We start from the raw sequence: 275,720 nt of genomic DNA, 5'->3' as shown, positions 1-275,720 counted from the left end.
TTTCAGGTCAGTGTGCCCAGAAAGTTTTTGGTTGAGGTGAGGGCGGGGTGCCAGATCAGCGCGGCGAAAACGTGGTGGCTAGAACCTAATCTATAAATGAGTCACTGTTTAAAATAACATATCCACCCAACGCAAAGGGCGCGACTAGCCCCCTTTGGGAGCCAACTTTGACCCAAGGGGTAAGCCGGCCTGCAAGACGCCGAGAGCACAGGCAAAAATGTGGTGGTGGGAGTGAGTCACTTCTCTATTTATCTGCTTCTCGTCCCCGTTGGAAAGCCAATGTTGCCAACCAGCTTCAAGCGCCATGTCTATTGATTTTCCTGCTGAGGAGGAGCTCATCCTCAAGCAGTAGAGGGAGATTAATGCCTTCCAATGCTAAGTCAAGCTCTCTTAAGGTAAGAAGCCATACACTTTCTATAACAGCCCGCCTTCCCCTACTAGTCTTCCTTACTATGGCCACCTGCTGGCTTCTATAATCAAGGATATCATTCCTAGATATTGGGTAATAAAGGGTTATTATGTTGAGCACTAATTTAGCTAGGATATGCATGGTGTCCCCATCAAATATAAGATCAACAAGAAGCTTAGCATGTCCAGCCTGGAGGCTGTTAAGAAGCTCAGAATTACAAAGTACAATGAGGAGTGCTAGGCTATTATTATACAATTTACTGCTGAATGGCGTCAGATAATTGAGCACTTAGGTTGCTGGATTGATTTTGACAACAACTACAAGGTATGCTTTGGGTCTGAATGGTGTCGCATGATCCTAGCTAGTCATATCACTAACAAACACTTTCTCAATTAGCATATAGACAATGCACACAAGCTTCATAGAGTCTATCTGGTATGATTGCCTATTTATTGATCACTTATATTGCATAACAAAGTTGCTGACGCCTTCTGTAAAAGGTGGGTCTTCAAGCAGCTGTTCAACAAGGGCCTGGTCTACCAGGGCTACCATATGATGCCATATTCAACAGCTTTAAATACCCCCTCAGTAACTTTAAGGCTCAACAAAACTACAAGGATGTATAAGATCCCACTATCATTATTACTTTCCCCCTTTTAGACAACCCTGGAACCTACTTACTTACTTAGACTACCATCCCCTGGACCCTTCCCTCCCACATCAGTCTCTACGCCCACCTAGACTTTGAGTACATAAAGATCTATAATAAGGCCACTAAAAGGAACTATATCCTTCTAGAATCTTTGCTTCACATAATCTATAAGGACCTAAAGAAAGCTAAGTTTAAGATTATTAATTATATCAAGGGTTCTGCTATGCTTGGCTGGAAGTATAAACCTCTCTTTAACTATTACTATAATAAATTCAAGGACTATAGATTCTATATACTAAATAATACCTATATCACAGCTAAGGGCAGAGTAGGTGTTATTCACCAAGCCCCTGCTTTCAGTGAGGATGATTACCAGGTCGCCATCAACCATAGTGTTATCAACAAGACCCATCAACCCCTAAACCCAGTTAACCCCCATGGTTGCTTCACCAAGGAAGTCCAGGATTTTGCAGGGCAGCATATGAAGGAGGCCGACAAGGCAATTATCAAATATCTGGAGGGAACAGGCCACATACTTATTAACAGCCAAATCACTCACAGTTACCCCTTTTACTAGAGATCTGACACACCCCGGAGATGGTCACCTTCTCAGGAGAATATTGATTGCAGGGCATTGCAGATGATTTTGGACCCACTCATAAAGAGTGAGAATTTCAATAAAGAATCTCCAGCCAGACATTAAGCCTAAACATGTGGAAGCTATGAGGTTGCATGCGCAAACCACTGAGCTCTGCAATGAGCTGTGCGTGAGAAAATGAGCAACACGAAGATATTGCGAGATTAGAAAGGGGACTGTGAGGGGCTTTGGCTGATGTGCATTGAGAGTTGGCTGAAGTGAAACAAACTGTTGCGTCGCTTCTGACCAAGGCTTCGCTTGCAAATGTTCGTGCGGAAAATCCTGAAGGGCTCCAGTCTCTCCGCGCAGCCATGACAAATCCAAGCACCAGCCCAGCATGGATCCATGCACAGGTAGGAGCAGGGCACTGTTACATCCACATCTTTGGTGTATCATAGCACAAGAGCTAGTAGTGCTAATTGGGCCAGCGATTGTGGCTGAAGGGCGTAGAGCATCATTGGAAACGACGGAAATTTGAAAGGCTCCACGCGGGTCCGAGAAGTCATATCTGACTATTGAAAGCGCCAAGGTTGAAGTAAAGCCCCTGCTTAAGGGCGCCAGTAAAATCTTCAGCATAGCGAAGAGAATGTTAAAACACTGCGAGAAAGCAAAGCGTGGGAGAATGTACTGCCAACAGCCCTGGTTCAGTGGAGCAGTGTTTCCCGGAAAAGCGGTCTTTGAACGACGACTCTTGACAGGGCGACTTTGTCGACACGTCTCTGATGGAAATGAAGCGCGGATGCCCAAAATGGTCCGCTGGCTGAGCGGCACGAAAGCTTACAGTTGATGGCTGTATACCTATCTGGAGAGCAGGATGCTCAGCCCTTATTAAACCAGAGGATCATACAGATCCGCGGGGAAGCAGTGTTCTGTGAGGTCTCCTACCGCCGGGAGAGGCCGATCCGGTGCTGGAACTGTCCGAGATAGATATGGACACAAGCAGGCACGGTGCCCCGACCCAACACCATGCGGAGAGTACGCAGGTTCCCCACAAAACTGATGAATGCGAATCAAATGGAGTGAGGCGCGCAGCGCGAGGGAAGCCTCCGGTAGCTCATCCTGACTGCACCAAGTGGGGGGAGGGACTGCTCCAGATGATGCGCGTCTGTTATTATAAGAAGAGAAGGACAACTGGATACAAAGCTTTAGTCTCCCCCTTTTCTCACATTCCTCAGGTTCGTCAATATAAGCAGTCACAGAGGCATGACCCGCCTAATACAGAATAATGCCTAGAGCACAGACGACGGCCCACACTCAATAGGCTCTGCATCCGGGTTCTCAGGATCATACACGATAATTGACGCCCGCGTCGAAACCCCCGGTTTGATCCGTTTCGTGTAAAATACACACATGGCAACACCACTTGCCTCCGCAATTCTGCGCAGCAGCTGCGGTTGTGTTGGACGCGCAATATTGCCGATATACGTTGGATCGAGCAGGCTGTGCCCTTCCCACGGCCTGCCTTCATAGTTAAGGACGACGTCCCGCAGAAAGGGCGCGTGCTGTGCACGATCTCTTAGATATTCAGCGAGTGCATCGATGCTCGCTTGCATAGAATTTTTGGTTGAGTTTGGGCTATGCCGGTCAGAAATCGATTCCCAAGTCACTGTGTTGTCTACCAAGCATAGAGATTGAAGACTCGGGGGCAGGAGGTCAGATAGTCGTTTGTGCGAATGCCCCGAGCGATTAAGATTACCCAGCAGTAATTCAGTCGGTATGTCCAGGCGCTTGAGGACGTGAAACTGCTGCAGCGAGCCCATGGGAACTCTCCCTGCTGAACTGAGCGGCATCGAGAAGACATCGCAGTTTTTTTCAGTCCATCGCATGTCAATAGTTAGTTCCTCAAGGGTATCTACGGCGGGTAGTAGAGCGGAACAGAGATGGGCGAAATCAGTCTCTTCTGAGTATTCAGATGCCGAGATGTGACGGAGGAAACCACAGTGTAGTACTTTGAGTCTTGGTGCTAACATCACCAGTTTCTCCACATGCTTCGGGTCGATGTCGCACCGGTAGAGGCGGAGCGTTGTGAGTGACTGAGACTGCTGCTTCTGGTGCAGCTCTTCTTTGAGCTTGCGCCATGAGCTGAGGTCGGGCTCATGGATAGTCACTATCAGTTCCTCCAAGGACGGAAGGAAGAAGCATGGGAGAATCTGGTCAATATTCGCCTGAATATCCAGAATATCGTAGCCATTAACGTTGTCGCCAAATTTTACGCATCTCAAACTGCTGAAACTTCCTCCCCCACGTACCATAATCAAATGCTTCAATACCATTCCCACGAACAAGGAATCATCCACCAGACACAGTGCCAATTTCAACGTCTCCAAATTCTCAAGCTGGGAAAGGATCAAGGCTATCACGGCGTCAACACTCCCTTCGCTCAGCGCCGTATACCACCGATCTTTCTGCGGGAACCCCATTTTGTTTATCAAATCCATTGCTGCATCGATGGTTTGGAGGTCTAACGATCCCGGTACCATGTCTTCCAAGTGATCTTCCATGTCCGCCAAGTCGTGGTTGTCTAGATGGACTCGCTTGATGAGTAKAGCCAGCTCTGGATGCGCTAGGAGGGTGCGCAGGAGGAGAGTAAGAGGTGGGTATCGCGGTTGTCGTTCGTCGTGGTGATATATCCAGTCGATGTTGGAGTAGAGGAATCGATTGGACAGATGGTGGAAGGGTCTGGACACAAGCGAGAGGGAATGAAGTGTGGTAGAGTCACATTGTGCCAGCATCAGATACAGGACTTCCGTGGGTAGATTAGAGAGGTGAGCCATTTGGTGTTTTGAATTGCACCATATGCCAGAGAAGTGTCCGTTTATGTGGAAAATTTTTGCTTTTATGTGTGCTGAGGACAAATACGAGATGGAGAGCCAATATGCGGTTCTAACCAACCATTCCACCACCTTGTTACACAGTCACGCCCTAGGTGAAAGGGTCAATTAAGTTTATTCATTTCGTATTGATCATGTGACCACCCACTAAAGCGAGAGAGCACACGGAGCCCTGCAGACAGTTTAGGGAAGCTGATCTCAGGTTGCAGGAAAAGGATTCTGACAAGTCAGAGCCCTAATTTGACAAATTTTCTTTTCCCGGTGCCACAGAAACATGGTCAAGGCATTGTCCTTGCTTTACATGGAAATGCCTCAAAATTTGTTTATTAATCTACCCTTGTATAGAGAGCTACATCACAGGGGTTTTTGGGGGTATGATAGCTTATTCGCCTGGGGATTCTCGGTCAAACATAACCGGTATGGTGCCTGGGTTGATGAGGTCACCAAATCTCCAATCTCATCATGATGGCCCTGCACCCTGCATGTTGTAACGACGATGAGACTGACCGGATAGCCGACGATTAAAGATGGGAATGAATGCAAAAACGGTGACCAAGACGAGATGATCATACGTGGTCATAGAGGGCTTTTGCCGGGGCATTTAGAAATGAGATTTCTCGACGCATTCCCACAAAATGCTACTTGGGTTAGATGAAGAGAACTTTAGGTTCAAGAAACGCTGAGAAGTCAGTGAATAACCCAGGTGAGATGACCACTTTCCTCACCCATGTGGCCTCCGTTTCATCACACCATGCTTCCATTGCGCCTTCCACAATTTGTTTGTTCGGGGTCCTTCTTTTCTTACTATGCATAGCTTGGAGGAGTCCGGATCCATTTGCTGGATGAGACATTTTATCTTGAGCTCTTTGCCTCCAAGGCCGTGACGATTTTCGCTTCGTCCAGGAACTCATGTATAATAATAATAAGAAGAAGAAGAACAAGAAGGATAATCCATAGACTCTAGATAGAGTAGATATAGATGTAAGATAGGATATGGAGTCTAGAGTGGATCTAGATTCTATATATAAGAGGCCCTCTGGTCACCCAAATTAGTATGGCAACCATGTTCTCTGCGCCTGATACAGTTACTAGATTGTCTAGAGCATAATTACCCTGTAATAGCGCTCTTCATCCAGGTCACCCTAATAACTGCAGATATCACAGCGGCACATACTTTGAATTACTATTTTTCTGTTCATACTATAACTTTACATCTAGTAAGGTCAACCTCACATTCTCATCCATATATTTCTAAGTAGTTTTCAGCTCGGATAATAAATAAGACTATTCATGAATTATTATTAATATCTATGAGTTAAAATATGAGTAGCAGTCTCTAGTAACTTCCACTTAATCTTAGGCTACGCAAGGATAATGGCTCTGAGGATTCTAGCTACACAGCATAGGGTAAGTCTAATATTTATTAGAGTGTTTATTAAGAAGGCTAAAACTTAGTAGTAAATAGACTAGCCTAGGAAGAGTCCTATGGAAGCCAGCTGCCGAGGACTGTTAATAATAACTTAATTACTTATATATAGAGTAAAGTTAATAATCTCTTTATATAGTATGTCTTACTATTAATCCAGAGCCCTTCATGAAATCAGTATCAGGATTAAAAAGAATTTATAGCTATAAATATCAGTGTCCCTTGGAGTGGCATATAGTAAGATACCCTGTGAGATAAGATGCTGATGGTAACAGACTAACAGTCAGTCTGAAATAGCCATTCTGCTATAGCGGCAATTCATCCAGCCACAGTGCAGTTAATAATGGCCATCAACTCTAGCTCCTTACTTGCAACCTTGCTGATGCTCAGAGGGTAGCTGCTATAGTGCCCTATCTCCCACTGGAGTGACTGATAAAGACTAAAGAATAGCAGAGATGGATCATAGGGTGTGCTTTACCGGGGTTTCTATTATATAGGTAATTAATTGGCTTTAGTTATGGAGTCTAAGCAAGTACACGGAGGCCTAAAAGCTACTTAAAGCTTGCATCACTCTATTTAAGCGCCTTGGAGACAATGCGTTCTCATGATCTCTATGTGGTGTTAGTTAAGCAACCTGCACTAAGCTGCATGAGGCTGACCAATGAATGCTTGATAAGAACAACCCTTCCATGCTTTTAGGAGACGCGGCGGCGTATCCTTGGTAGTTTATATTAATTTGTCCATCATGGCACGTAAAATCTGGTCTACTGAGTAGCCAGCCTTGTTTCTTAGGTGTGTGAAATGAGGCGAAGCGGGGTATGCTTTTCTTTCAGCCTCTATATGCAGTCAGTGGCCACCATTTCTCGATATAGGTGGAGAAAATATGTAGGCATACCTATGCATCTGTAGTCTCTTCGTCTGTGCGTCTCAACCTGGATATTTAGGCGTTTTCTGATGGGCAGGATATGTGCGACGAGGCGATGCCTGCAAAGTGTATGGGCTGAGCAACTGCATTTCATTCCATAGTTAGTTCAAAAATGAGGCTGAATTTGTTTAAAGTCTCTTCCTCTTTCTTTCTTATTCTATGATGGCCTTCCACTATTTGTTGGCACAGCCTGGTTGATATATGGGCGTGAAGATAAATCCCCACAATCCCCGCCTCTTAACTCAGTTGTTTCCGTGGTCCAACTTATTTTCTAAACATTTCCCAGTGATCTCTACACCTTCCTTGTCTTTGCGCAGCTCCACGCGAGTACTGTTTGGAAATAATGGCAGATGCTCTTGCAATAGCGGGGGTTACCTATACAATCGCAAGTGACCTCCTCAAAGTTGCTAGACACATGAGAAGAATATACAAGGGAATTCGTCATGCAAAGCATGATCTCGACAAAGTGATCAGAAGAACGAAAACAGTGGCCAGAACCTATGAATTTTTCCGCGATACAATGAAAGAGGCAGAGGGAATTGAAGAGCTAGCCCCAATGTTTAAACGACATCGAAAGCTCATAAGAGGAGTTGAAATGGAATCAAAACAAATAATCACAAAGCTTGAGGACATCACAAAAATCTTCTGGTTTCTGATAAATAATGATCCTGTCAATGTGACTGATAAGTGGATCGCACAGTATGAATGGTTTAGGAAGAGTACGAAGGTTGTACCCCCTCTCTTCCAGGATATGAAGGTTTTGGAAAAATCAATGAGAACAATCGGAATCCTGGTGAATACTCAGATGCTCTACCAGGCCTACCAAAAAGACAGATCTAATCCAATCCTGGCGCAACTGTGAGATCCCCTCATTGTTCAGACTAACAGCTGACATCGAGTCCTCTTCTAATCATGCATTTTGCCAGAAAGTCTTCCCAAAAGATGCTGGGTATCGAATTCAACAAGCTCGCGCACGCTCAACATGTACAGGAGGAGCTCCTTATGCAGCACAGTATCTCACCAAACCACGGCTTCATGCCGACTTCTTTTGCCCAGGAAGTATTACAGATTTTGAAAGAAGAGATCCCTCGTCTAGATCGGAACAAGCCCCCTGATAGCACATCCACTCTTAATTCTGGGTCACCATCAACCTCGCCAGTGTCAGTCCAGTCTTCGCTGACAACGCCACCCTCAACGCCTCCTCATCACAGTGGTAGAGATCAGGCATCCGTCGTAGAGCCACAAGCTGAGGTGAGATCATCGCCAAGACGGAAAGTTCGGCGAAGAAGGACTAGGTCAGAACCTCCTGTGAGTATAGTATAACAGTCATGACCATCCCCGCGATACTAATAGTTATTCTCAGCAACATGTTTCACCCCTGTCACCGTCCCATTCGTTCCTTTCAAATGTAGCGGAACTTGAAAACCAAGATAAAGAAAGCTTTGAGGAAAGAATGCATGAGCAAGATGACAACCGAGAAAGGGAAGGTGCATACATGCAAATGCCACCTTTTGGGCCACCAAAACTTGGTCCCCGCCCATGCGCCAGGCGACGTTCACCTGATTTTCCTAATCCATCCTGTGGCAGACGTGACCAGGGAAAAGACAGCCCCCAGCATCATGGAGAGTCCTATTCATCCCGGAGAAGGCAAAATGGCGACGCCATATCAGTATATGGTGATGAGGGTGAGGTGACTCCTACTCATAAAACAGGATTCGTTGGGCTGCCACCAAGGAGTAGAGGAGGGAAGAGCAGAGCAGATCAGTGAGCCAGTGAAATGTTTACTTAAGTTTCACATAACGCTAAGTCACTCATGCGAATGACCCCTTCTATGTCCACGGGGTTTGTTTCACATTGAGAATGAAATAGATATCTGGAAGGCTCAGAAATAGTGAAAATGAACAAACTCCAACGCATGCTCTTGACTTGGAAATTGTTCACCGAACCCAAGGAAGTAGTACCAGCTCATCAGACTTGGCCACCAGCTTGTGGGGGCAATGGGATAACTCTCGCGACGGTCATTTCTCGGGCAGTCGCTGCTGCTTGACTTGAGGCGGGGAATTACTCCACATGGAGAGCTATACTCACGATTACAGATCCTGAAAACTGTACCACTTCGTTAGATCAATCTTCCGGCGCTACTAACTCCTCAGCAGGTAGGTGCAGCAGAGTCTGCCTTGGGCATGGACTTCCCGGGGCACTACTGCCAACGAACCTCGTCAGTGACTGTCCCAATGCCCTGTATCCTCAGGCTATACACCTCCCTCTATTATGCCCTCAGTCTGCGGCAGAATAAATATTCAAATTTTATCTACCAGCCAATCCATAAAGGAATATGCCGAGCAAACAGCCCACTTCCACACTGAAAGCATTCCAATCTCGTCCATCGCTGTAAGCCACAGCTCGGAAGATTCAGGTGCCTTAGTCCAGTATGGACCCTTAAAAGGGGCAGGGGCCATCTTTACCTATCGCACTACAAGCTTATTGACGACATAATAAGCAGCAGGCCCTTATTCACATTATAGATGACAGATGCTGTGGGTTATAGCAAGCATGAAGTTCTCCTCCTAGCTTATGACTGTTTGCATCAAATCACTGCCTATAATAATAATAGATAGCCACAAAGCATCATATATTTAATATCTAACCATAAACAGTACATTCCAAGTAAGTATTAGCACTAACTATAATAGGTTATAAAACCTGGCTAAATAGTCACCGCTTCCCCTTGGCTCCAAATTTAGTGCTTATATATGCACCATGGTATCTTAAATACCTTAGAAATACAGTATCAGCCTAGCTCGAGTAGCAATGGACTGGAGACTGGAAATCTGTGCGTCACTAAATATTATTTCTTCCCATCCGAGGCCTAGTTATCTCAATGGCTGGGGGATTTTAACCTGATCCCTGTCGAAGGTTCGGTCATCTTAATCATGATTGGTACCTCCACACTTGAAGCAGTCGGAGCTAAAGTTGCAATTATGGCCGAGAGATCCCGAGGCGCAAAGTCGACTGAGTATAGGGATACATGGAAGTCTAAGAACCATGGTGCGCCATGCTTGGACGAGCATCGCTAAGCAAGCAGATAAGCAGGGTACTTATGCATAGGAATCTGTCCTGAATAAAGAGCTTCTCTGAACAAGAGTGGTCTTGAACGCTTTTCTTTCTAATTTAGGATAGGCGAAACTGGGTACATTGTTGTTTGTCTTGGTCATGGTGCGGTGATCTATCAAAGAACAGATGATGAATGCTACCACGGATAAAGTACATATGGCAATAGAAATCCCCGTCCCATCCTTCCCAATACTCAGAAGGGCAATGAGGAGCAATGCGGCGAGTGGCAGTCAAAGTAGGCTGGAATTGAACTCAGTTTCGCTTAGGTTGGTCTCCAGTTGATCGAGGTTCATTTGAAACCATTTGTCTGGCAGCGGTTGCCCCTGGATAGATGAAGGCCAGGAAGAGGCCAGCACGGAAGTTCCAAAGCAACACAGAGTCCCGATCACTGTACTCCGCAGGAAGAACATAGTAATTGTATCCGTTGAAAAAAACAAGACCAAATAAGCAACAGAGACGAGTCAATTCAAGTAAACGACCGTACCAGTCTGGCATTGCTTGAAGATTTGTGGTGTTGTCCCTTGAGTTGAGAGGATGTGAGAACTCTCCTTTTATAGACAAAGAGTTCATTGTTGGTTCAAGAACCTCTTTTTATGTTACATCGACTATGTCAACGGTTTACCAATTCCTATCAAGCAAGGGAATTGACTAGATTTCAGCAGGTTTAGATCCGACTGGACGCCCACCAGGATGTCTCCAGTCAAAGGGGGTTTCCCCGGCGCTATTGCGGCGCTTGTTCCACTTTAGTGATTGCTACCTGAAGTCTGCCTCTTGTTTGACAGGGAATATCAACAGTCATACGATGTTTGATGACACCTAACCTAGTATCGACCAATGGATGGCCATGGCGCCAATTAAGCATGCATTGAGGGCACGAGATCATAATAGGAGTCATAAACCTCTTTAGATGTTTAATGCGAGATAGAGGAATGAATATTACAATATATGTATTCTCAAGTATCAACTATTTACAACCTTCTAGATGAACTACTTTCCCTCAGGATCCCATTAAGAAGTATACCGTCCAGAAAAGAACAAAAATGTGCAATATACAAATGTGAAATGGGCAAATCTGTCCAGCTATGCGTCCCACTTCTAGGGTCTCATGCGATGTAACCTTAGAGAAAAACTAATTTCAAGTGTAGCAGGGATTTGAATTCGCGCTCTGCTAATGTACCGAGGTAAGACTCGGTATTAACGAGCAAAGCCGGTTGACATCGGTCAAGACCAGTGTGTTCTGCTTAATCTACATTTCGGTCGTCATCAACCCTTTTAGTAGCGGACATCTTGAGCGCGCTATATGTTCTCTTGATGTTTAGGCCATGGGAAGGAGAGTGTGCAGTTCTGACTAGGTAGAGGTGTTGTTGTTATTATTGCTGCAACCCGAGTAGTGCTCCATCAGTCAATTCGAGGTCCACACATAGACCTTCCATGGAGCAATTGCCCTTCAACGATTGCCTTGTTGCACTGTGAATGGACTTACGCCTCACTGTATCCACATGTGTCATTTTTTAATAGTCATGGATCTACTCATTCATTTCAAGCTTGTCTTTACACAAGTTAGTGCAATAGAAATACTCCATACCGAAGCAGCAGGTGAGCGAGGCAAGCACCACAACTCATCCTACAGTAAACCACTGATATAAGCATCTATTAGAGACAGCCACTTTTGCTTCCTTATATTGAAATTTCCTTATACTAGATTCTTTAGCAATTAATACTAGAAATATATATTGACTGCTAGTATGGTATCGAAAAATTAGATACATACTAACCAGATTAGGTAGGCGGAGAGTTCATTTTGAGAAAGCATCCATCTATATGCTGTCAGCAACTGTGCACAAAGTTAAGGCAATAAATGAGTATTTATTTATATAATTTCCAAAACTTAACTAAATAGCCATATCTGTTATTGGTAGCTAGAGCCCTTTTCTTATAGCCATTTTTATTTAGTTTACTTTTTTATTTTTCCTAGTACTTATTATAAATCCTTATAAGTTAGTAAATTTATAGAGCTCCTCCACTTTTCTCCTTAGATTAAAATCACTTAAAAAATATATCACGTGATATGCTGTGGAAGGATAGGAGGAAAAACTAAAAGAAAATAATCACAAAAAAACTACTTGTAGATAGAAAAGGAGATAATAGTTAGGCAGAGAGGGGGCCCTCATATTTAAGCTGGCGATGGAGGTACTAATAACTGGTGATAGGGAGTCTAGTTACTATAGCATCACTTTGTCACCCACTGATCACCCATGCTCACCCATGCTGTTGGATAGCATTGCTCAGCTTACCTTTACTTACCTACACTCACCCTGTGGTTTAGTATCTCTCACCTGTAAAGCAGCAGGCCTTTAAAGGCGCATATAACTTCTGGCCGCGTTGATAATACTAGCTTAAGTACGGCTGAGCGGACGGGAAGCCCTGTTTTCCACACCCTATGGTCGTATGTACGAGTAGTATCTTATGGCTGGGTTATATCTCGGTAATGAGCTGCTCTTGCAGTCAGTTGCAGCAGTGACAAGAGGGTACAGTGCGAGTGGAGTGACCGGATTGAATAGCCAGAGACGAGACGACTCAAATTCTCGGGTACTAAGGAATTGATACGTGGGATCGTGTTCATCAAAGATGAAAACGGGATCCACGGCGTTTCTATATACCATGGTGGGGAGGAATTTGACGAGATTGATCACACTCTCTGTGTAGGCCTTCCGACACATGGCTATGAAGAAGAGCAGGTTGCATATTCTGTCTCCCTAGACAAGGTCGAAAAGGTCATTGCAGTAGTTAATGTGAGTCTGTGCTATTTCCGTCACCTTCTTGCCCTGCTTGACGCTCGCATAGAACCGCAAGATGATTGATCTGGGAATTTCCGGGACGACAAAGAGCGCTCTGTATACGCCCAGGATAGGTGGGATGATGTTGTGGATAACTATAAACGAGAGGCAAGGCCGTAGATTCTTCATTAATAAATGCGCTACGGACCGATTTATTCTTTTCCCTGGCACCGACTCCAAGTGTTGATTTTCGAAACTAAACTACTCTCACAGGCCACGGTGGAGGCCACTTTTCATTTAAATGGTCAGGGAGACTAGTGCAGTGATTTTCCCTTTCTTTCTTATTCACTTGGTGCTACATCTTGTCCAGTATTGCTCTGGTAAACGGCGATAGATGGTACTGCATTAAAGAGGAATGGCTTTTTTGCCTACAATGATTTAAAGACTTGAGCTTGTGGGCAGTTCGCTTACTTTACTGTTAAGGCTATCATGGTTTGCGGGATCGACCCGGCGAACTCAATTTAACGCTAAATTACCTCTGTCAGCGACTCAGCACTAGGTCCTCCGTCAAAAATGCCTGGCACAACGCATTGGATGTGATCTCCAGTCTGGTCTTCCCCCTGGAGTGCCGACCCCAACTGCCGATGCCTGCAAAGTGCTTCACAGAAGAAAGATTTTATTGCACAAGTCCATCCATGTTCTTATTGTGAGGCATATCGATTCTCAGTTCACCCTTCACAGAGAACTAAAACTCCACAGATCAGCCGATGCCTCTAGAACCATCTTTAAGTCTCCAGGGGAAAAGATATCATGCAGCATCATAGCTGATGAATCTATATTATGATTGCTTGTACTCMGAATAATATCCTCGTCCCAAACATCTCCCGAGTTTGTGCAAGTCCGCGCCGCCGTGATGCCTTGGGAAGTAGTTCCCTCCAGTTGCGCTGGCCGCAGCTGGACCGCCCTTTCGTCTGAAAACGCTACAGAAGTTGATTCGGTGAAGGAGGCCTGCGAAAGAGAGACTAATTCTTGGAAGAATCGCTGCAGAGTTGCAACGGGCCGACTGATGGCGCTACTTGGGAACAAGCAATTTGCTGCTGTTTTTAAGAGGGTAAAATCACCCAGATCAGATGTAGTAACAGCGTTGCAAAATACAACGAAGCAAGCCGTTAGCGGCCAGTACAGTAGGGTCCTCGAAACCCGTTAGCAGCTGATCAAGAAAAGAATGGGAAGACGGTTTGCTCACCAATGCAAAAAAGCTGCAGTGTTCTCATTGTCGTTTGAGCGGCACATAGATATTAGAGCTGATAGTTCCTGCCGGGCAGACTGAAGATATAGTTTCCCAGCTTCCGGATGCTGATTCGGGACTACTTGAGATAAATGGAGAATGGTTGTCATGACAGAATGATAGGCGAAGTTCAGCGCCGCGACTTCACTGTGTACATCTAGACCCCTCCACTTCGGAGAAGGCAAAGCAATCTCCAGCAAGTCAATCAGGTTAGGGTGTATGCTCCGTGCTAAGGAAGCCATGACTTACCTGCTCTATTTTACTTCGAATATCTTCCATTTGAGGGATCAGCTGCTCGCGTAGCAGGTAGAATGAAGGAAAATCCTCCCCGTGCGAAGAAGGGAGGTTTCCGAGAAAAGGGATTATAGAATCCTGCACTTGAGCAAGATTCATGTAGACCTGAAGAAGATCGGAGACTGGAATATTGTTCAGCAACGAATCCCGCTTGTTAGCTTCTAAATTGACGTCAGGAAAATATCGAGATCTCCCGAGTTTCCAGGCATAGCTTCTGTCCAGCATGTAGCACCACATAACGCAGTAGTACTCTTCTTCACTGGCTTGCTGTCGATTTACTGCATCAGGGAGACAGAGATCAACACAAACCCTACAGGCAGTCCGTGTCAGCTCACTGCAGAGCTGCGTGTCACCGGAGCGCTGATGCAAAAATATCTACGTAGGCGTAAGAAGGGGGAATACAAGCTTGAATTGTCAGGTTAACTTACCCCACATAGAAGGGCTTGTAGGAGAGCAAGGGAGGGTGCAGTTAACAAGCGAATATTCTTCAGTGCTCTCTGAGCCGAAGTTCGGTACCGAAATGCCTTTGTGCGGATCTCTCTGGAGAGCTCGCCATGGTCATCGGCCATCAACACTGTAGTAAGAAACTTGCAAGCCACGGCATTGACGCAGACCGTGAAAAGGATGGAGTCAGAGGATGATGCATCGTTGTTGATCAAGGACAGCTCCATGCGCTTCAGAGTCGACAGGGATATGTGTTTGAAGTAATCCAATACATACGATCCAAACCTGTCACTACCCACGTCTATTCAGTATTAGAGATATTAGTCTCCCGCATATTTATTTATAACACAGGGAGGGGCGCAGAAAGTACCTTTTACTATCCAGGCAAGGAACTCCACCGAAGGCACGTCGTCGCAGATTTCTCCTGCATTACTGCCGTCGGCAAGGAGATTTTCCAACGCCTCCACACGATTTAAAGCTTGTCGCGCAACATACAGGGCGGATTCAATAGCGTGCTGCTTAGTCCAGGCAAGACCTCCAAGGCATTCCAGTTGACGTTGATTCCCTAACTGAGCATCGGTGAGTGGGATTACCGACATCCAACTACGAAAGTCGTTCATCATGTTTGAACCCCAGAGCACGTGCTGTTCCAAAACCTGGCCGGGCAAGTTGAAATTCGTTTCACACAGAACACCACCGACACCAAAGTCTCCCAGTTCCTCTGCGGCTGGTCCTTGCAGGGAATCGCAAGCTTCGAAAAATGCCTCGGAAGAATTTCGGTCCTCATGGCTTACCTTGGCCTTTCTCTTCGTCGGATGCGCTGGTCTCTTCGGCAGACGCCGCCTTCTTCGATGGTGGGTGCAGGCGGTCCCCTGGTCCTGGCAGTTTCCGCAAGGATAATCCCTATCGCAGCGAACCTAGAGCAGTGTCAGCTACTACGGGGAACAAGGTGCGGAATCTGTCTGGAAGTTCACACCTTTCGAGAGTGGCATGCGTCGCACTGTGGAGAAACGGTTAGACAGATATATTGCTCCATGGCAACAAGATACGATATCTCACCGCAGAGGATAACTGGTAAGGCTGCAATGCCCGCTGCTCACCTAACGCGCTTTCCATGCTTCACACCCAACTATTAAGGGAGGGGCAGCCGGCCCGAAAAAAGGCGAAAAGAGAATGGTCCCTTCTTGTTATGGTAATGGAGGCAGTCACTGTATATTCAACGGAACAATAATAGCATTGCAATCAAAGGACTGCCGGACATTTCCAGTCTCAACTATTTGAAAAAATTGCGGGTCACTAAAGCAGAGTTGGTTGCCATGAGAAATTTACGCTTTTTTATTAGTCAAAAAACTGACCGAAATGGGTCTCAGGGTGAAATTCGGCAACTCCGCTGTTTCAGCTTGGCAAAGAGAAGCGCTCTTTGTGGTTCGTGGATATTTTAGGAATTGGACGGGCATCAACCTTAGACACTGCACAGCCCTACAGGGTACTAATAGAACACTAATATTCTCTTGTTTGCCCTGAAAATGTTGCCACCAGAAACGAGAAGTGTGTACATACGCAGGAACTCGCTTGGATCCCGTCGCAATCTTGGCATGGGTCCAACGATATTAGGACCAGTGGCAGAAACCGGCAAAAATATTATATGGGGAAAAGAGAAACAAAAAGATTTGAAGATCATAAGAAATTTTTGAACACTAAGCGTGTCATACAGAAAAACGTCTACCGCCGTGAAATGCAACACATAAGCCCAGCCTTTCCAAGAAACCACAGAGCGCCCACAAACCGGAAAATCGACAGAGCAGACGTGGTGAGCAGGATTACTTTGAAGTACCATGCTGTGCGGTTAGTTGATGTAGTCTAGACAGCGAGTTAGCATCAAGTGCAAGTGTAAAACTGGCAAACTCACAGTAAGACATAAATTCTGTACCCCAGCATTGTTGATGAACAACGCCAATAAGCCATTGCTCAGGGTCCAAACAAGTACGAGATTAGTTCGGAAAGTCTTGTACGAGTCTTCCAAACTCGGCTCCTCTTTCTCCTCAGGTGGCCGGTATGGCGTAAGTGCGCGGTGCACGGTGTGTTGAAACTCGGTATCTATGTCTGCTTGGGATTTCTCTACTTCTTCTACAAAGCTGGTCATGGAGTCTGCCTGCTTCGTCTGTGCAGATGGAAGGGAGTCCGCTTTGTCCGATCCCTTCGTACCCCACGAGACATCGTGCCAGTTGCAGAAGGCATAGACCATCAGGATGTTTATAGACGCGGGCATTCCCAGGAAATATGCCCAGGAAGAGGTTAGCATATGCCAGGGGTCGAGGTAGAGAATGCTGGATATAAAATAGATTCCATAGGTCGACGCCAACGCGAGTAAGACGAGCCCGCTGGTCGAGGTGAAAAAGGACCCGACGAAGCCTCCAACTCCGTTACCGACATCGAGATCGAAACTGTCTCCAGTGAATGCCGATGCCACAAGATAGAAGGATAGAACGAGGATATACATCTGAATGATTGCAAAATAGACGAATGCTAGCAGATACGGGGCTTTAGACCTAACATCAGATGTGTAAACGAGACGGACCTTCCTGGAAACGACTTGGAGCACCTACCCCTTCGGCCGGTTCCCTAGTGCGAGAAAGAACTGCTGGAGAAGGAACACCATATACGTGAGCTTGATTACATTATTTATAATTGGCGATGCGTCGTTGCCGAACGGCCAACCCTTGTTTTTGTTTGTAGCGCTCGGTGTTCCCACAATATCCATGATAACAGAGGTGGTCAACCAATACGCAGCTAAAGCCTGTTAGTTTTTTGCATGTGGGTAAACAAAGAGGCGAAGATACCAAGTGCAAACCATGTCATAATGAGCTGGCAAACATTGTAGGCCAACTGCATGTGGAGGAACAGCAGTCGTATGATGCTATGGTCGCTCTTATAGATGCGGTTAAAGTGCATGATAGAGTACAAGCTCGCAGCGAAGGAGCCATTGAGCCATCGCCGTCTTTGGCCCAGAAATTCAGCAGGGCCTGTAGAAAGGTCAGATGCGGTCGTATCCTTCCGGGTTTCATCTTTCTCACCTTCAGGGACATCGGTCTCCCCCTTCGATGTTTTCACGTACGTTAAAGTCCATTTGTGACCCGCCTTTGCAACTAGCTCGAAGCATAAGATGCGGTCTTCAGCCAGGAACATGTTCTTTTTGAATATATTCATCCCCTCAATCCGTTTCTTGCCGAGTCTCTTGGAAAGGGTATGGTCACCGTGAAAATACTGTTCCAACGGCCGACCCATTATAGCTCGGTACCGGTAGGCAGAGAATGCCCCTGGAAGGACGCTGACATAGCCGAAGGCACTTTCGAGTGGCTTATCGAGAATATTGGAGATCTTGTATTCAAAATTCTGGGCCGCAACTAAGGGATTTACCAGTTTCTCCCATCGTGGACCAAGCAAAGCATGAATCTCCCCGCATGCTCCACCCAGGTCGTGGTTATTGTAAAACGCCTCCCATAATGCAAGGAGGGATTTAGGGCCCGGTTTCGTGCCTGCATCGATCAAAATACAAATGTGGGGATTAAGGATGCGCCCAAAGGCTTTGAATAGCCATCGGTGGGAATTGATCTTTTTGCTATTTGCGTGCTTGAGGCAGAAGACCATCTGTACCGGAGGTAGGTTCGTCGGGTCGTCTTTACCTTGGGGGCGAACTAGTTGCTGTGATGGAGTGACCGATAACTGGGTTGTATATTCAAACTGTTGAATATTAGAAGTGGGCCTTCAGGATCATAATAGGGAATACAAACAATATGGGCGACAGTCTCTCTCCCATCCACATCCCGTTTCATTATCCCATCCTGGTAAATACCAATGGTTGCCAGAGAATCGAGTGTGTCCTTATCACAGGGATTTATACCATCAAATATGAGACAAACCACAATCTTCTGCCACGCAGGTCCTCCTTTATTCCAGAATTCAGTCTTCTTGAGGTTGACAATTTCCCGAATATTCTGGATCACCCCATGTAGCGTCCGCGCCGTGAGCACTTTGTCCTCATTATAATATGTTATAGCAATAAGCAACTCTGTATGTCGGTTGTACATTGCTGTCCGGAGATTATATCCATTGCGGAGGGTGAAGTCGTCCGGATCACATGTGGCAGCCGTATCTAAACGATTAGACGGATATACTGTAGCCTCGCGGCATTCTCTTCACTTACATCGTAGGTGTGTAAATTCCTCCACACTGACATCCCCGCCATCGCGATATTTAGGCTCAATGGAGTTGCGAATTGCACTTGGGACCGGATAGTCCACGCTAAGCACAGACCCTTGGACCAATTTGATTTTGCGTGTTGGTAAACGACGCAGAGTGCTTGCAGCGCTGGTTTGACGTTTCTGCGACGATGATGAAGCCACAAAGGAGTTCTGTTCAGTGCAATAGGGCGCTGAGCGAAATCCCTCCCTAAGTCGCGCTCCCGGGCCTAATCCTTGTTCAGGACCCTCCCAGCTCGGAGGATGGCTGACAAAATTTTCGGTAGGATTGGAATAAGGGTCTGGGAAAGAGGCTCGTGGCGCATGCATTTCCTTCTGACCTAGCTTCCCCAGGTTGGACTGGCGCTGGTATTGCACGCCTAGTCGTTAGGACTGCATCGGATGAGGTCTCTGGAGAGGACTCACCGTCTCAGGATAGCTATCGCGAGACGACGGTGTGTACAAGCCGTCGAACTCAGTAGGCTCAGATGCCAGATCTGTCCAGTAGTTCTCCATGACCTAATATAGTTCTGATGAATCGAAATCGTCCCCCCGGGTTGGGGTGGTGGAGGGGTTTAAGTGAGAGACTGCCCAGAGTCGTAGATAATCTCCCGTAAGTTATAGATAATATATCTTACATTGCAGACTCGTTCATTTCTKACAATTCGAATTCACAGACCCGCATATTCTCAGCTGGGCCCCTATACTTCTGAACTGATTGATTGCCCAGGTGGACACCGCAGACCCACTCTTATGCCGAACCAATTGCGGGCGCCAGATGTTAAGCCTACCTGGAAGTAAATCTTGGCCGTCAAATCCGATATTTATAACCGGAGTTCGTCCGAAACTCCTCGCTTGATATTCGAATCTAGTTTCATCAAGATCAACTCAGGTGGCGAGCTGATCTCCAGCGTCCGAGGGTTTGGGTTCGGCTGGCCTAGTATCGTAAGTATAGCCTACAATATGCGGCCGTTATATCAGCCTCCATATTGCTAGATAGTTTACCTTCTTCTTCCGGTTTGCAAGCGACCGCCCGATATTACTTTTCTGATATCAAATTCCACTTGGGTGCGAATTCATTGAGTTGAATACCTACTCTTATCCGACTCCTATTACAGCTCATCCGAGTAACCTAAGTCCCCTTTTTATATTGGGAGTAAACTCAGTTGATCTGTGTAACTCCTTATGTTGTCCCGATTAGAGCAACTCCTGACCTCGCCTTCGCGAGCGGAGATCGAGATACAGCTGGATAAACCAGAGCCTACCTATACAAATCTGGATTGTGTCTCTGGTCGCATTAATCTCCTGTGCGAGTCATCAATGGATATAACAACCATAAACGTCACACTTTCTGGCTCAGCCACGACAAGGTTGACGTTGAAAAATCGCACTGAATCCCACCATGTATGCATTCAGATTCGATCATGGCTTTTAACTCTGACGTATCGCAGTTGCTACAGAGAACTGAACAAGTTTTTCCGCCTTTAGCCGCCTTCAAGGGCTCAACTTCACGGTATAAGACATTGCGCAAGGGAGTGCACACGTTTCCATTCTCCATAAGGGTAGCTKGTCCTACCGTGTCCTTTGCCTTATATCGGCGCTGAATCACTGATCATTTACGGAATCTTTAGTTTCCTCAAGTGTCTGAATGCTACAAGGAGGGCATGGACGAAGGTGAGGCCCCGGAAAGCTGTGAAAATACCCGGCCACGCAACAGAAAAAGCTTTCACTTATTGCGAAGACTTCCTCCCTCTATGGGAAACGGAGTGACCGCTGAAGAAATTGCATACTCTGTAAATGTATCAATTAACAGGGGTGGTTTTATGAACGCGCCCTTAACAACAGTTGAGTGTTCCCCGTCGCATGACAACTCCCGCACTACGAGTCATCACTAAGTATTTTCGGACCTAGAGTCAGAAAATATACTTCTATCCTGTCTCTTCCTTCTGTCCTCCTCCTGATCATAGTCTCACTATGCAGCGACGCTTGGTTGACATCGGTAGAAAAGATGTCGAAATACCCAACTCTGCCGCCTACCAAGTTGACATCAAACTCGCAAACGGGGGCTTTCTTTTTCTAGGCCAGCCGATTCCGCTCGAGGTCTATATAACAAAGAGAAGGGCAACGCAATGCGACGTATTTCTGAATGACTTCCAATCAATGATCATCGAAACGACCAACATACGGGCACAGGCCAATTTTGAGACCAGGAAGCATTGGAAAGTCATCCAAACGGTAACAAATGTATGGCAACTGGTGTCTCGTGGAGACACATCAGTTCAATCAAGGCTAGGAGTCCATAACGGCCTTTGGACAAACCACCGGATCCCTTACACGCTGACACCGATATTTGAGACTTGCAATATCAGCCGCAGTTATAAACTTGAAATACGACTTGGATTTCGGTTTGATCTGCCAAAGGCAAGACGCACCTCAAGGCATCGCTGAAGCTTAGCTGATCTTTGGTATTTATCTACAGGCGCAGACGAGAATTTTAGAAGCAGAATTTCCGGTATACATCCTGAGCCCTGATCCACAAGGCCGATGCCTCTCGAATTTGGATCTTCGAAGCGAATGTGCTGAAAGGATGATTTAAGACATGGACTGAATAAGGTTGATTAGTTGAGCTACGTTAGGCGTGTACTGCAGAAACCCTCTCTCAAATCATCTAAAATGTTGTGTATCTTCGTCATTCAGTCAGTCAGACGCTGGAGCACGTCGCAAGTTGCCGACAACTAGCATCAGAGCTTCAGAGTTAGCAACATTCATCCGTCCCTTTTCTCTCAAACAGCTAAAGAAATGATATAAGTACCTTTCTAAGCCTTCGAGTTCTGTCTGTCACATTGGGCATTTTAAACCATTCAAACGAGGCTGGCTGAAGCCTCAAACCGACAGCCCCCCCTCAAAAGAGAAAGAAAAAAGAAGGAAAAGAAACAAATAAGGAGACCCTAATATTGACTACGGAGGACCACTTTCGGAACTGCTACCAAGGGAGGTCGGTCTGGTAGGCCGACTAAATTTAGCTACTAACCCGATACCAATGTCCTCAAGGCGTCACGGGCATATAATAAGGCCGGATTCTTCGCGCTTTGAACCGGAGTGGCGCCGTTCTTCCGAAATAAACTCATTCAAGCCAACAGAAAATACTTAAATTGCTGTCCTTTCCTCATCTTCTCGCCCTTTGAAACGTCCACATGGCATCCGCAACGGCTACAGGTATGGCACCCATTTCAGGTGCCTGCACGGGACCAGAACAATATGAGCTCCCCGTCAACGACGCTGCTTGTGGTGTTCCGAATACCGACAGTTACAGGTCTGTTTTCGACAGGTGCGCAGAACCTGCTGGAGTTCGCCCGTACTACAACGACTGCGCCCTGTACGCCCTCGCAGTTGACCAATCAGTTCAAGACCTTATCAATTGCCTCTACAATGCCGGTATAGAGTGGGAGGATGTCTGGTGCTATGGTGAAACGAACGCTACAGCTACGGCGATATCTTATCCTAAGCCCACGGGTCACTCCGCTACATCAAACTCAACCTCAACCACAAGGAAGAGTTCTGTATCTTCCACCTCACCACCACGAGCGACGGCCGCAGATGAGAACAGTGCTATGCGCTTCACTAAGAGCACATTCGGAGTCAAATCTTCCCTTGCCTTGTTGTGTCTTGTTGTCTCCGCGTTCGTTGTCTGAATCCTGAGAGGAGGTTGCCGGGGAGATACGGTGCTAGGCATATCCACTGTAGGCATTGATTGCGTTGAGTTTTCTGAAGGGAATATTGTCGTGTTTTACTTTCTTGACTGGATGTGCTATAACTGTTAGCCAGTGATCCGTCCTGCTATTCTTGGTCAGCATTACCAGAAGACCCCTTCGTCACACAAAGGGACCAAGACTTACTTTCTGCTCCTTGTATTTGAGCATTGGAGGTCTAGAGCGACGGAAATTCGGCGGATATGACTCATGAGGGTACGTGGCGTGGTGGTTAGTGAGATATAAGGGATAATTATTTCTATCAAAGATTGGCATGAAATTGGTGTGGTGTGGAGATATATATGTAAAGTGCTACCCTGTAATAACTACCATGGTTTATGAATGATTTTCAACCATCACCTATTCGACCCTATAGATATTAAATCAATATCTAGGGCGACCGCCTCCCTAGATAGACTGACAGCCCATGGTTCGGGTCCATTAGCGGGTAACCCGCACCAACCCGCGCGGGTTCAGGTGTTGGTGCGCATTCTAAGGTCTAGGACCCGAACCCGCTCCGGGTTGGGCCCAACTAGGCTCTAGTAGCTCTACCCATCCGAACCCAACCCACCCCTAACTCTACTAACTTGAGTTAGATGTATATGTCTTTTAAGTGTAGCTATAAAATCTTCTAAATAAATATATTAGTTACTAGTATCTTAGACTTTCTTAATCTTAAGAAAAGGTAAAGGATTTCTTTAGTACGAGGCTAAAGGACTGACAACAGCTAACTGACAATCATAATACAAGTACAAACTGGCAATGATGAGAGAGAAGAACAGATTTCGACTACTGTGTATTCATGATCAGATGTCTTTTTCGCGTATGCACTCGTGGCATTTAACCCTGTCCAGCTTTTGGGGTAAAGGTCAGGGCAGCCGTGAGTCGTGTGAGAGCTAGGGGGCCGCAGCCACATAATCACATTTATACAAGCATGTTATACGAGTAAGGAAATCTCTGGCTATGCAGTGATGGTGATGGCAGAGCACCTCAGTCCTATGAGCTAACAGGGTACCGAGCCCAATTCATATTTACTTTTAGGTGTTTCCCAAGACAATTTATCTGAACATCATGTCTGTGATTACTCAATTGATAGTTAAAATATGGAGGACGTTGATTGGCCAAGGCGTCTGCTCACGTGCTCCGATAATAGTAGCCCGTGATTTGCTTCCATGGTGGCTCTTCAAATTTCCTCTCTATTGACGACAATCTGACCTTCCACTGTAAATTCCATTCGTAATGAATGCCGCAAATGACAACCGTACTGTCCATAAAGTATCAGTACAACGTACACGTCAGGCATGCGGACCATGTCGGTACGTACATCTAATAAGGGGCGATTTTGGCCGTTGACACCTACCCACGTGATTCCGTCAATCATAAAGCAGGCAACTAACTTGCAATATCTGCGTCAAGTCGAAAAAAGGCTCGTTGTCCAGGCGAGAAGCCGACTTGCTCACTATGTCGGAGACTTGGTCAGCGCTGTTCATACAACGCGCAGCGGGCAGCCAATGGCGCAGCACTGGGAGCTCCCTTAGGGCTCAACCAGCCGCGCACGCCAGATGACGCGCTACCAGGAAATGCGCCAAATGCTCAGCAGTTCCAGCGTATCGAACAGAGGCTGGATGCGATGGCGACACTTCTCCAGTACGTTCTCCGCAAGCTCAAACGCATCTCATCATCAGCTTCAATCATGCTGATGTTATTTCGACTAGAGAGAGGTTGCCGACAAGCAGTGCCGTGGATAGAGCATCTGAAAGAACAGACAATCCTAGTTCAGGAGAAAGGATGCCATGGTATGTATTTGGTGATTTTCATTCCCATTGCGATGAACTGCGTAAATGATGGATTTAAGTGCCCCATTTCAACCGGAATACATCAGATCTCAGGTAGAGATTTACCTGGATCACTTTTATGACCAGCCATATTGTGTCTTCTCGAGAGATAAGCTGATGAAAGACGCGGAAAAATTGCCTTCAGCGGTCATGTTTCCTCTCGTCGCCCTCACCTCTCGTCTGGCCAGCAAATTTTCTGAGGACTCGCGGTCATATGCGCCAAATACAGCTGATTGTACTAATACGGCTTGGAACATTCTGGCCAATCAGTATAGAACAGGCAACCTGTGTCTACCTTTTCTGCAGGGCACGTTCCTGATGGCGCAACTAGATCTCTCTGATGGTCGGTCAGATCGAGGTTACAATAGTGTCGCCCTTGCACTTCGAGCGCTACAGTCAGCCGGGCTGAACAGAAGCGATGGCTATACCTCGATTGAGACTAGAGCTGATCAAGAAGACTGGAAGCGCATTACATGGGCGTTTTTCATGCTTGACCGCAATTACAACGCCTCCCGGACCTATTCAATCTGCCTGAGCGACAAGCATTTCACATTACCCTTTCCTTCTCCGAATGCGTCTGGGACAACCCATGGATGCTCAACCTCATGTGGTAGACTGTGCGATGGGCCTGGGAAACTAGGAAAAAAGGTAGATGACGGGATTCTGGCGTGTCTCATCCGGCTTTCCTCTATCTGGGGTAAGCTCACAGAGTACGTCTTCGAGCCTTCTGATCAGGATAGAACCCCCCCATGGCAGTCAGGCTCGACATGGGCAGGTCTAGAATCAGACTGGATGCAATTCCAAACGCAATTCGCGGATACACACCGCTACGTGAATGTTGATTTTTGCCGACGGGCGCGCGAGGAGCGGGGCTCGCGTGCCTACTTGTCCACCTGGCTATGCGTTCAATTTCTCTTCCATTCGGTACAGGCATTACTGCACCACCCATTCGTCATCACGGGTAAGCTTCGCCAGTACGGGCAGAACATACCTTCTACCTTTCTGCAGAAATCATACGAGAGCTCCGTAATTCATTCCAGATGGATTGCCCGGTTTGTGCGGGAGATGGCCGAGGTGGACTTCAAGCTCTATGACCCATTCATTGGGTATCTCTGCGCGATTGCGGCCACGATTCAGTTGGAGCATACTCAGAGTAAAAAGCAGCAAGTTGCCCGCCTGGCCAAGAATGACTACGAAACGCTGGTGGCATTCGTGACTGGTTTATCTGCGTACTGGGGGAACATGGGAGTCTTGGTGCGTGAACCCAAATTGGCTATTGTAGCAGTGCTAATGCTTCTTCAGGCCGACCGGTTAAACAAAATTGCTGAACGACGCAAGAACTATGGTTCACTCTACGATAATCAGGAAGAGTTCTCCGGCATTCTTCCCTGTATGCCAGCCTCGTCTGATCTACCTCGCATGTCTGCTGAGGACGAGGGTTTAATGTGGGATATTCTTGACTTTGGTACGTCCTGTGGCTTTGCTAAGGCATCTATATTCGATGCCTCCAGTTCTGCAGGCGACCAGCATATGGGAGGAGTGTCTGTGCTGCTGCCTCGTGATGATTCTTCATCGACAGGACATGATGTAGTAGGGGAGGTAATGGTTGATCTTCCAAGACCACGAGCTCAAGAGCATCGGCCGGCTACAGACTCTCTTGAGCATTATCTTCCACCGGAGTGGCCGATATCAAATACTGATGAGTTGGGATTGGCGATGCCTGATGCTGCGGACTGGTTGCTCTTTGGAGGTTATTTGCCGGAGCAGTTATGATTCTAACCTGCGTGCCTTGACTAGTCGACATCTCGGCCCACAGACAGTAATCCTCACCCCGTCTGTATCATAGGTGTGAATGAGTACTTCTCGTCAGGCGTGTTTGCGTATGAGATGCGAAATGATTCTTAGGACTGCCGTTGGACCACTTCATACGTTGTGCAAGAAAGGGACATGACGTGCTGGGCTCATTTCAAGCAAAGAAGCATTTCACATTAGGCTAATCAACGTCATGCATTATGTACGAGCATCGAAGATCATACGTATTTCCTTCCTGACCTTCTAGATCTTACTTCTTCGGACTGATGCAGTCATTGCAGCAGTATACAGCTCGCGCTCCTGAGGTGTCATCTCTCGTCTCTCGGGGCCTCCACGGCTGCCATCGCCTTGAAATGTGTCATCTCGGAACCGTTCACGGAACTGTGTTGGGAATTTCCATTTCTCGAGCAGTTCTCTCGGAAGCTTCCGCTCGACACTACCGACAATGTACTTCCCAAGGACAGGGAGAAATTTGAAAGCACTATGATTCAGTCAGATCCGTTGCATAMGGGTATACTAGGCGCCCACTTACTGTCCGCTGCCGCCTGTGGCAATGAACAAGTTCTTGTGCTCAGGATGATAATCGAAAATAAAGTCCCCGGTAGGTGTGTCATTGTACCAACACAAACCCACTTTTTCGAATCCCCGTTCCGCAAGTTCGGGCAAGATATCCCTCAGCCCGGCTAACAGTCGTTGCAGACCGTCTGCGGGTATGAAGTTGGCTCGTGCAGAGACAGCCGAGCTTGGGGGTGCAGATACAGCTTTGGGATGTGGCGACGTATAGCCGAACCCGTGGACCGCGACTTTCAGGTACCCCGTGGCTTCATGGACGGGAAAACAGAAGAAGCCGGTTGAAAAGTTGAAGTAGATGGGGAGGTCCTTAAGTCGAATCATTTCCTCGGGGGTCAGACGGAGCCATCCAACAACCTGTCCAGTAGCCATCATCGAGTTCCAAGAGGGGATGAGACTCCCCGTCCAGGCGCCGGTGGCAATAATGAATCTGTCGCCCGTGATGCGGTTGCCGTTGATAGTCCGAACGGCGTCAACCACTCCATCCCGTCCATACTCAAGCTCGACGACATGGCCATTCGGACCGGTAATAAAGCTGACTCCCGCTGCCACGCAGCGACTGGCGAGTCTCTGAACAGCTAGTCCCGCGTCCGCCCATCCAGCATTAGTATTGTAAAACCCGTCAAAGCCAGGCGTTGCCAACTTCCCACTCAAAGCGGGGAACCGTCTCTTCGCCTCTTCGACACTGGAAACGGCATGCCACTCCTGCCCCATTTCCGTCAATACCTGCCGCGTCTTGCGGCTGTACTCCGCCGCACGGGGCTGCACAGGTTGCTCCAAGGTTCCTTCCTGCGACACCCAGAGACAAGGCGTCTGGTGAAACGCCTCGGAGTACTGGGGCGTCTTCCACTGGTCGTAAGCCTCTTTGGCGATTCGAGCGTAGACTGGATCGCCGTAGTCGAATCGAATGACGCGGGAGATGTCGTTACTGCTCCCATCTGGAACTGGAGGCATGCATCTATCAACGACAGTGACAGATGTGTATCCATCTTGAGCGAGCCTTAGGGCCGTGGAGAGCCCGAAGGCACCAGCGCCGACGATGATGAAGGCGTCTTTCCTGTTCATGTTTCGCGTTATTTGAGGTTGAGGCAAATTGAAGGATCTTCGACTTTGAGTTCCATTGCTCAAATTGGCCGCACATATTGACATCTATATATCCCTATCGAAGACAAGGAGTGATCAACTCATGCTTCACGGGCCGTGAGCCGGACACACCTGGCTGAATTGGCTGATGAACCGGGCCGTACACGGACCGTCCCCACATCATGCAAATTGGCCAATCCAAGGCTAGGATCCTGCATCGTTCGCAGCGGATGTTTTGATTTGTATTTCGGTTTGTGGTTGTATGCCTCTCGTCGAGAAAAAAAAAAAAAAAAAAAAAAAAAGAGGAGCTCATGATAATATATTGAGTGGGTATTCTACATACTCCCTCGTATACCGCAGGTTTAATGTGGGGTAGTTATATGAACCTGTGGTGCAGTGTGCTCGATTGACTATGAAAGCACTAGTCTTTGGGTTCAGTGTTTAGTATCTATGGCCTTGATCCAGTCTATGTGGGATGTCCAAGCAGTTGCCAGATCCATCTCCCCATAGCAGAAGCAAGGTCTGCCATTTGATGCAAAGTATAAGAAAAGACGATTGGAGACAGCAGTGCCATTACTTGCTCGTGTGAAGAATGTCTCAAAGGAAGGAGACGCAGCCAATCCAGACTGGTTATCAATCAAAGACACTGTAACCTCCTCCCTTTCCTTGAAATTTTTGCTCAACGTTTCTTAGGAAATGCATAGTCATCCGAGTTCTACTAATACCCAGAAAACACATGGAAAATAAAATCTAATAGTTAATAAGTCCAAAGGCATTATAGACATCAATGTAGCCTGCAGACTGGCCCATAGCCAGGGACATGCTAAAGTACCTATCATAGATGAAAGAGGGCGCCTTCCAAAAGAGTTAACACTCGTGATGCGATTACTTTAGGCATGAGATGTGTCCAGCGTATCATGATGATGTCACAAGACTGTCTAAGCTATGTTGGCACTTGCCATGACTTCTGTGGACAGCATAGTCAAGTTATGAATATCCAGTCACACGCCAGCCTGTATTTAACCAAGCTCTAAACAGATCAATTCACAAATGCATTATGGTCCTCGTTCCAAGGCTTCTGCAATTGATCGCGCCATGTATTCAACATTTCCTGAATTCAGACCCCTGAAACCTTAGCAGTATCTGTGAATGAGGTCGGGAGGTAGCGAGAATATTTAAAGGGGCCTCCTTTTGAAGACTGAACAAGGTTGTGAGTAGTCTTTGAAGCTCTTCAGCGCTTGAGGAACAGTACTCATCAAGGCCATCGATCACAATGAAGACAATTTTGTACTGCTGAGCTATCTTTACAAGCTCGGTTTTAATTTCCGTCATAGAAGGGCGTGTTCTGTATCGAGAGTGACGTGCATACACGTTTTCGATGCCCGGATGAAGAGATGTCCCTTTGACCACCAGTTGTCTGAGAAGGCTGAGCAAAAGGTCAACGACACTCTCCTGAGGGTTCGGTTGATAAATGCAGAAAATGGAGCAAGTGTGGATTTCTGGGTCCTCCTGGGATTTGAGTTTCAAATACTCAACCACAATAGCAGATATCATTGACTTTCCTGTGCCCGGGATACCAGGACAAAGCAACGTTTGTTTTGGTTGCCTTGTCCACTCAGTGAATTCTTCCGACTGTAAGAACCAAAGCCCCGTTCCCTCTTGCCTCTTCTTCAAAATGTCATTCTGCGATCATCGGCATTCAAGGGGGTGAGCCATTCGATGATATGCTGATATTGCTCCAATGTGGCAAGATTCCTGATTTTCACAACTTCATGGACTAAATGCAGATTGTAGACTTAGCTTTCTAATAAATCTAGAAGTAGCGATCCTTAGAATCTCGAACTAACCTTTATATATAATATCTTCCACTGTAGGTTCTCCATCAACATCCTTTATTTGCACACACCCTAGGAATTCTTTTGTATATGTTGCTGCCAGCGGTCATTCTTGTAAGAGTCAGCATAGTCTGAGATGCCACGGATCACAAGACATGGGAAATTATTCATTAAGCCCGCTGCTTCCATCTCTAGGCAGATTGCCCCATGCTTCTCTCGTATCTTATTACGAGTGATCGGATCTTTGACCACTATGCTGCCAGATGCTATAGTGTCGTAATGTACCTTCGGACCTATACTCAGTCGGGGCTCTCGATCAACTTGCTGAGATGCTTCGCATCTTTTGCAAGTTTTCCCACCAGCATGATGATAGCTAGACAGAAAGAGTCGATCAGATGATAAGCCAGGATGAGTGTACCCGTTGTCCCGCATGCTGGGGTACTTTCCAGTATTTGATCCACAAAGCGCATCACTTGGTTTCCATTCATTGCATGCTGAGTCTGAAGCATTGTAAGAGCGGAGCCCAAGGATCGTGGAGGGCGATTCAGAACTGAAAGGCTTTCAAAAGAGCCGTCCGACAGTTCTTTTCCGAAATCATAGACGATGACACCTCCAATTTTGGAGCTGCTGCCGACAACGATATCACCCAGACAGATATCAGGATCGTCGTCGACGTCTGGAATGCCGGGGCCAATACCAACAAGAAGCCCAACGCGGATATTCGGGAGGGTGAAAAGCATTTCCTTTGCAGAAGCAGCAGCAGAAGAGGCGCCCAGTGGTGTAGAGGAAGACAGGTACAACAACTTTAAACTTGCCAATAGACCTCAACACGCAGGAGTTGTTGTCGGCTTCGGCTGGTGGACTCTGTGGCTCTCCATGCTCCTCGTCAAGCATTCCCCTGGCCGCGGCAAATTCGACCGGAAGCGCGCAGATCCATCCCACAGTATAATTTTCATTTGAAAAAGGGGATTGATGTTGAGTCGCTATGGTATCGGGGTTGCAGTGGACAATGTAGAGCTAAAATACTATAACTGGTGGTTCAAAATCTCTGAAAGTTCTTCCTTAGGTTCAAGTAAAGCTGGGAGAATTCCAACGCGGACCAAAGGGTACCTGGTCTTAGATATTCACTGTTGAACCGCACGCTAATCTTGCAGTGAGGTCCCTATTCACTTCTTGGGTAATTATTAGACGTCCTTCCACATTACAACAGTGACGCCTGTACTTGCGACTCACCTACATATATATCACACTCCCTGATACTTTTTATTTGCTAAGAGAGTCATCCCATTTTTTGGATCCAACCCCGGTGAAAAATTCAAGGGGGCTGCGCTGCAAGATAACGCAAAAAGATCTCGAGGCTTAGAGCCTGAGCCACAGAGCTTCAAGTTTAAAGTCGGACCAAACCTGACAATCCGCGACTCGGTACAAGGCCTACACTGCGGTGATCTAGTTTACAAAAAAGAAAGCGTGATGCAAGATTGCCTTGTCGAGATATGTTAGCAGCAAATACGAGCGGATTCAATCCCTCACAGCCTACCAGAATCTGCCCTCGGACCAATACCCCGCTCATAGACAGTGCATTCGAAGGAAACCAGGCTGGGTCCATGGCGCAGGCGTGCAGATGCGTTGTTCGTGCATTGTCACAATGTCAGTATGTGACTAGCTGAAGGAGTGGCATATTTCTTGGCTACCTCATTCAGCGCCTCTGTGCATGGCCTAACAAACATTGTTTGGGCATGAGATGTATCTAGTTTTAATGGCTTTGTCGCGTTGCTTATATACCGCCAACTTGGATGAAGATTATAGTTCCTTCTAAAAAACATTTCGGGTTGATGTACGATGCTACCTTGCTAACATCGGGGATTTCATTAATGGATTTATGCCTTAAAAATCATTGACAATGTTGACATAATAGCAAGTCCTGATTTAACAGCAGTCACGATAAGACAGTAAGAGTATTAAGACTGTTTTCAAGTCCATGTGATATTTACACGTGATCTTCCCAGTAAACCCATGGATTTGAAGCTTTTCAAACCCGTCATACAACACTAATGCTGACCTTAAACACTTCCTGGTGTACTTGCACTCCCCAGTGCACTCTACTTACTGGTGTGCTCACACTCGCTAGTGCAACCTACTCCCTGGTGCACTTGCACTCTCTAGTGTACTTATACTTCCTGGTGTTATTGCACTTCCTGGTGTATTTACACTCCCAGGTGCATTCACACTCCCTGGTGCACCCACACTCCCTGATCACTCTTTTGAAAGGCTTTGGAGAGGCAACCCCTAATTATGACTTGGGCCAGCTTCGCCTAATAGAGGGCTCGCCAATAACCGATTTTTATTAAAAGTGAAACCGTTCTGGTCAAGGATGAGGCATCGATATGAAAGCGTTTGCCCAGGTGATCAACTTCATGTTCTGTGCTGACTCCCTTGTAATAAGAAGCCTATGTGTGTCATTGAATAGGAAAGATCAGAGGCCCGGCAAATGTTGTTTGCATTAATTCATATTTGTTGGGCTGCTTATGCCAAGTAAGATAATTCAACTGAACCAACCCCCCTGCGACACGCCATTACAGACGTGCGTTGGTGCAGCGACCTTGTGACATAGGTGCATGTATACTAATGGTTTCTGGGATGAGACGAAGCTGATCGATATTGTGTGGCAGTGACATTCACGCCTTCATGTCCATAAATTGCTGTTGGCATAGGGTGCCACAGAAAGTAGGTTACACGACGCCGCTCGCGAATACTTAGCCTTGTTGTTTGATATTTATTAGGGGAGTAAAAAGCTCCCCTTCACGCCTTTTTGGCTACTTCGCTCTATATCTACTTCTATCATAAAAATCGGATCAAGGGCTCTTTATCGAAGCATTATCGTGCTCTTCTTTCCTCCTCCCCTCATGACCAACATTCTCGCCCCCATAGTACAAGAGCCGCTGTCCCTCTACTGATACCAGAATTGACACCTACTTCACCATCAAAAGAGAAAGCTATGGCGCTTGGTAATGGGAAAAATCCAGAGCAAAAAGGCGGAGCTCAATCCCAAGYAAGAGAWCAAGAGWAAGCYAKWAGAAAGGCAGAGGAGGAAAGGAAAAAAGCTGARCRGCAGGCCCAAGCACGAGCCCGAGAAGAGGCTRGAAGAAAAGCCGAGGAGGTGAAGAGAAAGCAAAAGGAGGAAAGGAGGAAGGCTGAGCAGCAGGCCCAAGCACGAGCCCGAGAAGAGGCTGGAAGAAAAGCCGAGGAGGTGAAGAGRAAGCAAAAGGAGGAAAGGAGGAAGGCTGAGCAGCAGGCCCAAGCACGAGCCCGAGAAGAGGCTGGAAGAAAAGCCGAGGAGGGGAAGAAGAAGGAAAAGGAGGCAAAGAGGAAGGCTGCGCAGCAGGCCCAAGAACAGGCGCGCCAACGGGCCCAACAGCAGGAAACAGGGCAAAGAGGCCGCGCGACCCATGCTAATGGAAGACTGCTCGTCACACTCAAATTGAGCCCGACTCCAAAGAATCGCAGGCTGTTGCAGGGCACGACAAAGGGGAAATAATCATGAGTTAGGTAGAGTGATTCTTAATTGGGTGTTGGGTGATAACCACCGGTGGTTGCAGGCCTGAATATAGTTGAGCACTCATCGTTCGGGTTATCTATACAAGCTAGGATGCTAGAATGCTAGGTTGCAGGATTCGATTTCTAAGTAACTTGAGTCTCTTCAATGTAACGTATTCATAAATTCTGAGTACTCGCTGGCAGGCTTTGAGTCGTCCTCCGTATCCACACAGAGACTCCTTCGAAGACGCCGGGTCGCGAAGGGTGAGTTACTAGTAATTCATTAACAATACGAGTTTTTGTAATTGAAAATCGTATTTAAATAATGAAGGGACCCGGCGACCTGGCGACTTGGTGAGTTCACTGAGCTGTACACTCTATCAAACTCCAAGCCTTGGGGTCAAAGATTTTCCCTTCTCTCCTACTCTCCCACGAAGTCCACAATCTCACAGCACAGTCCACTAAGATATGAATTCTCTGTGTTCCCAATGTCAGAAAGTACGGGTTCAGAAGCTCCCAAGACGGGCAGGTGAAGACGATGAATACTCCGCGTCTTCCCACCCCAACTCACGTTTAAAAAGGCCATGGTACCATTCAACGTTGAGGAATTTTCGACACCAAGCAGCATTTTGCAGCTTTTGTCACCTCTTGAAACGTGCATTTCTAAGTTGGTACTGAGAACCCAAGCTTTGTAGAGGGTCACAGGCTTAACATGAATTATTTAGGAATGTAAGCGGGGATGAACGTAAATACAACAGATATTTTGGAGACAAAGCAACGGAGTACGATCTTGAGAATTTTTATATGGGGCTCTATAGGGGAGATTCAAACGGCACCATTCTTTTGATTTATGGAGCCCTTATAGGGGGATCTCCTGAATGGGATCGAGAGCAGACAGGGGGCAAATGTATCACCATGAGGACGGTTCTACGTGTATATGCGCCGAAAGGTAAGTGATTCAATTCTGTTCTGCGTGGCACAAATAGTGACAAAGCACCTAAGGAGCTCGGCCCTCGAATCTGGGCGTTTTGAGAACCAGGACATCCTAGCCATGGAAGCCGCCGCGAGCAAAGAAGTGGTTGCGCCGTGGATGGCAGCCCCATATATCAATAAATGGCTTGAGGAGTGCCGGAGGAACCATTGGGCATGCTACCGGTCTATCGCTGGTGATATTGAAGGTCTGGAAGCATCGGCTGCAACTACGTGGCCGACTCGGCTACTTCGTATATCTGATTCTAACAAGGTTGGAGTCCCATTAGTGAGTCTTGTTGAAACCGGGGGGGCCCATATTGGCGACTATATTACGTTAAGCCATTGCTGGGGACCGCCTGGGAAGCGACCATATTGTACCAAGGTTGGGAATAAGGAGCAGCATTACAGAAGCATTCCCTTTGACGATTTGCCTCTGACATTTCAAGATGCAACAATGATATCCTACTGCATGGGAATATCGTACCTATGGATTGACTCCCTTTGTATAGTGCAAGACGACAAGGAAGACTGGGATAAGGAGTCAATGATTATGGGAGAAATATATGCAAATGCAGTTCTCAGCTTTGCCGCACAGTCCGCCCATGACTCAAGCGAGGGGCTTTTCAAGATCCGCCAGCCATTCCAAACCGCTCAGCTCTGGTTCGATCCAAGAAAAGGTGCATCAGTGGGATCTATCCTTGTGCTTGACAGCGCAGCGTTCCACCAGTCCTTCATGTACCTTGAGGGCTCTCCTCTCCAGAAGCGGGGGTGGGTTATGCAGGAGTACATTCTATCCCGGCGAATTGTTCATTTCACAAGCCTTGGTATGGTTTTTACCTGCTATGGTGAGCAGGCATCGAAACATGGGGCGCTATCTTCTGATAGGTTTTCGAGAACGGAGTTTGGCATGGGGCAGGTGTCTCGTCCGATTGATACCTGGATAGAGCTGGTTCAAGCATACTCTGCCCGCAACCTGACATACCAGTCAGATAAGTTGGCAGCGGTTCACGGCATAGCCTCCGCCCTTGCTAGGAGGAATCAAACTACCTACTATCATGGGCTCTTTCTAGATTATTTTCCAAGACATCTGGCCTGGTTTCCGTGCGATTCAAAGGCCCAACGCGCCACGCATCCCAGTATTCCTTCATGGTCCTGGGCGTCGATGACGGGAGGAATCAGAATGAATGACAGCTTTAAGGGTGTGCATCTAAAAGATGAGGTACCGCGCGGTTGGCAATGCAAGAATATCTGCCAACTCGTCAAATCCGGTAATGGAATACATCCTGGGGCGCTCGAGCTCAGTGGGAAACCTATCCCAGTAAGGGTACTCCATGGAGAGCACTGGTGCCAGTTTTATGGAGGATTCTTCTTCGGTATCAGAGATCTGTTGGAACTGCACGCGGTAGAAATTGAAGAAGCCTGGGCGAAATGCCGCGCCCAGAACCAGGGCTTCTCGCAACCTCGCTCTTGCAATGTGCGGTGCGTTGCTAAGCCAAAGGAGCAACGCAAAGGGAACACTCGAGGGATTTTCATTATCAGCGGAGCGGAGAATGACCTTGCGGGATGGTGCTCTTTTGATGAAGGCATTCCTGTCCTGGATGTTCTCCATTTTCTTCCAATATATCAATTCGAATCGGTATGTTCTCACCGATGGGTTCGCAGTCAGGGAAAGCACCGGTGGTGGTGCTTACTGGTCAAAGCGACTGCAGGAAGGCCACCGACTTTCTACCAAAGGGTGGGCTTTGGCGTTCTGGAGGAAGGGCAGCTGTTGAATCGATCTTTTGAGCAGGTGTTCCTTATCTGACAAGGTAATCTCATCGAGCTGGTAGTTCATGTCAAGGCTGAAGTATGCTCTAGGATGGGCAAAGCGGTCAGGGGCAATAATATTTGAAGCACAGAAGACCCAGTCCATCCACTTCACAAGGACTACTAGACGGAATCCTCCCCAAGACAAGCACTACGCATTAGAACACAGAATATCTGCCCAAGCAATACAGTCAAACTTCTAGGAGACATCTTCGACGAACAACTTCGGTTCAGAGAACATGTTGGCCGGGTCACCAAGAGAGGCATCAAAGCTAGCCAAGCGCTACTACAGCTGAAAGGTCTCTGACCACGTGCGCGGCAGCTCCACTGCGCTCTGGTGCACTTGCACTTTCTAGTGTACTTACACCTCCTAGTGCACATATGCTCTTCTGGCGCTCTTAGGTACGCCCAGGACCTTCGAATGATGTGCGATCACCTTTCTGACGCACTTACACTTCCTGGTGCTGCATAATCAAGCCAGTGAGTTTGGCCTTGGGCACATGTGCTAATGTGTCAATGTGTCAATGAGCCAACTCAAAACAATATTGTGGCTTATGTCCGCAGTCCACATTATCTGACTCGTATCCAACTGTGCTTGGCTCCAAGAAAGCTAATAGCACCAAGACAAGCATTCTAATTTATTCGAGGAGGGAGTTATATGAAAAGCGGAGTCTTGTATATAAATCACCACCGTGCACTAGAAGTGGAGGGGTCTGTGAAGCTAGTCAACTATGTCTGTTTTACAATCAATTGTCAGTATACTTCAACCACAACACTAGAGACCTCCAACAAGAACTGTAATCTAAAATTCGACAATGCCATGCCCGTCCTATCAGACCATCTGTCTACATGAGGTACATGTAAGGGACCATTTTTCAGTTAACACTGTAGTTACCATATCATAACAGTATGAGATGCGACCACTGGGTTAGAGTATATAATGACTGTTCAGTGGTGACATGTGATCATTCATAGCAGCATTAGTACTTAATGAGCACTCACCCCTTTCCCTGTCCTCATTCAATTCATCTCAAATTTAAACATTTACAAAACACAAGTCAAATCCCTTCCTCTCATCCAAAGATGCCTCAAAATATTGATTCTTCATCACATGAGCTAGAATTCAAAACATTCCAAGATTATAATAGTGATCATCCTACACAGACCCTGATTCTCCACAACAAGTCTTCTTCATGGTGGATCAAAGTTGAGATAGATTAGCCTCTACCAGAGTCAATACTGAAGTTAGGCTATTTCAAGCATCGGTCTATGTTTCATGAGTTCGTCAAGGCTATTAACTTTGGTCAATTAGATTTGATGGACAATACGGTGACACACATCAATCTAACCTTGTATGAGCAAAGCCATAAGCCAATCCCAATTCAGAATGTTTGGAATGAGCAGACACAGCCAAATTATTTTTTGTCTATTACCCATCGAGTGTCCTTCCAGATTAAAGAAGACCCAGGGAGAATTATACACCCAACTCTGAACCAAGCTCAAGATCTACTTACCATTGAGGCTAGTCAACTAGAAGACATTAAGCTCATCGCTCCAACCATTTCCATAGTCCATTTCAAGCAAAAACAGTTCGCATAGAAAAAAATCAACCGCACGATCTATAAGCCAGGAGATACAGAACACATATTGAACAAGATTAACGCTCTCGCCCAACTTCACGGACAGCCGAACATCGCACACCTAATCAGGGTTGTTATATCTGAAAATCCATACAAAACCCACCAGCCAACAATTTCGCCACGGGTCATCGCAGGATTTCTCCTTGAATACTATTCTGAAGGGTGTCTTGAGCAAGTTCTTGCAGAGAATAAGGAGCAAGATGATTCATTACTGAGACAATAGGCACTTCAGACTGGGAGAGCATTAGAAATATTGCATACACAACGACGGACCCATCTTGACATCAAACCGTCGAATATCGTTTTTGACGCGAATAAGAATGCTGTCCTAATCAATATCAGTGGGACCGGTGGGTATGAATGGGAATGGCTCTCGCCAGAGATGCAAAAGACCATTCAACAAAACGCTGCATCCGCTCCTGCCTTCGCGTTCTAAGTTTGCAACCCTTCTCTGGAGGTCTTCTATAAACCTGGCCGGTCGTGTCAGGGCCGTTGGCAGAGAGGGTACTGCCTTCAAGACTTACCCCCGAGTAACAAGGATTTTCTGGTCACGATCATCAAATGTACACGTCAATCTCCGCTTCTGGCATGTGTTGCATGGGTGAAATCCAGAACATTTGATCTTTTGCTTGCGGCATCGTTGGCATCTGCCCAACACCAAACAGGTCAGCAAAAGGACCAATTATATGTTATGATGGACAGACGCATTCGTTGACCTCCTCCTAAAACCTGATTGCCTAGGTGATGTATCCATTTCAAAATATAGATGTGCGTTTCGAAGGTGAGGTATGCAAGCCCTTGGAGACACGGCGGACTGCCAGCTAGTGGCCAAACGCGTGGAAGATAAGAAACACTTGTAGTGGAGTAGGTGGGGGGTGCAAAATGTATCGAGCACCTACCATTACAGCCCCAAATCCCCTAAACCTAATTAGGGGAGATTCATCTCATTGATACCAGCCTTATACACCCAATGGCTGTCTTAAGATTGACATTTCAACCTGTTTTTGTTATCTAAACCATTACTTTTAATTACTAAAAGCGCCTCAGTTTAGCCTTAATCCTGGAATATCTCCATCCGCGGCGCTTTACTTTGCAGATTCGTGAGCATAACAAAGGGCCAATTCTTTCCTCCTACGACCAATTTCGACTGTATTCTATGTAGTAATTAATATCTACTGGACGCGTTAAGGGCTTCTCTGCCAGGAGAAATAGTAGGTAGTGAGCTGATGATCAAATATCTTTTGCATCCCATGCGTAAGTACCTTGTGGCTGCTATCTGGGCCATTATCCTTCGTCAGTACTCAGGCGTGGATGCGCCGCAAATCTGGCTGCAGGCGGAGGATGCCGTAACCCCGAGAGTGATGATGATTCGGTTAGGTGGAAGGGAGCAATTCGCGTCGCGGCTGGATTGGGGTTTGTGCGCTGTGTTCGCAGGGCCGACGCCGACGCCGACTACAGATCGAATACGGCATTCTCGTGAGTGGTGATTCTGATTGCTGTGATCTCTCACAGAGCGCCTCCTGTGTAATGTTTAACGTAAGCGCCTGGTGCAGTATTGCGGTTAGGTGAAACTGAAAAGGTTTAACCAGACTTATCCAGACCGGGTACAACTCGCCACGACTGGTTCTTTATTACCGGACGACAGTCATGGAGGACATGAGCGCGTCGTTACTGGTAGACAGGATCAAGGAACTCGGCMAGTTTGTGGTGGCGAACCCATCTTGCCCGGTCAATCAACTACCTGTATTCGGCACCCCCGACCAGCGTCTGATACGACAATGGAATGCTGTCGAAGCCGCAAGGCCACCACTACCACCACATCAGTTGATGCATAAAATCACCCATCGCGTCGGTGAGCAACACTCCGACCTTCCCGCCATTGACGCGTGGGATGGAGCGCTTACCTATCGGGAGCTGGTTCGACTATCCACGGGCCTGGCGGCGCATCTGAGACAACACGGCGTGCGTCCGTTCCCATTCATCCCGGTTCTTTTCGACAAGACCATCTGGGCAATCGTGGCCCTGCTTGCAATGCACAAGGCTGTGGGCGCCTTTGTCCCGTTGGACCCTTCTCTCACCCACTGGATCGATTGAAACGGATCATCGAGCAGACAGGGGCCACGGTGGTACTCATGACTGGGCGCCAGGCCGACGTCCAGCAGCAAGTGGTACAAACTCAGATCGTTGTGCCCTCGTCAACTATGGCACGCCTCCCTTGGACCGGTGACGAGAAAGTCCCCTGGAGTCTCGCGCCACCGAATGCGCCAGCGTACTGCCTCCACACAAACGGACATATTCGCCAACCCGACGCTCTCATCCCTGCCAAGGAAGGCCGCAGAGGGAATCGTTGAGGTAAAGGGTACAGTAAACGGCACAAAGACCATTGGCGATCAGTTGGAACCTCAATTGGAGATATATAAAAACAGCACTATGCGTTTCAAAGCTCCGGGAGCGAGGAACGCTCCCGGAAACACCCCAAGTTGTCGAGGTGCTCCCGGCGACAGACGTCCAGGCATTCTTCCTTGAGCGGTCTGGCCTCGACACGTTCGCTTTTTATCTCGAGGGTGAGGTAGATATCGAGCGAATGACAGAGGCCTGCCCTGCTGTGGTATGCAAGCACTGCATTCTCCGCACCATCTTCACCAAGAACCCCCACGGCCTATTCCAAATTATCTTTGCCGATTATTACTGCAATGAACCTCCTCTATGCCGTGGTATTGCATCTGACGACCTGCGCGGGGGTCTGCGCGGCCCTCCGCGTCAGCGGCCATGATCCATCCCTGCATCTGGACCGTAGCCACGTTCGATTGACTCTGGCATCATGTTCAACGAGCCAGCATGCGCTGATCATTGCGCTATCCCACCCGCAGCGTGACTACTTCTCCATCTCCATCCTCTTCAACGACCTGGTCGCTGCGTATACCGGGGCACGCTTGTCGCCCTCGCCCCATGCCCAATTCGCCGATGTGGTTCGTCACCGCTGCGGCACCGATCCCCAGGCCGGGTTGGCCTTTTGGAGGAAGTATTTGGAGGGGGCGTCTGTCCCAGACGGATGTGGTCTTCGGGCAGACAGTCAACGGCCGCAACCTACCTCGGAGGCATAGATCAGACCCTCGGCCCCTGCGTCAATTTCGTCCCGTTCCGGGTCCATCTCCGGCCAAACAGCACGGTGAGAGAGTTCCTCGACTAAGCGCAGGCTCAGTACCTTCTGACCACGGACCATGACGATATTTCCCTAGGTCAAATTATCAGAGAAAGTACGTCCTGGCCTGCAGGAGAGGGTCAGGGGCTACCCCTCATCTTCCAGCACCAGAACGTCCAGCACAAGTTTCATCTCGCGTTCGGGAAGGGGAAGGACAACGATCAGCTGACCAGTACGTCGTATGAGCCGGATCTACACGTCTATCGCTCTCCGAGGACTGGGTTTTCGCTCCTCCGTATGAGACGAAGCTAAAGCTGCAGATGGTAGGGTTGGAGTCGCGGGTGTCCTTTGAGCTAGCGTCCTGTCTGATGAGGGAATTGGCAGAGTTGGTAGAGGGTTTCGCGCGGTTCCCTGACAGGATAGTTTCATCTCTGCTGTAGGTCAGTTGTCGTCTGTAGCAGATCAGAAATAGTATTTATTCACTGACTGGTATTACTAGGCGTGAGTGCTGCTTATCATGCAGTAATGCAATCATGCATGCTCATATGTCAGGTCCCCTCCAGATTCTAGATACATGTCTTATTCGTGCTTTATTCTATAATTTCCATAGTTTATAGATTCTAAACACCCAGTCTAATACTTTTCTTCTTTAATCTCAAGAATACTGCTATAGTCACACACCGTACACTTCAACATGCTCTCAAGTAAAATAAATTTTGATATTCAAGAGTAAATCTGAGGTGCTCACAGCCAGCCTTGCAGGTCCAATTTGTTTCCATCCTTATAATTCATCACGTCGGAGATGGATTGTAAGAATTCTGCAGATATAACGCGCTTTAGCCTATGACGATTCTGTGTAGCTTTGAAAAAAGCGCAATTGTAATGCATTGCGTCGATATAAATGTATTCTAGACGTCATATAATGACTAATCGTATACTACTCCGTATAGCAATTACGAAAGTAATAATCCATGGCTAACTAAATGATATATATATTTGATGGCTTTATATTCCCACTGGGAGAGCTGGCATACCGGCTTTGGCTGATTTGGTGGCAAGATAGCGGTCATATAGACATATTGTTACTAAGGCGAAGCCAACACAAACTTAAAGGCGCTGCTGTGAAGCTTAAATTGCAGAAGTAACCAAGTTATTTCCGTTTGCGTACACCTCAGTTCAGGATTTCTGTATAGAGAGTCTGCACTGCTATTTGCAATTTAAGCCATCTCTATGATGCGTTATGCAGTCATAAAATACAGACTTGAGCAAGTTAATATAAAGTTAACAAAGATCCTAAAGCTTTCAACTTTTATTCTACTTTTGTTAATTACCAAGTTTTCATTAGTAACACAAAGCTCTATAACCCTAAATCAGCAACCATGCAAATTATCAATCTGATCTTACTTGTTAGCCTTTGTGCATATACCTCTGCTTCTGCCTGTGTCCAGTTCTGTCAGCAATGTCCTCCAGGCACTCACTGTTTTTATCAGCCTGAAGTAGTATGTATTTACTTTTAATATTATATTACTTATCAGCTAACATAAGTTTTAGTGCTCATATCTAAAGGTATAAAGACAAACCATGAAAATTAATATAATACTATATACTAACATTGACTTCTGCTTTAGTATCCACCAACATATCAATATACATGTCCACAATGATTATTTGATATACGGAAGTGATGTTAAAAGGGGTATAATGGTATCTTGACTGATTCAATACTTAAAAAGACTCTTAAAATGATATAGCATTTGTGGTAAGGGTTATTAGGCTTATTAGGAGCTGTTTATTACTCATATATATTTTCTGATATAACGCCAGGGATTATATTATAATAGTGAGGTTTGTATCAAGTGAAGAATCTTGTAATGGCCTATTATTTAGTCCTTTATTTCTGTATAACATGCCTTGGTATGGGGTTTTTCCCTTTAACAAGATTTTCCCCATACTGCTATGTGAATGCAGAGGTAATAAGATATGTTCAAGACTTAACCATGTACCCGAAGTGCAAATGTTTCCATGCCTACTTCTTCCAATGGCAACACACCCTCTAGTGTTTTGAAACCAGAGTCGACATGTACGCCAGCTATAAAAGTATGCAAAATATGCTATTGAGCTATGTAACGCCATTATCTATAATGCAGTTTTGAAGTTCGTCATGGCCATAACAACTATTGATTGATATATAAATCGATTAGTTATAGAGCGTATGTCATTCACATTTTATTGGAGTCACATGGAAGCGGGCAAGGCCTGGCCTGTGATTTTTGTGTACGAGATACTCCCATAGTTATCGCCTTGGTAGGGTGCTGCCTGCCCTGGCCGGCAGAAACGTGATCTCCTGCTCTTATTACTATACTGCCAGGTCCCAGGCTCTTCCGCGGGAGTAGATCACAAATTCAGCCGCTTTTTGCATAATCTAGGACTTGTGTTTATTGAATAACAGTGAAGCCATCTTGAGAAGATCTTCTAATCTGTCTGCTTGCTGGGGGGAAGAAAATAACTAGTAGATCTAGATAGAGATAGCATTACATCACTAAGGTCAATCCGCAGTCGCCGCTTTAATAGCCTTTGCACATGTTTAAAAGTAGTCACCCCTAAGGGGAGGATTCTATCTAGGTAGGTTGGTGGCGTGTCCATTCCAGCGCGGATTAGGAAACAAGTTGTGAGTGACAGCCTAGTACATGTGACTTTCGTTGCTGTACCAGTGATAATCTTAGCAGTATTATTAGTTGAAACCCCCTTATGATAGTCATGGCTGTGCTCATGAGCCCATGTTTAATGGAAATATTGCAGTGGCGACCATGTAGGGATACTATGGCCCAGGCTGAGTAGCTTTGTGGCCTGAGACGGCCCCCCCTATTAAAATGGACTAGCAGGAGAAGGCACTTCAGGAAGTCTTTTACCTGCTACAGGTAGTGGTTCACTCTCTCTTCCCACCAGAGACCTGGTACTGCTGGCCAATCTGGCATAGCGGTAAGAATTACTATATCCACTACATATGTACAGTCTTGATTCTTTTCATTTCTAATATGGCCATGGCTCTATCGCCGAGCATGGAAATTCGAGATATTATAACAAATCTCCTGAGGACGCTCATATAATCTTTCCCACTCACCATACTCGCCCATCTTTAGAAAACCTTCCAGCCCCGCGTCACATAAAGCAACCTTCATCCACCCAACATCCTTCAAAGTACACCCTTCGACAGGATCATAACCATCATCAAGTAGGTCCTCTGGTTTATCTACGTCTTCAAGATCTTCCTGGCTGAAATCTTCAATAGACTCGGGTTTCCACCACCCGTTGAGCATATTCACGAATGCATCTTTATTGATGCAGTCGTCAATAGGTGCCTGAAGAACGCTTTGCAAGGACTCTTCATCAACAAAAAGACAGAACCGATAACGCGCCGCTTTAACATTAAAGTACCGAATCATATCAGGCGAGCCGCCTGACTCTTCCTGAATAGCAGTCGTTGCCCATTTCTGGAAATGCCCACGGATTGTCGCCGTGCTCGCACCTTCAAAAAGGGCTCGGTCCTCGAAGACAGTGGTCTGAAAGTTATCAAGCATATCTAGACCATTATAGTTCTTGAGTATGTCAGAGATATGCCATCGGTACCGATCTAAAAATTCGGCCCAGTCGGAATCATTTTGATAGGTGCATCGATAAATAGGGAAGCCCCAGGTGCGCAAGCCAGATTCTTTTAGAGCTTTCTCGACGCGATCAGCGAGATTATCACGAGATTCCTTATCAGGGGTGCGCTTAGACGGATGCCGAGGGGGATCGCGTTTGGATAATCTCGCCAGCGCCGCTAATGCTTTTTCATGGGTACTTGTTGAGCGGTCCAATGAAGCCAATTTTTGAACTTGATATTTCTGTGCAAAGAGTCGGGAAGATTGGACCAAGGAGTGTATGGTGTTTCTTGCAAGAGGAATTGCATTCTGCAAAGTGGAGAAATTTGAGGTCCGGATCTGTGTCCTGAGGCGATTTGTAGTCGCGGACAACATAATTTGTGGGAGACGGTAGGAGAAAGGGAAAAAGTGTCGGACGTGTTTGTTTTATATGACAGGTATTAGACTGCCCTAGCGATACTTTAGCCATCTATGGGATATTTCAACCCGTAACATGATATTCGTTCCTTCTTCAACCAATCAACCTTCGCATCCAAGATTGGTTCCGCTTGGTCCTATTCTCTGTCTCAGTCGTCCGCCAGGATTACCAGGCCATGCTGTCTCAGCTTACTCAGACACCTATTATTGTCAAGCAAAGGGGGCAGTGAAACACACCCGAAATGGTTTAGTTTCATTTGTGTTGTGCCAAGCCTGAATCGAACTAGAGACAAGGAGTCCAGTACTAGATTTATACTCGAATGAGTTGTTGTAAAGTCTGAATCTTGTTAATAGATTCAGAAGTGTTCAGAAACAAGGAAATGGTACAATATTTTAGCTTGCACTTTAAAGTCTCGACATGGGTCTGGTGCCACCAAACGGATTACTGTAAATACTTCAAGGAGTTTATGGCTCATGCTATCTTTAGTGCGGCATGTCAGCCTTCAAGGCAAACGGCAATGTCATCATCGGCGGTAGTGCTCTACCAAGCCAAGGGGCAAAAAGTACTGAAATGGAGTGATTCTGGAGAGATTATGGGTGGCAAGAAGCTAGGTACAAGAGTAATCTGTTCCCCAGGGTAGGGTTCGGGCCTCGCGAGAGCCAGCAAAGGCACCTCACGAAAAAAACTGAGGGTACCAAGAGTGTGAAATGTCCGACGATGGGGCTGGCTACGCACAAGTGCACATATTCTTGACTCTCTTGAGCGGTTCATTCCTCCGCTGTCTTTTTCTGCCTCTAGCAACAAGGCAATTTGCATACCCGGGTTGAACTTGGACTATCGACGAAGCGCAGCACGTAGTTACCGAAAGCCTTTAATGTGATCTTTGGAGAAATCCGCGCGACAGATTGGAAACCATCATTCCCGCGTCTTATATTTGCATTATCTTTGAACAGATGTTACAACACCAGTACTCCATTGGCCAAGGACCGTCGCGGCCCGGGCATCTGACAGCAAAAAAAGCAACGCCCTGGGCAGCGGGAAGTTGGCTCAGCCCTATCTCGATTACCACTCCTATCGCTTCCGAACACAGTTCCCAGGGGCAAATCCCACAGCTGCAGGTCGAGCTGTGACAGACGCCCTCATGCTTCACCAGTTCTGGCGATGATCGTGCAACAGCGCAACCGCCGATTCCACGAGCTCGGCGAGGGGCTGCGCCACGACGGACGCGGTCGGTCAAGACCATTTTCGAGCGTGAGAATGCTGAAACATGCCAGAGCGCCCACGAAGTCTTTTGCCAAATTTCCAGGTAAGACCGGTTGCTCTCATGAGAGCAATCAAGGCAACACCTAGCGTGATAGAAATCTACTTTAGAGGCATTATATCAGGGGTTTTGCTGGGGATCTATCTCTGCCTTCACGTCCACCCAAAAAAGAAGGATTGTTGTGGCGGCTGGTATATCGTATTGCGGGTCGAACAATGCAGTAAATGTGAGCAGATACCTATGTGACTACATGGGAAGATCACGGTAATGCAGTCAGGTTGCCCCATCATGGTTTTCTTTTCCAGCCATCTAATTGGCAGCTGGGTGAGCCTATAGCAGCTGATCTACCCCTTACCAAGCTTTTACGATATTCGCAACAACTTCATTTTCATACCGGGCTGCACTAGGGATATAGTCCATGCTACATGGTTTTGCGGTGCAAGTTGGTCTGCTGGATGAGGGTGATTCTGAACATGGGGATGATCGTAGTATGAAGGTAGGCTGGTATTAGATTTACATCAGTGTACATTCCCGCGCGTGGCACTGGCCCTACGTCCTTAAAATCTCTACCTGTTGTCACCTGATTATCACCTTTTGTAATAATGCGGTCTTGTGGATATGTTAGGGTTAGTGATAGTAGTAGTGATAGTTTTAGACCGTATGATCTGGAGGTGCTGAAATTCCTGCTATGCGAATCAGATTATCATGTGGCAGCTCCCTTCGCACATGTCTCGCAGGCTACACAGTTGGCAGGTTGTTGTTCGGACATTCTAGACGTGCAGGGATGAAAGGCTTGGTATTTTTGTGGAGTTTATCCCTATTGGCTACCAATGGCGAGAGGCTATAGCTAAATTTAACCGTCCCTCTCAGAAGCTTAAAATAAGCCTCGTCTATTCAGCCGGGATATATTCTATAAGAGATCCCATTTACAATACTAAGGCCAGTATGCTCTTCAGGAAGCATGTTAGCTCTACCAGTTCCTTTAGCCCCAGATATACCTAACCAGCTTCATATTTTGCAAAGCAGGGTTCTAATTTAATCTCGCTAAACCTTTTGACAACATCCATGGCTGCATTCTTCAGTGCATCCCCTTTCAGCCACAACACTGGCTCGCCCTGAGAGTTGGCCTGGTTGTCCCCTTGCGTCCCTTGAAGAAAAATGTCTGCAGCTTGACCCATAGCCAGAGTCACAGTAAGCCTTGCTACCTTAACCACAGGTTAGAGAATTTTACACTCCATTGTTGGCCGCCTCATTTTACCAGGAATGACCAGGCTGCTATCCAGGTGTAGGTTGACCTAGCATCTTATATTGAATAATGAAACCATTCAGCAGGAAGTAATGCTCAACAAGTTAAGGCCAGCCACATGATAGAGCCTCTGCTTCTCATCAGGGAAAACTGCTTTGCAATAAATGAGGTGTGCAGTCTGGTAACAGAGCAGGTTAAGCAAGTTTCTATATCTTTAGGTAAAGGGAGTCTATGTAGGCCTATTTATATATCTAACGTCATTTATATACTATTCCAAGTTAAAGGGCCTCTTCTCATGTTTATAAGAATAAATCTTCTATTAATAGTCTTTAACTATTAATAAAAGCATATTTTCGTTCAGGCTTTATTCGAGAACGCTCGGGTTCTAGAGGAAGACCAAATTCTCGAGGAAGATCTAGAGGCCCTTTATCCCCTCAATCAGTATCAAGACGGTAAGAATTTTTCTTCAAAACTAGTTTATATACTAACTAGTTTAGACAGTCAACTAGTTTACAGTCATCCCATTCATCCCAGCGGTAAGAAATCTTAGTCTCTAGAACTAGTTTTTCTACTAATTTATTCTAGATCATTAAATCTTCAGCAGATTGCTACCTCTAATCTTCATACCCAAAATCAGAACAGTTATACTAAGTCACGCCAAATCGATCTCCAAATACTTGAAGCAGAGATAAGAAAGGCTGAGACTGAGAAACAGAAATTAGCGCTAGAGTTAGAATTAGCTAGAATTAAGCAAACGCAGATGTAATATATTGTTTTTACACAAACTCTTGGCAGATCACCGGTGTTAAATTTATATATTGCTAACTGTTAACGTTTTATTCTCATCATGCCGTTTAAATGAAGTTATATACCCAATTCTCTCCAACAGTTGGGATAGTAGGTAAACCACGCTTTGCAAGGAGGATATTTGCAATTTCTCACATATGAGATGGTCGGGGAGCCGCTCCACGTTGATCCATAGATGCAATCCATCTAGTAAGTGATTCCTCTTCATTCTAAGTTATTTTATCCCCCCCCATTGGCGCGTGTCTTAGCCCGAAAACCATGCCCATTCCATCGCCACTGGAGAGTTGTACGGTGTACATTAAAAACACGTGCTGCTTCACGAACAGTGCGAATTTCTTGCTTTTTAAGGGCTGATATAACAAGAATTATCCGTTCTTCTTGCTCAACTGAATTTTGTAACTTTGTAGATGATTTTGGTGGCATAATTGATGTTTGAACTGCCTTAATCTCTTGTGAATATGTAGACACGCGTGAGGTGGCCCGCCTGGTTGTGTAGCCCGCTCGGTTGTGGATTATGTTAACTAAGACTCATCAAAGTACAAGATGAATCAGTGCAAAGAGAATGAAGCTGAGCATATACAAAGCCGCAAGTCCTAGTGAGAATGACCCGCGTCCGTAAGGGAACTTTCCGTTAAGAAGTACCCAAACATTCTCATCTAAATTACACCCGATCTCTGGTGTCCTCCAGTCCTGTCTCCAGTGGCTTTTACTCATGCTGCACACAATCTTTTAGATGTATGTTCTTCAGGTCCATACTATAATTATTAAAGAGAGCCTGGCTGCTTATGTATTAGCTAATGGTCTAATCTGTACTAATAGAAGTTAATGATTAAGGCTTATTTAAGCTTAGCATTCTATAAGATATTTTCTAGATGGAGATCTTTGTGAAAAATGCCTAAAGAATATATTTCCTTTACTAACTAAGAAATTACACACTGAACAGTCTTGCTAAGGGTTATACAGCCTATACTCTCACCACCCTAGCCAATAAGGAGTATATGATGGATTTTTCCCATGCTGTGAAGGTAGTAGATCTGGGCTAAATTAATAGCTCCTAGAAAGACTGGAACTACTGATCCTTGGGCATGCTAGAAAATATAGTAGACCTCTACTTCCTGTAATACTTCCTTCTAAAGCTTTAAAATTATCCCTTTCCTAATAATAGTGTATCTGAATATAGCATAAGTAATCTTGAACAGCGTACTGTAGGACCTATAAGGTCCTATTAGAGTGTAGTTATGATCTAGATCTTGATTAAGCTATGTCTTAAGCCTCCTTACTAGGTCTTCTGTACTGATTAGGTGGCAGATGTTACTTTCCCTGAGTATATACAGCTTTGTATTTAGATAGTTAGGGTTAAGCATGCCATCTTACTATAGCCCTAGAAGGCAATTTTATATGTAATATTAAGTAATATGTAGATGAGATTGCCTGCTTTGGTTCCCTTGGGGATCTGTTCGGCGTGCGGAGTGTTGGGCTGGAGGGGATGGTGTGCTGAACCCCGGCTTCTGTCCAGCAGATGGGGCAGGGTCTACTTCAGATTCCAAAGAATTCTCTTACTGATGCTGGTCAGATGATGGCGCACAGCCAGAGACTGCTTGTATAGTCACTTAAAGGCCTTTAGTGACAGGAGATTCTGCTGGAGATGATAAAGGTAGGTACTTAGAAGTAGTGTACTTAGGACTAGTGTATTTAGAGCTAGCATAGCCCACTTTCAGGTCCTATGGTAATTCCACTGCTGGGATCTGGGAGTGTTCACTATTAAAACTTATATATTATATTGGTAGCTTTACTTAGGCAGCATTCCACTAGGCCTGATTATAAAGAGGAGTGTGAAAACCTATTAGATAAGAAAGTATAAAGCTCTCTTAACTCTAGTGCGCGGCCTCTAAACATTTTTAAAGTGTGTATATAGATTAATATTGTGCTCACCTACATCATAGTATAATATGGTTAGATCATTAAAAGGCACCTATAGTTGTATATCTAGAAGACTGTTTGTAATAGAAGAGCATCTAACTCTATATTAGATCATCCTATGGAATTATTGCATAGCCATAGACCTAGCTAGTTATGTAGTATTATACCTCTGCTTTTTGGGCCTATCTGTTAGTATAGAGTCTAGTTTAATAATTTCCTGCCTAAACTCTATTAATTATAATCCTTTGCGTATAGTCTGCACTGAAAGTTTATATAGCGGTTTGTACTTAATAGTAGTTAGTAAGGTATTTAATTGACCATCAACGCGATGGATGTAGAATTGGTCAGGCCTAGAGGGTTAGGTCTCTGATCCTGACTATTCAGCCTTATCTAGAGCATTAGCATGGTTATTAAACTATATACTATTACTAAGCCTGAATTCTTTATAGGCTGTAGGTATCTTGCATAGCTCTGAGATTATATTATGTATATAATCCTTAATAGTAAATTGCTTGTAACTTTCAAGATCTTGTTTACTACTAATTAGATAAAGAGTGGAATACTGACCCAGGCCCTCTAATTTAACTAATGGTGCAAATAGCTGCGGAGCATCCTTTCTATAGGCTGTAGGTAGCAGTAAACTGACGCGTAAATTTCTCGTTGTCTTGCAGCACAGTCTGTCCATGGGCGCAGCTGTATAGGACAGGGGGGAATGGTCCCTGTTGTGGAGTGAGAAGGGACTTTGACTCTAAGGGGCCGCCAAAGGAGATTGTGACAATGTCAGATGAGCTCTCCAAAAGTTGTCCATTAGTTGTGCTCCCTCTCTTCCCTCTCTCTTTCCTCTGCCTGTCTCTGACAATCCTCTGCCTGTCTCTGATGTTCCTCTGGTTATCTCTGACGTTCCTCTGCCTGCTTCCTTTCCTCCTCTGCCTTGAGAAAAAGCGCCTTGTAGTCTGGAGAGCTGCTTCCACTCATAGTTGCCATGAGAAAGGGATGGGACCCTCATGGTGACGCTGTTGGTCACTGTCCCTGTTACCAAATGTTCCTAGCGGTGGGGCATCTCGACGAAATTGTTTATCCGCCGAAATGTAGATCCGTCGAAACCCCTTTACCACATAACTGCCTGGAACCAAGGCCTCCCACGCTTTTGACGTCCTACTGGGTCCAGTATGACTTCTATGTTATGTTAGTGAGCGCAAAGTGGACAGACAGTACGATCATCCATGCGACCCCGCTGATTATCGGTAAGGTAAGCAGAAGATCATGCAAGCTACAAAATACACTTCGCTGGTTCTAGCATATGTAGATCCGTTGACATATCCCATCCCCTTTTGTCTGCTGAGTTATAGCGCCTTCTCCACATTCCAATTTTGAGATCTGTCGTCCCGTCCCTGAGACCGTCTTGTCCGCGTTCTCATGGATCGACGTTCCAAATGGCATTCGCTGTGACTGAGGGTGTAATACTGTTACGGAAGCATATCAGGAGACGTTGGCCGACAATCCACGTTGAGAAATGGCACATGCAACTTCATCATGAGGAGCAAATTATCTCAGGCTGACTCTGCATGGGCGAGCATGGTGTCTATGAGTGATGATGAGGAATCCATCAGGCAATGATTGAAGGAGCTATCAATTTTACGGTCGAGCTGAAATCTAGCTCATGTCATGCTATATATTCATGATGCCGTCTAAGATGGCAGAATACTACCTCGACCTCGGTTGATGGCTGAGAGGTATCGTCGACGGAATACCAAATGTGTCGTTGAAGAGATCTTTGACCTTGATACCCTCGGCTCTGAGACGACAAAAGGGCCCCAGGTGACTGTCACTTGGGTGCTGTCAACCTTCAAGTTCGTCGAAAATCAGTAGACCTCCCCTCGACTAGCGGACAGTGTGGTAAAGTTGCAATAAGTTGCAAACCATCATTTTTCACCAGCATTTCATCCAGTTGGAACCCCCAGGCAGCAGCAACCCGATCATCAGGTTTATATGAATCACAAAGTCGAAGCTCCCACTCGGCGCTAAACGAGCCCGTTGTGTTTGAAAACCTGAAACTCAGATTGGTCGAGTGATTGAGATCAAAATTGATAGCCGTCAAGCGAGGCATATGCCTTGCGGCATAACCTAAAGAGATAAATAGTCGATGGAACTGCTCTTGCTCGAAGATGGGTCGCTGCATGCATCCTCTTTCAGAGTCGCAGATTTCTGCCTCCCAGTCGTCGATCGCAGCGATCATGGCTTCATGCTCTGGGGTGGGGCGAACGATCCATTCACCTATTGTATATCGACAGTTAGTGACTTAAATGCAATCGAGATATTGCATCTACAATATCCATACAACATATGAATATTGAGGAAAAGTTCTTACCTGAAGGAAGCCACGGCTGGAATTGCTGTAGACTCAAAATTTCCAAATTGGGCCAGTATAAAGATGTGTTACCAGGGAGTGAATGACCTTTCTCATCCAGAGGCCACAGAAAATCTAGAGATAGAGGGACTTGAACTAGTCTTAGCTCACAAAGAGAAAGGCTTATGTCTCGAATGCTGATGGATAGGAAATCAACACTTGAGGATAGAACATTCAAGGCAGGCATGGTATCCTTCCAATTGCTCTCATGTCCATTTTCAAAGCAAAAGACCCTCAATGTAGAAGAAATGTGTTTCACACCTTCAGATACAGCTGCCAGAAGATCAGTAAGGCTGCAAAATATGCTGGTAGGCTTCTAATAAATAGAAATTCCTCATACCTTGACGCCGTTCTTTAATGCATTCGAGATGATCTGGTCTGATATAGTCATCCAAGTCCAAATGCAGTTCTGTCAGTTCCGGACAGTGTCGAGCAATCTGCATGGCCGTGCCAGCCCATATCCGGTGAGGAAGCGATATTTTGTCTATGCAAGGAACATCGCGTAGCATCAATGCACCATTATCATGGAATCGCGCGCGATACACGGGAACAGACCGCGTGCGCCCATCTGTGTAGTCCCAGGTATACAATCCAGCTTCATCATCTTCTTCTGTAGAAAGCTCCTGGCCTAGCTCACGCCCTTGAAGAACTAGAGAGATAGAGAGGCAATGAGTCTTATCCCATGACTCCAGTGTATCAAATAGATTCACAATTGCTGTTTCAAATGCAGTGTCATTTGCCTGGCGAATGGCATTGTTAGTGCTGTAGCCTTCCTCTTTACGAGCATTCCAGTCTGGAAGGTCAAAGGGGACAATAATATAGTACCACAGCTGACGAATCCATGCTCGCCTTGCGATTCCTGCCCCAGAACTGAGTTCCTGGAATCGTCTGAGGCAAATTCCGCCTTTATTGAAGCCATGCTCACTGTAGATATTCAATGTGGAGTATATGAACGGCTCAAACACTGCCCGCCAGTGACGGCAGACGGCTGTACATGCAACTAGGGATGCATTTTTAAGATACCCTGCTACCTCAGCTAGAAGCTCAAGTGGGAGTGAGGCTGCCATATCTGTCACAATGGGGAGTGGTTTATAGCAGGCTGTTTAACAGTCAACCACTCTTGAGTTGGAGGTTGTACGTCCCACGGCGTGTAGAAAGTAGTAGAGAGTCTAGAGACTGAAGATTCTGGGGATGAAAAAGCACGCAGGGGAAAACCAATTAGGTTTAGCGCATGAACATGAGACACAAGCTGGAGCCACGGCCTGAGCTAAACTAAGGTAGTTAAAAGCAACGCACCGGAAGAAACGGATGTGTACCTCAATGTACTCACCCTTCTTCAGATATCAGGTGTTTCTGAGAGATTTCTCGGCTCTGAGGCTGAGTCCACCCAGTATTGATACTATGTGCTTATTTTATTAGAGTTAGAGAAAAGAAACACGAGCAACAGTGCAGAGACTGGAGGAAGATAGTAGGGGGTACTGATAATTCGTTGTCTACTGGATTTGTGTGGCATCCACCATACTACTCTGATGTACCTCTGGATGTGATTTTTAGTCTGTTGCCTAGCCTGAGCTGCTTCATTGCTGGGATCAGAATTCCCGGGTGATGGAACCTTTGGCGTAAGTGGCATTGACTTGGCTGTGATATTCTGGTGTAGGCTGGTATATTTATTCCCCATTTTGTGGTTTCGGATGGAAAGCTAGCAGAAGCACTATCATTTCCTGTGAAACGCGCACTTCCTGTGTCAAAATACGCATAGTGAAGTGCTAAACAGTGTGATGCCTAGTAGCCACACTATGGGTATTTGTAATATGGGTCCTCGCTCGCAAGTGTTGTACGCAATCAGTCTACAGAGTATTTGCCTCATTGAGCCCTAAGCGGCCGTGGTGAAGGTTAGCGCATTGCCAGTGGCAACAGGGTTCAGTCCTCAGCCGCATAAAGCTAATAACTTTGGTACCCTGGCTTGGAAGCTTAAGCCTATCATGTGTGGAGGTGCCCTGTGGCTCTGAAGCCGGTTGTGATGCGACCTCGTATTTGTCCAGAATGGGGAAAAGAGAAAGGGAAGTACTAATTGAAAGTTGGTTAGCCACTTTTCGAATCGAAAAACGCCTTGATTACTTGAAGCCAATGGGCGGGTTTTCTCTAGTGGTGCAATGAGACGATCAAGTATATGTAATCCATCAGAGGGATAAGTTCGAACTCTGATATCCTAGTATTATATTCTTTTTATTTCAGTCTGACGTCAGCTTTGTCGACCATGCCGCCTTTAGGAGGTGACCTCCCAAGATATCACAGCTAATCTTTGTTTGTCCAGTGCGGAGTAGTTTCATTCCTTCCACAAACAAGAACTCGAGAAGTAAACCTCTAGCTTGGCTGGCCGGAACGCTCCATACCCAGTATGGTACGGCGCCTCCATGAACAAGCTTTTGGATCCCGCATTCTCTGTAAATAGTCATGGAGACCGATAGAAGCCTTGGTTGTTTGCTTAATTCAAATATGAGCGGCTGGTGACGACCTCGCTTAGGACGTGTAGACTGAGGTTTGGGGCTGAAACTAAAGGGTCCCAAGAGCTTCTTCATGTGAGGCTTCGTTTTTTTCTAAGTTCTCACGGAACCCTCCAACTTTTGATTAAAACAGGCCCAAAGCCAATGGCGAACAGCCGCGTAGCACATACTCCGCAGTCCGCAAGGGATGCGAGACAAGGTTACAGCGCTAGAGCCAGACATATATCAGAGCCTGGTGGGTCATGGACTACCTAAGCAGCATTTGACCCGGAGATTAGAAAGTAATCAAAGATGAGATGTGATTGGTAACATCTCACATGCAGTGTACATTGTTTTGTCCATGGCCCTGATTCTTGCTGGCTTACTATGCGGGATTTTCATTAGGCTACAAACGATCTAGCAGTTTCTTGAAGCAAAACATGCCCAGCGGCTCTGCTAAGCATAGAAAAAGGGATGCCATTGGCCTATAGAATCCACCTGGAGAGGTAACCGCTGGTTGCCTCCTGTTCAATGGCCTGGGTTGTACTGCTGCGGACCGACAAGGCTGCTGCGGACCGACCAAATAGAGCAGATTGGCCTTGCTAACGGGACGAATAAATTTACACCTCGCAGGAAAAGCAAGCATGCCGCCTGTAGTGCTTTGACGGTACAATTCAAAACAGCCACATTTATCAAAATGCGGATATAAAAGCGGCTGAAGTACTCAAGAGAATTACTCTGGGCGCTCGCCGACGTTCACTTGATGGCCAGGAAGAGTTGACCTTCTACTACGTATACTCGGTCTGCTACACCCCCAATCTATTTACCGTCCAATCCTCCATCGAGCAATTCCTCCACCATTCACGAAAACAGTTCGTTTGAATACAATCGGCACACTTCATTGCCATGCAAAAGATCATCCTCTTCATAACTGCATCAGCCGCCGCCGCTGCTGGCCTCATGCCCCTCCATTCTCGCCAAACTGCCTATCTCCCCTGCTCAGAGCAACCCGGCAAGAAACCTTGCGGCAGTGATGTCGACTGTATTAACGAAAGCTGGACCTGTTGTCCGGATCGCTCAGGTGGCTGTCCTCCGACAGATTACTGCAGCCTCGGTGATAATGGGAAGTATGGTTGCTGCCCAAGGGGGCAGAGATGCAGTGGGCCCGGCGGTGTCTTTACCTCAGAAGACATTGGAACTCAGATAGCTACTAAGACTATCAATGACCTCCCTCCGCCCCCTCCTACGTCCGCTTCCACAGGTTCCTGCTCAGAGCAGCAGGGCATGAAACCTTGCGGCAGTGATGGCTGTATCAACGACAGCTGGACCTGTTGTCCGGATCACTCAGGTGGCTGTCCTCCGACAGATTACTGCAGCCTCGGTGATAATGGGAAGTATGGTTGCTGCCCAAGGGGGCAGAGATGCAGTGGGCCTGGCGGTGCCTTTACCTCAGAAAACATTGAAACTCAGACAGCCACTGAGAATATCAACGACCTCCCTCCACCCCCACCTACGTCCACTTCTACAGTTTCCATGCCGTTAACTTTCATTGGAACGACAACAACTTCGACCTCACCGACCGTCCCTGCTACCTTGTTGTCAATGCCCCCACCCTCGGCGTTAGCTGCGAAAGTAAAAGCCGGTGTTGGTGCTGGATGCGGGATGGCTGGCGCAATCCTACTTGGGACACTATGATGGGTGGTTGTCTGCTAAGTCTCAGGTCAAAGACCGCATGATGAGTGCCTTAAGCCTGCATTTCGCTGTCAGCTGGAATTTATGTCAGCATACCATGCTGTCGACTAGTATTATTCATTTGAGGGTCCGTGTATTTGATTATGATCTTCTCTACACTCGGTTTTCGGAACTTCTTTCCCTGTTCTGCCCTATTATTTAGTATAGCTCTTGCGACGCAGCCGCCCCGGTGCAATTCCAGGTTGCTGTCCTGCAACGGCATTTCTTTAGAATGAGGAGTGTAGCGATTATCGGTCATTCCACATCATAGACCTGTTGTCGATGGTCTACCCGGGTGAGAGAATAGTCTATCAGAATATATACCTGTACAATATATTGGATGAAATATGCATTAGCGCCTTGGAACGGGACATACCGCCAGCTATAATAGGGTAGTACCCCGGTTTATCTAATTGCTACTGCTCGCCACTACATTTTCCCTTCCCTCACCGGACTTTGTATCACTCCTCACTCATTGACCATATACTTCTCACTCCAACATTGTCATGTTCCATGTACCTGGTCTAGATCAGACACAGCTAGATAGGGACCGACCGCCCTTCCCGTTGATTACTCGCTGATATCCACGAACGGCGTCAAGAATCATGGGGTTGGGTGGTCTACCGCACTACATATAAATCCGACCCAGCATTCCGCAAGGCAATCAACATCATTAATTCCTGGATTAAGCGAGAAGTCTACGAAGAATTCCGCTACTCTGGTGTCCGAGATCTAGATCCTTCGCCTAATAATGAGCTATGGACTTGTCACCAATTGACTATTATGGAATATTCACAAGCACTTGACGGCGCGTTAATTGAGGATGTGCGTTCACATTTTGAATCATGTGTGGAAGGGCAAGGGCAGCGAGACAGGTGGAACAAATATCGGGTTTGCATGGTAATTGATGAAGAGATTCTTAGCTACTTAATGAGGTGCCATTAGCTGAGGGGCATGCAGAAATGTATGGCTTATATTGTGCCAGTTATGTCAAGGAGTGGTATGTCAAGGTTGAGGCATTGGATGAAACAGACTTGCTGTAGTTCTTACTAATGTACTTATCAATTGCAAAACAAGTTCTCAAAGCTTCGCCGTAGCGGTAAAACAACCACGGCATTGGCACAAATGACAGCGTGATAAACCCCACCACGCAGTTCTCCCAACCCAGTCCTAGAGCATCATACAAAGGCGCGGCAGCAAGGCCCCAAAAGACACCAAAAGGGGATCAGATGACGTTGGCTGCGTGCGAGGAGGCCGCCGCTGCCGCCCCGAAGGCATCGATGAGATAGTAAGCAAAACAATCAGTGAGAAGATCAACATCCGCATCAGATATGTAAGTGCATGCATCTGCATCTGGCGGGATGACTTCTGTTGTTCCCCTTTGGGTCTGGTTATCCTGAGGTTCCCAACATGTTTGCGCGTCAGGTCTGCTTTTTCTCCCGGCACAACAACTGCGCTAATCTGCCGCATAATGACAGTGGTAGTGATACCAAGGGCTCTGGACTGACTGGGAACTTGTTAGAATTGTAGATCATACATAGAGACAATTCACCTTACCGGTATCAGGATGATCCAGGCCAGCGCCAGCCAGCGTATTAAGACACAAATCATCCAATGATTGTCCCAATACCTATGCTCCAAGAGCTCCTGTCAGCACTGGGATTGCCAGCTGGAGCTCTTCAAGGTGTGATGACGTACGGGTCCTAAGATTGGGCCCAGGGTTGTACCATCTTCCCAACGGGTTAAAGTTTCAACAAAACTTAATACCATAAACACACCCACAAACTTAGATCTTCTGAGCGTTGATCCAAAAGGCTTACTAGCAACTCAAAACTTCACTGCTGTAAAAGGTCATATGGAAATGGAGTGCTCACCCTTCACTGCCATTAGGCCACTGAATCTGCACTATATCTTGCATCCTCATTTATCATGCAAATATCTACGTAGGAGAGTGCATAGAGGCGGGTATCCCTGCAATAACCTAGTCTAGTGGCACAAAGCCTGGGGTATGGATTCTGGAGGATTAATGGTCGCGACTTCAGGGATGTGCTTTGTGAATGGGACAGAGAAAACAGCCTCTGTATAGTATTGGCGATAGATGCACTAACCAAATCGATTCTATAAGTGGATTGATAATGACAAACAAACTTCTTTCTGTTTTGAGCGGCAACAGGAGTTGTATTTCGTATTACTTCCTATTGTGACTGCTCTTGCTACCATACCTCAGATATCTGGGTTTCCCATTCAAAGCACAAATCCCCGATGCGACTGTACACTGATATGGCTAGATATCAGTCTTACTATGCAGAGTTTCTCACTGCAAAGACTGCATGTGCCTTTGAGTATAGAGCAAACTATTTACAAATGCTAGTTCCTGCTAACCTACCGTGCAGTCTTTTAGTTTCTGAGCCATGTTCTTTGGACATGCCTCCCTTTTGCCAGACACGGATACAAGATGAGAAGATTAGTCCTGCTCGGATAGAAGGAATGCGAACCAAAAGCAGATGCGAACTTATTCTCCTAGTCCAACAATTTGTACATGTGTAACTGAGGCTTGTAACAAAAGACGTAAGTATAGCGAGGTGTGACGGTTAATGTTCATACCAGCTGACTTGCACAATACCAACAGCAATTCTCGCTATTAGCTCTTGCTGTACTCTAACTGTAAATGTAATGAATAAGTACATACAAGTCCCATCCAGAGCAGTAGCAGCAGAAATAAAAGCATAGGAAAGGGCAACACTGAGATGTGTAAGTGATTTCCCAGATACTCCCAGATTTTAAGGTGTCTTTTCCTCGTCCGCATCACCAGTCATTACCTATTTTCGAAGTTCTGGCTGAGAATCAGCCATAATGCTGAGCTCGGGGAGACCATATAACAAAAAGGCACCATTTCAAGCCCTTCTTCCGTCAGTAGATCGGAACGGGGGTAAGATGATTGATTGTCCTCTACCGTCATTCTGTACGAGATGCGATTCGGAAATTGAAAGGTACTTAAGTAATAAGACCACGGATTTGAAACCACCCTATCAAATGATCTTTTGTGAGTAGAACAGGAGCCAGCATCGGCAACTTTAGCTTAAGGGCTTGGGGATAGCCTCTCACGTACGGCGTCATAAACGAGGATGCCGTTTGTCAAGCTGGCCTTCTGTAAAGGGTTGTTTCATTTCCTATACCTCGTGTCCCTCGGCTACGCTTATACTCACCGTAGGGACATGGTTGCGTCGATTACGTAAGGGTTGTTGCTGTCCACGTTTATCTGTTGCCCGCGCAGTGATTGTGTAAAATCCGCCACGGCTGAAGACCACTCTTTGCTGGAACAGCTGCCACTCGAATTCCCTCCGCGGATTAAGCTGGGCGTTGCACCAAGAATTCCCTCCATCCGTGCTGATTTCCACTTGTACTATCTCCTCGCACGCCCAGGCACGACCAATGACGGTTATAGTGTGTCCACTGGCGAAAACCGCGCCGGGACGAGGACGGACAATGATCGAATTTGGTTCCACCTTCCACACCGGCCGTCTCTGCTGACCGTCAGGATCGGCCGGATCAATCTCGTTGTAGAACAGGGTGGTGTACGGCCCAGTTGCGCGTTTGTCTTGGAGAGAGATATGACTGATCCACTTGGTGGAGTTAGTGCCGTACCAACCCGGAACTACGAGGCGGACGGGACCCCCACGCTCCTTGTCTAAAGGAGCACCATTGATTTCAAACGCGAGTAGCACCTCAGGAGCCATTGCTTTCTCCAAGGGAAGGTCTTTCTGGTACCGATCTGCCCAGACATCGGCAAAGATCCCACCATCTAGGCCTTCGGACCAGACATATGACGCAGACCCTTTGGGCTGTGCCATCTGAAGCAATGCGCGTAAGCTTACCCCAGTCCAGCGTACGTTACCAACCCTCCGTACAGCCCGCGTCGGGGGAAGAAGAGGGCTGCCATAGCATTCATGGAATGTCGTGACGGATGTTCGTGGCATGCTCCGTAGTTGGCCGAGATTGAGCATAAACGGATGGAGGACCATTCCGTCGACAATGAGGCGCCATCGGTTGGGGTCGACCACCGCGGCACCCATGTGAATCGTCTGGAATAATTGGGCGTCCGGTGTCATGTGGGTATCGAGTTCGTGAGGCAAGGGGGGTTGTCGGATGAAAAATCCCTTGGGGTGTATATCAACCAGCGCATCTCGTTCAGAATCTGTCTGATAGCCGACCTGGTTCAAGGGCGTGACGCATTGCCGATATGCCTCAAAATCCTCCACAGCGATATCTTTCCACTCGACAGGCGAGTCGACTGGCGCGGAGAAAAGCGCTTCTCCGGAATCTTCGCAAGTCGCCGGCAGTGGGGAGTCAAAGTCAGCCGTATTCATATCGTGTACCTAATCAGATAGGTTGGTTCAAACCGACAGCTGACGAATAAGGGATCCTGCAGGATTCTGGATCCAGCTGGATATGAGCCCCGAAAAAAAATTGAATATTTACAAAGAAGCTATTCTCCAGAACGGTATTGAAGGCAAGCGAAAAATGCAAGGGTTAATAACCTTGTGAGTGTTTAGACTCTTGTGGAGCAGGCGGATGGGGGTGTCCCGGAGAATGGTTGATGAATACTGGTACGGGGCGCTTCACCTAATGCGGCAAGTTTAACGATTGCTTCAGGGAACAGTACCAACTACCGTACTGTCATACCCTAAATGGGCACCCCCCACTGCAGTGACAATCATATTGTAGGGTACAAGTGATGGTGATGCGCTCACCCCACTACAAATTAGCTTCGATTTAAAGGAGCAGTTATAGGCTGCATGCCTAGCAAGCAACAACTGAGTTCAGCAAAAAGAGTGGCTACTTCGAAAATCATTTGTATTGTTTGACCAGTTTTGGCTCTTTTGCTATTTGGCACATTCGCTATCCACTGCATCTCCTAGAGCTTCCATTCCCCATAGACTTCAAGATACGAGCGAGCCAAGACCGGGTTAACCGCGACATCTTCCAAATTGTCGCCGCAGGAGATTCATCGAGACTATATGAGGCCTTTGTAGTGCTGAGCGCATTAGATGATCTTGCTAGAACTTTCACCAAGCTATGGATGTAGGAAAATGCAGTGCTGTTTGGCATTGGGTACGTTGTGTCTTTAGTAGAAGAAGCTTAGCATAAAACTCAAAGCCATTGTTAGGAAACAAATGATGGCGGCTCTAATATGAATTCAAGCAACGTAGAGCCCGGAGCATACGATTTAGTCCTTCTTCAAGAACACTCTGGGAATGGGCGAACACCATCCGGAACCACCCTGCCTCCTCACTTGCGTAGGCATAACCCGCCCCAATATATACCTTTTGCCTTCGAAGTTCCATAAGGATGTCTGCGTCCTTGATCGATTTATCTCTCAGCACCGCTGCCAGGTTCATCCAAACAAAAATTGCGGCATTGGACTTGTAATATGGAATTTCATGGAGCGTAAGAAAGTCAGTCACGAAACGGTAACTCTCGGCTAAACGGCGTTGATTCGTCGCAATATACTTGCTGCTGAACTCATCGTCAAGTAAAATCGAAGCCGCAATACTGTCTGCTAAGCTTGACGGAAAGTTATAGAGACTAAAGCGAAGAATAGTTAGCACTTGGCAACATTAGCGAGTCACACAATCCTACGAGATTCCATCTGCAGCCTCCAAAAGACTCATGTTTGACTGGCTGATCAAGCAACCAATTCGTAGACCCGTCGCTCCAAAATCCTGATTTCACCAACGCTAAGTTTATGACCATGTAGAACCCAAGCGAGGCCACTTACTTTGCTTAAACCCCATACTACATGAACCATACTGGGATCCATGATGTCGCTGACGTCCATAGACAAAACTGACTTGAAAGTGGGCGCTCCTGAAAGATCATTATTCTCCCACACCGAGAGTGCGTAGATCTCATCAGATATTAAATGAAGCCTGTGTTTATTACAGAACTTCATGTACTCCCTCAGAACATCTTCAGAGTAGCAACGACCTGAACGAACAATCTTGTAAATCATTGACGGTCGCAGTTATGCGGGAGATTTACTAACCAAGAGGATTATGAGGCGAGCATAACAAGAGAGCCTTTACACAGATGCCTCTACTGCGCGCTTCAACAAATGTGTTCTCATACTCTTGGACGGCGTCGAGACTGAATGGGTCCGTCGTGCCAAACTTAACCTCAAGAAGTCCAACTCTAAGAATCAAGGGTCAGTTTCAGTAGGACTCTTTCGATAGGGGATTTGAAGAAACACAGGGGATCTGTGGGTTGGGGGAAACAGGTTGCTGTACCCAGCACGTATTCCAAACGTAGGCTTGAAAGCATTGAAATAGGGACGCCCAATCAAGATATAGTCCCCCGGGTCAGACAGGGCCCAGGCACAACACTCGACGGCATTGCTCACACCAGAAGTAATGGTGATCTGAGTGGGCGACAACTCAACTCGAGGACAAAAGTGGTGATTCAAGAAATGACAAAGCGCCCCTTTGAGCTTATGGGACCCCGAAAACCCGTCCCCGTACGTCAACGCATGGGAATCGACGTGCAGCTAAACCCTGGTAGATTAGGAGCCGTCCCCATCTCTTCATATGGCGTGTGCATGAGTGGATATTACCTTGGAGTTCATGAACTCTCCCATTTCCATGTGCATTAGGGTCTAAAGAGTGGTTAGCACATATTAACAATATCTGAGAGAATTAGGCTGACATTCTCGGCGAGTCCAATATTCACAACTCCATCGGGATTTGATGAAGGATCCCATATATCACCCAGAACATCCAAGAAGACGGGCTTCTGTGCCGCTAATATCCTACCTCGCAAAGAAAGATTGCTCTCCATCTTGATGTTCGGGCAGGGGTCGTGAGGGAGTCGGTCGTGGTCTGCAAACGCTCACCAAAGGCATGGCATGGGAGAATTGGCCACAGAAGGTCCCAGACAACGAATGTAGTAAGATATTTGATGATCATTAGTTAACTCTACCTCCTTGCCCACCATCTCCGCGGGTATTGCGGAGAAAATCGCCAAGATCCTAAACTCCCCACCAATAGGAGACGGCAAAACGCCATGCTGACGCAGTCGGCTGTATAGCGTGGTGTCACTGTTGCTGCCAGCATCTCTTGAACGACTAAGAGGAGAATTTGAATCGGGCTGGATTTCTATCTAGTCTTACAGAAGGAGGCAATGTCCTGACAACTTGGGACCAGAATCATTGGACAAAATTTGCGCCTCATCATTATCTGCCACCACCAGCGTCGTAGAATAAATTTTGATGGAAATATTCCAATCCCAAAGTTCTACATTGGATAACCACAGTCACCGGAGTAGATAGACACTAGGACAGGGCAACTTAACATATTTCCGCTGTAAGAATACTATTTGGATATGAAAGGATATGTACCTATCTGCTGTACTTTTTCCCCAGCAATCTCTCCGATAGCGGCTTATGCTAGAAAGACTCCCGATGACAGGGATGACGGGGAATTATTCCCTCGTGACATGGGACGTTCCAAATAGGATCCCACCGCCGCTACATTTTCGACACAACGTTCGAAGAGGTTTTAGTACCTCGTCAATTCATACATATCTCTGGAGTCCTCCGTCCAGAAGGGACCTGGAAGAGCAGTTGTTGGCCGTCTAAAATATTCAAAGGATAAGGAGTCCATCGTCCCCAAATGGCGCAACCATCTGTACTCAGCGTTGCCAATTACAATTAGCCTTATAAGTACTCGCATAGAGATAAGTAGATCGCATGGGAGTAGGCCATGTTACGGGGCTTTTAACCTGAACTGAAGTCGTGTTCTGGTGACCCGCTTGGTGCCGTGCCTCGTTCGATAACCGACTACGTTTTGCAGAAGACCGGATACTAGAGCAGAAAACCCGGGATATGTGGCACTGTGGCGCATGTAAGGCTGAAGCTGAAGATCGTGAAACCATTGGAGAGGATACTGTAGGGCTCATTGGATTCTCATGTAGCAGATCTAGTATAGTTGTGGGATCCCAGGTTATGTATCTGCAGCTTTAACATCGCAACAGGAGAAGAGACTTTTCAAATGGATATCTCTGCCAAATTATGCGCTTCATTTATTTACATCATAGCGCTGAATACCTTTGTGCTTCCTTTTGCCCATGAACTCAAGCTCTAATACCTGGACTTTTCAACTATTAGACGCTCCACCAAATGAAGCACAACTTTACGTCTTGACGTTGTAAAAATGCATTAACTTCTCCTACCGTCCTTGGTGTCCCAGAAATATCAGCTTTTAGTAACCAAAATCTTCGTACACCACGGCCTTGCCAGCGAGCCAATCTAGCACTGGAACCCTCAGAGAAGGACTCCCGCAGAAATACCATGTATCTGCCAGCGCTAGATCTATATCGTTGGCCCCCATCCTCCGATAATGAACCAGTGCTCCAGATGACTCAACTGCCTCTAGCCCTTCATGGACCCGTCCATGGTGCGAGCTAAGTCCTGTGATGAACACGGTTGTTGAGCCAGGCAGCCCGGGAAATCGCCTAAACGTGTCCACCACCAAAACGATGTCCTCAATCGAGATTGACCATAAGAGGCGAAGCCTTCTGATGTCGATGATCGGAAGTTGTGCTAAAACGGGCGTGATCCCAATCCCTCCCGCTATAAAAGGGAGCATATCATCGTTGCTTTGTTTCTTCAGACTAAAGTCGCCCCCAAATCCCTTTAGCGGAACCTCTAACCCAACTCGGGTGCTTGTTCGGAAAAGATAGTTGGTTATTTTCCCGTTTCTTCGAGCGGTAATCTCAAATTCATCATCAGGGATGCCGTATCCTGGGCTGGATGAGATGGTGAATGTGCGGACGAAGTCGTCGTTAAGGCTTGACGGGTCACTATCGTTCATGTGCCTGTATCCCACATCCAGCTGATTTCGGAAACTAAATGTTGCATACTGGCCCGGGCTCCATGGCCCCGCCTTTCCTTTGTCTGATAGTCGAAAGCGAAATCGACCAATCGAGGGGGTGATAATCTCCTTTCGAATTAGTGTTGCAGTAACGGACGATTCGCGATCTGCAAGAGCGGCCGAAGATGATTTCTCCGTTATTAAATATCGGACACCGGGATTATAAGGGGATGGTTTCCCCGGAATCCCTCGAAAGGCAAGCGCCTTCTCTACGAAACGAGCTGAGGTGATGGTCACTCTGACGGCAATATTCGAGCGAGGAAGAACAGAAGACGCGTCCTTTCCTATTAGAATCTCTGTTCTCCCTGTGATAAACAATGAATTACCCGATTCAAAATCTGGGAAGACGAAACCTGCCAAAGGAGTTGTCAGGAGGTTGCCCAGAGTCTGATAGAGCCGATTCCCCGAGTACTCCGGGTATATGAACACCCCGCCACTGGGTTCGTTGGAGACGATCCGGACAAATCCGGGAGGCCCGCCACGGATATTTGTATCCATACCCTCTTTCCCATGCGACGAGGATATGAAAAAACAATCCGCCCGACTTAGCAAACTGAGGGCCTTAAGGGGCAGCTGGGGACTCTTCGAGATGAGTTTTGGGTCTGGAGGAGCGGGAAGAATGTGCTTCGCATTCAGGTACTTGGGACAATTGCCTAGAATGTAAGCTTTGGTATCTTTTTCATTAACAGAGTTATACTCACAGAGACTGCCGTCAACGTGGACGATAAGGTGGGCAACATCGGCTCGAGTTTCTACATCAAGAGTATCCAACGATCCAGCGGCTACCCTGCCATAAAGCTTCACTCTTTGGTGATTTTCGAGATCAACCGCTAAGAACGAGACCGACTTTCCGCTGTTGGTAGAGGAATCCAACAACAAACTCTCGACTACGGGATCATAGGTCGTCCCGATTGGGGTTTTGATAGCGAAGGTGGAATCAGAAGTTGGAGTAGCAAAGCCTTTTTCCCCTCCCCAGATGGAAGACCATGGCCTCCCTTCTTGATCGAGCGTCCCAATCGCAAGCAAGGGAGATTGCTTTATCAGGTGGCCTGCACGGGAGGTGATGAAGGGAACTGTAGGATTGTCCCTGTGCGGAACTCGGAGCAGTTTGTGCATCTTTTCTTCGCCTTCATGCCAAGGTATCGACCCAGCGACGACTGATGACATTGTGTAGTACTGGGTGAGCTAACAATCCGGCGATTTTTGCAATATTTAGCAGTTTATGAGAGCATTTCAAGAGCGCCTTCAGATGAGCCTTTATGATATTAAATAGTCCGGACGACACACTCTTGAATATGTGCTTTGTAACCTGGTACTTGCACTCTGGATGTGGGGAGATCACCTGACGTACGACCTGCGACTCAACTACAGTCACATAATCACATCTATTACATAAAATAATTATATTGTTTTACAGTTGTAGCATATTGTAGCATATTGTGCCATGAAGAACCTCTTAAGTTTGGGGGCAAACGGACTGATGGCAGGTATGGCCGCGCCACGCCCAAACAAACTGAGCAGAACAAGCGTTTGCTAATACGAGTCTTTCCACAAAATCAAGATATGGCTAATTGGAACACACCGGGTATTGCGGGGGATTGGGCTTCCCCGAGGTGGAGCTGGCCCCTTACCCGTTTGGTTCCGCAATAACCGCAAATTTTGATCCCTGATACGAAAGCTTGTTTACCGCCCCTTTTGATCGAACATTGAGCCCTGATATTGGGAGCCGACGAGTGCGTCCCCCCACCGACTTGGCAATATGTCGGAAAATCAGTCAGTGAACAATCAGTAGACACACCAGACCATAGGATTATTTACTACGTCTACTATATCTGTACCGCTCTAAGTAGCAATCACGCGGACTGCAGTCATTCGTTGCACAGAGCCAGGAACAACAGTCCTCAACGGCTTAGTTACATTCTAGTCGACATCCACCTCGCCCTCCTGACTAAAAGGGACTTTATGCTTCCGAGGGCTCGGTTCCGGAAAGTAAAAAAAAGGCGACTTATAAAGGGGAAACACTAGGAATCGTTCACACGACGGCGTCGAGCTTGAGCGAGGTCTTGTGAAAGTCTCTAAGCACGGATCATAAATGCCCAGGCTGTACACCTTTCTGAATCATTTTATTTCAAGTGGCGAGTGCAAGGAAATCACGTATTCAATGCGAAGGCAATCATTGGCTCTGTCCTGTTTCCAATGTAAATCTGCAAGAGATAACCAAATTTTCCAATACTACACATGTCTGCTTCAATCGATCGGTCGGGATACTTGCAGATAGCAACAGATGCGCTGCCTTCCAGCCTCTCGTCAACCCACTGTCTACTATCCCCTTCCAACACGCGAGAATGACAGATCTCTTCCTCATTCTTCCTTTACAGCTTGAGGTAGTCATGTGCCGATCAATTCACGACAGCTTCAAATATAAGCGCTAACCGTAGAATGATACAAGCCAAATAAATTTTGATATACAAGAGTAAATATGAGGTACTCACAGCCAACCTTGTATTGTCAATCAGCTCCATGCCGTATACACCCTAAGAAACAGCAAGATTAACTGCGAGCACCACATGAAAAAACAGAGCCCGCCGGATTCTGATGAATCGAGACACCGGATGCGTAAAGCCCGAGGGCACACTGATCGATCAGCCTAAGCACTGTGTCCGAGCAAGGTATATACTCACCACAACCAATCCAATAATTATCGAAGACACGTTGACAACAGTCAAGAAAATCTTCCTTCGCGACAAGAGCCACATTCCCTTGTTCATATACAGCCAAAATACACCGGGCAGACCAAAGGTAAACCAGCTCAGAAACAGTGAGGCCTAGTATCCGGTCAGTTTCTTTGGACGTGCTACTCCGCATGGGTAACTGACAATCAACCCGATAAGGTCATTAAACACTGGTATAGCCTCGGCGATGATCCAAGCTATGGTCCAGAGCACGACCATAATTCCTATCCATGAGCCGACAGCAATCCAGTCCCTCTTGTGGATCCGGTCCGTTCCTACAAACATGCGCAGATAGATGGCTTTGGCGGCAATGTGGCCGTTGATCACACCTGCGATGACAATCTGTGAGGGTCAGTCTCTAGACCGCTGAGAGTTGAAGGTCCGCGCGGGATCGAGAATCTTACAGTAGGCAAGGCAATGCCGTATGCAATCTTGGAGATTAAAGGACCTGTAGACCCCAGAGCGGGTGATGTTGTCGCCTCGCCGGCAAAGTAGTATATAACGACCGCAGCAACGATATAGAGCGAGATATCAATGCTTTGGAGAAGGGCAAGCGCCTTTGGGAATTCCCTGGGGTCGCTAAGCTCCGCAATGAAAGTGAAGAAGGAATTATGGCTGGCTGTTGATTGTCAGAACTAACACTGAGTATGATGACATTGTACCCACCATATGCGAAGACCATGTTTGTGACGCCCCCAAAGCCAGTCACCAAATCTGTGTGCTTGGCGGCTACCCATGTCGAGGGTGGGTTGATGATCCCGATACTGATCATGGTGACCATCACTGCGGAGAAGACGCTGACAAATGCTGCTAGAGGTTAACTCTAACACAACCCGTACAGCCCATGGCAGCACAACTCACAAACGAGCGATAGCCATGAGACTTTCTCCAACGTCCGAGGCAGGGATAGCAGGCACGAAATCACTGCTCCCACAACTCCGAAGATGATGGAGCAAGTAGCATGGCCCGTAATGACATTCAGGGCCACAGTGAATGTCAAGATATGACTCGCCATGATGAAGATCAACAGTAGTATCTGTGCTGCATTCAGGAGTTCCCTCCCAAACGGGCCCAGCAGGACTTCACCCGCATCAGACATGCTGCTGATATGAGGAAATCGCAGTTTTATCTGTCCAATAACGTAGCCGTTGTAGCTGGCGAAGATGCCCATGCTGATAAGGATGGCGAGCCCTGGAGCTAGTCCGACGGTTCCAACAGCCGCGGGAAGCGAGAGGATGCCCAGGGAGATAGTCTCAGCGACCATGAGCAGTCCTCCTTGCCTGTTGAAAACTGTTAGCACATCCCCTCCAGAAGACTCGGTAAACGCACCACCACTTGAGAACCTTGTACTTGACCTCTGCAAACTCCTCGTCACCAAAGGCATCCTGACGGATAGGCTGCATCGGTTCCTCTTTCTTCTGGTCCATATCCTCTGGCTTTTGAGGTGGAGTCTGGCTTTCCGCGTCCATGTTCGAATGATCAGGAGAGAGAGAAACAATACGTGATGTCATTTTGATAGCTGTAGCTTTGATGAAKGAATCCCATTGTCGACAGTGGGGAAGGATACCCTTCATATAGTCCCTCTTATCATGTCAACCTTGGTCGTAATCCGGGGTAAGTTGGGGAGTGCCACAGTGACCCGGAGAAGACTCCACCCAGATAACGACGTTTTCAGTGTCGCAGAGGTTTAAACCGCCGACTGGGAAAGGAAATGGGTTACGGTTAGTGTGATTGTCGCGCCCGTGTCCAGTGGCGCATATTTCGTGTTGGGGACGCCTGTCGCTGAAGGTCAGGCGAGTCATACACTAATTGAGTTTCGGGATGGCTTTCCTAATGGAGCGTCAGCAGCTTGGCTATCATAGGGTGTCTCAGTGAAGTCTATCTGTCTCTTGATAGGACATAGGCCTGCAATAGATCTGTTGCTAGTCATGTAATATTAAGTTTGGACTGTCCACCCGTCTACATAGCATGTGTATACACAGGTAGAATCACCGTCAAAGCAGCATTCAGTCGTGCAGTACCTAGAAATGATCCCGATTAGCCGTAAAGGTATCTTAATCGTGGAAATAGTCATATACTTTACTGAAAGTTTCTCTCATTCAGTTCCAATCGTATACTACGTCTTCTCAGGATTGCCCGAAATGCCATATCTCGTGACACAAGACCTCGGGTACTATTTAAGTTTCCTCGAAGTAATGGTCAGCTTTCATGATAGCAATCTTCAGAGACAGTAGTCCCTATACTTCCGCTATTGGTGTGGCGGATTGCTGGACGGAAAGCCTTCCCTTACCGTCGCGCCACGTTCCCAAAACGGCAAGTGGTCCCTATCCTTCACATTACGTCCATCTATATCTAGCACTCTTTCGTGGATTCTTATAGAGATATCAATTGAATCGTTCTTTCTTCTTGGATCCTTCTTCACAACCAAACAATCCGTCTATATCTCTGTCCATCGCAATACAAGCCCAAAATGTCCGATTTACACGGCATCCTAGTTGCTCTCATCACCCCCTTCACAGACGACCAGACACGCATCGATGCAGCCCGTCTGAAAGCACACATAGACCGCCTCATTGCAGCCGGCATCCACGGGCTCGTCCCCGGCGGCAGCACCGGCGAGTTCACTACCATGACCACCGCAGAGCGCAAGGAGCTCACCGAGCTATGTATCAAGTTCGCCGCCGGCCGCGTCCCAGTTGTCGTCGGGGCAGGAAGCACTTCCACAGCCGAGGCTCTCGAGCTAGCCACGCACGCAGCCTCCGCCGGCGCAGCAGCGCTGATGGTCGTGCCGCCGTTCTACGACCCCGTTAACCTGGAGCAGTTGACCGAGCTCATGGCGGAGATCCATAACGCCTCCGGTCTGCCTATCATGTATTACAATATTCCTAGCGCTTCAGGTCTGACGCTCACTCCCGGCGAGATTGCGGGATTGTCTAAAGTGGGGGTCAGGTATCTGAAAGATACGTCGGGGAATGCCCCCGCCTTCACAGAGTTGGTCTTTGGGCTTTCGGATAAGATCACCGCGTTCAATGGCTGGGATACACTGACCTTCTACGGTCTTGCGGCCGGTTGTCCCGGAGGGGTGTGGGGAGCGGCCAATTTCATCCCCGAGCTGGCGGTCAAGCTGTACGAGACTGTCTCAGTGAAGGGGGACCTGAAGCGAGGACGTGAGCTGTGGATGAAGATTTGGCCTATCTGCAAGTTTTTGGAATCGCATAACTATGCGGCGGCTGTCAAGGCTGGGGTGGAGCTAACTGGACAAGCCACTGGAGGCTTGAGGAAGCCGTTCAAGTCACTTGGGCCTGAATTGCAGGCAGAGCTGAAGCAGTTGCTAATTGACGCGGGTGTAAGCACGGTATAAATGGCTAGATGATATTTAACGCACAGCTTTGAGAAAGTGTATGAACCAATGAAGATATGTCCTTGATTTTGTAATCCAATATACCACCTCCAATGATGGTTTGACTGAGAAATTGAGGTATGTTAACGCAGTAATACATTTAGTAGCGGCGCAGGGTATCGTTATATAAGTGAATCAGCAAAAGATGGGCCATATTTGCTCTCTTCTGACAACGTCAATCCACGTTGGCATCGGGTCTCGTCTATTCGTCTCCAAATGCTGGTCCTGCTGGTTCCACACGGATGTCAGAATTTCCCTGGCTGTTTTGAATATGGGAAATCGACAGATGGACTCGGCCCTGTTGAAGAATTGAAGGACAGCGTCCCGCTTAGAGGCTGTAAGCGCCTCACACCCGGCAATAAACATTGGCCAAGCCGTTGCAGGGCTCATGGGATGCTCTGCCGGTACAGCTTTCTGGAAGTCAACCAGAGCCGTAATAACATTCTCCACATAACCATCTAGAACAGCAGGATGGACTTGTCGAACCCGCCGGTAAAAGAAAATCAGCAGAGCGCTGTTCAATGCTCGCAACATGGGCTCATGGGGTTTGGATGAGTCCGAGTGTTTGGGCCGTATCCGGCGGTCGTGTCGCAACGCAAATGAGCAGATCATATTTTCCAAGTGCTCGCTGCGGCGGTGGAGTGTTTCCCATGCCTCGAGGGAAGCCTTCTTTTGTAATTGACGGGCAATTCGAAACGTCTCCATAACGTTGGCGAGCCTCGTAGTCTGGGATACGAGGGTAAGCCAAGTCTCGGGGATGCCGTAAATCTGCTTGTATAGTGTATCCGAAAAGTTGCGTGAGTCCTGCAGATGAATATCATGCAAACCGGTCTCCTGATCTTTGGGATCGTCAATGTTCAGGTCACTGTCCGAATGGTGTGCTTCGAGTCGCAGAAAGTCGTCGAGCTGCGGGACCTTTTGATGTGCTTCGCTTCTGATCTGGTTATGTGGATCAGGCTGACGAGAGCGAAAGTCGCAATCAAGGGCCTCAATAAAGGAGGCCGAGGGTTGATAGTCATGAAGAACGTATGTACTCTCGCCTACAAGTCGCAGCCACGTATAAACATGGTGGAGGAGACGCGCCTTTGGCGAGATCCGTCGTTTCGGCAAACCCCGCATGCGTAGAATATACTCAGCCTGGATAAGGAACCCACGAGCATAGTGCTGTTGCCCAGACAAGATCTAAGCACGTTAACCTTTGCCCTTCAGGAGGGGAACATGACATTGGACGTGATGAACCTACCGCGTATTCAGTCAAGCAACATATGGCCATTAGTTGGTCCTTGTACTTGGCTCTCTTCGGCTCTTGAGTTTCATACTTGATTGACATCTGCATATTTTCTCTTGCAAGCTCAAACATATTTTCAGCTGTTTCTTGCCAATGTTGGGCCGTGTCGGATGAGGATGCGCTTGGATACATTGATAAGTGGACTGCAGAACAGGCCAACAAACCATAGAGATTAGCCTGACGCGCATGGTTGACATTCCGGGAACCAAGTATCGTCAGGTCACTGTAAGTAACCATTGCGGCTGGTACATTCAGAATTTTCCATGGAGACTTCTTGCCGAGAGGCATAGGCATCGTTTGTGGAATCACGTTATCATGGAAATGTTTGAAGAGGAAGGGGGCCTCTGTCAATGAAGCGGCATGTAGCAAGGTGGAGGCCATCTCTGTCGGTGCTATCATCTGCAACGACCCGTCCCCATCTGGGGCGTCTGAGAATGACCCGACATTTGCTGCTCTGTTGAAAGGCATAGGATCTATCTCGAAATCGGAGCCGAGCGCGGCTAAGTTCGTCGCTAGATTTATGTCGCTTGACAACGGCGCAGGGTTCCAATCAAGAGCATCTGGACTGCAACCAAGCAGATCCGACCAGTGGAGGAAATCGTCAAAATGACATACAGAGTCCGAAAAGAAAGATGTTTGAGCGAATGTCGTCTGCTGGGCGATAGCGTCTGAACTATCCTCGATCATTGGCGGGCTGATCGGCTCGGCGATGTGAGCCTCTGACACGACTGAAGTGGAATCCAGTGCATCTTGCTCGGTCTGCTGCTGCTCTACCACGTTATCTCCCCTCTGGGACTCAGGTGTAGGCAGTCCTAAAACTGCAAACGGACCGACGATGATGTCGCCTGTGGGAGGGTTGTCAATGTCTCTGGTTCGGAGGTCAATCTCAGCTAACGACGCATTGATTGAGCCTGAGACCAGTCGGGAGCGTAACGAGGATGTCATGGACAACCTAGATTGCTCTGTACCCACATTAGTTGGCAATCATTATGCATGCCCGCGTCTAAAACGGCTAGGCTCACCTGTGTAAAGATGCCGACGGGTTTCGCGTTGGTCCTCTGCACTATCGCCAGTATGGGGATTGTGCATCCATCGTACCTTGCTTGGAGGACGCTCGCATGTGACACMCAGCGATCGACATGTACGACATGAAGGCCGCTTTTGGTCGCACTTGACATGCCTACGTCTGCAGGTGCGACATGCTCCTAGCGCGTGCGTCCGGCGCGGCAGGATGAAAGTCGAAGTCATCGGGGTCATTGCTATGAAGAACGGACAGGGATAGATCCAAACAAGCTGCAAACGGCCGCCTCGACAGGAGATTGAGTCTTTGAAGCGATTGCTTGCTGGTGTCTTTGTGGCGGACGAGGTCAAAGGAGATCGGAAGCACTTGCCTATTTGGGAGTTCAAAGTTAATGGAGCATCAACCCCGCATTTCATAGCCGAAACCTTAAAATATCACGAATGCCACTGGAAATTGCCTTCATCAATAATGGTGTCTTCGAATATCTTGAAGAGGGTGTATTGGGATTTGCAGGTTGAGAGAAGTAGGATCGGTAGCTTGTAAGAGTGATTTGATTCTTTGGTGACAGTACTCATGTTTCTATAGTTAAGCATACAACTGCCACGTCAACTTTTTGATCATTCTGTCATTATATTATAGCTTCCCCAGTCGCTTTGCCTCCTCCTCCACTGTATCAGGAATATCACTCTCCAGACTCCTGCCATTTGGACACCATCCCAGCAGTTCTCTTGCCCGCTGACTGTTCTGGCGAGCGTTGGTACCCCATAGAACTCCCCCATGAGGAGATAACTTGTCCGCCGCCACATGGTCGATCTCAGAGACTAGAGGCAACTCTATCAAGCCGAGACGGTGGGCCGTCTGAGCAAGCAACAGGGAAATCCCGCTGAAGCTCTGGTTGCTCACATCAGCCTTTTTGACACACAATAACGACAAATTCTCCAGAGCCGTCGACTTACCAGCATCGAGTTGCCGGGGAAATACAACCCCTCCTGATTCCACATGCGTTCATCTGTCCCCTTCTGAACGGCCTTTTCAACCAACTTTACGAAAAGATCGCTAACATCGGAGATATGGACGTTGCTCCAAGTGCTCTCGCCCTTGCCCACCTGGATCGCCCTTCCGGTTTCAATGGTGACTCTGGCGAGTTCAGGGATCTGAATACTCCGCTGCTTGATAATGCCTCGACCTTGTCCGTAAATGATAGGTGCGAACACAAGAGCTGTCTTGGGGCCGGTCAGGTTAAGAATAAAGTCATCGACTACACGGCGAGTCGCATTCTGGCGAATAATTTCGCGGACAGCGTCAGCATCGACGACATCGCCAAAGACCTTGTCAGTTCCTTCTCCGTATGTACTATTGAGAATATCGCTAATCGAAAGGACACTTGCGCCCGAGATCTGAAGCCAGTAGCCTTGTAGAGTCAGCATGCCGTTCTTTAGATGAAAATGACTGTTCGGCCTACCGGGATCACTGCGTCCAGCTAGACCACGAGCAATCGCCTTGACACTCTCAATGTGGCTTGAACTGGCTGTATCTGCGGACCATCAGCGACACCTCAATATGTTGTAGCCAATGACTTACGGACTACCACATCGGCCTGACGAACTTCCTCTTCAATCAGTGACGTGGAATCGAGATCACCGCTGACCACTCGAACGTTTGGATAGGCTTGAGACAGGATTGCAGCTTTTCTTGTGTCCCTCACTAGAGCAGAAATGCTATACTCAGGATGAGTGGACCGTAGCGCGTGGAGGACATCGCCTCCGATATAGCCAGAGGCACCTGTGCTATAGTCCTGTCAATGACGGAGCCCTGTAGTGTATTGTTCGAAAGCCACCTACAGGAAAATGCGAGTGGGGATAGTCATATCGCAGGGGTTACTGAAACTCAGTAAGAATGGTCAATACTGTACGGAGTAAGTTGGGAACTTCTGATTCCATGACCTTCGGAATAATATATGATGTTAGTGGGAGAATTATGGTGCTTGTGGAAGGTTGTTCCGCAAGTCTATCATCCGATGCATGCAACAATGCAGAAGGGGTAATTGGTTCCGTTGAGCTCTCAATCTAAACTCCGAGGTAGGTTCGTGCCACAAATAAAAACATATCTGAAATGACATGATGAGAAATTCTGATGACTGGACCCAAGCTGTTCAGAAAGGCGGATAAGTCTCCTGCTCCCGCGTAATTTCTCCATCGTATGCCCAACATATTTTCCCTCCAAGTCAACACACAGTATCATCGTCTCGATGGCTCATCGAGGAGAGACTCTACACAACGAGGTATCCTGCATAGCAGACCTCAAGGCTCTAGGAAGCAGTAAGCTTCCGAAGATGGTCAGAGGTGAGCAAATCCAATCTGTTCGTGGAACCCACAGCCTTACAGTTTTACATAGACTATTACAATGAAGGCGCAATGGATCTAATCACGTACGTATCATCCCAGTTGACGAGGATCACTTAGCTAAATGTCCGTCAGATTACGGGAGAATGAAACTGCCTTCGACCGCTATAAAATCCTTCCTCGCATTCTGAGAAACGTGCACCATGTTGATACGACCACGGAAATCCTAGGGACCAAGGTTTCCCTCCCGTTTGGATTCAGCCCTGCTGCATCGCAAAAACTAGCTCATCCAGATGGAGAACTGGCGGCATCACGGGCTGCCGCGAAGTATGGTATCTGCATGGGACTCTCATCGTACTCGAATTACTCCCTGGAGGATGTGGCTGCGCAGGGGACCGGGAACCCGTACGTGATGCAGATGTGTGTGTTGCGGGATCGATCAATCACAATTCAGCTACTGGAACGGGCTGAAAGTACGTCTCTCGCGTCCCTGCCTGACGTTGATACGTATTAACATGGAGCAGAGGCGGGGTACAAGGCACTATTCCTTTCGGTCGATGTCCCTGTGCTCGGAAAGAGACTCAATGAATACCGCAATAGCTATACGCTTCCGGAAGATATGAACTGGCCGAACATCCTCAGTTGCGGCGCTGATACCTCAGACCGTACTGACTACGGTAGGAATTTCCATTCCCGAAGGCTACTGCAAAAGGCTAACCAAAGCAGATCCAAGTCTCGACTGGGAAAGCACAATCCCGTGGCTCAGAAAACATACCTCGCTGCAGATATGGCTCAAAGGGAGTACGCCGTCTTCCGTCCTTAAAAGACTAGGCATTCGTTTGACTGACACGATCCGGAAAAACAGTTTGCTCCCCCGCCGATGTCGAACTAGCAATCCATTATGGTGTTGACGGAATCGTGATCTCCAACCACGGCGGTCGCCAGCTGGACGGAATCCCAGCAACGCTAGATGCTCTGAGACTATGTGCCCCTATTGCAAGGGGGCGAATCCCACTTGCAATTGACGGGGGCATACGGCGAGGGTCGGATATCTTTAAGGCTCTTGCACTTGGGGCCAGTTACTGTTTCGTGGGGAGGATTCCCATTTGGGGCCTTGCGGTAAGCCTTGTCCTCTGGCGTGTCATTATAGTCGTAGGCTAATATACATTCAGTATAACGGCCAGGAGGGCGTCGAGTTGGCAATCAGGATTCTGCGGCAAGAACTGAAGATTACCATGGCTCTTGCAGGGTGAGTCCTATACTGCCTTGTTTATACCTTTGACTGACAATCGCAGCTGCACGTCTATTAGTGACATTAACGAGAGCTATCTGTCCGTTCTGAGATCGAATGGACAGTTGTCGAGGCTGTAGGGCAAGTCGGCGGCGTCATTAAGCATTCCTAGCATTGTCTTCTAGCGATACTTGTAGTCACTTCATCAGAATAGGCGACTTCTCATATCACACCATTTTTTGACTCCTTTATTCAATGTGTCTTTAGCTATGTTTCCGTTGTCACAGTTTCGGGTCTATTACTCCCGATTAGCCTTGCTAGAGTAAATTGTATATTGACTTACATAGGTCCCTCCGGACTTTGCTGCAGTTCATATCCAGGGTAACAACGCAAATGCCTCGAATCATGCACAAATACTGACCCGCGAAGTCTGATTGTCGCTCATGGATTCTCAATGACCAATCAGAATGCAGGACACTCGAGTTCGGAAGGACCTTCCCGAAAGGAATTGCAATTGTACAGGTCCACCCTTGCATCTGGCATCACATTAGGCATGTCGATCCGCAGAAACCTAAGGTCTTTCTCTGCATCAGATACCAGACTAGATTGAGATCTACAAGGCCTATATTAGAATCATCTCAGTGGCCATAAACTCTGAATCTCATCGTCGATTATACAATTACACACATACGGACAATCATAACCATGGCAGACCTCTTTGTCGATATTACGACCCCGAATAATCACGCTTACCGACAGCCGACTGGCCTCTTCATTGGCAACTCGTTTGTCCCGGGGTCGAGCGGGCAAACTATCACTTCAATTGACCCTGCGTATGCCTGGAGCATTCCATTTGAGCGCACTCATCTCAGTCAATTTCACTAATGCATATGTGCAGCACCGATAAACCCATCGCCACAGTTCACGCAGCCAGCGCCGAAGATGTAGATCGAGCCGTGAAGGCCGCCCGGACTGCGCTGGTACATCCCTCCTGGAAACAGCTTCCCCCTACCGACCGAGGGATACTGCTGGCCAAGCTGGCCGATCTGATGGAGCAAAAGCGGGAGTTGCTTGCCTCGATCGATGCATGGGACAATGGTATGCCGCCCTTCCAAAGTGTTGAACCGCATCTGACCGAAATAGGGAAACCATACCATGTAGCCCTGGAAGAGGACCTCACCGAGGCCATTACGACCATCCGTTACTATAGTGGCTGGGCTGATAAGATCGCGGGTCAGACCATTAGCACGACATCTAACAAGTTCGCGTATACAATTCGTCAGCCAATAGGCGTCGTTGGACAGATCATCCCGTGGAACTACCCCTTGTCCATGGCTACCTGGAAACTCGGCCCTGCATTAGCTTGTGGGAACACAGTCGTCCTGAAACCCGCTGAGCAGACACCTCTCAGCGCGCTTGTGTTTGCGGAGCTGATCAAGGAGGCTGGATTCCCTCCCGGGGTCGTGAATATTGTTAATGGATACGGGAGAGAAGCTGGTGCCGCGCTGGCATCTCATCCGCTAGTTGATAAGATCGCTTTCACGGGATCAACACAAACAGCAAGAGAGATCATGAAGATGGCCGCGGGAACGTTGAAAGATATCACCCTCGAGACTGGTGGAAAGTCTCCACTGCTCGTATTCCCAGACGCTGACATGGAGCAAGCCGTGAAATGGTCGCATTTCGGCATCATGTCAAACCAAGGCCAGATCTGCACGGCTACTTCCCGCATCTACGTCCACCAGGACGTCTTCCCTTCCTTCCTAGAGAAATTCAAACAGGCGGTCGAAACCACGTCCAAGATCGGTGACCAGTGGGATGAATCTACGTTTCAGGGTCCACAGGTGACGCGAACCCAGTATGAGCGTATCCTCTCGCATATTGAGATGGCGAAGAAAGACGGTGCCAACGTGGTCGTCGGTGGAGCTGCCTATATCCCCAGCGGAGACAGAAACAAAGATGGATATTTTGTCCAGCCTACTGTTTTCACAGGCACCACAGACTCTATGGCTATCGTGCGCGAAGAGGTCTTCGGGCCGGTGGTGATTATCGAACCATTCGCAACGGAAGAAGAAGCCATCCGCCGGGCCAACGATACCATCTATGGTCTTGGGGCAGCCGTGTTCACAAAGGATCTGGAACGGGCGCATAGGGTTGCCGCAGAGATTGACTCGGGGATGGTCTGGATCAACAGTAGTCAAGACTGTGATCCCCGTGTGCCATTTGGGGGTGTCAAACAGAGCGGCATTGGGCGGGAGCTTGGTGAAGCTGGTCTGGCCGCCTATACTCGGATCAAGGCCGTACATGTCAACATGGGAAATAAGCTGTAACTGTTTCTTTGGGCCTAGACCTACATAGGAAGTGACGAACCATCTTTGTCCGCGCTACAACTATAAAATCTCAGCGTCGGAGGAAGCGTGTCGTACCTATTTTAATGTCGTGGCATCGACCGGCCCATGACCGTGCTATGGTTCACACCAGGTCGGTTGTTAAAATCGAAAAGCGCCTGGTCCAAGTCAGTTTCCTTCGTCAAGGACTATGAACGGACTGGCGCAGTCTCATTGATGACGACCGTGAAGCGACTTGTACAAGCAATTGGGATTATCCTGGCTTTAAGGCGGAAAATGAGAGATCTGGGGTAAATCATTCAGGACGTCGAACAATGCCGCACTTGTCGGAAAGACGCCTCTGAATAGAGTTGTAAGCGCACGAGACTGGTTGGTCATTGGTCTAAATGCTTTCAGCACTACATAATCCGCCCTGTTTTGTTGTGAAGCTACTTTCTTCCTGTTATGACCAATTTTGCATGATGAATCATGAAGACTTTATGAACTCAGTGTGGCACCTCCATGTTTTTGAACCAAGTCTACTACATTTGCCGTCGGGTATGGATTATTTCCGTTAGAATGTCGACTGTATGATTGCCTATTTATCTCATATACCTAAAAGAGCGCCTCTGACACCTCCGCGCAAATGTATTCTGAGCAATCTGGTCTCGTTGCAAGCATATATGACTCCATTCTCTCCGAAGCAGAAATTCGCGACTCCGCCTGGGATTCTAATCGTGCCGATAAGGACACCACTAGAATTCCACACTTCAATTCCATCCGCGCATCCAGCATAGACATTACCATAGGTATCACATTTGATTCCGTCGGGTACCTTTCCGGGGGCATACGCGAATACACGCCGGTTTACCAACTGCGGTTCGGTCCGCTCTCCAGGGTAGACAATATCAAAGGCATAGATATGAGAGGGCCCTGCCGGATTGAATGGCACTGATGGTGAGCCATGGATCGCACCTGTATCTGACACATATAATATGTCGAGGCCAGGTGAGAAGCAGAGGCCGTTAGGCCGTATGAAGCCGTCCGCGACGGCGCGAACTGATCTGTTACTGGGATCATAACGGTAGACTTGATTTGGGAGCTGCGGTTGAAGTCTAATGCCCTGGTGGAAGCCATACTGAGGATCTGTAAACCAGATAGAGGAGTCAAGAGGATGTACGACCACGTCGTTGGCTGAGTTGAAGGGAATGCCGTGGAAAGAGCTAATCACAACTTCTGATGTAGTGTCGCCGCTGCCCTCAGATGGAACCGCCACCTTTATGATACCTGATGGATCACTCAGGTCTTTTGATCCCTGAGCACAGAAGAGGATGTGATCAGGACCCAAATTGACACCGCCATTCAGCATGGCACCGTCGATATATGGAAATGTGATATCCTCAGTTTTGGCGACATTTGATTCCGTCGAACCTGGGTACGTATCATAAACCCGGGTGAGCTTAATATGCTTGTCGCCTGTTGCTAGATTCTGTTGGTGAGAAGGATTTGGCATCTGGTTTGAGGTCACGAAAATGCTGCGTGTTGGTGGATGATAGACGCAAGCTTCATGATAAAGAGGCAATCTTTCAGGACTCTCATCTGCGAGTATCGAAACGTGTGATTCTGGGGAATTGGAGCCCAATATTGCGTCAAACTCTTCCTGATGTTTAACGAAATCAACCTGGGCGCTGACCATTGTGAATGACGTGGTGTATGGTTGTGCTCCAAGCGTAGGTTGTTCCAGTGCAGTATTGGGTGAGAGAAGTCAGCAACCTGGCTGGGGCTACTCATATGGCGAGTGCTTTGATTATTGCCTAGGCTGGACCAGACTGAGGGGTTTAATAGCGTTTTGGAATCTTTGTTGGAAGCCAAAATCCACTGGCAGTAGCCGACCGTAACCAATGGGAATCTTCAATTGCCGACCTCAGACCGCTCACCAAGGCATTCCCCTGCATTGTTTGAGATACTCAGTTATTCTATCAGACTGTGTATATTCTAGACGCTTAGCCTGATTTGGCTTGTTTTCAAATAATTAACACGTGAAGTCCATATCAAGAAACGCATCTTTCTCATCAGGTTAAGGACGAATGATTTCTCCTGGCATAGCAAGCAGAAGGTTTCGAGCATATTTGGCTGCAGTGAGTGCAGCATAGTCATGCCACATATCATGCTTATGGGAATCAGCATAGTCTGATATCCCTCGGATAACAACACAAGGGAAACTGCTATTCATAACTCCTGCAGCTTCCATTTCAAAGCAAAGAAAATCATCACTCTGCAATAACCTCTCTCTGACAACAGCATCTTTGATGACTGCATTCCCAGATGCAATTGTCCCATAGAATACGCGTGGTCCGAGTACCCCACGATTACCGGGATCTCGGGGGATTAGTTGCTCTTTATTACACATCTGGCAGGACTCATTGTCAGCATTTTGCTCATGCTTATAGGTGGAAATGTACAGACAATCCCATTCCTCGCCGGGGTAGGAGCTTAGGAGGTCGAGGGAATCCCCCAGTAGCGCTCCATGCGGAGGCATTAGGTTGAGGGCATTCAAGAGCTTCTCTGGCGGAGGATTGAGATAACCTGTGGGTTGAAATCCATGTACAGCAAACTTGCCCATATCGTACTGCACCACGCCCCCATGGTGTTTTGTTGGCTTGCTTATGACAACATCCCCAAGACGAATATCTTCTCGTCGACTCGGAACTCCACCCCCAATCCCAACCATCAAGCCGATCTGGATTGCAGGGAATCTGCTCATCATTCTGGTAGCGGCTACTGCTGCGGCATTATTACCGTATCGTCCCAATGGAAGACATGTAAGAACGACATTGTGGGCACCGATTCGACCAAGGGTGTAAAGGTTATGGTCTGACCCATGGCCGTATCCCCTGTCGTGAAATTCATCCAGCATGCGTAAAGCTGATTCATACTCGGACCTTATGGCGCACAGCCATCCAGCAGTGTATATAGTCAACGATAGGAGCTTTGGTATCTCATTTCCTTTGGTGCCATGCCTGGATAACGCCGCTGAGAAAGGAGATTTGCAAAGAGTTGGTCGGCGAGTAATCCTTGAATTTTCATGTTCCAGCTCGAAACCACATGACTGCATAGGCAATTTGCCGTTGAGTAGAGGATTAAGTGTCAGCGAAGGAGCGCCTAGCTCTTCCAAAATTGGAACAGAATCAACCTCAGGACGAAATCTTGAGCGGTGATGTTTCGCTCGCTGCGTTCCGATTTCTTCGAGACGTCTTCTCTTGCACCCGGCAATACCATCATCTCCACTTTTACATTCCTTCGATGAAGAGCTCTGGCTCTCTCCAATGCCGCTATCAACTGATGGACTAAAGATACCCTCAGGCTGTAATGGTGAGTCTGTTTGGTAAACTTGGCGAGTGAAACCAATAGAGCTCGGCMCAAATATGACCGCTCCATTCTCCTCTAGGTGAGAGGGGCTATTATAAGTTGGACTGCCATGATTGAGTGAACCGATGGGAAGCAAAGTTTGAACTCGATCGCAGTGGACTGACATAGCCATGTCGAGACATTGACACGCTTCAAAGCATTTATCTGGCGTGCACCAGACAAACTTCTCTAGAAATCGCCAGGGTGTTTCCCTGATGTTTCCTATTTTCTTCAATATTTCCTTGATATCAGAAACACAAACGCCAAGACAGTGCAGGCCTTTGGGTACGTCAGACCATGCAGGGCAAGGCTGACCTGGCTTCCTCGGCCTGATGAGATCCCCAAAGCCCTCGCCGAAAAGTACAATTGCGTGGATAGACTGCACAAGCTCTATCCAGCCTGCGCTTTCAGGCCCAATGGCAACAGAGCGAGCTGACACTGCATCCTCATCCGCGGCTACGTCCATAAAATCAAAACCCTCAAGCACATGAGGCGATTTGGTTGTGCGGAGTCCAATGTCTCTTTCTGTGTTCACTTGTTCTTGATGTGACACTATCTGTTCCAGGATATGGAATATTTGCTCCACTCGGTCCTTGAACAGGGAAAAAGAGGTTGTTTGCTTTACCGGTTCTTCGAACCCTGGGTCGTAATTCTTGACATATAGCTTGACGTTCTGGTTAATCGGGTTTCTAAGAAACCATGTCGCTGCTGAGCGAGCCGTGGTGGTGTTTATCGGCACTTCTTGAAATTGCTCCCGTCTAAAAAGGAGCTCATCTTGAAACTCATCCATATCGTCATATTGCAAAGACGCTCGAGCGAGATGAAGTAATGCGCTAGCCCCATCGACAAGCCAAGCGCGTTTATCGGCCACGTCGAATAATACAACGAATTTTTTTGATATCCATCTCAGTCGCTCTAAGTAGCCTTCGCGTACTATGTGATGTGCTCTATCCTTCCTGCCAAACACGGCTTTCATACCATTCAGGATGAAGCTTCCACGGAGTATGGAGACACTCTCAAAGTCAGAGCCAGTGGGCGGTTTTCCTAGTCCTGACCAACCAATACCGTACTCTGCAAACGCAGAGCCTATTAGAAACGCGTTAGCATACACCTTTCTTATACTTGGGGCTGGGTGTCAAACCAGCAAAGTTCGTAACGTCTGCACACCAACCAACGACATGCCGGGCATCCTTAAGACCAGATATTTTAAGCGCTTCCGGATACAATCCTGGAATACTCGAAACCTTTGAGTCCGAAAAGGATATATGGGATCCGTCTTCATTAATCAACACATGCCAAATCACCATTTCCATGTCCCCAACAACCCTGGTCGGTACCATTATCGTGCAGAACCCCTTGATAAAGACTTTCCCATCAAAGAAAGAGGCATATTGTGCCTGTCCGAGCTCTGCCATGATATTGAGAGGAACTTCGAGTCCAGTATTATGAGCACTGGGCCTGCGCGGGATAGGGTATCCTTTTACGATAACCGGATTTTTGAAGAGCTTTTGCCAGCAACGCCCAATGGGTAATATTTCAGCTTGTGCTTCCTGTTCCTCAAGGACAAAACCAATACTGACGAGGATATCGGATGGATATTCATAATCGACTTTAATATAAGGTGTGCAGATGGAGAGCGCGGTTTCCGTTCGACTAGAGTGAAGAGCTGCCCCAAGCCAAGCAAGCTGTTCGCCAATCTCAGCAACCGACCAAGCCGTCCCATGGGTCTGAACTCGCAGATAATCTTCTTTCATTTTTGCCATTAGTTTTGTCCCATCGTATAATGTACCTAGATACGAAGACATTAGCTGAGTCACACAGTGCCTATATAATGGTCTCAAGACAGACATACAAAGGTGGATGTTGTTGTCCTTACTGGCCAGAGTGTCTTGGATCAAATGTATGATTTTCCCTCCAGTCAATGGCCAAGTCTGCCGCATGTATGCAGCACATGGCAGCGCTAGCGCGTTGTGCAGAGAGCCAGTCAGAGTGATGGCCGCGTCTATAACCTCATTTGCTGGTCCTGGATAACCCTGTTCGTTGATAAAAGTCGAGATATTCCAATCCATCTCGAAGATAGCCCTGTAAGCCCGTGATGGCTGAAATTTGTCGATTGGGTCTGATTTCGGGAAGTAGTCAATGATTTGTTGCCGAATATTCTCCATAACTGGTGAATCTTCGCAAGTGAGCACGATTTCTCTATGCAAAGTTTCCATGAGCCATTTATACGCAGGAGTCTGCAAAATGTACTCTCGGAAGTCAGTAATCCGATAGAAGATGGGTTCCTTTGATTCTTTACGTCCTTTCACTTTTACATGTTCCTCTGCGTTTGTAGCTGTGATATTGTGTCCCTTATCCAGGCTCTTGAGCCCACTTTTAACAAACTGTTCTTGAGAGATGGGCTCTTCTTGCTTGACAGTGGGGTCGTAGACTGCAATTTTCTTTAGGAAGCCTCCTCTGAAGGCTTGCGCTATAGACCTGCATTACCATGCAGTCAGTAAAGTTCCTGTATAGAAATTTCCAAGGAAAGAAGCCTACTCGCTGTGAGTGTCTATGAATACCATCGTATCTTGGTCAATTTGAAAAATGCCCGGATTTCCAATCTTGAGGGCAAAAGCTTTGAGTAATTCTGGTAGGACATTAGAGATTCTCTCTATTATCTCAGGGTCGGTTATCCCGGTGCGAAAATCGCCCAACAATGCTTGTGCAATCTCCAGATCGTAGCCCCAATTATGTAAGTCGGCCATTGAGGCAGTTTCGCTTCCAAGGCCGGATGAAAAATCCGAAGAAGCGCCCCAAGCAGCGCTTCTAGTTTTGATTGTATTCTCTACTGGCTGGGATGGTTTCTCTCGAACGAGTCTCTCCCCTGGAGGTTGTTTTAGTCCGCTTGGTTCCATAGTCTTTAGCAATGAACATGCCTACATGAGGGCTCTCCTTTCAGGAACGAATCAAGTACTTGCAAATGACTTGATATTTGCTTTCTTGTGCGTTTCTTGCCAGTAACCCTGTAGATGTATTCAGCGATCAACTCGTTTCGACCATAGGATTTCCCCCGTTCGCTCCATTTCCTTCTGCTCATAGGCGGGTTTGCCTCCAGTGCTTCATATTATCAGCCTGGACCTTTACGCTCATGGCAAATAACATGGTGAGTATACCTTGCTGGAAAGCATCTTCCAATTCATCAGACCAAACAGGTTCTCCATCCTTTCCTGTGTCCCGTCTTGGCCGGGCACGATATTCAAGATATTTCTGGGTTTTTAGATAGCTTTTTTCGATATCCCTATCATTGCCCCTTGGGTTATGTCGAGGAAGTAAAGATTGAGTCTCAGGAAGAGAACCAGGGGGTTGAGATTTGCGAGGAGGAGGGTATATTTCTCCCCTTGCCACCGCCGCTAATTTCCGCCGTTCTATTTCAACTTCAGTAGGATGGTCTTGTTTTTGTGGCGGCTCGGCGCCGGAAGGAACGCTCTCCAGACTTGAAGACATAGGAAGCTTTATAAAATCATATTCCATTTTATCGGGTTCCATTTTTCCCCTTCACCACCAGCTGCTGAATTCTCGACCAAATGAATAGAATCTCTGTGGTCGGAACAGAAAGCGATTCTCCGCATGAACTTGAGCTCTGGAGAGGTTCAGAAGGAGAGTGGAGGTGAGTGAAAATGGTAATTGTCAGGCTGACAACCTTCCCCGCATTGAAAGGCTCCCTCAGCCTCGCTTCCATGGACACGTCACCATGCCTTATCCATGCTTGTATTTATTACTTTCTGAGGAGACGGCAAGGTAGTTGTATCAAACTAGAAATGGGAAACAATGTGGCCATAAAGGATACATTCCTTATTCGTCGACCGGCCCCGAACGCACGGTGCGGTTGATAAACTAAGTAGGCTTCTGTTCAAGGATTCCTTTAAGAGGCTAAAATGAAAATCAGGACTTTTTGGTGGCCTTCATTTTGTTAGCGTCAATGAATCTCCACTCCTAAAAAGGTGCCTAGTAACGAAAATAGAATATAGCCGGATTATAGTCAACTAGGTTATAGGTCACCTTAGCATAATCCACGGCCGAGCGGCGAATACGGGCTGCAGTGCGAATTTTCGCCGCAAATTATCATACCTTGAACCTTTTCAACCACCAGCGTCATTAATTAGGGTATATACTAGTTGAATTATATAGCTATTTATTAGGGCAACTTCTTCTAATCTGGTACACAACTATCTTGCATCTTGATTACATAGTCCCCTGGTAATATTTCTTCCATCAGATCTTCCAATCCAAATTTGTGCTTATCTTATCCATACTTAAAAAGAGCTCTTTACAGTAGAATCAATCCTTCACACTTTTCACGGTGGGAGAAATATATACCAAGCTGGAAAGAGGACACTTGAAGGAGCATGTCTCTGTACTCTGTATGTGTAGTTATACACTGCTGTTCAGCTTTATAACATGCTCCTATTTTGTAGTTGCAAACATATTGCGTGAACTAGAAGTGACTAAAGAGTCAGAAGGCCATAGCTGCATCGTTACTTTCCGCATCTACGTCCCATAGAAAGGAGGGGAAATGAAACCATCTTTGTTTAGTAAGATACTGAGGTCTGCCACTAACTATCCGTGTGGTGCAATTCCGCCGCCGGAAGAATCTCGGCGGAAGTGTATCATCCCGATTCCGATGTCTTGGCGCCGGCGGGCACGAAGGGGCGGACTTGTTACTGTTTTGGGCTGACCCCGAGCCGAGGTATGTTCAACATCTTCCCAACACATCCATGATTGGTTGAATTGGCAGTTTCGCTGGGATTTTTCTAGAATTCAAGATCACTAATCGGATAAGATATGGGTCAAGGAAAATTCACATCATTGAGGATATCTTCTTTCCTCTTCTCCCTTGCTCTTCTGTCTGTGTTCTGCGCATTTTCATATTGAAGTGGAATCGGCGGAGGGAGTAATACAACAATGGAATCCATATTATCATTAGCCAGCTCGCTCTGGCAGTCTCTCTCCTTCTGGAAAGCCCTTGCTATCGCGTTCGCATTGCTAAATCTCAAAACCCTGCCTTTCGTGTGGCATGTAAGATACTCACCCTCCTCTTGTTTCTGCGTATACTAAAAACAACCAGATCCGCGTCTACCGCTACTTCTTCCAACATGGCTACCTCATGACCCCCGCCGTCGAGCAATCGCCAAAGCCCAGCAGCGACATCCTAAAACCGAAAAGCATCTTCACCCGCGCCCCAATCATGGAAATCGACATGAATATGCACAAGTCAAACTCGACATACTTCTCCGATCTGGACGTCTCCCGAACAGCCCTCATGTGTTCCCTGGTAATGAAGGGCTCCGCATTCCTCGAGAAGCGCCTCCAGAAGCAAGGCAAGCGCGGCCCACTCCACTTCGTTCTTGGCGGTGTCTACACGAGCTTCAAGCGCGAGATTCCAGCCTACATGAAGTACGAGGTTCAGTCGCATATCGCCTCCTATGATGAGAAGTGGATATATATTGTTACCTATTTCTTGCAGCCGCGCAAGGGAAAAAAGGCGTCGGCCGATACGGAGGAAGTTCGAAGGAAGAGGCTGCTTGCTGTTTCGATCAGCAAGTATGTGCTCAAGAAGGGCAGGTACACTGTTCCTCCTAATGATGCGTTTGAGGCGGCTGGGTATAGGCCTTTGAATGCGCCTGCGGGGAATGGTGCTGCTAATGGCACTACGAGCCAGAATGGATCGATCACTCAGCGCAAAGAGGTCAAGTCTGGCCGCGCTTGGGATGACAACAGTGAGTGTGAACAATTGCTGCAGGAGATTCGCAAAGGGAAGGAAATGGTTCAACCGTTTGTGGACCAGGAGGAGAGGCTGTTAGATGATTACATGGAGAAGATGAAACTCCCTGCTTTTGCATAGACTGCGATCAACGGTCGAGATACACTGGGCGTTGAATATATATGTCCTTAGGACAGGATGTTATAGACATGTACCATATTTTTTTGCATTAGATATAGATTTTCCTCTAATGTGTATAAAGGTAAAACTTGATAGCAATTACATCCTTGGAAGTGCAGCTATGAAAGATATCAAGAAGGCGACCAGGGTTCCTGGCCTGTGAAAAGAACTCCAGCCTACAGAAAGAGGCGTCCCTGAAAGCATTACAAAAGGAACACATTGAAATTTTAGCATACGTAGGGAACACTAAATAACTTTGATAACAAATACCATGGTATTGATATCGAGTCACCATATATTAGGATATTAATCATTAAATTATGGATATTATCAGGTCACTCATATAGTATGGATATCGAATCCCTAGCGTTGAATCTTGAATTGTCATGTAGGAGGGATATTGAATCCCACTATACATATATATATTACAAATATGTTGTACCATTAGTGGGTTCCCCCATATGTCTTTCTATATGTAGATAACTACGTAAATTCTGTATTATTATTGAGATCATGCTTGAGAAAACTGACCAACATCCCATTCCATGTTCCTGAATACATCCAATGAAGCTCCAGCAGCATTCCCTGCTCCCTGTATACTTGGAAGTTTGCTTGAGAGTCATGTAGAACGCCTGATAGGAGTCTCGCACACACCTGATTTCCCGGTGAATAATTCACTGCAGCTGCTACATGGGCTCTGTTTCTGCTTGTGGTCAAATAATGCTTTGACAGGCTGACAAACAGGCCAGCTACTGAGCTACATCAAGACATACAGCTACAAAATTCTGCTATGCACACTTCTGCAAGTCCATACTCCTGATCGCTGCTGTCTCTACTGTCCTGGTGGAAAGCGCAGCATGGCTGGGAAAGCATAGACTCCTTCGTTTGCTCATGCTTGTGGTGCAGCCACACCCGTCTGACGGGCAACCATGGCAACATGCTATTGCAAACTACCGCCTCTTAGATGAGATTGAAATTGCTCAGTTGCTGGTGGACTGTGGGGCGAGTGTGAGTTCAACGATCGATGGATCCAGGGTGTAACTAACGCCGCTGCATTTTGCAGTTGCTCAGGTTCAATCAGTGCATTGTCTTATTTGCAATTGAGAAGTCTGTATTTATGGATCTCTCATACATTGAAATGCTTTGTTGACACTGGCGAATGGGCTATCTTTAGTAAGATTTATTTATATCAGTCTCTGTCCAGCAGCTATACTATATATTTATACATTGAACCCACCCGCAGGCTGCGCCTCTCACAGATTTTACCCATTGTCTCAGCCTCCACTTCCTCCAGTGAGACCGCCTGGAAAACTCAGCCATCAGATCCACCCCCGAAGCGATGGCGTCTCTCTGTTCTTTGCTCGGCGGAACATACTCTTGGCCGTAATAAGTTTCGCAGAGCTTCACTGCGTCGTCGGCGTCCTGTTTTCGTTTTCTGAGAGAGGAACGCATGCTTGAGCAGTGGACCTTGCAGGCAAGAAGGTCCAATGGGTCCAGAAAAGGCAGATGGCCTATGTCCACGTCTTCCAGCGTCATTGCCTGCGCAGGTAGGTACGGTGGCTGTCATCAATCACGTTAGTCTGACTTGATCGATCTGACCAGGGCACGCAAATGTACCAAATATTCTGGAATAATGTCCACCTGCACAAAGTACGAATATTTGGGCTTCCGTTTGTGCTTAAGCTCATCCGTAGGTTTGTACTTGAAAAATAGAGGCTCTGCGCGCCCCTTGAACAAACCTGAGACAGGGAGACCAGCTCCTTGCGCATCAATTGGTAGTCAATGGGACGGTCAGGTCTGAAGAGCAAAACATCCACATCCTGCACCAGGATGCATGCTCTCGTCAGCACGAGTTGGTAGATCTGGTTCTTCAGTCCCACTCACATAGGTTCGCCGGTAGCCTGTCAAATAATTTTGGACTGCCATCCCACCGACAATTGCAACCTTAGCTCCCTGCAGTTCTGGCATTGCCTGGAGACACTGAATGAGCGTCTCTGCTGCAGTTTTGAGTGCGGCATCACGGAGATCGTCAGGCAAGCAAGTTATGTTCATCTTGAGAGTTGTTGGTTTTCGGATACTGGTTGTAAAGGAAGTCGCAGAGATTGATGAAACGAAGTTGATACTGACTGAGCCTGTGAAGCAGGCAATGGACCGGTTATTTATGGTCATCATCTGGTTTAAGAACCACTGCATCTTGCAATAGATGTTCATCTTGAAATAAGGTTAAGGATATACATGGAGCAGCCGATACACAAAGATCTTTTCTTTTTAATCCTTTATTAACATCACATGGAGTATACAGTTTATCTTTGTTATAGCAGACATGGGGGTAGTGTTGTGAGACCCCCTGATACAAGATATTATTAACTGAAAGCATTCATTATGCCACAATCACTGGAATTAGTCTCAGATGAAACTTCTCCTAACATCACAGAACAAGGTATGGCAACATTATTGATTGACTTAAATAATAAGCAAGCTGAACATACATATACTCAGAATATAGCAATCAGCAACAATAAGTAAATGAGTAAAGGACAAACAAGAAACAGCTGCAAAGCCCACCCATTGTTCCATCGCACATTCTGCTCCTCTTTCACCTCTTCTTCTTTCTTCCTCATCTGCTCTTCCTCCTCCTTCTTCTTTTTCCTCTGCTCTTCCTCCTCTTCTCACTGTTTAAGCTCCTCACGCCATCCAGGCGGCATCCTATGCGCCGACGGCCAGGGACTTTTTTCGGGCACCTCGCCCGACTTCCTCATCTCCTCCCCAAATATGTCCTCGGCATCCCCATGCGCTCTTTCCCATGTGGGTTCGAGCAGAATTTTGAACCAGCTTCGAGTACGAGGCGGAAGGTCCCTCAGTTCGAAGAGGCGGTGCTTCTCCAGTACTGTCAGCATGTCCCACAGCAAATAACGCCAGTGGCTCCCTCTGAAAGTCTCTTCTGGGAAATTGTCCCGGAAGAACAGGAGGGTCAGCATCTCAGCGTAGCGCGCTGGCGAGGGGATCTTGACCGGATAATTCGCGTCAACAACGCGGCCTAGAGAGAATCCCCTGTGGACTTCTGGAAGACGCTCATCATTGATCGTCCAGTAGTCTGGGTCGTTCACGGGAGGTGGGCCGAGTGGGATTTCGGGCGCTCCCCACAGCATCTCGGACTTCTTGTAAGTTCCAGCGTATACCATTTGCGGGGATTTGGACCATATTGCTCGGGTTTGTAGTAATTCAAGGGACCAAGGTCTATAATATTGAAGTGCGCGTAGGGAATTCCATGGATAGACTTGGGCCAGTCGAAGCCGCAATACTTCCCCAGCTGGCAGGGAGGAAGTCCGGCTTCCACCAGGAGGTCGCCTGCTTTGTCGATATGTTCATCGGGGATGATGAAGTAGACGCCCTGTTGTTGTCTGGTGGTTAGCTCCTCCAACTGTAGTTGTGGTGCCACTTCCGTCAAGCTATGTAGTGCCGCGTCCTGCACTACTTTGCCCCCCATGTTTGCAATGTGTCCCCACCATCGATGAGTATAGGAAGAAGCTCAAGGCTCATAGAAATTTTGTAAGTGCTGCAGCTCTGATGATACCCTCGGCATTGGGATCTGAATCTCGGCAACCTGGTGCGGCGCATCTCAATTGCACAGAGCAATGGACAGCGCTGATGGACTCGGCGAGTATCTGGGTCTACTCCAATCTGTGGAGGGGATTCTATCACTTCATATATATTGTATGTGAAGCCTTGCAAAGTCCTTCTTCAAGCGGCTCGATTATCGTGAGACAACCTGGATGCTCGTCTTGCATACGCCTGCAACTAAATCCATCGTCTTACGGAACGAGAGGAGTCTTCCCTTCTCTTTTTACGGCGCCCCTGTGCGGTCTTTTCGTTACCAGAGTCGGCGTCCGGAGGGATTCTAGCCGCTTCACCATACATGGAGACACGAGTGGTGCTGGCATATACAATGTCTCATATGCCATTAGGATTGAGCCACTACACAAAAAGGTTTCCCCGTGGGTGAACTTCTTTGCACTCCCGTATGCACCTATTTTGAGTCTTCACAGACAGTATTGCAATGTCCACACCGAATCTCAAACCTATCCAACAATGACGCTTTTGTGTCCGACGCTCGCTGTCCCAGTGCTGCAGCGCTAGCTATTAGGAGGATTAGTGTATCCGTGCTCTATCTAGCCCAAGCCGAACATGAGTGTCTCTCTTTCTTCGACCGCCATCCCAGTGTTCTGGGTGATCATGTACGATATTGGCTTTTGCGTGTAGTTTATCTTGCTCACGGAGACCTAGATAGAAAACTGCTGTGCTTGGATGAAGTCCGCCCGCTACCATGTCTCTGGCTAAGTACCAGTTGACAAACTGGCTGCATTCTCACAATTGCCCACTTCCAGTATTACTTCTCATCGTATTCTAGTTCCTCCCTCGCGAATCCGCGGGCATATAGCTTGGAGGAAGTGATTACTATCGGCGGGGCACAAGCTCTAGAGATGAGCTTCACGGTCTTTTTCCAGTGTATATAATTCGTCTGGACCTTGAGCCATCGAAGCCGTTTGCGGATCATCAAGCGCAGATATGACACACTCGTATGCCCGAGATCTTCTTACAATGACTATTCCTGGGAGTTTCTTCCAATGTGATCAAACTGTGAAGTTTAGATCATCAGTGTCAATTGACAGTGCCGATACAGAATGTATCGATTGACTCTCAGCCCATATCCTCACTTTCGGGTCTTGTGCTGAATGTCACTCACTGGCTCTTTGACTTGAATAGTATCAGAGTGCTCCTCTTGGAAGAAAGAAAGTGATCAGTGTAAATCCTACCACGGGTAGCCCGAATCCTTGCGTTGTTTTGACAAAGCGGCCTGAGACCTCTTCTTTTCGGCATGTGAGGTTTTTGAAAGACATATCTTCATTCGTTCCTCAGTTGTGTTTCCCTCTCTCTTTAACATGACTGAACAAAGAACATAATGCATTGTCTAAGATGTTTCATTGTCGACTCTCTGTCTCTGGACTGTTGACCTTCATAATGTGCTTGCAAAAGACTTATAAGAAACTCCCTTTCTCTCCAATGGCTTTGTTCTGTAGAGAAACATCTCACTTCACCATGGGTCCGTCAGAGACTGCCTTTCACAATGGCCTTCATAACTGTGAATATTGTCTCTCTCACTTGGTTCACTTGGTGTCTCTTTGTTCCTCTGCTGGATTCAAATATCGCGAAAAATCCTAGACTACAGCTTCGTCAACACCATCAACTACACCAAGTTGAAGCAACACATCTCGCCCCTTACACAGACTTCCCAACCAACGCTTCAACACAATGTACGGACTCCTTGCCTTTATCACATTACCTTGGGTAATCGCTCACCCTCGGCTGTTTATGATAGCAGCAGCAGGAGCCGCATACTTCATGCAATCGAGCGGCCGGACCCTTCACGACATACACACGGAAATAGCCTCCCGGGTAGCTGGCATTCTACCCGCAGACCTTCGAAGAGATGACGTTCTCTACGACCGAATGACGGTAATTTTTCTCCATCTGTTCGTCTTCCGGTATTTCCGTCTTATCGTCCATCTCATCTCCTTCTGGCTCTTCTACCATCCTACCCCTGTCCCCAGAAACCCTACCCTATTCCCGTCTGACTGCACAATCATCCTCCCCACCGTTGACCCCGAGAACAGAGACTTTGGAGAGTGTATCACCTCATGCCTTCGGAACAATCCAGGTGCAATCATCATTGTTACTGTTGGAGACCAACTGACGAAACTGACCAAAGACATTATCGCCCCCTACAAGCGGAGATTCCCGAATACCGAAATCTCCGTCAAGACTGCCGACGAAGCGAACAAGCGCCGACAGGTCGCGCACGGCCTTCGATACGTGAAGACCAAGATCACGGTCCTGCTCGACGACCACGTCTTCTGGCCCACGGAACGCTTCCTCCCGGCCATCCTTGCGCCGTTCGAAGACCCGAAGGTTGGCATCGTCGGAACGAACAAGCGGGTCCGCCGTACGGACACGGGATTCAACATCAGATCATTCTGGAATATGCTTGGTGCGCTATACCTGGAACGACACAACTTTGAGATCCGTGCCACTAACGCGATTGATAATGGCGTATTTGTCGTTTCTGGCCGCACATCTGCGCATCGGTCTGAGATCCTCAAAGATCCCGAGTTCATCGCCGGATTCACGAACGAGAGATTCTTCTTCGGGTTGTTTGGTCCCCTGAACGCCGACGATGACAACTTCATCACCCGCTGGGATGTCCGACACGGTTGGAAGGTCAAGATCCAGTACTGCCCCGACGCAATGATCGAGACGACGCTAGGTACGTATCCCAAGTTCCTCTCTCAGTGCTTGCGCTGGGTCAGAACCACCTGGCGCAGTAACTCGGCCAGCTTGTTCACTGACAGAACCGTCTGGTATACCCAGCCCTGGTGTGTGTACGCTGTGTACTGGACCTCGTTCGTCAATTTTGCCCTGTTCTACGACGGTGCGTTGGCGTATACCCTGCTCAAAAGCCCGCTCGGAACCGCTGATAACCTGAGATATCTCGCGGCCTGGATCTTTTGCACGAAGATGGTCAAACTAACGCCGTACTTTCTCCGCGAGCCTCAGGATCTCGCCATGCTGCCGGGCTATTTTGTCTTTGCCTACTTCCACAGCTTTATCAAGCTGTATGCCGGGTTGACCTTCTGGGAGACTAACTGGGGAGGCAGGAACCTGTCGGCCATCAATAACCAACTTGGTGGCGGCGACGGTGATGATGACGATGCCGACGACAGCAGCGACGATAGCGTCGACGGCGGCGTGCAGCTTCCGCCTACGCCGCCTTCATCGCGCCGGAGAAAGACAGCCGGTAGTTCCAGCTCGGGCAGTGGAGCGGATGACGGATCTAACGCGGGTAGGACGATCAATCGTGCAGGTAATGCTTCGGGATCTAATCGCGTACAGTCTAGGACTTCTACCGTCGGCACGAAGGCACCACGGAAAACGCAGGCTCAACCGATGACTAGATTGCCATCCTCAAGCACATCGAGCACATCGAGCAGCACCTCGTCACGATGGCAGCGGTGTCCCGGTTGTCGGAAGTTGCATTCTGATTCTGGTAGTGTGTGCCAAGTCAAGGACGTATGGGGCCGATAACCAGGCCCTGGCAGGAAGCTGGTGAGTTCATTGAATCCACTTTTACCCGGAAAATGGCGCGATCTTGCGTTATTGTTGCCTTTTAGCATGGAGTTACAGGAGGTTTGCATGATAGATAAACTTGATATTTCAGCTTTTTCTTTAACCTGCACCAGCAATTGAGTGTAGCCCTGCGATATAGAACGTAGATTACTCAGCCCAGGCATCTACAGGAAGATACCTTCGAAACTTCCCTCTACCAGAGACGATAGGCATGGTAATCGGCGAGAGGGCCCAGTTTATTTGGGACTGTGAAGCTAGGTGAGGAACAATATGGCCGCGCTAACCAGAAAGAGTTTGTAAACAGACTTGAAGAACTTAGGAAATGGAACCAACCCGGTGGGAATTCCGCACAACTCAAGCAGGGCATGAGAAATCAATCCAGATCGGCATCGATATCATCTCATCTCTCTGCATTTAGCCGGGATTGAGCTGCAATATCATCCTCCAGGTAGTTTTGCCACCAATCACGGCGGATATCCGTGATAGCAGCAATGCACACCCCATGCGGAGGCATTTAGTCTGCGGGGAACTCCGTATTTCTCCAGCAGCTAATTTGGAGACAGCTTAGGCCGCAGATACCGCAACTTTCTCCTCGTGGATCAGGCCAGCACCGGACAGACGGACCGGAAGCCGTGAAGGTTCGCGATATGGGTGATCTCATCGAGTCAATTCCCGGCGGAGTGATTGATCCGTTGCATATATACGCTGCAGTCTCTCCTGCTATAATGCAATGGCGAGGATCGAGCTATCACCATCATGAAATACTGGCTACAACAGCTAGGGCTAGCGGCCCTCTGTGCCACGAGTGTCGGGGCAGCCACCGCCAAACATGCCTACGAGTTCAAATCCGTTGCGATCACTGGAGGAGGTTACATCACTGGCATCGTGGGCCACCCGACTGAAAAGGATCTGCTATACGCCCGCACCGACATCGGTGGCACCTATCGCTGGGAGCAGGGGCTGAACAAATGGATTCCACTCACCGATTTTATTGGCCCCGAGGACGACAACCTGCTCGGGACGGAAAGCGTGGCTATGGATCCGACTGATCCCAACCGCTTATATCTAGCGCAGGGCCGGTACCTGAGTTCTAATAACTCTGCGTTTTTCGTGTCTGATGATCGGGGAGCGACCTTTACGCGATACACTGCGCCCTTCGCGATGGGCTCGAATGAGATGGGTCGGAATAATGGCGAGAGACTCGCGGTTAACCCGTTCAAGCCGAATGAGCTGTGGATGGGAACTCGCAACGCTGGATTGATGAAGAGTATTGATCGCGCGAAGACGTGGACGAATGTGACTAATTTCCCTGATGCCGCGGCCAATGGGATTGGAATCACGTTTGTTATCTTCGATCCGCAGCATGAAGGGACTATCTACGTGGGCGCTTTCATTCCCGGCGGATTGTACTATACGACCAACGGAGGAAAGACATGGAAGTCTATTCCAGGGCAGCCAATGCAATGGGATCCGTCGTTGCTGGTCTATCCCAACGAGACGCAGCCGCAGAGCGCAGGGCCCCAGCCGATGAAGGCGGTATTGGCGTCTAATGGGGCGTTGTACGTCACCTATGCCGATTACCCTGGACCATGGGGAGTGTCCTATGGCGCGGTGCATGTCTACAACACGACAGCATCCACCTGGATGGACATAACACCTAACCGCAACAACACCTCACCTGCGCCATATACCCCCCAGGCATTCCCGGCAGGCGGATACTGCGGTCTCAGTGTCGCAGCCAACGACCCAGATACCGTCGTCGTGGTCTCCCTGGACCGCGACCCGGGCCCAGCGCTGGATAGCATGTACCTCTCCCGCGACGGAGGCAGGAGCTGGAAGGACGTCTCGCAGCTCTCCACCCCGCCAGGTAGTGGAGGGTACTGGGGCCACCCGATCGCCGAAGCAGCACTCGCCAACGGAACGACGGTCCCCTGGCTGAGCTTCAACTGGGGCCCTGAGTGGGGCGGATACGGCGCGCCGTCTCCCGTCAAGGGTTTGACCAAGTTCGGTTGGTGGATAACAGCCGTGCTCATCGACCCGAGAAACCCTGACCATGTCCTATATGGAACCGGAGCAACGATCTGGGCGACTGATACCATAGCCCACGCGGATAAGAATTCAGCACCGGAATGGTACATCCAGGCACAAGGGATCGAGGAGACCGTTACGCTGGCGATGATCAGTCCCCGGAAGGGAGCGCATCTCCTCAGCGGAGCGGGTGATATCAACGGGTTCCGGCACGATGATCTCGATACGCCGCAACCGATGTTTGGCCTCCCTGTGTTCTCAAACCTGAATACCCTTGACTGGGCGGGGCAGCGGCCTGAGGTTATTGTCCGCGGAGGACCATGCGGACATCAGTATCCGGATGGATGCGGCCAGGCGGCTTATTCGACGGATGGAGGAAGCGAGTGGACCAAGTTCCACACTTGCATCGCCGGTGTTAACACCAGTTCAAGCAACCCAGGCGTTATGACTATCGATGCCTCTGGAAAGTACGTCGTCTGGACATCGGCCATGTACGTCTACTCGCCGACCCTGCAGGCCGTGACCCCGTCAACAAACGGTTCCGGGCCGTATGCCTCGAACGACTGGGGCAAGACCTGGACATCGCCTCGCGGCCTGACGGTGCAGACGCCATACATTAGCGCTGATCGCGTACAGCCGAAGACATTCTACGCCTTCTCCGGCGGAGTTTGGTACGTCAGCACAGACGGCGGCCTCTCATATGATGCGGTTAATGCAACAAAGCTGGGATTGCCATCGTACCCCGGCGCCGTCCCCGTCGTGAACGTCGACAGGGCAGGCGAGATCTGGCTAGCCCTTGGTAGCAACGGAGTCTACCATACTACCGACTTTGGGAAGAGCTGGAAACGCATCACACACGCCGGAACAGCCGCCGACATGATCACCGTGGGTGCAGCAGCTCCTGGGTCTAAGCAGCCGGCACTGTTTATTAGAGGCTCGTCTGGTGATCCGGAGAAGAGTGCTTATGGGATCTATCGGTCAGATGATAACGGGTCCACATGGGACCGGGTTGATGATGATACACATCGTTATGGAGGGTTCAATCTCATCCAGGGAGACCCTCGAGTGTATGGGCGGGTGTACCTGGGTACAGGCGGTCGTGGTCTTCTCTACGCAGATATTGTCCCGCAGCGATCAGACAAGCAGGGGAATGTACCAGGGACAGGGGGTATTTGATTAGCCATGCTAGACATTGCTCTAAATCATTGGAGACCACTCTGATGACACATTTCTGTAGGTAAAAGCATGACCAGGGCATAGCCCGCACTAAGTACAGGCCCAACTGCATATAAATCTGTCATCAAACAGACAGGGAGTGAAGGAGACCGGCCATATTGAACCAACAAAGTAGGTATTATTCCCGAGGATACAAGAGCAGAGCCTATCAATGTCCACTAAATTGCTCATCTGGCTGGTTATATGTGCGCTCTGCACGAGGAGGAGCTGACATCCACAGGCCAATACCTACTCCAACTATGCTGTCAAAGACATCTGGCCCATTACGCGTAATTGTTTATCCAGCTGCGTCTGTGGTTTTGCGTGCGAGCAAGCCTTCCTTTGGCTGATCATGAGGTATCCTAGCAAGGCACATGTAAGACCTTCATCATCTTCTGTATCGTCTTGCTCCATATCAGAGTCTAGCGGCGGCCATCTCCTTCTTAGTCTCTTTGCTTTTCGGCGTGGGACCATTCATTGGGTGCTGGGGCAAGTTCCTGTCAGCCGTTAAATCCACTACACCTGAAAGGTGTCTAGACGACAATTTCTAGCGTAGTAGAAATGATAGGCATTTTCTGGTTGACAGTTTGTGAATTGCAGCCGGATTCCGTAATCTGGCTTCTTCCTTGTGCTGTAAAAATTCCGCATAGTGGAGGTGCCGCGTGCGTAGAACTTGTCCTCGACCATCATGTAAATATCATCTGTACCAAACCCTTCGAGACTCTTGGGTAATAGCGAGGAGTAAGGAACCGTGAATTGATACATTCTGTTTACGTATCAGTTGTGCGTCGAAAGGAGCCACTGCCGCAGAGACCTACCAACGTTCCAACACGCGACCTCGCGCGGTTGGGTCCATCGTCGCATGGATAGTTTCGAGGTGCTAATTTCCAGTCCCTGTATTATCATTTGCTGACGAACGCGTATAAAACAGCGGGCCTAAATGGTCGCACCATATTCTCCTCAGGAGCATAGGTCGAGTCCGACATATCCGTAGGTGTCTACGCCAGCCCAACACAGCTGTTAGCATCACTGCTATTATGAGAGTAAAGGAACAGTATGACGAGCAATCCAAACGTACCATGATACGACGATATTGACAGAAGATACTAAGCGTGAGGAGAGAAGAAGGAGAGTATGCACTCCGTAATGAGAGAAACATAGTGTGATGTAGTGGTAGGAGCTTGGTGCCGCCACGGAGATGGTTGGATTCCGTATCTAGGCAGCCTACTGTGCGGTGCAGTATGTTCGTCTTGCTAAGGTGTGTGTTGACAAAGCGGTAGCGTGAGTCTACGACCTGGTTCATTGAGCAAGAGGTCATTCAAGGCAGAAACCTTGAGGGAGAGGTGGCGACAGTTCGACCGTCACAGACAGGAGACAAGAAGATACAATTTGTTAGCACACTGAACTACTGACGTTCTCCAAAGACGGATATAACCGTCTGTGCGATCTCTAAAGGAGTTGGCATAGTCAACGTTGTMATGGTCCATAAGAACCAGAGTGAATGTCATTAGTTCGCTTCTTGAAGCAATAGACAGCTGACACAACAATAAGGTGTTGGCGTGGATCTCACATTTGTCTGCCGCATAAGTATCATCGAGTAGGGTGTATCGACTCGCTACATCCAAAGTCGTATGACGACTATAGTCTATCCAGTAACAGTATCGTTCAGAAATATCACCAGGGTTGAGTATCATCAGGTCTCCCTTACTCGGGACTCAAAAGTAAACTTGTGCTTAAAGAAAGACATTCAAATTAGGCCATTACTGTAGTCCAGACCAACATATGTCCTCACTACATGCCTTCCATTGATGCAATTATTCGCCCTACGAACAGTCCCGCTGAATGTTCTCAGGAACAATCCACTGAAGCATCAACAGCGAAGAAGGCAAGCATGAGCAAGGTTCTCAGCTCTCGACTTGTTTGCCTTGAATTAACACGTAGCTGAAGATCTGAAGGCCTGATAAATCACCCAAGTGTCTGTCGCCGGCCATCTTCGCCCGACGAGAACAGGCAATCCTAGTCATGACATTCAATCCTGGACACTCGTACGTGGCAAAACCCGCTCATAAGCCGACTGCTTCCCTCTCCACAGAGGTGAGCGCTTAGTATCCGGCAATTCCGAATCCTTCGTACCTACTACCATAATCCCTCAGCATGTATGTTTGGCCGAAGACGGGTACGATGGTCCACGGTTCAGGTGTAAGCTGGTCTAACGAATCATTTTTATTGACATCCCAGGGGCGAGCAGGTGACAAACAGCGTCGCGTACATATGCAGCGGTATTTATCCCTCAAGAAAGACGCACAGTAAATCTAGTATTCGAAACTTTTCTGGCAGGAAAAAGCATATTCATGCATGACGGGAACTTCCACATCATAAGTGCGGAATGCAAGATACCATCCCAAATGTCTGATGCTGAATGAACGGCAAAGGCGCAAATGAAAACCCTACTCAATCCGATTCTAATGAATCTAGACCATGAGTCTGCGCGTTATCGGGGAAATACCCTGCATATCTGACTTCCTTGATGCGTCATGGGCGGGCCTTATGTCCCGAATATGACAGAGTTATAGCATGGGAATCGAAGGTAGGTCATGAGTGGATTTGCCGTTTTACAGCTGAGATTCATTATGCATAAACTGATGAGCAGGTCATGCAGGTGACCAGATTGGCTTGCTCCGTGTACTAAACAATTACCTTGAGCATTGCGATCCATACCGGTTGTCATTCGGTTCCTCCGAGTTCAAAGCTGCAGGACATCCGCAGGGGTAACTAATGCAAAAGACTAAATCATGGGCCGTCGTTGATATCAAAATAGTGACGGGAAATCCTGCACCATGCAAGCCGACGAGTCTCTGTGCTGGTCTTTCTGTCGATCAGTACAGAGGTTCGAAGACCATCCGCCGGTCCAGGTATGCTATCAGTGATATCTGAACCAAAGAGCGATATTCCAATTTCAACCGACAAATTCTCAACTGAACCACGAGGGGCATGGAACACGTCAAATTATTAAGTCCCGAGATAGGCTGATAGGCATAACTAGCACACAGGCTCCCAATCTGATGTTTTGTCCCGCAGGTTGCTGGTGGCGCGCGCTCACCTTGTGAAGATGCGTCGGAGAAAGAAGTTAGGGCCTGAATTTCGGATGCATGGCGAAGCTGAAGATCTGCAGCCGGTTTATGAGCACAAGCCACTTTCGCACATGATAGTGGTTGCACTTCAGACGCGGAGCAATAGCCCTTGGATGATCCGCGTTGCAAAGCCGTCCTACATGGATTGGATTTGGCTTAGCCAGGACCCCTTGACGCAATCGTAGGACAGACATGAAGCCCAAAGCTGGATCGCTCACACTCAATTGGATAGTGCAACGGCCGACATGATGTTATCTTTGCACATGACAGGATCACTGCCGGGCAGTATGTGCCATGGGTCCTTAGGTATCCGATATTGTCTTATTCAAGCTTTCCACGGAATCCCATACGATCAGATTGTTGCCACTACCAGCGTAGCTGGTCCAGAATGAGGTATTTGATGACTCCAAGTGCCGTAGTCCGATTGAAGCGAGACGCACTGAACCATCCAGAAAATAACATGCATGAATTTCAACCATTCTGTTTCACCTTTCAGCAAGTGTAAATTATAAGCTTGTCAAGGCACCCTTGCTTAGCACGCAGCGCTTATGAATTCATATTCGGTCCCCAGTTCAATGTTTGACGACTGGCAAACTTGATCAGCCTTCCTTGCTATCCGCACGCAGACGCGGATGGCTCTGAGGATGCAAGGGACAAAAAGGCATGCGTGCTTGTTCGTGTTCGTCTGGTGGAGAAGAAGACTCTGTAGCTTGAACGAGAACAGGCAAATCAAATTGCTGTGATAGTTCAGGTTTGATGTCAAGGTCCTCGACTGGAATGACTTCGGTCAATATCGTTACGTTTGGGCCGAATAATCTCGAATCCATTCACCGTAGCAATGCCCTGATCACGGTATCCTTCTATGGACGTCCTTGGAACAATAATCGTCGATCCTCTCAACGAGTCCTTCAATAGATGATAATGTACAATCGACCCTGGAAAGCCTTGTAATGAACAGGATATCGTTTCTCAATTGAGCAAAGAGTACTCGTTCTCCATGGCATTAGCACTCCCATCGATAATTGTTTGCGGCTCGCAAACCCCTCCGCCCTCAAGAGAGTGCCTGCAGCGCATTCGATCAAATCTCAAAAACCCGAAGTTGAAAGAGCTTGCCAAGGCAGTGGATGACCTGCCACAGTTTTGGTCGCGTTTGGTTGAGATCAAGCCCGTCTTGAGCCAAGTCAACGACGAACCTCTGCAAAAGTTGAAAGATTGGGTTGGAGATGAGTGCTTTTTGGAAATACCAAAAGACCTGCCAAACATCCTATTAGCACCGCTCACAGTCATTACCCATCTGGTCCAATATCTCCGATTTGTGCACTCCTTGGATGCCGACGATTCCCAAGAAGACAGACATCGGCGTATTCTGCAATCCACCTGTAAAGGTGGATTCCAGGGGCTTTGCACAGGCTTTCTCAGTGCTGCCGCTCTGGCATGCTCCAGGACGGACAGAGACATATGGTGCAACGCTACCGTCGCATTGAGATTAGCCACGTGCGTGGGTGGCTACGTTGACCTGGACAGGTTGACGTTTGACAGCACAGATGTTTACGTCTGTATGATCATACATTGGGAAGATAACTGTGGAAAGGATCGAGTAACAGAAGTCCTGAAAGGGTATCCTGGGGTGCGTACTGAGACATGACGCGGCGACCCAATGTCAGGGTCAAGCTAACTGCATCCAATAGGTGTACACGTCTGTCGAGCTTGACGATAGAAACATCACCGTCACAGCCAAACAGTCCCAGGTGTCATCACTGCGGGCCGACCTGGCAGCACGAAACGCTAAGGTGACGAATATTCCCATCCACGGACGATACCATAGCATAACACACGCCGAGATTCTTCAAGATCTCCTTGAAATCTGCAACAACGACGAGTCTCTACGTTTCCCCGTCATCAACCCACCTTTGGTCCCATTGAGAAATAACACCACTGGTGACCCGATCACATCGGCGGAGAAGCTGCATGAGCTTGCCTTGCAAAGCGTGTTGACGAAGCCAGCTAACTGGTACTCAACCATGACAGAGACTATTTCCAGCTTGAAGTTGCAGCCTGAGAAAAATCATCGGCCGCTCATATTGGAGTTGGGCCTTGTGAGCTGTCTCCCACGGTCACTTACCGCATCCGCCAACCTCCAAGTTTTCTCGCCCCCGTTGACCTCGACCGTTTCGCCGAAAGAACAAAAACCATCAACGAATGATGAATATTGCTATGACTACCCCGAGCACTCTATTGCTGTCATTGGAGCTGCTTGTAAATTCACTGGTGCAGATTCTATGCAGCAATTCTGGGAACTCATTCGAACAGGAGGCACAATGGTCGATGACCTTCCCGAAGGCAGAATTGCGGTCGACAAGTCATTGCGCAAGGCACCTCGCGGAAAGCCATTGAGTGGCAACTTCCTGTCCGATGCAGGCCACTTCGACCACGGACTCTTCGGGGTATCCCCAAGGGAAGCTACGTACATGGATCCGCAACAGCGCATTGCATTACGTGTAGCATACCAGGCTGTTGAGTCATCTGAATACTTCGGGAGCGACATCAAAGACAAGAATATTGGCTGCTACGTTGGCGTCGGAGGTTCTGATTATGATCATAACGTCTGCTCTCATGCCCCAACGGCATTTTCATTCACAGGCACTGCTCGAGCCTTTGTGAGCGGCCGCATAAGTCACTACTTTGGGTGGACGGGACCATCAATGACCATTGATACTGCGTGTTCTTCGTCGGCTGTGGCTATCCATCAGGCATGTAAGGACATCAGGATGGGCGAATGCCGCATGGCCCTGGCAGGAGGAGTCAACATAATCTCCTGCCCGAATATGCAAGAAAATTTGGCGGCAGCCAGGTTTCTGAGTCCAACTGGTCCTTGCCGTCCATTCGATGCTTCTGCTGATGGCTATTGCCGTGGGGAAGGATGTGGCTTTGTCATGTTGAAGAAGTTATCATGTGCTGTGGCCGACAATGACGATATTCTAGGCGTGATTGTCGGATCGGCAGCAAATCACTGCGATGGCAACGACGCAATTACTGTCCCAACATCACACTCGCAGGTCAACCTCTATCGCAAGGCTCTGTCGCTGGCAGCCATGCAACCCAAGGACATCACCTACGTTGAGGCTCACGGCACTGGTACTCCGCGGGGAGACCCAGTCGAATGCAGAAGTATTCGACAAGTGTTTGGGGGTTCGAGACCTACGTTGCATTTCGGCTCTGTCAAAGCCAACATCGGACATACAGAAGCCGCATCAGGAATTGCAGGGCTCCTCAAAGTCCTGTTGATGATCCGAAATCAACGAATACCTCCACAGGCCAATTTCACTGCGTTGAATGCATCGATTCCGCCACTTGAACCGGACAACTTGTCGGTCCCAATTAATGAACTCGAATGGAAGGCCACTTTCCGTGCTGCGTGCATCAACAATTATGGTGCAGCGGGCAACAACGCTGCGGTGATTGTTTGCGAGCCACCTCGGCCAGATTCTAGTGCTGGCAATAATGACAGACTGTCTGGATACCCATTTTTGATAACTGGGCAGTCAGAAAGGAGTCTGAAGATGTATTGCACTGCCCTTAGTCACTGGTTAGACAATGCCCACGCCCCATTGTCAGATATCGCGTTCAATGTGGCTCGGAGGCAGAATCGGACTCTTCGACATCGAATCGCATTCGCTGCAAGTTCTCTAAGTGACTTGAGAAGCATTCTTGGACAGAAGGCGAGGCCACATGAGCAACTATCATCGCCTTCATCTAAGCCCAAGCCTGTTGTTCTGGTCTTTGCAGGCCAAACCCGGAACATTGTCTACCTGCACAAAGCTGCGTATGAAGGTTCAAGGCTGTTGCGATCACACATTGATGAGTGCGACGGGATTCTCCGCAGGATGGGCCACCGTGGCCTGATTCCATTCTTGTTTGACCAACAACCCATAGAGGATGTGGTGCTCCTTCATTGCCTGTTCTTCTCGTTGCAGTACGCTTGTGCCGCAGCTTGGCTTGGTGCGGGCTTGCCCGTCCGCCGTGTCATAGGCCATAGCATTGGCCAGTTTACTGCAATGTGTATCTCAGGAGTTACGACACTTGCCGATACTCTGAAGCTAGTTGCAGGGCGAGCCAGGCTAATCCAGCAAAAATGGGGCAAAGAAAGGGGCTGTATGCTTGCCGTTGAGGTAGACAGGCAGGGAGCTCTCGAAGTTGCCCGCTCAGTCCCAGATCATAAGATAGAGATTGCATGTTTCAATGGGGCTAGGAATCACGTCCTGGTTGGCACTGAAGTAGCCATCAACACCCTCGAAGGCAAGACATCCTGCAAGACTCGAAGGTTAAAGACTACCCACGGCTTTCATTCTGCGATGGTTGACTGCTTGCTGGATGACTATATGGCTCTGGCACGGAATATCTCATATGCGACGCCAAATATTCCAATCGAAACATGTTCCATGGGCGGTAGCTGGAAGGAGTTCACTCCCGAATTGGTTGTTCGTCATTCGCGCGAGGCGGTATATTTCTTCGATGCTATTTCTCGAGTTAACGGAGAATTAGGACCTTGTACGTGGGTTGAAGGAGGTGCCGGATCCAGAGGCATCGCACTTGTGAAGTGCGCCCTCGGGATCGAGAGCAGCTCAGGGCATTCGTTTCATCGACTACAATTGGATTCGTCAGAACCTTTGGCATCACTAACGGAAACCACGATGCAGATGTGGAATGAAGGCCTTGATGTGCAGTTTTGGCTGTATCATAACACAGAGAAGACAACCTTTGCCTCTTGTGATGTTCCTGGTTATCAATTTGACGAGACAGCATTTTGGCTTGTATATTCTGACAAAGCGGGCCAGAGCGACTCTGAGCAGGAGAGGATCTTTTCTGATGAACACAAGCCACTAGTCTATTTGCTGAAGGACGAAGGCTTCCGAGGAGAAGCGCGAAAATTGCATTTCGGAGTCAATCATGTTCATCCAGACTTCAGCAGGTACCTGAACGGCCGCGAAGTCCTTGGGGAGGTTTTGTGTCCTGTGTCAGTGTTTGTCGAGCTGGCCGCTAAAGCTGCGGCCATTTCCAGCGGCTGCGAATGCTCGATGGCGTTTGCTCATGTACAGGTTCTGGATCTGGAAATCCATAACCCGCTCGGGCACGCTCGAGGAGTCCGCGTTGGCCTCAGGCTCAAACACGTCGGACCATGCAAGTGGGGATTCTCGATCATCAGTGAAAAAGACGCCCAGAGCATATGTCACGCGACAGGAACGATTTCTCTTAAGCAGGAGCGACATGGCAAATCCGAAATGGGGTCCCAGTGGTCAGTGATCCAGCGGGTAATCGGTTACAGCCATATCCAGGATATCATTGATGACCGTTCGGCAATTTCCATGAAAGGAAGCTTAATATATAAAGTGCTGGAGAAAGTGGCCGAGTACAAGCCTTGCTATATGGGCATCAAAGCCATGACCATAAAAGACACCGCGGCAGTCGCCCAGCTGGAGATGCCGACAATTGGTCGCAACAGCTCGGAAATAGCAGTGTGCGATCCGCTCGTGATGGACCAGGTCACGTTAATCGCAGAAGTACTGGCACTGTGCAGGGATGACTGCAAGAGAGATGATGTATTCATCTGCTCTGGCCTGAATGAGTTGATCACATTCACAAGTCTCAAATCAGAGATGGGCCCATGGACTGTTTATACTCGACAAACACTGCGCGGGCCCAGGGAGCTCCTGAGTGACACATTCGTATTCGACTCAACCAGTAAGCAATTGATTGTTGCCATCCTTGGCGCGAGGTTCGTTCGGATTACCACCAGTTCCCTCGACGGAATCGTCAAGAAAGCCAGTCTCAACGGTCAGACTTCGGAGCTTTCAGTCGAGAGGGAAGCGGTATACGAACCGGCCACTGAAGCTTGCCGGCCCTCAGATGACAGCGAAGTCTCAGATATTGACCCTATACTGAGTCGCCTGCTTCATGAGATAACTGGAATTTCTCCAAGCCAGATTTCCGCCAGCACACTCCTCGTGGAAGCCGGTGTCGATTCCCTTGCCGCAACTGAGTTGGAGAATCGAATTCAAGAAGTGTTCAATCTTCACAGACCGATCTCCCTCTACGAAAGACAATTTGACGTCGGGACGCTTTGCCGAGAAATTCAGACGCAGCGAGACGACCGGCTTGCTCGAGCTTCGCGAACGACGACTGCCACAAGGAATACTTCATCCTCTCTCGGCCGTCGTACATCATCCACTGGATCACTGTCTGTCAATGCGGAGGCACGGCCTATAAGTAACAGCGATGCCGTGCTTGCCCAGCTATCAAGGATGTTGTCGGAAAGCTTCAACGTCAGGGAGAACATACTCCCTGGAACTGAGCTTCGAAGTCTGGGTCTCGACTCATTGGTCGCCGTCGAGCTCGAGTCCGACCTACAACAAGCATTTGGCTTGAAGGTGGATTTGATGCAACTAAGTTCCGAGCTTACGATGGGCGGACTTGCTCGGCTTATTTTGGCGTCAAAGTCTCAAGCGTCTCGCCACATGGCACCTCCCATGGTGGATTCTGGACAAATGACGGAACCAGAGAGCCAGACGTATCTCGGTTGACAAAAGCGTTAAAATTCTAGAAATTAGTGTAGATTTGCTCGTGCTTTGTGATGGATATTCCGGTTTGCTCTGTCAAGAGTGTGGTGGATTCTTGGAATGCAGGACCGGAAGGTGCAAGCCCTAAGATTGAGCCCTAATACCGGATTTATCTCCGGACCGCACGGCCAATCATTTGCGATTAGTGTTGTTCTGTCTATTTGCTTGGATACCTTAATGCTCTCTCTCATTCCTATTAATAGTTTGTCATTTATATCTTGCACTTCACTGCTTCCGAAATAGATACTACTGAGAATGGCAATCATGTTGCCTGAGTACAATTTGTTGTGGTACTGTTCTAAAGCTCTCCGCGAAAAATATATTTTACCGCAAGACCACCACCAACAGTCATCGCAATAGCTGTCTGTGTACCAACAAGCTCTGGAATATTGACAAGAAACAAGCCTTTTCCTCTCGACATCTGCATAGGATACAACCAGATTGGGGTCATGAGACTAAGCCAACTACACACCCAGATGAACCCCGCAAGCTTATGGCAGCAAGGCACTGCACATCCGTCACTGCCGACGATGGAAGCTCTTCCAGGACGATGACTGTCAGCGAGTCGAGACCAAGTTGCCTGAACCGCATCTTCGATCATAATTCCTAACGGCATGGAGCAGAAAAAGAAAAGAGAAGTCGACTGGCTCAAAGGTATGCCCATAAATAGGTCCGACATGACATGCATCACGCCTGAAAGGAGAAAGACAAGGAAGATGTTGGTATATCGTTCGAGCAACGACGGCCTAGGAAGAGCCAGGAGATCCCGGGCCAGGTAGTTGCTTATCGCAGTGAGTGGCCATCGGAACATCTGGTGCCAATATGTACTGGAAACATAGGCACGTTAGCAGATCCTACTCACAGCTGTATGGTTACAACTCACCCCCAGAAATTGCGGAGAGTGTAGGCCTCTTTTGCACGACCAAACAGTGGTGGCCAGTCCTCTGGAGCATCCAGGCCTATTCCAACAGTCAAAGTAGAGGCGGTGCGGTAGTCAATATCCACCGCTGCCCGCAAGAAAGCAAACCAGAACATCAGTGAGGTTATGATTCGAGTTCGCCATTCCTCCTTGGAAACGCAGAGGTAGCCTAGGCCATAAACGGGCTTTGATAGTTGTGATGAGTCTCCAGCGGCTAGGTAGGTTGTGCAATTTAAGAATAAGTACAGCCACGCCAGGATAGCAGCCTGTCTCATCAAGAATGCACTGCGAGAGATTGGGGCTTTTGGCTGTCGTGCGAGGTACTCTGGTTGCGATGGGATCTTTTTCGCCTGCCATGGTGTCCGCACGCCCCGCAAATACATAAACAGACGGGCAACTTTGTACGTTTTGCACGGGAAGTGATCTCTTGGATTAATGATCTTTGTCTGAAGAAGCTCGTTCTTGTCCAGTGGGTTGATCAAGACAAGATTGAAGCCTTGGATGATCGCCATAAAAAGCTGGACTCCCACCTTGGTGGTGTATGTGGCACTCTCACCGTGCGATATCGGGATTTGAAGCCATCGAGAGAAAACAAAGACGGAGCAAACAATCCACAAGTACCTGAGAACCGAGTTCGTCTTCGTTCTCAGGACCACGATGGCAGGTACTAAATTCTGAGCGAGAAGGAAAGGAATGGCATACAACAGGGTTTCGAAGACCCTACGCTCGCTTGCAGACATTCCCTTGACTAGGTGAGAGAAATTGCCGCACACGGATATAACACAGAAAGATAAAATAGCCCCTCGTTGTCAAGGTACGTATATTAGATTCATGTGCCATCGGTCAGGCGCAGTATCTGATGGCAATACCGAAGGACCTCACTCAAGAAGGATTATCTAATTCAAAATATATGCTTTTTCCCCCCTTGAAAGGCCCAGCATTTGCTACTTTCGTTATCAACTGTAGTTCGCTCATGGGAGCCAGAGCTGACCGAGCCAAATCGTACGTACGGAGATGAGAATATCAAATAGGGCCAGGAAACCGACTCGTAAGGCACTCGTGGAAAGCTGAATGAGAAGTTCCATTCATGTGGTGAACGTCCTTGCCAGAAGAGGCTCTCCACCCCTTGCGGCAATACCATGGGCAATAAATCACAATAGGCTGATGCATGCCGCATGCGGACGCGCCTCTTCCGATTCGAAACTCCACGCAGCGGGATAACATATGCATTTATTGAGAGAGATTTTCTGCATAGCCCGAAATCAATCAGCCAATATGGCACGCCAGAGCAACTTATAATACAATGTGCTGGCMGCAACTGTAGTTTCACCAACGCAAGATTGTTTGACTTAACCAAGGATCACTACATAATGCTGGTTGCCTTGATCCACGACATCCTCACCATTCGGGTTTTGTGTATGTGTGTAGCCGTCTATTCTCTTACCAGACTGCTTTCGGCGCTTCTGGAACTCCATGAATTGATCAATAAACCGCTCATCAATGGCAAAGGCGGAAACGACAGTGAAGAACCGGTGATGTGAGCCTTCAATGTGAGATCCACCACTTGTTGAGTATCCGGGATCGACTAATTAAGGTTCAGTCTAAGGATGCCTCCAGACTCGTCACTATCGTCGGCGCAAAGGATTGACTCAATGCCCTGAATACGCAGAAAAATCTAAAGCCTATGACAAGCTTGTTATGGCAGGGACATTACATGAGTTCTTTCATTATCGTCTTCCTGGGTCCGAGGACAACCATACATTGAATCAAGCGGGAAGGAGAAGAATGAACTAGTGTCTTGATTAGAAGTACACCCGTCGCAAAGTTCGAAACAATCGGGTCCGAAGAGGCAGTCCAGCCCGTTTCGTCCAAAATACAAACGTTTCAAGACAGCTTACCGTATGATCTAGCTCGCCGTGAATATGGAGATTATTTTGCGCCCCTCAGGCCCGGTCTCTGTATGGTACACGCTGCCTGGAAGACATGTCTGCCAAGTGATCCCGATATCCCCAGAGGAGGTTTCTATGTGAGGATGCTCTACCCGTGTTTAGGCCAATGTGATCGATTTTACATACTTTTATTGGTTCGTTCTCGATACTATTTTGCATCTGTCTCACACTGTCATCCTGTAGGAGATGCTAGAAGATAGATATCTTAGCTCTCTGATGGGGAGGATCGGTGCTCATCTTCCTGCTGGCAGACATTGGACGGTGAACATGTTAAAGAACAAGTATAGGTCCTTTTCTGAGCAAATCATTCTCTTCTGATTGTGTTTCTTCGTGGCGTATCAAGTCTCTATGACGCTCTTAGTTACCGCATATCTACCTCATCGTGAATGTGTTGGTTCGATTGAACTGAGAGTAGTGTTCGCACGTCAAAACACAGCAGCCGGGCCGGCTTCCAATAGTCTAGACTATGATACAACATTGTTCCTCAGCATACGGGGTTCATTAAGGCTGCAGATCCCGACGTGATGTGGCCTTTCTCTACTGCAGACCATTTAGCCACTGGATTAAAGCTGGAAAGATGATATGTTTGTAGAGGCTACATCTACCTTGCAGGATAAATGCACTCCTCCTTACTGTGTCACTGCATTAGACATACTCACGGACCATAACATAGAATCACATAGAATCCCTGCTGACGACAACAGTCCAGTTGACAACGAGCCTGCAGACCTTCTTCGAGACCAGACAATCACATAATCCGACTCGGCAGAAGCCCGAACAGATTATTATACATTCAGATATTGAAAACCCCTCTCCCGGCTACCCAAAAAAGCAAAGGAGCTGCTGTGTGTGACCACGTATACAACACCGTACACAGTTTCCCCCTCCAGATATGGCTTTTTTGAATTGGTCCAAATTGAAATCACCCTCAGTAACTGAACGAAGCAGGTCCAGAACATTTGCCATTTAAGACGCCAACGGCCCGATTGGAAATGACGCAGACCATTGTCTCTATGGCACAGCTGAGAGACTGGCGTTGATCTTCCGAGATTGCTTTGAGTGATGGTAAGCCGAATTTTCATATCTCTTCCAAACCGATCTGCGTTATCGGAATTGGGGCGGGTGTCCTACATTCGTCTCCAGAATGGCCAGCAGAATAGCGTTTCAAAAGGACGCTCCATGCACAGACCAGCTACCTATTGAATAGGCATAATCGCAATGTGAGAAGCTGTACTGTACTTTCGCCGAAAGACGTATCACTTGCTTTTACAAGATGAGTATTTGTCAATGCTGACAGTGGTTTCCGGGTCTATATTGGCCGACTGAACTCATTCATGCGAGATAGAAAATTGAATTCATAGTAGTGCATCAGATTCTAGTCCTATCCATACACAACAGGCCTTAAGCAAACATAACTCTATTCCGGACAAAATCATTCCCGATCCAAGCAAGGACACACAGCATAAGGGCCAAAACCGGATACAAGCACGGTATCAAGGCCGTTCCACACTGACCTGGCTTGAATCGATACCACCCGGCCCCTGAGCTGGTTGCCAGCGGTAAAAAGTCCAGATGCTCGGCTCCAGCGATGACCTTGGACGCTGCGTCCGCTGGGACATCGCCGGCGTAGGGCAGGCAGTAGCGTCCGAGCAAGCTGAGGAACAGGTTCTGCCTTGTCTGCAATCTAACAACCATTCTTGCTCCTTGGTAGATTTCACGTACACGGCGAAATCGGGTTCGATTGAATTCTGCCAGGAAACCATCTATTTCGGCCGATGATAAGGTAGAGCCATCAGGCTTTGTTCGAAGAGCCCGGTGGAGGCAATTCACAAGGGCAGCGGCGTCTTCGATGGCGGAGTTGGCCCCTTGGCCTGTATTTGGGGCCATCTGTTCGAGGCATGTCAGAATCCGAGTTCATATCCCGGAAGACAGAAACCTACTTTGTGCATGCTGTCACCAATGCAGACGATTCGTTCCCAATGCCATGTTTGAAACACATTTTCCTCGAGATTCACGAAGGAGAACACCTCTCTATTCTTCCATAGGTCTTGGAAATACACTCCGTCCCAGATGTGATCATCGGCAAACCGCTCAGATACCTTCTCGGCGTCTGCGGAGGAGAAACGCGGAGCATTGGAGTACGAGTATTTGCGGTCGAGCTTCAGCAGGAGGAACCAAAAGATTCTACCATTTTTCCCGGGAAACGTGAGGTACGATCTGCCATTGTTGAAGCTGGCCACTTGCTCGCCTGCTTTCAGCTTGGGGACAGAAGACGAGATCCCGAAGATGCAGGCAAACTCGACTGTCATTGCTGGAAATTTAAATGTAATCAGCTTTATTCGATCGCATCTTCCTTGAATATGGCAGTACTCACAGCTCATTTCATGCTCAGGGAATACCCCTGGATTCCGCGAATTGGCCAGTCGCCACATTTCGGCGCGCACTCGACTGTGCACACCATCAGCACCGACAATCAGATTGCCATGATATACACATCCATCGTGGGTCGTGACCCTCATCAGGTCTGAATTCTCCCGCTCCACGGAAATGACAGCCTTGTCCACCAGAACTTGAGACGAATCAGGAAGTGTGTCATAAAGCACTCTGAGCATTCGTCTTCGCTCCAGAAAGGCGAGAGGCAGACCAAACCTATCAGCCAGATCAGCAGTGAATACGGTCAATCACATGTAGATAATACAGTACCGCTCATGAATAATCCGTGGGGCCTTAGTGGTATGCATAAAGCCATCAGGGAAGCACTGATGCGCCGTGTGCAATGGTTCAATCTGCTCTTCAACCAAATAGAATATCCCCAACTGCTGCAAAATCTGGCCACCATGAGGAAAAATACCGATAGACGCGCCCTGCTGCGGCGCAATCTGCTTGCGCTTTTCGAGAACGATGTAGTCGATTCCTGCTTTGCTGAGGCAGTGGGCGAGGGTCAGACCAGCGATCGATCCGCCCACGATTATGACTTTGAAGTGGGACTTGGTCGTCATCATAGGCAATGTACTCGAGTAAACTTCACTATTCGCGTCCAGCTAAACAAGGAGGGCAGGGGAAGATGAGAATATACGTCTCTTGGTCAGTGATGACGGAGCGCTAAAGGGAATGGACACAAAGATGGGTAGGTAATCTGAGTTAGCATATGGAGACTATTCTGAAGAGCACTCCTTGCTAGAATTGGAAATACTACCCTACATTGGTGTTGTTGTCGTATTATTCGTTAATGTCCTGCGGAAGGCAGGCGAAGCCTGCCCTCCTGAGGCCTCCGATGGGATATAGGGACGTGCTAAACTATGGAAATATGTACATAAATATGTGCATACATTGGAAGTAACCCAATACTACTACGTACCTTTATGTTGCATAAGAAACGCCTGTTTGCTCACAGAGGCCCTGATCGATCTGCCGGATTGTCGACAAGGAGAAATGATGTATTTCATCTTGTGTATATTTCTATATTGATATTCTGTCCAATCGGCTTAGGGGGATGTTTAGTGTCTTAGAAGTCTCATAAAATTGTGAGACTTGGTAGCAATTCGGTGAATAATGGACGAACTGCAGTCATCTGCATGTAGTGGTCAGTGTCCGTGAAAAGATACTTCGTTATCAGCAAACCCGCCTTTCCAGACAATTGGAGTTCTTGAAGTACCAATGTAAATCATGGCGGCACTCAGAAAGCTATTGGCAACAGGACCAGTTGAATTTGTCACGAAGTCGACTTGAAATTCAACAAGGAAATAATTTGGGGGAAAAAGCTCACACGTTGGGAAAAGCACGGTCAGGGAAGTGCTCTGTTGATTCGAACATGGATTCCTCGTATGCAGAGCAGGCATATCTGAGGTGACTATCATAATTGTATAAAGATACTCGTTATTGTGCAGGGAAGTGCAATATGCTTTATGTCCAGCCAATAGTTTGCGAGTCTGCGTCCATAGAACATGCAACTCGATTCACGCCTTCTTTACTTTGGCTCCTTTTTCGGTCTGCCAAATGTACCAGAAGATACAGCCATACATTATATCCATAATCAATGAGATGCCCGTAATCCACCGAGTCAGTGCATTGTCAAACCAGTCCCACTGCTGTGGCCAAAAGCAAGACTTCACCCATACACCGGCGATTGCCGAATAGGAGCCGAGAACGCGAGAGATCCTGGATAATCCGACAGAGACCAGTTGTCAGCTTCCAGCATATTCTATTCAAGAGAAAAAAGCCATTACAGCAAAGACACCTACCACATCGCCCACGACGTCCCGTGCGTGCTTCCCCGGTGCAAAATTTGACCCAAACAGTCAGCGCTCATAACCACCTGGGAAAGCATTCCTCCCCACCAGACGGCCTTGGTAGGGCCCAACATTTCCGCGAGCGCATGATAACCCGATATGAAGCCCAAGATAGTCAAGGCGATGACCAGGGGGAGATGCTTGTGCATCAGCGGCGAGGGAAGCTGCTTTTCCATGGATACTTTGACCGAGCCGTACACAATGACCATATTGACCGACAGCCACATGGCAAAAAAGACGTCGAGGAGGAAGTAAGGGGGCCGGTGTATGAGGACGACCGTGATCTCCCAGGCGACATTACAGCAGAGACAGACCAGAGGCATCACGCACACCCTGTCCCTGAAGATCTGCCGCACCGTGACGATGTAGTTGATCACCCAAGTCGCTCCGGTGAAGATGACCAGTATGTCACAGATAGGTTTAATGGCCCGGAATTTGGCCGGAGCTGAGGAAAGGTCAAATGCGTCCATGATGGTGGGCAGTAGGGATGTTGCTAATGTGATTCTGACTGAGATTGATCAGGGTACAGTTCGGAGAATATCTAGACCCAACGATTGTCGCTTTCTAATGGTTCCTGCTCCCTGTCAACTAGGGGTGTCATGATGATACGTGTTATATATCGAATCCCTCAGCCATAGAGGTGTCTAGACAATCATCTCTAGCTAGTAGGGATGATGGCAGTAGAGTCAACACAGCAGGGATACAACAATACGTCAAGAGGCAGTATCCGCCGCAATTCGGTGGATAATCCTGGTAGGGCACAGTACTCCGTATATTGTGCATCCACCTGGTCGGACCTGGTTGCATGTCGGCCCCAGGAAGGAATCGGAATCGGACGGGAATTGTGCATTGAGAGTTATGGGATGAGCTGTTCCTTGTCGGTGGCCGGTCAGGGATAAAAACTCTAGTCCAGCTAGTAGACGCCATGACCTTGGTTTAGTTGACAATGTGGGAACAAGCGATATGCCAGGCTGACACCCTCGGAGCAGGGATGCAGCTCCTGAGTGACTATCTCCTCCGGGTTGGTCCTTTTCCATTTTCCACGTCGTTAGCAGTATACTCCGAAACCACACCCATTGGCATGGTCACAGCATTCTTTGATCTTCGGCGGGCGTCGTAAAGTTACATTTCATATGGATAAAATAAAGTTGACTCCAAACTAGTCTCAAGCTTGAACCATTGCGGCTTGTCTTCTTGTTCTGATTTGACTCAACTGTGCCTGGGTTGTACAGTTCTATATATTTCACATTTTAAAATACACCTGTAAAGGGCCAATTCATATCTCTCTGGTACCTAGTAGTCTTTGGATCTACCTCCCCATCTGCTGCAATATGGTATCAATTCCAGTTACGTCCCTCTATGGGCTCGATCGCCAGCAGCCCTTCCAAGACCCATCAAAGTCGCTATGGACTCACTTAAACTTGCTCATGCCTCAAGAAGCCCAATCTCAGCCAGTAACTGGCACTCTGACCGAAACAGAAACAACAAGCTCTAGTTCCGATTGCGAGTCTCACGGTGCATCTGACCTCGAGACACATAGAAAGCTCACTCAAGAAAAGGTACGCGGTAAACCTTGCCCCTTGGTAACGTTATGTACTCTAACAAGCTTTCCCACCAGATAATCTGGGCTCCTCTTGATTACCTTTGCAATTTCCCAGGCAAAGATATCAGAGGCAAGTTGATTTCGGCTTTCAACCAATGGCTCCAAATCCCAGAGGACAAACTCGACGTCATCAAGCGGGTGGTCGGCCTGCTGCATTCGGCCTCGTTGCTGTACGCTGTTCTCTGCTTTTTTCTAGGCGAGATGAAGCTGACAATTTACAGAATTGACGATATACAAGACTCGTCGAAACTCAGGCGAGGATTCCCCGTCGCGCATAGCATTTTCGGTATCGCGCAGACTATCAACTCGGCCAATTTCGCCTACTTCTGGGCTCAACAGGAGCTACAAAAGCTAGGTAAGCCTGAGGCTCTGATCGTCTTCACAGAAGAGCTGTTGAGGCTCCATCGCGGGCAGGGGATGGATCTCTACTGGCGAGATGCCTTGATCTGCCCCACGGAAGACGAGTACCTTGAAATGGTTGCCAACAAGACCGGCGGGCTGTTCCGGCTTGCGATCAAGCTGATGCGGATGGAAAGCCAGAATACAAAGTGAACCACACTCTTTACACTGCATGTATGGTGATTAATAGAGATACAGGGATTGCGTGCCGCTCGTCGATCTCCTCGGAATCATTTTCCAAATCCGCGATGACTACCAGAACCTTCAGAGCGACCTGTATGCTAAGAACAAAGGATTCGGTGAAGACATCACTGAGGGCAAATTTTCCTACCCCATTATCCACAGCATTCGCAGTGATCCGAGTAATTTCCAGTTGATGAATATTCTGAAGCAAAAGACTGACGACGAAGATGTCAAGCGGTACGCTGTTCGCATTATCGAGTCTACTGGAAGCTTCGATTATTGCCGCAAGAAGCTGGCGAGTCTTACAGCAGAGGCGAGAGAAATGCTGAAAGATTTTGGTGATCTAGGCAACACAGATGGGTTGAAGGGTATATTGGACTTTCTGGAGCTGAAGGAGTAGCTGCTGCTGGTTATCATCTGCGTGCATATCATGGGCATGATGGTTGCTAGTTTATAGTAATTTGCAATTTAATTTTATTTCTTTGTCCCTCCTCTTCAGGTCTTGTCTACAAGGTTGATAATCAGCATGTGCCCACACAGGGTGACAGGAGTTTATCTACGGTCTTAGTCAGGGTTCCTCTTCAGAACAGAGTCAGAATGCAGAATCATGCTCGTAATATTGTGGATATTTCTACTCGTAATATTGTGGATATTTCTACATACAAGAGTTCACGTTTTATGCCAAAATTCAAAGGAATGAAACAGTCAAGAGAGCATATTACATTAACCAAAACGAGTAAGCATATAACCAGCACATACCTCAATCAACCATTACTACCTGTTGAACTAAGGGTGATTATTCCTACCCATACACTCGACATGGCAAAATTGGAGATATTCGAATCAGTTATATCCATAAATAAATCGAATAATGTCGAGTACCTGCCAAGGGTGGCAGTGCTGAGTCAACTTGAATCCATCGGCATTCAGTCAGCAGTAACTCAATCCAATTACTCCCCATGCACAATCAGCCGCAAGTGTAATGCATTCCCAGCCATAGATCAAGATCCAGATTGTTATAAGCAGCTGCCATGTTCAGAAGAATCATCTTGTTCCAGGCCATAATTCAATAGTTCAAAACTATGATGCCACTAATCACTATCATAGGTCGCAGAGCCAATAGTGTCGACTTACCCTGGTCCGTAAGCTGATTGTCAGCCATGGAGGGGTACCCCGGCTCCGGACAAAATTCATGCAAGGCAACTCCGTGAACACCGCGCCAATCAGATTACTTTTCGATAGATGTCTTTCGAGCCCGAGTCCATGGCTTGATTTTGAACGAGGTACATTAGCCGCTCGGTGTGATAAGCTACTGCAGTCGACGCCTATCAAGCCCCTTCTTCACGGTTGTCGGCTTACTGGACAGCTAAAGAACTCCTGTTGGCGTTCTGAGCAGCACCCCGGTTAAGATAATGGGGTTGCAGGATTGCTGATATGCTCAATGTGGCAGTTCCGAGGCTTGTTAGCTAGCTGCTTGAGTGATTGTCGAGTCAGGCAGCAAGCGAAGCAGTGACGTGGACTGATCCTTGATACCGTACATCCAAATCAGTCAGTCCTAGTATGTAGCTGTCGGTGGTTTTCACTCGCCGTCGGGGCTTTTCCTTGTTTGTCAGCTCCGAGGAAGGTAATGCTGGGATATTGAGGTAATATTTGAGATGTATATTTTTCTCCTTGGACATCATCCTCATTGATATATCAGTCATTAGTTGGCTTTTTGCTTCGCCCTTCACAACTCGTTGTTAGACAGTGGAATGCTCAAAATGTACAAAGTCATGGAAACTGGCCCATCTTCTCACCGGCGATCCGTCCTGCAGCTCGGGAAGGACCTGCTTATCCTATCCAGATTTCACAAGTACAACCCATGGCTTGCTGTATTCTCAGGAGGTGTGTCCCTTCCTTATATACAATATTCATCCATTAACCTCGGGCATCTCAGTTTGGGCAACGTTGCTTGCCGGTGCTAATGAAGTAACCGCTAATCCGACCTCGATCTCGACCAACCACATCCTACAACAGGCTCTTCTATGTTTCCTGTGCGGCTACATCTACTGCGGTGCAGGCATGGTCTGGAATGACTGGGTCGACCGCAACATCGACAAAAACGTAGCGCGCACCAAGAATCGACCCCTGGCAGCGGGGAGAGTGACTGCAACCGAGGGCTTCATCTGGATGTTGGTCCAATTTGCTGCCTCGTTGTGGCTGATGGATATTATGCTGGAAGGTCAGGACGTGTATGAGAACCTCTCACAAGAGTCTCAAAAACGTGGATAAAAAACGTGGATAACTGATCAAAAACAGCGCGGCTGCTATGATCCCAGTCACAGTCGCCACAATCCTCTATCCCTATGGAAAGCGTCAATTCTTCCGACGACTATACATCTATCCCCAGTACTTCCTCGGTTTTACACTAGCCTGGCCCAGCGCAATCGGTTGGATGGCAATCAAAGGCCGCGAGATCCCAGTCACGCAAAGCATCACCGAGTCCCTCCCGCTGGCAATCACCGTCTTCGTCTGGACTCTGTACCTCAACACAGCATACAGCTACCAAGACATCGTCGACGACTTAAAGATGAACGTGAACTCGGCGTACGTAGTCGCGGGATCCCGCATCCACTTGTTCCTGATCGTTCTGGCAGGTCTGGTACTCGGTTCGGTCTACCTGCAGCTGCGGGCCCAGAATTCCGGCTGGCTGTGGGCCTCGTGGATGTGTGTCTGGGCTTTATCCTTTTTGCATCAGCTGCTGAGATTCGATGCGAAGAAGCCGGAGAGTGGTGGCCCGCTTCACAAGGAGAACTTTGCGCTCGGGCTGTGGACTATCGTTGCTTGTGTTGTTGAGTTGGCACTCACGTCGGGKAAGATCGATCAGTTCGTGTCTAGCTGGGCCTTCCGTCTCCAGTAATTTATACTGTGACGATGACTCTGGTCGAGGCATGAGTCAACGATTTTTGGCTCGGTGAGGCAGTACCGCGTGCTAAAGGACCAGGCGGCATGGATTCTGCTCCTGGTGATGGGCTCTATTCTTGAGTGGCATGGTTGGACGATTGGGACGAACAATTCATAAGACTTTGCGTTTGTAGGCTCTGTCCGATGTGCGAGTACGACCGTCGTAAGAAGCAGGATAGCTCAAACGATAGTATTTCATTCCATGCTTTGAGTGTCTAGTTTCCACTTCTAATCTTCATAATCTACGATATATTTTAAGTATAAGGCATAATACTAACTCAGTACTGCCAGACACTAAGTGACACTGGTCCCGACTGTTACTACCGCTGAGTTCGACAGACTGCTGCAACGAAAAAAGAATAGTACTGTTATGCCTGGCTTTGATGCTAGGAGCAGCTAAATTTGTTTCGTGAATGCTCTGTCGGATGTATGGTATAAATTATCCACTTGCTGGAATGTCAACGGCTACAGTAATGATGCCACAGCAGGACGGGCTATAAGCGACACTGGACCAGGGAAAGAAGTAACAAAAATCGAGACGCACATAAATCGAATAATAATGGACACGAAGAACCAAAAAACCCAAACATAGAGAGAAATGTAAAAATGATGGTGAAAAAAAGAAAGGTCGATCTACATGGGACTCGAACCCACAACCTCCTGTTATCCAGCATAGGAGACAGGTGCTCTACCATTGAGCCAATAGACCTTTGTAGCCCAAATTGTCCCATTTTGCTCTTATAACCCAAAACAATCCTCAATGTTAAAGATTTCTCGATCTGCGGGGTAACCATATCAATGCAATGTGCTCGTAAACAAACAACCCAGTTCTTAAATAAACAACTGAACCACTCCATCCTCAATTACAGCAAGAAACCCCCAGACCTCAAATCCGAAAATGACCACCAGCCAAAGCAGCAGCAGCCTCTCAACCAGGGTCTCCCTCCGCTGGCTCCCCGACCCCGCCTTCGAAAACACAGACACCCTCGTCCTGTCTCTAATGGGCTGGTACGTTGATCTCCGCGTTGACAAATTCTCCGGTGAAATCGACTGGGCAATCGCCGGCCAACGCATCGTAGAAAGTCAAGAGCCGCGTATGTCCCCTCGCGCACTGTGACACAAAGCCACTAGCTAACCGAGGTACAGTTCGCGTGCTTTTCACGCACGCCATCGACTCGCATAATGCGTTTGATGCAGTGGATTGCGGGAACTTTGCTGCGCTGCCGAACGGGGATGACCTTGAGACGGGGTCGATGCCTCGTTGGGATCTTCCTGGTGCGCCGGTCAGGGAGTATGAGGAGGTGTGGCGGGAATTACCCTTCAAAGAGGGACCTGAGGGTCCAGGGAGGGGAGTTTCATGGGTGCTGGAGGCGAGGGGGGCTAAGCAGGGTGGTAGTGGTCAGGATGGGAGTACGGTGGCTCGGACATTCATTGCGAGGATTTGGGGGACTTATGTTGCGCTGCGTCAGGAGCAGACGCACTATGGTGGAGATTCGAAAGATGTTCCCAAGAGCGGAGGGGAGGTCAGCGCTAGGCGGGAGGAGTGGGACTCTGCGTCTGGGTGGAAGGCAAAGTACGGCCTAGGCCCGGATGTCGACAAACTACCCTCCATGACGGCAATTGACACCGAAGAAGGAGATTGGAGCATCGGCAGTGAAGTGGTGCTGAGCGACCAACCATACATTGTACGAGCGTTTGAAAGAATTAAATAAGAATGATCATTGGACTAGTCTATATATCATACAGGTATATACATGAGATTTCGTTAATTACTGGTCGTTAACAAGGACGTAGCGGTAGCGGGCCTTGCCAGCGTCCATGTCGACAACGGCCTGGTTGGCGTCCTTCATGGGTCTCTGCTGGATCCAGGGGTGGACACCCTTCTCCGCGGCGAGCTGGAGCATCTCCCGGATCTCACTGGGGCTGCCGATCAGGGAACCGCCCATCTTGACTCTGCGGCCGATCAGAGAGAACGCAGGGATCTCCAGAGCACCGTCCTCGGGAGCACCCATCTGGACGAAGGCACCGTCGGTGCGGAGAAGAGAGCAGTATTGCACAATGGGCATCTAGTGATGTCAGACATAGCCTCACTAGCCAGACATAAGGAGTGATGATACATACCTTGGAGGAAGAGACAGTGGAAACAATCAGGTCAAGGGAGCGGTTGTGGCGCTGAACCCAATCATCGTCATCAGTTGCAATGTATTCATCAGCACCCAGCTTGAGAGCATCCTCCTTCTTGTTGGCCTTGCGGGAGATGGCGACAACCTTGTCAGCGCCCATGGCCTTGGCGAACAGGATACCAAAGTGTCCCAATCCACCGATTCCTACGACTCCGACTTTCTTGCCGGGACCGCAGCCGTAGTGCTTCAGAGGAGAGTAGAGGGTGATACCACCGCACATCATGGGGGCGGCCTCCGCAGAGGAGATGGCATCGGGGATCTTGAAGACGAAGTGGGAGGGAGCACGGTGGTACAGAGCATATCCACCGTACGATTTGTCACCGTTCAAGTGGACGCCATTGTATGTGCCGACCATTCCATGGCTACAGTACTGCTCCATACCGGAGGCACATTCCTCGCAGTCGCCCTTGCGGCCCAGACAAGAGTCGTTCTGGGCTCCAACACCAACACGGTCACCGACCTTGATGCCTCCCTCGGCCTTGGAACCGACGCGGACGGCAATACCGACGATTTCGTGGCCGACACAGCAGGGGTACATGGTGGGGCCCTGGAGAAAGGTTAATATCACCGTCTAAAACGCATGCCGAAGAAAACATACCCATCCGCTTCTCAGGGTGTGCAGATCAGAGCCGCAGATGCCGGAGTGGGTGATCTTGATGTCGATATCGGTCTCCTCCCACGCCTTGGGTGTGAACTCCTTCCACACCATCTTGCCCTCGACGGCATTCTTGTCAAGACCAAGCCAGCCCTCGAACTTGTAGTCGGTAGCAGCCATTGTAACTTTTCGTTCCGATTTAGTTTAAGTTTGTGAGTGGTAAATCTGATTCTCCGCGGGTCCTCATGAAGCCTTATATAGACCGACAGCGCCGAGGCAAGATGGAAGATCATCGGTGCTTAGCAATCGAGCAAGAAATTGCTGTACCCACTCGCCCTGACCGTGGTAAGCGCCCACTTTAATCTCCATTATGTCCGGCAAACCGCCACAGTGATCGGGCCGGTTCTCTATCATTTTTGGTCTCTCAAAGCGTACGGTATGGTATGCCTTTGGATGCTGGCACATAGGACGTTTTCGCAAGTTGTCGTGCTGATAAGCTTCCTTACAGCTTGTAAGCTTAGTGCTTGTTACGCTGGTGCTTACGCTGGTGCTTACTCGGGGATAACTCAATTCTTCACACAAGGGTGGAAAGGACGGAAGTTCGGGATGATTCCATGGGTGGGGCGCTGGGCCCTCGTGGCTATTCTTACCGTCTTTCCGGTTCGATTCTTCGATTCTGATTGGCGACACAAATTTAGGCACTGGGCCCACATATGCAGGTCGCTTACTGCTTTTCGTCATTTCTTCAGAATCTCATCTCCACACTCGGGGCAGATTATGTGAACCCGCTCGGAAACTTTCTGCTCAAGTTGAGCCGACTCCATGGTCGGTCAGGGGTTGTGTATTATTCTAAGCCCATGGAATAAGTTCCCGAGTAGTTGGCGATGACGCAGGTTTACATTAAATCAGAGAAGCCGTGCTGTTTGATCACTGATCTAGGCTATTATTATTTACAGTCTTGTCACATCCTTAGAAAGTAACCATTACCTGACCTTGTTTCCCATCTTAGTACCAGAAATTGATTAGTGATATTTCCAACTTCATACCCCTTTCCAGCTATCGACGATGCTTAGAGATAAAGGCACTATATCAACGACCCGCATGGTTCTAGAAACTTTCCCCAGCTTTTCACAGTTAACCCCCACGTGTGAAGGTGCGCTATCCAACGATTGATCCAAAAGGACCCTGTGGCTTCACAAGGCCTCGTGTTTCGCCGGGAACTTCCGCTGGTGATTGGATAGATGACGAAACCGAGTCCTCAACTTGGGAATATGTAACAATTCAGAACGCGTGCAAGATAAGGACGGAGAAGGCCCCTCCCTCTTGCAGCATGTTCAAATGGTGCTGTGGTGATTTTGAGAGCACCGAAGATTGCCATCTCTTGACCTTAATCACTCTGTGAGGTATCATACTATAGAAGTGGAATTTGGCTCGAATAAAAGATGGTGAATAGCGCCCCTGGACGTCTTAAGGCTGGGAAGTCTGCGAGAGGAAAGATAGACTTCAAGTCCTAGGGGAGTGGCAGGGCTATATGATTAACACTCACTCTTAGAATAGAAGGTATCGTGAAGTAGTACTCTATAAGGAGAGATATATCCACTGTTGTTTCTATCTCATAGTAATGTCCTGTTCAATACCAAATCATATAAACCAAAAGCAGATAACGCGTTATCAATGTCAGTGATAGTCCAACCCCAAGCAGCATGAGATGATAGTCAGCCAGTCACGAACAAATTAAGCCAAGCTAGTTCATTACCTTCACAACTTCCACCCACTATCTGCTCGTCGTAGAAGGCTTCCTCATGACACCATGAAGTCATTAAGTGATGGCATTGATTGCTGTTGGAAGCAGACCAATTGCGAGGTCGACTAAGCTATTACATTACAGTAAGAATATCGATACAATCGAAGATAATGATGCTTTCACGCCAATCCTGAACAATCAAGCTTGCCGCTTCTCTCGCTCCGCGCGCCTCTTCTCCCTAGCTTCCGGACCAGCAACCGTACCCATCAACACTAGACGGCGTCAGCAGATATCACGAACGACAACAGAAGACACTCACCATCCCAATGCCTAAACGAACTGGAATAATTCCCCCAAAAGTACCGATGGTGATCATCGTGCCAATCCGCCCCGCCCCAGAACGGCAGGATCCGCCTCAGACTCCAAGGGAAATCGTAGCCCGAATGCGCATCGATGGCCTGGAACTGCCGCAGCGTCACCCATGCCAGCACCGTCACGAGATGCACGTTGCAGTTCATCAGTCCCAGGATCAATGGGGGGCCGATGGTGCCCAGGCCCAGCAGAAGGGTCTCCCAGGGACTGGCGTACTCGGCCGTTAGCCCGAAAGGCGCGGCGTATTGGTGGTGGATGCGGTGGATGGAGCGGTAGAGCGGGCCCCAGTGCATGGCGCGATGCAGCCAATAGTGGTACGTGTCTTCAAGGAGGAAGAAGGTGATTGTTTGGGCGGTGAGGGTGCGGAGGTCTGGGAATGGGGTGGTGAAGCTCAGGCCGCAGAGTTCCATCATCGGGTGGAAGAGGACGATGAGGGGGAGCTCGATCACGAAGTGGATGAGGAGGATATACTTTGTGCAGGCCCATTGCTCTGCTGCGGATGGAGGAGGTTTCTGATCTTGGATCTTGTATTTGAGGAAGATGCTGGGGAGGGCGTCGGCGATGATCCAGGGCAGACAGCGGCTGAAGTAGATGATTTCGTGGGCGAGAAAGGTGATGATTCCTACATTTGTTAGAATTGGGACGGGACTGGTTGATCGCCGTTGGAATGGCTTACCAGTCGCGAGGATGTTATTGTCCCAGAAGGCATAGTGCGCCCACCAGAGACGCTCGAGACTGGAGAGATGAGGCTTTTGCTGAGCGGCGAGGTCGAGAAGATCAGAATATGTCGCCATGGCTGGCTGTGGATAGGTGGAATTGAGCGAGTCCATGGCGAATACCTTAGTACTGGCTCAGTAGAGGGAGAGTTTGTCGGAAGCAAATTGATATTGTTGATGCTCTATATAGACCGCGCGGATAGGTCAAGCTACCCGGGATGGCATGATCCGAATGGCTGGACCAGCAACAGGCCACTCGGGAAAAAGGTGGATCCTAGGATAGTAGCCCTGCAGGGACAGGCGATCATGATCTCTCCTTACCTTAATCACTGATCGATTATTTTAGAACGGAATACTCTGCTAATATTTTGGTGCCTATTAAGGCTCGTACGACATCGGCCCGCAGTTGGTGGATCGCCGCCCGCCAGATTCAAACGGCGTCAGAGGCTCAGAGCGAATGCCGAGACGGTGTTTGAAACATAAGGTAGCATTATTGTGGTTAGATTAAATTGTAAATGGCGTGTCGGCATCTGCATTTACCAGTTAAATCAATGTATCTTCGCTCCCTCCTCTCATTCGCTTATCTTCTTATGCAATATTTCTTTTAACAACACACTGTCAGACTTCCTTTTTTATTATACAGCCAGGTTCTCGCATATGATATGAAACACCAGGATAACGAGCAGGTTCGTCCTAGCCTTGACTTTTTCCCAATATCTTGAACATGTGCACAAACCGCTACGGCCCATCATCATGGCCACCGATGAATGTATAGCACACCATGTCATAATCCATCAAACATGAAATGCCGCAGCGGCGACAGCCAACCCAACCGCCACAGTCAATTCCACGCTCAAGGAACCAGCCCCACCAGACTGCTGCGCCCCTGTGGCAGATGCTGTGGCAGATGAAGTAGTCGAGACCAAAGTGGAAGCGGACGCCTCCCTCGTGCTGGCAGAAGCACTACCTGTCTCTCGCGGCCCATCGCAGTGCCAATGGTCGCCGTGCGGTTTGCATCCAACCGACTCTGTGGGACTGGGGGCCGTCGGAGTCGCGGCGCCGTCCTTGTCTTCATGGTCGTGATCGTGATTGTGATCGTGGTGGTCAGAAGGCGCCGTTGTCATGGCCGCGGTGGAGGCGGGCCCGTCGCAGTGCCAGTGGTCCCCGTGTGGCTCGCATCCCACAGACTCAGTGGGGCTTGGAGCGAGGGATAGCTCGCTGGTAGTAGTAGCGGCTCCAGTTGCTGGACCATCACAGTGCCTATATGCTGTGAGCTTAACTGGATTGATTGTTTGCCTTCGTGTCATACCAGTGGTCGCCATGTGGCTTGCAGCCAACAGAGGCTGTAGGCGATGGACCGGGATCTTGAGCCAAGGCCGAGGTGGAGGCCAAGGCGAGGAGAGTAAAGAGGAGGTGCTTCATTATGCTCAACGGGGACAACGGATCCTAAAGGAATGGAGGGAATGGGAAAGTTGTTCCTGGAAGGAAAAGAAGGGTTCGGGGGTTTATATGTGCTTGCTGGAGCCATGCTCGGTCCCTCTTCCAGTGCTGCCCCAAGACCGTCTTTGATTAACGGTCTCTTAGCCTGAGGGAATATGACATTGCCAAGCAGAGTGGAAGACCTTGGCGTCTTCAAGGTTCTCACTTGGTAACCTTTGTAGTACCATGTCCTGTGCCTGCACCGGGGCTTTTCAACTGCGGACAGGCTATGTGGGAGGTGGGAGCGATGATTGGGTGTCCAAGAATCTTAACACTGAGAAAATCTGCGCAGTCCCTGGAGCAAACTGAACATGCTAGATTAATTCCTATAGCTGTAAACAGAAATGCCAAGGACCAAGTCCGCTGAACAATGTGATGCCAAGGATGCTTGTGAGAACCTTGGGGACGATTTAATAAGCTCACTCTGTTCAAACAGCTTATTTGATGCCTGGTTGTGCCTTTTGATGTCTCAGATGTCGAGACTTAAGCACGTCATTTTGTGCATTTTATTTAGTCAAGGGACAAGGGTACTCTTGCGCAGCAGAATAGTCATGTCAGATTGTCTCTGTTCTCTGCTTACAATGGCATTGCAGCCACCAGTTACTTGTGAAGGAAGATAGCCAGAATGCGTCAGCATCATGATGCAATTAAAACATCATTGCTGACTGCTCTTTCTGAACTAATCTTGATGCCTGGTTTACAGGGTTGAATTCCGAACTCCGATGCGGAATTGATTTGTTTACTCCGACAGATAAGAATTGGCCAATAGGGGTCGCCCACACTCCAGCTGTCATCAGCTTGAACCAATGAGCGTTGGTAGCTGCCTCAAGGTACCTGTACATGGAGGGATGAAAATATCCAGGCATCCAGGCTTACAGACGTCGACTTTCTTCCTATTAATAAACGCGACCATCATCATTTCTGGATCTTCTTCCTCCATGATCTCAACCATATCATCAACAAAATGTTGTACGAGACCAGGGACGATGAATGCGAGGAAACCCCCTTGCTAGGCCATGACCACGCATCAGAGTCCCGCCGCTCCACCCACGCACGATGGATCCTCATCGTCGTAAGCTTGGGCATCTGCGCAATAAACTTTGGCTTTTATCTGGCGATGGCCCCGCAGATCCAAATATTCGAGTCAATCATCTGCCGGAAACTGCACCCGGAAATCGCACTTCTTACCACCCAGGAGCAGATTGATGCCAGATGCAAGGCCCCCGATGTGCAGGGTGAGCTTGCGCTTGTCAATGGCTGGAAGGAGACGCTCGATACGCTGCCGGGGATTTTTCTAGCGCTTCCCTTTGGTCTGATGGCCGATCAAGCGGGAAGGAGGATGGTGCTGAGGTTGAGTTTGCTTGGCTTGATTGTGGAAGAGGTGATGGTGCGGATAATAGGTAAGTGAGCTGATCATAGTTTGTTTCCCTGCTGATAGCGTACAGCATGGTACAGCACGTTTCTTCCCCTGCGGACAGTGTGGTTCATGTCGTTATTCCAGATCTGCGGTGGTGGTACCCCGATTGCCAGGTCTATGATTTTCACGATGATCACCGATGTGTTTCCGGTGGAGAAACGGTATGTCAATCAATCGGACCCGGATATACTAGATTTAACGGTTGCAGGGCGAATATCTTCTTTATCATTTATGCGTCGGGACAGGTATCTGAGATTGCCGCAAGCCCTCTGAGTGCCTGGCTGATGTCCTGGACACCCTGGCTTCCGTATTTCCTGGGATTTCTTTTCATGCTATGTGGTCTGTGTGCCGCCATATGTGTGCCGGAAACGCTGCCCAAATTGAGCACATTGAGCGAGACGGGCAGCGAAGACGACGAGGCGGACGATGACGCTCCACGGACGGTCCGTCAACGTCTTAAAGTTGCCTGGAGTCACGCCAGGCACCAAATCATGCATCACAGCCGGTTCATCTTCGGCGAACGCAACATTGTTTTTATCTCCATCGCCCTTCTGACGGCCAATGTGGCTATCCAGTCGCTCCTGATCATGCTACAATACGTCTCAAAACGCTTCTCATGGTCCGTGGCAAAGGTACAGTCCCATTCTCCGTCGGTTTTTCGTCTCTTCTGACTTGAAACAGGCGAGCTTCCTCGTCTCCTTGAGAGGAAGCATGAATCTTGCCGCTCTACTCCTCATCCTCCCCGCTCTCTCCAAAGCGCTAGATAGATTCCTCCCCCCTATACGCCGAGACCTGCGCATCTCCCTCGGCAGCATCCTCACAATCGCGGTGGGGCACGTCCTCATGGCACTAGCTGCCAGCCCTACGGTCTTCGCTGTAGGTCTATCGATCTCCTCGCTGGGAGCGGGTTTCTTCCCCGCTCTACGCAGCGTTGCTACGGCGTTGGTGGATGAGGCCGAGATAGGCCTCTTGGGGACGACAATTGCCCTGACGGAGAGTCTTGGTGCAATTATCGCGGGGCCGATGATGGCAGGCACGTTCAAGTTCAGTATGACGTTGCACGGCATATGGCTTGGTCTTCCATATATGACGGCGACTGGACTCGTCCTGATAGCTTGTTGCGCGACCTTGGTGATTAGAGTACCTCGGTTGGTGTAGCATCGGATGGTATAAAAAGGATCAACTGCCGACAGAACCTTTGTAATTTCATTATGATATTAGAGCGTAGCGCATCTTTTTTCCTCACATTGAGCAAATCGGGGAATGTCGACCGATGTGGATGGATCGCCAGTTGAACCACAACAGCATGTGAGCCCCACGCAACCACAAGGCTCTCAGATCCCCCTAGGAACCGATGATTGTCACCTATCTACTCCAGCTACGTCCATTGTCCACGTAAATCAATGTGGGATGATCCCCGCTTAGTGTGTGGGACAGCGATGGTGGTACCATTGGGGCACGGCATTTCATTTGCCAGCATCTCTATCCAAAATGCGGGGAAGGTTCTCCCCGGATTCAGCCAAAGGCCGATAGCCGAGACAAAGATATGTTTATATGGTATCGTTTCTCGCTCGTTGACAAACCTGATCTTAGATATGGCATCCACGACGAGATGATTATGGTAGATTAGAACTGCGGACAGCCATGCAGTCTAGGGTACCGACAGTTCAGCAGTCCAAACCATCGCAAACAGAGATCCGACCATGTCAAGGCGCCTCTGTCCCAGACGTGGTCGCTATCGGTGAAGAACAAGAATCTCTGGCAAAGTGGAAGGAACGATGTGGCATCAAGCCAGAGAATCAGATCAAGCTGGTGAAGTTGGCGCATATGCGCTATCAACACCCTGATCTTGATTCGATTACTGTCTTCCTCCAAGGTTAGTGTTCGTCCTAGGAACTAACAGGAAGGCCTGACTGAAGGGAATAGATTTTGGTATGAAAGTTGTCAAAAAGACAGATGACGAAGTATGGTATCGAGGCTACGGGACAGATCCTTACGTTTACTATGCTCGCAAAGGGCCAAAGGCCTTTCTCGGAGGGACGTTTGAGGTGGAATCGTACCCAGATCTGGAAAGGTATTTACAATTTGTATGGCGAGGCTTCAGGCGGCTGATAATCTATCTAGGGCGGCCAATCTGCCCACAGGTAGCGCTATCCAAGAATTGAACGACGCACCCGGAGGAGGCTTCATGGTCACCGTTAAAGATCCAGAAGGCTTTCCGATCAATCTCATCTACGGTCAGTCACCAGCAGCACCAGGTGAGTATCCGTCCAAGCTCGTAGTCAACTACGAGTCAGACAAACCTCGCATCCGTCACTTCCAGCGCTTCGTTCCCGGCCCTGCAGCCGTCCACAAGGTATGTCTCCCCAGGCCGTCTTTATACAGTACCTGACAGATACAGCTGGGTCACTTCGGCCTGTGCGTCCAAAACTTCCAGGAAATGGTCACCTTTTACACGACAACCTTCAACCTTTTGCCGAGCGACTTCCTCTACGTTGAAAAAGAAGGGAAGAAGAAGAATGTTGCTCTCTTTGCGCACATCGATCGCGGCGCGGGCTATGTCGACCACCACAATTTCTTCATGAGCACGAATCCCACCTCGCACGTGCATCATTGCTCATTTGAAGTACATGACTTTGACACGCAGAACCTGGKACACCAGTGGCTGGCGAAGAAGGGGTATGAGCCTGTTTGGGGCGTGGGACGACACATTCTCGGCTCGCAGCTGTTTGATTACTGGTGGGATACCACCGGGTATATGATTGAGCATTATGCAGATGGGGACCTGGTGAATGAGGAGACGCCGATCGGGTATGGGCCTGCGGGTGATGAATCGTTGGCTGTTTGGGGGCCTGAGGTGCCCAAGTGGTTTTTGGACTAAGACTGTCTTGCTCATTTTTCAGGCATTGATGTACTAGTTTAGCAGCGAATAGGCTGTCTATTGCTTCCTTTCGTGCAGAATTCCTCAAATGGCGTACTACCGCAAGAACTCACTTCGCAGCATCCAACAGCTCTTCATCCGCATTCTTATCCTTCTCTTCTTACATCCACCGCAGCGCAATATACTCTTCTACCTCATCAAGGAGTCTCAGATGCATCCGTATCCTCTGTCTTTTAGGAGGAAGCGACGTATAAGCGCGCCTTTCGTCGAGTCTCGCAAGAAATGCGCGGTATGCCTGCGGGAAACAATCAAGATCATCGACGACGACACCCAGAACAACTAAGCGTATGGATAATAGGAGAGAGAGGATACAGCTTTGTCAAAGAGCTTTCTGTTGGAAGGCTTATCATGAAGATATGTACTCTCAATTCAGTCTAGACTGAAGAAGCCTTAGCAAAGAATTGTGATGTTCTAATATAATACTACATTAGTTGCTGGCAGCTAGAGTGCTATACATATTTATTGTAGAGTGTCCAGTATACTATTATGTGATTCTGGATAGGTTTCATAATTCATAGTATAATATCAGCTTGTATTATCTAGCTCTGGTGTTTCTTTTATGATGTTCGTCTCCACGTAGAGCCAAGATGTTCTTGGCTAGAGGAATGCTCTTGGACAACTTGATAAATGCTTATAGATTGATAATAATAGCATATGACAGGAGCGATCTTGTTTTGGTCTTGGTTTAGCTTCCTGTCAACCATAGAACCCCCCGACTTGAAACATGTCTCGACGATCGTTCCTAGCGCAGTGGAGATAGTAGGGTAATAATGTGTTCAGTACTTTCTTTGACTTGGACAAAGATTTAGCTAGTCGATATAAGAATCTACTTATTATTAGAGTGATACAAGGTAAAAAGATAATGATGCTGTTACGGAGTAGTAGAATTGTGATCGTGAGCGTATTGGGCAGATCATTGAAGATCTGCACTGATGACGTTTTGTTTGTTCGTGACGTCACACCCTCTATCACAAGCATTACCAATACCAGCACCACCGCCATCATCAAAATCGTCAGGTATTACCAGAAAAGAAACAAGTTTCGGGCTTTGTGTAACATTATTAATTCGTTCGGTATGGCTCAACTTATATTAGTCAGTCATTCTCTCTGGAGATCTGAGCTGACATAGTGTCAACCCTCCACCCCTTGTCTCCCTATCTACTTACTTACCTTTGTCTAATACCTCGCCTCGATTTCTGAGCAGAATCCTTCTTTGAGATAATATACTGCCCTGAAAATCCACTTTATTCAATGGCTGTCATATGGGGTCTCGACCTCCGCGAGATACAATGGAACAAATTCAAAGGAGCAAAAATGTTCAACCGCGCGTACCACCTGCGTCGCACAAAGATGATTGTCTACCAGATGGCCATGATATTCTGCGTCATTTCTGAGTCGGTCGGAACGGCCGCTTTATCAGGTACTTTACTCTATTGTCTACCGGGATTACCAATCTAATGCCGCTTGTGTCTAGATTATCTCGACCAACAAGACGACATCCAGAAACAGCACCCGGAAACCAAAGTCCACAACAACGATTTCATCGGCGCTGCCTCGTATAACATCTTCGTCGGAGTCTCTGTTGCAACAATCTTCGGCGCCGCGTTTTTCTTCGATCTGTTCTGGCCGGAAAGACAAGAGAGTAAATCCGTTCGGTTGGCATGGAAGATATCTGCGGTGGTGGTGTCGGTGATGATGCTTGGTTCAGCTCTGACTATGACTGTATGGCCTTGATGTTCTGATTATTGCAGTGCAGCCTGCTCATGAGACTAGATCATCACCGCCACACATAGCGCCCGTATCACCGGGACCGACGCCGCATCCGCCAAGAAATACTGGGCGGAAGCAGCCAAAAAGCCTGCTCTGCGTATGTATCCGCCTGCTGCTGATTTCATGACGCTGGCTAACATCATGGAGAATACCGGACAAACCCCAAAGCTATTACATCAGTTGTCTTTGCGTGGCCTGGTTGGGTTGCGACTGTTGCGAGGTATGTCATGTCCTTCGGGTTAGGCTGCAGAGGAGATTGCTGACGCAGGATAGTACTGCGATTCTGCTCATGTCCCATAAACATGACGACGAGGTGGGCCCGAAATCGAACTATGGACGCGAGACGGAGAGTGTTCCAGCGATCCAGGAAACAGAGGGCAAAACTACGGCTGTATAGTATCATTGTATTTTGGATGATGTTACGACTTGTATGATACCACTATAGATTGCCATTGATAAATTGCTATTTAGTACCGTACGAAAAGGGACCTAAAGCTTCMAGATGTTAAGACTCGGCAAGGAGTCATGGACTGGTGATCACCCGCTGCACTACTAAGAGGCATAATTTAGAGTTAAACCTAACATACTCTAGTACTTGTAACAACGAAAAGGCTAGATGGGGCTTAACTATACTACAGGTAGGAATATTCCGGGACAGCCCCAATATTGTGATATAGGCAGTCCTGAAGCTAAGCATAAGGTGCTAGAGAAGCTAGGATAGGGACCATAAGATTTATGATTTGATGTAATCCACGATGCGTGAGGAGAAGTTCGGAACAAAAAACATTCATAGAAATCTAGTCCGTTCTAGCCCCAAGTCCATATATCTCAAGCCCACTCTTTCCTTACTGTATACAAAGTTCCTTTTCTCCACGGACTAAGGTATTCTTGGCCACTCCGGCGCTTTCCCCTTATAGCATACAAGGCTATTCCCAAGCTCATACAAGACATCCATCCACTACAGCGGGTCCAATATCCCCGTTAACCATATTGATATCGAGACATGGAGACGGCAATCTTATACCACGCGTTTCCCTGTATAACAAGATGTGGCTGCTGCAAAGATGTCAGGCGCCAATCCAGCTACCCCGCCTCTAGCGCGATATGTCAGCTCACCACATTCCATCCAGCAAGCTCCTTGCTTCATAGACTGATTCCAGAGTGTTTGAATTCAAGGTTTGAGGAGCAAAAATGCCCAATCGCGCTAGGCGGATCCTGGCTTCCCTTCTCGCGCCTACAGGAAAGGTGGACCAGCATTCATCGGGGAATGTGATCAGGAATAAGGCCACAATTCTGGAACCGGAAGGTGAATCTAAGACACTGCTGGTCTCCGAAGCTGCTGCAGAGACGTCCAGCCCCGGAGATCCGGATCCTGATCCAGATGCAAAGGAAGTCAAGGCCGCAAAAGGACAAGATACGATCGGCAGTGCCACTCTCACGGGGCTCTGGGACGAAGCATATAAATTAGTAGAGGAGGAGAATGCTGACCTTTTGGCTGCTTATGAGAGATATCTCCTCCTTGATCCGCATTCTCAATCTACGACTGCAGATGAACCAACGGCAGAGCTGTCCATAAGTTCACGCGAGAGACAAGAGGAAATCCGGAAGCTAGCACAACGCAAGCTAAACGCGGTTCAACAAGGGCATCTAAAGGTCATCATTAAGGGCAAGGAGATCGTCATCAGAGACCAGATACACCGAATCGTTCGCACAATTGTCKCTGCAAAAGATTTTATAGGTTCCGTTCTCAATGCGGAGCCCCACGCCGCGATTGCATGGGCTGGCATTGTCCTCATACTTCCCGTAAATTTCCTACAATACGGCCGAATCCATGATGGCGAGAGGCTAACGTCAGGTTCTAGTTGCTGACAAACCCCGTCACTCAAACGGACAGTGCCACGGAGCTGATTGCTTATGTGTCGGACCTCATGGTTCGATGTCGGGTGATCGAAGAGACGCTCAATCTTCCGTCATTGGACAGTGTCAAAAGGTATGGAGGGTTCCTATTGCGCAGACAACGTGCTCTCTGCCTAACAGCTAGGTAGTTCAATGCATAACTAATCTCGGTTTTCAAAGGAACGGCGATATTCGCACTCGTTTAAGAACCAAGTCTGTGCGCCTCTATGTGCAAATTATCAAAAGCCAGATGCTGGTTACTTGCCACTATTCCCGGGCTGCCTTTTTGCGATTCTGGCGGGATGTCGCAAATGTGGATGACTGGAAGCAGATGCTTGATGATATGCTCAAGGCCAAGCAGAACATCGACGAGGACTTACAGGCCCTTGGGCAGAGTCTCTTAGGACACGTTGATGCGGAGGTATCCAAGCTACAGGAAAAAGCCGATAACATGATCCGCATGCTGGGGGTAAGTTGACCGCTTCGCGACTTTGCCATGGCTGACATTGGCCTTGCAGGATATCTCTCAGGGATTGAATATCGCAAAACTTCCCTGCGCAAAGTACGCGGGTTTCAATGCCTTGGATCCAACTGCCCGGCTTTCGCCCACCATGTGTCACGAAAAGACTCGGGTGGAGATTCTTGATGAGATTGTGCAGTGGGGCAGGGGCGATGAGGGGAGGTGTATCTTCTGGCTCAGTGGCATGGCAGGTACCGGGAAGTCCACTGTCATTAGAACGGCCGCAGAGAGATTCCATCGGCAGGGGTTAATGGGTGCAAGCTTTTTCTTCTCGCGCACAGGGGAACTACGAAATCAAACTACAGCGCTTTTCACCACCCTCGCTTCACAGCTGGCGGACTCACTGCCCGAGCTTCGATCTTACATGAGCAAGGCGATAGACCAGGATAAGTCTATCGGGGAGCAATCGCCCCGAAACCAATGGGAGCGACTCATCCTGGAACCTCTATTGGAGCTGGACAAAACCTTGCTCTTGCCATTACATGCCGTTTTTGCTATCGATGCATTGGATGAGTGTCGGGACCATCGCCAGCAGGCCATTCCCGAGCTCTTTGCTCAGGCTAAAAGACTCAAGATGATTCGGCTACGAGTTCTCATTACCAGTCGGCCGGAAAAGACCATAGCTGAAAGTTTTCGCAAAATGCCAAGGGATCTCTACCACGTTTCGCAGCTCGACTCCGACGAACAGACTTCACAGACCACACGGGACATTTCCATCTTCCTCAAAAGCCAGCTTGCCGTTGTTGCTGATGCGAATGGCTTGGAAAGCGGGTGGCCAGGGGAGAAGCAGATCCAAATCTTGGTGCAAAGGGCCGGTCGCCTGTTTATTTATGCCGCGACGGCGTGCCGGTTTCTGGATAGCAACTTCCCGGAGGAGAGGCTCGCTACTTTACTCGATGCTCAAGCTACCGACGATTCGCCTACTGCGGACCTAGACGAAGTGTATCATCTAGCCCTACGTCAAGCAATCAGTGAGAGTCCTGACAGCAAATACCTCGTTCCACTATTCCGCCGTATAGTCGGGTCGATTATCCTCTTGGAGGAGAGGCTGTGTCCAAAAGATTTGTCCGTCCTACTTAACATTCCACTACGCCAGGTGCGTATCATTTTGGACCTGCTGCGGTCAGTACTCGCTGTCCCTGATGAAGACACATCCCCTGTTGCCTTGTTTCACCTCTCTTTTCATGACTTTCTGCTAGACCGTACCAGATGTCCTGACCCCCAGATTTGTATCGAGGAGCAAAGCGCACACAGCTATCTTTTAGACCGCTGTCTTGAGCTCATGTCCCAACATTTAACCAAAGATATGTGCCACCTGCGCCGGCCTGGGACACTGATATCGGAGATGGACAGCCAGATAGTAGAGAAATATATCCCCTACGCGCTCCAGTATACCTGCCGCTTCTGGGTCACCCATCTTGCCAATGCAGACGTTGACCTCAAGAAGGATGAACGCGTGTATGCCTTTCTGGCGACGCATCTTCTGCATTGGTTAGAGACTCTCAGCCTGATACGGAAGATCTTTGAGGGAATCGCTACTATTAACTTACTAGAAGACCTTGTTAAGGTATGGCTATCCAGAAAACGGGAAATTAATAAATAGGGCAGAAAGAATATAACTTACAAAAGCAGGCCGTCGCCAACCCCTCCCTGCGCGCCTTTATTTACGACACTAAGCGATTTGTGCTATGCATGCGATCCAGCATAGAGGCGGCGCCGCTCCAAATCTACTGCGGCCTCGTCTTTACGCCACGACGAAGCGTCCTGAGAGAGATCTTCCAGCGGGATATTCCTGCGTGGTTTGAGAGGCTGCCTCGAGTGGAAGGCAACTGGAGTCCACTTGAGCAAACGCTGCAACACCCGCTTTGGGTGGGACGAGTGGCCGTCTCCCCCAGCGGCAGTCTCCTAGCTGTGGCGTGTGCCGGTCGAGGCAGTTTCCTATGGAACACGGCCACGGGCCAACTAATCATGGACAATGGCCATGGTGACGATGTCGTAAATCTCGCGTTTGTGGACGACGGGAGTAAACTCGCTGAGGCATGCTCTAACGGCGCCGTGAGGCTGTGGGATACCAGTACCGGACAGATGTTGCGGGCCTTTGGCCATTCTTCGAGGATTGAAAGTGCGGCTTTTTCTTTCGGCAGCCCGGCACTAGCCTGCACAGCTGATGGGCCGAATATACGTGTGGAGAATCTGGACACAGGGGAAACGGAGGACATACTCGAGCTTGGCGCAGATGTGCGCTGCGTGGCCATTTCTCGAAGCGGCTTCCAAATAGCAGCCAGTACCAACGAGAGCATCGTGTGTTTCCGCGATACGGGAGCAGCAGCGACCCAAAGAGCGGTGCAGTACCAACAGTCAAGCTCATGTCGTGCCTTTTCTGCGCTTGCCCTAGAATTTTCGTCAGATGGCTCGAAACTCGCCGTAGGGCACTATGACGGGTGCGTGGTGCTATGGGATCTGACAGGCAATGGCATGATAAACAAGGAGCTGAGTCCGCGTCATGCCAGGCGTATCACTCAGCTTGCATTTGCTCCCGATGATACTAAGCTTCTATCCTCGTCCGAAGACGCGACAGTCCGGGTGTGGGATGTCGCATCGGGGGAAACGGAGCAAATATTGCAAGGTCATTCGGATGCTGTTGACGGTGTGGCTTTCTTTCCAGATGGTCGCAGAGTAGCCTCAGGTTCGATGGATTGGACAGCAAGGGTATGGAATATAGCTCTGGAACAGGAAAAAAGGACGTCCACTCAGACTGCTGTGCGCCATGTCTTGGGTATGGCCATCTGCTTGGAAACAAGCATGGTAGCCGCGGGGTTTAATAACGGGAGTCTGGAAGTGTGGGATGTGGAAGCAGGCAAGATGCAACAACAGCTTCTCGAGCCCCAGGGTTATCCCTTGAAAGCCATGGCATTCTCGCCCGATGGTACTATGTTAGCCGCGGGAAATGATTATGGGGAGATCACTCTGTGGTCTACTGCTGACGGCAAGCAGCGAAAGGGTTTCAGAGCGGATCGAGAAGCGGTTGAAATTCTCGCCTTCTCACATGATGGCAGGATGGTAGCCTCGGCTAGCATAGAAGCGACACAAGGTTCCTTTAACAACAGTTTGATAAAGATTTGGGATATTAACCAAGGCAAGCTGAAAGAGACGCTACTGCATCCCGACGAAGTGCGGAGCATGGCGTTCTCTCCAGATGACCAGAAGCTGGCATGTGCGACCGATGACCAAAAGCTAAGAATCTGGGATCTCTCTACCTGGAAGAATGAGGTAGCATTTGATGCCGAGTGCCCGCCCGGGAACCCGCGAGCCGTCCCCGACAGCCTGCGATTCTCCCCCGACAGTACTGTGCTGGCCGCTGGATATAGGGCCGAGATCATGTTCTTCCAGGTTGCTACCGGCAGACTAATTCACCGGCTCAGCGGTCACTACAGCTCTGTCGGCAGCGTTATCTTCTCGAATGAGCGCATTGAGCTAGCAGTGGCCTACTGCATTGAATGGAATGGCTGGATCAGGAGGAATGGAGAAAGGATTCTCTATCTACCTATTGATTACAGGCCCGATGAGGTCTGCATTCAAGGGGACATAGTTATACTGGGCACTTACAACCATGGCATTGTGACACTTGGATTCTCTCCTGATAACGACACAGTGATTAGAGTGTGACAACGTATGCATGCAAATGAACATTGGGAATTGAGTAGAGCGGATTCTGCTCTGAGCCCAGACAAGGATGAAGGCTATCCGGGGGCGACCAAGGTTGAGAGATTTGATCATTCAGAGAATTAGCTATCTGAATGAAATGGTTGTTCCAGAGACAGTGCCCGACACTAGTAAGCAAACGCGCCTGCGTGGATGTACGCAAAAAGGAAATATTTCGGTGTAGTTTCGTTCTCCATGTACTGTACTCCCAATCGAAGCGGGCGAATTTTGCAACGACAACATTGTTGAATAATGGTCAGCTAATCTCGTAGACGCCTGTTCGTAATTTTCTACTGACAACCATCTCCAGGTAGTCGACGAACGCGTCATGCCATGTATTGCTGACGCCTGCAAACGCCGTCCGAGTAATAGCGGTTGGCCATTTTCCTCTCTCGAGCTACCAGTCCATCGTTCCAATCTCCCCAGTGAGGTAAGGACCATTAGATCCGTCCCTCCACATGTGTGTTACGCCCTATAGTGAAACCCGGCAAGGATGAGATGCGCAGGTGAACAAAGGATCAGAATAGAAATGTCGAAGGGGCGATAGCATTGATTGCTATTTCTGAGGCGAAACGGTTGGCGTGGAGGGTTTCCGTTATTCGTGTCAGTCATTGTCTTCATTGAACATTATCAAGGTCTGTTGTGATGTCCGTTTATTACCTCTCCACATTTTGAGATATGATCCTTAAAACTGTCGCTTGTAAACATCCGGCGCCAATGAAGAGGCTTATCATAATGGTGGGATTTGCAAGCGATACAGTGAGACCCCCATTCAATAGTTTCTAGGCKCGTATCTATGAGCGGTGCACGAACAATGCCCATGAAACGTTTGGGATTCGACGAAAATCCATCAAAGTCATCCTCTAACTTGGGCCGGCGCGTACGTTGACTTTGCCGCGCTTCATGTTCTGAGGCTCGATGCTGATACTTCTCTAGTTTTTTTAATGCCAATTCTGCTGTATGATGTTCCATTGCACTGACAGACCCATGCAAGCGAATCCCAGCTTGTCGCGCAGAGTCATGATMAATGAGTGTGAGTCGCGTACTGCATTTGGTCTCCCGTGGTGAGTAGCTGCCTGGAATACTTTTCATTCGAGGCAAATTCGCAAGGTGCTCTTGACGGAGTCCGAATTTCCGCATGGCATCCGTTCGAAGCAGTGGAAGATAAGCAGTCTTCTCCGTGAAGCAGAGAAAACAAACACGACGGCACGTTATCAGGTATAAATAGCCGCCAAAATCACCGCAGCCGTCGCACTCAGCCATACATAGTTTTGCGTAGAGATTCTGACATGAGATCCAATCTCCTGTTTCGATGCTCAGGATTCCTTGGATGGTAGTAGGTGCGTGCTGGATGATCTTTTGGTATTGTGGAATTGAATCTATGACCCGTCTGGCTTGTATATTGACGCGTCGAAAGTCGGTAAGTGACCGGATTCCAAGTTGTACGAGTACTATGTTAAGAAGTTCCAAAGGGAGTTTGTCCAGCGCTCCCAACGTACCCCTCGGGGCATCATGTAGCTGTCCATTGTCGAGCGGACAGAGGCTTTCAACACCATCCAGTGTATGGTCCCTCAAGTCAATGTAGGAGTATGTCAATTCACTCGTTTTGCGAATAATGGCCATAACTCTCCAATTCGGATTCTCGCTTTCAGTTCTTGCGGCAGAGTAGGGGTAGAGTGAGGTGGGGAAACAGCAGATGTAAGACGCGAAGTATCTTGATTGGTATGAGAATGCCGCGGCCCAGAAAGGAGCGTTGTCAGGATGGTAACTGGCTCAGATTTTTAGTATATCATCCCCATTGCAAATACTTTGAATTCCTCACCATGAATATACGGAACAGGTTTATGTGGTGTTATAGGTATATCAGCTGAATATCTATAGGTTTGCAGGGTTTGAGCTAAAGCTCTGTGACTGGGTAGAGCACACGGTACAGGATTATATATGAGTTGGGAATGGCCATGAGGTCTTGATGAGCATGAAGTATGTGCAGTCTATAAATAAGGCAAACTAACCTGTATAACTCATCTCGACGATGTCGTTCTCTATGCTCTAACCGTGCCAATTGGCCAAACTGTCCGTGCTATTACCTACCCAGATCTTCTGGCTTACCTGGTCCTTGTATATGTGCATAATTTTCTCCATCAAATACACCGTCCTAGTATTACCCATATTTCCCTTGCTTGGATACTAACATTCTTCTTCTAAACGTAGGGAAGAATCCCCTAGTAGATGACACTGTCGAATCAACCTCAGATTCGCCCTTGATCACAGACTATGCTCACTCCTCGATGACACCCGTAATAATCGCCCGTACGCTCAAGTTCCCCTTCTCAGGATACGGGGTGCCAAAATCCCGAGCAAATTCAATATTCTTCTCGGGCGTTTCATACAACTCCATATCAAACCGGCGCACCAACGTCGCGATAACCAGGAAGAGCTCCGCATACGCCAGACTACATAGGTCAGTGGTGAACAGCTGGTCGAGAGAATTACACATACTTCAAGCCAACACACATCCGACTTCCCTTGGAGAAATTCACCAGGTACCGGTCGAGCCGTTGTCCCTTTGCAGCGGACGCATCCATCTTTCCGGGTCGAATTCGTGCGGGTCGGGGAAGATTGCGGGGTCCATGAGGATGAAGTAGTGTGTTTCGCTGACGGGGGTCTATACGTCTCGGTTAATCTTGCTCCTAGAGTTTGTGGCTTATTGTACTGACCCCAGGTGGTATAGTGTAGCCCTTGTATACCAACGCCTCTGTAGGCGCGACTCTTGCAGACCGGCTCGCGATACCAGTAGAGAGACGCAGGGATTCAGCAATCACGCCGGACTGCCAGGGTTAGTAATGTAGCGCCCCCTCGTTCTATATTCTCACCAAATAAGGTAACTGTTCAAGTTGGTTCCAGGTCGGTCTCGAATCTGCGGTAGGCATCGCCTGCTTCAATTCCTCCCTGAGCTTGTTCCGAATATCTTCCCTGCTATACGCATGCCACACGCCGAGCGCAAGCGAACGAGCCGTTGTCTCTGTGCCACCAATCACCAGGGAAAATCCTTCGTTCATCAGCCGTTCCGGCTTGCGCATGTGTGCCGGCATCGTCGGCGCCGCAAGAGCATCAATCACAGTCCCGCTATCACTGTCCTTGGAACGCGAAGGCATATTTCCCAGCGCGGCCGCGGCCCGATTGTACAAATCCTTCTTCTGACTGGCGAGAGCAAACGCGGGGGGGTTGTACTTGCGCAAAACCTCCAGCGGCGTCAAGTTCATGATGGTTTGCAGGATGGGGAAAAAGTACAGGAGGTGCGCTTGCTGGAAGAGCCCGTTGATTCCGTCTCTGACCTTGGCGTTGAACCCCTCCTTGTCGACGTTAGCCGGGTTGAACCCGTACACGTACTTGTGGATAACATCGGAGGTCAAGGCTGCGAATCCCGCGTCCAGACTGACCACCTGATGCGAGGCATGGGCTTCCTTGAAGTGGTAGACGAGTCTGTCGAGGCTTTCATGGATTAGCGCCTCCATTTTTTCGATGGCCCGCTTCGAAAAGTATTTCTCGACGGGTGCGCGCCGCTGCCGGTGAGACTCTGGGTCGATGCTGGAGAAGCTGGAGCCTCCGAGATCGAACTGTTTGACTAGCACGGGGTCCTTCTCGCGCTTGCGAAGGCTGGAGGCGTAGATCTCATCGTAGTAGTCGGGGTCCTTGATGTGGACCTCCCGCGGGTTTATGCGAATGATCGGTCCTGAGACGGTTAGCTGTCTGAGCTCGTGTCTAATCAAGACATACCCACCGTATACTTGGTGCAATCGTTCGAGTTCCCAGATGAAGAGACCACCCCTGATGATGTTGTGGTAGAATTCGTAGCCATGGGTGATCGCAGCCAGTTTTGGTCCGGGAATATGGCTCAGCGGGTGGAAATAGAGTCGGTAAATGCTCTGGATGGCCCAGTAGATGACCAGCCCTACCACGATTACCGCAAGGACAGCCATTGTGATCCTGCCTTTGCCCTAGGATACCATTAACGAGTGTTTTTTCGACACCAGGCTCCCAGATTTCCACCGGTAGGAATTGTTGGCAAAAGAGGGGCTATTTCCGTGTCTTAAGGAATTCTCATGTGAAACGGGATGGTGGTAATCAGCTCTGTGACACGTTGACAGGTCTAGTCTGCTTCGCTAGGAACTAGCTTCCTGCAGCTAAAGTAGCGAAACTGACTTGACTCTTGAAAATCGAGACACTCAGATGCTGCAACCTGTAACCTTCAACCAATTAGACCAATCTGAGACAATTGCATCGGCTGCCCCACAATGCTTATAGGAAAAACTGGCGGGCCTCCACATGCACCATGCTTGACGAAAAATACTGAATCATTGATATGCTTATGCTGCAGAGTAATGACTGGCTAGTAGAGCCTAAGTGGTGAGAAATGCCTAAAGTAGGCTTTGTCTTTCTTAGTCTGGCTTGTCTGCCCCCTAAGGTCCTGTAAATATATTGAGAAGAACAGAAACCATCTTGAATAGAGCAGCCATTCCTAGCTTGCTCAGAGGTTGTCCTTGGATCCCTGGAGTGCTCATCGTTCCTCACTGAATATAAACATTATTCTAGCAGTTTAGAACTGAACAGCTTACACGAGTCAGCTTCCCCTTAGAGACGGCAAGTTGACATGACTGTGGAGACATCCCTGATTCTCTTTCTAGAGATGATCTACATAATCTACACAGCCACTGATAGTATGGAACCCTGTGCTATTCGGATCGGCTTATAAATGGTCGGTAGTCGGCCCTAACTGTTAGTATAAACTCAATGTGTAGTGATCTGTCTTGACTCTTGACTCTGGATTGATGTTTCCCTTGCCTTTTCTCACACTCAAAGTTATTTGTACCTATATAAGGGAGTACAGAAACATGAATCAGGTTCATTACTCCGACCTGTATCTTCAAGGCGTAGATACTTGCAATACCGCTGCCCTCTTAGCTGTTTTATCAGAGTAGAATATCTGTCATCCAGCCTTGTCTAAGGATAGTCAGAGACTAGCCGCATAGCGGACCAACATAAAACAAACCATTGGCTCACTAGATTCGTCTAATCAGCCTGAGAGGCTCATCCCATGCACACATTTCTTGGCCATCGACCCAAGAGCCTTTTAAGCTCCACCGGAGCCCATGCGGCTGACATTTACTTTCCTCGAACCAAATGTCCTGATTACACAAAGCCGTGCTGCCCGTGATGGAGAACAAGCAGACCAAGGAACCCAGTTCTCCCGAACAGCCTGGTCTTGAAGTGGTGATGCCCGATGGCCTGATTCCGAAATATGAGAGAGATGCACCCCTCTATTACGCTGGAGATGGATCCGAGGCACCGATACCAGTCGAAACAGAGGTTGGTCAAGGCCAAGAAGTCAAAAATGTGAAAGATGCTCCGCGAACAATATGCGGGTTCCGGCGGCGGTATTTCTGGGTTGCAGTGGTGGTTGCTGTGGTTGTCATTGCTGTAGCGGTGGGGGTAGGCGCGTCTTTTGCGACAAAGGACTTTGGGTAGGTAGAGAATGAATATGAATGATTGAACAATGCTGATCTGGGTATTCAATGGAACAGTACCTCGAACCCTACCTCGACCGCAACAGCCGCCTCTACTTCGACTTCGACTTCGACTTCGTCTTCGGCGACCTCCAGCGTCACAAGCTGCCCGGCGATGAATGGGACGACAATCACCGTCCAGCAAAAGGACTATATCCAGTTATGCCACACGGATCTTTGCTCTGACACGGATGGTTGTGCGAGCGTCACCATATCCGACAACAATCTCGTAAACTTCAAGACCAATTCCCTTGAACAGTGCATCCAGCGCTGTGTGAGTTATAATATCATGATCAAGGGAGCCGAATGCAAGGGAGTGAGCTGGGATGAAACAGCACCTTCATCCACCAACCGCACTCATCGCTGCTTTTTGAAGAATGATACCAGTATCAGAAAGACAGCACCAAGTGGCTGGGTCATTCTCAGTGCAGTCGCCAAGGACTGAGTTGTTTCTTCTGTGTATACTCTTTTGCGATTATTATGGACATATCAGAGTATGTTTGTCAAGAATGCCTGTACCACGCGGTTGGCCTGCTGTGATTATTCACCGCCAGAAAATGACCTTCAATTTTTCAATGACTAAAGATGACATACATGGATGGAGAAAAAAAGAAAGGGGAAAAAGATATCAATGCATCATCCGTGAATCGAACACGGGCCTCGTCGATGGCAACGACGAATTCTACCACTAGACCAATGATGCTGTTGCTTGGCGAATATTTTCTTATTGAACCACATAACTCAGGTCTGTACTCCGTATCAGGAAGTAAAACAACGGCATCGGTTTATTCGTTGTCGACTGAGGTAATTAATGATTTATTACAAGGATTGGTTTTAACTTATTTGTAAGGTAGAGTTGTCATCGATCCATCTATATGTGTACTCCCCGTTTGCATAAACCATAGACCATAGGAATGGTCAACACCTGAACTGACTCAACTATATTACAACAACTTGTCCACAAATAAGGCAACGTACAACAGGGCTTGGCTTTTCGGGCTCCATGGCAAATGACAAGTTCATAAACTAGCTGTGAATGTCCCCTCAATCCGCTCGATCTGTGCAACCCCCCGCTTGTAGCTCTCAATGGCCTGTAGCCGATCAGCATATGCTGCTACACCTGGATACTGACTCCGAAGGGATGCAGGCCTTGACAACGCCGCGATGACCGAGTAGCTCAGCTGAATATCAGCAGCTGTGATCTTATTTCCACAAAGATAGGGCCCGCCCCCTGGCGCCGTCTTGAGCTGGTCTTCCAGGAAGCCAAGATGCGTGTGCATGTTGGGATTGATAAAGGCCCCTTCCACCTTGGACGCTATCATCCTAGTCACTGGCTTGATGAAGAATGGAACCGGCGCATTCCTCACACCTGAGAAACTATCAGTACGTCATCTACGATGGGAGCTCTGTGAACCTACCGTCCATAACCACCTTCATCACCAGAAACGGCGCCAGACTTCCCTCAGTATAGTGCATGACATACTGGTATCGCATCCACGCTTCTGTCTCCCCGCCGACCTGGCCTTCTTTACCCTCGGCATATCGCTGCGGAATGAGCTTCTCCCCGCCGAAGTGGGTGCAGAGATACTCGATAATCACTGCGGACTCGGCTAGAACGAGTGGCTCCGGGCTGTTGGGTGTGGTGATGGTGACAACGGGGGATTTACCGAGTGGGTGTATCTTTTTCAATTCGTCGGGTGCTGTCATGTCGGCTTTCCGTTTAAAGGTCTTGATCTCGTAGGGGACGTTGAGTTCTTCCAGGAGCCAGACGATCCGTTGGGCACGGGACTTTTCCAGCCTGGTTCCGGTTAGTTTCTTTTCTTCTTCTGGATTGCACACAGTAGAGTCAATTGATTACCAATATAGCGTGATTTTGGTATCTTGAGTCTCTGTCATGGTGACAAGCGGATAGTGAGCTGTCGATCTATCGAGGAATGCGAGATATAGTTATCACTTGTGATTACAATGGAATAAGGGCATGTATAATCAATATACGTAGATCCGCCAGCCTCCACCTTGAAGGCTTGTTTGCAGCTTATATATGTTAGTGGTATAGCTGTAATAACCACTGCGGAGGAATCCCGATCTCGGTTCAAACTTTCCTCCGTATCTTATATCCAAAATGTGGGCATTCCCGCCCTTGGCAGACGAAGGCTCGTATTCGTTCTACTCTGGAATCTCTATTGGACCGCGAGGTTTTCTGTCAGTACTGATGACCTCTCGGAGAAGTGTCAGCCCGCTTGCGACGAGTGGTACGGCCCGCCACAGGCAACTCAAAACAGCCCGGCTGTTGCTGTTGGCTGTCAACTAAGTTCAGTACTTCGAGGGAGTGAAAAAGTTTTACTGTTCTTCAATCAGTTTCAGAGTCCCTGAAAATAGAATTATGTTTATTTGTTTATAGGTTATGTTCATATGCACTATCTGGGCAAGTCCCTCTAGCGCGCTCAGCCGTCTCTATCATACTTCCATAGAGGTGCTACCTACAAGTCATAATACCGGGTCGACTCTCAATCACTCTATCCTTTGCGGACCAATCAAGGAATTAACAGATCTTTTTCCAGAAGCATACCGGATGCCTAGCAGACTCAAGGACTTGTCAAGCCAGCAAAAGTGCCAAAGGCGCCGTCATATCCCCACGAGGTAATAAATGGGGCTGACCATAGCTCGTTCCAGAGGCAATAATACCCCAGACAGTGCAGATGATGAACAGTAATAGGACAGCTCGGGTATAGTAGCTATCCAGCTGGTACATGATAGCAATAATGTTCAAGCCTAGATTCATCCCTAGAACCGGGCGACCCGTGTAAATAGTCCAACGAGTCGACTGTATATTACTGTGAATGAGAGATCAATAATTAGTATTATGCTCAGATAATCGACTTCTACTCTTGAGCTTCGCTTTGGATTCATACATAACTGTCGGATACATTGTGTATCACCCAGGACTCCTGGCATCCTCACTCTATCAATACAGATGAAACAGCGGACCGATGGCAGGATATTCTCTACTAGTTAGATTAGTAGGTACATCCCACGCCGAGTTTTAATATAAGGTTGACTAAGCTTACCTCTGGACTGTCTTCGATAGGTATTGAGTTGGTGCTTTCGACCGAGTATAAGGAACATAGAACGGAGCACAGACTCCCGCAGCTAGAGAGATTCTCACACCCGCTTTGAGGAGCATGGTCACAGTTCAGGATAGTTCATGGGGCTGGCTTTTGCGCTGGGTCATGTTCATGTTCTTGTGTGAGTGATGGCAACTGTGGACTAGTAGATCTACTTAAGAAGGGGTGTACTCAGACTGTGCAGCATTCCAGCCCTTTCATCTTGTTTCTTAAAGGAATGATTACAATTAGACCCACAATGATTGGCGCGGAGCTGCTGCATCAGGCCACCAAATGAAAGGTCATCTGAACAGGCTGAGTGGTGTAATGCAGCAGAATCCAACGACGAAGCCGATTCGCTCTAATGAAGGATCGGGTCCACGCGGGGCCGCCCCACATGGTCTACCCCGCGTTTGCCATTGTTAACGGTTCCAGGGATTGAATGAAGAATTGCCTTGTATATGCTGGCTGGAATGTGTCGATTGATAATCGCAGTCATACCCTTTGAATCGGCCGAAGTGTCGATGAGGCATGCCACATTGTGAAGCAACATCGCCAACATAGATCGGCCATCCGCTCTGAAGCACTTGTGTCTGTCTAAGGAACAACGTAGAACCGCGATAGCGAGATGGGACATTGCCCCCTTTGAGTGGTCCAATGTAGAAGATCTGTCAATATCAAATCACTCAGCCAAAACGGTGTCTAGACAACCATCTCTAGTTAGTAGGAATGATAGGAGCAGCAGGGTCCACGCAGCAGGGACACAAGAAGATCTGTGGACTGGATGCTCCATTTCGATAATTCCTTGGGTACGAGTTGCATGCAGAGTCCGTCCTTGTTTATCTTGTACCTTTTCTACCGCACAATGATATATGCATATGCAATCATATTTCTCTGGTAATGCCATCTCAACGGGCTATTCGTCGGATGCATTTACCCCGGATCATGTTTCAGGCCTTGTAGATCCCCGGTCTTCGGCCCGTCACATTTCCCCGTTGGAAGCTGATTGTGGGGTTTTATTTCTCCAGATGAACCTGCAGCGGCTGGCCGTCCGACACTATGTCCGGCTGCAGATAATATAGGCTAGATGCTCCGCAATTAAGCCTGGCTCCATACTTCTGCCGACCCCGCTCTAGACTGTATATATAGTAGGGGGTTCATGACTTGCAGGATGGATTGCCCTACCTTGCATCATTGTTCAAGGATCTCTGGTGGAGTACAGGCTCATCAGGATGTTGCTCATAAGCCGTCTGATTGCTGCACTGGCTGTCGCCCAAGTTGCCATTGCTTCTCTGCAGATTGTTAGCTCCCAAAGTCCTGAAGTGGGATATCTTGTGCTAACTTGGCCAGGTTCCCGGAGGTACCTGGACTGCCAGTGGTACTAACCAGCACGTCCAAGCACATGGTGGAGGTAAGCATACTTACTATTCCGGATGGATATAATGTTAAGATCCGTGGCCACAGGAATCATCGAAATCGACTCGACTTACTACTGGATCGGCGAAAACAAGCTCAACGGGAGCGCGTTCCAGTCTATCAACTGCTACTCCAGCAAGGTATGTTGATGACCTAGTAGTCCACCAGCCTCAGGGTTAACGCCTGCAGAATCTGGTGGAATGGACATATGTAGGAGAACTCCTCTCTCTGCAGAGTAGCGGTGATCTAGGACCAAACCGGGTTGTCGAGCGGCCCAAGGTCATTTACAACGCGGCCACCGGCAAATACGTAATGTGGATGCATATCGACAACAGTTCTTATGGTGAGGCGAAGACAGGAGTTGCGACTTCGTCGAGTGTTTGCGGGAAGTACAGTTACCTGTAGGTCTACTCTGCGATGTGCAATCAGCAGCCCTAATACTAACTCACCGGTTTAGCGGGTCATTCCGGCCTTTGGGGCAGCAGTCGCGTGATATGGGATTATTCAAGGATGATGATGGGTCGGCGTATCTACTCTCTGAGGACGTAAGTTAAGAGCAGGCTTGTTGATGGAGGACTGCTGACATCTGTAGCGGCCGAACGGATTGAGGATCAACAGATTGACCAGCGACTATACCAATGTGACATCTACGACGCACCTCTTCCCAGAGCATATCGAGGCCCCTGCCATGTATAAAAAGAACGGGGTGTACTTTCTCTTTGGTTCACAGTTAACTGGTATGTAATCCCCCAATTTCACGCTTGCTCTAGCTAACCGTTGGCAGGATGGGGTATGTGCCTTTTGGCTTCTGTCGTTCCACAGCTCTACTGACTCTGTCCACAGCGACCAACGACAACAAGTACACCACTTCCACGAGCCTCAGCGGCACCTGGAGCTCTTGGGCGAACTTTGCGCCCTCTGGAACAAATACCTTCAACTCCCAGACCACCTTTATCCTCGGAGTCGGCGACTCAGTAATGTAATACCCCCTTGCAGGCAATGCCGTGCGATTCTAACTCCTATAGGTACATGGGTGACCGCTGGGTCTCATCGAACCTCATGGCCTCAACATACATCTGGCTGCCTCTAACCCTCAGCGGAACCACAGCCTCACTGGTAAGGTCCCCCAGTTGATGACAGCCCTCACTAACACAAACCAGCAAAACGAAGTAAACTGGATCCTCCCCCTCCAAGGCAGCTGGACCCCCGGCCCCGCCGAAACCAACCCCGAAGCCGAATCCTCCACCAGCGTGCTTTCCAACGGCGCAAAAGTCATCTCCTGCAGCGGCTGCTCTGGCAGCGAAGCCGTCGGCTGGATCGGCGGGCCGTCGGACGGGACGCTGAAAATTGTGGGGGTCCAGAGTAATGCGTCGACGAGGAGCACGATCCGCGTCAAGTATGAGAATGGGGATTCGAGTCAGCGCTATGCGACTGTTAGCGTCAATGGGAAGACGCAGGTTCTGGCGTTTTTGCCGTCGGGGGGTACGCCTGCGTCGTCGACGTTGCATGTTGATCTGAATAGTGGGAGTGGGAATACGGTTACCTTTAGTGCGTATGGACAGGGATATGGTAGGTTCCTTTCCTCCTTGAGCTATCCTTTCTTCCTTGAGTTATTGATGGCGTGCTGATGGATGTAGGACCGGATGTTGATCGATTGATGGTTCCTGATACGTAGTGTGTTGGCTCGGTGGGTCGATCGTTGCGCGCGTTTGGATCAGATCGCTTCAGGTATACTGATTGTAGCAAGGTGAATACAAACGCTATAGGAAATCTTGGAGACATGTTTATGAATAAGTGTAGAACAAGATACACAGTAGTATATCTTAGAGGCGGAGATAACACTGGTCTGTTTGACGATTCCACTAGCTCGCCAATTGACTCAGCTTGCCTTCTCGGATAGCATCTAATGGGTATCTGACGTTCTTCAGAGCATTCTGCGACACATTGATGTTCCAGAATGGGCTGTGGGCTGTCGGGAGTAATAGATTGACGTCAACTAAAAACGAACATCCAAGAGAGCTACTTCAAGTCTACTTTGCTGTAATTGCTGTATATACAACCAGTCTATCATCTATAGGTATCTATCAAGTCCAAGCTTCCCAGCTCAATCCGTCGCGGTAGACCAATCCATTCTGTGGTCCCTCGGAACTGATAATATACCCTCCTTCACAGGCTGAGTACGAGACCTTCGGCTGGGCACGGTAGAACTGATCATACTTTGTGTTCAGAGCATCCCGTAGATCCTTCACTGAGCCATCTGGGTGGATCACGTCCCACGGCTTGATGCAGGTATCGCCCTTGCACGATTTTAGAACCAGCAGTAGTGCGTCAAGACGAGTGATGACATTGGACAGATCGCGGCCAAGGAGACGGGGCGTCGTCGCATTGGCGTTGGTATAGAGATTGTTGACCTGGTAAGGGTCTCGGAGCATGTCGTACAGCTCGTGATCGTGGTTGCACCAGACCGAGTAATACAAGCTGTATCCGTTGCCAACGATCCGGGCGGATTTGTACGTGTTGTTGGGCATCGTGAACGAACCGCCAGGTGCTGCAGGTGTCAGTCATGTTTGGATACGAACTTGTTACAGTGAACTAACCCAAGGCACCGTATTCTCCTTCCAGCGGCGATTTACCCCAGAATTCGACTGCGACATGTTCGTGCGCGATGCCCTTTACCCCCTTTGCGACTGGCATCGGTGTGCCGTCAAAATCCTCTCGCAGAGGGATCCCTGCAAGCTTGAAGAAGGTCGGAGCCAGATCAATGTGCGTGGTCACCGTGTCGTCAGATTTTCCTTTGGGAATGCCGGGTCCGCGGATGTAGAACGGGACATGGATGTCCTCCTCGTAGCCAGACGACTTACCAGGCGGCATCCGGTGCTGGCCGATGTGGTATCCATTGTCCGCCGTGTAGACGATATACGTGTTTTCGGCCTGACCACTCTCTTCGAGTCGCGTGATAAGAGCATCAACCATCTCATCCAGTGCCTGCAGCGCGCGCAATCGCTGGCGGTAGAAATGATCCTGGTAGTCGATGACGGTCTGATTGGCCAGCGGGAGGTGCTGCACCCATCCGCCTCCGGTGGGCACCTTGGGGTTGAAATTCGCCGTCCGCGGCACCTTGGCATCGGGAAAGAGATCCTTGTGTCGCTCGGCGGGAATGGGAGCGGTCATCAGTGTACCCTTTGTGCCCCCAGTGCCCAGCGCACTAGGGTCAATGTTGGAATGCGGCGCAATGGGAGCAACGGCAAGGAAGAATGGCCGATCACTGCTTAGAGCGTCGTTGAGAAAGCCCAGGGACTTTTCACTGATGACGTCTGTCGTATATTGGCCCGCATAGCTCTTGGGGGGCTCGCGATTCCGCTGGTATGTGGAGTTGAGGTACGAATATGTGTACGGATCAAGCAGAAAGTCTGATCCATTCCACCCTTTGGGGAAAGGAGAGTTGTAGTTACTGGTCGTGTGGCCGTTCATGAGTTTGCCCGTGTAGTAGGTGTTGTAGCCGGCTTCCTGCAGCCACACAGGGAGCCAGGCCTCATTGAAACCCTGTGACACGAACTTGGAGTATCCTCCTATACTCTCGTCAGCAATTACTCATCTGTTTCACAGCGAAGGCCAGCTCACCCCATGGTGGCGAAACATCTGTAACCTGTGCATCGTTAGCATCTTCACTGTCATTCATGTCAAAGACAATGCTTACATTGGTGTTGTGAGCCTGCCGTCCTGTCCACAAACTGACCCGCGACGGACAGCAGAGGGAGGTGGTCACAAAGTGATTGGTAAATTCAATGCCCTGGTCTCGGATATGTTTCTGGATATACGGTGTGAAGGCCGGGGAATTCAATTCCAGATCTTGATCGTCGGACATGATGAACAGTACGTTTGGCTGCTTTGCCAGTTTCCTGGGCATGAGTAGCGTATCCTGGCCGATGGATGCAGCCTCGGAGGCCGCTAGAAGCCCTGAAAGGGCTATAAGACTATGAACCTTCATGTTCAAGGGAACTGAAGAGCATAAGTTATCAGAATGGAAGCTTCACCGTGTCGTTGTGACGGGGAAGCTAGCAGCTTTAAAGAGTCTGCAATGGGGATAAGTGAAAGTATTGATCTTTTGACAGCGGGATGACGCGATTGAATAAGTCAGTGCTTTCATTCAGCCGCTGACTCTCAAGACTGGAGATAAATGCGGTGAAGCAGGGGGAGTTCCGCGCATGGCTCTGTTGATCTTTAAGGAGCCAGCAATGGACCACACTGATCGATGGGTCAGGATAGCGGGTCGGCAAAACAAGTCAATATTACGGAGTTAATACTAGCTCGGAGTATAAAACTCTGAGACGATCATATCCGTCATTGGACGAGAATCAATGTTCACGATAGCCATAGGAGGAGTCCGAGGGTATCGAAAAAATTGCCGTTTTAGCGTTTTGTGGCACCATTTCCACCCAATAGAGCCGGGTTGCAGCAGAACAATTGCAGCTCGGGCTAATCAGGTCTCGCAGCAAAATGCTTGTTTATGTTGTATAGCCCATGCAGATGCAGAATACGTCGGCATATTTTTCCCCGCTGTCTTAGTCTTGCGAGTTTTCCCCGAGGTCTGCCCTCAGTGTCGCGTATTTAGTCCGTATCTTCTTCATCGGATACGCAAGACGGCAGTTAGCCGAGCCCATAAGATGATATCATGTATATTCGAGTAGAGTGAGATCGCCAGTTGACTATACCAGGATCGAATAAGCCCACTGCGGGTCGGCGCAATTACGTGCTCCGCCTTAAGATGAGCTCATCAATTGTAGCGCATTATCAAAGGCGACTCGATCGCTTAGCCAGCATGATATCTCTCTGAATTAAGTCTCTGCTAGTCACGACTCTCCTGAACTTTTGACTTGTATGACTCAGATCGCCTGTAGCACCGTCTACGCTGTGTTACGGAGTAGACGCGTCGCTTGAGAGTTGGCTGAAGAGCCTTCCTTTTATCATAGAGCAGACTGGATTCTAGTATGTTGCAATTGGTAGTACAACGATCGCGCACTTGGCTCATCACACATAATGGCAGCCATTGTTGGGATTGTTGTGTTGATTCCGGTTCATCAACCACATGGCGGTGGAGAGGCGTGTTGTCGCTACTGTTTGAAGAGAAGCTTAAATCGAAACAACTATCGTGCAAGCCGGGTCATCTGCAAATCATATCCATTCATTGATCAATTAAATCATCGGTCGTAATCTCGTGTCGCAGATTATATACTAAACTAGATATGGAACGAGTCCACATTCTGCAGAATAAAATTGTACGTGTCGTTGCGGAAATTATCAGCCAGCAAGGCCCCTTGATTGTTGAAGAACTGCATCAGCTGCTGGCCTTGGTTCCACTGCGGCCATTTCATAAGACTGCCCCGGCGCGAGTTGGGATCGAGATCGTACACGAAGCTGAAATAGTAGGTGTGAATCGCGCGCGACGCGTAATTCGGCAGAATGCCATAAAATACCTGCAGAATATCACTGCCGTGGAAGGTGCCCATGATGGGCGTCCCATAGTCGTACGATGCCAGGTATGACCAGCACGGCAGGTCGGGCTTAAGCTCCGTCACGTACTTGAGATACGCTCGGCGCGTCAGAGTGAAGGTCAGATCGCCCAGCAGGGCCGCCAATCGTTTGAACTGCGGATACCAGTTGTTGAAAATGCCTGTGCGGAAGGGCGAGCCGTCTGTGGTGACGTCCGGATAGGTGGCCACCAGCTGCTCGAGCTGGTCCCGCGTCGCCCCAAAGAAGAAATACTTGGCCAGGTAGTCCACCACCTGTGTGGTGGTGGTGATATTGGACTGGAAGAGCGCAAATAGCGTCCCTTCATCCTCCTGGTCGCCGATAATGATTGGTACGGCCGCGTATTTGCCCGTTTTGACCAAAACGTCCGGGCTGGCAGTGATTACCTTGCCGTCCGGTCGAGGCAGGTATGACAAGGCCACGGAATGGTAGCTCAGGAGGCCTGGCACCGAGTTGGCCGCATTCAGAAAGTCAGTATAGTCCAATCCGCGCAGACACTCGAGCGTGTTTGCCGCGGATGAGCAGCCGGCATAGTTCACAACCGCATCATAGACCTGCTGCCCCTTGACCCCGTCTATGGGATCCGCCGGGATCACGCTACCCGAGTTCATGATGCCGCCCCGGAATAGTGGCTTCCCCTTGTAGGTATTGTCGCCATCGTACAGGATCATGTGATCGAAAACAGAGATGGATCCGGCGGACTCACCCCAGATGGTCACCTTGTCCGGATCGCCACCAAAGGCTGCGATGTTGTCTGCCACCCACTGCAGGGCCAGTCGTTGGTCCAGGAGCCCCAGGTTGGCCGCACCATCTGCAAGGATCTCCTTCCCGGGCATAAACCCAAACCCTCCCACTCGATAGTTCATCGCGACAAAGACAATTGGCGTGCCCAGGTCGATCGAGCTTGCCACCAGCGAAGTGGCATCGTACGTGGCCGTCGCACCCAGCTCGAAGCCACCGCCGTAGATCCACACCAGGACAGGCAGCTTCGAGCCTGGCGTTGTGCCGGACGGACGGGCGACGTTCAGAGTCAGACAGTCCTCTCCGGCATTCGTCACGGTCTGGAAGAGGGGAATGTTGGCCAGGAGGCCGGCGACGGACCCAGGAAACTCGCTGTTGTCCGTCGAGAAAAAGAACTGAGGGCACGATTTGGCGCTGCCAGTGCCGTCGATAGTGCCCAGGGACGTCTGTATTGGCTGGGGAGGCTTCAGACGCAAGGATCCCGTGGGTGGCTGGGCGAAGGGGATGGCATTAAACTTCTCTACCGTCCCGGATGACCCAACAATGGTGGCCGCGGGAGATGCGATCGTGACGGTAGGCGCAGATCGCTTGGCCGGAGCCGCCAGCACAGCGGGTGAAAGGGTCAGAAGCGGCAGAAGAACCCGGAGGAGATACATGGCGTCAGTCAGCCTGTTCAGCCGATGGGTCTGAAGACAAGTGGACACTGGGCAGAGGGATGTCCGTTCCAAGCCATCAGTGGGAAGACGCGGATCTAAGCAGTACTTATGCTGCATTCATTTCCCGGCCATCACCCAATTTGGGTCTGAATGCACATGTCTCCTCGGTCTGCCTCCCGTTATTCTCGATCTGTTCCATGGATGCAAGGGGCATGCCCCGCCTGAAGAACTGTGACAAGACCCGTATCTACCGCTCGTCACGGACCTTAAGCCCAGAAAACCAGAACTGACCCCTGTCAATCATTGCAGCGACGGAGGGGGAGACCCGATTTGGCCGTGACCGAGGGAAGTCAGCCTGATATTTGGGTACATTGGGTCACCAGGCGACAAAGTTAAGCGCAGAGAGAAGAGCGAACAAGGCGTCAGGACGCAAAAATCAGCATTCGTAAAGGCACATGAAGCTCAAGAGCCGAGGCTGGCGAGCGCGAATCCAAGAACGTCGGGGAGGGTCAGCAGATCATTGTCAGATCAGGTTTCTGGGAGCTGACAATGACCGAATGGCGGTTGACGATTGAAGAAAATCGACGGGGATATTCCCCGCATTGCGGATCGCGGGGAACGCTCGAGGCTGCTGATACAACCGAGTTAGGTATACAACGATTCAATCTTGACCCAATCAACAGTTGAGTGGATCGCAAAATTGGCGCAATACCGGAAGAAGATCGGCCGTGACGAACCATAGGCCGCAGCCTCTCACTCGCAAGCCGATCCTTTCCTGATCATCCGCCCAACGCTCACATGGACCAACAACGGTGATCGAATGAGAAGCGTTTGGAATATTCTAGTTCAGTAGTTGCCTATCCTCTCGAGATGTTGGCTAGTTGCTGACCCTAACAATGACTCGCTGTCACTTCCAGTATGCTGATGGTTGCGGCGGTCGCTATAATTAGTGCCCCCCATGGGGTTGAGGACTTGGAAGTACATGGCAGTCTCTGGCCCTGCCGAGAGGGATTTTACCGGCTCACCTCGTATTTCCCTATTTTCATATCCGCCATGGAGTCTGGGACAAATGGATCACAGGATTCACAGTCCAGTCGGAGAAACCTCGCTTCCACCCGCCCCTCCATCTCGCGAGGCGGCCTCATTCAGCCGTCCACTGTCTTGGATGTCTAGATACAAGAGACTCACGAGCTGGATCCACGTCACTTTCTATGCAATAGCTACTCAGATTGAACGAGGCAGACCACGGTCACCAAGATCATCCAGCAAGAAAGCTTGAAGAATCGATTCTTAATAGATCAACATTCAAATCTTTCCCCAATATCATTAATCGTAAGGAGAATCCAGTCAAGAGGGGCTGCAAGACGGGCCAGCTACAACCTGCTTCCCTGCACAGCCTTGGTACGAGATAGGCGGTGATATTCATGCATATAGCCGAAGTAAACCCGAATTGGGTGGAATTTAGTGGCTTGTTTTCTTAGATTCATGGACAAGTCGCATAATGTTGTCTGTGCATAAGGCCATTGCAACACTATCGGAGACTCGATCGGCCAATGTAACAATGCTGGAAAAAAGCATGTGCGACGACGGTGTAACAACTGATAGCGAACAAGAAAACAAGCGGTAGGCGATACGCATGCATTTTCATCATCATGAAAAGGCAAAGAGACGTCACAGCGGCCACCAGAAAGGGCACCAGAGCTTACTCACAATAACGGCAACGAAGAACCGTAGAATGGCTGCTCGCATCAACAATTTACCTGACAATAATCAGACGGCGGAATTATAAGCATTAGCCTGTTGCTGCCCTTGAGGTCAGCATCATGACCGAGCCCTAGAATAGGCTGGAGCTTGGGACGGTACGGGCTATCGACCCCTCCGAAGGGCAACAAGGCTCCATTCTTTGAACTCGAGGAGTGTCTTGGACGCATTTTGATACATTTGTCAAGGTGTGACTTGAGCAGTAAGGAAGGGGCCCACGCTGCGTATCTCCGCCAGGAATTATCTGTTGACGAGGGGCTCAGAGTTGACATATGTGCATTTTCAACGGCAGACTTCTGGTTCTCATGCAGCGTCTTGCGATTGCAACGGCCACTCAGATGAATACAAGCATCTTTCCCAGCGTAACCCGTTCACCTTAATCGTCTGCTGCCCTATCCCCAGATACAGGCATGACGTGTGATAGGTCACTCATTGACAGGACAGAATTGACTGCAATTCAAGATGGATGAAGACAATCGCAAGTCAGCCATAGCGCAAAGGACAGACTACCTCGCTGAAGGGGTTAATCATAATCACATATGTCGGAAGAGTGCAATGCGGATGCAACGTGTTGTCGAACGGGCTCGGGCATGGCACCACACCATTGCTTTTGACTAGGTACAAGCTGCAGAGCGGATGATACTTTCTTAGCTGAGAGCGCTCCGGTCTACATCCATGGTTCTGATAAATTCCCCTGGATTTGCGCCGCTGGACATTCCAGTCGGCAATAAGGGAAGTTGGTCAAACGCTCAGTCTAAACCGACGAATGGGCTATTCCAAGTGAGCATTTCCAATTCGTAATCCGCTCGAACAATGAACGACATGGTCTCGGTGTGTTTTGAAGATTTGGAAATACTTAGAGTCGATAGAATGCGCCCCTGGAGTCAATGTCGCTAGGAGCAGGAAGACGTTTGACCAGCGACCAGTCAACGGCCCAGGAACCAGGTAATAGAATGAGTCAGCAGTCTTCTGAGATCAGCCAATGACAGCTCCGGACCTCAGATTTTTAACCTGAGGCATCAACCTGAGGCATCTAGCAGTGCAAGGCAATCCAGCATAGCAGCTTTCTTTGCTCAGTTGGGTTTATCTTCTGTTATGTTGCTTCCTGGATGTCTGGCACACTTGATCGTTTTGGCTGCGTTGCCTTTTTTGTTTGAGGACAGAATACACCTATGATTGACAGGGGTTATATCTGGCATCCCAGAGTGACATCTTGTATGCAGCACTCAGTCGAAGTGGAAGCATTGTCGCCACACATAAAAGGGTCTACAGGAAGTCGAGACTTCAATAAGTCTTAACGGGGAAGTTTGTTTAACGTAAGAAAAACAAAGGGGATTTGATCCTACCAGGCAATACAAGATTCGCGATATTCCTGGCTATTTGTGACGAGAGATTTCAACCACTGTATATGTACACATTGGTTCAAAAATCATATATCTTCGTATTCGGCGGCTTGGTGAGATTAGAACATCCGATTGCATCCTTCATCAATGAGTCACCGTTGACGACAGGGCATCACCCCCGGCTCATTTCTACTCTCTCGTCCGGCTTCACTCGTCTACCTGTCTTTGGCTGATTTATCAAATCAGACCTCCAGATCTGTCGATTTCTCACCCTAATCGTCTTAGAGCACAGTTGAAATTGGCCCTTCATGGGATCCTTTGAGGATCTCAGCTTTAATAAGAAGCACGCATTAGATCTGTCACTAAGAAGATCCCTTTGCATGATCTCGACGAAAGGAGCCCTTCTGGGGAAGCCCGGACAGTCGGGTAGTTATAAGGTTGCAACCTGACGGACAGTTGGTGAGGCCGGGAGATAGATATATATATATATATATACATTGTATAGTATATACATGAATTGATCTGCAGCAATTCTGGATTTGCTGGTGCTGTTAGACGTTGTATACACACAGGATGATCAATTTTAGTTCCTTTCTTGTCTCGGTCAGTGGTCGATTGGGGCCTTTGAGAGGTCCACCATATTAAGCATGGCCAAGCTATGTATGATACGAGCGTGGTCCACTATGGGGATTGTGGAGGACAGTAGTGATGGCTATCAATGAGGCTGGATATCAATTTCGCATAGTTATAATTTCGAAAGAGTGCAGTTAAATCATGAAGGTAGGGAGGATAATAGGATAATCTCCTGATTACTGGAATAACGCAGAGCGAGACTAGAATAAATATCGTGGCATTCACACTGTTTGAAAAATGAGCCTGATGGTCAGACATTGTAAGACAAGGCCAGTCACACGGCGTCGTGTTATCTAGCTCGGGTTCCTCGATTCTAACCCCTTTGAGACTTGATTTCGTTCCCGGCTGGTAATCGAAATGAACAAAATGCCTTTGATAACCGAGTCAACCCCGGATTCGCGCAAGGTACCAGCTGTACGTTTATTTCCATTGATTGAGTCTCTCCTCACTTGACCACAAACTCCGTGCCAGCTAAGAAGCTCTATGGCTGAATCTGGCAGGTCGATAGGCCAGATAGACCAGATACATTCGAATAGAGTGAGACCAACTCGTATCTATTAGTCAAGGTTTGCTCTCGCGTAGAGTCTATCCCCTCATCCATCTGGGGTAAACTGGGACCATGCACGTGCCAGGGCCACTAGTTAATATCACTATCATTGACACTATCGTGATTCACGCTTATTGGCACGCTGGGAGAGCTCTGATAGCCTGATAACCTCTCCCTCGGCTCATTGGCCTGAATTCGCGCAGCCAAGCAGTGAGGTTGCACTCCAGCCTACCAGCCAAGCCCCGGCCAAGCGACCGCCGTATTTCCGCCACCAGCCCTTAGTCCATTACAACCAATATGATTGCTGCTGCGACGGTCAGACGCTTTTCCAAGACCCTCTAATCAAGCCTCCAGGATTTCACCATCGTTGCTGCCGAGTTCCAGAGCTCAATGGAATCCACGACCACATGGAATGAATGCCCTGCATTGATATGCCCAATTGCCACTCTCAATCTTCGCCGTACAGCCATGTTCATGTCGGCATCACCCGCTTCCAAGCGCTGCTCCAAGCGATAGTGTTGACATACAGCCGTAGAAAGGATCACGGATTCAAAGCAACGGCCATGTCTTGACCCTCGCGAACTCAGCCGAGAGTCTTGGTCCGCCGGATACCCACGGTTCTAGACTGATACTGTCGACGAATTCAGCTAATCCCCCGCGACCTCGGCCGTGCAGCAAATCATGCCAGTCTGGAGACAGACCCTCGATAAAATAGATTAAATGTACCCATTGCTGCCGAGCGATTATTGGTTCATCTGACGTGACACGCGATAACCTGTCTGGATTGCATGGTGGCCTTTTTTTGTACCCTTGTTCCTCTCTCTTATTAAAGCTGGACCCTTTTCCCGGTCCACGGGGCTCTTCTTTTTCTAACTCCTCTTCTTCTCCACGGTCCAGTGTCTGTGGGACAATTGCGCTGTATCTGTCCGAGTCTCTTTGGTCTGTCTGTTTTATATATTTGTTGCCATGAACGTTTCAGACCCCGTGGAAGTGGCGGAAGTCGCCCGATCCAGGGCCGCTGCTCATGATGTGGAAATAAATGAGAAGATGGACCACAAATTGTCTCTCGCGCCTAGTATTGAGGAGATTCCTCCCGCGTCGAAAGAAGTGGGCGTCTCCTCTGCGGTTTATGACGACGACCACGCCCATCTGCAGAGGCAATACCCCTCCGATGAGGACTTCAAGCACCTCCGTCGGGTAGCTGGCGATATTCCTTGGACTGCGTACACGGTGGCGCTTGTCGAGTTGTGCGAGCGTTTCTCCTACTATGGCACGACTGCAGTTTGTATGGTTTCTCATCTTTACACTGAGATACGGAGCTAATCGGTCTAGTCGTCAACTTCATCCAGCGTCCTCTTCCCGCGGGCTCGACCACTGGTGCGGGAGGTGACCACCACAACCCCGGTGCATTGGGTATGGGCCAGCAGGCGTCCACTGGTCTGACATTGTGTGAGTTTTTCCGCGGTGATACTAGAGGGATATCGCTGACCCTTCAGTCAACGCCTTCTGGTCATACGTGATGCCCCTGGCCGGTGCCTACATGGCTGACCAGTACTGGGGACGATTCCGGACCATCATGTTCTCCATTGGCGCCGCGCTCCTGGGCCATATCATCCTGATCGTCTCGGCCTTGCCTCCGGTTATTGCGAGCCCCAATGGTGCCATTGCCTGCTTCTCTATCGGTCTGCTGATCATGGGTGTGGGTACTGGTGGTTTCAAGTATGTCCTCCCACCTTTCCTTCGCACTGTTGAAATTTAATAGTGACCGGATGGTAGGTCCAATATTTCTCCCCTGATCGCCGAGCAGTACCGCGAAGAGGTCCCCTACATCAAAACTCTCAAGGACGGGAAACGCGTGATTGTTGATCCCGCGGCCACCATCTCCCGCATCTACCTGTACTTCTACATGATGATCAACATTGGCTCGATCCTGGGCCAGGTCAGCATGGTGTATGCGGAGAAATACGTCGGGTTCTGGCTGTCCTACTTCCTGCCCACCATGATGTACCTGGGCTGCCCMGTCGTCCTGTTCTTCTGCCGCAACAAGTATCACCTCGTCAAGCCGACGGGCTCGGTCTACAGCCAGGCCATCCGTCTGTGGAAACTGGCGATGAAGGGGCGGTGGTCTCTCAACCCTGCCAGAATGTGCGTTTCCCGATTGCTGCTTTCCTGTTTCCACTTACTGACCCCTCACAGCTGGAAGAAGAACGAGAAGCCCTTCTGGGATTCGGTCAAGCCCTCTGCTCTGGGTCCCAACCGTCCCGTGTGGATGACCTTTGACGACGAATGGGTCGACGAGGTCAGCCGTGGTCTCAAGGCCTGCAAGGTTTTCCTCTGGTACCCTCTATACTGTACGTTTTCGTCGACATCCTATTCACACATTCCAAACTGACTGATTAGGGCTCGCCTACAACCAAATGATCAACAACCTCACCTCGCAGGCGGCAACCATGCGCCTGAACGGCGTCCCCAACGACATCATCAACAACCTCAACCCCCTCGCGCTCATCATCTTCATCCCCATCATGGACTTTTTGGTCTACCCGGGTCTCCGCCGCATGGGCATCAAGTTCACCCCGCTCAAGCGCATCACCGCCGGCTTCTTCTTCGCCGGCAGCGGCATGATCGTCGCCACCGTCACCCAGTACTACATCTATAAGATCGGCCCCTGCGGCAAGGAAGCCAACTACTGCCTCGACGAGCTGAACAAGCACTCCGACATCTCGGTGTGGGTGCAGACCCTCACGTACGTGCTCGGCGGTATCTCGGAGATTTTTGCCTCCGTCACTTCCCTCGAGTATGCCTTTACCAAGGCGCCCAAGAACATGCGCTCGCTCGTGCAGGCCGTCGCGCTGTTCATGAATGCGTTCTCGTCTGCGCTGGGCCAGGCGCTGGTGGGTCTGTCCAAGGATCCGCTGCTGGTCTGGAACTATACCGTTGTGGCGATCCTGGCGTTCGTCGGCGGCATCGGCTTCTGGCTGACGAACTACAAGTTGGATAAGCAGGAGGATGAGCTGAATAATTTGCCTGCCAGTCGCTATGATGCTAACAATCCGAATCCGAAGCTGGATGAGGAGACCACGCGGCAGTAGATTGTCACATGTGATGGTGATGTTTATGCCTAGGCATGCACGATGTATGGATCAATATAATTATGAATCACTTATCACTTGTTCTCAGTATTCCATAAGCAGTAACTCCATCTCAGGGTATATCTATCCATCTATGCATCAAGTTCTTGGGAAGCCACATGCTTGGTCAGATCTAGCAGCCGATTCGAATATCCCCATTCGTTATCATACCACGCCATGATCTTGAAGAACTGCACATACTTAGCATGCTACATGACTATGCCAGCAGACAACTCACCTGAGGATTCAATTCCAAACAGGCCGGCGCATCGATAATGGCACTGTGCGGGTTCCCAAGATAATCACTGCTGACGAGCTCCTCATCAGCCACAGCCAACACGCCGGCCAGCTCCGACTTTGCCGCGCGGCGGAAGACAGCCAGGATCTCGGCCAGCGAGGTGGGCTTTTCTGTGCTGACGGTCAAGTCGATCATGGAGACGTTGGGACTAGTCAGTTAGCTTGCAGTCAGCCAGCAAAACGAGACTCAGCAAAACTTACGTTGGCACCCGGATCGACACCCCCGTAACCTTCCCGCTCAACTCGGGCAACACCGTCGCAATAGCCTTGGCTGCACCTGTGGTCGTCGGAATGATATTATCAAAGACACTGCGGCCTACATCACATCACATCAATCTTCATTCTCTTTTTCTCAGGAGAGGAAGGACATACCTAATCGCCGATTCTTCTTACTATACCCATCCAACACCTGCTGCGACCTCGTCGCCGCATGCACAGTCGTCAGGAAACCCTGCGCAATGCCGAAATGCCCCTGCAGCACCTTCAACACGGGAGTCACGCAGTTCGTCGTGCAGCTCGCACAGGAGATCACGCGCTCCCCCGCCGTGTACGCATCGCTATTGACGCCGTACACGTACGTCGGGGCGTCGGCGCTCGGCGCGGAGATGATGACCCGCTTAGCGTGGCCGTGGGTGATGTGCTCGAGGGCTTGGGCATGCTTGGTGAACTTTCCGGTACATTCGATCACGTAGTCTGCGCCTAGGGCGGCCCAGTTGAGGTTTTGCAGGCTGCGTTCCGAGGTGAGTGCGATTTGGTGGCCGTTGATGCTGAGGAGGGTGTCGGAGAGGGCGTGGATGGGGACCGTGGGTGGGAGGTTGCCCATGCAGGAGTCGTAGCGGATGAGGTGGATGAGGTCTTGGATTGTGGTGCAGGTGTGGTTGATGGCGACGATTTGGAGGTCGGGTCTGTTGAGGGCTGCGCGGAGGACGTTGCGGCCTGGGTGGTCCTCGGGTCAGTACTGTCTGGTCGTGCTAGGGGAGGCGGACGGGGTTACCTATGCGACCGAAGCCATTGATGCCTATCTTGCAGACGGGGGATTGAGGCGAGGTGTTGGAGTGAGGGAAGTCATTGATGGAGGGTGCCATTGCAGTGGCTATAATATGATGTACAGTGCAATGATAGTATAGGTAGACAGTGACACAGTGTAGAAGTGGTGATAGTAGTCTATGCAGGATATTGATTAGTTCTGTTAATCTATTCTACAAGTGCTACTACGCAGTATACCATTCTCCTTATGTACTCTGCTTCCATGATGAAGTATCCTGATGCTATACTATACTCTCCTCTACTTTTCCGAAAACTCCCGTCAGTCTCTGTCGCTTCAGTATCGGGGCCCCACGGCCTGCGGGATCCCCCCGAAGACCGGACCTTTCATCGGTAACTGTCCGATCGAGTGCTTGACTGATTCTTAATTTTAGACGCTAAATAGTGGATATTTTCAGGATAAAGCCATGTTGGTAGAGTCCAGGATTGCCGATTGAAATGCCGGTTCTGTGATTGGTCGGAATCGGAGACTAGGACTGAGGACTGAGGAGTGAGGATATTGAGGATACTGGATGTCAGGTAGTTTTGAGAATTGCTTGTTCTGGGATATACTCGATAAATACACGCTATATTTTCAGCCGTCAACAGATTGTCTATTAATTCATCATGATGGATGCAAGAACGGAAGATTGAAGTCCTTGATCGGGATGTCGACTCGGGCCAGAGTCTCGACTCAGAAATGTCCGATTTCCGGCACTTTCGACCGATGATGTTTGTATACTAAAAATCTAAAAGGATGAATCTATATCCAGTTCTCGTCATTGAGGCATTTATCAATCTTGATTCCATTATTAATATTACTCAATAGTCAGTTTGACACATACTCAGGAATGAAGCATTCTTCGTAGCACGAACTATCACCATAGAGTATTACCTCTATATACAGAGTAGAAGGATAGTACATGAATATCATCAACCTACTCCTCCAGTCTAGCTCCTCCCACGCGTTCTCAGCAGATACCGCTTCCGCGTCCGTCTTCTAGGGCCTGCCATTCGTCAAACAACCTTTTGAGACATGTCCTGCGGGTTCCTTGGGCGTAGTGCAGTTCCCGCCGTGGTCTTGGTATTCGGACGCGAGAATCGACCTGTCTCGCCAGTAGTCAGTCACACAGCGGAGCCAGGTTGAATTGGACCATTGGCCTGTTTGGACGCTCTTGACGATTTGTTTGATTCTTGTTGATTCGTTCGCGGAGTTGCGGATTGCGGCATTTCTTTCGATCGGGCCTTTATTTATTCTTGATTGAGGGGAATATGCAACTCGTTTAATTTCTAGTTATTGTTGCGTTATATTGCTCAAGAGTCGTGACATCATGCAGAGATGGAATCGTTCAAAGTGATATTAATCTACCACCACACATACCATCATAATCAAAAGATCGGGTCGCTATTGCTGCTTCTTCCATTCCCCGTTGACCCATTCCAGTCCCTCATCGAGCCGCCCGTACTTGGCAAACATCAGATCCGACAGGTAATTGTCGCGCGGCTGCCAGGGCCCCCGATCGGCTGCTTTGGGGAGATCCTTCTCCGCCGCCGTCACGTACGTCGAGTTCAGATTGAGCAGCCGCCGGGGCTGCATCTGCCTGCCCAGCACCGGGTTCAGCCGTGGGACCGCCGCGACCTTGTGGTGTCGCTCCATCCACTTCAGCAGCCGGCAGACAAAGAGCGCCGTCGCGTCAGCCCCCAGCGTCCAGGACGCATTGGTGTAGCCGATCACAAAGGATGCGTTGGGCAGGTCCTGCAGCATTACCCCGTTCCAGAGGTACTTGTCGGACACGCGCTGTTTTTCGCCGTCCACCGTGATCGAGGTGCCCCCTGCGATCTGCAGCTTGAGCCCCGTCGCCGTCACAATGATGTCCGCGTCGAGGAAGTCGCCCGAGTTCAGCTCAATGCCGTTGGCTGTGACTTGCCGGATGGTGTCTGTCTTGACGTTCGCATGGCCACTATGGAGACTCTTGAAGAAGTCGCCATCGGGACAGATACACAGACGCTGATCCCACGGGTTGTACCGCGGCTTGAAGTGCGGATCGTGGGGGACATTTTTGGGGAGCTGCCGCACGACGCTGAGCTTGAGGATAAGGCGCGCCATCCAGGGGAAGGTTTGGCAGAAAAGAAAGAAGATTCGGGAAGTGATGATCCATCGGAGGCGTTGTAGTTTACGGTTGACTGTGTTAGGGAGGATCCAGCTCAACAGCGAGCTCTGGCGGTTGGGTAAGGCGAGAATGTATGTTGGACTGCGCTGAAGCATGGTGACTTTGGCCGCTTTCTCGGCCATCTTGGGGAGGAGCGTTACCGCCGTCGCGCCACTGCCGATGATGACCACTTTCTTGTCGGTGTAGTCGAGATCCTCCGGCCAGAACTGCGGATGGATAACCTTGCCCTGGAATTGACTGAGACCGGGAACATCAGCGGTCAGTGGCTCATGATAGTTGTAGTATCCGGTGCCAAAGATGACGAAGCGCGCAGTGTAAGACTTGGGCTCGCCCTCATGGTCGACGGCCAGCTTCCACACATTGTCGGCGGACGACCAGTCGGCCGCTAGCAAGCGATGCTGAAAATGGATGTGCTTGTCGATGCCGTACTGCGCAGCTGTATCGCGCATATACTTGGAGATGGAGGCGCCCTCGGCGATCGGGTTGTCCTGATTCCAGGGGTTCCAGGAGAACCCAAACGTGAACAGATCCGAGTCGGATCGAATGCCAGGATATTTAAAGAGATCCCACGTTCCGCCAATGGCGTTGCGGGCTTCTAGAATGGCATACCGATAGTTGGGGAATTGGCTTTGGATGCGGTAGGCAGCGTTGATACCGGAGATACCAGCGCCAACAATGATAATATCGTAATCCATTCTGGCATGAGCTTTGGAAACGAGGTGTATGATTCAGTGCAACCAAGAGCCTTGGATTTATATAAGTCAAATGTCACCATGGAAATTATGAATAATTAAAAGAGTTCACATGTTCCTCGGTGTGAGGCCGTGTGGAGAGGCCAGTGATCGTTTGCCCAAAAGGGAAATCGTCGCGAATCACGGACTTAAACGGTACTGCGCCAGTACCACTCTAATGGGTTGGAGAGTTGGGACGTGGATGTTGGGCTAAGCTTGTATCTCTGGGACTCAATTTTAGTCCAGTCGATCATTTAACGGGTTCATCAAGGAGGATTCGGCATTTGAAAAAATTGGACAAGTACAGAGAATGAAGGAGTATTCACAGAGAACAGTAGGTTGCTATCTAGGGGCAGGAGATTGTCAGTTATGCCACAAGAAAAGCAAGGAGATCTAAAGTATGTATGTATCCGATATTCTAACGCGATTGGTCGTTTAATGTTCCACAAGATCTTGACCCTTGATTTGTGTCACCAGCAAGGAAATGTAAAGCACAGATCAGATCAGCTGTATCATATCTAGACAACGAGACCAACATAATTAAAACAAATCTCAACCGTCTAGATCAAATTTCATTGTGTTCTCATCATGCCCCGCGTCGAATAACTGTGTCCAGCCAACCGAGGCAACCTCGGTTATCAAGGATAAGCATCAATATTTCCCAATCAGGCAATGCTTGCGACCCTCGCTGCGATTCTTCCTTACAATAAGGTAGACGTCTCCAGCATCACCATACTAATGATCATGCGATCTGAACAGTTGTATACTGTATCTGCCCCGTAGACATCAACCTTTCACTCCAACACACCCGTCATACCACCTGAACCAACGGACCCATGCCTTTCAACAAAACAATCAAGTTAACCCTGTGGGAGAAGCTCGATTTCTTCCCTGCCCTGTTATCCATATGGCTTACTGCTATATGGGCTATCTTGACTGGATTACGGCGAGAGTCCAACCAGCCCAAGACTCTGTTCCTTCATATTGGCTATGCGGTATTCCGTAAAGCGACGACACGCTTGTCCATCAAGCAGATGCAGTACGTATTCGCAATCTTTCTACAAATAAATAAATTGCTGACGATGATGTAGATATGTCCTGCCACCGACCAACAAGATGTACGAGACATATATCAAGAAAACCAAGCGATTGTCTCACACCATCGAGCTCGGCAAAGGCTCCTTCGGCCACTGGATCGGAGACGCCAACGCAGATAACGTCCTGATCTGGTACCACGGTCAGCAGAGCACCTCTCCCCTTCCTGATTTGACCGATCTAACAAAGAAACAGGAGGAGGCTTCGCCCTTCCCGCGAACATGGGCTACTTCAAATTCTTCGCCAACCTAGTCGACCACGCCGCACAAAACAACAAATCTCTGGCCGTCTTCAGCCTCACCTACACCCTCGCCCCGCAGGCAATATACCCCACGCAACTCCGCCAGGCAGTCGAGTGCCTCCGCTACGTCCTCGACAACACTCCGCACCAACCCAGCCGCATCTTCCTCGGCGGCGACTCAGCGGGAGGCAACCTCGTCGGCGGCGTGCTGTCGCACCTGGCGCATCCGCACCCACAGATTGACCCCTTGTCACCAAAGGAGAACCTCGCGGGCGCGGTGATGATCGCCCCCTGGACGCTAATGGAGACGGACTTTTCGGACCGCAAGATCGATTCCCGCGGGGATTTGATCACGCCCGCGGTGGCGGGCCCGTGGGCGGGGGCGTACCTGGGTACGGCGACGAGAGACGTCTATACCGATTTGTCGAATGCGGAGCCTGAGTGGTATACTACGTTTCCTGTGGAGAGTGTGTTGATTTGCGCCGGGGGGAATGAGATTCTGTTGGCGATTATACAGGACTTTGCGGAGAAGTTCAAGGTATGTGCTTGTGATCATGACTTAAGTGAGTGGCTGCTGACGGGACAGGCTGGTTTTCCCTCGGTGGAACTGTTTGTTGGACATCGCGAGGGTCATGTTGCTCCTATTTATAATCTGGAACTGGGGGATACGACGGAGACGGAACAGGGGAAGAGGGTCAAGGAGTGGTTGACGAAACGGTTGTGGTGATATACATACGGTATATACGCATGAAGGGGGATATGTTATATGTCTATATTTATGGATATCTTTATTTATGGCTGTCCTCGAACCATCCTTAGTCTGTATCACTAATTGCTCTCTTACAGTAATCTAGGTCAGTGTAGATTTATATGCATCATTATTGCCATAACCATAGTCATATATGAAATTTCAATCAGTCGCAGGATAGATGTCTATATACCGTGTAATTACAACTTCTGAGCAGCTTGCGACTCTCGAAGTCTCCTCAATGACCCCGAGGCAATCCCGCGCACAGTCTCTTGGAACCAATGAGGGAATGCTCGCACCATACTGGCAGCGGAATGCGAAGTCGGAAGAATCACTTGCCCGCTGCTCTGCGTGAGGATCTGCTTGACCACTGCATCCGAAACCACCTGGGGCGTCATCACGGGTTGCTTGAATTGGCCGCCCGCGTCCGTCAACTGCTGAATCATAGGAGTACGAACCCACAGTGGATGAATGACACTTGCCTTCGGTCAGTACGACGCTTGTCAAATTGAATGTAGCCTCATACCTGGTGCGAACTTTCTTTGCGTGATACCAATACCGCAACTCTTGCGTCAATCCCTCGTGGAAGGCTAGGGCGCTGGCCTTGGAGCAGCAGTAATCCACCATCTCCCCCAATGCAACAAAACTAGCCATACTGGCAATCGTAATAACATGACCGTGGTTCTGTCGGATCATGCTAGGCAAAAACTCTCGCACCATCAGGAAATGCGAGACGGTGTTGACCTCGAAAGTCTGCCGGATCTTGGCCTCGGGCTCCTCGAGGATGGTGCCGTCGTGGCCCACGCCTGCGTTGTTCACCAGCACAGTGGGATCGCCCAGTTTCTGGCGAATCTGCTCAGCCACAGCTTTAATACTCTCCGAGTTGGTGATGTCGGCCTTGAAGAAGTGCACATTGCGAGCTTTGATCCGTTAGTCTATGGCGCATGMTGAGGGAAGCGATGTCTCTTACGTAGCCGAAAGCTGGGCTCGTTGATATCCAAAATAACCACCCGGATTCCTTTACTGGCCAAATCCTCCATGATCTGCTTGCCTATGCCGCTGCACCCTCCGGAAACCAGAACGAGCTCGCGATCACCCTGCCATGGATGCGCGCTCTGCCAGTTGTTCATCGACCATCGTGACAACACGCGGTTAGCCTGCCGCAGAGCACCGAAGACCAGCGCTGCTGTGAGTGCCTTCTGGACGAGAGGATTCAGGAGAGCATTCTGCGCGGGTTCAGGCAGCTGGGCGAGGCTGGACTGGGCGTATTGCCGTGCGATAGTGAGAGCGCTTTCTAATGACATGTTGCAATGGAACTAGTTGAAGCTATTCAAAATGAAAAAAGAAAGACAAAAATCAGAATGAATGCCCTATGCGATGTACATGTGGCGTCTTGCAGCGCTCCTTATAGATCATGTCAAGGTCATATACAAGTTGTCCCTGCATCGAACCGAGGCACATGCGTAGCTTGGTGCAGATCCGATGGTTCCACGAGGTTAACCACAAGATACTGTCCCTGGAGTCATTCTCTCGAGAGCATAAGAGAGGGCGTTGCGAAGCTGACGATGCAATATTCTTCTGCTTGTCCAGATTAGGAAATCGTTGCGACGCTCTCCGCACAAGTTGGGCGATCACTGGAGCCATCTAGCTCGCTAAATATCCGGGTTAAACGTGGGGTTCTGTGGCTTGCCGCATGAGTAGCGCCAACTCTAGCCTATCAATAAACTAAGCGAGCCCGCAAAGCTATCCGATCTCAGAAATAGGGGCCAGTTGTAAAATGTTGAGATTCACATGGGTGCGGAGATCATCTTCTGATTCTCAACATTCTGTCTGTTTTTGACCCTCTCTGTCATGGATTGACAGACACTCAGGCTCCAGGCAGATTTATTCTGGTCGGTTTAAAGGTATCGTCTCATGCAGAATGTATCAAAAACGTCATCTGAACGCCCAAGCCGAGGCCGCATAGCCGCTTCGACTCTGTCGATCCCCGTGGGGTCATTTGATTATGCTAGTTCCTTCTTGGCCGATCTCTTGCATATAAACTTACTGACGCAGTATAAGCGGACGATGGAGGAAGATCTCTTCTATGCCGGTCCTAAATTAGCCGATTTTTTCAGTTCTTACCTTCGGCGTCTGTTTGCTCGTCCTCTGCTTGACTTTGACCATTCTTCTGCTTCCAAGTGATTATTCGCCAAGAGTGCTAGGAACATCGCCGACATGTTGCTGGCCATCGCCTCTGTCTCCCTAGCTGAGGGGTATTTTCTGCAGCGCTCCGTCTTGAATGAGCATTCTTTTCATTCAGTCTGCCTAGGGGCGTTCGGTGTCAATTTGGCCCTGAAGATATTCTGGGATCTCATCATTTATCCTTTCTTCGTCACGCCAAATCGTCATCTGCCAACCGTCAAGGTATGCGCGACACCCCGCGTGTCGCAATCTCTAATAACATTAAGTAGGGCACTTTTATAAATGGAAAAATCATCTTTGATAACCCTCGTGGTCGTCTTCCCTTGCAATGGATGAAAACAATCCCCAACGAAGGCCTGATCCATTTCCGAGATGTGTTTAACCGTAGCCACCTATTGCCTACCAATCACCAGGCTCTTTTGGACATCATGAGCACCAACACTTACGACTTCGAGAAACCATGGCGCGCTCGCGAGTTCCTCGCTCGGATCATTGGCTTCGGCTTGATCTTGTCTGAGGGCGCCGCGCATAAGAAGCAGCGCAAGGCCTTGACTCCGGCGTTCAATATCAAGAACATCCGTTCATTGTACTCCTTGATGTGGGAGAAGACTGGCCTTTTCCTTGATGAATTGGAGAAGGAGATCCGGCAGAATCCAATGGAAGGAACAAGTGCGGAGGATGGTGTGGGTAAGGTCGAAATGAGCGTTTGGGCGAGGTAAGCTCATGGTTTCCACTTTGCTTCTCTCATATTCGCTAAAGCTTACCCAGCCGTCTCACTCTCGATATCATCGGCCCGGCGGCCATGGGTAGAGACTTTCGCACCCTGCACAACCCAGAAAACAAAGTTGCCGACAGCTTCCTTGCTATTCTGGAACCAACCAAGGAGAAGATGGCCTTCCTCTCCATCAACTTTATTCTTCCCCAATGGTTTGCGCGACGACTACCCTGGCGCCTGAACAAGGTGATTGATACCGAAACCGGTTTCCTGCGTGATCTATGTAAGGACATTGTTCGTGAGAAGAGGAAGACCATTGCTTCCAGCAAGATGACTGCCAAGGAACTGGAGGCAGACATCCTAGGAACCATGATGGTGGGTGGGGATTTTACGGACGACGAACTGGTGGATCAAATGCTGACCTTTCTGGCGGCTGGTGTATGTTATCTCTAGCCTCCCTAGATTCACTTTGAAAACCATTCAGCTAATGTGAACAGCACGAGACAACCGCCAGCGCACTCACCTGGGCTTGCTACCTTCTCACCCTTCACCCCGACGTTCAAGAGCGCCTGCGCGCGGAGATTCGAGAGCATATCCCGTCTGGCGACCACCCTATCACCTGGAGCGATCTCGAATCAATGCCTCTACTCAACGGTGTCTGCCAGGAAGTCCTGCGTCTATATCCCACCGTCCCCATCACGCTCCGCGAGGCCGTCCGCGATACCACCATAGCAGGCAAGCACGTTCCCAAGGGCACTCGAATCATTATCTGTCCGTACGCCATCAACCGCAGCCCTGAATTCTGGGGAGATAATGGGGAGGAGTTTGTGCCAGAACGCTGGGTTGATACCGACAAGAACGGCCAGAAGGTCGTCAACCACAATGGTGGTGCGTCGACAAACTATGCGCAAATCACTTTCTTGCATGGCCAGCGGTCCTGTATCGGAAAGGACTTTGCTCGAGCCGAATTGCGCTGTGCGGTCGCTGGTGTTGTTGGGCGGTTCAAGTTTGAGATGCAGGATCCTAAGCAGGAGATCCATATTGCTGGCGCTGTGACGACCAAGCCCGTGGAGGGCATGCATTTGAAAATGAGCCGGGTGGATGAATGGTGATTCTGAAGCTTTTTGAATAATAATGTGATATGAATTTGATGAAACTTTTGCCTAGTGCACCTTTATAATGACAAGCCTAGTTACGGGGTTATTTGTGGGAGTGCGAGTGGACATGTCCCAGGTACTCGCTGGTGTGGTGTTTGTGCTTCTTCTTCCCTCCCTCGTTGTTGTCCTCCTCATCTTCATCCACTATGCCAAACTCAGGCCATGCCTCCCAGCCATCTTCCCACAACTTTCCCAGCTTCTCCTCCTTTTCCCGGTAAGAGAGTTTCTTGTTCTTCATGATCTTTGCCCACCGGCTCATGTCATCGTCATCCAGCAGACATTCATCCAGCAATTTCGTTATCAATTCCGTGTTGATTCCCTCACCGATGAATACGATTTCTTGTCTTCGGTCTCCCCATGGCTCTTGAAAATCATTCTCAATGGATTTTCGGACGTCTGGATCCTCGGGCCACGCCTCGTCTGGCACTTCTGCGAACCACGGCCCGCCGCACCCAATCGTCAGCATGCCACCCGCTTGGCTCCATTCTCCGAATTGGAAGGGCCTGGTAGCCAGCCAGAAGAACCCTTTGGAGCGAAGAACGGAGCCGAAGGCGGGATGGTTGCGCTTGTTCTGCAGGATCTCGGACGGGTCTGGTTGGTCGAAGTCGGAGATGCTTTCGTCATCACTCTCGTCTTCGTCTTCGTCTTCGTCTACTTCCATATTGTCTTCTTCTTCGTCTTCCTCCTCCTCTCCTTCATCTGCATTGTCCTTCTCGTCCTCTTCCTCAGCTTCATTGCTTTGCAGCAGGATAAACTTATCGTGAAGAAGGGAGAAGATACGACGAGGATGAAAGGGACGGCGAGCGGTATACACAAAGTTGTTAATCCCATACCTGTTCAAGTCAGTATATCTTCTTTCACGTTGGATGAAGGGCAAGGGAGACAAACTCTAAGGTCTCCGGCTTCGGGGCCATTCTCTGCCCATTCCCAGTATTCTGGACTGTCATTTCATGCAGGCTGCGCAACCAACCGGCCCCCGAAGCAGCCTTGATGAAATCGAACCTTCCGGTGTCCAGAATCTCTTTTACATCGACACGGGAGTAGCTCGTCTCCAGAACTTTGGCGTCGGGGTTGAGCGTCTTTAACAGTCTCCTGATCCTTGTTCGGGTATTCTCGTCCACGGTCTCGATCTTGTTGATGATAAGAACATCTGCGAACTCAATCTGATCCACCATGAGATCGGAGATGGTACGCTCATCCTCTGGGATGATCTCCTTGGATCCGTATCGATCCGACAAGAACTCGGCGGTGTCAAAGTTGGAAAGAAGATTGAACGCATCGACAACAGTCACTGTGGTGTCGAGTCTCGCCAGTGTATGAAGGCCTCCTAGATTGACACTGCTGCTGTCAGGATCCGAAAACCGGCCAGAGGACAAGCATTGGACGGGTGGGTGAGCTTACATCTCTGTCAGGACCTTGCGGCTGTCCTCATCCACCATCATCTCCTGATCCGCCTGCAGCATTGCACTGCTGAACTCGGCCGTGAACGTCTCCGCTACTTGCATCGGCTCACTAATGCCCGTGCTCTCAATGACAACGTACTGCACTTCCTTTTGGCGCGCGAGATGAGCAAGTTCTGACAGCAAGTCCCCACGCAGCGTACAGCAGATACATCCATTTTGGAGCTGGATGAGCTTTTCCTTCGTCTGGGAAACTTTGTGATGAGTGATCAACGCAGCATCAATGTTCAGCCTGTATTGCTGGTAAGCATCAATATTCCCCGATAGCGAGGCACCCATACTTGCTCATATCATTGACCACCACGGCAATGCGCAGTCCATGGTCGGGCGACTGAAGGATATGCTCGAGAAGTGTTGTCTTGCCGCTACCCTGCTCTCTTTTAGCTGATGTCGTTGCAATCTTGAGGGAGATTCTTACCAGGAATCCTGAAAGGAGTGTCACGGGGATCTGCCTCGTCGGCTTCTCCTCCGCTCCCGGCTGAGCAGGAGCAGGATAGGAGAGAGAGTCAGTCCCTGAGTTGATGACCATCTTGTTGGAAGTCAACGCTGTCCCTTGAACGAGAGTGTGGAATAAATTTGACGACGTACACGGCATAGTGGGAAGGCCACAATTTTATATCCTCAGCTAGCGACATGCTTGCAATTAACCCCCAAGGTTCACCTTTAGTGGGCTCAAACCATCCTCCATCATTAATCCAAGAGCTATTACTGGTTGCGTGGTTGAATCTATAGCATGAGTCTATTTCACCGGGGAACTCCCAAGGTACCTGGGTTGGGCCCAAGGTCCTCACGCACACTGAGATGCAAAATTGACTACAATCTGATTCGACAATCCATACATCAGTAAGATTATTGTTCTGTAGATCTCTGAGTGCTTGAAAATTGTGGAGTATCTTCGGTATACTCATTTTGATTGGGCGTATACTTGATCAACATTGTATTATGGTATGAGTCCCGCCTTCATTGTTAACCATGCACCTCAAGCTGGAGTTGAGATCCTCACGTTCGTCTTTGCATGATTTTGTTTTCTGGTTACTCAAGAAGATTTTTTTTTTTTTTTTTTGTTCCGAAATGATCTATCTATTATCTGTATCTAAGGGAAAAGCGTCAGGAATACTACAAGGAATGAACGGAAGCTCTTCGTCTCCCCTCCCACCTTTGGTTCTCCCGGTACACGATGTGGCCTGATAGAACGACCTTCTCTGCGTTGTTGAATTTGAGTATTGGTCGCTCTAGAGAAGCAGCTTTACTAGTGAAAAGTGTCTGGAGTGACTATCACCATACCACAGTGGCCCGTACGGAATCATTAGATGCACTTCTCATCAAACCCTTGATGAGAGTTAAACAGATGCCTTGAGCCAAGTCTTTCTATGCACTATTTACATCTGCAAACACTCAAGCCTTATATTTCAGGTTCCCGGCCAAACCAACCGAGCGCTTAGTCGTCGAGTTAGTCGACGACTGGCAGTCAACTCCAATGTCACCCTGAATTCCATCACAGATAATTACTGGCGGGCTCCCCGCAGGACTGGTGAGGTGAATGTTCTTAAGCTGGATCCCAGAACACACGGCATTAGGCGAGCAGGTCAGATCAGCCACGACCTTGCCCTGTTTTCCAGACGAGGTTCCATAGATATTCTCAAAGACAATGTTTGTGAAGTTCACACGTGAAGGGTAGGCAGCACATTGTGTAGCATTTATGTCAAAGTAGCACTGATCCAGGACGATAGGATTGTCGGTGTTCTCGATGCGGATGTTCTTGTAAGTGACGTTGTTGATGCGGCCATAGCCCACATTGGGACCAGCCCATGCCTTGAGACGAGCACCGTTCTGAGAGAATTAGACGTTGGCCCCAAGAATGGGGGAGGGTCATTACTTACTTGACCGTTCAGCAGGGTTACGTTTTCAATCCAGACATTCTCGATGATATCCATGACTCCGGGGTACTGGCCGATACTCCCCATGGACGCTCCGTGCGTGCCATTACACCAGAGATTCTGCACATAGACGTTGGTGGTGTTGGGCTTCGGCGAGAGGCAATCATCACCGATATCGACGCGAGTGTTCGTGACTGTCAATCCATCGACGTTGAGCGTGTCAAACCCATCGGTATTCTTGGGGAGTGCCTATTTGACCACCGTTACTTTATCCTCTTGCTTCCACAGGTGAAGGAAACCCACCGATGCATTAGTCGAATACGCATGAATAAAAACGTTGTCAAACGAGACGTCTTTGGTGCGGACGAAGAAGTTGGTCCAGCAGGGAGAGTTGAGCTGCGTAATGCCTTCGACCGAGACTCGGGTGGCGTTCTCAGTCACGAAGAGGATGGGCCGATAGTATTTGTTGTTGGGATCCTAGAGACGTCAGTACAACTCTATACAGAGGCATTGACAAGCTTCCACGCATACTTACCAGAATCTCTTGCCCAGCAAACTCGTTGTACCAGCGCTGTCCGTTGCCGTTCAGGACCCCGGAACCAAAGATCTTGATGTCCTGACCACCCCAGCGCCAGAAGCTGATGGACTTCTGGAAGTCATAATAGAAATTGTTTGCTTGCCAATAGGGCACATCGTTGGTGAACTTTATAGTATTAGCACCAGCTAGAGACGGATTTTAAATTTAGGCTAAAATACCTTTAGTTCTCCGTCCAATTGAACCTCGATATCCTTCAAGAAAGTCAGATCAAGTTTCTTGCCGATGATATACTTCTTCCCCTTCTGGAGCAACAGCCTTCCCCCACGGTTGGCCTTCTTGATACCCCACAGGAAGTCGGCAGAGACATCGTCTGTATCACTGCTAGAGGGACGAATGATCACTGTGCGACGATGGGGGTGCTTGTGATGAAGAGCCCCAACCTCCTTCAAGGTTACCACGTCGTTAGCAGGAATAACTCTTGCACCAGGAATGAGACCATCGACTGCAATTGAGCTGACTGTGCTCGCAAAGAGCGCTGCAAGAGCGAGAAACTTCATGGTGAGCTCGGTGTCTCGCTACAAGATGCGTACAACTAGAGACAACGCAATTGAGCTAGGTATAGCACTCCAATGCTCATGCTGACTCTCTTATAGAGAGAACTTCCGCCAAATTGCCAGCGCACATGCCTTCTGCCAATCTTCTCCAGTGCTTGGCTTTCCCCGGATTATGAGCTAGAGGGTACGCAAGGATAGAGTTTATCCGCCTATAGAAGTCGTCCATTGCGACGGTCAGAGTGAAGTCGTTTAATGCTTCTCCACATTATGCGGGGAGATTTGGAGACACAGACTCAAACACAAGCTAAATTACTTCAAGCATCGAGCGTTCCTGTTTTGCGCGATATTTCCTCCGCTGTGGTACAGGGATCAGCCAAAAAGTTCCACCAATGAAGGTGCACATGTGCCTAAAACAAGCATCATACGGCGATGATTACATCATCCTCCTGAATCATGGTATTCTTATCATTGATTCATCAGTGCGCATACGGAGGGCAGAGGATACCATCAAATTACGTCGCAATCGCTCCAGTTGCTGGGGCCGCGGCGGCGACTACGATAGCGTGTGTAAACAATCAGAAACCACGCACCTTTCTGCCGGGATATGATTCAACGCCAGTGTGGTGTACCACTCACCTCTACGACATTTCATCATTTATGATGATATCATCATAGTGATGAAGAAGTTCTTTGTGATGGACTTACGGCATAGCTCCAGGGTTCTTGTTTGGCAATGACTATCGAACGCAAGATATGCAGAACTCCTCGATGGTGTATAAAAGCTGCTGGAACCTAGGATTGCCCAACTTCTATACTCAGTATCGGAGCAGGTGTGGCTTCCCTTGCCGAGATGACTGGGTGCTATCAAAGGCGAAAGAGACTCTGTTTCATCTATAAACGGGATCTAACCGAGAGATCATGTACATTAAGCTAGTTGGAGATTTGCCGTGGAAGATCGCAAGTTAACTCCTTACTTCTTTGAACGCCTTTCTCATGCAAGCTAGTTGCTTAAAGCCCTGAGAAGAAATCGTTATTCCAAATTTCCGAAGCTCCATAGTCGGTCATGTCGAAAAGGGTTCCAAAGTCCAACGGCTAGTTTGTCAGCTTCTAGGTCGATTCAATCATTTGCCAGGGAGTCTTACCGAAATGTCCTCCATGGAGCTAGGAACAAAAGCCATAGGATCAAAGGGCAGATTAAGTGGGGTACCCGCAGTGAGCCCGGGTGTTGAAATACTGGCCTAGTCCTGAATTAGCGAATAGCCGCTGTTGGGATGCTGCAATCACTCACTTCCTTTGAGCTGTTTTCATCTTGATTGCGTACGTCGGCCCAAGGCACCCCGCTCATCAGTAATTGGCAGTCTCTGATGGCGTTTGTACCAGCCTGATCCATAGCCTTGAAGGAATCCTCCCCTTTCAATCGCGCCTTGACAGATGCAAGCGTGATACTCAGGAAGATATATGGCTTACAACCCCTTCCTCCTGGTGCAATGCGACAGCCGAAGAGTTTGATGGTGTTTTCAACGGAATGTACCATGACCGCTTGCTGGGATTCCGCCATGTCGTTGAGGGAACTCAAGACGCTATTTTGGCCTTGGAGCATGGACTTTGACCGCAAACACTCGTCAGCCTGCAGAACTAGCTCCACACACACCATTGTCGCCGCTTGGAATAACTCTTCACGGAACATTCCGCCGGTCAAATGTCCAAGATGAGGATGGGGCCGTGCTTCGGCAACGTCAAGAGGGGGGTCCAGCAAGGAGAGCATATCCAGCGCCGAGTCGAGGCAAATCTTCCGAGAGTAGGAGAATTTGGGAGTCCGCATGATACTGAGGCAAAAAGGGCGATGGAGGGCTAGCAGATGCCTCCGTATTATGAAAATAAAATATGACTTGGTGAACGCTGGATTCTCAACGCCGGGGATATGCGACAGACATCTGTCGCTTGGGAACAAATCCAAAGCATCATTCAGAGACTGCATGAGCTCCTCGCTCAAGCTCAGAGCCTCGTCATACGAGATTGTGAATCTCAGGCGGTTGACGAGCTTTACTATATGTACTCGCACGGCCAATGTACGCGAAAGTAGGACCTGAAAGCTGCTCCGAGTGAAGATGCCAGGATCTTTGGGAGGCGGATCTTCTGTCATATTTTCGATCAGATCTGCGTCATCATAGTTGGACGGTGGATCGCAATCATACTCCTCCAGGTCAATCGTCGGCGGCATCCCTCCATCCATCGACGACTGTAGGTCTAACTCCAGTATGGTAGCCCACAAACGGCGGCGCATTTCTGCCCAGAATCTAGACAGCTTCTGGAAGCGCAACGGGTTACGGTGTAAGCCCATGGTCATAGCTGATCGTATCAACGAGCCAGATGATATCCAAATGGTATCCCCATCACAAGCGTTCGCTTGGCGCGCAATCAACGACAGACAATGGACTTGCAACATATCAAAGTTGGTGTTCCGAGATGACGTTGCGCTCCATGTCTGGACTGTTTCGATCCAATGTATTGCAGTACTCGCAAGTGAATCTTTGCCGTTGAGCTTCGTTGTTGGGCTGTAAAAACAACTGCTAGCGGCCATTAAAAGCAAAAGCTTGGCCAAGAAAACCATATCGGGGTTCTGGGGTGCAGTCCAGTAATCTTCGTACTGCTTGAGAAAGGTTGGTATATGCAGGATGCGATATGTGGTTTCAAAATTGGACAAGTACAACTGGACTAGTTCATCAGCAACTTGGCGAGGAGGAAGCAGGTCCACAAAAGAAGCCTGCTCCTGACGCACACGTTGCTGCTGTTCTTGTCTTTTCTTGGGCCACATTTCTTTCTGAAATTGTTTCAATGAATCTTTCTTATGCTTGGATTTGCGTTGCCTCAAGAAATCACCCACATCCCGGAACTACAAAGAACTTAGTCCGGAGGAGTACAACCAAGCGACAGGATGCTAGCAACTTACGAATGAAAGGGCTAGCATAGAGTGCGAGCGACCACAGTACCTAGTGTTAGTCTTTTTCCCCCGAAAAGATGCCCATGGGAGAGACCGGATGTCTTCGCTGAGATAGCGTTCGTCTCCCGTTATACGGGGTCCCGATTCTGAGACGATCGAGGATACGGTGCCCAGGGTCTCTGGAGTTTGAATTGAGCTGGCTTTTACCAGTGCATTTTCTAATGTCAGGACTCGGTTGCGCAGCTCCTGCATCTCATCAGAGCGGCTTTTAGGTTTTGTAACTCTGGTCGGAAATGGTCGGTGCTTGGAGTCGAAAACATAGACACCACTATAAACAGGACTGCCGCGATGATCGCGATCTGTGGACGCGCGAGCACGGTCATTGACAAGCGTATCTTGGTCTTCAACGCGTCGGGCGCTTGATAGCGAGCCAGCCTGAGGTCCTACATAGATGCACTGATCTGGAGTCTTGGACTTGATGCATTGGCTGCATGGCAATGCTCGATCACATTTGAGCTTTCGACGTCTGCACACGGTGCATGATAGCGGTGGTCTGCGCCGACGTGCTGCGGATTTGGGCGATGACCTTGAGTGCACCATATGAGGCGGTGACTCCTGATCGTCCTCCATCTTTGAATGGCGAGAAAATCAGTACTTCAATGGCTTATGACCCCACAGGCGTGGTTTTCACGGCGTTTTCAGCTCAGGGCCATTCAACGGTCGCTGATGCTAGAATAACTGGTAATGTCCAACAGTTATGGAGACTAGACCCACCGAGGGCTTATCTGATCGACTCTATAAAAGATGACTCAGTTTGACCAGATTTTGAACTGTTCTGATGGTCGCGCCTGTAATGCTGAGTACGAAGGGAATCGGGGATTAATGTCGCAGCCTCTCGGCGTTACTGAATGCAGTAGTTCCCGGAGTCGGCAGTGGCTTCGGAGATGCCTATTATAGCAATAAACTCCGTCGTCGGACTTTCAGGCTCAGACGCTGTCGCTATCATGTTTTAGCGGTTAATATGAGATTGTTTGTCCTGAGTAGGAAAATGTTCCTTCTTCGACCAGTCAAACCATATTTAATATTATTCAAAAATCCAGTTACAGTTCTCCAGCTGGGCTTTACTCCTCGTCCTATAATCAGGCAGCGCGAGTGAATTCAGTATCATTTTCAAGACAATGTTCCATATATATACTGTGTTTGGCTATACAATGCTATATCGAAAATGATAAAGCCAGGAAACGCGCCCATTCTGACAAGTGCTCTCGCAGGAACGAACCAGTCGGAAATAGTCCTATCAACAGAAGGCAGTGAATCCCCCCCGCAGTCAGCGCCACAAGGGTTTCATAACCGAGCGCACGTAAACAAGTCCATAGACCATGAGGTATTTTGAAATGACAAATGCCGTGAATATAGCAAGATAGGGCCAGATTGGGACTCATCTAGACCAATCTCTGAAAAATACGATGAGGTTAGCAACCTCTCTTTAAATTCACAATTAAATAAGACTCACATCGTCACCTCGACTGTACTTGCAGTATCCGCAGTGGCCATAACCATCTGGATTTGAGAGATTAACCGCTGCAACGTTCGGGATCAAACGACCCAGACTGACGAATCACGAATATGACGCTTTATAATTTTTTATTTCAGGAACACATGCAAAGGGAGGGATATCGGGATTTCGGAAGTCTTGTAGTCGGGCAATTCACCCAGCGGAACGCGCCCATGATATATGTTTAAAGAGTCCGACGAGAGGGCCGTCATTACACTCAATCGATTTCTCTCATAGATTTTACTCGCTTTTGTATAATTTCTGAAGAGGCACCATTGTACTAAGATGAGATCCCTTCCACGTCGTACGGCCAGCTCAGTCTGCTTAGACAACTTGCAAAGCAAATGTCAACACTCCACGTAAAAGCACAAAATCAACAACCTGCAAAATTGTTGCAGTGCTTTCGCGCGTTTTGCAAAGTACAATTTGTCCTCGTGGTTCTTTCAGCCGTAAGGATCAATTCATAGTTCCCAGATCCGCGGAGCTCAGAGAAGTCCTTCTATGAACAAAACCCATTCTTTGCACCGTATATCAAAGTCGAAGTATGCGTCGCGGACTATTTTCCTTAGTCGTCTGCACGCTCTTCTGAATGCGGACCGATACAGGATGTTTGCATGTACATCTTCATCGCTGTCAAATCTTTCCGAGAGAGCGAACATCCCATTAGGTGGTGATGACTGGGGCTGTAAGACGACCAACGTGAGAGAATCTAGGCTGTCGAAGCTGCGTCTTGTCAAATTTGTCAACAATCTTGCCACAGGGTGTTCACAGGCACGAATGACCAGATGCCTCAGTGAGTCGGGTAATTCTGGGTCGTCGGTCAGGACGCACTGTTCGATCTCTAGGTGCTGGAGGTTCGTAAAGAAGGCTAAGGACTCAATCTTCGGATAATCGTCCCAGCGTAGCCCCCAATCGTATAAATCAAGATCGACAATGATATATTGAAGGGTTTCTCTTTGTGAATTGAGGATGGCAGTCAGTTCTGAAACTTCAACAAGATTCGGAGTTTCAGAATCAGTCTCGTAGATCAGTGTTTTGAGACTCTTGCATGCGTATATGAGAGTTTTCAGGAGGTTTGTATTTAAAGACGTCCGAGTAAGGGAGACTGAAGCAATGTTGAGAGACTGCGATGGGAGCATGAAGTCTGAATCACCAGCGCCCCGTACATCAAGGAGGGAAAGGGAAAAATATTCGAGGCACGACGAACTCAAGAAGAAGGATAGGGTGTCTGCCTGAATGATATTCATCTGGCCCCAAGTTCCTCCAATATCGAGAGTCCTCAATTTGGACAGATACGGAGAAACCAAGTTTTTTTGTATCGAAGGCATATATGAAGCTCCCAGATCTTTCAAGTCTTCTTCTCCTAGCGTCAGATCAAGATATTCAAGATTTGGTGTGTGAGTACACAATAGCACGATCAAAGGGGGCACTTTTGCGCTCACGATAGATGAGAGGAATATCGCCTTGTCGTTCACGCAAAGACATTGAACCACATCAACTATCAGAGCTATAGTTTCTGGTGTGAGTGTTTTCGACCACCTTTCGGGCGTCCGGGATTCCCAGGTCGAAGTGTTTATGACTATCTGGCGAACGCGTGATCCAAGGTCGGGCCGAGAAAGAAGAGTTTGAGTAAAGCCTAGTAGAGAACAGAGACCATCTCTGCTGCCGCTGGTCTTGTGACAACAATGACAATGAAGCCCATTAAGGTATGTTTTGAAAAGTATCGGCTGAGCCAGCGCGTAGAGCTGGCGGGAAGTTAGGCAAAGGGAGAGAAGAACTGGCCAGTGTTCAGCTGACTCAAAGAATCCGATGATGAAGAGAATAATTTCAGCAGGTAAATTGAAAAGACTTCCCATTGTGAAGCCAGAGATGAATGAGTGGAGGGAGAAGGAGTAGGTATGGGACCAAAGTGGCGGTTGTTGGTGTCGAGATAATGGATGTCTGGGAACTGGGGATCCGCATGTGTTCGTTGTATCCATGTCCCAGTCAGACACTCCACGCCCTGCGTCATGCCTCGACGGTGCGTGAGCCGGTAGGTCAATCCGTACAGCTTTTGCATGTCTTCCGCCAAAATCTTCCTCTTGTGAAACTGTCTTCCTCTCGTGTGTACGCATATTACTGCACAACATAGCCTTCTTAGATGCAGGACACTGTATGAGCATGCATCCTTCAAGTGTGGTAGGATTGCCATGCTGCAATATTGGTGACCAGCAGGTTCTGAAGACTCGGAGTAAGTAACCTTCCGCCGTTTTGCCTCCTATCCCCGTCATTTTCTTCTCTGGCTCCTCGGTTTCTGCTTGGATGGCCCTCTCAAAGAGACAAATGGGTTGTATACGCGATGCATCAAAAGAACAGAGCTGAATTTACCATTCACAATAGATGTATCTGAGGCAGTTCGCATCGAATCTGTGGGCACAACAATCGGTATCCTGTGTTGCACGCCGAGCTTCTTTCGTTGCAGCCATTGGATACCCCTGTGTCTCTTCCAACGAAGGTCGAGCGATAGTTTCCCTTGCTTGTCAACTCATTAATACTGCAGACCTGGTACTGTAGTGCAGTTATCATCTCAAGCTATCCTTCGGACTCTGAATGTTAACATATGAGCCTTCTATAGCAGCAGGTGGCGCAGGAACTTGATCAGACCCAGCAAACATGAACGACCTCAGGTGCTTCGTTCGCTGTTGAAGAGTTTCAGTATTCAAGCGTCCGTATCAACATGCTCAGAGGAAACGAGATTCCGAACAATCATGTAGCCTGGGCCATTTCACGGCAGATTGTTACTAGTTCAATTGCCTATTGTGCTTACTCTTGAGTACTGAGCACAGGATTTGCCATCCAACTTTGCTCTGACAACTGATGCCCGACTTTCTGGAGGCGCTGAAACTATCTCTGGAGCCGAGCAACTGCCGCTGTGACAATGAGCCTGGACATAGTCCATTCCACATAGGTCTCCTTTTGGAGCTTTCTGGATCATCTAGACAACCACAGGTGAACACGTCTTACAAGAGCTGTAGTATACAGCAGATTCCTATTCATGACTACCGTTGGGTTAATGGAGTGGGTCTCAGTGCGCCGAATATTATTGAAGAAGTGCATAGGAATCGTAAATTAGGATGGAAAACTAAATACACGCTCTTATTTCCCAATAGGAAGGACTAGCCTAAGGGTATGGGTGACAGGTACAGCTGTTTCCAAATGGTTCAGGAGGCCGCAGCAGATACTGCACTTCTCTAAAGGCTCTCTAGCATCCACTTTCATCAAAACATCATGGCGACCCATGTTAATCAGAAGGTCACGCAAGGACTCATCGCCGTCAGTCACCTCAACGCTGCGCTTGGCGTTTTAGTAGCAATCGCCCCTTGTGCTCCCTAGACAGCCACTCATTGGAAAGGAATCAGACGTTCATCAGATTCTGGATTGCATATGATTCACTATCGGTAGGTAGTGATTTCGGAGCATAGTAGTATTGATCTTTGCGATAGAGGCGTACCTGTTTAAGGTAAGGTAGAATTACATGTATTTTATCTTCTTCAATCCTTATCTGCTGTCACCATCAGATGCTACACAAAGAGAGTCTGAGAAAAAGGAGCTTAGATTAGAGTTTGTGGAAATATATTACCACTAGGCCGAAAAGGCGTCCCGACGATAGGCTTACATACCATAATCTTACCGTGTTTATCCTAATAGCTTTGCCCATTTCCTGGTCCAACCATCTTGGCAATTGTGACAAGGGGCGTGACATACTTCTCTCTTATGAATGGCCAGTTTCTCTGGGCCGCCAAGGAGCCACATTCAGACGGAGTAAATTGGTATAGCCTGTGAATTGATGCTTAAAATGACGAGAGACTGCGGCGATATCAGTAATATTATTTATGCTCTATTACCGACGGATTACTCGCACATCGCTGGTTAGGATAGAACAAGGATGCAGCTGCCGCCGCCATTCTCGCGCTACCTTTCTTCGCTCCGCGCCCTGAACCAGCGCGTACAAGAGAGAGCGGCCTCTGAGCAACGTAAAACAAGTCTTGCTAGCCGATTGAGTGATGTGTTCTTACGAACATGGCATTTGGGGTTCACAGCTTTTGGAGGACCACCAGTCCATTTCCAGATCTTTCACGAAAAGTTTGTCGAGGGCAAAGGAGGACAGGAGAAATGGGCGGATGAGCAAACAGTTAGTGCGGAACCCAGCGAAATATGGGTACAATAGGCTGATCGGAATGACCTTGTAGTATCAAGAACTATTTGCCATCTGTCAAGCTCTTCCCGGGCCTGGAAGCACAAAGATGCTTTTCTGCTTGACTTTATTGCATGCAGGCTTCATTCCAGCTGTATTTGCTTTCCTTATATGGAGGTGAGCTCTCGGCATCATTCTTATGTTCCATGCATCGTTAGAGGCGACACGCAACGGACGGTGCAGCTAATCTCCAGTCTAGTCTTCCCGGAGCAGTTGGCATGTATGCACTCTCCCTTGGTGTACAAAATATCAATGATGTTCTCCCGGAAATTGCATATGCATTCCTTTCTGGCCTCAATGCTTCGACTGTGGGAATTATTGCTTTGGCAGCCGTCCAGCTAGCAGAAAAGGCAATAAAGGATAAGCTTACCCGCATTCTAGTCATCTTCGGCGCTTGTGCCGGCCTGTGTTACAATGCTCTTTGGTACTTTCCGCTTCTCATGGTTGTTGGTGGTTTGTCAGTCGTCATATGGGACGGATGGATGAGCCAGTATATCCGTAAAACCAGTGCTAAATGGAGACGACGAAACAGCCACCCCGAAGAGGCAAGGCAGGAAAATGGCGCTTCTAATGAAGTGGAGCTTCAAGAGCAACAAGACAGCCAGATGCGCAGCACTCCTTCTATTCAAGGCACCGTACGGTCACGGAAGACTGGACAGGCAGCATCGCTTCCAGAATCTGCTTCTGATGCGCAAACGGAGTCGTTGGAAGTCAGCGCTTCTCATGATCATATCATCCGGATCCGTGTCGGTATCGCGGTCTGCGTCGTCTTCTTTGGTACGTTCCAGCTTTGCGTTCATCCTCCAGCTTTCGATATCCAGCCATGAGCCTTACTGACAGCCAACCCAGCCTCTTTTATTGCAATCCTGGTGGCAAGAGGGGTCATCAATCACCCACCACTTGCCTTGGACTTGTTTGCCAACATGTACCTGGCCGGAACAATTATCTTCGGAGGAGGTCCCGTGGTGATTCCTCTTCTGCGTTCTTACGTTGTTGATCCTGGCTGGGTATCCGGCAGAGATTTCCTGATTGGCCTGGCTCTTATTCAAGCATTCCCTGGCCCCAACTTCAATTTTGCAGTCTTCCTTGGAGCTCTCGCGCTTCAGAAGTCCCAGTTTCCGACTGTATTTGGCGCTTTCCTTGGCTACATCGGCATCTTCCTGCCTGGTATCACATTGGCAGTTGCTGTGCAGAGTTTCTGGAGAGTGCTCCGTAAGAGAAAGTGGGTTGTCGACTGGCTTAGAGGAGTCAATGCTGCGGCCGTGGGCCTGGTCTTCACTGCTGTATACAGGCTGTGGCAGATTGGATATTTGACGCCCCAAGCCAGTAATGGTCAGAGTCTTGCTCTTGAGCCATGGTGGGTCGTTGTTGCAACAGTTACCTATGCGGAGCACGCTTGGTTCAAGGTGCCTCCAGCGATCGCGATCATCATTGGCGGTGTTTTGGGTCTCTGCTGGTATGGTGCTGTTGGTCGTTAACTCAACTTTGCCTAAAGATCAAAATGGAATATAGTAGTATGGCGCGAATATGGGTACGAAGAAAGCCGAGAGGGACGGATAAAAGTAGTCTTCGCATATTCTTTGTTTAATACAAGGTGAATCACTGCAGTGTGGTATTACTCTACGTAGTTGAGTATTCTTGGTCGAAACTCACAAGCCTTTTGGATTCGCTGTCTGCTCTCGATCTTTGAGACACGGTAATGTATATGGCATCCCAGCAACCACGGTGAAGCAACCAAAGCAAGGGCTGCAAGGCGTTGATTGAACTCAACCTTCGTCCCTCTCTGATCTCACATCTGCAAGGGTAGGCCTACGTCAGCGAATGTACTCTGAACGAGCCATTGGCATAGTGTATCCCCTAACAGTGTCCTGCCTCCTTCGATGCGAGTTTGGTTCCCTCATGGTGTGACTGAAGCGCGAGTCCCCCGCTGATCTTCTTTGTCACAGCCCTGATTCCTTCCTCGATGGTATCAGGATCATTCATAGACATCCAGGGGATGCAGCCATTATGATGACGCAATTCTGCATCGAGGAGGTATAGGCCTAGTCCGGGCTGCTTTGACACTCGGGTCACTTGTTGTAGGAGATCGCCCATGTTCTTTAAATGCTTTGCATGTTTTCGCAAGAAGCGCGACTCAATCGCGTTTAGTAAGGCGGTATCTTGACATTTCTCAGCCAAAGTACACAGCTTTTCCAAGTCCACGAAAAGCTTTCTCTGGACGTTAAAGGCCTCCCGACAAGGGCCAACAGGCTCGACGGGTGAATCAGGCCATTCACATTTCGGCGCCTCAATGTTTGTTGGCTTACACCGACCTCCTCGGCTGATAAGGTATTTCTCTAGCCATTGCATATCGATCAAGCACTCCTTAGCGCTCCTTTCCCAAAGCCTGATTGGCGAGATACAGTCAATACTCCAGTATTGCAGGCCACGCTCCCAACCTAGGGAGGGATTATTAGATGACATACATGGCAAATCCGTGCAGAGCAATGTTGGCTCGCGAACAGTCTGCTGCGAGCTTTCGATAAAAGATCCAGCTCGTCAATTCTTCGTGAATATGGCCTCTAACAGACTGTGAAATATAAGCCTTGGGTTCTCCAAAAGGGAGGTGCAATGGTGGTCATCTAGGATCTTTCAGTGGACACGAATTTACCTCTTCTAACTCGTTCGTAAATGTAGATGGCCGTAGCCATTGATCAAGGTCATGGCCTGAGACTTCAGAGATGATCGCCCTAGCTTGTTCAGACATGATTGTTGTAAGTGAAGAAGTTTGTCGGTTCTATTCTAGATGCAATGCTTCGAGAATACCCAGAAGCCTGAACATCTTCTGTACAAGAGGGAAATGTGGGAAGCATTGCAGCCTTGATATAGGCCCCGTCACGGAAATGCACCCCCGAATCATCATCATGACATATAGTCCACCTATCGTGAGTATATATCGTCTACAATACTTGCCAGCCATCATAATTAGGGAGCGCGAATGAAGCTGTAGTGAGGATGGCTCACGACGGAAAGAGTCATCACAATAACGTAGCCATTCCGTGAGAATGGTTGGCTGAAGCCCGCTCAATTCAATACCATTCTTTTGCAACTCGAAGAACGGACATTATCTCCATTTGTATAGAGCAGAAAGAGAAAGAAGGACATGTCGGAATTCGACTCCGGCGTTCCGTTTTAGTGATGCAATAAGGTGAAAGCGTTCGAACAAGTATGCTAAGCCTCGGGTAGGAGTATACATTCCCATCAACTTTGCAGTAACGCCTGGTCTGAATTGACCCCCCGTTCTCTATATTCATGTTTCTTCAGTGGTCGCTTTTTAGTTCAGGATCAAACATATAAGATCCGGTAGGGCGAACTCCTTCCGAGTTACGAATATCCTTCAGCTGCACTCTTTGTTTGGTCTCTTAAGCTTATGATGCATTGCAATCATGGATTAACTTACTGCGCGGATCCAACAGTTCAAAGTCAATTCAGCCCATTCAAGCTTGATGCTCGCTTCAGAAACTCAAATGAGCGTAGCTGGTTCCTCTTCGCCTTCAGCCGCCAAGATCCAACGCAGCATAGAGCTTGACACCATCATGTGGAATAGATATCCCTCCCGCGATCAGCAACGGCCATGGTAACGAGGTAGCAGTCAATAATGAGCAGTTGTGTCTGCCTGCTGCAGCGGATCAGTGCGATGTTGAAAACGTATTGCACGACCTCTCTACTCCATACTATTCTACTACGCTAGAAATGGTTGTTCACCTTATCACTTACCTTATCATTCTTCATATGACGTCATAGCTCCATTGAATTGGAATCAGGGCGGTGAAGGATGGCAGTATCAATCAAACAACCCGAGAAGCTTTTAACCATCATGTTTTGGAGCTCCCAAGGTTCCCTCCGTGCACTTAATATCTGTTACATTTTCTGGTCTCGCAGCGGCACGACCGCTTACTTACCTCTGATCGATGACCTCCAATGGTCAAGATGCTCTACAATGCCCTAATTCGGACCCATCACATCACATCTCGTAAAAAGGTGTCTGCATTGAAACGAGCAGCTGACACGCACAACTGTTTCGTACTGCTCCGCTATGGCGGATGTCCAGGAATTATGTATGTTGAATCCGGGGATATGAAGTCTGTGGAGTCGTGGGTCGATGTGGTGCGGAACCTGCGCTACAAAGATTTCCAGCTTGTTAGCCGACCAGGAGCGGTAGCAAGGGATGATCAAGCCGGAGATTCGAAGCTAGACAGACGTTCTCAGAGCTCAGATATTCCAACTTTACCGCACGTAGGGCTATCTGAAGTTGAGTCCGTCAAGGAATTTGGGAGTATTATGGAACAGCGGGGTGTTAGGCAGTGGTGGAGAAAGGGAATGGGTTACCTGAGCTGAGTGTTGATGATTGATCTTGAGTGCTACATCTTGCCTCAAGGCGCGCAGCTCTCAATTGGTGTTGGACTGCTTTCATGTGCCACAATTGGTTTTTGCGGCGCATTTTTGTGGTGATATCCTCCTTTCGGCGGGAGGTCACGAATACTCCTGCTCTCGCAGCGTTATAATGCCCTGGCATGCACGACAATTTGGCAGCAGTGAGGCTTGACTGTCAATCCTGACATCAACCCTCTAGAACTGTTGAGTCTGCTTGCCATGGAGGGACCTCGTCGACATGCTCCGCTTCAAAACAACAAGTCTCCCGCGGTTTCTCATCTCTTTCAGGGGGTGTTCTTGTTTAGTAACCTTATATTCAAATGGTTTTGACCATACCCCACCCTTGCCCTGCCTACATTGGCGGTGACCTCAACTCTTAGCTCACTTCATAGGGACTTGCTGTCCACAAGAAGGTCAGCAAGAGTGGTATGGCCTCTGCAACTGAAATCTCCATGATACTCACGGCTATAATATACTAAACTGTATTAATCCAATATTACCATATGCTATCCGCCTTGCAAGCATCCATTCACTCGAAGTTTGAGACGGCCTTTTTGTGCCACCCGGTCATTTCGAGCAGCCGAGCAAGGCTGTGGTCACTAAGTTTATGCACATAGCAGTATACGAAGTCCTTAGTTGATAGCTTTTGCGTTCAGCCGGTGGTTTAGTTGTTTTGGCCCTTTTTGAAGGGCTGTCAAGTCAAATTGCCTAAAGCGCTTATTGGTAGCGGTAACCATCGAAGAATTGACTTCACGTGAAAGAACCCAACGTCCATTTACCTGGTGATATACATTGGATGATGATAGATCAATGTAACCAAGGAAGTGGGCATTGCGCATGCCTGACCTTGAACGCCGTTCCATATGCCGCGAATGGAAATACTATGGCTAGAGAAGTATCCGTAAAAGCTGAGGAGACGGCCCTAGTGAGGCTTCTCTATTGGGGGCCAATCGGGAGCAGGGTAACTCAGTAGTCTACAAATGTCCTACAGAATCCAGATTAGCGAAATTTTGTACGAATCATGCGAATCTTTGTGCATACCTTTCGTCTTTGACGGAAGTCTTGGTAGAGTGACTTCCATACCTCCCGATCACGACACCCCCTCTCTTGCATTGTGCCGGGTTTATAGTCACACTTGGGTAGTATCTCAGCGAGCAGCTTCTGATTTGAAAGCACCCAGGGCTTTGGTAAAGGCCAGTCAGAGAAGTGCACAAGCTTGGCTTCTGCCAGGACCTTGTCAGGATCCCAAGTCTCATAGTCATTTCCAAAGAAATTGCGATGATCTTTTTTCCGGAACTCGCCGGTGACTAGGCCGTACTGCCGATGCGGAAGAACCAAGGCCGAATCTGCATAGCGATTATTCAAAAGCTCCATATCATATCCATGGGTCTCATTCGAATCAACTTCCACTTGACCGTGGAGAGCTGGTTGAGCACTCTCCATGAGGGCTTTGAATTCGCGATACGAAGGTTCAATCACGATCAGCAGGGACGATAGTTGCTTTGTATCCGGGAGCGCCCAGTAAGCTCGAGGCATAGCCGCTTTGGCTGGTGGGAGGAAGAAGAGCTCGTCCATCTTCTGGAGAATGGTAACGTCGGAATCAAGGTGTATGACGCGATCGTATTCTGTCTCGCCGAAGGCGAGCAATTTCGCGATACTCTTATCCCAAGATTCGCCAGAACCTGTGTCGATTGTTATCAGAGTTAGCGCCAGCTCTGCTTTTGAAGAACAGCCGAACTGTGACTCTGAACCCGGACACACGTACCTCCACCAGCCTTGATCATTTCCGAACTAATAGGTACCAGCAACGCCTTGTACTTCTCCTTTGCGAGCTCTAGCAACTGGCTGTCCCTGTCACGATCATCTGCAACGAACATATCCCAGTCTTCAGGATAGAAGAGAACTCTATCCGCTCGGCTACCTAACCGCTCCAGAGCTTCAAACACCATCACGGCGTTACACAGATATGCGCTCGAGGTCGCATACTGACTGTAGGCGTAACGCGACCAATCGACCTTATCATAATCGATATGCGAAACAGGAGCAGGCGGAGGGGCTTCACGGCGGAACCAAAGTATCAGAATGACGACGGCTGCGAAGAAAATCCAGGTCCGAATGTGTCTTAGTTGCCGCTTCGCAATCGCAAGACATGGCTCGTCGGGGATATCGAAGAAATCCGCTTCTGAAGACCCAGAACCCCTGCGGTAGGGAAGAAGGGAGGCCTTTTTGTTTCCCATTGATCATGGATTACCGAATAGTGAGAGCCAGGTGACCATTCTGGCGTTGTCAACGCGCATGGCTCAATTACTGACAGGTAATCACTCATCATGTCCTTAAGAGATCTGCGGACTCGACCATTACCGATCCCCGTGCACGTGACGGAGCCTCCAACTGCGTGTCAAGATGGTTTTTTTTGTTGACTCTTGCGTTTACTTTGTTTCTGTGTTTCAGATGTCGATCGAATTTTGCTATGGAGTTCTATACATCAAGCATATAACAGGTCTTCATTTTTCAAGTTCAAATGAGGAATTGCCACCGCTCATGTGCCTTGCCTACATACTATGGTGGATGGTTGAATGAATAGCTTCAACCATCCACTATACTATACTATACTAAATCAGGCAGTTGGTCGGATCGTAACATAGGGGACGTACTTGTGCTCTAGGTCAAACACGACTTCTCTCTTATTACTGAGAAATAATATATCGTTAAGTATAGCCTAGCCTTGCTTGAATCTCCTTCTCATCGAGAGAACCGCTCTCTCCGACATAGTTCTGAAGAGCCTCAAGGGTCATCAATCGGCGAGGTGCCTTCCGGCCTGTTAGGAGCTCGAACTGCGCGACCGCTTGTTCTGAGACTAACTCCAGCCCTCCGACCAGTATCCACGGCCTTCCAGTTTCACTTCGGAACCGGCGCATTTGCCGCAGCAGGGGCGTATCCAAGGGTTTGTATGCAAACTGCGTCAACGAAAATTGATCAGCTAGGCTCTTCAGGATCAAACGGGGTGAAATTTGCTCACCTCCAAAATCACGCCGCCGGTTGGACTTCCGAGCCACTGCTTCGGCATTTCGAAGTTGGCTGGAGGTTCGTCTCTGTCAGGATCCGCTGGCACGCACGAGGCAATTAAACATGGGGGGCAGGCATCCAATGGCCATTCATCTTGGAGGGACGTTAACACCCGTACTACTTGGGTTGAGCCCACCTGCGACGCAGCCCAAGAATTGAAATGGCGTGCGACACTCTCCGCACGCGATAAGGTTCGGTTGTATATAAATATTTTCCGGCAACCCAGCCGAAGCATAGCATAAATCGCGGCGCGAGCCATGCCACCGGCTCCAATAACCAGGCCTGTTGATTTCAAAGGGCTGATCGTATTACGAGGAGACAGGTGACGACTGATACAAGTCATTATACTCACCCAGTCTGTGTTTTCTCCATACCATCCCAGAACAGGCCCCGCCTGGTTACGGCGGCTGGCTTGCTCTTGTAAGGGAAACATCGTCCCATCAGCTCGTGCACGCAGAGGCATGATAGTATTGACGGCCCCGATAGCTTCAGCATGTCTGCTTTTAGATGCGAGTTTCTGAAAGACCTGCACTCTCCACGGCTGCACAATACTCGCACCCCCGAAATGCGGATCACGGCCCAGCCGATCAAGCGCCGCAAGAGAAGGAGACTCGGGAATGCTATACGTGTGCCTCATGCCGCAGTGCCGAAAAGCAGCATTGTGCATGGCAGGTGATAGACTGTACGCCACGTTCCCTCCAAGGATGTAGAATTGCAGGGGGTCTAGCGTATAGCTCTGGAACAAGGCTTGAATGGCGTCTCGTGAAGTAATGAGGGGATCCCTGCCATTGTCTGTGCGGCGCTTAATAGCCGGATGGGTCACAGAGGTCAATATCGGATTGAACACCTGCGAGGTCCTCCCAAGACTGCCAATGTTGTAGGCAATCACCGGGGGGTGTGAACCAGGTATGGATTGGATCTTGTTGATAAATTTGCCCACAGCTGCATTATCCTCGCGCTCAGTGGCTGTTCGAAGAATACGCACGATTTGGCAACCAAGCTTTTCTGCTTCGAGATACAGGGAAAGGCAATCTTCGTCCTCCCACTTTACGCAAGAGGACGGCTCGAACAGGTAATGGCCGATAATCTTTGTTCTACCTCTGTTGCGGATCACCTGATTCAGCAAAGATTGATTTTGGGCAAGATCGACTGCTAAATACTCCACAGCCAGCCTTAAGCCATGCTCTAAGATGTTGAAATACAGCTCTGAGATCTGCGTCGATATAAGGTCACCGCTGCCGATTCCGGATGCTGTTGTATCAACGGAGAGTATGATGGGTGTCCGGGCATTCCTCCGAAGCAAAGAAACTTGCTTGCTGATGGTGCTGGCCATGCCTGAACCCCAGCGGTCGATGCAGAGCTCAATAGCATCTCCACCAGATTCAAGTTCTGCCAAATCGACGACACCTTCAATTAGATCAGAGGAGCGAACAAAGATTGCATGGGTAAATGATCGAAGTTCCGGGGGGGTCTCCAACAGTACGAAAGGTGAGTCGTAGCCAGGTTGGTCCACATCTGCGCCGGTGACAAAACGTACGAAGCGGGTGAAGTCCTCCTTCGCCTCTCTGAGTTTGAAGGAGTAATTAACAGATTGGCGATCAGATGGCTCTCCGTCGGTTTGAGCCTCCACACTGGAAAGATCTTCTATGTTGTAATACTCGAAATTTGAGCAAGTTCTGTGCAGAGGGTCCCCCTCACACAGCAGCTTAACAGCCTGATGCTCTAAACCTAGCAAACTTTGGATTCGATCCATGTCGCGAACAAGGTACACGATTGGGTTCTTCGCCAAATACAAACGAAGGTGCTCCTGAATTGGCCGAGTGAGGCTACCAAGACCGCACTCAATGACACACTGCGATTGATGGTTGTCGAGCATCTTCTTGAGAACATCGATATCACGACGTTGAAATTCTTGACTGCCATGGCGCTTGAGGTACTCATGCCGCGTGAGCCCAGTAACTTCCTTAAAGTAATGATCCTCTGTAATGAAACGGCGTTTGAGAGCCGTGGCAGCAACGAAGCCGAGAGAGCGCTTTCCGCATCCCCGAATGCCAACTAGCACCAACGACGCATCGCGATCGAATCTCCGGGGAGTATTGACGCTCGAACCTGGGGGCATCATCGCTGCGGATGGTGATATATGTACTGTTTTAGAAGCGAATTCAAGAATTGTTGTCCCAATTTAACCGATGTTGTTTACTTTTAGGAGCGCCATCTCTCCATAAGTCAAATTGCCAATGACCTGCACTGCTGAAAACTTGGTATTCCAAGTATGACGGGGTGAAAGATAACAGTGCGTGGTTGGAGGAAAGGAAATCAAGAGGTTCGGCGGCGATAAGACGATGGCAATCTCACAGTTTAACATGCCGGGAGTGTGTAGTTTCACGACTCACGGCTAAAGGCGTGGAGATCGAAAAGGGACGAAAGATGAGGAGGTAGAGTAAGGAACATATTAGTGGCTTGATAGCTAGACTAAGAGGTGCCAGAATGAAAGATCGGTCTCCCGACTCAAATGAGGGCATCTGGGATTCTAGGACGGACCATTTGCCGTTCATTTTTCCCCAGACGGTCAATCTGCCACGTCTCACCGCCTTTTGGAGACAGACGGCGGCAAAGGTTTTAGCCGAGTGTGGGAGAAGGATACGGAGTATATCTAGTACTATGCTAAGATGAGCTCAGATGTATTTCAATCCATGCGGTCAATTCCATCTCTTTTCTTTCTCCGATTGCTACACTCGGATTGTTCCACGCATATTGTTCAACGCATATTGCCTGAACGTACCTGTAACTTCCAGCCGTAGCTAGCAAGTTTGGATATGTATAACAGCAAGTAGTGGTCCCCGAAAATAGGCTGTGACTGGGATAATCCTGCTGTACGGGTGGGTGCAGGGTTACAGAATAAGATTTTGAGTCACAACTGAGAGACGTGAGGTGGTTAGGCACTGAGTGAAGCACCAGCGGGTGTGCCAAAATGTATCAGATCACTCATCTCATTTGTTAGCAACTACCTATACCATGTGTAATTTGATCCGGGAGCAGTGAAAGCAACGGACTTGATCCAATACTCCGCGACAAGTCAGTTGCGACGCTTCCAAATCCACATTCTATCTGGCCATTTGCTGGTTCCCAGATTTCTTCTAACAGATAAATCAAAGGAGCGCGGCTGGTTGCCATTATCTGTATCTTCCCAGACCACCCTAAGACTGCTGACGCTTAAACGTCCGGTATGCCAACCTGAGAAGCTTGAAACAGCTTCATCAAAAATTACCCTGAGCCACTTTCTGGTGGTTTGATGTGGACACTTCGAGCGAGCCTTAATACCTGAAGCTAATGATTCTGGGGACATTTCTTTTCAACCTACAAAACGTTTCCACGCGCAAAGTCCGAGTTTCTTCATCATACCGAAATGAAGTTTCGACTTCGGCCTTCATGAAAGGATGATCAGTGAAGGTACAGTCGTGCCATAACCGGTCCTGACACTCCCTAGAGCCCATATGAAACAGAGCATTATTGAAGTAATATTGACGCCCATCATGCACTTGCTTGCTAGCATATTTGCATGCTTCTATCAAGTCAACCTTATCAAGGAACGAGATTGTGAGGCAGGGACAGATTTCGACCTCACCAGCGTAAGCCATGCACTCATTTTGTCCATGGAGTGATTGACGTTCAGAACAACATGGCTTTCGGTAAGAGCGCCACGTCCATCGTGGATTTTGCCACGCTGAATGAGGGTGCAGACTCCAGCATGCACCGCAGTACTTCCAACGGCTATTCTCCAGTTGGTGGAGTAGTTGGATTTGAGGCTGCTTTTCGGCGTTGGGACACAGATTCTGTCGTTTTTCGGCTGGCAGGAGCAGAGCAAGCTGTAGGTCGTGGGCTTGGAGAAAAGAATGAAAACAAGCAAAGAGATATTTGCAACTCAGCGAGAAGCAAACTTGGTCTGGCGCCGTAAGATATCTCAATATGACTCCCACTACCTCGGGTGGAACTTTCTGCACATTGAGGAACTGCGGTGGATGCTGTCGGAGGACAGCTTGGAGCAGAGGAAAGAGTTTGCGCCGGCATTTGAGAGAGTCATATCGGGTGTTTTGAAGTTGTTCTGAGACAGTAATAGTCGACAGCAGAGAAATAACAGTGGAAAGAACCCGAAGAGATTTTATTCTCAATACTATACATTCGTTACGTTTTGGGCGTCATCAGACTAGACAGCATCCACGGCTTGTATATCACGTCCGTTGGTTCTCATGGACCAACACTACACTCGGATAGAACTGAGCAGGAAATAGAAATACTTACTACTCTCGTCTCTATGATTGTATATAGTACCACCCCAGCTATGACAGCATTAGCAGACCTCATGTCAAGCCAACATCACTGGGTCCTTCGGAGTCTATCCCTCTTTGGCGAGGCCGAGGACCAACTTCCTGGAACATTGGTTGAGATATGAGATTGTCGATGTAAGAGATCCCTCAGAGTGGACGAATCCTTCGTGGTTGGGTCTCTGGTACCGACTCGGGATGCCGGGGGAGCTCGGCCCATGGCTATTGACACGGAGAGTTGTACCTAGTACTACAGCTTCACAGAACGATTAGGAAGTGAAAGACTGAGAAGAAATCCAGCTCCTGCCTCTTATCAGCAGCCCTATAATGGCGACCTCTCAAATCTCGATTGTCGACTTACTCGAGCGTGCCAATTCTTTTGGTCGGCCCGAGTCTGTCGGACTCCCTCCGTACTTGAGTACGAAATCGGAGCCCTTTTAGGTCCCACATAGTGGTAGGTACCACATCAAAGCACCGATTTCCGGCAGTTCAACAGTCAACCCTTCATCAGGGAAGTCATGATTGGTGGAATCATCTCTCCCAATTTTGTAAAACTGCTGCTCGCTTTTATCTGCTCGGAAATCGGAGCTGGCGAGAGGCTTAGGCGTGTAATAATGCTCAAGAATCGAGACTTCGGGGTGTCGTACTCCGTGGAGGAGTCGATCCAGATCGTTCAATGAATCTCGATCATCATAATATGTACCTGCAAAGTATGTGAGACTGAACTGTGATTGATAATTAATTGGGATTAGATTGATTAGTACTTGAGAGATGGGTCGGCCACACTGCACCGTTAATGCAGCCCTTAGTTCCCTTCAATAGTTAGGACCAAGCCCTCGTGAGACGCTGAAGAGCGGATATCTGTAGGATTCAAGTCAATAATAATGGAATTGGTGTATTGATAACACTGATCATAACATGGGCTTCTTCCCACATCCCGCCGTGGAGAACCGTGGAGAGCCAAATGTGGGGAGAAAGCCGACGGAAACCAGCGCCCTCGTTTTCTCACTTCCTGAGCCACTTGCCGAGCTCTTCCCGAACGCTTTGTCGCTAAAACCCGTCCTCCTCTTCCTCGGAATGGGTCTCACTCCAGCCATCAGAGTCTTATCCTTGATCTGGAAGAGTCGATGTGTTGATAGAGCTATTGCAAGTGGCTATGGAAAAGTGTGGTCGGCTCCTGTCCACGCTTTCCCCTGTGATACAGCTTTTCACCTTCCGATTGCGCCTAAGAAGTTCGTTCCTTTACTATATCGAACGAACATTGAGTGCTCAGTCACGACGAGGAGGGACAGACACGTTTGACCTCTTGCGCCCCGACTATCTGTCCCTAGGTTGATTCCTACTGCTTCCCTCTCGATTTCCGTCCGCCGACCCCTTCGTTCTTCTGGTCGTCTGCTCCCAGGGCTCTGTATTTCTTGTCCATTCCTCCACCCCCTACATGGCGTGCAGATCTGCCCGTCATTGATCCCTCCTCGATGGACGAAAGTCCAGATCCAAAAGTCCCTCGACGGAAGAGGGTTTCACGGGCTTGCGATAGGTGTCGGAGCAAAAAGGTTAGCTCATTCCATGTCCCGTTTCTGGTCCCTCTACGCATCAGCCGTGACTGTCCCTCGATCTTTTATCTTCCTACATAGTCAGACGCGGCGGGCTGTAGCTGACACCGTTTTTGACATATAGGACAAATGCGATGGCCTTCGACCGTCTTGTTCCGCCTGCCGAACCTCTGGCCAGACATGTTCGTATGATCCACATGCGAAGAAACGTGGTCTGCCGGAGGGCTACGTTCGCGGTCTTGAGAAGCTTTGGGCTCTGTCGATCTGCAATATAGATGGCTTCGAAGATACTATGCTGGCCCTTTTGGGCACAACACCAGACTCTGCTGGCCGGAGGGATAAGCTTTTGAGCTTGTGGATGGACGACAGTGCTTCAGAAACGTTGCACGAATCCTGGAAAACCAGTCGCCTCTATGGCACGTTGGAGAAGATGTTGTCGCACTCCGATACGTCTTCATCGCACGGTGCGAGCAAGAGGCCACGGGACGAGAATGATACCAGCTCATTAGATTCGACGAGCGAATGGGGTTTCAGACTTGACCGCAGTTCTACGCCTTTGGCACAGGATGCGCCTCGGGTGGTAGGACTTTCCTCTTCCCAAAATGTCAAGAGACCTCGATTGTCACAGTCGGGTGACGGCGTGTCGGTACCGCAAGCCACTGGCAGAGTGCAAGCTTTGAAACTTCCTCCTCAAACATCGCAGCTGTTGGACACATATTTCGCAGTCACTCATTCCTGGTTCCCGGTCGTGGCGAAGCATAATATCCTTCGAGCATCCTATCTTTACGCAAGCGCCCCTCTGTCTGTTGAGAGCATGTCACCTGGATCCGGTGACCACGCTGCACTGTGGGCAGTTCTCAGTTACACGATTTCTCACTCGCGAACCAATGCACGGGATGGGGCTTTCGAGGTTCTCGCCACAACGACAAAGGAGTATTACGCCATCGCTCGAAGCCTGATACCTTCCGAAACGGCGCGTTACGAGCTTGGGCATGTGCAGGMGCTTCTGTTGCTGACTTTGGTGAACATCGGGCTTGAAGATTGGACGGCCGCTTGGCTGCTAAGCGGTCAAGCGGTGCGCATGGCTATTTCCATGAATCTAGGCTCGCTTGCAGGCATAAGGCGCTCCGACGAGCTGCGGCAAGGGAAAGCTGTTTTCCTCGGCTGCTTTGTCGTTGATTCTTTACTTTCCTTTCGAATAGCACGGAGACCTTGCATGCACCCTCGAGATCTGACTACTGTCGGGTTGCTTGAAGAAGACGGCCTAGAAGAATGGAATTCTTGGGCTGACGTTCTGCCCTCCAAAGGAACTGCTCAGGGAAGGACACCTCGACGCGGCCCCCTTCTTGCCCTTAGCTGCTTCAACCGGCTGGTGGAGCTGGCTAGTGTTTTGAACAAAATAGCCCGTGACGCAGTCGGCGGGCCTAATGCTCATGCGTTTGCGCAACAACTGGTGCTCGAACTGAAACAATGGGACGATCGTCTGCCCCTTGGATGCCGTCTCATTGGACCTGAGAGTATCTATCCTGAACGGCACTCGTCTCTACTCCCTCATCAGACCTATCTAGGGTTGACGTATGTTGCTACACTATTATGGTTGTATTTGCGTATTGCTCCCCAGGAGCTCGACTTGCATCGCTCGCAGCGGCCTGCCATCGAAGGTGCAAAGAAACTTCTATTCCGCGCCCTGCCTATGATTTCCCAACATCTGGAGAATTTTCCTACGTGCAGCCTTCCCCCTATCTTTGAGCTTTCTTTACGCACCATCGCCGAGCAAGCATCTGTTTTGCAAAGCAAGATCGAGTCTGACACATTTCCTTTCGCGCGATGGGCGGAAGTGTTAAATCAACGAACTGAGGAACTCGGTTCTACATGGCCCCTCTACCGTTCACTGAACACAGCTATTGAAAAATCGTATCACCTCAGAAATGTGCCGGGACATTCATTATCTTTCGAGCCGCCCTGTGAGGGCCGTTTTTCAAGAAACAGGCATCCCTTACCCAACGCTGTGTCCACGGTTGCCACTACAATGGGTGCAGCTCCAGGAACCCGAAATCCACCAGATGGCAGCCGAACATACTCTGACATCCGAGGACTCCAGCCTGGTGCAGGCGATTCCGACTATACCTCCACCATACTCGGCATAAGCATCCCTGTAGACGCCCAATATATGACCCCCAAGGACTCGACAATGGATACTGGAGACCTTTCCATGCTGGATATATCCTTTCAGCAACAAATAGGAGGCGATTCTTCGAATTTTGGCAAGTCCAATTCTGCCAGTGGGCTAGAAGCGACGCTGCTTCCATCAGCTCAAAGTCACCCTCACCCACCAACCCCGGATTCTTCAAGCTCTAATCCAACCATACCTGGCAATGCCAACTTCAGTGATCGCTCCCAACAACCAGGGCAAAATCCAAGTAGTGACCTTGGTACATCTATGACCGATGGTCAGACCGCACCTGGTGATATTGATGCTATTTTCAAAGACCTTGCATATCTGGACACTACCGATTGGGCTACAAGTCGTGAGGCAGGCTTGAAGGATTTTGGATTTCTAGACGACAGTACATTCCAGGCATTTTGTCATGATCCAGATCGTTTGGTCGGATCTCAGCCACTGGTTCACCCGCCGTCTATTGCCGACATCTGGCCTCCCCCGGGATTTTTCCCGGAGACCTTCCAAGAATCTACCGACGACATGGAAAGTTGAACTCCACCAAGGTCCCTTCTTCAATAAGCAATGACGCCGCACTGGGAGTTCGCGCATCGGACTTGAACGGAGTTACACATTCCGAGGCTCCTTGACTTCGCTGCCTTGATGTTATCAAACAGGGGGAATACCGACGGGAATGAGGATCCTTGAAGTTGGAAGCGATATGTGTTTACACGATACCCAAATGTAAGTAGCAATGCTATGGTGTATGTCTTTATAACGAGCTAATTGATGTTTGTATAGTTGAATTCTTCGAACATTTGTATATAGTCTGCAGATAGACGTCACCTCTGTGATTGCTACTATGTGACACCTCATTTCACATATCAGCGAATACCAATGTTTTCCTAGTACGCTTAGTCAAAGAAAACTGATTGACTATGATGCTTTCACGAATCTTGAATGGTCTGGCGGTGAATTTTCCAGTTCACTCGGGTGGTGCGAAGTTGGCTCAAGAAGGCAGCAACCAGCGACTACATCAATATATCAAGCGCAGATATACCTTTAGCAGCAACAACCTCTGAAGCCGACGGCTCAAAATATCAATGTTCTTGCACGGCGGGCTGATGTGCTTGTTGAACGACGGCACGTTGTCGAAATCGGAGACGCGCCTAGCTTGTATGCTTGATAGTAATGATCTCTGGAAGTGTCCTCCAACAAGAATCGACTCTTAGCTTTTATGAGCGTGTGGCTGGAGGATGTCCATAGTGAGACAAAGAAGTAATACGCTCCAGAGTCAGAACCGTCTCCGCTACATGGCTGGTGCTTCTGCTTGTGATGTCTCCACATATGCTACCAACGGCAGGGTATCTAGAGGAGTTCGGAGATCCACAGGGCATATCTTCATCGCTGAAGTCTACTAGCCTGCTGCTTTATATTACTCCCTGGAGGTAGATATGATGCTTTTGAAGGCTTGTGATTTGCTTCGCTCTCTGTCCAGGCAGGCTGCGATGGAGTGATCGAAACGCGGAGTGACATCCGCAAGGTTGTGAAAAGAGAGAGAAGTTGGGGGGGTTGGGGGGAAGGAGAGGGAAGAGGGAGAGAGAGAGACCTGGCACTTTGGATCCCTTCCCTCATTGAACATGAATGATATACAATTTTCGCTTCCCTCACTACTTTGTACAATTTTCGATCCAGATCATCCAATGTGACATCCCGATATCTGTTAGTTGTGGGCGCGGTGAGAAAGAAGTATCTTGGACTCAAAGACAAAACGGTAGCCCATGCAGGTGAACTACGAGGCATAGCGATGGCCCTGGAGGTCTTCGCCGACGTCTATGAACCAGGACTAAGACACTGTGTCATTATGACGGACAACCAGGCGGCAATCCAGGCAGTCAGTAACCCAGGCCGGTCCACAGCCCAGTACATCATCAAGGACATCATCCGGCTTGTCGACGCACTGCGAGCAAAAGGGGGAACCGTCACAATCCACTGGATCCCGGGACATGCGGGTGTCCCAGGCAATGAAGCAGCGGACAAGGCGGCCAAGGAGGCCACACGACCAGGCTATACACCAGAGCGGACGCTGGCCACGACACTCAGACGGAGGGCAAAACAGGAGGCCCAGCTGGCGTGGGAGAGACAGTGGACACGGGATCACCGCTCTGCTCGTCAACCCACACGCCGTCTGATCCAACTCCCGGGAAAGCAGAACCTCCGCCTGTGGAGGAACCTGCACAAGAGCCATGCCTCTGCACTCATGCAGTTACGTTCGGGCAGAATTGGGCTCAACCAGTTCTTGCACCGGATCAACGCCGTGGACTCCCCAGAGTGCGGCTGTGGGGAGACAGTACAGACCCCAAGACACGTTATCATGGCGTGCCCCCGACACAGAGCTCTCCGCAGGAAACTATTCCGTCGACTACGACACCGCCACGACGACTTCCAAAAGCTKGTATCCGAACCGGATTCCGCGCGGCTCGCCGCAGACCTTATGATACAGGCAGGACTGCTGGGGCAATTCAGAGCAGTCACAGGGAAACATACGCAGCTCGTGGAGAACGATAGCGACTCCACCAGCCCAGAAGAGCACTGAGATAGAAGACAGTGCAGTATACAGGACAAAGGCCGCAGGGAAACCATGCAGCACGGCGTTGATATAACCCCAGGCAGGCTCGAGGGCCGCTGAGCACCAGTTACATGTCTCTGAGGACGACGTCCCTCCATTCCTTTATATATATCTCTTGCCTTTGTTCGCACGATCTGTTTTCTCTGGATTTTGGTTGCTTCTACAAGGCGTTTTGGTGTATTTAGGCTTAACAGGACGTCGCTTCATGGGAGACGACTCCTCCGGCATAGCAGCCCCTAGAGAAAGGCAGCTGGATGAGTATGAATACTACTACTACTACTACTACTACTACTACTACTACTACTAATTAATTGTTGATTACTGAAGCTCGTCTGATGCTATGACTGGTAGGTCGACTGATGGCCCTGGAATTGGTGAATAGATTGGCTACAAGGTCTTGGTCAGCCGAACCATCATCGGAGACTTTCGCCAACCCATGCCTCCAGTGATGGCTTTGGAGGATTAGGCGTTCGTGCATGGGTGGCACGTTTCTCTGTTAATATGACTCAAAGTGTCTTGGGACTCTCATTCGATAAAATGGTATTAGAGATGTAAACTGATCCATCTTCAAGACGAAGGGAGATCACAAAGACATATTACTACCGTTATCATGTTCGTATTCATCGTGGGTTAACCTAGATACAAAGAGCCACCAGAAACACCCTCCAACCGCAATCTTTTGATATTCAAAGCCAAACATCCAGGTATATAATAAATGATGAAACCAACCAGAATATGGGAAAAAATGCCTCCGAACGCCACAAAGAATGCAAAGCTCTATTAACATATGCTGGGTATAAGTAATTCGGGACAGCATCTGGCGACGTCCATCCAGCTGAATGGGCTCAGGACATGCTCCAGTATGCCCACGCTAGAATGTCATCTTCGCCATCCAACGTTCCATATCACATGAGCAATGTCTCTGGCTGTGTTGACAGTATCAACAACTCTATCAAATATGCTGACATTTGAGGTGTCTCCTTCATCCAGAAATTTACTCAAACTGGAGTTCGAACGCTGATGTMGGTGATCCTCTTCTTCATCTTCAGGGTTCACAAACCAAGGCCGATTCCCGTCTGTGATGCCTTGGCTCTGGCTCGGCTGCCAGCAGAAATCCAGATGGTCATCCTCGCTGTCCAAAAAGAAGCTGAACGCCGGATCAGATGGTACGGAAGGTGTCGATGCGACGGTCGATTTCGAAAAGTATCCTGTCCATCGCCCTATCACCGAGCCTGATGGCGGTTCTGGCGTGTCCCCTCGACACTTGAGGGTGGTTGGAGGGAGCGGAGCGATTATTTTGTTGTCGCCGCTGAAGCTGCCACGCGGCGTTACTTTATGGCTCCCAGCCTCTTGTGGCGCGGACTGTCTCATCATGACGATACCGTCGTCCGACAAAACATCGTCTTCTGAAGCTACTGGCCACTCCTCCTCCTCGTCGTCATCATCGTCGTAGTCGTCGGCACCCTTGGCGTCGATAGCTATACATTGCACTACCTCGTTATTGAAGTGAATACGGCGCCTCCCGCTAGGAGAGGCAACCCCAGACGACTCTTTGGTAGAGGCATAACTGAGCGGAACATATGGAAGGTTGGTTGACGACGTATTCAGGTGCGGTTCAAGTTCGGGCCTTGAGACAGAAGGCCGAGTCCGATAAGACGCAGCCTCTTGCGCCTTTAAGATAGCGCCTGCGTGTTGCAGGAGGGTGTGCTGAGACAGCGATCGTTGCAAGATAGTCTCCGACGCCGTCCTTTTCTTCAAGATCGGCTTCCTGTCCGCATACATCGAGGGGGTTTCGAGGCAGCTTGGCGGCGGGGAGATACTCGGCGACGCTTTTGTAAACTTGGTGCAGGACTTCAACGGACCATACAGCCATGTTACATCGCAATCTTTCAACCTGTTAAATTGGTTAGAATACATAGAGACAACTTTTATATCGGGTCTGCCGTGGTTTTGGAATGCGAGGTCATGGTGTACTGACCAATTAAGGGTCTCGGGCGACACCGTTCCCAAGTTATTCTTCAGCTTTGCCCAAGTCCGCCACGAGGCATTCTCTAATCTCGCGCCATTGCTGTAAATGTCTCTGCGGCAAATGACATATTTCCAAGAAGCCCAAATATCTTCCTCTTTCCACTCATGGGAGAGGTAATCGACATGCCTGGTCGGCTCCTCTTCAACCGAAGTATCATCAGCGGCCGGTGTATGTACATGCAAACAAGGGGGGTCCGTGAGAAATGACTCCGAGGTCTGGTCCGAGGCAACAGCTGATACAGGCTCGCCCAAGTCGTTGAAGTGGCTCGAATCATATGAAGGTAGGATGATCTCGTCGTCGCTATCGTTGCTCACAGAGAGAGACAAACTGCTGAGGGTTGCTGGAGTAGGAGGTAGCTGCTCCTCAGTTGTCGGCGCGAAGCGAGGTGAAGGAGGAATCGAGGACGGGGCAGAAGAAGTGATTGGACTGGGACAGTCTCGCGGAGAGTAATGGTGTGGAGCATTTTTGAACATGGCAATATCAGGTGAGTCCAGGTAATAAGTTTGGGCCATGGCGCGTCGCTGGAGATTCAGAGGAGACTGAGAGCGTTTTTCCCGCAAGGCAGGTAGCACAGCAATCATCGTACTGAGAGTGGAGATATAACAGTCATCAAAGGACGTCGGAATGAAGGCAAATTGTGGAAGTGGGATGACGAGACTTATTAAAGCTTCGATACAATTGAACAAGAAAGAAGCCTGGTAGGGAAAAGGAAAAAAGATAGAAGGCACAAAAAAAAGAATTATATTCGATTGAGGACGATCCGAGGGAGCAATTCAGATATGAAGCATATGCGAAGAAGGAACTTATAGGTCGGAGAGGATAATCGATCATGAGAGATTCTGAAAATTCGAGGGACAACTAAGACGGGGAGATACTTTGAGAGTTTTGATGTTAACAACGTCAAAGTCCTTTGGTTCTCATCCTTCTTTCCTTCATGCCTCTCCTTCTTCAAACGAGAGCCTGGAATCCATCAGTGGACACTGGGCAGGGGTCAAAGACGGATGGATGAGTTTAGTTAGTACGGAGTACAAGAGTAAGGTAGGTATCGATAGGAAGTGGCGGGTTTCTTCGAAAAAGGCAAAACAAGGAAGAGGTCATGGCGGAGGAAGTGGAGATGCTAATGTCTGTTTGCGGTTTGCATGGTCCTTAGTCCCCTCTTTTCTATTTGTTTTGAGTTCGGTTTCGGAGTCTCAGACAGTAATTAAGAGTTTTATTTCAACTTGAGTCCCGAGTGTAGATACGAGGGGAGGGGTACTAGAAGGAGGTTGATAGACAAATTTATCACACAATACCTCCTAGAGGACAAAGGTACCCGATACGTAGATGGATGTGTATGTTTGGATGGGAGTACCCCATGGGTTAAGAGAGGCAATTACGACATGAGTCTTTGATACTTAGGTACGGTGTGGGTACCTCTGGCAGAGTATCTAGTTTGCACGATAATAATAATGTCCAGAGCACTCCGACACTGAAATCTAGGCAGGCTGAGCGTTTATCAAAGCACACCTACCTTACGAGGTACCTTAGTCAAGTGGGGAATGGCCAGCAGGCTCCATGATATATCATTGGGCAACCCTTGTCTTCCTTAGGTAATCTGGGTGGCTGCCAGAACTTTCATCTGCGTCCAAGTGGGGTTGTCCACCAGTTCTTAAGTGCTCCAGACCCTAGGTAGGTGTCGAGCGCTGGTGGGTCGAGATCCATGATAGACATGGAGGCGGCCGCTGGGCAAGTACTAAGGTAGATAACAGATTAATATTTAGCGCTAAAATGAACTTAAGAAGTAAATCTAAAGGTACCCAGGCAGATATCTCGTCAGTAGTGGCTCGCTGTTGGTTAACAAAATGCTCCGTGTACCACGGACCCCCATGGGGAGACAAAGTAAAACAATGCGCAAAACGGTTCTGGAGAAGGGCATTATTATCTATGATCTTTCTACTCTTGACTCCTGCCTGAAGTGGAAGCCGAATCTATTGTCATAGATAAAATCAGATGGTTCGATCTAGTCGGCTCAGGCCTTGAAGTAATGCTAGGTTTAGATAAAAATATGAATAACAACAGAGGACTTTGTCACAGCAGTCACGATGATATTGATCCGCTACACAACGGTTTCTAGTCTCCTAACTCGCTTGTGCAGTTATCGTAGCTCCAAATGTTAAGAGTTAAGCCGGAAATGGTGTCGATCGGCAAGAGAGGGGAGACGCACTTACATCTGCGATCGGCTACCAAAGCTACGGCTTGAGTAGCGTCTGTACTTCATAGTGCCCGGAGTAAATACGATGATTCGCCGGAAATGCTGCTATCGGAGTATGACGGGACGTTTCCCGAGGGATGCCAAGAAGATTCGGACACTCATACAAATATAGTTCATAGGTACTACTATACTTGGACATTGTTGACTTTGCCTCCGCATAGATGGCCGCTGATTCACCTAGGGATGGATGACCATGGATGTATGGTACAGGCAAGCGGACTCTGGGCACTAAAGTTGAAATACTTTCGGAGACTGAGAGACAGATAACGCAATTTGAACCATGTCTGCTGCATAAATTAGACCGGAAATCCCAGCTATCCAATGGTCGATCTACATTGGAGAGCATGGTTGGAGACCAGCGGGAGGTCTATGTGTCTTTGTACACTTCAGTAGACTGAATTGTCGTCCCTCTGCAATATGTAAATGTCACTTCATCTGGTTCCCTGTCAAGTCTATCGGATTCTATCGGAGCCATCAGATGGTGTTTCCAGCGCCTTTCCAGAGAAAGTCTGCTGAATCATGAGTTATGCTATTAGCAAGCAGCTTGCCACATCGCTTCCGGTCTCAAATGGGCTGTCATGTCATATCTTGTCCAACTGTCCGTAGCGCAGCGCCACTAGCTTGGTGATCGGGGCTTTGTTGTGCCACAACCGGGTAGAAGGATCCGTGCACACCTTCGGCCACGATGCAGCATGCCATAGATACGCCTCTATGCAATGATGATAGCATGCAATAGACGGAAGCATATGATACGGCGGATTGCAGCTCCAAGCTATGCGAAGCTAGATTCTTTCACCCTGTCAGTTCTTGATCGCCAAAGTTTAAAGAGAAGGCGGTTGGCCCCGTTACATCTACAGAGCTTACCAATTGGTTTGGTTATTGCCAGGTCAGCAACTGATTGTTTATGAGAAGAATTGGGCTAGTTGAAAAGGAAGCTCGGTGACAGCAGTCCAATTCTGTTTTCTCGTATATCTAAGATGTCTAAAATGGAGATCAGGCCTTTGAACGAGAATCATCCAGATCTCTTATCAGCACTGCAATGGCAATTTTGGGTTTGTATTATTATTGGGGATTCTGCCTATCAGTTCTACAGCTTTTGATTGTCTTCTGAGCGCTACCTTAGCACCGTGGTAAAGAACTAGCGCGCATGGATACCACGAAGCGATTCGTCAATTACCACCTCACCGTTGCGTTGGCGGAGACGTCATGACTATTCTAGATCCTTAGGAGGACGTTTCACAACTTGCGCCTCGCCGTAATCATCCTGGTTCTATTTCACTAGACTCAATTCGGGCCTGATGAAAAGAATTGTTCAGGAATCATGGTACCACCAAGCGGCAACTCTTTATTCTTATCTGACCTGCTCCTGTCCTAGCTGCCTTGTGATAAAAGTCTTCAATGGGTAAATCAGACCATAAACCAAGGTAATCTGCTTATTCGTCCTAAATTACTACGGCAGGAATATTTATCTTTACGATTTACCAGGAGTGCTGTCAGCAGAACTCCGTATAATGATTCGACGAAACGACTCAATGCCTACTTACCATGAGCGAGCGCCTGTGCTCCTGCATAACATCCAGAACAACTTCCGCCCACAACTGTTGCGTGCGTGGGGTCGTCCATTGGTTGTTATGCTGCCATATCTATCCATGGCGTACCTTCATATCCGAAAAGTAACGCAAGCGTTGGCCTGGCCTACGAGTGTACAAGCGCGCGGGGGTACATTACTAGATTACTGTGGCAATGGACACTACAGACCCCCACTTGATGAAATTGCAGAACTGCACAGGGAGGATAGACTGAAATCCTGTAAGTAGCAGAACAACAAGGCTGGACCTGTGATAGACTCAGGTATCATATGCTGAATTAGTCGAATACTCTGATGCGCGTCACTTCACTGGCTAGATAGTACTTGTTTTAGAGCAGATTATTATACTGATGTCACATGACCGTAGCTCAGATAAGTGTCTAGCTATTAGCGGTTAGGCTCGAAAGCCCCGCGCTCCGTTGTATCAATATTCATCATGCAGTTGTTCTGTACACCTATCACCTGAGCTTAGATTTCGGAAACTCATATCAAGATGGCTGAGGTAGCGCAAAATTCTCCTGCCGAGATTCAGGCCAAACAAGTTGTCTATTGTGGTGGTAAGTCCCATGGCCCTCAGTCCGATTCGAATATCCCTGCTCGGTCTGTTTCCTATAACCGCAAAACTGAAACTCGCAATATCTAGTCTGCACACTGCCTCCAGAGGTACGGGCATTTAGCCTTCCTATCAGCACGTCCACCTGAATTTCCTTTGTACGCCGTATCGAAGCAGGGCGCAGGCAGCAATAATAAAGATAATTGCAGCATATTAACTCGAAAGTGTTCCAGTACTGTGAATTCGGCGGTACCGCAAAGAAGTGCGAAGAATGGTTGAAGGATAATCATGCAGATTTATATCAGCGATTATACTCAGAAGGTATGCTTGTCCATCTTTTTCGCCTATCAAGCAGTCGTGAGAGGCTAACTGAGATTCCTGCTGTAGAAGCCCTCAGCTCCAATCTGTCCGAGCTGTCAGTATCCGTTCGGGAGCGTGCAGCCAAAGACGCCGCCAAGAAGGAAGCGAAAGCTGCTGCTGCTGAAGCACGCGACGCAGAGCGGAAGGCAGCGGCCAAGGTTCAGATCAAGCGTGTTGAGCGCAACAAACGCAAGCATGTCACCGTCATCACGGGGTTAGAAGTACATGGTCTGGAAAACAAGAAAGTCGCAAAGGAACTGGGGAAGAAATTCGCTACTGGTTCCTCAGTGACGAAGTCACCCGCAGGGGTCGAGGAAATCACAGTGCAAGGTGATGTTAGTGAGGATGTTCAGGAGTGGCTTCTGGAAGTATATGGGAAGGAAATTCCTGAATCCAACATCGAGCTTGTCGAGGATAAGAAGAAGAAGACAAGTGGCTGAAACGATGACTTTGTGAAGCCGAACGTTCAATTTTGGGACCTTTTCTCCCCACATGTTGAGTATCCTGACAATATGAAATTCAAAACGACAATATGAGAGTGTGACGCATGATCACTCCGAGCAAGAACATCTGTCGCTGGCTGGCGTGATCATCCATCAAAGTTCATCAAGTTTTCTTAGGGGATCCGAGCTAGCACGAGCTGTCATTGCATTGAATGTTGGAGGCGTCGGTGTAGGGGTCGAGTGGGACTTCCGATAACATCCCGGATGAGACTTGCTGCCAGAGTGATATCGAGACCATGCTTCGCCAGAAGCTAGCTTCGGTAGTTGGATGGATAGTGCAGAAGGGCGTCTGTCCCCCATTTCAGCGGGTACAGGACTTTCAAATCCAGGAACACAAGTTGCCGAGGATTTCTGGCTGATGAGAACGACGAAGAGAACCAGTACGGTGAGAGCAACCACAACCCAGAAGATTCGAAGCCGCCGACCAACTCGTGTCTGCCATTCCACCTCCCTTTTCTCCCAAAGATCGATTTGGTTGCGGAGTGCTTCAAGTCTCTTCCCAAGTGCGTCGGCTTTCGTTTTCCCTGATCGCATACGCTGTTCTAGCCTTTCTATTTTTCGCATCTGGGGCTGAAAATCCTTCAGGTCTCCAATCTGTCTCCGAATATCCCCATCCAACACAGATGTCTCCCGCTCAAAGTCATTGAATATTGTTGATGCGGAATCGGAGAGGTCCTGAAAAGATGCAAATGTTGAAGTGAGAGCAGCGATCTTCTCAAGCAGACTGTAGTATGTATAATCCAACCTGCGTGTAATATCTGTTGCGAGAGTGCCGATCGTAGACAGGGCGGATCGTAAGTACCTAAGCGGTTTGCTTAAGTCAGATAGTTCGTCAATAAACGTTAGGAACGACCTTACTCCTCTCCTTGTTGTCTTCTAGACTTAACCAGTTCTAGATCCTCCAACGAGCGTACCTCATGTGCCGTCAGGGAATCAATCCTCTGGTTGTTATGTTTCCCATCAAGTAAAGTGCCTTTTCCATTTCCAGACACCAACCCCGTGGTAGAGTCTGATCCCCAACGCGATCGAGTGGTCTCGCGCGTCATCGGCTTGAGCAGTTTATCATCACCCTCGCCTAGCCGTTGCGCTCCCGTCAATATTGGCAACGAGCCTCTGGCATCAGCAGGAGTGACGGAGCGATTCATTTTTGGCGGGAAAGTGCAGACTAGCTGTATTTGTCTTTATCGCTGTTTCAGCTGGCTGATGGGTCGATATCGACTGCTTGACGATCGTGCGCGCGATTTCCTCGAATTGCATTGAAATCAGCAGACAATAAAAATCGGGCCAAGTTCATTATACTTTGAACGACTTACTGTACTGACAACTGACTTATGTCCGCTGCGAGCGAAGCAGATGTTGTCATCATGTGGGTCTTGAACCCGCGCCTGTCTGAGAGTACCGGATATCCATTTTGTTCGGATAAGCCGTGACAGGCACTGCAGCCGTACCTTAGTTCCGAGAGGACGATCCATCTGTACAAATCGACACGCACCCTTCGTCGGATCTATTTCTCTTCTTCGAAACGTAGTCGGACATCCTCCAGAGTCCGAGAAGCAGAATATTTAGATTTGTGCTCTAAGACCCTCTGAGGCTTTATAACCACACCTCCTCAATGGCATAGCTGCAGCATGCGAGATCTCGCCTGATCAATATCTTCAGCTCTGATCGAGCAAGTGTCTTGAGAGGCTATAAAAAGATGAAATTGCGGAATCTGAGAATGTTGTTGTGATTCATGACCTAAATCCACCGATATTCCTCCTCGAAACATTTCATGTCATACAAATCAGGTGGGAAGAGACTGAAACAAATAAAAGCCAACCCAACTCCTGCATCGCCGCCGATTTCTCGAGTAATCAATATCTGAAAAACTGAAGAACTGAGGAAAAAGAAAAGAACCTGGTATCTGCCGCAAATTGTGAAGGGTACGGTGGTGAATCGGGATGCGGGTAGGAGGTAGATAATTTATGGCAGGCACTGAGGCAATGCGGTCACGAGTGGAGTAGCTTATTACGCTTCTCCCTTCGCTTCAGCCGCTCAACTCGTTTGCGATGCATTTTCTCTGCCATTTTCTCGTAGCGTTCTTTTTCTTCCTTGGCAGCTCTCCGATCCTTGATCTTCTGTATTTGGGCCTGACCAGTATCGTCAGCGACGGAGAAAGTCCATGAAGAGTTTTGCGTCTTCTCCCTACCTTCCGTGCAGCCTCTTTTTCTTCCCTCAGCTCACGTTCGTGTTCCTTAACTGCCTCCTGACGCTTGCGTGCTTCCAACCTTTTCTCATAGCTTGTCAGGCCTGATGTGGGACGAAATGGTTTCTTTGAATCGTGCCAGTTTTTGCCTGTAGAAACGGATAGTCTATCAGCTGGAGCAGCTCGATGCAATAGTAGAACAGCTGAAAACCCTTCAAGGAACAGTACGGTAATGTAAGAGAAGAGGGGAATAAGGTCATACCGTTCTTTCTCAAACCCTTGACGGGGTTGACAGATGAGGTTGGGATTGCCGACGACATTGTCAGCAGAATTATGAAAGAAACTATCAAGGGACGGGTTTGTAACAAGAATGAGCAGAAGAACTGGCCCTGGTCTGAGAAGGAAAAGGGGCTACGGCAGTACGGAGCAGAGTATGAAATTGTTGTAATGGTGGCACTACCTTATAAAACTACGATCTTTCAGTAACTAATTTTTATTAGCGGCTCGCAATTTTTCGAGGAAAAAGTTATCTTAGACGGATCAGATAACCGGATCTCGGCTGAAGTGGTGGTCCGATCCCCCTCCATTGGCGCCTGAAGAAGAAATGCCTCAAACGAATCTCCCTCATTCCACCTCCCCTTCACGAGATTTACGGTCGCAATTGAGCGCCACAGAAACAAGTCTCCACCTCAGTCTCTAAATCAATCATGTGCATTGGCCTTTGAGGCCTATTCCCACACATAAGCGATGCGCACTTAGCGGCTTCACCGAGTGTTGATCGGGCACAGAAGATAATTCGAAATCAATCCAGTCCATATAACCGCCCCTCCCGTTGCTTCTCCTCTAGAAAATTCGACCTGTACAATGCTTCACCAATAGGTCTTACACCGCATCCCTTCGCTTTTTCCATCTCTCTTTCGCGGCTTATTATTTTCCGTCACCTGCACTTCAGAGCTCCACAGCTCGTTCCCTCAACCTTAATGGCGGCCGCAGAACATGTGCTTGCAATCGATAATGAGAAATCAATGGAACTGCCTGTCCTGCCGCCTAACCAGGGTTTCGAGGCGTTCAAAGACATAATCTTTGGATCTGTAAGCGCTTGGCTCTTCACATCTAAACGAATATCGCTCACCCTCAAATCAATCATCTAGGCAGCTGGAATGGCTGGCAAGGTCATTGAATATCCTTTCGACACTGTCAAAGTGCGGCTTCAATCACAACCAGCTCATATTCCACTTCGGTACCAGGGCCCTTTGGACTGTTTCCGCCAATCAATTCAGGCGGATGGTCTACGAGGGCTCTACCGAGGCATTAGTGCCCCAATGGCAGGTGCTGCCGTAGAGAATAGCTGCCTCTTTTTTAGCTACCGCATCATTCAGGATATTCTCAGGGCCACCTGCTACCCTACGGCGGATTCTATGCCTTTCTCAGCTCTATTGTTCAGTGGTGCTGCTTCMGGGTCTATCACCTCACTTGCACTTACCCCGATTGAACTCGTCAAATGCAAAATGCAGGTACCACTTGAACCTTCTAGCAGCAAGGTTCCCGGGCCATTGACTCTCGTCGCCGCTATATTTCGTCAGGACGGTATTCTTGGTTTTTGGAGGGGCCAGATGGGAACGTTGATTCGTGAGACCGGAGGAGGAGCTGCCTGGTTTGGAGGTTATGAAGGAGTATCGGCTTTCTTTCGAAAATACCATTCAACAGCATCGCCTCGCGACTCTGGGTCACTTCCAATCTATCAACAAATGATCGCGGGGGCCGCAGCGGGTATAAGCTACAATTTCCTGTTCTATCCGGCTGATACAGTAAAATCACGGATGCAGACAGAGGACATCAATAGTGCAGGAAATCGTGGTAGGAGACAAACATTCTGGAGTGTTGGCAGAGCTTTATGGAAGCAGCAGGGGCTGAGGGCATTGTATCGAGGCTGTGGTATTACATGTGCTCGGTCTGCCCCTAGCTCAGCGTTCATCTTCACTATATACGAAGGGCTGCGGAATTATTTCTCATGAGCATAATTGTTTATTACTTGCCTGTGTCTTGCCATTGACTTTTATTTTCCCCTTCCTCCTCCCGCCCCCCTTCTTCTAGCTTGCTCGCGTTTATGATACCTCACTTGATGTATAGATCTTCTTTTCTCTTCTTCTGCTTACGACAGTCAATATTCTGGGCCAGTCTGGTATTGGCATCTTTACAAAAAGGATTCTTGTTCTTTCATTCTGAATTGTGCACAAATACCCACGGCGTTGAACTCGGGCCGGGAAACCATATATAATGATCAAAGCATAGAAAGGAATACCATTTGTGTAGACTGGTTAGATGCTTTTGAGATTCTGCATGAATACGCTTAAGCTAGATTTGGTCAATCTAACGGTCTACCTTGTTTCCCCTTCCTATAGGACTGTCCACTTTTTCCAGAAGGCGGGGTAGAAAATTGGGAAGAGCTCGCTGCGAAACCGCCACTAGGGACCCTGCACCTCACTTGCGACTACAGTCAAGATAGCCTCTTTCCATCAACGCTCTTTTTTTCTATAAGTGCGCTTGCCTACTTTAAAGTTTGTCCTTAACAATGACAACACTGTCAGGTCTTACAACGCAAGAACTAGAGACACTCTCGTCCAAGGCCATCGCTGCAAAGGCCAAAGCTTATTGTATGTTCCACAACAAACATCCTTCTACATGGAGGGAAATCCTTTCTTTACTACCTATGTATGGGGACAAGTTTTGAAATTGTGCAGGTCCCTATTCCAAATTCCGCGTTGGGGCATGTGTTCTCACTAAGACTGGCGAGTATATTGCTGGTGCCAATGTCGAGAATGTCGCATATCCTGTTGGGACCTGTGCAGAAAGGGTAGCTTTCGGTACCGCGGTCGTAAGTACTTGATATGAGTCTCCTTGTCCACATGGCTTCTTAGGGTCAATGCATGCGGTTGCCCTTGAAACTTCGTGAGAAGAGCAGTCGCTAATGGCCTGGCGTTATACAGGCCGCCGGACACCAGGATTTCAAGGCTGTTGCAGTCGCTACTGATATCATACCTGGCGCAACGCCATGTGGTATGTGCAGGCAATTGTAAGTGCTACCGAACCAGACCTAGAACTAAATCTATCGATTTTGCGTTCACCTCGGCCTGGTTCTATTAGTGGCCTTGATCTGAACAGGCATTCTTTTGATATTTGGTTGGCCTTAGTTATGGAAGGCAGTTCAATGCAACCCACTAATCTTCTTACTTTCCTATTTACTAGCATGCGCGAGTTTACACCCCCATCATTTCCTGTTTTCATGTACGACGGGCAGGGAAACTATGCTGTAAGGACGATGGGAGAGGTAAGCAGTCCTTTCATTGCAGACTCTTTCTTCCACATTGCTGCTTGTTTGTGCGTAGTTGGGAACTGCTCCGGTTGACCCTTGTCACTTTAGCTTCTACCAGACTCATTCGGACCGGATGACTTGCCTCGATAGGCCTGTGGGACTTGCCAAGCAATGCATGTCAGTTCGATATCTAGATGCATTTTTGTCTCACATGAATAGGATTCATGGCAATGGTCTGACGTAACTGAGCCTTCAAAATACAAATACTGGGCTGGGTCTCATTGCGCGAGGCATTCACTGTACCATGCAAATCAATCAACAATGATCAGCAGCCTATATCATAGCACTGAGAAATACGGTATTCAGCTGATACAACATTTCATTCTATTCAATTACCAATATGTCGATATCTTCTCAAAGACTCTTGAAAATCGTAACAAGGGCTTAAACCGGCACAGGGTACATGTTTAAGGAAACATCAGATTGATCTCACAGCCTCATCACATTCGGCAGTAGCAAATACAAGCTTGATCAAAGCTCGTCGTCTTCATCAATCTCGGCGTCATCCACGCCCAAAAGCTCATCTTCATCGTCGACGACACTGGTATAGTCGCCTCTTCGGGCCGCAAACGAGCCCCTCGATGCGTATGGCCTTGAATAAGCCCTGTTGCGCCCAAGGCGCACATAGCCGCTGGCGCTGCGCCACAAACTCATGGCAAGAAGGGGAAGTGCTCTGACAACAGCCACAATACCCGCAATAACTGCGACTGGCACAGTGACTATAGGTGACTCTCGCGAGAGGAGGCCCTCATATGTACCAGCATTCTCTCCAAGGCGAATTTGGCCAAATTTGCCATCCCACTTGGCGTACACATAATACCCAACACCAGCTGCCACCACAATGGGTATCATTATCGCAAAGAATAAGCCAGTTCCACTTATACCATGCTTCTTCTCATACTCCTTTTCTTTGCTTGGACATGGCTTTGAGACGATATGATCTAAAATCAACCCGCCCGCGCAAGTAGTTTGTGGAATCCGTCGGTACGCTGTCGGCTCCCAGTATTCGACCCTATCAGGATCTTCCCTACACACGGCTAATGCGTCAGGTTTGGGAAGGCCGGGTACTAGTGCACAACTACCATCATTCTGGGGCTCATAGTTGTAATTACTGTAATATTGGTCAGATATGCCAATAACAAAATCAAGAGAAGTATTGGCAGCTCACCATTCATAGTCAGCTCTTGTGCAGGTGCAATTCCTTCCGATACTGTGGACATGAGGTTCGCGCCAATTGTTCCAGCACTGAGAGGACAGCTTCTTGCGGTGGTACTGTTCTACATGGCCGAATAGACAATTCTCTTCCTGGAAGGGGTGCTTGGGTTCCCAAAGGTAATAATCGTCACTTTCATGGCCATCTTCGACCAAGTTGCATGACTTCTTCCGGAGACCACTGAAGTCAACGTTAATCGTGGCAAGTCTATTGGACTCCACTTCTTTTCCCCAGAGAAGAAAATTCTTGGAAGTGTCGGACGGAACAGTTGACAGGCGATAAATTTGCATCTCGACTTCCGAAAATTCATAGGGTTCCCAATTGTCGCCCTCGTCAAGACTATAATAAAGGACCTTTGTTGGTTGCGACTCGGGAACAATCACAATCACTGACCCGGAATCGCCATACTCCCACATATATCGCCCTTTTTTCACGGACTTCCATGTTATTCCGCCATCCCGAGTCATGAATGTGTCCGCTTCGTCCTTGCCAGACAGTTGAGCACCAACATTGCCTATCCCCATCATGAGGCCGATGGCAGACCCTGAAGAGAACGTGTCGCGCGGATCTCGGCGTTCGGTGTAGCCATGCAGATGAAGCGAGCATTGATCACTGCCTTTCCCATCTTTGACTGAACAACCAAAATTTTTACCATCGGCGTCTTTTGCTGGAGGAGGGAGCAACATCCACTGGCCGCCATCATTGTGAGTGATCATCGTTTTTAACTTCTTTGCAGTTGGTCCCTTCTTCGATACGGCCTCCACATTGCTGATGATGTTCACAACCGCTACTCCTTCTAGACCTTGCATCTTCTCAAAGTCAACGTAGCCCCATTCATTCCTGCTCGCCGCGTTGAGGCTAAGGACGTAGGACGTTCCATTACTGTTGCTTTTGATAATAGAGCCATACTCAGCTCCTTTGACGTCACTCACAGTAACATGGAGGAAAACAGCATGAGTTGAGCTATCCAGAACAGTGAAAGCCGTTTTGACGGGTACGTCAACATTTGGAGGAAACTCGGCTCGCGCAAATGTCCTGCCGTCGACGCTGATGCTGGCAACTAATGAATCAGGATTGTCTGGGTCCCGCGAGGCTACAATTATGTATTCAGACATTGTAGCGTACCGGATCGCATCGTTGAAATGAACGTGGCTGTCAGAGAATAGGTTTTTGCTAGACAGCAGCTGTAGGTGGTTTTTCTTGTTCTCATTCTCATATTGCTGGCAAAATATAAGATTTTCACTGTCCGGTCTGTTCTCGCGGCTCTCGAATTCACACTTTCCAACGTAGCGGAGGAGAAGATCCCAGTTCTCCCCCCGATTCTTGCTAAAGTAAGCATCGGAGTGGCAATCGCCGTGACCGCAGTCAACTGCTCCAGTCCAAATCAACCAGTCCTTGTACTGGGGGTGAAAAGAAAGGACTGGCAAGCCCTCCTGATTAGGTGGGATCGGTGCTTCGAAGGATTTGAAGGTATAGGCACGATCGACGGTCCAGAAAGCCTGTTTGTCGCGAGTAAGGAGAAACGCCCCATCACTGTAGTAAGGATGGGGGACAATGGCGGCAATCTTCACGCCTTTAAGAGGTTGTTCCCAACTTTTGCCATGATCATGAGAAACCCATAATTCACCCTCGCTGGTAAGCATTATGACGGTCTCATCATTCCCACTGCTGCTTGCTTGACGTTCAAGGTAATAATATTGCTCACTAAATTGTCTGGCGTCATTAAACACCTGCTTCTGTGCCATCAGTTTGTCGTGTGAAGGTGCGCTAACTACATCCTTGCAAGGCCTCTCGATGTCTTTATCGAGATTCTCGCCGCCCTCCCGATTGCAAGTGTTTCCTGGAATGAGCCTCCAGCCTGACGGTCCCATGAACGTATCGGTCTGCTTCTGGCACTTGCCTAAGGGGGGCACTAGTGGGGCTGCAGGGACACAGGTTTTTCCATCTTCACTGCGCACAAAATTGAAGTCGCACTCGAAATCTTCAAATGAGCATTTGCACGATTCGAAAATGGGCTGCGGATCTTTGAATTCCTCGTCCACAAAACAGTCAGCGTTAGCCTTCCTCCGGTTGAAAAATTGCTGGTGTCCCATCAAGCAGTCGGGTTCACCGTTTTCGTTCAACCTGGCTGCCCACTTTTCGAAATCATCTTTCTCACACTTTCTCTCATGAAGACCGCTGAAGTCGATGGAGTAAACAACATGTTTTGTTCCCGAACTTTTCTCTGAGCCAACAAGAAGGAAAGTCAAGCTGGTAGAATCGGGCGTCGTTGTCAGCAATTTGGGGTAAATCTTATGTTGAAGTTTGGTAGAATGCCACTCCTTCCCATGATCAATTGAGAACTGAATTTCGTCTGTGCTTCCCTTGTCACTGATGGCCATTATCACCGAACCCTGATCACCGAACTCGTACTTGAATGGACCGTCAAGCGCATGGCGCCAAGTCACGCCAGCATCATCTGAGACATAGAGGCTACCTTCTGAGTATTTTTTGAGGTGGTCGCCTGTGTTACCAACACCCATCACCAGGCCCGGAGCGGGACTTGAGAAAACACGGCCCGTGTTAGCAAAAGTGGTCACGGAATGTAGGTGCAACTGCTTGTCGCCAACTTTGAGGGACTGGAAAGTCCGTCCATCATCAAAACTAATTGAGCTAACAACCTTCTTCTCATTTTCCGATTCAACTTTGTCCCAGTTCTTCACTGTATTGACCAGCACAATACCTTGGATATCTGCTATCTTCTCAAAATCCACATGGCCGAAGCGGTCACGATTTGTATGTTCGACATTACGCGTGAAATAGGTACCGTTAGAGTTCGAGGTGAATAGTATACCGGTATTGCTAGAGGGGCTAGTCAGGACGTCCACTTGCATGCTATAGTTCGTGCTTTCCAGCAGTGTATAACCGTCTTGTTCCACTCGATGACCTCCAAAGTCTGCCCGATGCCAGGCCTTGGTATCTAGAGTGACGTAAAGAGCCAGCTCATTTGTCCCTTGAGATTTCGCTGCTGTCACGAAGAACTTCTTGACAGCAGCGATGCTGAGGATACCCGAAACAGGTCGCCCCTGTTGAATGTTCAGCTCCGTCCCTTCCGCATCGCTTCTGAAGAAGTCGTCCGAGTACACAAGGCGATTCGCATGTGCGGATGGCACTTTCAGGCCAGGCACTATGCAGAAAACGCGATCACGGAGTTCCTCTTGAAGGTTCAATCCTTCGGCGAATTGTGGATGTCCAACAGCCCACGCGCATCCACCAGCACTGACCCGTAGGGGCGAGACGGTTTTGAAATCATCGGTAGTATAGTATGATTTCACTATACAAAACCGTCCCATACATTCATCACTTTGGAAGATGACCTTTTCAGAATCCCAGCCATGGAAAATGAGAGGTTCGTGTTGGGTTGCTGGGTATCCGTCGACCTCGAAAGCTTCCCAAGTCTTAGCTTGATCCTTTGTCACCCAGTGACGTCCATTCGCACCCAAGGCATAGGCTCTATTATTGTCAAACGGGTGCTGCCAGATGGAAAGCACACGCTTCTTCATTTTATCATTTGGGTCATCCACCCGTTCCCAGCCCTTACCTCCATCGAACGAGCGGAAAAGATCGCCATCTCGTGTGTTCATAAGTATTGTTTCGGTGTCCTCGAAATAGAACAATGAGAAGGGTTCATTGTCGAAAGATGACGGAGTGATTTCCGGTTCTGACTTCTTCGCAGCACTAGACTGCGATAGGATGGCTAATGCCAGGAAGCTCGTGATCAGTAGCCATCGGGTAATCATGGTAGCGGACCATAGGACAATCCACGAAGACTACTGACGAAGCTTGTCAGAGAGAATGACAAGCAAGAAGCTGATAGGAAGGTTGCGAGGCGGCCTATGTAAATCGGAGTGAGAGCAAACGCAACAGTAGTGAAACTGGACATGCAGTATTTGTGCTATAACAATCCAAGACGTTGAATTGCATAAGAGTGGTCAAGCATTAGCCTTCTTTTGACCAACACCTGCAGAGCCGCGCTTGCGTGCTGATACCTTGGAGCTCACCAGTTGCGTAGTAGCTGCCTGGTCACGTGTTGAACTTTTATCTGCACGCTTGAGCTCAGATGTCTGCTTTTTCGCGCTCTAAAAAATATACTATCTTAATTGTAAGGATAGATATTAATCGTAGGATAATATTGAGTTTGCTTCGTTCAATGAAGGATAAAAAGTCGAGAATACAGCTGCCTATGATGTCTGGATGGTATCAATTTAATGGCAACAAAACGTAGTCAGAGGTTATTGAAGCTCAAGGTAGCTCGTCCGCAAACACAGCCATGCGACAAATTTCAGCCATAACAACATGGTATCATAGTCTGAATTAATGATGGATCAAAGCCACTGGCAAGCCATCATTCAATGCCAGTAGGAAATAAGTCATCTTTCATCTGCGCTGCACTTGTTATTTAGATATTCCACCTTCAAAAAACACTCTTCTGTAGACCCTCACTGAAACCGAAATATGATGAAAAGAAAACCGCAGCTTAGGAAGATATGATACGATTCGTGTTTTGTTCAGCTACGTCCTTTTCGATCCTGGGAAACGCAGATTGCTAGAGTTGTCCTGTTCTCTGGGTCATCCACTATGTACGCCTAAGGCAAGAAGATAGACCTAGGTAGGGATTATAGCCCAAATATTTACATTGCAAGCGGAAAATAACTAATCTTCGAATGAACAATGAGTTATGGAAGATGTTATTTCGATCAATGGATTTTCAGAGCAATAAAAAGGAGGCTTTTTACCTGCCGCTAGAATGTGAACAGTCCATGGAATCACAGGAGGTTGAGAACATGTTGCATTGCTGTAGTGCTGGAATCCTCCCTTCGAGACACATAAGCTCTGATCTCCTGTACGCTAAGACCTGGCTCAATCTGGCCAGTTCCTACTAGCTCCTGTTCCCGTTCAGTCTCAGTACGATTAGTCCCTGGCCGTCTGCTTGCAGTAGAGCTGGCCCCTCCACGAATTCTCTCCAGCAAAGCTTCTGGTCCAATGACGAATAGACTGCCAACTTCTAGCAGAACGTCCAGGGAACCACCTGGTCCTTTGATGTGTTCGTCGATGTCCCAAGACTTGAGCAGATCTGCATACTGTGTCATGTCCTTAGTGACCATAAGGCCTCCGGCCCCGTTGACGGCATATCGCTTAAAATGTTCGAGAAGATGACTCCGGGTCCCAAGCGCAATCTCTGTGAGCAAATGACGAAAATTGGACCCACTGGAGGATAGCGTTGTTGCTATAGTGTCATGCAGGCGGGTTAAGAAAGCACATATTGACGCACATGTCTAGGAAAAAGTCAATTCAATTCCCGGATGAAAGATTCACATTTCAGCATCTCAATGACTTACTGGTGTATGTAACATTTCCAACCAAGCTGCATTGTCTCCTTCCTTGGGCCGGAAATCATTCTTCTTCTGTCCCGAAAGTAACCTGCTAACCCACATCAAGGCCGTGTCAATGACCTTCTGCTCAATCGCGTTTATTTTATCTTCTATGCGTAAAGTCGCTGTATTCGTCTTCTTCTCCATTTCCCGACGAATTGTTATACTGGGAGTTGCAAGAGGAATTAGCAACGTTTGTATACACATCACCATCAAGTTGGAGATGCTGATAATGCTTTTGACCACAGTAAGATAGCCAAAATCAGGCTCTGCCCTTGCAGACTCTTGAGACGTTGCGGACTCCAAGACAGCGTCAAGACACACCTCGACATAGCCCTCGCCCATCGAAGACAACAGCAGATTCAACAAAGCAGACACATCCTTTGGTGTCTCGCTGGTGGCGCCCAGTTCCAAGCCCCGTCCAACTGCTTCAGCCAGCCATTTCAACATCCTCTTGGCATAGGTTATATTAGGAAGACCATCCTTCTCCATCAGCTTGATCTCAGCGGGCTTCATGGAGTCGCTTTGATCTTTCAACCCGGCCAACTGAAGGAGCATCTTCTTTTGAGTGGGCGTGAATTCCGAGGACTCAAGGCGATTGACGTAAGCGTCCCGAGCAGAAGAAAGGAGCTCAGTTCCAGACTTGGAAATCGATGCCATAAAGGTCGTCGCTGCTCGTTTCCTCCGAGCATGAAAAGTAGTAAACCTGAACAACAATGACGTGTACAACTCTTCGAGTGACTTTTTCTCCCTTTCGATGTATGATGATCCAACAAAGTATGGCACGAACAAATCCTCCAGCTGCTGATCCAAAATCAAGGCTGTCTGAGACGAAACAGGGTCCGGATGTTCAGTCAAGCCATGAGTCTTGAGATCATCGACCAAGCCGCTAATGTAGCTGCGAGAACTTTGTAGCGATCGGAGGAAGGCTAAAGACGAGATGCCATTAGCTTTCTCCAGAACCATCTCCAGTCTCTGCTGGATGGACTGCTGAAAGACGCGTTGTAAGAATTTGCCCAGCACCTGCTCATAGAAAGGGAAAGCTCGCTTGATGATGGCCGATTCTTCCTGCACGACCACCTTAACCTCATCAACTAGCGATTGAAGGCTCGGTTCGACCTTCAAGGGTTCGGCGTCAGGATCCGCCAATTGTTCCCAGCTGTTCAAATCCCCGCCCACTTCTTCTGTCACTAGCTGGCTTCGATCAATGAAGAATTGGTGTTGATTAACAAACAAGGCGGTCACACTTGCGCCTCCGCTGAAGTCCTGAAGCACAGTCGCGCAGTCTCTCATGCCCTCGAAATTTGCCTTGCGGTAGAAATCATCGAACTGTTTCAGAAGATCTTTCTCGAGAGTCTCGGAGAACTTTTCAATTATCTCTCTCGTGTTTCGATGAGTTCCATTGATGTTTCCTCTCGTGCCCTCGTCAACAGAAACGTCGTCATTCCGGTACAGGTCGTCATTCTTCGCTCTCAATTCATCCCAACTGCGGGGATCGAGTCTTTGACTTATCCTGAGCAACTGTCGCGCAATATGTGCCGACCTGACCTTGGCCTCACCAGTTCCCGACTTCCTTAAGTTCTCTAGGAGTGTTATCTCGCCTCTGTTACTTACTCCATCCCAACATTGAATCAGGAAATGAGCATCAAGCGCTCGGCGTCTCTGTCGGTCTAACTCCTCTAGCCTTCTTCCTGTCTCAACAGCCATATTCCCGGTCGCCCCAGGGAGTTCAGCTCCCGATAGTCCTGCTCCATTTAGAGACGTATCCAATTGCTGAAACGAGTCGATGGTCTGCTTCAACTTTCTACCCAATGTGCCAAGATTTTGCGCATGCTGCGCCTCGGCTCTCCGAGCTGCAGCCGATAGCTCGTTCTCTTTGATTTCAAGATCACCAGAAAGTTCACCAAGTCGTCGTTGAGCATGCTCGAATGCTCGAATCAGTGGTTTGGGATCAAAAAGCTGGTTGCCGGGACCAGGTCCAAGCGTAGAACGTCGATTTGAGCTAGTACTGTCAGAAAGCGCCTCGATAAATTCTTTGACGATGTAATCGCGGCCTGAGAAGTCAGAAAGAGTAAAATTGGGGCCCTTGGGAAAGATAGATCGGGACGCGGGGTTTGACTGGGGCGTTGTGGACACACTGTCCGACATCTTTGCGGCATGGGATGATCCTCGTCAACAGGGACAGCAGGGCCGCAGATAACGGGTTGCAATTGACCATCAGATCAATTGGTGGTAGCATTGAAATATATGCTAAGTTATGGTTGTGAAAGAGAACTCCAAAGTCGACCAAGGTAAACTCCGGAAGGAACATGCATTTTCTTCTTACCTGCCTTACACCCTTTTGGTTCGTCCCTGTGAACACCACGTCACCCTTTATATACATTGGACACAATAACATTTCACTCCTATTTTCTAACCTGCAACACTGTGTATAGTTCGTCAAAGGACAGACAGGCATTCTTAAAAATACATGCATATTGTAGTTCAAATGGGCTTCAATAGTTATCGTACTGTACGAGGTATGCTTGACATAATTGTTAGGTACATACTATCGTTTTCTAAGCTGGAATCAACCACCTAAGTACTGGTAGCAGGTATCTTAGCTTCTGGCTAACTGCTGCCTATCTGTGACTAAGACTCAAGTTGGAAAGTGGCTGGTAGGTAGATACTCCGTACGGTAGTAAGCAGGCCACATGCATTATTTACGAAGTAGTTACCTTCCAATACGATGGAAGGTGTGGCGTATACACATGTACTATCCATATGTACTGCGCCCCTTGAAAAATATAACCTTCAACGGCCTCATTACTGTGGCGCTGTCTGTCGCTCCTGCTGCCTGTTGGGTATGTTATCTACAACCTATCTACTCTGCACAATAAGATCAGCTCCATGCGCCACTGCAAAAACGTGGACCACTGATTCAACATTTGCTTGCCCAACCTTGCAGCAGAAAGTGAATCTCCGCCAATTTCACCCCCAAGCAATTCGAGAGATCCAGACTCTCTTCTCGACTCATTGCTCCTGCTGAACAGATGCACTCCTCGAGCAACCATGGTCCTAGCACGTGATAGAGAATTACTGAGGGACACTGTTCGCACCCAAGGGACCACACTCACTGCTGCCGACCGCGAAAATATCCTGAAGCCATATCTGCCGGATCCATCAGATCTTGCACGTCGACCGCTGCAGCGACAGAAGAAAGCCCCCCGAAAAGCTCCCATTCGAACATTCTTGAAGTCTCAGCTGCATCAACTTACTTACACCTTCATTCATATTGTCTATGGGATTATCCTGCGTCTTATTCAGAGCTACCATGCCCTTGTGGACCGGGTTCTTGCGATCGTCTATTATCATCACCGCACACCCGAATTGATACGAAAAGATGTCAAGGGCCTAAGACGTTTGCCTGAACATCTGACCGTTGTCTTATCATTGCGTAAGGAAGATGATGCGCTTGCGATTCTGATGGACGAAGTGGCAGAACTGGCTGCTTGGAGTGTTAGCTCTGGTATACCTATGCTGAGTGTCTATGAGAAGAGCGGTATGTAAAGACACTTCACGCTCGACATTCCGGTTTCCTCAAACGCTCTGAGGTAGACGAGTAGCTGACCGTCCTCTATAGGGGTCCTGAAATCATGCATCCCGATGCTGCATCAGGTGGTTGCGAGCAAATTCGCTTCATATTACGGTTCACTCCCTCAACAGCCAACCCTGCGACTTTTCGCTCCTCATCATTCTGTATATGAGCCATCTCTTGATCATGATACGGCCCGTAGAGTCAATACTGACTCTCTTACCCTGCTTCTGTTATCCGCCACAGATGGGAGAGAAACTATTGTCGATCTGACTCAAACGCTAGCAGAGATGTCACAGAACGGTAGACTGTCACCAGGGGATATCACCATGGGATTGGTGGATGCAGAGATTAGCGAAATTACAACGCAGCCGTTGCAGCCAGCCACATTGAGCATTGGTGACAGACGAACGACTGCTGTTCACCCCGCTATTGCAGTGAAGCCAGAACCAGATTTACTATTAGTGTTCGCGCCCTTTCTGAAATTGGATGGATATCCGCCCTGGCATATTCGCCTGACTGAAATGTTTTGCACCGGTGGTAAAAGCAGCGGCGTTACTAGTTATGGCGAAGCTGTCGAATATCAGGGTTTTCTCAGGGGTTTATGGCACTACGCCGGGGCTCAGATGAGATTTGGTCGCTAGAGGCAGCTTGCTGGCTTCTAAATATCTGTGCCTGACCCGAAGCTCGAAGCTCCAGGTATAGCGTTAGGGATGAGAAGCTCACATAAACTATGTACCTTGATTGCTCGCTTTACGGTGTGCACTTCAATCTGCTATATGGTCAATATTTCCTGGTACTTCCCTAGAAGCAGATATGGTTTGTTAGTGTGCTATATAGAATAAGTTATTTTACTATCGTGAATCAACTTCAGGGACCTTCTAAGTCAGGTGACGCCCCTGAATTCACTTTAAAGTACGGAGTATTCGTCCTCCGTATGGAGGCATCACCTGGCTAAAATAAACCAGCGGACAGGAAGCTGCTGCAGATTCACCTAATTGCATAAATAATCACATTTCCGTGTTTCTTTCTTTCTTTTTTCCTTTCTTTTTGTTTTAAATTGCAAATATATGAATGGTGACTGCTACATATTTGGATTCTTAGAGTTCTGGATCTCTGATGGCATACTACGACGGTCGGTCACACACGGAGCAACTCCTTTGAAATGGAGGTCAATATTCATGACATAGTCGAGCGATTGGGGAGTGAAGAAGATGCGGTGCGCAAGATGGCAGTCTTTAAGCTTCAAGGCAGCATCGGAGACCCTTCGTTTGCTGATATTTTCATTGCTGAAGGGGGGCTGACCAAACTGCGCGAATTGACATTACATGCAACCGGAAATACGCTGGCTTACAGTTTGACAAGCTTCGCAAGGCTGTTGGAAGTAGATAAAGGATGGGACTTAGTTGACCAAGAGTTGGTGGAAAGAGTAGGTCTTCGAAATTCGCCGCCATAAAAGGATATCAAAGTCCATAGCTTGCATCAATGCTAACAAAGTGGTCTGGCCCCTACCTCTAGATTGTCCAGCTCATTGTGACGCAGCCTCTGGTCAACATCTTGCGCGGCGCAATGTCTATCTTAGTATCCATTGTATCCCATCCGTATACGGGGGGTCGTCCAGCACAGACTGATGCTTTTGGGTTTCGCGCCTTGAAACCCGCACTTGCAATCTATCCACAATTCCTCGAGATGCTTGTCAATAGACTCTCGTCCGCGGACCATGCACTATGTGCGAATGCGCTTCAACTCATCAACTCGCTTATGCGTGACTCCATCGCAAATGGTTCCGAGCTAGAATGGCCCAGGTTCATACAAAAACTTCAAGATCTAGGGGTAATTCGAGCAGTTTACGCTCTCATGCAAGGTACAACGTTGCAAGACCACGCTCATCCTTTGATAGAGTTCCAATCTCTCACAAAGGTTCTGCTTAGGAGGTGGCGAGATATTCCCCTGGATCTAGAGAAACCAGAGCATAGGAGAGCACTGAAAGGAATACACCTTGCTAGTGACCAGGAGAAGAGCATTGACGAAAAGGTTGATAGTGACGCTGAGTTGCGGCGTTCTAGAAAGCACAACTCAGAAAAGTGGAGGCGGCTGGGATTCGAATCAGAAAATCCAATAGCTCAGTTCGAAGAGATGGGATTCCTGGGAATGATGGATCTTGCGGATTATGTCAGAAACCATCGAAACGAGTTCCGAAAAATGCTGTTGGAGCAGTCAGCAAAACCAGGCCAGAAACGGTGTCCGATTGCCCGCGCTTCGTTGGCGGTAACTTCAATCTTATACGAGCACTTTGAGATAGAGAAATCTGAGATAGAGGATTCGAAGAACTATCTGGTCTTAGAGTCTCGCGCCAACCTTGACCGTTTGTTCAAGCCTCTACTGCTGCACTGGACACGCTTGCACGTCGCGGCATTGCAAGCTTTCGTCCGGTTATGGAAGACCACCAATGCAGACGTCGATGATTTCGCAAAAATTGCTGAGCTGGTTCGAATCCTTGTTGAATCGGTTGTTGGTKGGGCAACTCGAACAAAGGAAGTGCAAGACGTGGAAGATGAGATAGTCAATTTCGAATACCGCCGGCTTCGAGATCTACAGATGGAACTCTTAGAGCTCACGTATGAAGACGTTTGGAGGCAACATCTGCAACAGGTCCGCGAAGAACTCCATCACGAGGCTCTCCAATTCGTCAAGGAACAAAGGATCCGTTGCCTTCTGCAGGGCTGCTGGTTTCCTATTGAGGCCACTACTCATACAGACACCTCTTCTGTCGAAAATGTCTCTTATCGATATGTGCGATTGTCGCATAACCGGAAATTCCTGCATTACGGGGATTTTGAGACGCTAGGAAATGACAGGATAGACCTTGATTCTCTCCCGGGGAAAGGTTCGGATCCCCTCTGTTCATTCACTTTAACCGTACTTGTCTGTTGACTATCTCGTCGACCAGTTGATTTGTCGGCTGTTTCGTCTGTGGCATCCAACATCTCAGCATCAGCTGACGCTTCATCTTCGTCTACCTTGAAAATCGCACCCCTTGCTGTATCTTCGACTAAAATCACGATCCATGGGTATATTGAATTTCCCTCATCTGTCACAAAGGGCCCATCGAAGGGTCATAGTCATGCTCGTTCTACCAGCAAGTCAAAGGAGGGTGTTTTGCTGACTCTCCGGCCTCAATCCCCGAGCATAGCATCTGAGTGGCTCGACGGGTTGCTTATGTTGCTGAATCAGAGGCCTATAACAGCAGACTCTAACAAGTTGATCAATGTTGTCAGCGACTACGGGCTGAAGATCCGTCTATTCAATGTGCGCTTTGAAGATGCGACTTTTCCTGGGGAAATTCCGAAGGTTCCTTCCCGAGATGGCCTGGACGATGACTATTATTACGATCTTTTCGGTGCTTCTTAAGCGCTTCACAGAAGAGAAGAGAAGAGGCAAGCAGGAAACATACCAACTCTTATACCTATCTCCATGTCTCATACTTTGTAGCGCTTCGTTGATGGTTGACAATGTAGGGCGACCGAGTCAACAAACTACGGACCAATTTTGATTTTCTCGCAATCTCCTTTCCAAAGTGCTCATCTAGTGGCCGATTCGGAAGTCGTTGCTGGACTTGGAAAGCATAATATATGTCTTTCATTTGGCTGGCGGGCATGCACAGAGTTGTATGCTTTTAAGATCTTCGGATACCTCTCTACTACCATTGAATCTTCCTCGTCACAATTTTCCAAGCTCGTACTAATGTGACATCGGGTGGGGTCCCCTCAAGCCTATGAAGATTCATGACGAGAGACTGTGCATCCCATAGCAAGTTCTTCCCCGTCACACAGTGGGCAAGCCTGGGCAAGACTGGCATAGTTAGTTAACACCCTAAGTAATTGATAATAGCGAATCACGGAGAATGGTTGATATATATTAGGAATGACGTATGCCACGATCACTGAAACTATCAATTTTGAAGTTATATACCTTTTGTCATGGTGCTTGATACATATGCTGGGAGTCTCAACTCTCATGCATAGTTGTCCTTCCAAAAAGTACCTTAGGCTATTATAGGTGACGGCTACATGCCGCACAGCCCCTTTGCTCATTCTAGGTACTGAGATCCAGTTAATCAAGGGATGTATAGGCACCAACAAAGCTTCAGCTAACAGGGATCTAAAGCGGGAATGACAAGGAGTTTGAGCCAAGCCCGAGAATTCGTGTAGCTGTGTGTCCAGTGTACTCGGTAGTCGCGATTTGAACTCTGGAGGGATATATTAAAAGTTGACTTCTTGGGTTACAGAGAGATGATAGAAATTGTATGTACTAGATAGATCCCAGTTGGAAAATGGTACCAGTGAAAAATTCAAATATTGCCCTCTATGTCCCTCGCCTCTAGAAGTCCTATAATATGTACTGGTTTAACTTACTTCCCTACATCTAAGCAACCAGGCAAAATTAGTTGACAGTTTCATAGTATGCTATAAACTACAGTAGTTCTAAATAAGAAAGGAAATCTAATTCTAGCACTAGAAGTAAGTTTTGAGCAGTAGAAGTATCATTTAAGATTGACTTATCTTGTCTAAGATACCTACTCCATATACAGGATATTCATACAGGATATTCACACAGGATATTCACACCGGATAGAAAGATATTCACACTTATTTTTCGCGGAGCAGATCTGACTTAAGTTCATGATATAGAAAATACAGTGTTTGATTGGTCGGAAAACGAGAAAATTACTGTAAGGTAGTATGGTATCATTGCCATGTCAATAATGCACCCAGGTTGCGCCGTACCATTGTTGTAGATACTGTGGGGTCGGGGTGGCCATTGTGAGTTACTAGCGTCTTTCCGTTGATCTTGTACCTTATCAGAGACGAAAGGATTCTCTCACTTTTGTGCATACCATATATGATCCAGCGTGTTGGGTGACAAATTGACTATCTAAACTTATCGGACGCCAAGATCCCCCCGGGTCTATCGTACCTACCTATATCTACGACATGCCTATTAAAATCGAATGTTTTCCATGCCTCGGCCCGTGTTCCATAGAAGCAGGTAACTGTTCAGACCTTACTCTTGTTGCTGATCGTCGTCATGGCCACCCACGCAGCGAAACGGCAGCGGGTATCAATTGTCCGTCCATTGGAAGATCAGGTTGGTCTTCGAACCCTGATGATTCTGCTTTGAAGGTATACACCTGCCTGACAAGTGCAAGGGTAATGAACAGAGTCGTTTGACTCCATCGAGTCCCGATTGCGAGGTTCTTCTCGATCGAAATTCTCCGTCAGACACAGATGTCCATTCGCAGCAAACCTCTGCCAGCACTGCCGCACTACCCTCCGAACCGGTTGGTCAGAGGACGGAACGTTCGAAACCTTCCCCAAGCAAGATACCGAAGACTAGATCGCTTCACAACTTCTTTCCGGCCGCGAGTGAAACACAAAGATGGGATACACACAAGGCTGAATCGTTCCGTTGGACTCAGCCAAGAACAGGCAAGATAGACATGAGCGACGACACGATCGAGGACGGTTACGACTCTTACGATGAGCTTTTCTCACACTACATTGCAGAGCCAAAACCAACGCCCGAAAAGCGGATGGAGGCGCCTTTGGCTGCTGGAGAGCGCGTCAACCAGGCTCAAGCAACAGCTCACGGTTTTAGTTCGCGGAGCTTCGCAAGCAATCGCAGGCGCTTCGTCGTTCCATCGGCGTCGGAGAGCAAGCACCATCGTTCATACTCATTAGCGACCAATTACGACAGAGACACCGAGAAACTGCCATGGGCACAGAAATATTCCCCTATAAATTTGAATGAGCTCGCGGTTCACAAGAAAAAGATTGCCGATGTACAGAGTTGGTTATCAGACGCCCTTCGCGCGTACGAGAAGGTATGCATACAGAATCACAAATGAGTGACGAATTCCTCGACTCAAAAATTAACTTCGAGAACAAATCAGAAATTACTTGTTCTCAGAGGCCCCGCAGGAAGCGGCAAAACGACTACATTATCACTATTGTCCGACAAGCTAGGTTTCGATGTTCTCGAATGGAAGAATCCGTCGGGATCTGAGTTTGCGGCGAAAGGATTCACATCCACAGCAGCCCAGTTCGAAGAATTCTTGACAAGGAGTAATAGATTACGTGGGCTCGAGTTTTATGGCACGACCGGTTTATCAGCAAGCAAGAGGAACCGCAGTGATCATATGAGGCCACGTATTATTCTCATTGAGGAGTTCCCAACAGTCTTTGATGGAGATTCCCGCAGTTTAGCCGCTTTCCGACTTTCTCTGCAGCGGTATCTCTCAGTGTCATCCGAACCTAGCAGCAATACCCGGAACGATATCGAGAGACACGGGAGCTCACCTGTTGTTATTATCGTTTCCGAGACCACGTTGAATACCGGGGCATCCTATTCGGACAACTTAACAGCCCACAGGTTGCTGGGGCCAGCCATTTTAAGCCATCCAGGCACAACGATTGTTGATTTTAATGCCATCGCTCCCACATTCATGTTCAAGGCCCTGGACCTGGTTCTCGAGAAGCATAGCAGCCGATATAGAGCAACTAAAAGACCCGGACCTGCAATTTTGAAGAGTCTATCAGAGATCGGCGACATTCGGAGCGCGGTCTCTTCACTGGAGTTTCTCTGTCTTCAGTGTGAACGGTTTGAGAAGTATCATTTCCCCAATGCCACCAAAACAGGCCGAGGTAACATATCTTTGGCGCCGGTTGAGAAAGAAGCACTGCAAACAATAACGTACAGGGAGAGCAGCCTTGGCTTATTCCATGCAGTCGGAAAAATCGTCTACAATAAACGTGAGGGTCTGAGTCCTACAACCGACAATCCTCGGCCACCCAGACCACCAGATCATTTATGTCATTGCGATCGCCCTACAGTCTCACTGGTTCCTGTGAACGAGCTTCTAGAGCAGTCGGGAACAGATACACAAACTTTCATCAGCGCTCTCTATGAGAATTACATACCATCGTGCGATGGCCCTGTTTTTGTCGACTGCCTAAATGGATGCATAGAGGCACTGTCAGATAGTGATGTTTTAAGTGCTGATAATATGACAATTCCAGGCAGTTCTTCACGTGGAAGGTACAAGGCCACCCTTGGTCTTGGCATGTTGCGACAGGATGAGCTCAGCTATCAAGTTGCTGCACGTGGTCTACTATTTTCCCTCCCATCCCCAGTGAAAAGGCGAATAACGTCAACAAACCAGAAAGGGAATGCACAAGACGGGCATAGAATATTCTTCCCCGCTGAGCTGCGGCGATTAAAAGAGAAGGATCAAATTGAAGAGCTTACAAATTTGTGGAAAACGACATTATTACACTCACTGAACGGACTCGGCAGACAAAACACCAAGTCCTTGGCAGCCCATTACTTTCAGACTGGTAGGCAAGCGATAGTTGCGACTATGGCATCCCGCAATGACTTTTTGTTATACCAATTGCCATACATGGCTAGAATTGGGTTCAACGACACTGTTTCCCGTGAACTTGATAAGATCACATCCATTCCCAAGCGAAGAACACAATGTGACCGCCAAGGCATCGATGATACTTTCGACCTTGAGCCCATGACCACTTATCGGGCCTTCTCTGTCAGACAGCCTACAATGCCTGCTAATGGCCGCATTTACCGCCAACACAACCTTCCGCCTGCGGTCTCAGATAGGGAGGATAAATTTGTCTTGAGCGACGATGACATCGAGGACGTTTGATTATGTCGGCACTTACCGTGATAGGCTGTTTCCTGGCTTTCACATGCTTTCTCTGATATTACTTCTCATATTGCTCTGGTTTGACTTCAAAGCATGTTAATCTAGCCTTTCACGGCTGTCTGGCCCGACGACGGAAAGAGGCGGGAAGGGAAGGCTGAGTGGCCTATTCATTTGAATGCATTCCTCCAGCTTGCGAGTCAGGTTGGTTTTAGAAATTCATATCTTGCCCTAAAAAGGCTGGTCTTATAATATACAGAACAATTCGTGTGATGTCTGTCGATCCTTTGAGTCACATTTTCGTAAATAGACAGATCAGGAATAGTCTTTCTCGGTAGCCTGAAAACCGATTCGCCCGCTATCTAACCTTATGCCATCAATTTCTGGTTAGTTAGTTAGTTAGCTCTTCCTCTCTTGACTAAGCAACAATGAATTGTCAACAACATTTAGCGACAGAAGTTGATTCAATCTCCCATATTTGACGACGAGAATCTGCTGCTCAATCCCGGTTATCCTTTCGACTCATCCGTACATCCTCTCCCTTTTTCACTTCTAAAGTGAGCACGACCTTCCTAGATCAAAAACACGCCAGCCTAGGTACAATAGAGCAAATGATCAATCACAACAGCGATGACGCTGATCCAAATAAGCCTGGTGCGAAAGAAAAGCACGGGAATGTACTAGAATCTGGTGCTCTAGGAAGCATAGCTACGGCAGCGGCTTATGCAACCTCTCCTAAGTGGATTAGCATGGTCCTAATGGTGTCATTGATATTTGGTGGGTGTTGCGCAAATGTAGGTACACCGAGTATGATGGATCTTGCTATGATTAACTTCGTCGTTCTAGGTGTTCGCCTTAGAAGCCATTGTCAAGTGAGTTCAGAACCCCGGGTAGCTCGATGGTAACATACTGATGTTTAAATCTACCTAGGGATCAACCAAGTTCAGGTAATTGACTGACTATTATTGCCCCGATTAAGATACTTGTCTGACCCTCTCTGTCCGCCGCTGGAAGGTCCCCTGATCACCTTCGCGCAATTTATTGTGACTGCTGGATTTACGTTACCAAATTTTGTCTCGCTATCATGTGGGGCTCGGTCACTTTTCCTCAGTCCACGTGTCATCCCATTAAGGTCATGGTTGGTATACACGGCCTTCTTCGTGACAGTCAATCTTTTGAACAACTGKGCTTTTGCATATAGCATATCGGTTCCCCTACACATAATATTGAGATCAGGCGGCCCTGTTGCTTCCCTTATCGTCGGATACTTGCTCAATGGAAAGAAGTATTCTTATGGTCAGATTTTGGCAGTAGCTGTGCTCACTCTTGGTGTTGTTACAGCAGCATTGGCAGATGCTCAAGCTAAAGGCGTACCATTAGACATTGGGCATGGTCGAGCAGACCTTGGTATAACGGCTACCACTACTGGCTTCGCAATTCTTGCTTCTGCAATGGTTCTTTCAGCCTTTCAGGGAATATATGCAGACCGACTCTATGAGACTTATGGCCGAAGCCACTGGAAGGAAGCGCTTTTCTATTCTCATGTACTCTCGCTACCACTTTTCCTCCCCACCTATCCGCGGCTCCTGGGTCAATGGCGCGTTATGCTTTCCTCCCCTCCCTTGCGATGCCGGCTTCCGGCGACATCCATCGGTGTCGGAAAAGATGCCGAGCTTCTTTCAGGCCCTTCCACCACTTCATTTGCCGTATGCGGGCCTCGTTTGGATTTAGGAATACTGGGATCCCAATTATTTCCATCTTTCATCACGCATATTCCCATGCAGGTGGTTTATCTTTTTGTGAATGCGCTGACCCAATATCTATGCATTCGTGGAGTTCATCTCCTCTCCGCCCAGACGTCTTCATTGACTGTGACGGTGGTTTTGAACATTCGCAAACTTGTTTCGCTCCTGTTATCCATCTACCTATTTGGAAATCAGCTTTCGCCGGGTGTCGTTATTGGGGCTATCTGTGTCTTCGCAGGGGGTGGTCTCTATGGTTTGGAGGGTGCCCGGCTAAGAAAACCGAGTAATAAGAAGGATTAAGACTGATAGCTTAGAGCGGGGTGTGCCGGTCAGGTAACATACTAGACCGGGATGCCCGCTATTCGCAGACGGACTTGGCGTTTTCTGGATGTATAGATATATGTTGATAACCACGGACAAGTGTAGCTTGTGGATAATTGCTGACTTAAATTGAATGTTATTGAAAAGAACACGCCTGATAGAAGACATCTTTAACGTCTTAGTACAAAGTATAGCCAATAGTCAAGCATGCACMGCACAGGGGCATTCACTCAATTGAAAGACGGAGAACAAACACTATATGTACAATTGCATGGTACAGCATCAATGACATCCATCACTGATCCGCTGGGGAACATCTGAAACAGGTTTTGTGGGTTGATGGCTCTCTAACAAAGCTTTGCATCATGGAGGTCACAGCACTTCACCTACAATTCTCGCTGCTTCTTTGTACGTTTCTAACAGCCTTTCACACTTTTCTCTCTCCGCCTTGATGCCATCATCTTCATAAAGGAGCTCTGAGAACAGATCCTCTTTATAAAGCTCGCTCACAAGCCTATTTTGCACAACATCTTTACTATGGTTGACAAGAAGGTGCATAATAGCTTTCGGGACTTGGTCGGCGATGGTTTCCCGAACAATATTGAAATACGAGGAAATCAGTCGACGAATCAGCTCTGTTTCCATGAGCTCGCGGTCAGAGAGAGTCAGCTCAGCATGGTCCGCCTGCCATAAGTCAAGTAAGCTCTCGTTTCAAATGAATTAAAAGAATGGATATTCGACATACATGCTGAGACATCTCCCCACCGTAATCAGAAGATCCTGCACAGTCATCGGGTAACGACATTGGCGAGCGTATATCCGGTCGTCTAATGCTCTGGCTAATGCTGGGCTCGCTGAGATGGTTGGGTTGTCTTTGTTGAATCAAGGGCTGAGGCAGCGGTGTCGAGCTCTGCATCCCGTCCTTGCCAAAAAAGTAATTCAAGAACGAGTCGCGTGTAGTATTCGTAGCACCAAACATGGCATTTGGGTTAGTGTTGACACCGTTCAGGGTCGCGGTAATGGCACTATCTTGACCCTTGTTAACGTGAGGGGACATGCTCCTGGAATTCTTCGAAATTTGACCACGACTACTGAGGTTTTGTGTTCTCAACTCAGCGGAGTGGTCCTCTTCCTCTTCAGGAGAGATTGGGACGGCGCCATTGACACTGCCCAGCTCTTTTTGACGTCTTCTCTCTCGCTTTTTTCTATCGTCTGCTAACATCATCTTTCTTTCCTGTTCCTGTTTATTCTGTATGACAGACGACATTGCTGCTGCTGCTCCAAGAAAGTTTGGGTGATTCGTGTTGATGTACGCCCTTTGAATGGAGATTAGAGATTCAACGTAAGCAGAGCATGGTCCCAAACGCTCGCGAAGAAGATCGGACACTACTTCAATAAGTTTTGCTTGCAGTCGAGGGAAGCGCAAGAGTTCTTGGGAGCCACAGGTATGACAAATTTTGATGAGCTCTTCGTAGACGAGTTCAACACAACGCTGACTCGGAGCTTCGAGCATTTTAATCTGAGGCTTCACAAGCAGGTCAAAGGCAAGTTCTGGAACAAAAAGACTTGGTCGAGGGCCGGTCGAGTTTCTGATCGCCGTTCGTATATCGGACACTGTCAAATTATGTGTGGGATCAATGGTTTCAAGCGAGTTGCCGAACACAGAGTTGAATATATAGTATATCCTGGCACCTCCGCACAGCTCCTTAGTTGAAATTTCAGAGGAGGTACCGTCGATCGAAGAGATAAAGGAGGAGGCAAAACGTGTCATCAGCTGCAGTATCAACGATCCACGATGTTCTTCCCCACTGAATTGTTTGTTGCCATAGCTGGCAAGCTCTTGTTGCGTTTGGCCCATGAGCGTGTTGAGGCGGGCTTTGATATCTGGCAAACGATCTCGTATATGAGCCATCAGCGTCGTGTTCAACGTTTTTGCAAGAAACTGAGTTCCGCATCTATTCGCCATGTTTCGATAAGCAGGGTGGTGCCTGAAGAACTCAAGTTCAGCCTGCAAGGCCTCGGATAGCGACTTCCCTGACTGTATATCTTGCTGAGATCGATTGACGACGCCGATGAAACCAAGTTTCAACGGGTAAACACGACCAGAAAGAATGTCCATGGCATTGGTTCCATGATCCATTAAATCCAATTTCGTCAAGACACCAATTGTTCTCCGGCCCATTGGATCTACTTGTCTTGCAAGCTTTAGCGCTTCGGAGTTCACAAGGTCGACATTTGCCGGAGAGACTGCGAGTATAATGCTATTCGGCTTGGCTATGTATTCAAGAATCAACGTTCGGGTCTGCTTCTCAATGTCGGATGGTTGGTCTCCGATAGGCACCTTAGTCAACCCTGGTAAATCGACCATGGTAAGATTGAGCACATGAGGTGAGAATATCTTGAGATTGATTGGCTGTCTATTGATGCCTTTGTTATTCCCAGCAATTCGAGCTGTTTCGGCCTCAATCTCCTGCTTCACCAAGGCAAAGTCTTCGAACTTGCGCCCCGGAAGATGATGAAATTCAGCCCATTCGTGTTGATTAGCTACACTAGCAGCTGTGTGGGGTGCAAGAACATCGTTGTCACCGGGCCTATCATTGTGCTCACTGGGGATGTTGATGAGCTGTAGAATCAAGGGCCGTCTTGTGACGATACCACTACCCCTCGGTAGGAAATCCCTCCCAACAATGTTTTCCAGGACAGAAGATTTTCCAGAAGACTGGGAGCCTACAACGACCTAGAGAGAAAGAAAAATTTCGAGAAGATGAATCAGCAAAAGAGAAGTAATGGAGTAATGTTGGCACACAGTTGTGATGCCTTGCATAGGAACTCACAATTTGCGGTAGATCGAGCGAGTCATTTCCAATTGTGTTGAAAACAAGATCTTGTAGCTTATTCACTGTTATAAGCAAGTCTTCACTAAGGGATGCCATGTTGCCCTGAGAATCGAGCCCAGGTAGCACTTAGTGCTTCAGAGACTGGTGCAGGACGTTTAAAAGATGACCGGGTAGGGGGATGGGTAAAGTTCTAATAAGGAAAGTAGTGTTGAAGTCTTCTGAAAGTGACAGATAGATGAATTGAAGATGAACAATGGAATTTGCTATTTTGATAGTGTGATATAGAACACACAATAGCTATGAGCAGAGGTACATAGGTAGTATTTAATACCAAAAGCAGTGGTTTGTATAGTTGAACCAACAGAAAAAGCTAGAGTATATCACGTGATTCTGACTATACAATTCATTGAAAATCTACCAATACTCCTTTATAGGTATATATCTACATATGGTCTTTCAATTACTGGATAAGTCTCTAATAGTTCGCAAACAAACGTATTCCATTGATCTTTCTGTGATTTTCTAGCTCTGTTTTCAAAAACTGCACTCCCCATAGGCAGGACTGACGTCTAGAGATGTCTAGACATTTATATATTTTTCAGGACTAGCCTCATGTGTAAACTTATGGCTCACCTGCACATGTCATGATGCAGCAACCATACATACAGAGAATAGAGTAACAGAATTGGCCGTTCCGTCAAAATGCCAGGTGCCACATTGATTGAACAACGCCATTGTCACCAGCTAGTTGATTTAATGATGTAGTAAGCTATTTTATCTCTTGAACTGGATTGGGAAGGATACACATTCAATGACTTCTGCTGAAGTTCAGACATCAATGAGAGAAATAAGGCCCGGGACAAAAGACTAAAGTACAGGCTTTTACAGAGGGTTAGAGTTCCAATATCTGACACAGGAGTCGAAAGTGTAATTGTGAGTTGTTTTCCTTGTAATGGTCTTGAAGCAGACGCGGATGCCAGACTTGCTGGACCGCTTTTATCAACACCTGACCGGGACTCCAACGTGCCCCAGCCAAGAGAAAGAGCAATCACGACCTACTCCTCGAGTTGTACGTAGTTGGCAGGGAAGAGCCCCTTCTGGCCCTTGTACTCGCCGAACCACCAATCATCATCCGGGAATTCCTAGTGTTGAGTTAGCGATGACGTTGGTTGGCTAGGAAGTCATGGCAAGAAAGAGGGGGGGGGAAGACGAAGAAGTAAAAAGGACTGCAAGATGTTCCACTTACGATGTTGACTATGTGAGCACCCTCCGGGAAGCTGAGCTCATTGTCCTCCGCAGCCTCGTAGTCATACAGTGCCATTGCAACCGGCTGTGCGATATCTTTCCTTTCCCCAGGGCTGTGGGCAGGAACGATTGGAGAAATTTCCTGGGGTTCTTCAGCTCCAGCAACTGGTGCGAGCTGTTCTAGCTGGTTTTCATTGACGAGCTCAACATAGTTGCTGGGGAAGAGACCCCGCTCGCCACGCGCATTAGAACCGAGCCACCAGTCCTTATCGACCATCTCTATACCAGACACATACTCTCCCTCCTTCAAGTCTATTTCATTGTCCTCTGCCTTCTCATAATCATACTGAACAATAGCCTGGGGCGCCTCGTCTTGAGGACGGTCAACGACTGTAGCTTTTGACGTTTCCCTACCTATATCAATCGCAGTATCCTCGAGCCCTTCATTGTCCGGTACCGCCTGTCGGAGGCTTTGTGTCGGCATGACGGGAGGTGGCGAGTATTGTTCATCGTGAGCGTCGGCAACTTCTCCTCGTCCAACTGGCACAGCAACGCGAATTGGAGAAGACTCACGTACGGGAAGCGGCGTTGGAGGGGTAGGGGAACGAGGCTGTTGAGGAGGGCTAGGTATAGGCCGATGAGCTTCGACGTCCGAAGGTTCCTCCGGGTTCATCCCATGTGAATTATACGGTGCAGGTAATCCCTTTTCGGAATCAGGTATGCCTACTGGTTCTTCATCGGGAGAGGGAGTCATGCCAGCACCACTTGATTTCTGATCCTGGCTGGCAGAGTCTGGCTGGCCAGGCAGTGACGTTTCCAGCCCAGTCGTCAACCCCTGCCCTTGCTGGGAGACACCACGGTCCACAGAGTTGCCCGTAGGCGTAGTCTGAACGGGAGCCCATGTCTTGCCATTGTACGAACTTTTCCATTCTCCGTTGATGCTGCCCTGACCGCTTGCTGCTGATGGGCTAGGGGCAGGACCTTGCCCTCGTTCTCGGGCTTTTCTTTCAGCCCACTGCTGCGCAGGAGTCTTTCCTCCTTCGTCTGCAAACGTTCTGCTTGCAATGCCAACCTGTGTGGCAGCAGGGACCGGGCTTGAAACGAAGCCACTGGGCAAGGGTGCCTTTGTGCCTGTAAAAGTTGAGCTTAGCCCGATTTTGTTCGCAACCTTCGGCTTAGGTAAAGTCGTCAGACGCTCAGGCTGATCGGCTAGTCTTGGAGAATCCAAAGATTTGATCCTTTCATTACGCGATTCAACAGGGTTGCTTGAGACGGACTGGTCAACTGATGATTCAGGTTGCTTCTGCGCCTTAGAACGGATAGCAGCAATATCGACCTTACCAACCGGCTCATATGCGCCTTTCACAGGCTCGGGTCGGTCTTCTTTAAATCCTCCTGCTTCCCGTGCTTGTTTCCTGATTGCAGCGATATCCACTTTGCCTATCGGCTGATAGCCACCCTTAACAACATCATTGTTCTCTGTGCCGGGAAGCTCATGATAATGGGATGTTCTGGGCTGGTTCTGAGATTTGATTGCCTCTATGTCAACCTTAGTTGGCTTGTACGCGGACTGAACCTTTTCAAGTTCTGTCCTGGTAACCGGGGGCGCATCTGGACCCCAGCCATTATCGTCGCCGCTCATTCTTGGAAGCACCCTAGCGGAAACATTTGACACGGTCTTCGAGTCTACCGCACCAGTTCTGGTGGGGGTAAATGCTGGTTTGCTTGCAACTGAAGGCGTTTTGGGCACAGCAGTGACTGGCGAAGCTCGTTCTGGTGTGTATTTCGCACCAGAAGCATCTCCGACCTTCTGTATTATTCCCTCGGGTGTCAAATCTCCCTCGGAGCGTGCAGTGATTTGGACATGATAGTTCTGGAGTAACCTAATATCAGAAATTATGTTCATCTAACCTGTACAAGGGGACACCGACGGATAAAAACTTTGATACAGCAGACAGGTGGCTTGTAAAGTATCCTTTCGTTCGTTCTGGGACACCCTCCCCACACCATCCGATGAGGACATTCTTCGGGAGACCAGTGTTCGGATCAGTGACTTTGACGAAAGCGAACTGGATCTTTCCTTCCGAGAACTCGTCAATGAGATCCTCAAGCTCACCAGCTGCGAGATTAGGTATCAGCATTCGAGTTGAGCCTCGAGTAATAGGTGACTAACCCCCGGTATTCTGGACCTTCAAGACACTTTCCTTGCTATCTGAATTCCTCTGGAAGGCATTGACCAAAGGCGTTGAGACAGAGAATACCGCCCATTGTCCATATGTAGCGCTGCCGGTAGGTAGCGAACAATCGATTACGGACTGATAACTCTTGGTGATTGATGGCCCGTTCGATGAGAGATTCAGAGATGCCATATCGCTGAGAACTAGTTGATGGGTAGTGGTGAGGATCTGGGGATCAAATAAGTGATGCAATGATGGTTGCTAACTACAGTTATTTTAGTCAACTAGTATTGCAAGGTGCGGAACAGATTTCATGGAGAGTGAATAAGTGTGATGCAGGTAACTAAGATTAGGTAGGTCAGTCAGCCGGGATAAGGAGGCCAGGTGTGTTCCAACATTAGGTTCATAATCTTACTTCCTTGGGTAAAGGTAAATCAACAAAGTACCTACATTTGGGTACTAATATTATTGGGTACATAGTTAGTACTAGCGACTCCATAATAGTTGATACCCCCATACGACGGGAATAAAAAAATCATAGAGTCCATACAGAGACCTACCTACTCTGTAAGCTAGTCTAGATAAATGGCTGCCTTACTAACTTGTACCACAGTATATAGTAGGGAGCTTCTAGGGAGATACCTACTAAAGTTGCCTTAGTACTGCAGTATGTTGATTACATCATGGAGGGGCGCCAAGTGGTGATTATTGTAATAGAAGGAGCTCTTATACCATTAATATGGCCAGTTCTGCAGGTATGCCAGCACTTTGCTGTATTCACTAATCTATAATGATGGATCTATTAAAATAAGCAATGGGGTTTATAATCATTATCAGATGCATAGTGAATTAAAAGCTAGTTATTATACCTGAGATTTAGGTAAATAAATCCCTTGCAGGAACAAGATATGACTCTGTACGACCCAACCTGGGTTGTAATATTTTAATACGACTATGAGAGGTAAGGTAACCTGGCTGATGTGGCCTTAATAATGCTTTCCCTTAGCTGCCCTAGGGTACATTACGTTATCCAAATCCCACTCATATATTCCATCAGGTAGATAATGTAGATATTATTTAATATATAAATACAGTAGATGATATGGGCAAAGATGCTATATAGGTGATCTGTATAAAATATATATAGATAAAGGTATGACTGAAGCAGGATAATTAGGTACTATTTCACCAAGTACATGATCTATAGGCCTGCAATAACACATATAACATGTATAGTAACAACACAACGCTGCTCATACAGTCTTGGAGCTCTTATTTTATTTTTTATTTCCCCCCCCTTTCCCCCTAATCAGACTTAATTCTGGTCCCACAAAGCCACGCAGGCTCAAGCACTGATCTTCTTAGAGAGAAATGAAGGTATAGTACATTGGCTTCTTCATTAAACAATCAGATGGGGTCAAAATAAGGAAGAGCATACAGCTTTCATGTTTCACCATGACAAAGATAATGAAGGCGATCCTTTGCTTAGACTATTGGTGACTAGGACAATTGGCCAGGTGCATGTACAACTACTGAGAGTCATGCTGCCCTCCTGGCCTCCTGGAGCCTGATACGGCCTGTTTCTGAGGATATATGTATTGCTGGTATTATTAGAGACTTGTCGATCATTTAGTTCGAATTTGGTTCGGACTTTTTAACATTGTTCATATCTTGCAAATACTAGCCGCGTTTGGCTGGTACCATTTGCTCTGTATTGTTTATATAATGTAGATGGCAGAAAACTGATAAGCTAGGGCACTACCTAAAAGTGTATCCAAGTAAGGTACAGATTACAACAACCTACTTTAGCCTCTCGATAGAGGGGTAGATCTAATTTCCTTATCTTCAGTGGAAGCAATTTTAATATCCCACTAGTACCCCAGTAGTACGCGGTGAGACTTCCATGTGACCCTACTGCTGGCTCTATACTAATCTGCAGTACACGAGTTTTTCTGAGAAGATTTTGGAAGAATTCCAGACCGCAAGGTACAATCGCTGACACGTTATCCCTGTTTTCATTCAAATCTTTCCTGACACCCGCATGCTCGGAATGGATAATGCGCATGACCTACAAGGTAGCCCTGAAAGCTCAACTGTCGACTTAAAACATGACCGCGATGAAGAAAACACACAACAGGCAGATGTTGACAGCTCTTTATCTGCAACTGTGACAGATAGTCTTGACAATGTACTCCCAAGGGATAGAGAGATGAAAACACCAACATATGATTATGCTTACGAGAAGTCGATGAGTCACACAGAAGCAAAACTCTTCTACCAGCATCATCAATTAGTGTCGCGTGGCGCCGACAGTGAGTCTGATCAGTGTTCCGGCCTTACGGGCAGGCCTTCTGCCTCTGACATACCATCAGCTAAAGAAGAGACGGACGGAAGGCCTCAGACAGGCATACTGGGCTCGAGTAATTCCACGCAGTTTAGCACGCCTGCTTCGGGATACGCCGAAAATACCAGCACCAGTACCGGTCAGCTTCCACTCCGAGATGATGCAATGCATCATGAGATTTCAAATGAACAAGGATCCCCTTACATGCAATTCGCCACTGAGGTTCCAGGTGCTATCAAAAGTGCTATGAATATGACGGGCAGCGGCACGGTTGCCTCGGAATTAAACATCATCTACCGCAAGATTCGCGGGCTACTTGAGCGACGCGCCGAATATATCCAACTGTCATCACAGGGTCCTGAGGATAATCCCAAAGATCGTCCCGATTGGAGGATTTACCCTCCCCCGCCAGAACCGGCCTGGGATGCTGATAGAGAGAATGGGAAACAAGAATCCTCTCCTGGTGCCGGGCCGAAAAAAAGAAAGATGGGCCAGGATATTGGTGAGGACTTCGACATGGCTGACTTCATTCCGCTGCCGGGAGAGTCAAGTTGGACTTTCACACTGGATGAAAATAGTGTCTACCAAGTGTACGAAAATATCGAGGCTGCAAATGTGCACAGGCCTACCATCAGAATACCTTCATTGCGTGATTTTTATATGGACCTCGATGCAGTCATAGATGTGTCCACAGACGGACCGGCCAAGAGCTTTGCGTTTAAACGCCTTTCTTACCTGGAGGGCAAATTCCAACTCTACACGCTGCTCAATGAATATCAGGAGATTGCTGACAGCAAAAAAGTACCACATAGAGACTTCTACAACGTCCGGAAAGTCGACACTCATGTACATCACTCGGCTTGCATGAATCAGAAGCATCTCCTCAGGTTCATCAAAAGCAAAATGAAGAAGTCACCTGATGAGGTTGTATTATTCCGGGATGGTAAACATTTAACGTTACGAGAGGTTTTTGAAAGCATAAACCTAACAGCTTATGACTTGAGCATTGATACGCTGGATATGCATGTATGTATCATTCCCACAAGTCTTTCCTCTATAACTCTTCTCATCAATTTTGCAGGCGCATACGGATTCCTTCCATCGCTTTGACAAGTTCAATCTCAAATATAATCCCGTCGGGGAGTCTAGGCTGCGTGAGATCTTCTTGAAGACGGACAATTATATTAAAGGCCGCTATCTGGCCGAGATCACAAAAGAGGTCATCTCAGATTTAGAGTCCAGCAAATATCAAATGGTGGAGTGGCGCATCTCAATATACGGAAGGTCGATTCAAGAATGGGACAAACTCGCTGCTTGGGTCGTTGACAACAAATTGTTTTCCCCCAATGTGCGTTGGCTAATACAAGTTCCTCGGCTTTACGACGTCTACAAAGCAAGCGGCATGATGGAGAACTTCGAGCAAGTCATCACAAACGTTTTCCAGCCCCTATTTGAGGTGACCAAAAATCCCAGCAGCCATCCCAAGCTTCATATCTTCCTCCAGCGTGTGGTCGGATTCGACAGCGTGGATGACGAAAGCAAAGCTGAGCGCCGGCTGTATAGAAAATATCCCATTCCTAGAGAATGGAATACAAAACAAAATCCTCCGTACAGCTATTGGATTTACTTCATGTTCGCTAATATCGCGTCATTGAATTTCTGGAGAAAGCAACGCGGCTTTAACACCTTTGTTTTAAGACCTCATTGCGGTGAGGCTGGGGATCCAGATCATCTTGCAGTTGGCTTTCTCTGCTGCCACAGCATCAGTCATGGGATACTGCTTAGAAAGGTCCCTCTACTGCAGTATTTGTTTTACCTCGATCAGATTGGAATCGCAATGTCCCCGCTCAGTAACAACGCGCTGTTCCTGACATATGACAAGAACCCGTTTGCGAACTTTTTCAGGCGCGGCCTGAATGTATCCTTGTCAACGGACGATCCTCTACAATTTGCATTTACCAAGGAGCCATTGATTGAAGAATATTCGGTTGCTGCGCAGATATACAAATTCAACGCTGTGGACATGTGTGAGCTCGCAAAACATTCAGTCGAGCAAAGTGGCTTTGAACTATCATTGAAGAAGAGATGGCTTGGTGCAAACTGTTCTCTTCGCGGGGTCGCAGGAAATAATGTCGCAAAAAGCAATGTGCCAGACATTCGGGAGCAATTTAGGCATGAAACATTACTTGGGGAGCTTGCCTTGTAAGTTATTCTCGTGCTTGCAGTTCACCATACAGATAGACATCTTGGGGCTAAAATAAGACTGCTGACGTATTAGGATTGAACGATATTCTGATCGTCATATTGACTGTTCAGCTAGGCGACCAATCGCCCCCGCCACAAGCAGTCAGCCAGAAGCACTGTCACGGGTTCCTCTGGATCCAGAGCAAGGACACCCAGGCCATTGTAAGTTCAACGTTTGCAGATCTGCAAACTTGCCTTTAGAGTCTCTTACCCGATGATGTTGGAGTCTTTATCGTCTCATTCTCACTGTTATTATCGCCATTTTCACCGTGTTTCTATGGTTGTCCTGTGTCCTTCGTGTGTCCTTCGGGTGCTTGTTCAGTGTAAGGTCTTAGTGTCTGTTTCGGCTGATTGCTGATTATGAACATGCAGCACAGCCTCCCATTAGCTCGGCCTTACCTCAACTTCGATCCAACACCAGCGAAGCAGAGGCTCTTCGAAACCTTTACTCCTCAGATGCCACCAGAGCCGACGAGTCTGGCAACTCAATTGAAGATACCCATCCCACAGGGCAAGCGGCAGCTTCTCCGGGAAGTCCACCTGAGCACCGAATTTTCCCTGGTATTGTCCATGAGAGAATCCGGAGAGATAGTAACAACATCAATAATGACTGCTGAAAGTCATTCGAAAATAAGGCAGAGAGCATTGGTCAGGCCAATGCTGGAGTCTCAAGAATCCGAAAATAAACTGCTTTGACATATCTGTTTACAAATGTTATGAACCTGATTTGAACATGTTTGAAGTTATCCGTCCACATCTTAATATTGATATAATCTTTTATTTCATGCCTCGGTGGCGTTGTGATCTGGATACTAGGGAATTACTGTCTACTCTGGTGTACTATCTATATAGCATATTACAATATGAAAAGCTTTACCTTAGGGGAAATAGCTACGAAGCCAGGGTATAGAAATTTCTAGTGCCTGGCTAAGGTACTGATAGGGATTAGGGGGGGATATTAATGTATGTGATACTGGATACTGATGTCTAGCCATACAGCAAATCATTGAAGCCTCGTGGCGCCGAAGGTGCTGAGAAAAAGGGATGGAGAGCATGCTATAGGTGATCTGTGATATTTCGAAGATACGTATGCTAAAGATAGTACATGGCATTTCGAAATAAGTCACTTACCTCCTCTGTATACATGATATTAGAGATACTTCCAAGCTATAGAAATGAATGATGTGGGGAAAAAATAAGGTTAGAAAGAAATGGCGCTATATAACTTGATATTGTTGGCGAGAGGTCATGACTCTAGGCTAGTATGTGCATGGACCAAGAACAATATCGCAATATTAATATTTTCAGGTCAAAAGTTCATTAAATTGCCCAGCTCCCTCTCCTCTCAAGCACACCCCATGCGTCATGATCATCATCATTATCAGAGCTGGGTTGTGATCTTGCCCAGTCATGAATATACAAACGTAAGGCCACCCAACGGGCACAGACCTGTCTAACGACCGGCCCGTTTGTTGAACCATCTTCATTGACTTGAAGGTAGCCCCTCGCAAGAGCAGATGTATCACCCCGTCTAAGTTCCTTCACGGGGATGCCTGACACCCTGCTAAGCTCTTGGTCGTAGTAACGTGCAACACACGGATAACCTAGAGATAAGTAGTTATAGATCTGGGTCACGAAATTATCGTGAATCCCAAAGCAGCAGTCATGATGTTCATTATCAATATCATGACGCGATAATTCTCCTACATCTAAAGCCAGATGACAAGAGGAGCTAGAAGTAGATTGGTCATGGTCCTGCTCATCGCTGCATACTTTAGATTGGCACTCATTGTTGTTATAGCGACGAAAATTGTCTGTCACGCAGGGTGAAGATCCTTTGGATCGCTGAGCATGCTTGTAGTTGCAACATGTTCCCTTCCAGAGACCAGTAGTTGCATCATCCCGCAGATGATCAGGTTGTGTACACCAAAGACCAGAATCATTGCAGACTCGATGCCTGGAATCAGTGGCACAGTCCCGCACAGAGCCACTCTCACACACCGACGCTTCGGGAGATAAACTCTGCGGGAAGTCAAGGTCATCGCCTAGCATAGGTGGACGCGCGAGATGCCGGGAGAGATCTGGCTCATAGTTTCCTCTCCAGTAGCCATTATCGATTCCGTTGTAAAACTGTCGAGGGTTGAATATCGCGGACGAAAGGCGTGCCCCCTTCGTACCCGCCATAGCACGATCCCTCATTTCGGCATCCTCCTTATGCCGGCGCATATGTTCAAGTTCCCACGGAAGATCGGCCGATGATTCCCGCCTCGATACATGCAGAAGGGTGTTTTTCGAGTCCACATCGGAACATTCGTCTTCATCCTTGTCGATTGCAAAGTGATCCACAGGCTCATAGACTTGTTCATTAGGAAATGCTGCAAGTGCCTGCTCCTTCAGTTGATTTTCCACCGACTGAGCAGCAAGAGAAAGAAAGTACTCCGCCATATGACCATCACAGCCAGTTTGACGACTGTTTTCGGCTTTTGAGTGATGAGCAGATACATTGGATGAAACGGAGGGAGACGCCGAGAGCGACGGTATTTCCGACCCCTCCGAGGCATCGCTGCAGCTGGAAGGAATTGCAGGGAGGTCTGGCACTCGAAAAGAGTGGCTTCTTGACTGCTGGCGCTGTTGAAGTCTAGAGTATGAAAATTTAGATTCGATTGTGGCAGAGGAAGCATCTGAACTCGCATAGGTGGAGATGCCGCTTTGTGTTCGAGACCCGTTGTCATATCCCTGTACAGGAGCTTCAGACAAAGTAGGCGACGTTTCATTGCGGCGAAATGAACGTTTATTAGTCTCAACAAGCTGAGGCGCAAACTTTCTAGTGCATGATTGCACGTGGAGTACGACTTTTTTGGCAGCTGAACTCGAAACAGGATAGTCCAGTCGGTCTCTGTTCGTTTCGGTGTCAAGCGAATTGTGCCTTGTCAGCTGCCACTGGGAACGGCCGCAGATCCGGTTGTCACTATCTTCAATGTCATTCGGTATCAAGGAGTGGTCCTGCTGTTGTTGCGAACTCTTGACATCGTGGGGTGAGACTGGCCGTGTATCTGCGATGAGTGTTCGTCCTGGCTTGTCTGATTCAACCCCCTGCTCCACAGAAGAGGCCTGCGCCGAGGAAGGCGACTGGCGATTCCGGGAACTGCGAGATGACGTTTCAATCACACTAGGTAGAAATTTCCTGACCCTTTGGGGTGTTTTCTTCGTCTGCTCCGACATTGTCTTGGGTATTTTGATGACACAACAGTGTGTAGACACTTCACATGGAGCTAGGGTGCTTTGCAACTGCCGAGTGCTGCCATGTCCTAATAGGATAACTTTGTGGGCAAATCCAAGACAAGTGCAGTCTAGCTCTCAGGCAGGCATGGTTGCAAAATATAGTAAATGTCACCCTGATTGTCTCATCCAGGACGACTCTCCTTTCTTTTTCTGTAGTATCAGATTATATTTGACTGAAGGCTGCCATAGTATGACTGCTCACGTAGCTTCCACAAGAAGTGAATACGTTGTCTATACAGGATGGTCTCGAAGTTCGAGGTGCCAATGGGCAAGACAACTATAATTAGAAATGTTTGATAAAGAGTGCATATCTAGATGAGGTATAGCACCCTGGCGTTTTAGATATGATGACTAACTCTGTATAAGGCTATCACATGATGCTAAGTTGCAAAATTACGGCAAGCCAGGGGTTGTAAAAGGATCCAGCCAGATTCTGGTATGCCCACAAGACCAAAAGGCTCATATTGCCATGACTCTTTGAGATAGGAACCATGCATCTACAGAGTAGATCCACCGGATCCACCCCTGAGGTTGGGCCCGCGCCGCCTGCAACTAGGTCGGCTATAGAAGAAGGGAATTCCCATGGGACTATGAAACTATCGTCCTATACACACCGCCCTTATGTAAATAGCTAGAATTAACGTAATTCCCAACCAAGTCGGACACCCTAGCGAGCCGGACACATCTGTATTCCATATAGAATAGCACTCTTCGAGGCTATGATATCTTAACATGTCCACATATGCTATAATGTAAGCAAAATATTTAGACTCTGTATATATTAAAGTATATAAATATTTTTTGCAAGGCCCTAAAATACCATTCCTCTCTCTTAATATCTAAAAAGGTAATATCACCAAAAATACAGATGTAATTTATATTACCTGAGTATTTATATATACTAAGAGGCTGTAGCTCATAAGTATAACTCTATATAGCTATACTAATACCTCCTACCTAAACTTAGACCCTGTAGATGCTTGGTTGTTAAGATGTCAAAGGCTTGATGTATGCCATTTTATAAGGAATACAGATGTGTCCGGCTCACTAGGGTGTCCGACTTGCTTGGGAATTACATTAATACCAGATGTTGTATAATCACGTGACTTTCGTAGTTTAGTCATCCTGCTGCTTAGTGAGCTTCCCCCTATTTCACAGTGAATGCTGGTTGGTGTGCTGGTTAGGCTTTCCAGGGACACAGCTCAGTGTATGTTAAAAAGGTCTGCGTGGTTCCCAGCCGAACCTGGTATAACCCTAATATATTATGATATCGACAGGTATGTATATGACTTTAAGGGAGCCTAGGAGATATAATAATATTTAGTAGTTATTATTATTATATATATAATAATTAGACCCTTACATTCCTTCGAATCCTTCCTAGCTTAGGTTAAGTCTCAGAGGGTCTGCTGCCAGGCAGACAGCCTGATGTTATTCTAAGGGCTATCTGCCTTAGTTAGATGACTCTATAAGTATTTCTCTTATATCTAGATAGCTATATAATTCCAGCAGCTTTATTATTCAATTCCCTTAAGAGATTATAAGCCCTCTGCTTCTATTTTTATATTTATTTTAGTCTATTATTTATTAATTCTATTAGTTTCCTATTTTTATTAGGGGTTTAATACTATTTTTTATATTTTTATAAACTTTTATATATCTAATAATAAAATTAAATTAGACTTATACTCCCTGTCTAGAACCTTTAAAGAATTATAAGAAGATATAAATTAAGATATAAATTAAAATTATAATTATACTATAGAAATAGTGGATATTACTTAAGCTATAATGTTAGTAGAGAAAGATTCTATATTAATAAGTATATCTAGATTAAATAAATAATTAAAAATATAAAAGGACTATAAATTATAAACATTTTCTACTAAATTAAAATTAGAACTTTATAAGCTAGAAGATTTAATTAAAAAGTTAATATCTAGGCTAGAAGTAATATATTTAAACTATTAAATATAGAGTAGAGCCTTAAAGCTAGTATATAACTAGCTAATAGGCTAAGTAGATAACAGTATTACTAATATATTATATATAATAATAGATCTAATTATATATATAGACATATATAGAAAGTAAGTAAGAATATTATATTAGGCTATAGCTATTCAGAGTTATATTTAAATTTTAAGAAGATAATCTATATAAAAGAGATTAGACTTTATAATAATTATCTAGTATATTACTAACTTTAGAGTAATTATACCTTATATAGCTACTCTTTTAATGCTAGAAGAGCTATTAAAAACTAAATTCTATAAGTATTATATACTAGTAATTAATAAAGGGAATGAAATTAAGGCTACTTTTAATATTAAAGGTAAATCTAATATATAAATATTAGAGTAATCTAATTAATTAAATTATATTGAATTAAATTATTATTATATTCTAGATTCTAGAACTATATATATAATCTATATAAATGGAGTAGAAGTAGTAGACTATTATATTAATTAGATAAGAAGGGATATTAATTTAAAACTACTAAGGAAAGTTAATTATATATAATAAAAGAATGAAGTTTAATTCTTTACTATTATATTAGAAGATATTATTAATAAGCTATATATTCTCTATAAATACTATCTATTGATAATAAAAATACTTATATTAACTAATTAATTTATGAAGCTTAGATATTATTATAATTCCTATATAAATATCTTAAAATAGAATGTTAGAACTCTATTTAGCTATACTATATTAGATATAAGTATATTAATAATAAAAGTATTATAGTAAGCTAATTATATAATTATAGTATAAACTCTAATAGAGATTTACTAGTAATAGGCTAGGCTATTATAGTAAGTCTAAGCTAAAAATTAATAGAGATAATCTTAATAATAATAAGATTATTAGATTAAATTAATTTTATTATAAGATATATAACTAGCTAAGATAAAGAAATAAATATCTTATAAGTATATAAATTAAATAAAAGCTCTAGGCTTTCTCTAGTATATTAATCTATAACTAATAAAGCTATAAGGGATCTATAAATATTATACTATCTTTCAGTTAATAATTATTTAAAACTCTAATATATTAAATAGTTTAGACTAAAGAAGATAAACTATCCAATTATCTAATTATCTAATTAGATAGAATAAAGAATATAAGCTTTTAACTAGAAGATATATCCTAATTTAGTATATAGATAGTAGAATTAAATTTAATAATTTCTGTATATAAATTAAAGATACAGAAATTATTCTTATTATTATTATAATACCTCTAGGGTCCCTAGAGATGAATAATATTATAGAGATCTATAAAGGCCATACTAATAGTGTAGCTAGAGCTATATTTATTAATTCTAGCTTACCTAAATAATTATAACTATATATAATAAAAATTACTATTTATATTAATAATTATTTAGTCCCTAATAGTAAAGATTATACCCTAATTACTAAATAGCATAGAGATCTAGGAATTAATAATCTATTTCCTCTACTAGATAATCTATAACTATTTAGTAATCTAATATATATCTATATTTATAAGAAGAATTATATTTAAGTCTATAATACCACTCCTTATATATATAAAGTATAATTAATTAGATATAAGAGAGATAATAATTATATCTATCTAGGCTAGATACTAGAAATAAACTAAATTATCTATATAAGGGATATAATAGATATAGAGAAGATAATTATAAAGATAGTATAGCTATAGTAAAGGAAGGTCCTTATCTAAAGGGTCTTACTAATCTAGAACTAATATCTAGCCTAGATATAACCTCTAAAGCTAAATTAGATACTAGTATAATAATCTAATTTATATATCCTAGGCTTATTTTAATAAGACTAATTAGAATACTAGAATTATCTATTTAAGGATAAATTTAAATAATTACTTTGGATCTCTTATATATTAGATATATAAAAGTAGAAATACTCTTATTTTCTTAAAGAAAATATCCTATATTATATTATAATAAATATAGAGAAAATAACTACTAGCTAAAATATTATATAAAATTATAGATTCTAGATTATTTAAAAAACTAAGTTACTCTATATTATACTAATAATAGTACTAGATATTAGAAAAGATTCTAATAGTATTAGGGTATTAGCCTATTTTATCTATATTCTTATTTAAGAGAGCTACTAATAATATTAAATATTAATTAACTATAGAGCTAAGTAAATATTTATTAACTAATAATAGATAAAGAAATTACTACTTAATATAGAAAATCTACTATATCTAGTATAAACTATTAATAGTTATAAAGTAATATTATATAGATAGAGAAATCTAGAAATTATAATTCCTAATTTTATAGAAATTAGTAAAATTTACTAACTAATTATAGAAGTAGTAAATATAATTAAATATAATTTTATTCTAGGTGTAGACTAGCTAAAAGCTATTAATATAGATATTAATTAGAAAAATCTTATTTAGTACTACTATAGACTTCTATAATAAAAATTATAAACTAAATATTAAACTTATATCTACTACTATAACTATAGAAGAACTATAGGCCTATATAATATTAATTTATATAATTACTATATCTATAAAAATAGAAAAAATTATTAAGCTATAAATTATAGTAGATAGCTCTAAAATAATCTTAGTACTATTTCTAGAGTATATAAAATTTATAAATATCTTTAATAAAGAATAAGCTAGTATCTTACTAGAGAATACTATATATAATTATATAATAGATCTTAAAGAGGGGACTTAGCTATCTTATAAAGTACTATATTTACTATTATAAAAAGAAATTTCTATCCTTTAGAATTATATTAAAGAGTATTTATAGAGGAGATAGATAAGACTATCTAAAAGCCCTATAAATACTCTAATATTATTTATTTCTAAGAAGAATAGTAGCCTTTAACTCTATATTTATTATTAAGGCCTAAATAAAATTATAGTAAAAAACTATAATCTACTATTACTTATAAATAAGCTAATAAATAGAAAACTATATTCTATACTAGATATAGATATTGAATATACTATTATATTATTTATTTTAATAAATACCCTAGCTATATTCTAATTATATATAAACTAGGCTATAAGTAATCTATTAGATACCTATTATACACTATATCTTAAATAATATTATTATTTATTTCTAATACTAAGGAAGACTATATTTAGTAAATCTAGAAAGCCTTAGCTAGGCTCTATAAATATAGATTTTATTAAATATAGTAAATATAAATTCTATATATAGAAATTAATTTTTTTAATATTAGTATAGAAGATATTAAAATAGAACTAAGCTATATTATTATTATAGTAGAATACCTAGAGCCTTTGAATATTTATAAAGTATAATAATTTCTAGATTTTATAAACTTTTATTAAAGATTTATAAAGTACTACTCTAAAATTACTATATCTCTAACTAATCTAACTAAGAGATATACTACTAAAAGTAGAAAATAATATACTTAATAATCTCTAAAGAGGAAAGAGAAATTCCTTACTAAAGAAACTAGAAAGATATTTAAAAAACTAAAATAATAATTTATCTCTACTTCTTATACTATATTATTTTGATATAAGGAGAAAAAGCTATATTAAGTCTAATACTTAAAAAATAGTGATTATTAGACTTAACATAGATATAAGATAATAGATAATTATAAGAAATATAGGATATAGAAATCTATTATAATATATATAATAGAGAAATACTAGCTATAGTAGAATATATTAAATAATAGTAATACTATTAAAATTCTTATTAATTATCCTAATCTATAGGCTTTTCTAATAATAAAAATACTTAATAGATATTATATAAGGTAGGCAGGATTCTTATCTATATTTAATATTAAGATTAAATACTACCCTAGGAAGAATAATCCTATATATGTATAGCTAACTTACTCCTAGAGAAGCTTTAAACTAAAATATAGAATAGTCTATTACTAAATGAGTAAAAACTAGTAAATATTAGTATATTAGTATAGAATTAGAAGCTAAATATAGATCTAATAATTAATATATATAAGGGCTATACTAATAATAATATAGATATTCTAGATATTTTAGTATCATATACTATAACTATAGCTACTATATAGTATATAGCTGCTTGCTTATACTTTAGAATTAAGACTAACTATAGAAGACCTATTATACTAGATATAATTAAAATATTTAAAATATATTAAGGTAATATACTATATAAGATAGTAGAAATAATCTTAGAGTAATAAGCTGGCTTATCCTAGTTAAGATCTAAAGATAGATTTATTAGATTTAAAAATTATATCTATTTATTAAAGGTATCTATAATTTATTAAAAAATTCTCTATTAAAAATTTAATAATCTATAAAATAGATATTTTAGAGAGAATTATACCTTAAATATTATTTAAAGCTAACTAGCAGTATAGTATTACTATAGATATTAAGAAATATATCTACTAATATATAATCTATTAGTAAATTATAGTATAGAAATATAAGCTATATAGACTTTTATAATCTCTATTTGTTCTAAAAAAGCTAATAAAATAAATTAGTATAGAATCTATTCTAAATTTATACTATCTAGGTAGAAAAATAAGCCCTATAATTTAATTCTTATTATAGTAGATATATATACTAAATTTATAATCTATTATCTATATAAAAGAATATAATTATAGAAAATCTAGCTAAATTAATTTATATAAGATGTATTTTATATTTTAGAAGACTATAGAATTATATTAGTAATTAAAGATCTCTCTTTATATTAGTATTTTAGTCTAGTTTATATTTTCTACTAGTAACTAAATACTACTTATTAATAGTATTTTATTTATAAATAGATAGTCAGATAGAAAGATAAAACTAAATACTAGAGTATTATCTTATATATATATTAATTATTACTAAAATAACTAGATAATATAGCTATTATATACCTAGTTTATCTATAATAATTCTAATTATTCTATACTAGGTATTCTATTTATATAAGTATTTATAAGCTTTATACTAGAACTATAGATTAATATCTTATAAACTATTAATAACCTTAATCTAAATACTATAGAATATATATAAGATCTTTAGATTATAAAAAAGTTCCTATTTAGTTAATTAKAAGTAGTAAAAGAAGCTATAAAGTACTATTATAATAAAAATTATCTAGATATAACCTTCTATATTAATAATTAGTTATACTTTATATAAAAAATATTAATATAAGAAGACTAAGTAAGAATCTTAACTATTAATAAATAAAGCTATTTTAGATTATTAATTCTACAGATAAATAAGTTTATTAGTTAAAACTCTTATTATATTTTTATAAACTATATCTAATATTTTATATTTTACTACTAGAACTATTATAAAATAATACTAATATAGATCTAAAGTCTAGTCTAGTTAAATAGATACTAAAAATAGTAAGTAGAAAAGATCCTAGATAATTAATTATATTATAAAAATATTAATATCTAGTTAAGTAGATAGGATAGCTAGATTCTAATAATAAATAGGAATCTAAAGAGTATATTACTAATATAGAAGCTCTTAAATACTACTTTATATCTAAAACTCTATAATCTATAAGTTCTATAAAGAGATCATCTAAAAATTATAAAAAAACCCTTAATTTAATTACTATAAATAGAAAAGTAATATATAGATTGATTGATTGATTCCTTACTCCGTTGCGGGACCGGGCTGGGCCATGCCGGAGGCTCCTAGCGAGCAGCGACTATCTAACCGGCGGCCGCCTTTGCAGGCTGGCACCGTCGGCATACATATATATATCTTCGGCACCTAGGCTAGGCCGGACCCCCGTAGATTCCCTCGTAGATTCCCTCGTAGATTCCCTCGTAGATTCCCTCGTAGATTCCCTCGTAGATTCCCTCGTAGATTCCCTCGTAGATTTATTTTTATCTTTAAATATGCTTATTTCCTTCTTTATTTAGTTTATAATAGCTTTCTAATATTTCTTAGACTATAGAATACCTAGGTAGTTCTTCTAGTTAAATGAATATTAACTATAATCTTAGTTTATCTTACTTATCTACCGAAGTACTTGCTTTAATTTATATATCTATAAGATCTTTACTTATACTTCTAGATTTAGATTAGTAGTTATTATTAAAATTTCTATTATTTCTAGGTCTATAGTCTTTAATATAGCCTACTTAGTTATTATAATATCTAGATATTCTATATTTTATCTATTCTAGTTAATATTTTATTATATCTTTTTTATAGGATATCCTATTATACTAGGATTCTATCTTTAATAACTAGTAAGTAGAAAATATATACTTCTAATAATTTTAACAGATTTATAAATTAAGTAGCTTTACTTTAGATAATTAGTAAAATATAAATATATAGAAAGTCTTTATAGATATATTTGGATAGTATTTTTATTAGATAGTTATAGATATTATTAATATATATAGAGAATTCCTATATACTCTAATATTTTAATTAAGTAATAAAGAGATATTCAATAGCTACTTTTTTATAGAGCTAAAGTAAAGACTAAATATAAATAAAAGTTCTAGAAATCTAATTATTATATCTTCACAAGTTAGGCAGCTTGCTTGCTTTGCAGTGCTTTACAGTCATATAATACTTACTTTATAATTATCTTTAGCTTAGCAGTTAGTTAGTAAGAAAATCAACTATTATCTTCCCCATTATATAGCATCAGCCACCATAAGCTTACTAAATAGTAGTATATCCTAGGCATCCAGGAATTAATTAGGGATAAGCTAATTAATTAATCTTACTATTAATTTTATCTATTTTAAAACATTAAATAATAAATAAGAGTAGTAAAGGATTTCCCTAGACCTATTAAATAGTTATACTATAATTAAATCTATATTAATATATTTAACTACCTTCCTAGAAAGGAAAGAAATAAACCTATACCCTTACTAAACTAAGTTAAACTATATATTTATCTTATTAACCTATTCCTTAACCTTTCCTTTTAATTTAATAATATTTATCAAGCTTCCTTAATACTATTAATTTACTATTATTCTCTTACTAATTCTATTTAAGTACTCTCTTATTTTTAAAGAATTATAGTCTATTTCTAAATCTTATATTATAATTCTATTATTCCTATATTTAGTTTAGTAAATTATATATTAGTTATTTAAATATTATTAATATATTAATCTACATTATCTATATATTAGCCTATTGTTAAAACCTAGTATATATAATATTAAATAGAGCTAAAATTAATAAATTAATTATTAAGGCAGCTATATATCTATAGGAATTTAAATAATCTAAGTATAGTATAGTAAAAGATCTTAATACTAAAATACTAGTAAGAATTATCTTTATTCTAAAATATGGAGCTAATCTAGACTCTAAAGTAATAATACCTAATACTTAAATATATTTAAGAGTATCTATTATAGTAGTAATTAGAAAGCTTTTTAAAGATATAGAGTTCTTATAGAATAATTAATAATATATTTTATACTATAATTAATACCTATAGTAGAATAACTAGGTTATTAAAAAACTATTAGATAGACTCTAAAACTATATTTTATTAACTCTAAATTTAATACCTAGTCTTTTAAAGAAGAAAGTATTATTTAGTATACTATAGCTATTACTAAAAGATAAAGATAGTATTACTAATTTAAAGGCTATAATATTACTAAAAGATAATATTAATATTAATAAATTATTAAAATCTAATATTAATATTAATAAATTATTAAAATCTAATATTAATATTAATAAATTATTAAAATCTAATATTAATATTAATAAATTTAGTATCTTACTAGATTTTACTAATTAACTTAATAAGCTTAATCTAGATTCTCTATTATTTAATATATATAGAGAATAACTAGTTCTAATATTATTAAGTATAAATAAATTAATAGAGCTACTATAAGCTAATAACTAGGTAGATAATAAATTATATAAAGATATACTAATACTAGACTCTCTAGATCTATATTCTAATATACTAGGGCTAGGTACTGATAGTCTAAATAAGCTAAACATTATCTTTATAAAAGAATACAAAGAATAGCTTAATACTATAATTTAATAAGTAGTAATAATATCTATATAGACTCTTATTAATATTTAGCTAGCAGCCTAGTAGGGTAATATTAAATAGTTAATAGAACTAGAAAGGCTAATAATATTCCTAATAATTAATATTATTCTTATTATAATAATAATTAAAGGTATAATTATAATATAAACAATATAGGAAATTATAACTAATATTTTTAATCTAGATATAGATAAAGATATCTTAATAATAACTATAATCTAAGTAGTTTAAGTAATAATAAAAACTATCTTTTTAATAGATACTCTTATAGAAGTACTTAGAGTTTCTTATAAAATAGATTATTAGATTTAAGAAAAACTATCTAGAGATAATTAACATATAGCTAATATAGGTTTCTTTTTTTTAAATATACTATTTATTCCAGGTAGTAAAAAAATTATTAAAAAGAATAATAAGATATTTTACTATTTAGTAATAACTTTTACTAATTAATTATAGATAACTAAAATATTTAAATTAGTTATAAAAATTAACTAAAGCCTTAATATCTACTTCTAAGGTAAGGCCTTATATATAGAATACTAAGATTAATAATATTATATATTATAGTTTAATTTATATAAATAATATTAAAGATTAGTATATAGTATTAGAAAAATACTTCTAGCTACTACCTAGTTAGGTAAGGTAAAGACTTAATAATATCTATTATATAATAGTAGATATAATTATTATTATATTTATTATTTTACTTATAAAATAGTATACAGAAGGTAATATAGAATTTCCCCTTATATTATAAGTATAGAGGAATCTTAATATAGCCCTAAGAGAAATAATTAATAAACTAGATAAAGAAACTACTATAGTATACTTATTAAAATTCTTAATAAGAAATTAATTAATTAGTTTAATAAGTATAGTATAATATATTTTATACTATTTTATACCCTAAGTAGTTACTTAGAACTCTTTATATAGTAGATTCTATAGCTACTATCTCTAAGCTACCTAGATAAGAGCCCTATATTTCCCTAACTATATATATAGTTCCCTTAGTTAAGGTCCTTCTCCTAACTACTCTTATAATTATTCTCCTAATATATGTTATGTGTTGAGCATTGCTTTACAGTTATGTGATGTGTAGTCTTTTCTAGCTTAGTAATAGTTATAGAGAATCAACTATCATCTTCCCCAAAATATGGCATTAGCCAACCTAGGCATACTAATAAAGGCTTATAATTTAAAGCTTTTTTAGCTAGAAAAGATAATAAGAATACTATAGAAGATAGATAATATTAAGGAGAATACTACTAGTAAAAAGAATAATAATATAGTAAATACCCCTAGGGATCTTAACTAAGAAGGATATAGTATTAATAACTAAAAAGAAAAAATATATAATAATAGCTACTACTAAAAAAGAAAAATAACTCTAAAAAGTATAATCTCTTATATAAGATATAGTCTATAATTCTTTTTCTTTTCTTCTACTTAGCCTTATTAATAGAGTTAATATTAACTTTATAACAATCTTAGTTAATATACTCTCTATTATATTAAAGTTTAAAATACCTAATATATAAATATCTATTATTAGTTTAATTATTAATTAACTATACTCCTTTTCTAGCTAAAGGAATTACTTTATCTATCTTATATATATATATATCTATTTTCCTTAAGTATAAGATAAGTAAATCCTTCTATAAGTTCTATAACTTAGCTAGCTAGATATTATAAGCTATAGATTACTATATTATACCTAACTAGTAAGATAAAATCTTTAGATTAAAAGCTATAAAGGAATATTTTCTTAACCTAAAGACCTTATTTACTAATACTATCCAGACTTATACTATAAAGATAGTAAAGTACTATTATAATAGAAGGACTTAGAAAGCTAATATTCTTAAGTAAATAATTAATAAAGATAAAGTAATAATTAAGGCTATTAAATAATAAATTTAATAATAAAACTATACTAATAATAATAGTAAGTTTAAAATCTTTTAATATAAGTAATTTATAACCTCTATATAAAAAAGATATCTAACTATAATAGTAGATATAGTAAGATACTATAACCTTAGTATAGATTACTTAGTAAAAGAAGAAATATAATACTACTATTAAGAAAATTAATAAAATAATTACTAAGAAGGTTAAATCTATTACTAGTTACAAGAGGATGCTTAACTTTATAGAATTAGATAATAAGAAAGATATAACGTAATTCCCAACCGAGCCGCCAACCCGGGCGAGTCGCCAACTTCTGTATTCCATATAAAATGGCACTTTTCAAGGCTTTGATATCTTAACACCCAAGCATCTACAGGGGCCAAACTTAGGCATGAGGTATAGTATAGTCATATACATATACTCTATAGCCTCCTAGTATATATATACATTCAGATAACTTAAAATACGCCTGTAATTTTGGTAATTTTAACTTCTAGACATTGAGAGAGAGGAACAATATTTTAGCATTCTAGGAAAGAGTATTCATATACTCCAAACTATATATAATCTAAAAGTCTTACTTAGATAATAGTATATGTGACTGTGGTTGAGATATCTAAGCCTTGAAAAGTGCCATTTTATATGGAATACAGAAGTTGGCGACTCGCCCGGGTTGGCGGCTCGGTTGGGAGTTACGTTATATTAATAAAAATTACTTAATAATCTTATATTATATAGTAACTAGGTTACCTACTAATATATAAACTAGGCTAAAATTAAGCTAAAGAGAATAGATAATATTTTTTTAGTTTACTAAATACTATCTAATATTCTAGCTAATATTATTAAGTAGCCTCTATAGCTAGTCTTCTTATTATAGAATAATCTTATAAGAAATGATAAGGATTTTAGTAAATATCTATAGAGCTATTCTATATATACTCTTTAAGTAATACTTACTAAAGTATCTACTTATATTAAGAATTCTTTCTTTATTTTTAAAAGTTAATATTACTCTATAATATCTAGAAGGATAGTTTTTTAATCTCTTAAAGCCTATAGTAAATACCCTTAGCCTAATAACTATTAAAGACTAGGTAATATCTGTAAAGATATATAACCTAATTCTTAAAATACTAAAGGATCTTAAGGTAGATGCTACCACCCATCCTATATTTTTTAAATAGTTAATCTAGTTAAGGTTTTGTTTTATGCTAATATCTTTTCTTTTTTTTTCCCTCTTTTTTTCCCTACTATAGTAGGATACTATTATATCCTTATAGTTAGGCGGCTTACTTTACAGTGCTTTACATTTATATAATACTTACTATATAGTTATCTTTAGTTTAGTAGTTTTAGTTTTTTTAGCCTAGTAATCTTTCTCAATTTCTATAGCTAATATTAATGTTAGCTTAGTACTCTCTATTTCTTATCTAATAAGGGTATTAATGTCTTAATATATAATAGATATAGATCCTTTATTATTCCTTCTTAGATTTTCTATAATTAGATCTTTATCTTCTATATACCTTTTAATTTCTACTTACTTAAACTTTTATCTAAGTTAATATTTCCTCTTTAAGAGCTTATAGATTATTTAATTATTATTATTAAAAATTATATTTTTTAATTATTTATCTTTCCCTATCATTTAGAAGTTAAATTCTAAGGGTATAGTTAATTATTCTGTCTTTTAAGGGTAGATTAGTTATTTATATTTAATAGATAAATATGCATTTATCTTAACTATTATCTATTAATTAATTATTAGTTTTATAAGAGTAGTTAATTCTTTCTAGATTAGAATTATTTAAGCTACTCTTCCTATAGCTAGGGTTAGTTTATTATATAAGATTAGAATTCTAGAAGAAGATCTAGTACTAATTATTATTTTTATAATATCTTATTTAATAGGCTAATTAGATTTTACAGAGTAACTAGAACTATAAGATTAGCTATTAAGGTCTATATTTTAACTAGTAAGATTAGTATAAAGGGAGTAAGATAACTATATATTACCTAAAGAGAACTACTTAGTTATAGAATACTTAGTAACTTATAGAGATATCTATAATATATTATATAATCTAATAGTCTATACTATCTGTATAAGCTATATATAGTGGCTTTGTGGTCTACTATAGCCCTTAATATATAGCCTCTTTAATTTGCTAGTTTATTATAATCTATAATAATTAGATTTAAATAGCCCCTAATCTAATATTATATTCTATATTATCTATGAAATATCCTTCCTATAGTTAACTAGGTCAACTAGATTATATTAGTATACTTAATTTAAGAATTAAAAGATAAATTAGGTAGAGTTATTTACCTTTCTTTAGATAAAATAATTATTAGAAAATAGGACGTCTTCTTATTAAGAGAAATTAAGCTCTATGTATATAAATATATATTATTCTTTAATTATTTTAGGCTTTGAAAGAATTCTCTTCTTACTCATTTACTTCTTACAATTATATTTCTTTTATAATATATTAAATATTAAATAGTTAACTTAAATAGCCCCCTAGATATACTAGTAACTAGGGCCTTTTAGCTTAGAGAAGTCCTCTGCTGGACTATCTAGTAGATATAATACTAAGTAGAGATACTAAGCTTATAAGATCTACTAGTATAAGGCCTTAATCTTAAGATTTAGTACTATTTATAATACTAAGAAATATTATAAATAGTATAATAAGTAATACTAAATTTCTTTACTAATTATATAGGTAATCCCTAGTTCTCTAGACTATATAAAATAGCTATATATAATTTAAATAATAGTTTACCTTTAGGCCTTCTATTTCTACTAATTTTAGTCCTAAAAGACCTTATTTTAATGGAATGAAGGGTGGTTAAAAAGAATATTAATTTTTTTAATATATTTTAGATGAGTAGAGTGTGTATAGACTTTTAACTCCCTATATATATTTCTTTATCTATTACTTTTATAATTTAATATTTCTCTTTATCATATAATTTTATTATCTTTATAAGTTATTTTTTTCCCTGTTATCTTATAATTTAAATATTCATAATTAAGATTATCTAGTATTTATTCAATTATATATTTCTTCATAATATAATATTATATAATAATAATTCCGTTAATACTTGTTATTATATTCCATTTTATATAAGAGAGAAAGACTATAACAGAAAGAATTAATATTATTATTATTAATAAGACCCTAGTTTCTTAGAATTATATATTAATAATATCTTATAATATCCTTTATATTTATAAATTTAGATAAAAATCTATAACCTCTAATATTATTATAATTATTATACTACTAATAACTATATTTAAATAATTATTATATTTTTTAAAAAAATATATATATATCTACATAAGTATTCCTTTCTTTATATTATTACTACTAATCTAGCTATATATTATTAATAATATATTTATGACATTTCCTTATAAGTTTATATATTTTATATATATATCATAAAATTTATTGAAGTTAATATGTTTTTAAATAATTCTAAATTAATTTTAGCTTTTTTTTAATTTTTATGATTATAACTTTGCCTCTTGTAAATTTTATTAATAATTTATAAATACCTACTAGTAAGGTTATTATATTATATAATATTTTATATATCTTTATCTTTTTAAAGGAGGGAGCTTTATATAGCTTTAAATTATATTTTATTAATTCTAGATATATAGGCTATTTCTAGTAATTGAAATTATTATTATTAGTATTATTATCTTTAATTTATCCTCTAATCTCCTAATCTTTATAACTTGATTTTTATAACTAACAATACAAKGCTCTACTCTAGGGTCTTCTATAATTTAAATTAGCTTAGTCTATAATTAATATAAGCTAGATAGATAAGTAGATTGATATATTTAATATACTCTATATATTATTCTTCTTTTTCCTCTATATAATAATTAAATTAAGACTTTTCTCTATATCTTCTAGGCGATATATCTATTTATACTACCTATAAATTATAGAGTTTTAGATATAAAATAATATCTAAAGCTATAATACTAGTAATATACTCTTTAAATTTCTCTATATTATTAAAATCCAATTATACTATTTATTTATTTAGATATTGATATTCCTTATAGTATATAGTTAATTATCTAAGATCTTACTTACTATTTTACCATTCTTAATATTTATTAAGTTAATTAGTATAGATTTTAAATCTATATTAGTATCCTCTTATAGTTTAAATAATAAGATATAAAATATTAGATATAGCTTATATCCTATACCTAGGAAAATAGTCAATTCTCTAATTATAATACCTAGGATAGTATATAGGACTTCTAAGAAGAGAAAGATAAAATAAAATAAACCTATTAATATAAAATTGTATATAACCCTTCCTAAATATATTATGCTATTTAGGAGTCCCATCCTATTAGATAAGCTAGGGAAATCCTATAAGGGTCCTAAAATAGGACAGGAAATTAATATGGGATACCTATTTCTAAATAGGAGGGAATTCCTTATAAGAATTCCCTTCCCTAAATATAGTAGAAATAACTTAGAAGCCCTGTTTATTTTATAGGTATAGAAATATTTATATTACTCTTTCTAAGAGAATCTATTAATTATATATTGGTTTATATTAATTACCAATCTTAAAGTAAAACTAATTTAATATGATTAGTGTATTTATTTTTTATTATCTCTCTCTCTACCCATCTCAATAGCTTAGAATATTACTTATATACTATGGCTAGTTACCTAGATAAATTAGATTACTCTCATCTGTGTTATAAACTCATCACCATATAAACTATAATAATAAGTAATAACAATCTTTATTACCTCACTGACACTTAAATAGTCCTATCAAATATAGTATAGCATAATTAGAGTGTCATAACCCTAACAGTATGCGTATCTTAGTGAATAATAATTAATATCAACATATATGCACATCAAGGAACAGCTTTCAAACACACATTGGGATTTAAAACATGTGTCGCCTAGTGGTGTGGTACAGATTGAGTACGTTGGCTAGTCTGATCTCAACAGAGAGCTCAAGCTACAGATATTTTGCTTTGGTAAATTTTGAAGCAAAGTCCACAGCTTCACCCACTCGCTTCTGAGGTTGTAGAGTAGACCGCTTTGGCGCCGAGGCCATATCCGTTTCCCACCGGAAAGGACGACAACTTGGGTCATCATTGAAAGAGGAGACCAATGAATCTGTGGAGGGCGGTGGCGATCTTTCAGACGCTTTTGTTGGATCCTGGAAAGGCCTCAAGTTAGGCACTCTTTTAATATCAGACTTCAATGGCTTATCCGCTGAGACTTACATGCTGCCTCAGTGGGCTTTTCGACGTCATCGAAGTGCTTGATCTATCATGATTGAGCACAGGTCGAGACGAAACCCCCATGGCCTCATCTTGCAAGCGCTTCAGCTTTTGCTGTGGAGTTTCTGTCCAAGTTATATCCACCTCTTCCCCTGAATAACTGCGCGATTGCCCCCCTTGAAACTTCCTATTTTTCAACCTAGTCGGATCAATCCTGGAGCTCAAATCCGATGGTTTTGGAGGTCGCAACATCCAAACATCACGCTCAGAGTTGTTGTTGTGGGCATCCGGCTTTCCTGACTCTATATGTGACTCGTTGTCCATCTTGACCTCATGGAGATTTGCGGTAACTTCACCACCCACAGGGGGAAGACTGGGACCATAGTCATCATCAGCCTCTTCATCTTCGTCTTCGTCTTCGTGGCTGAGACTATCAGTTCTGGTACTCTCAGCACCCTGTTCATTTCCGGTGTCCTCAGCATAATTTGATGATGGCAACGCTGGTCCAAAAACCTTCCGCCGTTTCAGCGCAGGGTTGGTTTCATTATCACTCCCATAATCATTAGATTTCCGCTTTGCGTTATAGTCCATCGAACTGCTTGTATTTTTCATTCCTGATATTTCAGGTTTACMTATGTCTTGGGGATTATTAGCCATTATTGCATTTTGAATCAAATGATTACATAATGTTCACGTGACAGTTGTTCAAAATCATGTGGCTGAATCTAATATTATCATTACCTGCCTAGCCTGTACTTATCCTGGGTTTGAACTTTGCAGTTGGTCTCAGCCATACAGAAAACCACATTAGGTATGTTCATGCAGAAAACATAGTCAGTTATGTGCAGTGCTCTGTAAATCTATATTAATTACTCCCTAATAATCTAGTTTTGTGATATAATAATAATAACTAGTAGATATATCTAGAGTTGCATAACCAATCTACTAAAATCAAATCTAACCATAAGCAGATTAGTATAAGTGTTAACAGCTATAGTAGACTATAAAGCCACTGTATATAACCAATGCAGATAGTACAGACTATTAGATTATATAATATACTATAGATATCTCTATAAGTTACTGAGTATTTTATAACTTAGTGATTAGTTCTCCTTACCTAGGTAATATATGGTTATCTTGCTCCCTTTACACTGATCTTACTAGTTAATCTCAGGCCTTAGTAAGGTAGCCAACCTTATAATAAGTTGAACTATAAAAATTACTACTATGCCTAGATAGGTAGTTATTAGCCTCTCTAAGTAGGTAATACCGTATGGCCTAGTAATAACTAAAATTTTCATAGTTTTTAGATTTTAATTTCTCCTATCTTAGGCCTATGCCTAGGGCGGCTAGGGCCTAGTAAATATACTTTTAGAAAATTATAATTTTTATAAAATATATAGTAATTATAGTTATTCTAATCTATATCTAAAATATTAACTTAGTATCTATAGAATTAAATAAGTAATAGTTAAAAATCATTCTTAAAGTACCTCTTATGATAGTTATTAAAGACTAATATCATAATATATATAAACTACTATTACTTCTATATCAATCCCTAATAGATAGAATAATTCCTTTATATCTTAATAACTACTAGATATTTTAAATTAATATTTTATATTTAGATAGGCTAGATATCAGGCTATCTATTGATATTAAAATATATAGAGAAATCCTTAAAATTAGTAATTACTAAGTGTTAAGGGCTATAGTAGACCATAAAGCCACTATATATAGCTAATATAGATAGTATAGACTATTAGATTATATAATATATTATAGATATATCTATAAGTTACTAAGTATTCTATAACTAAGTAGTTCTCCTTAGGTAATATATAGTTATCTTACTCCCTTTATACTAATCTTACTAGTTAAAATATACACCTTAATTACTCTTAAAAATCTAATTAGCCTACTAGGATATTATAAAGATAATAATTAGTACTAAATCTTCTAGAATTCTAATTTAATATAATAAACTAACCCTAGCTATAGGAAGAGTAGCTTAAATAATTCTAATCTGGAAAGAATTAACTAATCTTATAGAACTAATAATCAATTAACTAGATAATAGTTAAGATAGTATTTATCTCATTTAATCTACCCTTAAAAGATAGAATAATTAACTATACCCTTAGAATTTAACTTCTAAATTTATAAAGAAAGGGGAGTAATTAATAAATATAATTTATAATAATAATAATAAATAATTTATAAACTCTTAGAGAGAGAATACTAATTTATATAAAAACTTAAATAGATAGAAATTAGGAGATATATTTAAAAGATAAAAATATAAGGATAAAAATTTAAAAAAGTATTTAATAAAGAATCTATACTAATTATATACTAGGAAGTAAATAATCTTATTAAATAAGAAGTAGAGAATATTAGATTAATACTAGAATTAATTACAAAAATTAAGATAAAAATTACCAGATTAGAAAGATTAAAGAAGCTAATAAATATTAAATAATTTATTATATATTATATTTAGAAATATATTACTTTCTTTAATTATATAGAGATATACTTTAAAAAAACTATAATTAATTTAAAAATAAAAAGACATATATTTATATAGCTTTAGTCTACTAAGTACTAGAAAAAGTAGATATAGTAATACTAATTCTATAGAGTTTTATAACTAATTTTAATACTAATAATTTCTTTCTATATAATTATAATTAATATTATTATTAGTCTATTAGATACTAGAACTTTTAATATAATAATATTAATTACTAATAAGTTTATAAAAAGAATAATAACTTTACTAAGATATATAATATAGATTATTTAAAGATAGACTATTATTTTACTATCTAAATTTAATAAAAAGGACTAGGGAATCCCTAAGGTTATTATCTTAGATAGAGATCTAAAATTTATATTTATAGTCTAGTAATAATTCCTTAAAATATTAAAGTTTAAATAAAAGTACTCTATAATTTATTATATCTAAATTAATAAATAGAGTAAGAAGATAAATTAAATAATTAAAATCTATTTATAATATATAATTATATTACTTAATAGAATTACTGACTAGCTAATAGTCTTATCTATTATATGGTAAACTTTTAACTCTATAAAGAATATATTAACTAAGGCTACTCTATATAAGCTTAAATATAGTTTTTATCTCTTTATAATACTTAATATTAGAATTAGATTTTAAGATTCTATCTTAATAAATAAATTATTTATATATTATATAATAGCAGCAGAGGCATACTTTATAGTACTTTTAATAAAAAAATAATATAATAAAAGTTATATATCTCTTATATTTACTAAAGATAATAAGATAACTACTAAAGCTATATACTAGCTATATTATATAATCTATTCTAGATTATAAGTTAAGAAATTAGTATATAGGTCCTTTTAAAGTATTAAACTATATAGGCCTACTAGTATATAAATTAGATTTCTTAAAGAACTAGAGATTATACCTTATTATCTTTATTATATACCTTAAGAAATATAATAATAAAGATCTATTTAACTATAAACTAGAAGAACCTAGCCTTATTAATATTAAAGAAGATACTAGTAAATACCAATCCTATAAAATAAAAAAGATTATTACTAAATATAAACTACTAGCTAAAGGTAAAAGAAAAATAAAGATAATATAATATCTTATTAGATAGAAAGGCTATAGTAATAAATAAAATTAATAGATATTAATAGACTAGTTAAGTAATGCTTAAAAAAAAGCTTATTAAAGAATTTAAAGTAAGTATCTAGTAATATTATCTTTCTTAGTTATTACTACTTTATAGCTATATTATATAGTTTCTTTATACTATATTATATTAATTTCTATTTACTAATAACTATAAACTATTCTTTTTAATAGATTCCTATTAAGAGTTATTAATTCTATTAATTTCCTTATTATTTAACTATTCTACTATTTACTATTTAGCTATTCTACTATTTACTAATAACTATTTAGTATATTTACTTAACAAAGATATAAATATATATATCTACTACTATTTTCCCCTTCTACTACTATAG

General features: G+C 46.5%; 80 protein-coding genes and 2 non-coding genes across 82 annotated transcripts; 35 read left to right on the top strand and 47 right to left on the bottom strand.

Moving 5' to 3' along the window:
- Positions 1-2,927: 2,927 nt before the first annotated feature.
- Asppvi_009847 (uncharacterized protein) lies at positions 2,928-4,118 on the bottom strand (the record flags this gene model as incomplete). Its single annotated transcript, XM_043305693.1, has 1 exon — positions 2,928-4,118. One exon carries the CDS (start codon positions 4,116-4,118, stop codon positions 2,928-2,930), a length of 1,191 nt encoding a protein of 396 aa, XP_043161628.1.
- Positions 4,119-14,013: 9,895 nt separating this feature from the next.
- Asppvi_009846 (Zn(II)2Cys6 transcription factor) lies at positions 14,014-15,913 on the bottom strand (the record flags this gene model as incomplete). The annotated part of the gene is made up of 6 exons (XM_043305692.1): positions 14,014-14,250; positions 14,309-14,713; positions 14,782-15,098; positions 15,168-15,714; positions 15,774-15,797; positions 15,857-15,913. 6 exons carry the CDS (start codon positions 15,911-15,913, stop codon positions 14,014-14,016), a joined length of 1,587 nt encoding a protein of 528 aa, XP_043161627.1.
- A 606-nt stretch (positions 15,914-16,519) lies between these two features.
- Asppvi_009845 (uncharacterized protein) lies at positions 16,520-19,551 on the bottom strand (the record flags this gene model as incomplete). Its single annotated transcript, XM_043305691.1, has 8 exons — positions 16,520-16,657; positions 16,707-17,346; positions 17,404-17,587; positions 17,638-17,820; positions 17,872-18,538; positions 18,589-18,950; positions 19,002-19,401; positions 19,462-19,551. The coding sequence occupies 8 exons, from the start codon at positions 19,549-19,551 to the stop codon at positions 16,520-16,522; spliced, it is 2,664 nt and encodes an 887-aa protein (XP_043161626.1).
- Positions 19,552-22,229: 2,678 nt separating this feature from the next.
- On the top strand, positions 22,230-22,727 carry Asppvi_009844 (uncharacterized protein; the record flags this gene model as incomplete). Its single annotated transcript, XM_043305690.1, has 1 exon — positions 22,230-22,727. One exon carries the CDS (start codon positions 22,230-22,232, stop codon positions 22,725-22,727), a length of 498 nt encoding a protein of 165 aa, XP_043161625.1.
- Positions 22,728-24,085: 1,358 nt separating this feature from the next.
- Positions 24,086-26,392, top strand: Asppvi_009843 (fungal specific transcription factor domain-containing protein; the record flags this gene model as incomplete). Its single annotated transcript, XM_043305689.1, has 4 exons — positions 24,086-24,100; positions 24,286-24,431; positions 24,500-24,580; positions 24,640-26,392. The coding sequence occupies 4 exons, from the start codon at positions 24,086-24,088 to the stop codon at positions 26,390-26,392; spliced, it is 1,995 nt and encodes a 664-aa protein (XP_043161624.1).
- A 282-nt stretch (positions 26,393-26,674) lies between these two features.
- Positions 26,675-28,066, bottom strand: Asppvi_009842 (NAD(P)/FAD-dependent oxidoreductase; the record flags this gene model as incomplete). Its single annotated transcript, XM_043305688.1, has 2 exons — positions 26,675-26,912; positions 26,964-28,066. 2 exons carry the CDS (start codon positions 28,064-28,066, stop codon positions 26,675-26,677), a joined length of 1,341 nt encoding a protein of 446 aa, XP_043161623.1.
- Positions 28,067-30,218: 2,152 nt separating this feature from the next.
- Positions 30,219-30,659, bottom strand: Asppvi_009841 (uncharacterized protein; the record flags this gene model as incomplete). Its single annotated transcript, XM_043305687.1, has 1 exon — positions 30,219-30,659. The coding sequence occupies one exon, from the start codon at positions 30,657-30,659 to the stop codon at positions 30,219-30,221; it is 441 nt and encodes a 146-aa protein (XP_043161622.1).
- Positions 30,660-34,504: 3,845 nt separating this feature from the next.
- Positions 34,505-36,229, top strand: Asppvi_009840 (HET domain-containing protein; the record flags this gene model as incomplete). Its single annotated transcript, XM_043305686.1, has 1 exon — positions 34,505-36,229. One exon carries the CDS (start codon positions 34,505-34,507, stop codon positions 36,227-36,229), a length of 1,725 nt encoding a protein of 574 aa, XP_043161621.1.
- A 3,169-nt stretch (positions 36,230-39,398) lies between these two features.
- Asppvi_009839 (uncharacterized protein) lies at positions 39,399-40,222 on the top strand (the record flags this gene model as incomplete). The annotated part of the gene is made up of 3 exons (XM_043305685.1): positions 39,399-39,407; positions 39,471-39,914; positions 39,983-40,222. The coding sequence occupies 3 exons, from the start codon at positions 39,399-39,401 to the stop codon at positions 40,220-40,222; spliced, it is 693 nt and encodes a 230-aa protein (XP_043161620.1).
- An 86-nt stretch (positions 40,223-40,308) lies between these two features.
- On the bottom strand, positions 40,309-41,094 carry Asppvi_009838 (uncharacterized protein; the record flags this gene model as incomplete). Its single annotated transcript, XM_043305684.1, has 4 exons — positions 40,309-40,530; positions 40,571-40,684; positions 40,736-40,930; positions 40,963-41,094. 4 exons carry the CDS (start codon positions 41,092-41,094, stop codon positions 40,309-40,311), a joined length of 663 nt encoding a protein of 220 aa, XP_043161619.1.
- Positions 41,095-44,060: 2,966 nt separating this feature from the next.
- On the bottom strand, positions 44,061-45,029 carry Asppvi_009837 (uncharacterized protein; the record flags this gene model as incomplete). The annotated part of the gene is made up of 1 exon (XM_043305683.1): positions 44,061-45,029. One exon carries the CDS (start codon positions 45,027-45,029, stop codon positions 44,061-44,063), a length of 969 nt encoding a protein of 322 aa, XP_043161618.1.
- Positions 45,030-52,152: 7,123 nt separating this feature from the next.
- Asppvi_009836 (F-box protein) lies at positions 52,153-53,780 on the bottom strand (the record flags this gene model as incomplete). Its single annotated transcript, XM_043305682.1, has 2 exons — positions 52,153-52,580; positions 53,054-53,780. 2 exons carry the CDS (start codon positions 53,778-53,780, stop codon positions 52,153-52,155), a joined length of 1,155 nt encoding a protein of 384 aa, XP_043161617.1.
- A 6,226-nt stretch (positions 53,781-60,006) lies between these two features.
- Positions 60,007-61,294, bottom strand: Asppvi_009835 (uncharacterized protein; the record flags this gene model as incomplete). The annotated part of the gene is made up of 3 exons (XM_043305681.1): positions 60,007-60,075; positions 60,134-60,778; positions 60,818-61,294. 3 exons carry the CDS (start codon positions 61,292-61,294, stop codon positions 60,007-60,009), a joined length of 1,191 nt encoding a protein of 396 aa, XP_043161616.1.
- Positions 61,295-65,182: 3,888 nt separating this feature from the next.
- On the bottom strand, positions 65,183-67,021 carry Asppvi_009834 (uncharacterized protein; the record flags this gene model as incomplete). Its single annotated transcript, XM_043305680.1, has 1 exon — positions 65,183-67,021. The coding sequence occupies one exon, from the start codon at positions 67,019-67,021 to the stop codon at positions 65,183-65,185; it is 1,839 nt and encodes a 612-aa protein (XP_043161615.1).
- Positions 67,022-68,404: 1,383 nt separating this feature from the next.
- On the bottom strand, positions 68,405-70,055 carry Asppvi_009833 (neutral amino acid permease; the record flags this gene model as incomplete). The annotated part of the gene is made up of 7 exons (XM_043305679.1): positions 68,405-68,488; positions 68,536-68,679; positions 68,731-68,928; positions 68,991-69,205; positions 69,253-69,393; positions 69,448-69,866; positions 69,916-70,055. 7 exons carry the CDS (start codon positions 70,053-70,055, stop codon positions 68,405-68,407), a joined length of 1,341 nt encoding a protein of 446 aa, XP_043161614.1.
- Positions 70,056-71,056: 1,001 nt separating this feature from the next.
- Asppvi_009832 (dihydrodipicolinate synthase family protein) lies at positions 71,057-71,947 on the top strand (the record flags this gene model as incomplete). The annotated part of the gene is made up of 1 exon (XM_043305678.1): positions 71,057-71,947. One exon carries the CDS (start codon positions 71,057-71,059, stop codon positions 71,945-71,947), a length of 891 nt encoding a protein of 296 aa, XP_043161613.1.
- Positions 71,948-72,121: 174 nt separating this feature from the next.
- Positions 72,122-74,531, bottom strand: Asppvi_009831 (Zn(II)2Cys6 transcription factor; the record flags this gene model as incomplete). Its single annotated transcript, XM_043305677.1, has 3 exons — positions 72,122-73,150; positions 73,230-74,236; positions 74,297-74,531. The coding sequence occupies 3 exons, from the start codon at positions 74,529-74,531 to the stop codon at positions 72,122-72,124; spliced, it is 2,271 nt and encodes a 756-aa protein (XP_043161612.1).
- Positions 74,532-74,928: 397 nt separating this feature from the next.
- On the bottom strand, positions 74,929-76,162 carry Asppvi_009830 (uncharacterized protein; the record flags this gene model as incomplete). The annotated part of the gene is made up of 5 exons (XM_043305676.1): positions 74,929-75,186; positions 75,252-75,706; positions 75,758-75,829; positions 75,877-76,082; positions 76,137-76,162. 5 exons carry the CDS (start codon positions 76,160-76,162, stop codon positions 74,929-74,931), a joined length of 1,017 nt encoding a protein of 338 aa, XP_043161611.1.
- Positions 76,163-76,543: 381 nt separating this feature from the next.
- On the top strand, positions 76,544-78,008 carry Asppvi_009829 (alpha-hydroxy acid oxidase; the record flags this gene model as incomplete). Its single annotated transcript, XM_043305675.1, has 8 exons — positions 76,544-76,637; positions 76,690-76,723; positions 76,773-77,110; positions 77,162-77,314; positions 77,364-77,438; positions 77,503-77,756; positions 77,810-77,886; positions 77,933-78,008. 8 exons carry the CDS (start codon positions 76,544-76,546, stop codon positions 78,006-78,008), a joined length of 1,101 nt encoding a protein of 366 aa, XP_043161610.1.
- Positions 78,009-78,573: 565 nt separating this feature from the next.
- On the top strand, positions 78,574-80,198 carry Asppvi_009828 (aldehyde dehydrogenase ALDH; the record flags this gene model as incomplete). The annotated part of the gene is made up of 3 exons (XM_043305674.1): positions 78,574-78,701; positions 78,767-78,966; positions 79,012-80,198. The coding sequence occupies 3 exons, from the start codon at positions 78,574-78,576 to the stop codon at positions 80,196-80,198; spliced, it is 1,515 nt and encodes a 504-aa protein (XP_043161609.1).
- A 604-nt stretch (positions 80,199-80,802) lies between these two features.
- Asppvi_009827 (SMP-30/gluconolactonase/LRE family protein) lies at positions 80,803-81,891 on the bottom strand (the record flags this gene model as incomplete). The annotated part of the gene is made up of 1 exon (XM_043305673.1): positions 80,803-81,891. One exon carries the CDS (start codon positions 81,889-81,891, stop codon positions 80,803-80,805), a length of 1,089 nt encoding a protein of 362 aa, XP_043161608.1.
- A 381-nt stretch (positions 81,892-82,272) lies between these two features.
- Asppvi_009826 (5'-methylthioadenosine/S-adenosylhomocysteine nucleosidase) lies at positions 82,273-86,350 on the bottom strand (the record flags this gene model as incomplete). Its single annotated transcript, XM_043305672.1, has 4 exons — positions 82,273-84,689; positions 84,715-85,392; positions 85,456-86,081; positions 86,142-86,350. 4 exons carry the CDS (start codon positions 86,348-86,350, stop codon positions 82,273-82,275), a joined length of 3,930 nt encoding a protein of 1,309 aa, XP_043161607.1.
- Positions 86,351-88,547: 2,197 nt separating this feature from the next.
- On the top strand, positions 88,548-89,487 carry Asppvi_009825 (acyl-CoA thioesterase; the record flags this gene model as incomplete). Its single annotated transcript, XM_043305671.1, has 2 exons — positions 88,548-88,661; positions 88,711-89,487. The coding sequence occupies 2 exons, from the start codon at positions 88,548-88,550 to the stop codon at positions 89,485-89,487; spliced, it is 891 nt and encodes a 296-aa protein (XP_043161606.1).
- Positions 89,488-90,710: 1,223 nt separating this feature from the next.
- Asppvi_009824 (uncharacterized protein) lies at positions 90,711-91,578 on the bottom strand (the record flags this gene model as incomplete). Its single annotated transcript, XM_043305670.1, is given in 5 exon segments — positions 90,711-90,733; positions 90,753-91,086; positions 91,144-91,203; positions 91,266-91,346; positions 91,411-91,578. 5 exon segments carry the CDS (start codon positions 91,576-91,578, stop codon positions 90,711-90,713), a joined length of 666 nt encoding a protein of 221 aa, XP_043161605.1.
- Positions 91,579-92,195: 617 nt separating this feature from the next.
- On the bottom strand, positions 92,196-93,013 carry Asppvi_009823 (uncharacterized protein; the record flags this gene model as incomplete). The annotated part of the gene is made up of 2 exons (XM_043305669.1): positions 92,196-92,763; positions 92,829-93,013. 2 exons carry the CDS (start codon positions 93,011-93,013, stop codon positions 92,196-92,198), a joined length of 753 nt encoding a protein of 250 aa, XP_043161604.1.
- Positions 93,014-94,836: 1,823 nt separating this feature from the next.
- Asppvi_009822 (glycosyltransferase family 2 protein) lies at positions 94,837-96,666 on the top strand (the record flags this gene model as incomplete). Its single annotated transcript, XM_043305668.1, has 1 exon — positions 94,837-96,666. One exon carries the CDS (start codon positions 94,837-94,839, stop codon positions 96,664-96,666), a length of 1,830 nt encoding a protein of 609 aa, XP_043161603.1.
- A 798-nt stretch (positions 96,667-97,464) lies between these two features.
- Asppvi_009821 (putative endoglucanase) lies at positions 97,465-99,912 on the top strand (the record flags this gene model as incomplete). Its single annotated transcript, XM_043305667.1, has 1 exon — positions 97,465-99,912. One exon carries the CDS (start codon positions 97,465-97,467, stop codon positions 99,910-99,912), a length of 2,448 nt encoding a protein of 815 aa, XP_043161602.1.
- Positions 99,913-104,079: 4,167 nt separating this feature from the next.
- On the top strand, positions 104,080-109,660 carry Asppvi_009820 (non-reducing polyketide synthase spyA; the record flags this gene model as incomplete). Its single annotated transcript, XM_043305666.1, has 2 exons — positions 104,080-104,709; positions 104,771-109,660. 2 exons carry the CDS (start codon positions 104,080-104,082, stop codon positions 109,658-109,660), a joined length of 5,520 nt encoding a protein of 1,839 aa, XP_043161601.1.
- Positions 109,661-109,994: 334 nt separating this feature from the next.
- On the bottom strand, positions 109,995-111,355 carry Asppvi_009819 (acetyltransferase spyB; the record flags this gene model as incomplete). Its single annotated transcript, XM_043305665.1, has 2 exons — positions 109,995-110,523; positions 110,580-111,355. The coding sequence occupies 2 exons, from the start codon at positions 111,353-111,355 to the stop codon at positions 109,995-109,997; spliced, it is 1,305 nt and encodes a 434-aa protein (XP_043161600.1).
- Positions 111,356-113,965: 2,610 nt separating this feature from the next.
- On the bottom strand, positions 113,966-115,563 carry Asppvi_009818 (FAD-dependent monooxygenase spyC; the record flags this gene model as incomplete). Its single annotated transcript, XM_043305664.1, has 4 exons — positions 113,966-114,451; positions 114,505-114,875; positions 114,939-115,213; positions 115,268-115,563. 4 exons carry the CDS (start codon positions 115,561-115,563, stop codon positions 113,966-113,968), a joined length of 1,428 nt encoding a protein of 475 aa, XP_043161599.1.
- Positions 115,564-116,801: 1,238 nt separating this feature from the next.
- Asppvi_009817 (terpene cyclase spyD) lies at positions 116,802-117,323 on the bottom strand (the record flags this gene model as incomplete). Its single annotated transcript, XM_043305663.1, has 1 exon — positions 116,802-117,323. The coding sequence occupies one exon, from the start codon at positions 117,321-117,323 to the stop codon at positions 116,802-116,804; it is 522 nt and encodes a 173-aa protein (XP_043161598.1).
- Positions 117,324-118,184: 861 nt separating this feature from the next.
- On the top strand, positions 118,185-119,438 carry Asppvi_009816 (geranylgeranyl pyrophosphate synthase spyE; the record flags this gene model as incomplete). The annotated part of the gene is made up of 4 exons (XM_043305662.1): positions 118,185-118,412; positions 118,472-118,626; positions 118,678-119,004; positions 119,054-119,438. The coding sequence occupies 4 exons, from the start codon at positions 118,185-118,187 to the stop codon at positions 119,436-119,438; spliced, it is 1,095 nt and encodes a 364-aa protein (XP_043161597.1).
- A 1,351-nt stretch (positions 119,439-120,789) lies between these two features.
- Positions 120,790-121,937, top strand: Asppvi_009815 (prenyltransferase spyF; the record flags this gene model as incomplete). Its single annotated transcript, XM_043305661.1, has 3 exons — positions 120,790-120,922; positions 120,975-121,269; positions 121,337-121,937. 3 exons carry the CDS (start codon positions 120,790-120,792, stop codon positions 121,935-121,937), a joined length of 1,029 nt encoding a protein of 342 aa, XP_043161596.1.
- Positions 121,938-122,610: 673 nt separating this feature from the next.
- Asppvi_009814 lies at positions 122,611-122,690 on the bottom strand. The gene has a single exon. It is a non-coding gene; the product is annotated as a tRNA-Arg (tRNA).
- Positions 122,691-122,879: 189 nt separating this feature from the next.
- Positions 122,880-123,693, top strand: Asppvi_009813 (uncharacterized protein; the record flags this gene model as incomplete). Its single annotated transcript, XM_043305660.1, has 2 exons — positions 122,880-123,075; positions 123,128-123,693. 2 exons carry the CDS (start codon positions 122,880-122,882, stop codon positions 123,691-123,693), a joined length of 762 nt encoding a protein of 253 aa, XP_043161595.1.
- A 57-nt stretch (positions 123,694-123,750) lies between these two features.
- Asppvi_009812 (NAD(P)-dependent alcohol dehydrogenase) lies at positions 123,751-124,939 on the bottom strand (the record flags this gene model as incomplete). Its single annotated transcript, XM_043305659.1, has 3 exons — positions 123,751-124,047; positions 124,103-124,711; positions 124,763-124,939. The coding sequence occupies 3 exons, from the start codon at positions 124,937-124,939 to the stop codon at positions 123,751-123,753; spliced, it is 1,083 nt and encodes a 360-aa protein (XP_043161594.1).
- A 1,762-nt stretch (positions 124,940-126,701) lies between these two features.
- Asppvi_009811 (sterol desaturase family protein) lies at positions 126,702-127,705 on the bottom strand (the record flags this gene model as incomplete). The annotated part of the gene is made up of 2 exons (XM_043305658.1): positions 126,702-126,775; positions 126,823-127,705. 2 exons carry the CDS (start codon positions 127,703-127,705, stop codon positions 126,702-126,704), a joined length of 957 nt encoding a protein of 318 aa, XP_043161593.1.
- A 680-nt stretch (positions 127,706-128,385) lies between these two features.
- Positions 128,386-129,013, bottom strand: Asppvi_009810 (uncharacterized protein; the record flags this gene model as incomplete). Its single annotated transcript, XM_043305657.1, has 2 exons — positions 128,386-128,851; positions 128,901-129,013. 2 exons carry the CDS (start codon positions 129,011-129,013, stop codon positions 128,386-128,388), a joined length of 579 nt encoding a protein of 192 aa, XP_043161592.1.
- Positions 129,014-130,034: 1,021 nt separating this feature from the next.
- Positions 130,035-131,645, top strand: Asppvi_009809 (putative MFS transporter; the record flags this gene model as incomplete). Its single annotated transcript, XM_043305656.1, has 4 exons — positions 130,035-130,470; positions 130,516-130,648; positions 130,696-131,119; positions 131,169-131,645. The coding sequence occupies 4 exons, from the start codon at positions 130,035-130,037 to the stop codon at positions 131,643-131,645; spliced, it is 1,470 nt and encodes a 489-aa protein (XP_043161591.1).
- A 486-nt stretch (positions 131,646-132,131) lies between these two features.
- On the top strand, positions 132,132-133,368 carry Asppvi_009808 (trihydroxytoluene oxygenase; the record flags this gene model as incomplete). The annotated part of the gene is made up of 4 exons (XM_043305655.1): positions 132,132-132,363; positions 132,414-132,561; positions 132,612-132,843; positions 132,889-133,368. 4 exons carry the CDS (start codon positions 132,132-132,134, stop codon positions 133,366-133,368), a joined length of 1,092 nt encoding a protein of 363 aa, XP_043161590.1.
- An 88-nt stretch (positions 133,369-133,456) lies between these two features.
- Positions 133,457-133,711, top strand: Asppvi_009807 (uncharacterized protein; the record flags this gene model as incomplete). Its single annotated transcript, XM_043305654.1, has 1 exon — positions 133,457-133,711. The coding sequence occupies one exon, from the start codon at positions 133,457-133,459 to the stop codon at positions 133,709-133,711; it is 255 nt and encodes an 84-aa protein (XP_043161589.1).
- A 968-nt stretch (positions 133,712-134,679) lies between these two features.
- Asppvi_009806 (uncharacterized protein) lies at positions 134,680-135,595 on the top strand (the record flags this gene model as incomplete). The annotated part of the gene is made up of 5 exons (XM_043305653.1): positions 134,680-134,848; positions 134,903-135,150; positions 135,202-135,295; positions 135,346-135,418; positions 135,472-135,595. The coding sequence occupies 5 exons, from the start codon at positions 134,680-134,682 to the stop codon at positions 135,593-135,595; spliced, it is 708 nt and encodes a 235-aa protein (XP_043161588.1).
- Positions 135,596-136,389: 794 nt separating this feature from the next.
- Positions 136,390-141,280, top strand: Asppvi_009805 (uncharacterized protein; the record flags this gene model as incomplete). The annotated part of the gene is made up of 5 exons (XM_043305652.1): positions 136,390-136,902; positions 137,061-137,188; positions 137,275-137,563; positions 137,613-139,181; positions 139,247-141,280. 5 exons carry the CDS (start codon positions 136,390-136,392, stop codon positions 141,278-141,280), a joined length of 4,533 nt encoding a protein of 1,510 aa, XP_043161587.1.
- Positions 141,281-143,594: 2,314 nt separating this feature from the next.
- Positions 143,595-145,296, bottom strand: Asppvi_009804 (cytochrome P450; the record flags this gene model as incomplete). The annotated part of the gene is made up of 5 exons (XM_043305651.1): positions 143,595-143,769; positions 143,857-143,981; positions 144,034-144,144; positions 144,190-145,049; positions 145,098-145,296. The coding sequence occupies 5 exons, from the start codon at positions 145,294-145,296 to the stop codon at positions 143,595-143,597; spliced, it is 1,470 nt and encodes a 489-aa protein (XP_043161586.1).
- A 1,234-nt stretch (positions 145,297-146,530) lies between these two features.
- Positions 146,531-147,325, top strand: Asppvi_009803 (uncharacterized protein; the record flags this gene model as incomplete). The annotated part of the gene is made up of 2 exons (XM_043305650.1): positions 146,531-146,838; positions 146,899-147,325. The coding sequence occupies 2 exons, from the start codon at positions 146,531-146,533 to the stop codon at positions 147,323-147,325; spliced, it is 735 nt and encodes a 244-aa protein (XP_043161585.1).
- Positions 147,326-147,512: 187 nt separating this feature from the next.
- Asppvi_009802 lies at positions 147,513-147,583 on the bottom strand. The gene has a single exon. It is a non-coding gene; the product is annotated as a tRNA-Gly (tRNA).
- A 316-nt stretch (positions 147,584-147,899) lies between these two features.
- Positions 147,900-148,776, bottom strand: Asppvi_009801 (glutathione S-transferase; the record flags this gene model as incomplete). Its single annotated transcript, XM_043305649.1, has 3 exons — positions 147,900-148,249; positions 148,299-148,678; positions 148,739-148,776. The coding sequence occupies 3 exons, from the start codon at positions 148,774-148,776 to the stop codon at positions 147,900-147,902; spliced, it is 768 nt and encodes a 255-aa protein (XP_043161584.1).
- Positions 148,777-151,216: 2,440 nt separating this feature from the next.
- On the top strand, positions 151,217-153,075 carry Asppvi_009800 (glycosyl hydrolase family 43 protein; the record flags this gene model as incomplete). The annotated part of the gene is made up of 10 exons (XM_043305648.1): positions 151,217-151,285; positions 151,335-151,395; positions 151,449-151,540; positions 151,590-151,801; positions 151,858-151,945; positions 151,993-152,137; positions 152,244-152,379; positions 152,426-152,516; positions 152,561-152,969; positions 153,038-153,075. 10 exons carry the CDS (start codon positions 151,217-151,219, stop codon positions 153,073-153,075), a joined length of 1,341 nt encoding a protein of 446 aa, XP_043161583.1.
- Positions 153,076-153,484: 409 nt separating this feature from the next.
- On the bottom strand, positions 153,485-155,388 carry Asppvi_009799 (sulfatase family protein; the record flags this gene model as incomplete). Its single annotated transcript, XM_043305647.1, has 4 exons — positions 153,485-153,948; positions 153,998-154,969; positions 155,022-155,046; positions 155,098-155,388. The coding sequence occupies 4 exons, from the start codon at positions 155,386-155,388 to the stop codon at positions 153,485-153,487; spliced, it is 1,752 nt and encodes a 583-aa protein (XP_043161582.1).
- A 1,249-nt stretch (positions 155,389-156,637) lies between these two features.
- Asppvi_009798 (putative extracellular lipase) lies at positions 156,638-158,326 on the bottom strand (the record flags this gene model as incomplete). The annotated part of the gene is made up of 1 exon (XM_043305646.1): positions 156,638-158,326. One exon carries the CDS (start codon positions 158,324-158,326, stop codon positions 156,638-156,640), a length of 1,689 nt encoding a protein of 562 aa, XP_043161581.1.
- Positions 158,327-163,576: 5,250 nt separating this feature from the next.
- Asppvi_009797 (putative MFS peptide transporter) lies at positions 163,577-165,702 on the top strand (the record flags this gene model as incomplete). Its single annotated transcript, XM_043305645.1, has 6 exons — positions 163,577-163,895; positions 163,943-164,059; positions 164,107-164,329; positions 164,387-164,755; positions 164,807-164,961; positions 165,011-165,702. The coding sequence occupies 6 exons, from the start codon at positions 163,577-163,579 to the stop codon at positions 165,700-165,702; spliced, it is 1,875 nt and encodes a 624-aa protein (XP_043161580.1).
- Positions 165,703-165,833: 131 nt separating this feature from the next.
- On the bottom strand, positions 165,834-167,123 carry Asppvi_009796 (type I glyceraldehyde-3-phosphate dehydrogenase; the record flags this gene model as incomplete). The annotated part of the gene is made up of 5 exons (XM_043305644.1): positions 165,834-165,932; positions 165,980-166,187; positions 166,240-166,354; positions 166,411-166,974; positions 167,033-167,123. The coding sequence occupies 5 exons, from the start codon at positions 167,121-167,123 to the stop codon at positions 165,834-165,836; spliced, it is 1,077 nt and encodes a 358-aa protein (XP_043161579.1).
- A 1,343-nt stretch (positions 167,124-168,466) lies between these two features.
- Asppvi_009795 (flavin-containing monooxygenase) lies at positions 168,467-169,927 on the bottom strand (the record flags this gene model as incomplete). The annotated part of the gene is made up of 1 exon (XM_043305643.1): positions 168,467-169,927. One exon carries the CDS (start codon positions 169,925-169,927, stop codon positions 168,467-168,469), a length of 1,461 nt encoding a protein of 486 aa, XP_043161578.1.
- Positions 169,928-170,799: 872 nt separating this feature from the next.
- Positions 170,800-172,026, top strand: Asppvi_009794 (lipase/thioesterase family protein; the record flags this gene model as incomplete). The annotated part of the gene is made up of 4 exons (XM_043305642.1): positions 170,800-171,002; positions 171,055-171,200; positions 171,254-171,837; positions 171,886-172,026. 4 exons carry the CDS (start codon positions 170,800-170,802, stop codon positions 172,024-172,026), a joined length of 1,074 nt encoding a protein of 357 aa, XP_043161577.1.
- Positions 172,027-172,247: 221 nt separating this feature from the next.
- Asppvi_009793 (SDR family oxidoreductase) lies at positions 172,248-173,351 on the bottom strand (the record flags this gene model as incomplete). The annotated part of the gene is made up of 3 exons (XM_043305641.1): positions 172,248-172,524; positions 172,574-172,967; positions 173,018-173,351. The coding sequence occupies 3 exons, from the start codon at positions 173,349-173,351 to the stop codon at positions 172,248-172,250; spliced, it is 1,005 nt and encodes a 334-aa protein (XP_043161576.1).
- A 913-nt stretch (positions 173,352-174,264) lies between these two features.
- Asppvi_009792 (cytochrome P450) lies at positions 174,265-176,058 on the top strand (the record flags this gene model as incomplete). Its single annotated transcript, XM_043305640.1, has 4 exons — positions 174,265-174,453; positions 174,501-174,946; positions 175,000-175,384; positions 175,444-176,058. The coding sequence occupies 4 exons, from the start codon at positions 174,265-174,267 to the stop codon at positions 176,056-176,058; spliced, it is 1,635 nt and encodes a 544-aa protein (XP_043161575.1).
- Positions 176,059-176,146: 88 nt separating this feature from the next.
- Asppvi_009791 (CobW domain protein) lies at positions 176,147-178,092 on the bottom strand (the record flags this gene model as incomplete). Its single annotated transcript, XM_043305639.1, has 5 exons — positions 176,147-176,936; positions 176,992-177,441; positions 177,505-177,795; positions 177,845-177,933; positions 177,982-178,092. 5 exons carry the CDS (start codon positions 178,090-178,092, stop codon positions 176,147-176,149), a joined length of 1,731 nt encoding a protein of 576 aa, XP_043161574.1.
- An 866-nt stretch (positions 178,093-178,958) lies between these two features.
- pgxB (putative extracellular exo-polygalacturonase) lies at positions 178,959-180,535 on the bottom strand (the record flags this gene model as incomplete). The annotated part of the gene is made up of 5 exons (XM_043305638.1): positions 178,959-179,393; positions 179,444-179,689; positions 179,744-179,917; positions 179,976-180,143; positions 180,197-180,535. The coding sequence occupies 5 exons, from the start codon at positions 180,533-180,535 to the stop codon at positions 178,959-178,961; spliced, it is 1,362 nt and encodes a 453-aa protein (XP_043161573.1).
- A 1,005-nt stretch (positions 180,536-181,540) lies between these two features.
- Positions 181,541-184,103, bottom strand: Asppvi_009789 (putative C6 transcription factor; the record flags this gene model as incomplete). The annotated part of the gene is made up of 4 exons (XM_043305637.1): positions 181,541-181,624; positions 181,675-181,770; positions 181,821-183,425; positions 183,483-184,103. The coding sequence occupies 4 exons, from the start codon at positions 184,101-184,103 to the stop codon at positions 181,541-181,543; spliced, it is 2,406 nt and encodes an 801-aa protein (XP_043161572.1).
- A 4,850-nt stretch (positions 184,104-188,953) lies between these two features.
- Asppvi_009788 (putative chromate ion transporter) lies at positions 188,954-190,740 on the top strand (the record flags this gene model as incomplete). Its single annotated transcript, XM_043305636.1, has 4 exons — positions 188,954-189,199; positions 189,258-189,379; positions 189,462-190,039; positions 190,112-190,740. 4 exons carry the CDS (start codon positions 188,954-188,956, stop codon positions 190,738-190,740), a joined length of 1,575 nt encoding a protein of 524 aa, XP_043161571.1.
- A 379-nt stretch (positions 190,741-191,119) lies between these two features.
- Positions 191,120-192,008, bottom strand: Asppvi_009787 (uncharacterized protein; the record flags this gene model as incomplete). The annotated part of the gene is made up of 3 exons (XM_043305635.1): positions 191,120-191,648; positions 191,728-191,831; positions 191,913-192,008. The coding sequence occupies 3 exons, from the start codon at positions 192,006-192,008 to the stop codon at positions 191,120-191,122; spliced, it is 729 nt and encodes a 242-aa protein (XP_043161570.1).
- A 1,214-nt stretch (positions 192,009-193,222) lies between these two features.
- Asppvi_009786 (uncharacterized protein) lies at positions 193,223-193,639 on the top strand (the record flags this gene model as incomplete). The annotated part of the gene is made up of 1 exon (XM_043305634.1): positions 193,223-193,639. The coding sequence occupies one exon, from the start codon at positions 193,223-193,225 to the stop codon at positions 193,637-193,639; it is 417 nt and encodes a 138-aa protein (XP_043161569.1).
- A 958-nt stretch (positions 193,640-194,597) lies between these two features.
- Positions 194,598-195,912, bottom strand: Asppvi_009785 (glycosyltransferase family 8 protein; the record flags this gene model as incomplete). Its single annotated transcript, XM_043305633.1, has 3 exons — positions 194,598-194,660; positions 194,717-195,357; positions 195,441-195,912. The coding sequence occupies 3 exons, from the start codon at positions 195,910-195,912 to the stop codon at positions 194,598-194,600; spliced, it is 1,176 nt and encodes a 391-aa protein (XP_043161568.1).
- A 471-nt stretch (positions 195,913-196,383) lies between these two features.
- On the bottom strand, positions 196,384-198,863 carry Asppvi_009784 (repressor protein; the record flags this gene model as incomplete). Its single annotated transcript, XM_043305632.1, has 2 exons — positions 196,384-196,632; positions 196,695-198,863. 2 exons carry the CDS (start codon positions 198,861-198,863, stop codon positions 196,384-196,386), a joined length of 2,418 nt encoding a protein of 805 aa, XP_043161567.1.
- Positions 198,864-200,420: 1,557 nt separating this feature from the next.
- Asppvi_009783 (uncharacterized protein) lies at positions 200,421-200,847 on the top strand (the record flags this gene model as incomplete). The annotated part of the gene is made up of 2 exons (XM_043305631.1): positions 200,421-200,559; positions 200,651-200,847. 2 exons carry the CDS (start codon positions 200,421-200,423, stop codon positions 200,845-200,847), a joined length of 336 nt encoding a protein of 111 aa, XP_043161566.1.
- Positions 200,848-201,981: 1,134 nt separating this feature from the next.
- Positions 201,982-205,329, top strand: Asppvi_009782 (putative C6 transcription factor; the record flags this gene model as incomplete). The annotated part of the gene is made up of 3 exons (XM_043305630.1): positions 201,982-202,299; positions 202,395-202,616; positions 202,741-205,329. 3 exons carry the CDS (start codon positions 201,982-201,984, stop codon positions 205,327-205,329), a joined length of 3,129 nt encoding a protein of 1,042 aa, XP_043161565.1.
- A 2,953-nt stretch (positions 205,330-208,282) lies between these two features.
- Asppvi_009781 (protein phosphatase regulator REG1) lies at positions 208,283-210,013 on the bottom strand (the record flags this gene model as incomplete). The annotated part of the gene is made up of 2 exons (XM_043305629.1): positions 208,283-209,297; positions 209,382-210,013. 2 exons carry the CDS (start codon positions 210,011-210,013, stop codon positions 208,283-208,285), a joined length of 1,647 nt encoding a protein of 548 aa, XP_043161564.1.
- A 3,751-nt stretch (positions 210,014-213,764) lies between these two features.
- tma22 (putative RNA binding protein Tma22) lies at positions 213,765-214,624 on the top strand (the record flags this gene model as incomplete). Its single annotated transcript, XM_043305628.1, has 4 exons — positions 213,765-213,828; positions 213,915-213,934; positions 214,058-214,145; positions 214,212-214,624. The coding sequence occupies 4 exons, from the start codon at positions 213,765-213,767 to the stop codon at positions 214,622-214,624; spliced, it is 585 nt and encodes a 194-aa protein (XP_043161563.1).
- Positions 214,625-214,780: 156 nt separating this feature from the next.
- Positions 214,781-215,832, bottom strand: Asppvi_009779 (uncharacterized protein; the record flags this gene model as incomplete). Its single annotated transcript, XM_043305627.1, has 2 exons — positions 214,781-215,489; positions 215,546-215,832. The coding sequence occupies 2 exons, from the start codon at positions 215,830-215,832 to the stop codon at positions 214,781-214,783; spliced, it is 996 nt and encodes a 331-aa protein (XP_043161562.1).
- An 843-nt stretch (positions 215,833-216,675) lies between these two features.
- Asppvi_009778 (CGR1 family protein) lies at positions 216,676-217,192 on the bottom strand (the record flags this gene model as incomplete). The annotated part of the gene is made up of 3 exons (XM_043305626.1): positions 216,676-216,816; positions 216,876-217,021; positions 217,135-217,192. The coding sequence occupies 3 exons, from the start codon at positions 217,190-217,192 to the stop codon at positions 216,676-216,678; spliced, it is 345 nt and encodes a 114-aa protein (XP_043161561.1).
- Positions 217,193-217,852: 660 nt separating this feature from the next.
- amcA (putative mitochondrial ornithine carrier protein AmcA/Ort1) lies at positions 217,853-218,887 on the top strand (the record flags this gene model as incomplete). The annotated part of the gene is made up of 2 exons (XM_043305625.1): positions 217,853-217,963; positions 218,024-218,887. 2 exons carry the CDS (start codon positions 217,853-217,855, stop codon positions 218,885-218,887), a joined length of 975 nt encoding a protein of 324 aa, XP_043161560.1.
- A 557-nt stretch (positions 218,888-219,444) lies between these two features.
- Asppvi_009776 (cytidine deaminase) lies at positions 219,445-220,278 on the top strand (the record flags this gene model as incomplete). The annotated part of the gene is made up of 4 exons (XM_043305624.1): positions 219,445-219,526; positions 219,614-219,747; positions 219,860-219,945; positions 220,119-220,278. The coding sequence occupies 4 exons, from the start codon at positions 219,445-219,447 to the stop codon at positions 220,276-220,278; spliced, it is 462 nt and encodes a 153-aa protein (XP_043161559.1).
- A 438-nt stretch (positions 220,279-220,716) lies between these two features.
- Asppvi_009775 (vacuolar protein sorting/targeting protein 10) lies at positions 220,717-225,237 on the bottom strand (the record flags this gene model as incomplete). The annotated part of the gene is made up of 2 exons (XM_043305623.1): positions 220,717-221,356; positions 221,414-225,237. 2 exons carry the CDS (start codon positions 225,235-225,237, stop codon positions 220,717-220,719), a joined length of 4,464 nt encoding a protein of 1,487 aa, XP_043161558.1.
- A 1,026-nt stretch (positions 225,238-226,263) lies between these two features.
- Positions 226,264-229,017, bottom strand: Asppvi_009774 (exocyst subunit SEC10; the record flags this gene model as incomplete). Its single annotated transcript, XM_043305622.1, has 2 exons — positions 226,264-226,773; positions 226,837-229,017. The coding sequence occupies 2 exons, from the start codon at positions 229,015-229,017 to the stop codon at positions 226,264-226,266; spliced, it is 2,691 nt and encodes an 896-aa protein (XP_043161557.1).
- Positions 229,018-229,920: 903 nt separating this feature from the next.
- On the top strand, positions 229,921-231,087 carry Asppvi_009773 (ditrans,polycis-polyprenyl diphosphate synthase; the record flags this gene model as incomplete). The annotated part of the gene is made up of 2 exons (XM_043305621.1): positions 229,921-230,410; positions 230,492-231,087. 2 exons carry the CDS (start codon positions 229,921-229,923, stop codon positions 231,085-231,087), a joined length of 1,086 nt encoding a protein of 361 aa, XP_043161556.1.
- A 521-nt stretch (positions 231,088-231,608) lies between these two features.
- Positions 231,609-233,854, top strand: Asppvi_009772 (ELMO/CED-12 family protein; the record flags this gene model as incomplete). Its single annotated transcript, XM_043305620.1, has 3 exons — positions 231,609-231,872; positions 231,962-233,330; positions 233,394-233,854. The coding sequence occupies 3 exons, from the start codon at positions 231,609-231,611 to the stop codon at positions 233,852-233,854; spliced, it is 2,094 nt and encodes a 697-aa protein (XP_043161555.1).
- Positions 233,855-235,531: 1,677 nt separating this feature from the next.
- Positions 235,532-238,169, top strand: Asppvi_009771 (putative cell cycle checkpoint protein Rad17; the record flags this gene model as incomplete). Its single annotated transcript, XM_043305619.1, has 3 exons — positions 235,532-235,591; positions 235,653-236,327; positions 236,397-238,169. 3 exons carry the CDS (start codon positions 235,532-235,534, stop codon positions 238,167-238,169), a joined length of 2,508 nt encoding a protein of 835 aa, XP_043161554.1.
- A 2,435-nt stretch (positions 238,170-240,604) lies between these two features.
- Positions 240,605-243,165, bottom strand: Asppvi_009770 (dynamin-related GTPase DNM1; the record flags this gene model as incomplete). Its single annotated transcript, XM_043305618.1, has 3 exons — positions 240,605-240,916; positions 240,978-242,969; positions 243,067-243,165. The coding sequence occupies 3 exons, from the start codon at positions 243,163-243,165 to the stop codon at positions 240,605-240,607; spliced, it is 2,403 nt and encodes an 800-aa protein (XP_043161553.1).
- A 959-nt stretch (positions 243,166-244,124) lies between these two features.
- On the bottom strand, positions 244,125-246,683 carry Asppvi_009769 (putative actin binding protein; the record flags this gene model as incomplete). Its single annotated transcript, XM_043305617.1, has 4 exons — positions 244,125-244,211; positions 244,316-246,187; positions 246,246-246,433; positions 246,488-246,683. The coding sequence occupies 4 exons, from the start codon at positions 246,681-246,683 to the stop codon at positions 244,125-244,127; spliced, it is 2,343 nt and encodes a 780-aa protein (XP_043161552.1).
- Positions 246,684-248,532: 1,849 nt separating this feature from the next.
- Positions 248,533-251,696, top strand: Asppvi_009768 (AMP deaminase; the record flags this gene model as incomplete). Its single annotated transcript, XM_043305616.1, has 4 exons — positions 248,533-249,861; positions 249,917-251,037; positions 251,156-251,241; positions 251,452-251,696. The coding sequence occupies 4 exons, from the start codon at positions 248,533-248,535 to the stop codon at positions 251,694-251,696; spliced, it is 2,781 nt and encodes a 926-aa protein (XP_043161551.1).
- Positions 251,697-252,399: 703 nt separating this feature from the next.
- Asppvi_009767 (uncharacterized protein) lies at positions 252,400-254,301 on the bottom strand (the record flags this gene model as incomplete). The annotated part of the gene is made up of 1 exon (XM_043305615.1): positions 252,400-254,301. The coding sequence occupies one exon, from the start codon at positions 254,299-254,301 to the stop codon at positions 252,400-252,402; it is 1,902 nt and encodes a 633-aa protein (XP_043161550.1).
- A 17,107-nt stretch (positions 254,302-271,408) lies between these two features.
- Positions 271,409-272,267, bottom strand: Asppvi_009766 (GPALPP motifs-containing protein 1; the record flags this gene model as incomplete). The annotated part of the gene is made up of 2 exons (XM_043305614.1): positions 271,409-271,612; positions 271,680-272,267. The coding sequence occupies 2 exons, from the start codon at positions 272,265-272,267 to the stop codon at positions 271,409-271,411; spliced, it is 792 nt and encodes a 263-aa protein (XP_043161549.1).
- Between the last annotated feature and the right edge of the window lie 3,453 nt (positions 272,268-275,720).

This window comes from Aspergillus pseudoviridinutans (assembly GCF_018340605.1).
Source record: "Aspergillus pseudoviridinutans IFM 55266 DNA, scaffold_7, whole genome shotgun sequence".
Classification (NCBI taxonomy): domain Eukaryota; kingdom Fungi; phylum Ascomycota; class Eurotiomycetes; order Eurotiales; family Aspergillaceae; genus Aspergillus; species Aspergillus pseudoviridinutans.
The sequence above is the reverse complement of the archived record's forward strand: the minus strand, read 5'-3'. Positions and strand labels throughout refer to the sequence as shown.